The sequence below is a fragment of the Psammomys obesus genome, unplaced genomic scaffold, assembly GCF_907164565.1.
Source record: "Psammomys obesus unplaced genomic scaffold, mPsaObe1.curated_primary_1811, whole genome shotgun sequence".
Taxonomy (NCBI): Eukaryota; Metazoa; Chordata; class Mammalia; order Rodentia; family Muridae; genus Psammomys; species Psammomys obesus.
In genome coordinates, this window is record NW_026585797.1 from 14,279,510 (window position 1) to 14,530,529 (window position 251,020).

The 251,020-nt window shown below is 39.2% G+C and overlaps 1 protein-coding gene across 1 annotated transcript; it reads right to left on the reverse strand.

Moving 5' to 3' along the window:
- Positions 1–87,693: 87,693 nt before the first annotated feature.
- Arfgef3 (ARFGEF family member 3) lies at positions 87,694–243,356 on the reverse strand. The gene is made up of 34 exons (XM_055599343.1): positions 243,168–243,356; positions 226,661–226,712; positions 191,266–191,347; positions 188,515–188,646; positions 170,420–170,488; positions 162,798–162,920; positions 159,227–159,269; positions 157,959–158,037; positions 154,979–155,083; positions 153,828–154,161; positions 150,124–150,236; positions 148,482–149,380; positions 140,719–140,885; positions 139,802–139,967; positions 136,008–136,115; positions 135,480–135,695; positions 135,226–135,336; positions 132,839–132,989; positions 130,763–131,080; positions 128,922–129,055; positions 128,104–128,249; positions 125,051–125,230; positions 121,341–121,485; positions 119,829–119,951; positions 116,092–116,195; positions 115,392–115,536; positions 108,002–108,130; positions 105,635–105,811; positions 102,905–103,019; positions 101,311–101,413; positions 100,955–101,086; positions 96,473–96,594; positions 90,439–91,651; positions 87,694–89,890 (listed from the first exon to the last, which is right to left on the reverse strand). The coding sequence occupies exons 1-34, from the start codon at positions 243,250–243,252 to the stop codon at positions 89,699–89,701; spliced, it is 6,513 nt and encodes a 2,170-aa protein (XP_055455318.1). The 5' UTR covers positions 243,253–243,356; the 3' UTR covers positions 87,694–89,698.
- Positions 243,357–251,020: the final 7,664 nt, after the last annotated feature.

The following is a 251,020-nucleotide window of genomic DNA, read 5'->3' on the forward strand; positions in this document are numbered from 1 at the left end:
ACACTCTAAATAGTTGAGCTAGAGATTTTTTGAGGCTGGGGAACAAGAACAATGGCAGCCTGACTCATGCTGTCTGACATGACTGGCTTTGCTGAAGCTGGGCTGGTGATCAAGGTGATGATTGTTCTTGCACCAATTTTTGCCTTCAGCTTCCTCATATGATTTAATAAAAATTGTTAATGAGTAGATGTGCAACTTGAGGGTTTAAGGTAGAAATGATTGATTTTTTTTTATATAAAAGTTTAGATTTGTGATTCTTTTAAGATTTTTATAAGATCACTTTTTGAGATAATTGATTCTTTCTTTGTAACTGCAAATTGCAGGCTGCCAGTAAAGAGAAACTGGTTGAGAAAATTGCCTTGCTTGCTTACACTCTTACACTTTGTTAATCTATAACAGATTGCTAAGTTACAAATGTATGTGGGTTCTTGGAAATAATTTGTTTTCTTCACCTGTAATACTTAAAATGTTTTTTGTGTAAAGGTACTGGGGAACATAATGTTTTTCATGATCATTCACTAAAAGAAAAATAAAAGGAAATCACAGTGTAATTTTTATACTGCTTGAAAGATTTTTTTAGGGGAGAATACATAAGCTGTGGGAGAAAAATAATGCTGTTGGAGCTTCCTCATTAGAGTTTGCTGCACCCACCCAATGTGTGAATGTGTGAATGTGTGTGTGTGTGTGTGTGTGTGTGTATGCATTTATGTATGCATGTATGTGTATGTGTGAAGTTGTTGGAGCTTGTTGATACTTGCTTCATCCATCAATTGTGTATGTTTATGTGTATGATTACTCCCTTCCTTTTCTTTTAATTTTTTACCTGCCCCACTCAATCAAGAGTTTTTTGTCTGTCACAAGGAGGACCAGCCCCAGTGAATCAAGCTTTAGTCCATCATAGAAAAGTCTGTTGAGTGATCAGTTGCCAAATATATACCCCACTCACTTTACCCTGAACTGTTGAAACTGGCCTTTGACAATACTGGAAATGAAAAACACAAAAAGTTAAATAGTAAGTCCACTGGAAAGATTCACCAATAGAATAGATCATGGGAACAACAGAATATCAAAGCCTGAACACAAGACTGAGTATTTTGACAATGCAGTCACGGTCAATGATAAATTTGTGTGTGTGTGTGTGTGTGTGTGTGTGTGTGTGTGTGTGTGACCATAAGATTTAAGACTTTTGGGACACCCTGAAATGGTCAAATATATGATTTATAGGTTTTATTTATTCAGAAAAATGAAAGTCAATGTCAAAAACACATTTTCAGTGATATATATTCAATTAAAAAATCACAGAACAAGGCTCTGCAAATCTAAGAAAAGAGATGTCCATCTAAATACAAGAAGTATGCAGAATACCAATTAGACAGAACCAGAAAAGAAACCCTTGACGTCACATTCTAATGACCACTATGCCAGCTCAACAAAAATTATAAAAGGAATATTTTAGATTGAAGAGAAAGAAGACACAGTAAAGAAACCATGGAAGGGTGGGGCAGAAAGAGAATGAACGATCAGGAGAGTTTATCAAAACAGGTTTAAGGAGGAACACAAAATCAACAAAAACACATGTATTGTAACGAAAAGTCTAAATATTAATGTATTGGTTCCCCAATGGAAATAAAATTACTAACAGAATAGATTAGAAAATCATCCCTTCCTTTATGTTGACTCCAAGAAATATATCTTATATCTTACCATTAAAAATAGACACTCCTTTGAGGTAAAAGGATGTAAAACAATGTATTCTAAGCAAATAGTACTAGAAAACAAACAAGTGTAACTATGGTATTATCTTGAAAAATAGACTTCAAAGAAAAATGAGTTAAACAAAATAAAGAAAACTTCTCCATAAATATTAAGACAGTAATCTATTAATTGGATATTACAATTTAAAAAATATATACAACAAATATGTTGCAAAATCACAAATTAATTCCAGCACAGTAATACTAGGAGATTTAAATTCTGTACTCTGCATACATTACTCTCAGAATCCCATGGAACTTCATTAAAAATATATCATATATTAGGATACAACTCAAGTCTCAAAAATACAATGAATAAATAAATACAATTTTATTCTATATGATCACAATGGAATAATAAAATATCAAGAGTAAAAACTGTAAGAGTACACAAAACATAAGATCATAAAAGTCATAAAATGCACTGTGAAATAAATGAGTCACTAAGGAAATCAAAGAGAATACAAAAATATACCCAGAATGGAATGAAAATGAATATACAATATATTGAACTCTGTGGAATACAATAGAAGTAATCCAAAAAGAAAAATTTATAACCCCAAGAGCCTAAATAAAAAAATAGAGAAAACTAAAATAAATAACTTAAAGATACACCTTAAGGATTGGGGAAGTGGGGAACATGGCAATTCCAAAAGCAGTACATCTAAAGAAATAATTAAGATTATTTCAGAAACCAATGAAACTGAAGTGGAGAAAATACAATTAATTAATGAATTGAAGAGTTAGTGGCTTGGAAAGATAAACAAGAATGAAAACACTTTAGCCAAATAAATTAAAAGAAGAAAAGAAAATCCATGTTAATAAAACAAAAGATGATGGGGTTGGGGATTTAGCTCAGTGGTAGAGCTCAAGGCCCTGGGTTCAGTCCTCAGCTCTGGAAAAAAAAAGAGATGAGAGGAAGAACATTATTAACAAATACCAGTGTAAATCACAAAATCAGCATATGTTATAACCTATATTCCACTAAATTGCAAAGTCTAGGTAAAATGAATTAAGTTCTGGATGGCCTATCAAAATTAAAAAGAGATAATGATAATTTAAATAATAAAAAATAGGAAGGAGTCCATGACCAATGTTTTGAACTGGTCAAAGGCCCATAACTGGAAAAGTTGTAGGCATTAGAGGTGAACATATTGCTTCTGTTTTGTGAATGGATATATTGTCAAACTGTCTCCTAAATGTTTATGTTTAAACGTCCTCAGCCTTTATAAAAGAAGCTTTTTAAAAAATTGATTACAGTTTATTCATTTTGTATCTGACCTATAGCCACCTCTCTCATTCCCACCATATCCCACCCTCCCTCCCTCATCTCTTCCCAAGCCCTTCTCCAAGTCCACTACAGGGGAAGTCCTCTTCCCCTTCCATATGATCCTATCGTATCAGGTCTCATAAGGACTGGCTGCATTGTCCTCCTCTTCTATGCCCTGGCAAGGCTGCTCTCCACTCAGGGTGAAGTGGTCAAAGAGCCAGCCACTGTCAGAGACAGTCCCTGTCCCCTGAGATGCCATAGGCTACATCTGAGCAGGGGTTCTAGGTTATATGCATGAATGATTCTTGGTTGGAGTATCAGTCTCAGAAAAGACCCATGTGCCCAGATACTTTTGTACTGTTGCTCTCCTTGTGAAGCTCCTGTCCTCCTCAGGTCTTAATATCTCCCCGTTTTGTTATAAGATTCCTTGCACTGTGCCCAAAGTTTGGTTGAGTCTCAGCATTTGCTTTGATACACTGCTGGATAGAGTCTTTCAGAGGCCCTCTATGGTAGGCTCCTGTCCTGTTTCCTGTTTTCTCCTTCTTTCTTCTTCTTCATCCTGTTTGTGTTTCTGAGTGAGGATTGATCATCTTCATCAAGGTCGTCCTTCTTGCTTAGCTTCTTTAGCTGTACAGATTTTTGTAGGGTTATCCTATATTATAGATCTACTATCCACTTATGAGTGAGTATATACCTTGTGTGTCTTTCTGCTTCTGGGATGCCTCACACAGGGTGATCTTTTCTAGATCCCACCATTTGCCTGCAAATTTCATTATTTCCTTGTTTTTGATTGCTGAGTAGTATTTCATTGTGTAAAAGTACCACAATTTCTGTATCTATTCCTCCTTTGAGGGACATCTGGGTTGTTTCCAAGTTCTGGATATTACCAATAAAGTTGCTATAGACTTGGTTGAACAAATGTCCTTGTTGTGTATTTGAGCATACCTTGATTACATGCCTAGGAATGGTATAGGTGGATTTTAAGGAAGCACTATTCCTAATTTTCTGAGAAAGTACCAGATTGATTTCCAAAGTGGTTGTACAAGTTTACATACCCACCAGCAATGGAGGAGGGTTCCCCTTTCTCCACAACCTCTCCATCATGTGTTGTCATTTGAGTTTTTGATCTTATCAGCTGAAGAAGTTCTCTGGTTGAATATTTGGGATTTCTCCTATATACTATCATATCATCTACAAATAGTGATACTTTGCCTTCTTCATTTTTGATTTGTATCCCCTTGATCTACTTTAGTTGCCTTATTGCTCTATCTAGGACTTCAAGTACTATTTTCATACGATATGGAGAGAGTGGGCAACCTTGCCTTGTTCTTGATTTCAGTGGGATTGATTTAAGATTTTCTGTTTAGTCTGATGTTGGCTATAGGCTTGCTGTATATTGCCTTTACTATGTTTAGGTATGTGGCTTGTATCCCTGATCTCTCCAACAGTTTCAACATAAATGGGTGTTGGATTTTGTCAAATGCTTTTTGGCATTTAGGAAGATGATCATGTGGTTTTTCTCCTTTACTTTTTTTATATGGTGGATTACACTGATGGATTTCCATATATTGAATCACCCTGCATGCCTAGGATGAAACTTACTTGGTGAGTGATATCTTTGAAGTGTTCTTGGATTTGGTTTGCAAGTATTTTATGGAGTATTTTTTCATCAGTTTTCATAAGAGAGATAGGTCTGAAGTTCTCTCTTTTGATTGGGTCTCTTATGTGTTCTTGGATTCAGTTTGCAAGTATTTCATTAAGTATTTTTACATCAATGTTCATAAGAGAAATAGGTGTGAAGTTTTCTTTTTAGTTGGCTCTTTGTATAATTTAGGTACCAAAGTGACTTTTGATTCATGGAATAAGTTTGGTAATGTTCCTTCTGTTTGTATTTTGTGGGATAATTTGAAGAGAATTGGAGTTAGCACTTCTTTGAAGGTCTGGTAGAATTCTGTGCTGAAATCATCTTGCCATGGGTTGTTTTTAGAAGGGAGACTATTGATGGCTGCCTCTATTTCTTTAGTGGATATAGGACTATCCAATCTTTCTACCTGATCTTGACTTAATTTTGGTAAATGGAATCTATTAATAAAATTGTCCATTTCCTTTATACTTTCTAATTTTGTGGCCTATAGGTTTTTGTAGTAAGACCTATTGATTGTTTGGATTTCCTCTGTGTCTGTAGTTATGTCCCTCTTTTCATCTAATTTTGCTGATTTGGATAGTTTCTTTCTGCCTAATAGTTAGTTTGGCTAAGGGTTTGTCTATCTTCTTGATTTTCTCAAAGAACTGGTTCTTGGTTTCATTGATTCTTTGAATAGTTTTATTTGATTCTAATTTATTGATTTCAGCCCTGAGTATGATTATTTCCAGCTGTCTGCTCCTCTTGGGTGTATCTGCTTCTTTTTTCCTAGGACTTTCAGGTGTTCCATTAAGTTGCTTGTATGAGATACTTCAAATTTATTCTTGAATGCACTTAGTGTTATGAATTTTCCTCTTAGCACTGCTTTCATTGTGTCCCATAAGTTTGGGGTATGTTGTGCCTTCATTTTCATTGAATTCTAGGAAGTCTTTAATTTCTTTCTTTATTTCTTCCTTAACCCAGCTATCATTGAATAGCGAGTTGTTCAGTTTCCATGTGTGTATAGGTTTTTTGCTATTTCTATTGTTGTTGAGGTCCAGCTTTAGTCCATGGTGGTCAGATAGAATACAGGGGATTATTTCAACCTTCTTGTATCTGTTGAGGCTTGCTTTGTGACCAACTATATGGTCTATTTTGGAGAAGGTTTCATGCAGTGCTGAAAAGAAGGTATTCTCTTTTGAGTTTGGGCGAAAAGTTTTGTAGACATCTATTAGGTCCATTTGAATTAGGAGCTTTGTAAGTGACTTTATTTCCTTATTTGGCTTCTGTCGAGATGATCTGTCCCTTGTTGACAGTGAGGTGTTTAAGTTCCCCACCCTTAAGTTGTTGGATCGATGTGTGATTAAGTTTTAATATAGTTTCATTTATGAATGTAGGTGCTCTTGTATTTGGGGCATAGATGTTCAGAATTGTGATGTCTTCTATCCTTTGATGAGACTGTAGTGCCCCTCCACCTCTTTTTTGATTAGTTTTGGTTGAAAGTCTATTTTATTAGATATTAGGATGGCTACTCCAGCTTGTTTTCTGGGACCATTTGCTTGAAAAACATTTTTCCAGCCCTTTACTCTGTGGTAGTGTTTATCTTTGTTACATAGGTGTGTTTCTTGGATGCAGCAGAATGTTGGATCCTGTTTTCGCACCCATTCTGTTAGTCTGTGTTTTTGTATTGGAGAATTGAGTCCATTGATGTTGATAGTTAACAGTGACCAATGAATGTTAGTTCCTTTTATTGTGGAATTGGTGGTGTTACTGTGTTTCATTGCTTGTTTTCTTTTAATTTTTTTGTTGTGTATTTATCTATATCCTATGTTTTCTTGGGTGTAGTTGTTTTCATTGGATTGGAGTTTTCCTTCTAATATCTTCTGTAGGGCTAGTTTGCTGTGCAGATATTTTTCAAGTTTAGTTTTCAAGGACTATTTTGATTTCTCAATCTATGTTGATTGAAAACTTTCCTGGGTATAGTAGTCTGGGTTGGCATCTGTGGTTACTTAAAGTATGCATGACATCTGCATAGGCCCTTCTGTCTTTCATAGTTTCTGTTGAGACATCTGGTGTGCTTCTGATAGGTCTACCTTTATATGTGACTTGGCCTTTATTCCTTGCTTCTTTTAATATTTTTTCTTTGTTCTGTAGATTTAGTGTTTTTAGTATTATGTGACGTGAGGAGTTTATTTTCTGGTCTAGTCTATTTGATGTTCTGTAGCCTCTTGTATGTTTATGGACATCTCTTTCTTTAAGTTGGGAAGATTTTCTCCTATGATTTTCTTGAAAATATTTTCCGGACCTTGGAGCCTGGTATCTTCTTTTTCATCTATTTCTATTATTCTTAGACTTCATCACTGATTTTTTTTGGATGTTTTGTGTTTGGAACTTTTCTGATTTTACTTTTTCTTTGAGAGATGAATCCATTTCTGCAAGTGTATCTTCAGCACCTGAGATTCTCTCTTCCATCTCTTATATTCTACTGGTGATACTTACATTTGTGGTTCCTGATCTTTTCTCTAAGTTCTCCAGCTTAGAGAACTTTTGTTTGTTTGTTTGTGTTTTCTTTATTGATTCTAATTCTGTTTTCATGCCATACACCACTTCATTCATCTGTTTGAATGTGGATTCCTGTCTTTCTATGATGTCTTCTTTTTTTTTGCTCATTTCCTCTCTATATGCCACTAATTGTGCCTCTACTTGTGCCTCTATTTGTTTGACTGTATTTGCCTGTATTTCTTTGAGAGCTTTGTTTGTTTCCTCTTTATTTGCCTCCAGTTGTGTGGCTATTTGTCTGAGAGATTTGTTCATTACTCTTTATGTGCCTATAATAACTGGATAAGCTTTAAAATCATTTTCCTGTGTTTCTGATGACTTGAAATGTCCATTAATTTTGGGGGTTGCTGGTGAAGCCATAATGTCCTGATTTTTGTTGGGTGTGTTCTTACATGACTTCTGACCATCTGCTTCTAAGTAACCCTCATTGTTTGTTCCTCGATTCTGTAGTTAAGACTGGGTCCTTCTTTCTCTGGTGTCTGGAGTATTTTTCAAGAAGATGGTTTGAGAGTGTGCATTGGTGTTTCAGCTGTATTTAAGGGAGGAATGTTCGCTGGTGCAGCTGAACAACTGCGGGCGAGCAACCATGCACATGTGTGTGAGAGTGTTTCTTGAAGGACAGGGTGCTAGAGAGTGTAGGTGCTTGGAATGTGAGGAGGGAGGTGCTGGCACAGGAGGGGGTGCAGACACTATTGCTGTTTGAGAGCTCTGTTTGTGGGTGCAGATTCCCTGAATACCTCAGCGGCCTCTAGGCCCCTGGTATGCATATCTGTCTGGGCTCCAGGAGTTGTTTGCGTGGACTTCACTAGTAGACCTGCAGAGCAAGGTCTTCAATGTTGAGAACACTGTCCTGAGAATCTCTGTTTTGCCCACAATGGGGGTGTGGATGGTAGGGATCTGATGTCTGGAAACTTGCATGGAGGGATCCTGGATCTGGGGTTCTCCAAGCCCTCACTTGAAAGTGCACTTACACTCTAGCAGGACCAATCAGAAAGCCCCTGTTCTCTACTCTCAAATTTGATCCTGCTCCGGTAAACGCGGGGGGTAGGCAGTTCATCAGCTCAGTGGTGCTGCAGCTTCAGAACTTGGTGCCCGCCGGCACTGCTCACTGTGCTAGGTGCTGCGTTCTCTGGCAGGCACTGTGGGCTACCTCTGCAGCCTTGGCCTCCGCCAGGGAAGGAGTATGAAGACCCATCAAGGGGGGGAGTGCCTTGGGGATTGAGTATTCTCTGTCCCAGATCCCAAGCAAGGGATTCTTTGCCAAGAGCAGCCGGCACTGTAGGCCTGGCAATGTGCTCTGTGGCAGGCACTGTGGGCTGCCTTTGCTGCCTCTGCCAAGGATGGAGTAGGGAGGTGGTCAAGGGGAAGTGCCTGAGGATTGGGTCCCCAGGAGAAGTCCATCGAGAAATTGGTGGGTGACCCAAATTCAAATGGTCTTAGCTCACGGTTTGTCCCCTTTCTCCCAGGTAGCCTCAATGTCAATGTTCTGCCCTGCATTCACCACCTACACAAAAGCCATGCATCCTTAACTCCAACACTATAGAATAGTGTGGAAACAAACACTTCTATGGTACTTATTGGTTAGCCAGTCTGGGAAAATGGTAGGCTTCAAATTGAGGAAGAATCTTGTCTCATTTAAGTCAATAGTAACTGAGGAAGATACCCAGGGTCAACTTTGTGACACACACACATGCATGCATATGTATATTATACACACAGACTCACACAGACACACACAGACAGACAGACAAACATACACACCCTTTAGAAAACAGCGATAAAAGAAAAAAATGTGAAGTAAACCAACTAAAACATGGTTTAGTGAGCCAAATAATAATAATAATAATAATAATAATAATAATAATAATAATAATAATAAAAAATAAAAAACTACTGAACACTGCAATTCAATATTACCCTTTGAGTTGCACAGATGTATTTTGAAATCCAGGCACAATCTGAGGTTCTAATTGTGATTGATAGTGACATGATTATATTGCAGTTCATTATGTATCAAATTTCCTGAAGGCTAAAATTGCAGTTAATTACCATAACATAACTCAGCTGGGCATAGTGGTGCATGCTTATAATCCCAACACTTGGGGAGGAAAAGGCAGGCAGATCTCTGTGGGTTCAAGGCCAGTCTGGTCTAGAAATCAAGTCCAGAAGAGTCAAGACTATACAGAAGGGTGGGTAATAAACTCTTATGGATGGTAAATAATGATGCAACAGAGAGAAAAATCCAGAGACGAGAACTAAGGAGAAACACAGGAACCCTCACTTCCTTGTTTCATATAATGGGGAGTCAAGGGGTGATAACAAATTGTCCAAATAATGCATCGGATAGTAGCACATTCAATTGAAAGTAACAAGAAAATGGACCGTAGGAATAATAGGATGGCCTGATAATAGGGGTTGGTCTCAATCCTGGGTGGATAACCTTCCCAAGGTCTTAATGTGGATCTGAGGTCTTTGTATCTTTTCTTCTATTTTGCAACTACAAAATGGCTGCTGCCACCCCCAGCTTCCTGTTCACAATCAAGGCAGGAAGAAAGGCATAGCCAAAGCTGGAGGGGGAAAATGCTGTTGAAAGAGGATATGAGTGAGTCACTTCCTAACATCTGCCATAATGAGGAACAAAGATTCAGTATGTAACTTGTCATCTTCAAAGTAATATTGTTAACAATGGACAGATTGTGGGAGCAATAGACTGAGTTTAAAAAACCTCATTTCATGTAGCAGGGAATCTAGAATAAATTCCTAAGATTTTCTGTGCAGAAATAAAGGTAATAAACAGAAATTGTGAACAAAGGAAATTAAGGGCAGTTCAGACTCAGGAATAGAGATGAGATATTGAGGGAGTTTTGTTCTTTATTACGAACATTTATTTCACAGACACAGATAGGCTGACTCATGTTCAGGAAGCCTCTCTCACCACTGGGATGCAGCTGAAGAGAGCAATTTTCTTGGCCTTCATTTAGTCTGTCATTATGTACAATAAGATATATGTGAGGAATGATGCATGATAAAAGAGAGAAAATCTTATGGGTGATTTGAGATGAGGATTAGGAAAGTCTCTATAAGAGCTAGAAAAGAAAGTCTGATGAGAGATGCAACCAAGAAAGTTGACTACAGGGCCTTTGCCATTTCATATGCTAGTCAAAGCCAGAGATTTGATTCCCAGGGTCTCATCAGATATTAATGAAGTTCTGGCTTTAATGGAGCAACACTGATCAGCCTGATCCAATACAGTGAAATAAACTGTGCAGGGCTGATCTTGAGGTCATTGTATTAATTCTGAGACCCCCAAACAATGTCCACTTCAATAAGATATACCCAAGCTATGGCTTCTAACAGAATCCAGACTTTATCTAGACCCAAGAACTTCTAGTTGGGAGGCATGTGTTGCAATCCCAGCATTCAGTATACTGAGGCAAAAATTTCACACACATACACACACAAACACAAAAACACACATTTAGCTAAGGATAAATAATAAAAAAGATAAGCAAAAATAATTTGAACTTTAACCCAAGAGTTTTATTTGATGGACATTTAACTTACAAAAGTAGAGTCATTTTTTTTTTAAGGTTGAATTCCCTTTAGATTATCTTGCTTGACTTTTAATGTCTGACAGATTATATTTTTAACTTCAATTCCTCCTGATTAACTTACTAAATACAGATGACAAATTCAGGAGAGTCCATGAAAGACATTCTGGTGATGCATAGTGCTTTGGTTTCATTGTAACACCCATTCCCACATTATAGCTTAGTCAATGTGTCTGCAGAAACTTGGGTTGAAGTAGAGAGTAAGGTCTGAAATGTCTGCCTTTTAATGGCATTTTCTGTAGAACCACTGTGCAAAACCTGGGAACATGCACTAGCATGCTGCAATGGCCTCAGGAGAACTGATCTTAGGGAACAGTGGCCATGTTGAAGTTGGGGAAAAGACTGTTGTGGGACTTAGAGGGAAACAAAGTGCAGCAACATTCTGACTGACAATGGTTTGATGACTTAGTCATAATCTCAGATGAGAAACGTTCTTTAAAACTGTCTTTGTATATCCATAATAAAAATTGGGGTTATTATAGGTCTTTTTCGGTAAATAATTGGCTGTATATTTCATTAGGGCTTTTTCAGATAATTTTATTGCTATTTTCTCTTTTATTCTTCTGTATTTACATTCTTCTCTACGTATATTTGTATAGATACATATACATATATATACAAACATATAGATATATATACACACATACGTCTACAACATACATACATACATTCCTAAATAAATCAATACAAACTGATCAGTCTGTATATTACTTGTGTTTATGTTTTAAGAGCTGACCATTTGGAACTGCATAACTAATTTTTGTGCTCTTCACTGAAGAAGACTATTTCTCTTGCTCTCAACACTACTTGGTTTCCTGTAGTTCTTTGGGCAAGATTGAGGTCTTCTGTCTTTCCCCTGTCCATCTTAACATGTATATGACCATTGCCCTTGTTCACTTCATGCTTAGACAGTCATATGATGAGACTGTATAGGTTTATCTTCTGACATACAATAAATCCTATGTTCCTCTGGCTCTTACAGTCTTCCTGGAGTTGTAGTCGTATTGCAGATGTTTCCATAAGAACTAGTCTCTATACTTCTGAATTTTGACTGGTTGTGATTTTCTGTGGTGGTCTCTGTTGCAAAGGACCTTGATGAAGGGTGAGGAGTACAGTTATCTGTGAATATGAGGACAAATATTCAGAATATGTTAGAAATTAAAAATTATTCTCCTTTAATAAAGGGTCAATATGCTTGACTTCACTTACCCTGGTAGTTGGCCACATTTCAAGAAGCCAGGCATGATTTCCTTTGAGCTGCAAAGATCTTAAGTCCAATTAGAGAGTTCTTGGTTACTGTCAAGGAATGGGAACTATGACCTCACCCTCAGGTTTTTCATGCATGACTGGTTGTTGTGGTTCATGGGTATGATGGCTGGGTTGGACTATTGGTTCCTTCCATCCTTCAGAAGTTTGCATGGCACTTTATCTTCCTATGAAAACTAGTCCGCAGGAAGGAGACTTTCAGGTCCATTCCAGCCCAGGAGCCTCTGAGCCCTGTGAACACACCACTCTGAACACATCTGACCTCACCACTAATTCTTAATTACTTAGGGAGGATGTTGTGGGAATAACTTTTTCTTGTCCTTGGGACCAAAGATCTGACAGAAAGAAGCTTAAGGAATGAGGGATTATTTTGGTTTACTGTTTGAAGAGTCTCATCCCCCACGGCAGGAGGATATGGCAACATGAGCAGGAGGTTGCTTGCTCAGAGAGGAATAGGAAGAGGAACAGGCTGTACAACTTCAGAGTCTGCTCCCTGGTGAGCCGCTTCCTCCAGCAATTCTCCACCTACCAAAGATTCTGCCTCCCAGTAACACCAGCTAGGGACCAAAGGTTCAAACACATAAGGCAGAGGAGGTGAGGGTGGCTGGATTTCACTTTCATATCACAATACCTAAAATTTGTTCAGGTGCTGGGGCCAGCCGGGCAGAGTCGAACGGTTCTTGAGTTGGGCGTGAGGATTAAAATTAATAAAATGAACACACAGCACACAGGAAACTTTTTAAAGGTCCAGACTCAACAGCCATGGCAAAAGGCAGACTGCTGCAGCAAGCAGCGTCAGCAGCAAGCCTCAAGTCTCTGCCTGCCTCCTCTGTCTCCAGCCTTCTGACCTCTTTATTTGAGAGGAATTACTTTTAACCAGTAAAACATCTCAGAACAATAGGTTAATTTGCACAAGGGGCTAGAGGAAGAGGTGTGACCCTCACAAGCTATCCCACCTGCTGTCACAAACAAAAGGAGATGGACTTGCAAGTTCTTGTCTGCCATTAGTAAAGGCCTGCTAAAAGCCATCTTTCCACCGAGATTTAAATATCAAAGCCGGCCGCTTGGAGCCATGGCTCCCGACATGTCCCCCTTTTTTATATTTTTAATTTTTTGCCATAACTTAAGAGTTATGGAGCAGAAGATTGTGCCTGTCTTAGGTTGTTTCTCTCGAAAGGTATATTTTTTTTTTATTCATGTCCCCATTTTGGGTCAATATTTGTACATGAATTTTTATACACCCCAGAGAAAACTTACCCGTCTCTGACTACCAACCTCTGCTAGGGTGGACACTGTGATATGATCTTGTGCAGATCAGCTCATCTTTGACACACCAAAAGGCCTTCAGGCAGATTTTAGTTGTCACTGATAGGAGCGCATCTCCTATCACAAGCCAAGTCCAAAGTAACACTCCAAAAGTGACTAGCAGGTGACTCCCTGTGCAAATTACCAAGTCTGAGAAACATTTAGAGGAACCATAGTAAAAGGCTGTCGAGCAAACAGAACCATTTGAAAGCTTAACATGTCCAAACAGCAAAACAAAAGGAGAATTTACATAGGCAGTTACAGGCCCCCCCAAGAGTTCCTGAAGCAAGTCTGTTTTGCTCTGCTGAAAACCAGAGCCAGATTAAAGTTTCACAGTTAGTTCTCTTTTGATTTTGTTGAGGTTTGTCCTTATTAACAAAGCAGTCAAGTCCAGTTTATTATATGAGGTTTCTCTGCATGACAACTTCTCCTAGGAGCAGAATGAAGCAAGAGCGGGGTCAGGAGCTCAGGTCTAATGCAGCTTTTCAGTCTAGTCAGGGCAGAGCTTATGGTTGTCTGCAGCAGGAACATCTTCTTTCTGGGGAACAACTGCAAATAGTACCAGCCTCTCTGGGATTCACCTGGCTCCCTCTGCATGCTGTGGAAAACCACAAACATGCCCTCTTCCCCATATTAATACAGGGTCGGGGCCCTGCCATAATCCAGTAATTGGATCTTTCCATTTTATTTGGGCAAAATTATCTTTGGTATTAGGATGCCGCAATCGATCAGCCGCAGAACGGCCTTGTGTATCCACATTCAAAAACATTTAAAATAAAGAGAGCATGATTAATATTTGGGGATATGACTCCCCCCTTTTTTATTTTTTGCATTTGGTTGTTAAGAGATCTATGGGCTTGTTTTATAATTTTTTGGCCTTCGAGATTACATGGAATGCCCGTTTTATGCCTTATATTAATGGAAGGTATACCAATTGCAGCAACACACTTTAAGCAATGACTTAGAACATGTTTGGTGGCTTTAATAAAATGAACACACAGCACACAGGAAACTTTTTAAAGGTCCAGACTCGACAGCCACGGCAAAAGGCAGACTGCTGCAGCAAGCAGCAACAGCAGCAAGCCTCAAGCCTCTGCCTGCCTCCTCTGTCGCCAGCCTTCTGACCTCTTTATTTGAGAGGAATTACTTTTAACCAGTAAAACATCTCAGAACAATAGGTTATGCACAAGGAGCTAGAGGAAGAGGTGTGACCCTCACAAGCTATCCCACCTGCTGTCACAAACAAAAGGAGAAGGACTTGCAAGTTCTTGTCTGCCATTAGTAAAGGCCTGCTAAAAGCCATCTCTCCACCGAGATTTAAATATCAAAGCTGACCGCTTGGAGTCATGGCTCCCGACATTCAGGGAATCTTATGCCTATTCTGACTAGAGCTAAAAGACATCTCGTCCCCAGCAGAGAAATTGAAATTTATATTTTTTTGAAGACAGGTGTGGCTGCAAGCCCAAGTTTCAACAGAGGAGGTTTGGCTGAACTGAATCACAATATGTTGAGGATATTTACCAGATGTCTTCCTCAACAAGAGGGACTTCCTATTTCTACCTTCCTGTTTTCAAATGTCAGCCAGACTGACACAGTGACACCTGAGCAGCTACAGAAGACTACACCATGATCCTGAAACTGAACGCATGGGAAACATAAAAGTGTAAGTGTTTGGAGACTGAGGATATCAACCTGATCTTAACTCCCTGCTTTCAAGGATATTCTTATATAGAAATGAGTTCCCACAGTGATTAAAACCTGTTAGTGGAATCTTACGTATTGGTACCCAGATCAAATCTAGCTAAACAGGTGGGTAGTCAGAGGGCTAAAGTTGGACAGAATGCATCCCATTCATTGTCAATCTCAAGTTCAGAAAACTCAGCTAGAGAGACTTCCACTTCTGAAATGTCAGTCAAAGGCAAACAGAAGAAAGGTGTTCAAGCTGTCAGTCAAAGAGAGCGTAAGGCACAGTGTCTGAAAAAGGAGATGGTCAAACTATCATAATTCTTTCCAGTGCTGCACAGGATCTGAGCAATGTTTTTGCATTGCAAATGTACTTGATTTTTATTCCCTCCTTTCCATTCTGCTAATTTTGTGTCACTATTTACAGTAATAAAAAATTATACTTTTCTTTGTCCTAGAAAACTAAAATAGCTATTCTCACCGTTTTTACTTGTAGCTTGGAACTTTTAACTTGGAAAGAAGCACATAGAGACTATGATGAATCCCAGGCCAAAGGAAACACATGCCCCCAAAGTATTTTGTTTAATTCCCATACTTGCAAATTGTCCAAAATTATATCTGTTATTGATTTTAAATTTTATACTACTGTGGTCAGAAGAGATACATGGGATAATTTCAGTCATGTTAAGATTTGTTTTCAGTATAACAGTGAACTCTCGTGGAAACTGTGTCTGAGAGATCTAATAAAGTAAGATGGGTGTTTAGTCCATGCTGTTGGGTCCTTTCAGTTTGTAGAGCGATGGTTGTTTTTGGCTTTTCCTTTACGTTACATACCTGTTGATTAAATTTAACTACTATTGAATTGTTGACTAGTTTCAATACTTAGGTTATGTGTTCAGGTGTTCCAGTAGTGGTTGAACAGATATTTGTAATTATTATATGCTTTTGATTAATTAATCCCTTTACCATTTTATAATTACCTTTTTGTTTACTGGGACAAGTCTTGACTGAAACTATTTTTTTCACATTTAAATGTTTACATTAAGACACTCTTACTCACTACTTGTATGAGCTACCTTTTTCTTTCATGTAGGAGTGGTATAGTGGATTTGTGCACAGACATGTAGAAGCAAGCAATCACTATCAGGTGTCTTCTTTTTCATTCAGTCAGGTTGGCTGGCCAACAATCCTCATAGAATCTCCTGTTTGCACTTCCCCAGATCTACGATTACAGATATGCCTGCCACACCTGGCTTTTTACAGGTCTGAACTTGAGTCCTTGTGCTTGCATGTTAAGTACCTTATGACCTAACCATATACCAGTCCAAACTTCTTGTTCTATACCTTCTTACTCAACATATATGTGTCCTAAAAGGTAAAATGAGTTTCTTAAAAACATCTTTATTATATTTTACTTTATCATTCATTTACTCTTCCCTTTTATTAGTGAGATTAATATACTTAAAGGTAGTGTAATTCCTAGTAGGGAAGAACTTACCACGAACATTTTCTAAGTTTTATTCTTTTTACACTGCCTTCATTCTTTTGTCTTTTACTTTCTTTGTGGTCACTTAGGTTTTTATCATGGTATAAACAGGTTCCTTTATCTTGCTCCACTGAGTATTTAACAGAAGTTTTATATTTGTGCTTTTCATTAGAGCTACATACAAATCCTAGAGTTATCAAAGTTTTTTAGTTGATACTTATCACGTATTTTACAAAACTACAATTGTATTCTTCTTCACTCCTGTTTTAGTACATTCATGCTGCTCTAACAAATTCCATTAGACTAGCTAAATTATAAATTATACAAATTTATTAATTACAGTTATATGCACTAACAAATCAAAATTTTATCAATATCTGCTTTTTGTTATGCCTCTTAGATGTGTGTTCATGTGTGGGGAGGGAAGCAGACTCTGAGTTCTTTTTATAAAAACATTCTTTCAGACAATTCTCTGCATGTGAGAAATAAATGTAGGAAATAAATGTTTTTCAGCAGATGAGTGAATTCAAATGTATTGAAGCTTGATTTTACTTTTTAATTAAATTGATACGTCTGAGATAATTTTAATATTTGTTTTCCTATGAAAAACTTTGATTGCAAGTATTTAAATTAAGTTTCATTGAGAGAAACTAGACATTTATCACTTCAACATATAAAATGTGACAGACTTTCAAAGTGTCTGTGTCTGGTCATATATTGAGCTCTCTCTGTGCACATCGCTGACCTGTGATCAAGTACAACAAATATTTTAATACTTCATTCTTTTCTATTCTCCCTTCATTCCTCCACTTAGGAAATTTCAACTACTGAAGTCGTATGGGTTTCTCTGAGGAGAAATATAGATTTCAAAATGTCAGCTGCACTAGAAAAACATGATTGCTTTTCCATTTCTTCTCTGGAATTTCTTGTTCACAGCCATATCTTGCCAAAGAGCCTGACAGTCTTATTGCGTCCAGATGATCTGTGGTGCTATTGTTTATACTACTATGTTGGGAACAAAGCCCTGGGACCCTTCCTAAGGGCCTGACCTGCCGGATAAGCACTGGACACCAGCAGGCCATAGTTTCTTAAGACCCATTGTTCCCGAAACTGTTTTGCTTTAGGGCACATCCGTGACCACCGACGTTATATTCGGGCCTTGTAACTCTTTAACCCACCTTCTTAGCCTTGGGAACTTCCCACCAAGGGCCTTGGTATTTTTCCACTACTACTTCCCTTTCTCGCCCCTCTCCCCCCCCCTGCCAGAACCACGTTTTAAAAGAAACACCAAAGTTCAATAAAGCTGACACTTGACCGGCAACCGTCTGCTTGTGTCCTTTCTCTCTCTCCCCCATCTTTTTCAGGATTGACCCCCTTCGCCCCCACGAATAACTGAGTCCCGTGGGGCAGGACACTACTATATTTCCTTTCACTTGAGAATATCCAAGAATTTAGGAAAATACCCATGGCACAAATAGAGAAACTTCTCCAGCATTTTGAAACATATTATAAATTGACTTTTATTTTTAATTTTTAGAGAACATTATATATTAAAGTATCATAATAAGCTAAGAGCATTAGTAAGATGTTAAACTTTATGTAGCCTTCTCCTCATGTGCACAAAATGGAGAACTGATTATGTCCTTGTGCTGGTGAATTTTATATGTCAATTTGACTGGGCCTTGTGATGGCCAAATTGCTAGCCAAGCATTATGGTTGTATGCATGTATTCATTTGGACATGAATCACTTAAATTTATTAAACAAAATGTTCTGTCCAATATTGATGGTCCTTATCCAATCAGTTGAAGTCATGAGTAGAACAAAAGAGCTACTTTACCATGAGTAAAAGGGTCTTCCTCTTGCCCGACTGATTAAAATAAGGTAATAGCCTCTTAACTCCTTTAGATTCAAACTTGGCACCAATGCCTCTTGAATATCAAGCCTGCCAGCTTCCAAAATTGAACTTACTCTATCAGACTGGAATGCCATCATTAGCTCTTTCAGGAGCCTGGCTTACTGACCACTCAATCTGCAAGATCACATATAAGTTCTTTATACCTTGCCCCCACACATGTATGTATATGCATGTTGTTCAATGGTTTTGTTGATTGTTTCCCTAGGAATCACAGTCTTGAACATTGTATTTAAATTCATAGTTTCTAAAAGGAAAGTGAAAGAGAAATAGGTCATATTTGTCAGGAAGGGAACTTTTGAGAGAAAGGGAAAGCATTAATTATCCTAGGAGATATTCTCTTCCCCTGCTTTCCACGATATGCCTCCTAGAGACATCATCTTGTCCAAAGGCATTCAGAGAAAGAGAAAATGTTTCAATGCATTTATGAAGCAATTCTTCAGGTGTTCACACTTCCAGCAGCTCATTACATTCCTAATACAGAAACTATAAATGTGTCAAATGATCATGAAAAGGAAAAGTGGATGACTAGATTATTTTTATATATTCCCACATATCAAACAGGAGTGAAAATTTAAAAACTAGTATCATATACATAATTAAAATATGTTAATTCTCATAAAATAAATTTCAATTAAAAACCACTAGGAATAGAAATAGCTGAAAAGCAATAGAGTTTATAAACTAGTAAAGCAAGCCTTTTTTTCCCTTTAAGCCATTTCAGTTTTAAGTGCAATAGGCCCAGATTAGAAGAAAAGCTAATATTATGTTAAATACATCAAGTTTAAAGACACAATGTACAATGACTCATTATTATAGTATTTATAGATAAAAATTATAAAAATCCAACAAGTAAAGTCATCAAATATGTTCTATACTAAAAAAAAATAGAAATGGCAGACATGTGGTGAATTCCATAGGCCTTCTGATGGTCAACCTGACTGCATGTGGAATGAAATAAAATCCAGAGACAGAGGTCACACCTATGAGAGATTATCTTTGGCTGGTTTGAAGTGGGTGAAACTATTTCTAGTCTGGGCCTTTGGGGTAGGTAGATACATGCCTCATATGTATTTTGAGGTGGGAAGACACATTTTTATTCTGAACCACACTTTCTCCTAGAAGCCTGTATAAGAACATGGAAGAAAGAAGTATTTGCACTTTGCCTGCTTCCCCTAACCTTCCTAGCATATCCATTCCTCCACTAGCCTTGGAGCTTCCTTCTTTGGTATTCCAGCATGAACTGAAGACCAGCTGAGATATCCAGCCTTGTGAACTGAGAAACTACTGTATTTTTGGACTTGCTGTCCACAGCGAGCCTTTCTTGGATTAGCTGGACTACATCCTGTAAGTCATTACAAGAAATTTGTGTGTGTGTATGTGTGAGTGTGTGTGTGAGTGTGTGTGTGTGTGTGTGTGTGTGTGTGTGTGTGTGGTGTGTGTTTTCCAGGGGCCTTCATGGAAAACTGAAGAGACAACACAAATACCAAAACTTTTATTTTCTCTAATAACTAAAATTGTATGTTTATTTCATGTTCCTCCTAATTTACATATATTGTAGATAGATAGATAGATAGATAGATAGATAGATAGATAGATAGATTGATAGATAGATAGATTTAGAGATTTATTCTATAAAGTCTACTTAGTTACATAAAGAAAAATAATCTTAAGAGATGCTATGGATAATTTAATGAGGTTTTAGGGCCAGATTTCATGTTAGTAATAGAATGTACTGAAGTTCCCACTGCTTGAAATGAGGAAGAGGTTGATAAACACTGGTTGACTGATCTCTAGGCTTCATAGATTCTTCTGAATTTGAAAAGGCTAAGAAAACTGAGTGAAATTCACGTATTCAAATCCTGAATGTTTTCATAACTTTATGACATACACCACAGAGTAAGAGCAAATAGGAAAACATGAGTTAAATTCAATGAGCAGTAGACACAGAGGCTTAATATATATAACTCTGTACATTATTTAGAAAACTTTCACTGATGTATACAAATGTGTTCCAAAGGCTTCCATGGGAAATTGAAGAGATAGTGCAAATACCAATAAGTCCCAAAAAAATCTCTCAGAGCTTCTATTTCTTCTATTGATTAAACTGGATATTATTTTATGCTCCTCCTACTTCCCCTGTTTGTTTGTTTGTTTGTTTGTTCTCTTTTCCTCTTGGTGCTGATGCTTGTTTCTCACATTTTAAAGTGTTGAAACATATCACTTCTTATGATGAAAGATATTTATGCAACATACACTTATTAACCATACAGACTGATGAATTTAAGTTCAATAAAGTTGAACTGTTTCCTTTAAGTAGCTGTAGAGAAGAAATAAAAACAAGGCAAAACTGGCAAGCTAAGACAGGTAAATACAATCATCCTAGAAAATATTGAGAAAAAGAGACAAAAAAACAAGGAACAGAGTTTTAAAAGGCAGGAATAGGCAACCAGTAAGTTCAGTACTGCTATACGAGGGAGTAAATTAAGACTGTGGTGAGCCTAACTTCCATTCTGAATTGTTTGTCAAAGATTAACACTCTGGCAATGTTATCAGTGTTGCTATTGCTATTGGTATTAATGATTAGAGATTGATAGGGACTCTTCATCATTGTGAAAATGTTTCAAAGACTCTTCTTAGCACGTTTCCATTATCTTTCAATGCTTAAAATGTACAATGAGCATAAGCTATCATTTTTATCATTCCTACCTCGAGAAATTCCTCCACATGTTTAAGAAAGTTTCTAGCATCATTTCTGATACAGAGAAACTGTAAACAAGAAAAACAATCATGAAAAAAAGGCAGATGGATATATTACTTTAATATATTCTCATGCACCATGATACCAAACAGGAGTCAAAAATTAACAAATTAGTATCATACACATAATTGAAATTATCTCTTAAAACACATAGTTACCTAAAGTAGGCAAGATGCAGAAGGATTATATAGTATGAAACATTTATCTGAATGCTAGATATAAAAATGTTCCTGATGAAATGTCTTCCCTTTGGATATTTGTGTGTTTCTTTGTATTCAGGAAATCAAGGACATGATGGAGATGAAGAACAAATCATGTTTATACTTGAACAGTGAGCAGAGCTGGAGGAGCCACATGGAAGAAGTCAGTTATAGGTTAAATTCTTTTTAAAAAAAATTTGGTAGGGATGATTACACAGATGATTGGCTTTTATATATGCAATAATATCTTATAAATTAAATAATTAAGTGTACATTAAAGACACCAATAATGGGTTTTTGAAGGTCTGATCATTTATTTATTACTCTTTAAGGTGTATTTTTGACTGTACTCAGACTTAGAGGCTCTGAGTTGAAGCTTGTGGGGAGCCTTCTGGCACCTTGCTGCCCCCAGAATTCTTAATTACTGTTAATTCTTAAGTATTGTTGTATTTAATGACAATAGTGCATTCCTGGCTGACCTGGGCCTTGCAATAAAGGTCATCTTCCTGAAATACTTTAAATCCTCCTCCCCCCTCGGGGCTTCCTGAGTAACACTTCTGAGGAACTTCCCAAACAATCGTTATTAACACACCTGTGACTCATTTGTTGGTTGTCCTGTTATACACTGTTATTAGCACATCTTGTGACTCTGCTGATGGGTCATCCTGTGATTTCTAGTTACTTAGTAACCCTGCTACAGGCAATTACATTCCTTTCACCCTGCCTATATAAAGGATGTAGAAAAAATAATAAACCAAGACCTTGATCAGAGAAACTGTCTTGGTCTTCATTTCTCTCATCTCTTGTCCCACCCAATTCTCGCGCCCTCTCTTAGGGTCTCCTTCGACTGACCTGCAGGCCGGGTCAGAAGCTCTCAAGGAGGACCACATACATCTCTTGGCAATCTTTTCCTCATGCTTTTCTTCTGCTTCCTTCATTCTTTTGGCCAGAAGGTTAGCATATCCTGCAGCCTGCTTTTTGTTTTCCTTAGTGCATTGTTTCTTTAGAGCAATACCTTGGTGTTAGTGTTGCAGGATATGTGGAATTATAAGACACTAAACCTTGGGTGCTTTGGTCCTGGGATTTTTGCCTTCTTACTTTAAGGGCTTTCTAACAACATATTCCCAGATATCATCTTCTTAGAGAGATTGAAAAGCTATCAGATTCTGGTACCTCTTCTGGACTCCAATCACTGAAGCACAGCAGTATCTGTCAGTCCAGGAATATCCTTGTCTCCTTTTCTTAGAACAACCAAATTGAGAACACTCAGGTTGGCTTCAACAATGCATCAGCAGAGACTTGCACTCCCCTCTCCAGTTCTCCTTGGTCTATAACAATAATGTCACTTTTGCAATAACTAGAACACTCTGTAGTATACCAAGACACCCTGCTATGAGAAAACTGTGTTTGTCATTCCCACCACTCACTAGGGTGACACAGCCCATCCACTCTTCAGCCAGATCATCTGCATCTATGTTTGTGGACACACACTTCTCATAGGAAATATGAAGCCTACATTCATCATTCATTTCAGTGAGCTTCTGACAGGAGATATTCGACCTTATCTTGACACAGTAAACTACTTAGAATGTTCCATGAAAAAGAATGAGATAATTATTTAAAACCTGATAGAATAGGGTCAGATGGAAGAGAAGGAGGTCCTCCACTATCAGTGGACAGGGGAGGAGAAGAGGGAGGGAGGAAAGGTGGGAGTAGAAGGGAAAGAGGGTGGGGCTACATCGGGTATACAAAGTGAATAAGATGCAATAAATAAAAAATTATATTAAAAATTAAAAAAATCTGCTACAAAAAAAAATAGAAAAAGATGGATGGTGATTTTTAAATGTATGGATTAAAAAATAGATCTGGGACAACCTAGGACCATTCATGAAGATAACCTAGAACCCTTCCTCAAATGTAGCCCATGGCAGCTCAATATCCAAGTGGGTCCCTAGTAAGGGGAACAGGGGCTCTCTCTGACATGAACTCAGTGGCTGGCTTTTTGATCACCTCCCTCTGAGGGGGGAGCAGCCTTACCAGGCCACAGAGGAAGATAATGCACACAGTCCTGATGAGACCTGATAGACTACGATCAGAGGGAAGGGGAGGAGGATCTCTCCTATCAGTGGACTTGGAGAGGGGCATGGGAGATGACAGAGGGAGGGTGGGATTGAGCATGAATGAGGGAGGGGGGTACAACTGGGTTACAAAGAGAATAGATTACAATAAATAAAAAAATTAAAAATAGAGCTGGGGAAAGTATGAGTAAAAGAAGAACTGTTAATGGGAAAATCTTGTTTGCATTCTTGAACTTCCTTAGTGAAACAAATTATATACATTATTGCATGCAATATAATACCAAATACATTAATTGTAGCTAAGAATCCTGAAGGTATAGCCTAGAATTAAAAATTGGCTTTTTTGTACAGCCAGTTGTTTTGCTGAATTCTATGATCCAATAAATAAAGCATGTTGTCATCCTGCCCTCCAGGTTCCAGTATTGAGTTTAGCTGCAATCAGATTTAGTTCTTTAAAATTCACGTCCACACCTCACAAGACAGTCATTCTTTCATTTGCTTTGTTTGAAGTTTCTTATCTTGAGCACATTTTCCACTCTCCATCCCTGGGTCTTTACATTTATGTTTCTAATTAGGCTTTATATGCTTAAGAACAACTGAAATATAACAGAGTGAAGAGTACAGCTTCAACTCTAACTCCAGCTCTCAACATTTTCAGTCACTGACCTCCTTTTGCCTTTGTTCCCTTTGCCATACAATGAGGGAGATGAAGAGTCCATTCTTACAAGGTTATTGTGATAACTAAGAGAGTTTCTGAATGTGAAGTGCTTAGAATGTTGTCGGATGGATAGTGTTTCAGAAGGTTTTATCTATGTCATGTAGTAGTAGTTTTGCAAAGAAAGCATTCTATCCAGGAGAGAGGTAGGGAGTGCATAAGACTCATGAGGTAAACAAAAATACACAGGAATGGGAAGGTGGGAATTCAGAAGATTCATGAAGGCCCCTCTCCCATAGTAAACAGCTGCTGGGAAGAAGACTGACCAGAAAGATGCAGAGGAGAGATTCTCAGACTGTTGAACTGCCTGAATGTTGTGCAGAGAGCTACAGAGATGAATTTCTGTGAGTCATCACTGGTGTTGGGTCGGCTTTGCTGTCTTTGAGTCATCCATTTTCATTTCTGGAAGTGAACCCCTCATTCGTTTTCCAGTTATTAGTTCAGTGACACCAATTTAGACATTACTGCAATTATTACTTTGGTCTGCACTGGGTTCATTTTCTGTGGTGAACAGACTTGTGTGTGTGTATTGTGTCATGTTATGTGCTGTGTCTTCTCCCCAAGAAAATTTTTTTCACACAATACATTGATAGTATATTATTACTGTTACTACCGTTTCTTTTATTGTTAGTAGTAGTGGACGCATTACTGATAATATAGAGGAGAAAAATGGAATGTCTATGGTGGTAGCAGAACACTTGTCCCACCTTATCCTTGGTTTCACTTTCCCAAATTTCATTACTTCCAGTCAACCACAAACTAACAATATGACTTGGGAAAGTCCAGAGATAAACAATTCATAATTTTCAAATTGGGACTCATTCTAAAAAGCCTGGTAAATTTCCCACTCTTCTGATCCTTTCCTCTGAAATGTAAATTATCCCTTTGTCGGTCCTTTTATTCACTCCTATTATCACTCAGTACCCATCTCAGTTATCAGTTGGTGTCTAGGTGTCACAGGGCTTACTGTTCAACTGACCCTTATTCTACTTAAAATGACCTGAGAGTTGTGAGGAATGATGTTGGCAATTTGGATAGATTTAAGAGAAGTTAAAGTGTCCCTTTTAACTATCTCATACCATCCAAGGAAAAAGTGAGAATACTTTAAGATAAGCCTTACAGAGAACATGTTCCCATCATTTTTACAGAATATTGTTTTAATTACTCTATTATAGTATAGGCTATTTTGATTATACATGGTTTATAAATTTTGTAATAAATATGTATGTATAAAAATATTGCCGAGTATGGTCTGATACTATCTGGATTCCAGGAACCCACTAGTATGTAGAAATTCCCCCATAGATGATGGGGTAACATAGAGTGTCAGGGCTGTGCATATAATAACTCATAAAGACATATGCAGAGACAATACAGATCAACCACCATTTCGTGGGTTTTGTTGAATTTTTTAGCTTCTAAGATAGTATGAAATCTGCATGTACCTGATAATATTTTTCTGTTTACTTAAATTATCTAATTGCTTTGAGATTAAAACTTAAAAGTGGGGAAAGGACAGTGGTAAAGAGTGATGACTGCTGCAGTTCCCAGCACCCGTATCTGGTGCCCACAGCCACCCGGAACTTGCACTCCAATGGATCCAGCACACACAGGTTCCACAAGCACCTAACACACATAAAACTAAAACTAAAAATAAATCTCAACAAAAATGATTCTTTTTAAAAATATTTATATAATACTGTGAATTAAATATTTGAAAACACATACATAAGAACCCAAAATTTATTATCTTGACCTGAAGGACACTATCAACACAATCTGTAATTTTTATAATCTAAAATTAGGGATTGTCATTGCAGTAGTGTTTGATGTTGAATAATGAGAACTTTTCAAAGCAAATAAAACACTTCTCTTATCTCAACTTAGACTTCGTAATGTTAGGTGCAGAAACTGAATGGAAAAGAGAACTACAGTGTACAGTCTTAAGGTGTGTAATGGGAGCTAATCTGAAGATAACAGATTGGATTGTCTAACAAGTATTTCCTAAAACAAATTTTTCTTCACATATGAAAAGACACTACATGTAATCTTTGTTTTTCAGTGTGTCATGTTTCCTGCGTGACAAGCAAGATCCTGTTCTTAGATATGTTTGACAAATGTGCACAGCCACTGCTACAAATGACTTCTAATGGCTTTGCATGGTTCTGCATGGCTTTCTGCATGCCTATACACGGTTCTGCAGAGATGTCACAGTATTTTGGAAGTGATTTGATCCAGGAGATGACTGATCATATCTCATGTGATTTCTGCTGCAAGCAGTCACCATAACAGTTCCATGCATCAAATGATCACCAGATGAACAGGTACAGAAATGTCCTTCTTTCTTTCATCATAGTAGTGTGTGTGAGCTAGGATATACACAGAGAGACCTCAGGTCCAGAAGATAAGATATTTTAGACAGTGACTCAGATAATGTTATCTTTAAAACTGCTCTAGCAAGACCAGTGAACAAAAAATATTGGGCATCACTGATCAAAAGTGTGTACAAAATATCAGTATTTACTACCATACACACTGTTTATAAATGTTTTCTTTGCAGTAACAAAGGCAAAAAAAAAAAAAAAAAAAAAAAAAAAAAAAAAAAAAAAAAAAAAAAACTCCAAGGGAAGACACTAAATCTAAGAAACTATTAAATTACTTCACTGAAGTAAATGTTTATGTAAATCATTGTACTCATATAAAAGATCATCTGGCCCCCACTGTCCAAGCTGCTGTCCTTACTTCTCATAAAGTTCCACCTCCTCTTGTTAGGGACAGAAGCAATAATCACTTGTTTAAAGCAAGAGGGAGAGGTTGCCTGTTTCATTCAGCTACCAATTTGTGGTAGACCATGATGATTAAACAAAGAAATAGTGAACTAAAAATTATTCTAATAAATTTTCCTGGTACTCAATATTCTAACAATTTTTCTTGTTTTTTTTTAATTTCTCTTCAACTTTATCTGTGTTTGAAGGCCCTGAAGTGGGACACATCTGAGGATATAATAAACACAAGAAGACTATAGAAATGATTTTAATAGATCACTGATATGGAGCAAAACTCAGTGATAGTCCATGCCTAGGACTATCCCAAGAAGCAGAAATATATTAATAAATAAATAAGTACCTTGGTGCAATAGTCTTGACTATGTCTGTCTCATAATCTCAGGGTGTTTCCCAAATAAGAACGTAAAATAGAAACAAATAATGTAAAGGAAAGGCTACAGTTAATAAAATAATAAGAAAAAAAAATATGCCTGAGCTTTGCCTTTAGAAAGAAAGAGCTTTCCCTGAATGTAGGTCATAAATATTGATAGAAGGTTCACAGTTAGCCATACCTTAAGGACAATTATGAATTGCAATGATTTAAAAAAATCCCATAAGCTTACATAAAGAAAAATAAAATAGGTTGTCTACAAAATAAAATAATTATGTTGTCTTTATTTTTTGTCTGCAAGATTAACGCTGGGAAACAACAGAGCAATGCCACTTCTTTAAAGATTAAAGAATATGACCATGGGGGTTATCTCCAGACAAGCCTCATCTTTGCGCACTTGCAAAAGATAGCATTTCAGACACATCAGGATAAAAAAATCAGAACCCACTCCTCACTTTTCAGTATTTATTGAGAAATCTCTTAGAGAAAATAAATCAGATAAATTTTTAACTGCATAGCTATCAATAAACCAATTTAAGAACCTTAAAAGAGTAATATAAAATCTTATGGATTAGAATTCAAAACTCTCTACAAATTATTTTAGAAGAGAGAGTAAGAAGACCACAGTGGTTCGTTGTGTGTGTATGTGTGAGAGAGATAGAGCGAGAGAGCTTTAGAAGCACTCTGAATTGTGGACACTGTTATAATTAATACCTTTGTTTTTCTGAAGAAAAGATTAACAATAGAGGAAAGTGTCCTCTGCATTGGTAGATACTTTCTTTTCTACTCATGCCAGGTTTAAGTAAGAATAAACAGGCACCACATAACAGAGGCTCCAAGACTCCTTAGGCAATTTGAGTCAGGGAAGCCCCTCACTGGCTTATCCTGGATTGCAAAAACTGATTTTGAGCTCACACAGAAGTCCTCTGATGCATGCTGTCTCTCTTTATATCTTTGTTCATCTGGCTCTTTACGGACCTTGTGAGGTGATTGATTATAACAGAATACAGCACTCAAGTATCTCTGCAACCCTTAAAACTTGCTAAAATGTCATCACTTGCTGACATTAAGTACAGTCAGAAATACAGTCTGCTCTTCAGTAGAAACTGGTAGGAAAGATTTCAGTTGCGGTCATTTACGGTTATCTTCAAACCAGAAAATAATGGTTAAAAAAAAAAATAGTCAAAGTGTAAGATACAAGAAGATGAGTGTACACAAATTCTCATCTTTGTAGATTTTTACACATGCAACACCAAAGTTTTCTGTCCAAATGCCACCTTCCTGGAGCCAGAAACATTTCAGGTCACAGCGCCACTGTGTTTTACCAGAGCTCTATGGCACAGAGCAAAGGAGGGGGGCTTCTTGGGGGGAAGAAGTCTACCAGCTCCCATCTGACTCTGAGGCAGCCTGCCAGGCTACCACACGTCACTTCAGCTGAGAAGCCTCTTCTCTGCTCTTTTACAGTGGCTTTCACAATTCTGGCACAATTCTATTGCATAAAAATTTACTCATACTTTTGCATATATATCCCAAAGCAATAACCTAAAAATAAAAAACTATGAATATGAAGACACTCATTGCAGTGTTCTTTATAATATGAAAGCTACAAACAGCTTTAATGCCTGAAAATATAAAAATAGCTATGTAAATTATGACATTTAATTCTCTCTGTGGATTATTATGCAACCATTAAAATTATAATTATAAGAATATATCACCGTTTAGAAATATTTTGACATAATGGAATAGAAAAGAAACAGAAATAGCGAACTAAAAATTATGCTAACCCTACTCATTTTAACCTTACAAAATAACAGATAGCCTGCACAATGAGAGAAAATGTTTGCCAGGCATACTTCAGACAAGGAGTTAATACATAGAATGTATAATGAACTGTACAAATTAAACATACAAACAATAAAAATTACTGTTGGCAAATGGGGTAATGAATGAACAGAGAATTCTCAAAAGAACCAACACAAATGGTCAATAGGTATTTTTTTTAAAGTGTTCAACAGAGCAAAGGGATGGCCTCTTCTGTCTGGGCCCTTATGCATTGGAGAAAGGTACATTAAAACTGCTTTGATGTGGTGATGAAATCTTATAATAAAAATATCTCTTATATTATAACAGACTGGAACTTTTGCTGGACCTCACAACCAGAGCTAATAACACATTGTGAGGTCACATAATACTTCAGACTGGGATCCTACTTTGTACTCAACTTGTTTGTTTAACTTGCCTTTTAAGAGAACAAACAACTTTATTTGCCTAAGATTGCCCTGCAATCAATACTGACAAGCTAAGATAATGCATAGCTACAATCTTCAGTTTTGTACTCTTTGTGCCTCTGACCCAAGATTGTTTGTATTAAGTGTGTTATGATAATCATTTGCTGGAACAGAAAATAATCTTATAAAATGAATATCCACATAAATATTGAACACAACACATGGATATGTTTGATAAACAATGATGTTGGTTATCTGGAGCAGCTCAAGTCACTTGGAGTCAGTGACTTAATTCCTTCTAAAATTCTGTTAAAGATGTCTGTCAATTATCCGTCATTCCTCTCCCCCCCCCCCCGCGCCGTGATATTTCCTGTGATTTTTCAATAGAAAAAGAAAGGAGAGCCCTTTATTAGAGACAGATGTGGGGGTCGATTCACAAGATGCTTCTCATTCAAACACAGATCAAGACTCTTACAAAAGAAAGACAAGAATGAAGGCAGGCACAGGAAGAGCAAAGTAGAAAATTCAAATTTAGTCTCCCTCTTGGTTAAATGACACCATGAGAAGTGCTTTGAATTTCTTTCATTAATGTGACTCTAATGCATTACTGGTGACTGAGTTTATTATTAATGCACGAAAACAGACACACTTTGAGATTTACCCCAGTCAGAATAATGTCACCAAAAAAATATACAACCACTTGGAAAGAAATATAAATTTTTGTTTCCCCACTCCCCCATGGAGTTTCAGTGGGTATATAATGCACACTCAAGGGTATGTCCCATACCCAGAAGTAGGTAGCCAACACAAAATAAATTCAATGTTATTTTTAGAAGGAGTTGTTTGTTTGTTTGTTTAGTTGGTTGGTTGGTTGTTCAGTTGGTTTGTTGGTTGGTTTGGTTGATTTGTTTTTTTTTAGACAGGATTTCCCTGTATAGCCTTGGCTGTCCTGGGCTTGCTTTGAAACTCAAACTCACACACCCAGGTCCGCCTCCCCCAGTGCTGGGGTTGCTGCTGGGATTGCAGGCATGCTCCACTGTGCTCTGCTGTGGGGGAGCATTTTTAAATGTTCTTTTTAAAATTTTATGTATTTGTATTCACTTTACATCCTGCTGGTAACCCCCTTCCTCCTCTCCTCCTGTCCATTCATCCAACATTCCTCCTCCCCTATTTTGCGTAAAAGAAGAGTATCCTCTACCCACCCATCCCAGTTCATCAAGTTGCATCAAGGCTGAGCTCATCCTCTTCCCCCGAGGCCTGGCAAGGCAGCCCTGCCAAAGCTAAGTAATCAAAAAGCAGCCAACAAAGTCCAGCCAGAGTCATCTGTTGCTCCTTTTGCTAGGGGATCCATGTGAGCCCTCAGCTTCCCATCTGCTACATCTATGTAGAGGGCTTATGTCTACCCTAGGCATCAACATTGGTTGGTGATTCAGTCTCCACAAGCCCCTCTGGGCCTTGGTTAGTTGACTCTGTTGGTCTTCTTATGGAGCTTCTGTCACCTGTAGGTCCTCTACCCTTCACCCAACTCTTCCACAAGACTCCCAGAGCTCTAACTAATGTTTGGCTGTAGGTCTAAGTGTCTGTTTAGATCTGCTGCTGGGTGGAGCCGCTTAATGGACAGTTATGCTTTGCTCCTGTCTGTAAGCATGGCAGAGTATCATAAATAGTGTCAAAGGTTGGCTGTCTCCTGTAGAATCGGTCTCAGGTTGGAACAAGCATTGGTTGGACATTCCCTCAATCTCTATCTTTATCTCTGCATGTTGGAGACAAGCCCTAAGAAATTTCTGACCTTTTCTCATTCCCCCCACCCTGCTGCACCTGGTTGACCAACATCCTGCTTGACAGTTGCAGAAAGGTGCTAACTGTACCATGACTTCCCGAGATAACTGCAAAGTGTTCCGGGCCCCGGGCCAAGAAGATTCTGTAACTTCCACTCTGCCCTCCCTGAGTTTAGAAACTCTAGAGTGAGACTTTCCAACCTACCCCTCCCTGAGTGTTCTACACTGTGCTCCTCCCTCGCCCTGCCCCTATCTAAGGTTGGCCTTAAAAAGCCTGCTCCGGTTCAATAAAATTTGACTCTTGACAAGTGCACATTTGCTTGAGTCCGTTCTTCTCTCTCACCCGTTTTTCTTTCAGGCATGGTCTTCTTTGGCGACCCCACGAATTACTAGTCCCACAGGCAGGTACATCTGCACATCTTGTAGGCAGAGTAAATTTTGGTTCAAAAATTTTATGGGTGGGTTGGTTTTCTCATCCCTCTGCTAGGAATCCTGTCTGGTTAGAGGGTATCCTATTTAGTTTTCATGATTCCTGCTACCAGGAGTTTCAGTTAGTCACCCCCATATCCTCTCAGGGGCCTGAGGGTGGAGACTAGTAGAGCTGAGAGGACAGAGGGCCTACAGAGAGAAGAGAAATCATGGAAAGGGGCATCTCTATGACAAGCTGGAAACCTAAGACAAAGGGAACATATTTTTACCTTGCTTCATGGTTTCTGATTTTGTGTTTTTATACTGTGTGTGTGTGTGTGTGTGTGTGTGTGTGTATGTGTGTGTGTGTGTGTGTGTGTGTGTGTGTTTGTCTGTATCTGTGTCTGTGTGTCTATGTCTCTGTCTGGGGAAGAGACATGTTTCTTGTGATTTTCTCTGTTTTTTTTTTTTTTTCTGTTTGTTTTGTTTTAATCCATTTGAGTTTTCTCTCTTTTTTGATTATTTTCTAAAGAGTAAAAGAATGAAGCTGTGCAGCTGGCAGGATGGAGAGGTGCACGATGGAATCTGGGAGGAGATGATAGAGGAAAAACCACAATCAGAATATATTGTATGAAAAAATTATTTTCAATTTTTAGAAAAGAGAAGAAAATAGACAATAAATGTAGACGAGGATGTAGAAAGGAAGGACTTCATTCACCATTACAAGGATGTAAATTAGTACAGAAATAAGGACATCAGTATGGAGGCTTCTCAAAAGTTAAAAATAGACCAGCTGTGTGACTCAGCTACATAATCCCTGAGCACATGTCCAACAAGCAAGCAATTGCACACTCGCCTTGATGGCCGCTGAATAACAAGTAGATGCAGAAAACACATGGCATATGTGCCTGATGGAATTCAGCTACACAATTGTGTAAATATTCAAAAAATAAATCGCTATGGAAAGTATTATAAATGAGGTGACTTAAAATCAGACAGACAAAATTGTCTGTGCTTTTTCATATTCAGAAAAAGCAAGAGTGAGTATGGGGATAGGCTTTAAAATTAGAAAACCACAAGATGGGGGGAAGACACGCTGAAGAAGAAGGGAGGGAAATAGGGTATGTGCCTTATGGAAACAGAAGAGGGACTGCAAAGTGGAAGAGGAAAAGGGGGCTGGGGTGGATGGAAAGAGGTGGGAGGGGAAAATAAACAAAAGCAACACTTTGTTTGAAGGGGACAAGAACACCACGAGGAAAACAGAGCCAATATACCTGGACCCAAGAGAAGCCTGCAGAGACCAATACTCCAACCAAGGACCATGCATGGAGAGGACCTAGAACCCCTGTTCAAAGGAAACCCATAGGCTGTTCAGTTTCCAAGTGGGTTTCCTTGTAAGGGGTACAGGTACTGTCTCTGACAAGAAGTGGCTGGCTCTTTGATCACTACCCCTGGGTTGTGATCAAAGGGTTATGGCCTTGTCAGGCCGCAGAGGAAGGAGAAGATACAGCCTGAGACCTGATAGGCTAGGATCAGATAGAAGGGGAGGAAGACTTCTCCTATCAGGGGATTACGGGAGGGACATAGGGGAGAAGGAGGGTGGGTGCGACTGGGAGGAGACGGGTAGGAGGCTGCAGCGGAGCTAGAAAGTGAATAAATTGTAATAAATAAAATTAAAAATGTAAAAATAAAGAAACAAAAAAATCCATAATGAAGCCTAATACTGTGTATCCTAATTTAATTTTTTAAATATAAAAAAAATAGTATAATTTTCAGAAAAAGATGGAACTTCGTCATTTTTAAGCCAGATAGTATTTTTCTCTTACATGTGAAAGCAAAAAGAAAGAAATGGAAGCTGAAGGGAGATTACTGGACAACAGCAAGGGAGAAGCAGATGCTAGGTGGGTGAGTGTGGGTAGCAGACCTGCGAAAGCAGTTAGAGGGTCTCATCTGCCTGTTTGAGATTGTCATAATCTCTAAGTCCTCCACACTCCTCAACCAGAAAAGCCACACACTAGAAGGACAGACAGACAGAAAAGAGCCAGTGTGAGTGTGGAGATGGGACTGGAAAGACGCAACTGGAAGTCCAGGAGGCTGTAGGCTCCATAACTGACAGCTGAGAGGAGGAAAGATCAGATGGCACCCAACAGGAGGAAAGAGCAGATCTCCCTCATCCTTAAAGAGAGGACACACAGTCGACTTGGGACTTCCAGACTCCAGTAGAACACTTTCCTATTGCTAAAAGCCAGGCAGGTGGTGGCGGTTTGTAACTGTAGTTTCAGGAAACCCTATGAAATGATTTCTTGGTAGAATAGTGGTTGTATGTTTGGTGCTCTATAAGCACCTCAGAACGTGTGTCACCTGTCCCGGGAACTTATCATTAAATACAATGATGACGTTTTACTTCCGTTGAATCCATTTATCAAAGTGGAATCCAATCATTTCTGCTTCATGTCATATTCTATTCCACACATAAAGAAACCATCTTCTCACATGAAGTGCAAGGAAAACAAATCAAAACTGGTATGCATAACACCTTTTAAAACTATACAAATTTAAGAGTATGTATATATATATAGACAGTACTGTAGCTTAAGAATTAAGATAGTCACAATGATCTTGGTTTTTATTAAACGCGTGTTTCTCAAAAATTAAAATCATTGATACTAACCAAATTTGTATAATCTTACTCCATTGTCACTAATGTTTCAATAAAAAAACAATACAGCTTTTATTTAAGGGATATATTTAAATTCTACTGATAATTCTTATGCAACAATAGGATACTTCCAAAATTTTAACAAATTAACTAGAAGACAAATTAAATTTATAGGATAGTTATATACTATACCCTCTATATCAAAGCTTAACTCTTTGAACTAGATGGTAAGGGCTAAAACTGAAATGATTCAGAGTCAAATAAGCAATTAATAAATGACTAATCAGTCAGTTTTCTTGGTCTAGATCTAAAAAAATAAATAAACTTTATATATTTTGTATAATAAAAAGCCTATGTTATTTTTCTCATCACTAGACAAAACACATATATCTATACTTATATAGAGACATAAAATATATACATATCATGTTATAAATCCAAACGCTTCAATATATGGGCTAATTTCATAAATAACTGTTTTCCAATATTTTACCTTCTCAGAAGCTGAATACACAAGGAAGGAGCTGAATGTGTTTTTATTAATGTTATCATTATACTTAGTTAAATAATGTTTCAATATATGAAGCTTGTGTTCTCTCCACATAAGTATCTATGATTTGGGGATATAACTGTAAACAGAAGGAGGATTTACTGTCTTGGTGTGAAATATATCTTAGTCCATTTTTCTATTTAATCTTTGCCACAAGTTGAGCACTCTAACACAGGTTCATTTCTCTTTTTAAAAATACAGCTATTTCTTGATGTACCTCTTTAATTTTAATTCATTTCATTTATGCATATGTGTGCACATGTATATAACCACTTCTAATTATATAACGCTCACTCTAATGTAGAGTACCACAAATTCATTGGGAAGTGCATAAAACAGTGGGAACATAAAGGCAGTGCTTACTAAACTGAGAACAGGTTTAAAAGCACTTAGACAACAGTGTCGCACTATGAGGTAAAGTGGAACACACATATGCCTTGCCGTCCAGAAATTCTATTCCTGGGTAAGAAAACTCTAGGCTTCAGAAAATTCTCACTTATGGACTTCAGAGATGTGTAAAGAAATGTTTACAGATATCATATTCTTATAAAAATATTTCAAACCATAAATAGTTCAAATGTTCAGCAATGGTAAAGCAAACAAACTGTAACAAATCTACACAATGAAAGGTACATAATAAAATCTGAACAGTTCACATCATGGAACTTTTACCTTCATGCTGTAGGTTGCTGGAAAATAAATTAAGTCAAGCTACACATAGCAATGAGAATAAATCATGCACAATGATGGGTGAAGAAGAGCAGACACTAAATATACATTGCTAAAACATGGAACATGAACAGTAGGTTACTGGTTTGATAGTTACCTACTTTGCTGGTGAATGAACAAAAGAAAAAGTGAGTGAATGGATACTCAAAATTCTAGGCAATCACTACTCAATAGAGTATAGGATTGGAGGAGATGACTGGAAAATTCAAAAGTAGGCATATTGGTGCTAAATGCTGCAGTATTTTTCTTTATGTTTTATATCATACACACACACACACACACACACACACACACATGTGTGTGTGTGTGTAATACTTCCCAGCAAAAAATTCAAAAGGTAGGCATTGATCCATCTAGTGTTGCTTTGAGTATTTTAGAAAGAAAATATTAAGAGCATAGTTTATGAAAATTGCTAAAAATGAAAGTTTATCTAGAGAACAAGAAATTCTTTTTAAAAATTGTGAATCTGACATGATCTCAACATACCTACCTCTGTCAGGTTACATGTTTATACAGTGTCTCCATCACTTGGCTGGTCCCCTGAACTTTTCCTGGCCTTCAAGAGTCCTGGGTCCTCCAAGCATCTATTTGAATTGTTGCCTATATGTAGCAACAGTATTAACAATTTCATTTTAAACTGTGTTTCCTTTGCTCTAAAATGCCAACCAAGTATGATGGGGCATATTTGTAATCACAGTATTCAGTAGTCTAAGGTGGGAGCTTTAAAAGTTGGAGGCTAGCCTACCAAACCAAGATCAAGGCCAATCTGGCCTCAACAGCAAATCTCTATCTCAAAAATACAAAACTACTACTGAAAAAATAATAAATGAGACAACTATAGTGTAAATTGGTTCCTAATTATGTGAGAAAGTACTGTACAGTATGGCATTTTGTTGATATTTCTTATGAATTTATTTTAAGTAATAAATCCAGTTTTATATGCTCTGTGGTTAGGTCTATCAAAACTCTTGATATTTGAAAATGGCTTCCAGAGAGAAGAGATGACACCTTCCTTTGTTATCTCTTCTATTGAAATCCTGAGAACATAGGTTCTTTTCCATTAGTCATGACCTTGGGTGAGTTAACATACAGCATTGATGTGACCGGGTTATGAACTTATAAATACTTTATATATTTGAATGTTAGATTTTTCAAGTTCTGAATTATCTAGAGTCACATTAGGAGTTCTGAAAGCCATAGTTTGGGAAACTTTTTTAAGTCAAGATCAATCTTTCTGTCACATTGAAAAGGTATGGTAAATAAAGAGCAAAATACAGAATAGCTTTTCTCCTCTCTCAGCTGATATTAAAAGACATTACTGCTTTCCCTCAGGATTATTTTAGTGTCTTAATTACAGTAAATTAGAATAATTAGAGAGAAATTATATGAATCTTGCAATTCCCCAAAGCCTTTATCCTGCCTTTTAGTCAGATAATGAATGTTAATATAAATAATTGATGCATTATGAGTACCTCCATGTCTTCACACCTTACATTTTTCTTTTTTAATTTTGCTCCAGATAGAAGGTGAATCATGTCAGGGATTACTTTTTTCCTCTAAAGAGTGTTAATTAAGCTTTGGGTGAACCTTACTGAAAATAAAACAAAGTAACTCCACAGTAACATAGAGGCATATGAAATTCTTTTTGCTTTATCTCAATAGGCTCCAGTGAAATACAATGTCTTTCCAACAAATGTACCATAAGATTTTTGTGTCTGTTTGTTCTTTTTGAATAAGCATATGACTAAATATTGAACATTTTTACAAAGTATGCTTGCTACTCTTTACACAGGAGGGTTCAGCCAGACAAAATCACTGGAGACCACTTTCAAACAGGTGGAATATTAATGAAGGCTGAATTTTCAATATTTAATGTGAACTAATGTATAAAAGTAAATACTGTGCACAGATCTATGCCAGAAATTGGCATTCCAGTGGAGTTGTGTGCATGTGCTAGCTTTCCTGTTAAAAATCTTATTTTAAAAGATTGCCAGTGAGGTGCACCTTAAAGAAAGATGCTACAGTAAGACAGAACCGTGAGACATGAGACCACTCTTGTCCAAGAAGCCACAGGAGACCTCACTGTGGACGTAATGACTCAGTCATAGGCCAGAAGACAAAGGGGTCAAGGTTGGCATGAAAAACTTTCTGAAAGATGGAACAATTTGTGGCACAGTTATATTTGGCACTGAGGACAGAGTACAGACACCGAGGTACATGTGTATAATGAGATTCCATTATGACGCCTCTGTAGAAGCCAAGTTGTACTTATGAAGGGAAAACACTTGCTATCAGAAACACACAAAAAAATGGGAGCTTAGGGCCTGCACCATTTTGTTCATGGTGCTAGGAGACACCTACTCTTCTTCTGCACATCAATAGCATCATTCTCTTGTTAACACATGCACACCATAGTAACAAGTTCCATGATTTTATGCCATTTCAGCTATTTGTGTAGTGATGGTTCACTGCAAATTTGTCACTCTAAGGTAAGAGGAACACCAACAGGGAAAAAAATCCATGGCTGGACAGTTGACAGACAACCAAATGGGCTGATGACCCAAAGGACCCAGCACACAGTATACTTAGCAAGTATGGCACAGAGAGATGGAGCCTTCTTCTATCTCCCTTCCTCACACTAGCTCTGGAATATTCAAAGTAAGGAGCGTTTGTGTAAGACCATGATCACGTATCCTAAGATATAGTCAGACAGGGAAGGTATTGGGCAAACAGCCAGCCATCTGTGCCATCCCTGCTTCTTCTCAAAGCCCTTAGAGTGTCAAATATTCTTGCTAATAACAGACAAGTCACTAGATACAGCTTTTTTTGCCATTGATTCAACATCTCTCCTCTGCTCTCAGCAAAGAAATATGCAAGACTACACACTAGATAACACAGCGCCTTATTTTAGTTGTAATTTCGTGTTTAAAATAAACTCCTAATTTGTCAAAGAAATATGGACACTTTTGAGATTTGAAGGCAATTCTAAAACCATTGTAAGAAAATAGAAAGAAATTAATTCAGATGGGCATACGAATTATAATACTCATTGAATATCTAAAACAACATACTTGTAATGCATATCCCATACCAATCAGATGAGGTTAAATGGAGAAATGTGACTATTAAAATGCTAGTGGGTTATCGCCTTCCGCATTCTACTATAGGTATCACTGATAGCCAGTAACAATAAATTAAGGATTGCAATAGACCTTTATCTAAAAGAATATACTCTTTAGTTGGCATTATGATCAAATATAATCATATGATTCATTAGCCAAGTAAAAAATGTTAGAGAGGGTGGCTAGAGCTTTTGATATCCTTTTCTTTTTTGTTTTATTTATTATTTATTACAATTTATTCACTTTGTATCCCAGCTGTGGCCCCTTTCCTCCTCTCCTCCTATTCCCACCCTCCCTCCATCTTCTCTTCTTATGCCCCTACCTAGTCCACTGATAAAGGAGGCCTGCTTCTCTTCGAGCTGACCCTAGCTTATCAGGTCTCATCAGGACTGGCTGCATTGTCTTCCTCTGTGGCCTTGGAAGGCTGCACAGCCCAGAGAGAGGTGATCAGAGAGCCTGCCACTGTGTTCATGCCAGAGACAGCCCCTGCTCCCCTTACTTGGGAACCCAATTGGAGACTGAGTATATGGGCTACATCTGAGCAGGGGGTTTAGTCCTCTCTATGCATGGGTCCTAGGTTGAGGTATAGGTTTCTGCAGGGCCCACCTGGGGCCACTTTTTATGGTTCTGTTGCTCTCTTTGTGGAGCTCATGTCCCCTCCAGGTCTTTCTCTTTCCCCATTCTTTCATAAGATTCCCTTCACTCTGCCCCAAAGCTTGTCTATGAGTCTCAGCCTCTGCTTTAATACCACAATCAATACAGTCTTTCAGAGGCCCTCTGTGAGAGGCTCCAGTCCTATTCCCTGTCTTCTCCTGTTTCCTATGTTTATAAGATTTCACCTTCTGAATGAGGATTGAGCATCTTCCCTAGGGTCCACCTTCTTTTTTAGCTTCTTTAGGACTATAGATTTGAGTATGTTCATCTTATATTATATGGCTAACATCCACTTAGGAGTGAGTATATACCACGTGTATCTTTCTGATTCTGGGATTCCTCACTCAGGATGATCTTTTCTAGTTCCCACCATTTGCCTGCAAATTTCATGATTTCCTTGTTTTTAAATGCTGAGGAGTATTCCGTTGTGTAAATATGGCACAATTTCTGTATCCATTCCTCCGTTGAGGGACATCTGGGTGTTTTCCAGATTCTGGCTATTATGTATAGAGCTACTAGGAACATGGTTGAGCAAATGTCCTTGTTATATACTTGAGCATAATTTGGGTGTATGCCTAGGAGTACTATAGCAGGATCTTGAAGTAGCACTATTCCTAATTGTATGAGAAAGCGCCATATTGAGTTCAAAGTTTTTGTACAAGGTTATATTCCCACTAACAATGGAGGAGGATTCTCCTTTTTCCACATCCTCTCCAGCATGCATCGTACCTTGAGTTTTTGATCTTAGCCATTCTGATGGGTATGAGGTGAAATCTCAGGGTTGTTTTGATTTCCATTTCCTAAATGACTAAGGATGTTCGGCATTTCCTTAAGTGTTTCTCTGCCATTTGATATTCCTCTGTTGAGTTCTGGGGGTAGTAAAAGAAGCATGGTACTAGCACAGAAACAGATTGGTGGATCAATGGAATAAAATCAAAGACCTAGAAATAGACACACACACACACACACACACACACCCCTATAGAAATTTAATTTTTGACAAAGAATAAAAAAAAAACATACAATAGAAAAAAGACAGAACCTTCAACAAATGCTGCTGATCTAACTGGATGTCTACATGTAGAAAAAGGCAAATAGACCAATATTTATCACCATGCACCAATTTAAAGTCCAAGTGGATCAAAGACCTCAACATAAAACCAGACAACTTCATATGGAAAAACAAAACAAAACAACAACAAAAAAATGCAGAATTTCCAAAACAGTCCTGCACAACAACAGATCATCTGGAGGTATTTCCATCCCCAATGTCAAACTGTACTACAGAGCAATAGTAATAAAAACTGCATGGTATTGGCATAGAAACAGAATGGTGGATTAATGGAACTAAATAGAAGACCCAGAAATAAACTTACACACCTATGGATACATGATTTTTGACAAAGAAGCCAAAATTTTCAATGGAAAAAAAAAGACAGCATCTTCAACAAATGGTACTGGTCCAACTGGATGTCTACATGCAGAAAAATGAAAGTAGATCCATATTTATCACCCTGCACAAAACTAAAGTCCAAGTGGATCAAAGACCTCAATATAAAACCAGACACACCAAACCTGTTAGAAGAAAAAGTGGGGAAGAGCCTTGAACTCATTGGCATAGGAGACAGCCTCCTGAACAGAACACCAATGGCACATGATTTAAGATCAACAATTAATAAATGGGACTTCATGAAACTGAAAAACTTCGTAAAGCAAAAGAAACTGTCATTCGAACAAAATGACAGCCTACAGACTGGGAAAAGATCTTCATCTGAAAGAGGTCTAATATCCAGAACATATAAAGAACTGAAGAAGGTAAACACCAACAAACCAAGTAATCCAATTAAAAATGGGGTACAGAGCTGTTTGATTTTTTCTACATGTAGACATCCAGTTAGAGTAGCACCAATTGTTGAGAATGCTACCTTTTTTCCATTGCATGGTTTTGGCTTCTTTGTCTAAAATTACTATCATAAGTGTGTGAGTTTATTTCTGCTTCTTCTATTCAATTCCATTGATTCACCATTCTGTTTTTATGCCAGTACCATGCAGTTTGTATTACTATTGCTCTTCAGTACAGATAGAAATCAGCTGTGATGATACATTAGAAGACTTGTTGTTTTATAAGATTGTTTTAACAATTCTAGGTCTTTTGTTTTTCGGTATGCAATTGAGAATTGTTCTTTCAAGGTCTGTAAAAAATTGTGTTGAAATTTGATGGGAATTGCATTGAATCTGTAGATTGCTTTTCGTAGGATGGCCATTTTCACGATATTAATCCTACGTATCCATAAGTATGGGTGATCTTTCCATTTTCTGTTATCTTATTCAATTTCTTTCTTCAGAGACTTGAAGTTTTATTCAAACAAGTCTTTCACTTGCTTGGTTAGATACTTTATGTTATTAGTGGCTATTGTGGAGGGTGTTGTTTTCCTAAATTCTTTTTCAGCCTTTTTGTCTTTTGTATACAGGAGGACTACTGATTTTTTTTTTTTTAGTTAATTTTGTATCCAGCCACTTTGCTGAAGGTGTTTATCAGCTGAAGGAGTTCTCTGGTAAAATTTTTGGGGTCACTCATGTATACTATCATATCTATCATCTACAAATAGTGATACTTTGACTTCCTTTCCAATTTGTATCCTCTTGACTTCCTTTACTTGTCTCATTGCTCTAGCTAGGATTTTAAGTACTATGTTGAAGAGATTTGGAGAGAGAGTGCAGCCTTGCCTTGTCCCTAAATTCAGTGGGATTAATTTAAGTTTCTCTCTGTTTAGTTTGATATTGGCTATAGCCTTGCTGTATATTGCCTTCACTATGTTTAGGTATGTGCATTGTATCTCTGATCTTCTCAAGAATTTAAACATGAATGGGTGTTGCATTTTGTCAAATGCTTTTTTGGCATCTAAGGAGATCATCATGTGTGAGTGTGTGTTTTTTTCTTCTGTTTGTTTGTGGTGGATTGCATTGATGGATTTCCATATATTGAAATACCCTTGCATGCCTGAGATGAAGTCTGCTTGGTCATGGTGGATGATACCTTTTATGTGTTCTTGGATTCAGTTACTCAATAAAGTATTTTATTGAGTATTTTTGCATCAATGTCCATAAGAAAGAAAGGTCTGAAGTCCTCTTTTTTTGTTGGGTGTTTTTGTGGTTTAGGTTTCAAGGTGACTGTGGCCTCATACAATGAGGTTGGCAAAGTTCCTTTTGTTTCTATTTTGTGGAATAGTTTGAAGAGAATTGAAATCAGCTCTTCTTTGAAGGTCTGGTAGAATTCTGTGCTAAAATCATCTGGCACTGGGCTTTTTTTGGATGGGAGACTTTTGATGACTGCTTCTATTTCCTTGGGGTATATAGGACTGTTTAATCTATTTATATCGTCAAATTTTGGTAAATGGAATCTATCAAGAAAACTGTCCATTTCATTTAGATTTTCAAATTTTGTGGCATATAGGCTTTTGAAGAAAAATCTGATTATTGTTTGGATTTCCTCCATGTCTGTCATTACGGCCCCCTTTGTGCTTCTTATTTTGCTGATTTGGATAGTTTCTCTCTTCCTTTTAGTTAGTTTGGCTAAGGGTTTGTCTCTCTTGTTGGTTTTCTCAAAGAACCACCTCTTGGTCGCATTGATTCTTTGAATTGTTTTATTTGTTTCTAATTTATTGATTTTAGCCCTGAGTTTGATTATTCTAATTATCTACTCCTCTTGTGTGTGTCTGCTCCCCCCCCCAAAAAAAAAAAAACAGGGCTTTCAGGTGTGCCATTAAGTTGCTTGTATGAGATGTGTCAAACTTCTTTCTGAAGACACCTAGTGCTATGAACTTCCTTCTTAGCACTGCTTTAATTCTTCCATAAGTTAGGGTAAGTTGTACCTTCATTTTCATTGAATTTTAGGAAGTCTCTAATTTTTTTTTTTTTTACTTCTTCCCTCATCCATATGTTGTTGAATAGAGAGTTGTTTAGTTTCCATGTGTGTATAGGTTTTTTGCTGTTTTTGTTGTTGTTGAGGTCTAGTTTTAGGACATCGTGGTCTGATAGGATACAAGGGATTATTTCAGTCTTCTTGTACCTGTTGAGGCTTGCTTTGTTTCTGACTATATGGTCAATTTTCAAGAAGGTTCCGTGAGATGCTGAGAAGAAGCTGTACTCTTGACTTTGGGTGAAAAATTCTGCAGACATCTATTAGGTCCATTTGATTTAGGACCCCTGTAAGTGTCATTATTTCCCTATTTAGCTTCTGTCTAGATGATCTGTTCTTTGGTCAGAGTGGAGTGTTGAAGTCTCCTACAATTAAGGTGTTGGGATCGATGTTTGATTTGAACCTTAATAATGTTTCATTTATGAATTCAGGTGCTCTTACATTTTGGGCATAGCTGTTCAGGATTGTGATGTTCTCCTGTTGATTTTTCCTTTGATGAGAATGAAGTGTCCCTCCTCATCTTTGTTGATTAATTTTGGTTGAAAGTCTATTTTATTAGATATTAGGATAGCTACCCCAGCTTGTTTTTTGGCTTTGTTTGCTTGAAAAATTTTTTCAGCACTTTATTCTGAAGTAGTGTTTGTCTTTGTTGCCAAGGTGTGTTTCTTGGATGCAGCAGAATATTGGATCATGTTTCCACAAACATTCTGTTAGTATATGTTTTTATTGGAGAGTTGATACATTGATATTGATATATAATAGTGACCAATGAATTTTTGTTCCTTTTATTGTGGAGTTGGTGATGATAATGTGCTGTGTGGTTCTTTTCTTTTGATTTTTTGTTGTGGAGTTATCTCTAGCCTGTGTTTTCCTAGGTGTAGGAATTTATTGGTGTTTTCCTTCTAGTATCTTCTGTAGGGCTGGGTTGCTGTGTAGATATTGTTTAAGTTTAGTTTTGTCATAGAATATTTTGATTTCTCCACCTATGTTGGTTGAAAGCTTTGCTGGATATAGTAGTCTGGGTTGACATGTGTGGTCTCTTCGAGTCTGCATGTCATCTGCCCATCTGGCTTTTATAGTGTCTGTTGAAAAGCCTTGTGTGATTCTGATAGGTCTGCCTTTATCTGTTACTTAGCCTTTTTCCCTTGCTGCTTTTAATATTTTTTTTCTTTGTTCTGTAGATTTACTGTCTAGACTGTTGTATGACATGAGGAGTTTATTTTCTGGTCTACTTTACTTGGTGTTCTGTAAGCCTCTTGTATGTTTATGGATATCTTTTTCTTTAAGTTGGGAAATTTTTTTTTCCTATGATTTTCTTGAAAATATTTTCTGGACCTTGGATCCTGGAATCTTCTTTTTGGTTTATTCCTATTTTCCTTGGTTTTTGTCTTTTCGTGGTATCCTTGATTTCCTGGATGTTTTATGTCAGGATCTTTTCTGATTTTATGTCTTTTTTGAGAGATGTATTGGTTTCTTCAGTTGTGCCTTCAGTTCCTGAGATTCTCTCCTTTATCTCTTGAATTCTATTGGTGATGCTTACCTCTGTTGTTCCTGATCACTTTGCTAGGTTTCCCATCTCCAAGAGTTTCTCAGTTTGAGTTTTCTTTATTGATTCTAATTTTGTTTTCATGTCTTGCACCATTTCCTTCATCTGTTTCTATTTGTGTTCTTGTCTGTTCATGATGGCCTCTGTTTTTTTATTCATTTCCTCTTTATGTGCCTTAATTTGTTTGGTTATATTTGCCTGTGTTTCTTTGAGAGCTTTGTTCGTTTCCTGTTTATGTGCCTATAATAACTGAATAAGCAAGATGTAAAATCATTTTCCTGTTTCTGATGAATTAAAATATCCATTGATTTTGGGGTTGCTGGTGAAGCCATAATGTCCTGATTTTTGTTAGATGTGTTCTTATGTCAGCCTCTAGTCATCTGATGGTCTACAGCCCTCGCTGTTTGTTCCTGTCTGTATTGCAGAATGGGTCTGTCTGTCTCTGGAGTCTGGAGTATTTTTAGGAAGATAAAAGAGGTCTACTGGTTTGAGAGTGGGTGTTAGTGTTTTAGATGCAGCTGAAAAAGGAAGGTTGCAGGTGCATGTATACAGTGCGGAAGCGTGGTGTGGAAATGTGCCTTGAAGGACTGGGTGCTAGGGCATGTAGATGCCTGGAAGGGTGGGACATCAGTGCAGGTTGGGGTACTGGCATGCTTTGAGGACCCAGGTGCCTTCAATGGCTCAGTGGCCTAGAGGCCTGTCAAGCAAGGTATTGTGCTTCTGGCAGTCAGATTTGTTTGGGCTTTACCATTTTGGCTCCAGGAATTGTCTGCCTGGACTCCACTGGGAGACCCACAGAACAGGGGCTTCAGTGTTGAGAATGCTGTCTCAGGGATCCCTATGTTGCCCACAGCAGCGGTGTGGTTGAGAGAGATCCGATGTCTGGCAGCTAGCTTAGAGGGTCCCCTGATCTAGAGTTCTGTATGCACTCACAGATGCATTCACTCACAGGTATGTGTGAAAAGCACAGGGGGCCCACGGTTTTCTACTCTCAGATTTGGGTCCCCTGTTTGGCCATTAGAGTAAGGAGACCCTGTACCAGGGCTTAAGCATCCTCCACCGCCGCTGTTGCTGCTGCCCCTGCCACTGCAATCAGAGAAAGCAAAAGTGCAAGGGGTTGAGAGTTCGTCGCTCTTGGGCCCCAGAGATATCCACGGGAGGCCTGGATCCAGTCTGTCCCAACCCAAGGGACTGGAATGGAACTGATGGACTTAATTGGTAATGTTCAGCATGCCCTAATAAAAAGAGAGTTTATACCTAAAAACTTCTGTTATTTATGAACTGGGTGAGTTTTTACATTCTAACAAGTGTGCCTTCCATAAAAGATCATTTTTGAGATACAATGTTTTCTGTATGTGTTAATACAGGAATCTTAATTTGTTTCCCATATACATTATATTTATGAAATGAATTTATAAAATAAAATATAAATCACACTAAAATTACTTTTTCCTTATACAAGCATTCATGGGGGATTTCCAGGCATAAAAAGCAGTGACTAAATGTCACAAAACACTTGGCATTGAACAGCACCAGCCTTAGCTCATGAATACCCATTTTCTTATTTGTAACAGCAGAAGTTTAAATATTTATCTTTCTTTTCCTTCTGATGTAAAACGGTCAAAAACACAGGAGGGAATATTGTGTAAGCTGATAATGAAATGTTAAATGAACTGATAAGATAAACCTAATAATTTTACTTTCTGATTTACATTTTGTATCAAATTCATTAGCTTATTTAGCCAACATCCACTGAACACTTGCTGCTTGCAGAGCCTTGTCTCAAAAACTATAAATATAATCAAACTCAAAGAGGGGGTATGCAGCCTTGCCAGGCCACAGAGGAGGACAATGCAGCCAGTCCTGATGAGACCTGATAAGCTAGGGTCACATGAAAGGGGAAGAGGACCTCCCCTATCAGTGGACTTGGAGAAGGCAATGGGAGGAGATAAAGGAGGTAGAGTGGGATTGGGAGGGAGGGAGGAAGGAAGCTACAGCTGAGATACAAAGTGAATGAACTGTAATTAATATAAAAAATAAAAATTTATGAAAAAATATTTATGTTCCTTTACCTCATGAAGTGCAAAGTACAGAAGAACAGATTTGAAAATCTAAGATAATGAATGCAAATAATGTATATTTTAGTGGGAAAGGGTAGACCCTGGGGAGATGTGACATAAGCTAGGAACCGAGAGAAGAATAGAAGCCCAGAGTCTAAGGAAGCTCCTTTTGGCAGGGAAGACAAGTGAGTGAGAAACTGAAGGTAGGCCACGTGACTGGAGCTGCATGAGGCAGCAAGAGCCCTGTGAGATAAGGCAGCAGTCGCCGGGAGGGCTGAGGAACCACACAGCCCTCTGCTGTCTCTCTCCTCCATGCACGACCGAGAGAGAGCTGGCCTGAGTGGACATAAGACAAGTGCTCGGGTAACGTCACCTTTAGTTTCCATACTGTAAGAGAGATGACCGCACGTGCATTACAGCATTATAATTATGCCATTAAGAGAATTTTATTATGATTGTGTGTGTGTGTGTGTGTGTGTGTGTGTGTGTGTGTGTGTGTGTGGCTGTGGCTGTCTGTGTCTGTGTGTCTGTGTAAGCCAGAAGAGAACTAGAGGGGATAGTTTTTCTCCTTTCACTCTGAGGGCCCTGAGCATCACACACAGGTCATCAGGCTTGGCAGCAAGAGCCTTTATTAACTAACTGGCCACCTTACCAGCCCACCAGAATAGCAACTAAAAATTGTCTTTAAAATTATTTTAAAATATTTATTGTATTTTAAACTTAAATACTTTGGTGACTACTGTTGGCCTAACACGGTGCCATTTTTATTTTACTAACACTGAAGACTCAGTAACATTGAAACATCCTTTTTGGTGTGGGAGGGGAACCAGGGACCCTCACCCAGAAATCAGGTGTTCCACTGCAGACCTGTGAAGGCACTGCCCAGACCAGCACCTTATGCTCCTGGGAAATGGTTTCAGCATACCATACAATACTCACAATATGTGAAGAGGAAATATTTTCCTAGATTTCTATTAAAAAAAAAAAACATTCTAAAAATGAATACATTAATTCCATCTTTCATATATGGTTTAACGAAATAAATGTGTTCTTTATATTTAAAACTGAAAAATAAACACAAGCAGTTCTGCCTTCATTTCAGAACAAGGACATCTCATTGTACATATTTTTCAGACACCTGAATCTACGATACATCCGTAATCACTTCTGACCTTTTACTGTCTCAAAGGTTACAATGTGAAGATTGTTTCCTGAAGGTAATCAAGCACTCTTTACTGATTGATGCCATGCATGAGTGCTTAATCTTCAGATTTTAATAGCAATTGGTGCAAATATTTTAATCTAATTTATTGTGCGCTTTTAAAAAGTTTTCATATATTATACTAAAAGTAAAAGTGAAGGCATATAATATTTCTGTTATGAATATTCAGTTTAGACTTGACATTTCCTCAGAGATTATTAAAGGTAAATTATGTTATCCAGTAATCTAGGACATAATAAGATTTTTTTCTTCTTCATTAAACATAGATGTTCTTTTCATACAATAAATTCTGATTATTGTTTCCCCTCCCACAACTACTCCCAAATACTCTCCACTTTTTCATTCACACAAATTCACTAGCTTTCTTTTTTTCTTGCTTTCTTTCTTTCTTTTTTTCTTTCTTTCTCTCATTAGAATACAAGCAATCATCTAAATAATTATTAACAATAATATTCTATGTATGTATGTATGTGTGTGTATCTGTCTATCTCTCTATCTCTATCTTTCTATCTATCTATCTATCTATCCCTCGATCTACTTGGGGATTTAAAAAAAATGGTTTCCTTGTGTAGCCTTGGCTTTCCTGGAACTTACTCTGTAGACCAGGCTGGCCTCAAACTCAGAGATCCTCCTGCTTCTTCCTCCCAAGTGCTGGGTTAAAAGGCATGTGTCATCACACCTGACTCAGAAATTAATTTTTTATTTGCAATTGGTTATCAGTTGGATATACTTGCTGGGTTAGGGATACTGGATTATTTCCACATCCCTCTCACTGCTGGGTCCCTGTCTTGCCCAGACTTGTGCAGGCTCTGTGCGTCCTGCCAACGTCTGAGTGATTTCATATGCACATCTGTTCTGCTTTGCTTTGAAGACCTGTTTCCTTCATGTCCTCCATGCCCTCTGGCTCTTACAGTTTTTCTGCCTCCTCTTTTGCACAGTTGCTGGAGCCCTGTGGAGAGAGCTTTAATGGAGAAATCCCAGTTTTCCAGGATATGTCACTCTATGCATTTTGTCCAGCTGTGAGTCTCTGTACTTCTTCCCATCTACTCCAGGAGAAAGATCTGATAATAGCTGATCAAGACACTGGTCTATGACTGTAGCAGAATGTCATTGGAAGTCATTGCATTGTTACATTCCCTTGGCAGAACAGGAGTATTTTGGTTGTTCTCCTAGATTGCTGGCCTATTGAGCCTCAGGTTCTTGGCCACCCAAGCAATAATAGTATGGTTTCCATCTCATGGAGTAGGCCTTAAATCAACTATCTATTGGATGGTTATTCCCACAAGCTTTGCGATATTGTTGCACCAGGGCACCCAGCAGGCAGGTCACCACTGTAGAGCAAAGGACTTTGTAACTGGGGTGATGTTTAATTTTCTCCTCTGGTAGCATGCAGAGTACCTTCCAATACCATAAACACTAGTGAGTAAGGGTGAGGTCTCTAGGTAATCACCAGCTCATTTTCTCTGTTCTATGAGTTTTGTGCATGTTGTCTTCAGCAAAAAGGGATTTACCATTTGGGAAGACAAATCAATGGTCTTGGTAGTAGCCTGTGCTTTTAGGGGTCTCTCATGGGCACTTTGGCAAAAAACTTGATTAGATGTAACACATTCCCAGATCCAGAGGCTATCATTCAGTGACAAGAGATGTCCAACTGGGCCTCTGTCTCCTTGTGAATTGGTGATTCCATTCCATAATATATGCATATATTTTAGGAAGCTTCTACTATATCAAGTTTCAATACAAACTCTCAAATGGTCCTAAATTTTAGCTATCACTCCTCATATTCCCTTCTTCATCCCCCTCTACCTTCTACTTTGCTGTGTAATCCTAATCCAGAACTTCTCCTGCCATCCATCCATAACTATCTATTCTATTTCCCCTTCCTAGGGCGATCTAATCCTGACTCATATAATCTTAATCTATACTCAACCTCTATAGTCATATGAGTTATAGCCTGCTTATCGGATGATTAATGGTTAATATCCACATTTAAGTGAACAGGTAGCATATTTGTCTTTTTGGATCTGGGTCATCCCACCAAGGATGATTGTTTCCTAGCTCCATCCAGTTAATTGTGACTTAGATTAGTTCATTTTTAAGAGCTGAGTGACATTCAATTTTCTTTATCCATTCATCCATTGACAGACATCTAGTCTGTTTCCTATTTGGGGATATTACAAATAGAGCAGCAATGTCCATGGTTGAGCAAGTGTCTTTGAAGTAGGATGTAGAATCCTTCTTGTATATGGTCAAGCCTGTATTGCTGAATTTAAAGTAGACAGATTCTCATCCTCCCAAGAAACCACCACACTGATTTATATAGTATCTAGAAAATTTGCATTTCAACCAGCATTAAATGAGTGTTTTCCTTATTCTGTACGGGCTATCATTTGTTTTATTGATCTTAGCCATTCTACAGGGATGAGATGAAATCTCAAATAATTTTTTGATTTGCATTTCCAAGATGTCTAAGTATGTTGAACTTTAGGTATTTTTCAACCATTTGAGTTTCCTCTTTTTGACAACTCTCTGTTGAGATTTGAACTTCATTTTTAAGTTGGGTTGTTTTCTTGATATTTGGTTTTTAAGATCTGTATGTATATATTTTGGATATTAGCTCTCTATCAGATGGGTAGTTGGGAAAATCTTTTCCTATTCTGCAGTCTGCCACTTTGTCAGATTGATGGCATACTTTGAGGCATAGAAGTTTTTCAGGTTCACGAAGTCTCATTTATTGTTAATCTTAGAACATGGGCTCTAAGTTCTAACAGTGTTCTGTTCAGAAAGCCTTTTCCTGTACCAGTGAGTTCAAACTGTTTCCCACTTTGTCTTCTATCAGATTCAGTGTATCTGGTTTTCCGTTGAAGTCTTTGATACGTTTGGCACAGAGTTTTGTGCAGTGTGGAAATGTGGATCTATTTGCACTCCTCTACATACCGTCATTCAATTGGAACAGCACCATCCATTGAAGATGCTATATCTTTCCTGTGTGCTTCTGGCTTCTTTACCAAAAACCATGTTTCCATAGGCATGTAGACTTATTTCTAATATATCAATCATTGACAAACATGTCTATACTTTGCCAATATTATGTTTTTTTAATTGTTTTACCTATATAGTTCTATTTGAAATCAAAGGTGATGATACCTCCAACAGTTCTTTTCTTATTCAAAATTGTTTTAGCTATCGTTGGTTATTTGTATTTACATATGAAATGCAGAATTGCCCTTTCAAGATCCATGAAGAATTGTGTTTGAATTTTGAAGGGCATTGCATTGAAGCTATAGATTGTTCTTGGTAGGATAGTCATTTTTACTATAGTCACCCTACCAATTCATGAGGATGGGATATCTTTCCATCTTTTGATATATTTAATGTCTTAAATGTATTATTATACAACTCCTTCACTTGTAGAGTTACCCCAAGATAGTTTATATTTTTGATACTACTGTGAAAGCTATTGTTTCCTTGATTTTTGTATTATTTGTATATAGAAAAGCTTCTGATTTTTTATGAGTTAATTTTGTACACAGTTACTTTGATGAAAGTGTTTATTAGTTGTGGGAATTTCCCAAGGAATATGTTGGATCACATATGTATACTGTCATATCATCTACAAATAAAGATACTTTGATTTTTCTTTCCGATTGACATCTCTTTGATCTTCTTTAGTTACCTTACTCCTCTAGCTGTATATTGACTAGGTATGTAGAGATGGGCAACCTGTCTGAGTTCTGATTTTAATAGAACAACTTTGAGTTTCTCTCCACTTAAGTTGATGTTGGCTATGGGCATGTTGCAAACTGCCTTGATTATGGTGGGTATGTCCCTTATATCACTACTCTCTCCAAGACTTTCACTACTAAAGGGAGCTGGATGTAGCAAAAGGTCTTTTCTACATCTAATGAGATGAACACATGGGCTTTGTCTATCAGTTTGTTTGTATGGTGGACTACATTCATTAGTTTTCACATACTAAAACTGTTCCTGCAATACTGGGATGAAACCTGCTTGAGCATTGTCGTGCTCTTTGATTTGTTAGCAATTATTTGATAAAGAATCCTTGCATCTATGTTCATAAGAGATATTTGTCTGTAATTCTCTTTCTTTGTTGTGTCTTTATAAGGATTAGGTATCAGAATAAAAATAGTTTCAAAAATAATTAGGCAATACTCCTTCTGTTTCTATTTTGAGGAATAATTTGAGGAGTATTGTTGTTCACTATTCTTTGAAAGTCTGATAATATTCTGTGCTAAAACCATCTGACCCATGGCTTGTTTGATTTGGGAGAGTATAAATAATTGCTTCTATTTAACTAGGTGTTATAAGTTTGTTTAGTTTACTAATGCAATCTTGATTTAACTTTGGTAGGTGGTATGTATTGATAAATTTATTTGTTTATTTTAGATTTTCCTATTTGGTGGAGTAAAGGATTTTATTTAATATGTCCCGCTGATTCTCTTGATTTCTTTGGTTGTTTTTGTCTCACTTTTATCTCTAATTTTATTAATTTGGATATTCTTTCTCCACCTTTTAGTGAATGTGGATATGGGTTTGTCAATCTTATTGATTTTCTCAAAGAACTGACTTCATTTTGTCGATTCTTTGTATTGTTTATTGTTGTTGTTTCAAAATTGATTTTAGCCCAGAATTTGATTGTCTGTTTCTTTTAGCTGTGTTTCCTTCTTTTTTTCTAGAGCTTTCAGGTATGATGTTAAGTTACTAGTATGAGATAACTTCAATTTTTTATGTAGACAATTAGTGCTATGAACTTGCCTCTTAAAACTGTCTTTATTGTGTCCCATGAATTTGCTGTTTTATTTCTCTTTTACCCAATTCCAGAAAGTCTTTAATTTCTTTCTTAATTTCTGTCTTGACCCATTTTTTTTAATTCAATTTCCAAGTGTTTGTAAGCTTTTTGTTGTTTTTGTTGTTGAAATCCACCTTTAATTTGTGGTTTTTAGAATATAGTGTTTAATTTTTACTTTCTTGTGTCTGTTGAGACTTGCTTTGTGTCTGAGTATATGGTCAATTTTGGAGAAAGGTCTGTGAAGTGTTGAGAAGAATGCATGTTCTTTCATGTTTGGGTGAAATGTTCTGAAAATATCTGTTAGGTACATTTCATTCATAATGTCAGTTAATTCCAGCATTACCCTGTTTACTTTTTGTCTGAATGACCTGTTCATTGGCAAGAATGGGGTCCTGAGGTCTCCCTCTATCAGTATTTGAGAGTCAATATGTAATTTAAGCTATAGTAGTGTCTTTTGTATGAACTTGGGTGCCTATGTGTTTGGTGGACAGATATTAATAATTACAATGTTCTTTTGGGTGGATTTTTCCTTTAATGAATATGTAGTATCCTTCCCCAACTCTTCTGATTAGTTTTTGCTTGAACTCTTTTTTTTTTCCAGATATTAAAATGGTTATACCAGCTTGCTTCTTAGGTCCATTTGCTTGGAATAGCTTTTCTATTCTTTTATCCAGATATGATGTCTAACCTTGATATTAATTTTTGTTTCTTGGATACAGAAGGAGGATGGGTCCTGTTTTTATATACATTATGTAAGTCTGTTGTGTCTTTTCATTGCTGTAGTGAGACCATTGGAATTTAGAGATATCAATGAGCAGTGTTTGTAGGTTCCAGTTATTTTACTGTTGAGGTGCTTTGTGTGTTTCCCTTCCTTTGATTTTCTGGTATGGGATTATTTATTCATTGTGTTTTCTTGGATGTGCTTACATCTTTAGGTTTTCTTTTAGTGCCGTATGTAGAGCTGGGATTTTAGATAGACTGCTTAAATTTGTTGTTGTTTTCATGGAAAGTCTATTTTTTTCCCACCTATTATAACTGGAAGTTTTACTGGATATAGTAATCTGGGCTAACATCTGTGGTATGTTAGAGTCTGTGGAACATCTGTCTGGGTCTTTCTGGTTTTTAGAGTTTCCACTAAGATGTTGGGTGTTATTTTAATAGGTCTGCTTTTATATGTTACTTGGTATTTTTCCCCTTGTAGCTTTAATATTCTTTCTTGTTCTGTACTTTTATTGTTTTGATTATTATATGCAAAAGGGACTTTTTTTTCTGCTCCACTCTATTTGGTGTTCTATATGCTTCTTATACCTTTATGGGTATCTCCTTTTTATGGTTAGAAAAACTTTCTTCTATGATTTTTGTTGAAAATATTTTCTGTGCCTTTGATCTGTGTTTCTTCTCCTCCTTGTATTTTTATAATTCTTAGATTTGGGCTTTTCATGATGTCCCAAATTTTCTGAATGCTTTATGACAGGAGATTTTTAGATATAACATTTTCTTTTATGAAGGAATTTATTTCTCTTATATTTTATTTAATGTCTTTGATTCTCTCTTCTATCTCTTCTATTCAGTTGGTGAAGATTGCTTCTGTGATTCCTGCTTGAACACCTAAATTTTTCATTTCCAGATTTTCCCTGAGTTTGGGTTTTCTTTATTGATTCTATTTCCACTTTCAGAACGTGAATTTGTTTTCTTCTTCCACTCATTGTTTGTTTTTTATAGGTATGAGGAGCTGACACTTAAGAGTGAGGATGGGTTTGGGGAGTAGAGAGGTTTCACAAGAGGAAGAAAAGTAGGCTATTCCATCAGGATCTGCTTAGTCTTCTTGAAATGGGGCAGAGAGTGAAGAGAGGCCACAGCTGGAAGTCTGACACAGAGCTAGGGATAGGACTTGAGGATTAGATATGGATGAGAGAAGGGAGAGTAAACATATGAAACTTGCCTACCTGCTTGGTTGGCCTATTTGCTTCTCTGGCAGTCTTGGGTTTTGAGCTAGCAGGGAATGCCTGCTGGGGTTGAATAATGGGATAATAAGATGTGTGAGGAGAAAGGTTGAAGGAGATCTTCATGATCCTCTGAAGATGCAAACAGAGAGAAGGAGAAGGCTGGAGCAAGTGGTTGGCTACAGAGTAGGCAGTGAGACTGGGGTATTGTACTTAGAAGAAAGAAAGTATAAGTCAAGTGTGGCAGCCAAAATGGAGTTGGTAGCCAAAATGGAGTGTGTATTGTTGTTTGGTGCTGAGTCTGAACAGTGGAATTTTGCCTCCTGGGCCTGGCAGACATGGGTCTAATCTAAAGCTCAGTTTCTCAGAGACTGACCTTGGCAATCCCTGCAGCAGGGATCTCTGTCCCTGAAAACAAGATAATAAATTTTGTATAACCATAGAAACCAGATAGCAAATTCTGTGTAACCTTGAGTGAATTCTTGGATGCTTTCCCAAGTGAAGCTGCTACCATGAGAAACTACTTGTAAATTTTTGCTTTATAAGTGGTGCTTTTCCGATTATTAAATGGTACCTTGATCAGAGTCTAGACTTGGTGTCCTCCTTGTGTCACCCTGCTCTTTCTTCCCCAGCCCTCACTCAGGCAGTATTCAAGTGTCACTGCAGGCAGCAACAGTGAAAATCTATAGTTAAATTATCTGCTTCCTTGGCTGGAGTGACCTGTGAGATCCCAGGGAATGTCCACTGGAGTTGGATTGTGTAAAGTGATAAATTGAAGGAAGTTTGGAATAGAAGATCAGTGTTATCCACTGGAGATGGAGGTATTAGGGGGAGTGGGGCAGCAGCCTGTGTTCTGCTACAATGCTGGGGATGAGACTAAGCATTGCATTTGAAGAAGAGAAGAAAGAGGTGATGATCTACAGTTATCCTATCTGCTTCTTTAGCCAAAGGCTATGGATAGGATTCTTGCTTGCCACTGATAACTCAAGTACTATTGGATGTGCTGGATCATGTGGCCCAAGAGGCAGTACATGATAGACCACTGTGACACATTTGTGAAAGAAAGAAAGAAGGTGATCAAAATACCTGAAAACATGGTTAGAGAATTAATATATCCTTGAGAGTTTGTCAGCTGGAAGTGAACTGTTTTTGGTAGTTTTATGAACAGAAATAGAGAACAAAAACATTGGAGAAATTGGTAGTTGTATGCAAGGAGGCAGAATATACATTAATATGCTCATACTATGAAACCACATTTAGTATAGCAAGTAGAATTAGGGTCACCATCTTAGTGAGTTTATCGTGATCAACTATTATTCTGCATGATCTATCCGTCTTCTACCTAGGCCAAATAATAGAGTTAAAATGAGGTGTCAAAAATCACCATCTCTGCATTGTTCAAGCCCTTAAGGGATGTAATATGGTTAGTTCAATATTTTTCCTAAAGAAGGTAGAGCTAATGACTTCCATTTGGCCTCACCAACTATAACAGCCATCACTCCACACATAAAGAAAAACCATTTCTTAGTGGCTTCCACAATTCATCAAGGTGACAATCAAGATCTACCATCACACATGCTTATGTGGAAATCAAATTGTTGAATAAAATGTTAAAAGTATTCTATTTTATTTGATGAAATAGAGAAGCTTTCAAAGTAGTGTTACCATTTTCAAGAGAAGATCTAAGAAGCCAAATGGATCCCCATCCTAAACAACTCTCAGCAATAGTAATTTCTCATTTTAGTCATTCTATTGTATACTGTAGTATTTCATTTTGGCACGTCTATTAGCAACTTCTTTGTTGCTGTAATGAAACACTATGACCAAGGCAACTTATAGAAAAAAAATTATTTTGGCCTATGGTTCCAGCAGGTTAGAGTCCTTAGTGGCAGGAACAGCATGTCAGCAGGTATAGCATGATGTCTACAGCAGGAACAGGAAGCTGAGAGCCCACACTTTATTATTATTATTATTCACTTTACATCCCAATCATAGCCCATTCCCTCTTCTCCTCTGGGTCCCAACCTCTCTCTCCTCTCATCGCCCTCTCTTACTCCTCAGAAAAGGGGAGACATTGCCACCAACAACCCACCTCAGCACATCAAGTCAGATCAGGTCTGAGAACATCCTGTTCCACTGAGGACAGGCAAGGTAGCCTTGCCAGAATCAAGTGAGTGAAAAGCAAGTGACAGAGTCCATGTCAGACACAGCCTCAGCTCCCTTTACTAGGGAACCGAGAAGAGGACTAAGTTGCAAATCAGCTACATATGTGTAGTAGACCTAGGTCTATGTATGGTCCTTGGTTGGTGTTTCAGACTCCGTATGCCCCCTGGTTCTAGGTTAGTCGACTTTGTTGGTTTTCTTGTGGATTCTTGTCCCCTCTGGTTCCTTCAGTTCTTTCCCCCTGCTTTTCCATAGGGCTTCCCGAGCACTGTTTCAGTTTGGGCTGTGACTCTCAGCATCTGCTTTGACTTAAAGGCTGGGTGGAGCCTCTCAGAGGACAACTATGCTAGAATGCTAGAGTTCTGTCTGTGAGCACAGCAGAATATACTTGATAGTGTCAGGGTTTGGCTCTCTCACATGGATGGGTCTCAGGTTGGGCCATACACTTGTTGGACATTCCATCAGTCTCTGCTTTAACTTTATCCCTGCACATCTTCTGGGCAGGGTAACTTTTGGTTGGAAGTTTTTGTGGGTGAGAGCTCACATCTTAAGCCATAGGAACAAACCAGAAAAATTCAAGTGCAAAGAGAGCATGGCCTTAACATCTCAAAGCCCATTCATAGTGGCATCCTTTTCCCAGGCAGACCAAACCTCCTAACCCTTCCTAAATAATACAAGCAATAATGTTCAAGTGCCCAAGACTGTGAAGGATATTTCTAATTTAGATTGCCACATTCTATTCCCTGGCCCACATAATCTTATGGCCATATCATAATGCAAAATGTACTTAATCCAAATTTGAAAAGTCTCCAAGATAATGTTAACATCACAATATAATACACAGTATGACTTTAAAAGTCCTACAGTCTTTAAATATTCAAATACTTAACACTTCAGCCTCTTTAAAATAGCCAATATGCGTCCTGTTAAAAGTTACAGGGCATAGTCACAATCAACTAGAACAAATTCCAACTTCAACAGTGTAAACAACTCAGTGTTCATGACTAGGATTTATTCACAATCTCCTGGGATCCAAAGGTCTTAGATCATCTCACCTCTCTAGCTCTGCCATAAACAACACATGTAGCTTTTCTAATAGGCTTAGGTAGATTCCACTCCTGAGGTTGGTCCTGGTGGTATTCTCATAGCCATAGCATCTACAACAGTCTGGGATCTCCAATGAGACTGAGCCTTCATCTACACTAATGCCCTCTCCTTGACTCTCTTCAGGAACTCCAATCCTACCACATGGCAAAATACATCAACTTCTTTTCATGACCTCTTCAATCCTGCAGCTCACTTGGCACCAAAACCAGGACTATCTGGGAGACCCTTACATATTTGCCAAGATCAGTGGCCAGCAGGTGATGTTGTTTTGGCCACCCTGGATTACAGTGCTGAATGCTGATTCTGAAGAAAGACTTTCCAGAAGATTTAACCTCAGTGATGCTCATTTCTCACCTCCAGATAATCAGTATCAATTGTTCCAGTAAACTAAAGGTTTGACTTTATTGATGATGGTCTGTTTCTAACCACAGCTAATTCTCCAGCCACAGATGAACAGAAATCACCCATTGTCAGTTCAAAATATATGAAAAACCCTGATAGCCTTTGCCCCTCTGAAACTGTGTAAGCCAGCCTCCATCAGCTGCATTTCTTTCAATGCTCTGGTCTTCCCATCTGTCCCAGAACAGCCCATTAAGCTCTGAGTACTCAATGGCTTTTCTAGCCCAGAGTATCAAAGACTTCCATAACCATCCCCAAAGCAACATGGTTAGGTCTGTCACACAAATAGCCATCTCTCTGGTCCCAATCAGAAAGCAAAAATTACTGCCTTGAGAGTGATGTATTTAGGTAACAAGTTGACAAGGTGTCAAGTAAGCGGATTAGTTGTTGTCAGCTTGACACACACTATGTCATTTAGTTGAGAAAAGGCCTCCATTACATTGGCCTGCAGACAAGACATTGTCTTGATTCGTAACTAATGTGGAAGGACCTAGCCCACTGTAGTAGTGCCATCCTTAGGTAGCTTGTCTTTGGTTATGTAAGGAAGGCTAAGCAAGTAAGCAAGCAGCCTTCCTCCATGGCCTCTGATTCAACTCCAACCTCCAGATTCCGGCTTGAGTTCCTGCCTTAACTTGCCTCAAAAGATTGTGACCCAAGATTTGTAAGATCAATAAACACTTTCCCTCCCTAAGTTGCTTTTGGTCGTGGTGTTTTATTACAGCAAACATTTTAACTTTCATTTCCCTCGGGAGCTTTATTTGGAGCATACTACTATTTATTGGCTCTGTAGAATTCTTTCATGTGTGTGACGATGTGTATTTTGTCAATTGGGCTAACTTTAAAAAACTTATTGAGTTGTGGAGGTTCTTTATATATTCTAGATAAAATATTTTGTCAAATGCCTTCTTTTTGTTTGTGATTAATATTTCCTCTCTGTGTATCTCTGTCTCTATCTCTTATCTCTATCTTAGACCTTGAGACCATCATAAGTTCTGCTTAGTTGCCACTCTCTGCTTGGAATCTCTACCTCTTTCTCTTCATAATTTATTATCTTTTTATTTTTCATAAAATGGGTTTCACTGTTTTTTTCCAGTCTGCTTTTAAATTTTAAATTCATGGGCTGAAGCATCATCTTGCTTCAGCCTCCCAAGTAGCTGAGACTACAGGTGTGTTTTACCATACATGGTTGATCTCTATGCTTTAGAATTAAAGCAGCATATGGCTTGTCAAGTTCCTTATCTTGATAGTCTCATCATACTTTTGTTGTAATCCAGAAAGCTATTTTTTCCATCTTAACAGCTAATGTTAATGCTTAGATCATACATTACATATCTCACACCAAATTATGTGAGAACATGTGTGCGTGTGCATATGTGTTGAAGAGATGGCTCGGTGGGAAAGAGAAAGAACATACTGGTCTTGCAGATGACTTGACTTGCATTCCTAGTAGCCGTGGTGGGTGGTTAACAAACACTGTAAGTTCAGTTCTCGGGGACTCAACTCTTTCTTAGCCTCTGCAGACACAGCACCTCTGTATACAAATGGTTTAAAATAAACCTCGAATGTTTTTAAAATCAAGAATTATTGGGCTATGATATCTCATTGGATAATTATGTCAACCATTTCTTATTTAATTTGTTTCACACTTAATTTTGAATTTTACTTTTATGTAATAGTTGGACTATTTTTAAAAGTTTCATGAAACCAAGTATTGCTAAGTAGAAACTAATAAAAAAAAAAAACTAGATTGCTAAGTAGCTAATTAATCAAAACAACAAACACTACTGTGCTATTCACAGAGATTGTTTTGAATAAAAATATCAATATGAAAAAAAGATAATTACATAGATTGTGATCTATTACCTGTATTTAAGTTTGTTATACAATTTTAGGCATTATTTCTTTTAGATTAAGTTTTTTTTATTCTTAAATTTCTTAAATTTGTGTGTCTATTTTATATTTTGTATATAAGTTTTTCCTCAGCAAAGTATTATCCTAACATACTCTCACCAACAGAGCAAATTCAAAAAATTTGACATTAAATTTAATATAGATATTTGGAACTTTCTATGTAGAAGAAGTATCTTTTTACTTTTTTATTTTTTAAAACATTTTTCCAATTATTGATCTCGTTGTGAAAAAACAGTATCTCTTGATACAAAGATGCCTCTGTCTCTCCATTGTTTCTTATTTTAATGAAATGCAATATTACAGTATAATATTTCCTCAACATTTTGCTTCCCATCCTTCATTATGTTGAGAATGTCCTTCCTTGATTATCACCTACTAGTTTCTTATCATGAAACAGTGCTTCTTCAAAACTATCTTCTGCTTCTATGGCTTTCATTGTGTTCAATTACTCTCCTGAATAATCAACATGATGAATATACCACATTACTTTAGTAGTATTATAAAACTTTAGATACTTAGAACCACTGTAAGACTTTGAATGTGTTTTATTTATGGGTGTCTGCTTAACTGCTGATTCTGTGACTTCATAGATACATTTAAAGTGCATTTTGTTTTACTGCAAGTGTTAAAATGTATAAATATTACATTGCTCTCATAAAGTTATTTGAGGAATAATGGCTGTGTTTACATCTCTGGAAAAATTAGTAGGAGATTGTACTTAACATGGGTAAAAAACTGCTTCTTATAGTGAAGTAATGAAGTGTATTATGAATTTGAGATGAAGGCTAAATTCAAGATCTTTCATCTCCGATTGCCATTTGTGTAAATTGCAGAATACATTTTAGGCCTGTTTTCACACATATAATATGAATGTAGAGATAGTGTCTGCTTAAATGTGGTTTTGAAAATGAAAATAAGATAATGTATAATAATATAAGATTTTGTAATTTGTATGTAAATACATACTCAAAACTATTATTTAAAGGCAATGCTTTTTTAAGTAGCTCTGTAGTACTTAAGTAAATATTGTAAAATATGTTTTATTGGATTAAAGTAGATTTCCCTCACCTTTGCATTTGTCATCGTTCTAATTAAAGTTATTTTATTAGAAATATTGATTTCCAGGAAACAATATAGACTGGGAAACAAAATATTTATAGCCTATTTAACATTTATATTTTCTTATCTATAATATTGCACTTTCATAACTGTCTGGACTTTAATTTGATTACAAGCTATTCTTCACTATCAGTGAAGTTTACAGTTTAAGGTAATAGAAAAACGTTTATCGGGGCATCTTGGCACACACCTTTGATCCCAGTACTTGGGAGGCAGAGGCAGGCAGATTTCTGTAAGTTCAAGACCAGCCCAGTTTCCAAAGTGAGTCCAGGACAATGAGGACTAAACACACAGAGAAAGCCTGTCTTGAAACACCAAAAAGAAAAATGTTTAATTGCCTACAATATTAAAAGTATGTCCTAAGTTCTGAATAAATATGGAATACCGAAGTAGGTAAAAGTCAATAAAAACAGTAGCTGTTAAAAATGATTAGTAAAATTTCTACCAAGAATTTTTAATTTTATTTACCAAAATATATTGCCAATTAAGATCTGATTTTAGGAATTAAACAAGAACAATGCTTATTGATATACACTAGCTAGTACATAAGTGTAATCATTATCTATTGCACACACACATTGAGTTATCTCAATGTTCACCACAGTTATTACACAGCTGTTATCATTATCTAGTACATCATTGATGCCTTATCTCCCTGTTCAACATCAACTTGTGTAATCAGTGACAGCAGAAAAGCCAGGCCTTCTGAGTGATACAGCCAACTTCAATACTGACATTTTTAAATAGTAAAGGTAAGATAAGCAAAATTACTTTTGGCATGCACACAGTGATTTTCAGAGTATCACTCAAAGTTGTTTTGTGTCTGAGTTATTTCTGTATCCTGAATAGATAAGCAAAACTTAATTTTTTCTTTTCACTGGGGGATTTTTTCATCTCGTTTTTCTTTAACTATATCCGCAATATTGTTTTGCATGATAAGTACATCTTAATTTACTTTCAACTTCAATTTTAACGTACTGTGCATCATTATATCTTTGAAAAAAAATATATTCTCTTCTTTTATTTAAGGTGTTCACTTTCTGATAACTTCAAAATCAGTTTAACTACATGGAGGATACTCTCAATTTAAATTTTTTACTGAAGTGTATAAATATTTGAACTTAAATATTTAGGCAATTACTGATTTTTCTGTTTACAGGGATCATTTTTCTTGATGAAGCATATTTGGGAGTCAAAACTCACCATGTGAGCTGTCTCTATAATTATTTTGAATGTTTTCTAAAATGTTTTTTTTTTTTTAATTACGGATCCTCTCACCTTCATTCCATTGCTCTGAGAATATACATCTCCAATTTAAAAATGAAACTTCATTAAAAATTCTGCCCAAGTTGTAGCAGAACTGCTTATATCCAGTATTTTATTTCTTCAGAATCGTATGCTTTGTTGGTAGTTCCCAATTTGCTACTAGACAAGTAAATTTTGATCAACCGCTGTTTGAAAGCTTTCCTTTTATTATAGACATTCATCAAAAGCTTTCCTTTGTGAAGTGAGGCCCTTCTAACGCTTTTAACAAGTTTTAAACAAGTTCATTGTGCTGAAGTTACTAGACTACAGGATGAGTGATAGGAGATCACTTATATTTGAATTTCAGATAAAATTGACATTTTTCTCATGATAAGTATGACATTCAACATGGTTGTATATAACCGTGTTTCCTCTATGTTATCTGTAAATGTAATTACAGGAACCATTGATTAGTTTATGTAGTCCTCTTTTCTCTCTTTCTCTCTGTAATGTTTGATTCTTTTTTTTTTTTTTTTTTTTTAGGGAGGTAATTGGTGTATCACCAATTTTATTTATTTATTTATTACAATTTATTCACTTTGTATCCCAGCTGTAGCCCCCTCCCCCACTTCCTCCCAATCCCATCCTACCTCCCTCTTTCCCCCTATGTCCCTCCCCTAAGTCCACGGATAGGGGCAGACCTCCTCCCCTTCTATCTGACCCTAGCCTATCAGGTCTCATCAGGACTGGCTGCATTGTCTTCCTTGGTGAAGGTGAATGAACAAGACTGCTCCTCCAGGGGGAAGTGATCAAAGAGCCAGCCACTGAGTTCACGTCAGAGCTAGCCCCTGCTCCCCTTACTAGGGAACCCACTTGGAAACTGAGCTGCCATGGGCTACATCTGAGCAGGGGTTCTAGGTTCTCTCTATGAATAGTCCTTGGTTGGAGTATCAGTCTCTGCAAAAACTGCTAGGCCCATATTTTTTTGGTTCTGTAACTCTCCTTGTGGAGTTCCTCTCCCCTCCCAGTCTTTCTATCTCTCCATTCTTTCATAAGATTCCATGCACTCTGTCCAAAGTTTGGCTATGAGTCTCAGCATTTAGGCTCACAACCATAAATATTTAATCATCTTTTAAACAATTAGACTTTAAAAATTTTAATTAAGATATAATTACATAATTTAATTTTTGTCCATCCTCCCTCCAACTCATCCTATATCCTTACCCCCTTGATGTAGCTCTGTAAAATTCATGATCTCTTTCTTTGATTATTATTGCTATACCTATAGACACATATATAGATACATAAAATCAATGTGCTGAATTGGATTATTGTTGCTTGTTTGAATATGATTTCAGTATTGTATAACGCATTATGAGGTCTTCTGGAAAAAAATAATTTTATCTTTCTGAGTAGTATTAGTTGCCTGATAGTTCTTTGTCTAGAGGTGGGTCCTCTTCAGAGTTTTCTTTCCTACATTAGTATGTCTATTAGTGTTATCTCTGTTCATATAGTGTTTAAACAATTCTATGGCTGTGATATCATGGATGTACATTCCTGCCATTTCTAAGAACAAAATCCCACAAGAGATTTGCTGGTCTTCCTTCTCTTACAATTTCTTTCTCCCTCTTCCATAATGTTTCCATAAGCTAAGTAGCAGGAGTTGTGTTGTTGTATCCATTGAACCAAGGCATCCCGTAATCAGTTGTTTTCTATATTTTAAGCAGTTGTGGTTTTCTGTAATGGTCTCTATCTGCTTCAAAGAGAAGCTTGTTTGACAAGTAATGAGCGCTATAGTTATCTGTGGTTACGAGGATAATGATTTAGAATGCAGCCAGGAATTATGCTATATTATATATAGTAATAGGTTTTCTCTAAGACCCATAACTTCAATAGCCCCAGTAGTTGGCGAGGTTTCGTAGTAACCAGATAGATGCCACTTCCTTCTGAGCACACTTGGAGTCCAATTAGATAGCTGTATTATCACTAAGAAATGGGTGCCACTGTTACACCCTCAGTGACGTATTTCCATATTGTTCATTTTGTGGTTCAGCTGCACAGAACTATTGATTACTTATACCTTCTGATACTATAAAAGCTAGGACTCAGGGAGGAGGTTTACAGATAAGATCCAGGTCAAATCTTCTGAATCTTGTATCCAAAATGTATGACATCTTCAGCAAAAGCCTTTTGTAGCAACCAAGGACTACAGCAATAACAATACTGCTTAGGAGTTTCTTGGGATTTGTTGACTAACAAAATGAAAAGAGGTTTTCAGACAATTTAAGAATATTTTGATAGGGCTGGAGAGATGGCTCAGTGGTTAAGAGCACTGTTTGCTCTTCCAAATGACCTGAGTTCAACTCCCAGCACCCACATGGCAGCTCACAACTGTCTGTAACTCCAGGTCTAAGAGAGTTGACACTGTCACACTGATAAAAATAAAATAAAGAAAAATTTACTTTAAAAAAAAAGAATATTTTGATATGAAAAAAATGAGAGCTAGTTCAACAGCCATGTTGAAATTTTTTTCAATTTTAATATTGTCTTCAGCACAGAAGGTTTATATTTTTATTTCTACAAAAATAAATTACTTCTAAAAACCATACATGATCCAAATTAGTTTTAATGTGACTTGTGGGCTGAGTGCTTCTTTAGAATTTAAAATGGCTCAGAAAAATGAAAGAAATGAAAGAGCATTATGTAATCATAATAACACTGAGGTCAGAATGGCTATCCTGACTGTGATGACTGCAACTTTAAACAGCAGGGTCCTTCCAACAGAAGTGTATCAAGATTCATTTCTCTGTATACAGTCCATCTCTATATTTTCTATCTGTGACAATAGAGCAGTGTTATGTTTCCAAAGACTGATTGAGGACCTACAGCATTCTCAAACAACAGAGATGGAGACAGTTCTACACATTGTATAAAGTGGGGGAGGAGCATTCGTTTCTATATGTAGATTTTGAAAAGCTAGTTTATATTTAATGTGTTAAACTATTTCATCTCGTTTTTAGTAGTCTTGTTTTTTTTATAATTGAGTACAATCTTTATTTATGACAATACATTTTCTTCTAAACATTGGTACATACATTATCCCTAAGGAAAGAATTACTTATACTGTAAATTAAAATATTGCATGAATTGGAAATAGACATAAAGTCTGTGTGTGTGTGTGTGAGAGAGAGAGAGTGTGTGTGTCCAAAATATTCCAGCATTCCAGTTAAATAATGATTAAAAAACAACAGACTTTTAAATATTCTCTCTAAGTGATCTATGGTGATACAGAAAGAGAGCTATTAAATTGTTTATGAAAAAACTGCTAGTAAAGCAAGAAAAATCTGAAAAGAAGAATATACTTCCTTCTATGTGCATTAAAACTAATGAAGTAAAAAAGTGCAAAATGTGTTAAATAAAACTCATTATTTCTCACAAGTTTATGTGAGTGAAAGAGCAGATTTTATTATCCTATCCCTGGCTTCATACAGCTATTACATTTATAGTTACTGGCCTTAGAACATGAAATCTAGTGCTGGCTTAGATACAGTAATACGCTACATAGAAAAAAGCGTGGTAGTAAGAATGCTCCCAACTTGGTAATTTCCAGGATCTCTATGTCAATAAACTGCATTTCTTCAAGAAGCAAATAATAGTTAGATAGTTGGATAAAAATCTGTTCATGATCTGCACATGAAGGTGATCAGCAGCAATAACGACATACGCTTCATTCTGTTTAGTTGATTCTAGGAACGAGGAAAAAGGAAAACATGGACACTGAGGTGCAGTGGGTACATGAAAAGCCTGACAAATGTTTGCGCAAGGAGGAATACAAAGATCAAGATAATTTTTGGTCAATATATTAAAACTGATGAATTATCTTAAAAAAACTGGCAATATCTCACCAAGTGCTTAGTGATTACTGTTTTCATCAGGACACTATACAACACAACATCTCAAAAGTTCATGGAATATTTTCAACTTTTGACAAAAAATCTATTATATATTGGTTTTATTTTCATATGGTGCTCATAAATAATTGAAGAGAAAATATAAAATCATTTACAAACACATACCTGACTGACTAGAAGTAAATGTTTAAATAATCAGCTGTCATACTGTGTATTAGACTTGACTGAGTCCCCAAATAGGAGCTTTGACTTGAAGTCAACACTGGGCTTCAATTTACAGCAACTGGCCAATGCTTTAAAAAGGTAAGAAAGAGATGAGTAACTATTTCAAGTACATTTGTTACAGCAGAACTCCGTATTTCTGAATCCAACAAGATTGTTAGGCATGAACGAAATATTTCCAGTTAAAATACTAGGGACACTTCATATATGGTGTTGATTCTAAATTGAATGGAGAGGCAAAGAAGAAAACTATCCAGGGTGAAAATCAATGTGAAGAACAGTGTTGGTGGATTCATAAGTGATAAATCATTGTAATTATGGAATAATAAGGCCGGCATGGTATTGACAGATACAGACAGAAAGGAAATATTGAAGGATAGCAAAGGAACCATAGAGAGATAGTCAAATGGCAAATGAACCTAATTAAAGGAGAGGTGTTTCCATTCAGAAATGATTGACAAATATTGTTGAAACACTTGGACATCTTTTTAGATATCTTTAGCATCTGTTCCATTGCTTACACAGATTTGCTCTATGGATTCATTAGTTTGCTTAGGTGGCATGACAAAATACCACATGACGGGTGAGAAGTATACAATAACTAATTTCTGACCATTTGGGCACCGGAAGTTTAACCCTAATGTGGAATCTAATACTGTTCTCCGTGGCATCTTCCTTTGCTTTGTGAATTACATACCAGCTGCCTCTTAAAAATCGACAGACTTAGTAGGCTTCATTTTTATTATTATAATTTATTCACTTTGTATCCCAGCTGTAGCCCGCTCCCTCGTCCCCTCCCAATCCCACTTTCCCTCTCTCCTCTCCTCCCATGGCTTTTTAAGTGTCCAGGTTTCCTTTTATGTAGCACACATTTCTATGGTTTGATTCTCTTGCCATGTTATATTATAATGAAAAGGCAAAATGATTACCAACATCTCTAATGAAAGATAGGTGTGTATTTAATGTTCTATTATTATGGTGAATTTCACATCCTTGATTTTTGGAGTCTAAATCAGAACCTCAACAGAACTCTTGCACTGGGCTCTAGCATAAGGTTTTGAATCGAATCTTGTACAGAACATGACAAACATGGAGTAACCGTTAAAGTGAATCATGAGCTATGTTGTCATTTTACCTCAGCCCCGAGTCTGCATTCATTTTATGCTCAATCAATAATAATAGAAAAAAAAAGGCTCTAGTGTGCTCTTGGATCTCTTTCAACTGTAACCCAGAGACAGTTTCTTTAAATTTTCACACTAGGGAAGATGTCAATGGTGCTTTCAGCTCTGGTGTCTATTCCGAGATGGCTGAATCAACATTAGTGCAACTTTTTTATCTGTTGTTGCTTCATGGTAATACAGTGAGCTAATTAAAATTGCCTGGGAGTAGGGCAGTAGATAGAAAATTGGATTTTTAAAAACTGCTTCAAAGCTGCTTTATGTGGTATTTAGAGCATCCAAACTCATTTTAAGATAGAAAACTAAAGAACAAAGTAGCATTGCCTAACATTCAGGCTAATGACTTTATTAGAATTCACTCAGGCAGAAGAGTAATGAGTGCTTCTGGCAAAAATAAGATACTCAATTTACCATGAAGTGATATGGAACATGGACATTTAGACATGAATGTCAGATATTTGAGTGGATTTATTCATAGAACATAGGTATATTGTGGTGAACCATCAAGTAAATACCTGTCATAAAGGTACTCCTAAAAGGTATTAAAAGCAGAATTGAGTGATGGCTCATTGGTTAAGTGCACTTGCTGATCTTACAAAGGACCCAGGGCTCAGTTTCTCCTACCCACAATCCAATACTCAATTGTCTGTAGCTCCAGAGAAGATCAGATGTTCTCTTCTGGCCATGTAGGTAGATGGAACACACACACAGTGGATATCATACATACAGGTACTCACCTGTACATACAATAAATCTTTTTAAAAATCGTTAAAGGGAAATGGGGCTACATGATCGGTCAATACAGTAAAAGGAAATAAAAACTAATGTCAGGAGAAGAGCAATGTTATAATTAGTGGCAGGAAATACATTTAAAACCTTTGGTACATTGTGAGAAATGGCAAGAGAATCAGAAAACAACTGGGCTCTGGAAAACTACTCTATTTATGTTTTTATTTTATAGTTGGTGATGCTGGAGAAGGACCAAGTCCCTAGACATTCAAAGTATTCACTATAACACTGCATCAGGAGAGCTTATTGGAAGACATTTGGTTATTATGAAAAATAGTTTCAAAAGTCTGACTATTAACTTCCAAAAGCCCCTAGTTAGTATCATTTGGTAATTAGCTATATATTGTTTTTCAAGAAGCTCTTATTATTTTATTTGTCTGAAGGAATGCTAACAAAAGAAATTAAAGTATATGCATGTCTTGACCTACATTATGTGGAGAGAGTCTAAATGGGAGGTCTCAAAAAATTATTTCTCTTCAGAGCTCAAGGAATCCCTAAGAAGAGGAGGAGAAAAGATTTAGAGCCAGAGGGTTAGAGGATATCAAGATTACAGGCCCTCTGAATCAATTAAGCAACGTACGTTAGGACTTACAGAGACTGAAGCAGCAAGCACAGGGCCTCCACAGGTCTGCACTTTCATAGAATTGTCCCTCATCATGTTGTTAGGACCTTAGGAAGACCAGTAGACAGTGTGTACATATCCCCAGGATAGAAATTATAAAAACAGAACCTTTACTCTTTCCACCTGTCAAAGGTGACCTAGAAAACTTACCTTGAAGACTGTTGAGAATGAAAGGATATAATAAAATAAATTGGTCTGAATATTGAGGTAGGGAGAATATAAATTTGGGGGTTCTTTTCAGCATTCAGTCCAAGGCTCTGTTTAAGGCTGATTAAACGTGAAATAGAGACTTTTGTTCCTTCTAAAAGAGCGGACCTCTCAGCCTCACTTAGGGAAACAATTGCTTTCAGTAGCTTGAACTTTGACTGTTTTCTTTCTTTTTTTTTCATTTTTTTTATTAGTTACAGTTTTTTCACTTTTTATCCCAGCTGTAGCCCTTCCCCCATCCCTTCCCAACCCCACCTTCCCCCAGTCCAATGATAGGGAAGGTCCTCCTCTTCTTCCATCTGACCATAGTCTATCAGGTCTCATCAGGACTGGCTTCTTTTTCTTCCTCTGTGGACTGGTAAGGCTGCTCCCCCCTTAGCTGGAGGTGATCAAATTTATTTTTGAAAGATGAAGTTTTGCCACATAGTTCAAGCTGGCCTTCAACTTGTGATCCTTATGCAACCATGGATAGCCTATTACTAATGTTATGAATACAATTTACCCAGATTTATTTCTTATTCACTTGGCTAATTTGTAGTGCTAAATCAGGTTGACAATTTATACATCAGTTTTTGTAAAAACCATTGTCAAGGGGGGCGGAGCCAAGATGGCGACTAGCACACACAGTTTCTGAGCTGTGGAAGTGCTAACCGTCTGAGTTGGTGAGTGGAAGGACCTCTAACCCAGGAAAACAATGGTGAGGCTTCCTAAACAACAGGGAACATTGCAGGAAGCGAAAACTTTGGTCTCGGGTCACCCGGAGACTTGTTTTGGGAAGACGTAACTGCCTGGGGTCTGCAGCGGCTGAGGCAGAGCTCCAAGCCCTTTAGCGGCAAGTGCCAGCAGTACCCATCTCCGAGTCCCAGATCAGCGCGGCCGGCTGCACCATCCTCCCAGGGCCCAAGTCTGCTAGACGCCATACTAGCTCCACAGGATCGCCATCACTGACAGTACGGCCTGCCCAATCCCACAGTGACAGAGAATACGCTATATACTCACCAAAACCAGGCAGAAACGCCACACTAGCTAGGCACACCAGGCGCTGGGAGAGCACAGTGAAGAGACCCCAGGACTTCCCAGAAAGCATCTGGAATAGCAACCCAGTCTACAGTTACAGCGGGACTTTCTAACCTGGTGGTGGAGCAGCACTGAGCTGGCGGGGCACATCAGCCCTCCAGTTTAAGACTAACCAGGGCCAAACCAGAGAACAGAAAGCTTGATTACCCCAATCCCTACTGACATGACCACCTTGAAATCTCCAGCTGCAGCAAGACCTCATAACCTGGCAGTGACAGCAGCATGGAGCTGGCGGAGCACATCAAAGAAGCAGGGCCAAACCAGAGAGCAGAGAGTCCAGATACCCTGATCTCTTCCAAGTGACCTGCCTGTATGTGAGTGAACCCTTGAGAATCTACAGCTCCACTGATCCTGGGTCCTTCTAAAACAGAAGCCAGGCATCAAACCCCCTCCCACCCATATACCCACTTTGGGAAACAGAGGAGCACTTGGGACATTGAAGTTCCAGCTCTGTGGGTCTAATTGAGGAGTTAAGGCAGTTAATGCCAGAAATTGCTCTGCGATCATCACTAGGCCTGTGACATACAATGCAGAGCCTCTCCCACACACTCAAGGGTTCAACATTAGCCATCACTCTGTCCCTTGAGATACACGTCCACGCACACCTACACACACACACACACACACACACACACACACACTTGCATTTGCCCCGTCTGCGCCTGCATACTTTTCTCCCACAGGTACAGCTAGTCCTCAGCACACGCTAAGGACATGGGACCTCTCTCAGCTTGTTGAAGAACTCTCCAGACGCCAGAGAGAGACAGTACCAGTCTGATCTGCAGAATCCAAAAACAAACAGGGAAGGTTTCAGATAAGCCAATGGCCAGGGGTAGGCGAAAGAACACTTCCAACATAAATCAGGACATCATGATTTCAGCAGGAAACCCCACAATTGATGGATACTCCAATTCATCAGAAGCACAGGAAAATGACCTTAAAGCCATGCTTACCCAATTATTTGAGGCTCATAAGGAGGAAATGAACAAATCTTTCAAAGAGTTGGCCAATGAATTGGAGGTAAAGAAAGAAGAAATAGACAAAAGCCTTAAAGAAACACAGGCAAACATAGCCAAACAAATAGAGGCACAAGTAGAGATAAAATTAGTGGCATATAAAAAGGAAATGAACAAGGAAATAGAGACCATCGTAGAGAGACAGGAATCCAAATTCAAACACATGAAAGAAATGGTGCAAGGCATGAAAACAGAATTAGAATCAATAAAGAAAACACAAAATGAGAAAACTCTTGAGCTGGAGAACTTGGAGAAAAGATCAGGAACCACAAAAGTAAGCATCACCAACAGAATACAAGAGATGGAAGAGAGAATCTCTGGAGCTGAAGACACACTTGCAGAAATTGATACTTCTCTCAAAGAAAAAGTAAAATGAGAAAAGATCCAATCACAAAATATCCAAGAAATCAAGGATGCTATGAAAAGACAAAATCTAAGAATAATAGGAATTGATGAAAAAGAAGACTCCAGGCTCTAAGGTCCAGAAAATATTTTCAAGAAAAACATACAAGAAAATTTTCCCAATTTAAAGAAAGAGATGTCCATAAATATACAAGAGGCCTAGGAACTCCAAATAGACTAGACCAGAAAAGAAACACATCACGTCACATCATAGTCAAAACACTAAATCTACAGAACAAAGAAAAGATATTAAAAGCAGCCAGGGAAAAAGGCCAGGTAACATATGAAGGTAGACCTATCAGAATCACACCGGACTTCTCATCAGAAACTATGAAAGCCAGAAGGGCCTGGGCAAGTATCATGGAGAATCTAAGAGATCACAAATGTCAACCCAGACTACTATACCCTGCAAAGCTTTCAATCAACATAAATGGAGAAAACAAAATATTCCATGACAAAACTAAATTTACACAATATCTACACAGCAAACCAACCCTACAGAAGATACTAGAAGGAAAACTCCAATCCAACGAAAACAACTTCACCCAAGAAAACAGGGCATACAGATAATATCCCAACAAAAATGAAAGGAAAACAAGCAATGAAACAGGGTAAGATCATCGACTCCATTACAAAAGGAACTAACATGCATTGGTCACTACTATCTATCAATATCAATGGACTCAACTCACCAATAAAAAGACACAGGCTAACAGAATGGTTGCAGAAACAGGATTTAACATTCTGTTGCATCCAAGAAACACACCTATGCAACAAAGATAAACACCACCTCAGAGTAAAGGGCTGGAAAAATGTTTTTCAAGCAAATGGTTCCAGAAAACAAGCTGGAGTAGCCATCCTAATATCTAATAAAATAGACTTTCATCCAAAGTTAATCAAAAAAGATGAGGGCCACTATATTTTCATCAAAGGAAAAATCCACCAAGAGGACATCACAATCTTGAATATCTATGCCCCAAATACAAGAGCACCTACATTCGTAAATAAAACATTATTGAAGCTTAAATCATACATTGATCCTAATACCTTAATAGTGGGAGACTTCAACACCCCACTCTCATCAAGGGACAGATCATCTAGACAGACACCAAATAGGGAAATAAAAGCATGCACAGAATCCCTAAATCAAATGGTCCTAATAGACGTCTACAGATGTTTTCACCCAAACTCAAAAGAGTACACCTTCTTTTCAGCACCGCATGGAACCTTCTCCAAAATAGACCATATAGTGGGTCGCAAAGCAAGCCTCAACAGATACAAAAGGATTGAAATAATCCCTTGTATACTATCTGACCACCATGGACTAAAGCTGGACATCAACAACAACAGAAACAACAAAAAGCCAACACGCACATGGAAACTGAACAACTTACTACTCAATGACAGCTGGGTTAAAGAAGAAATAAAGAAAGAAATTAAAGACTTCATAGAATTCAATGAAAATGAAGGCACAACATACCCAAATTTATGGGACACATTGAAAGCAGTGCTCAGAGGAAAATTTATAGCACTAAGTGCCTACAAGAAGAAATCCGTAACATCACATACAAACAACTTAATGGCCCAACTGAAAAACCTTGAAAAAAAGAAGCAGATACACCCAAGAGGAGCAGATGGCTGGAAATAATCAAACTAAGGGCTGAAATCAATCATTTAAAAACAAATAAAACTATCCAAAGAATCAATGAAACAAAAAGCTGGTTCTTTGAGAAAATCAACAAGTTAGACAAACCCGTAGCCAAACTAACTAAAAAGCAGAGAGAAACTATCCAAATCAGCAAAATCAGAAAGAAAAATGGGGACATAACTACAGACACTGAGGAAATCCAAATGATTATTAGGTCATACTACAAAAACCTATATGGCACAAAATTTGAAAATCTAAATGAAATGGATAACTTTCTTGACAGATTCTGTCTACCAAAATTAAGTCAAGATCAGGTAGAAAGACTGAATAACCCTATATCTCCCAAGGAAATTGAAGCAGTCATTAACAGTCTCCCCTCCAAAAAATGCCCTGGACCAGATGGCTTCAGCACAGAATTCTACAAGACCTTCAAAGAAGTGCTAACACCAATTCTCCTCAAACTATTCCACAAAATAGAAACAGAAGGAACACTACCAAACTCATTCTATGAAGCCACAGTCACCTTGATACCTAAACCACACAAAGATCCAACAAAAAAAGAGAACTTCAGACCTATCTCTCTTATGAACATTGATGCAAAAATACTCAATAAAATACTTGCAAACCGAATCCAAGAACACATCAAAGATATCATCCACCACGACCAAGTAGGCTTCATCCCAGGGTGCAAGGGTGGTTCAACATACGGAAACCCCATCAATGTGATCCACCACATAAACAAAATGAAGGAGAAAAACCACATGATCATCTCCTTAGATGCTGAAAAATCATTTGACAAAGTCCAACACTCATTCATGTTTAAAGTCTTGGAGAGATCAGGAATACAAGGCACATACCTAAAGATAGTAAAGGCAATATACAGCAAGCCTATAGCCAACATCAAACTCAATGGAGAGAAACTTAAATCAATCCCACTGAAATCAGGGACAAGACAAGGCTGCCCACTCTCTCCATATCTCTTTAACATTGTACTTGAAGTCCTAGCCAGAGCAATAAGACAACTAAAGGAGATCAAGGGGATACAAATCGGAAAGGAAGAGGTCAAAGTGTCACTATTTGCAGATGATATGATAGTGTACATGAGCGACCCCAAAAATTCAACCAGAGAACTCCTTCAGCTAATAAACACCTTCAGCAAAGTGGCAGGATACAAAATCAACTCAAAAAAAATCAGAAGCCCTCCTGTACACCAAAGACACAAAGGCTGAGAAAGAAATTAGGAAAACAACACCCTTCACAATAGCCACTAATAACATAAAGTACCTTGGTGTGACTCTAACCAAGCAAGTGAGAGACCTGTTTGAGAAAAACTTCAAGTCTCTGAAGAAAGAAATTGAAGAAGATCTCAGAAGATGGAAAGATCTCCCGTGCTCATGGATTGGTAGGATTAACATTGTGAAAATGGCCATCCTGCCAAAAGCAATCTACAGATTCAATGCAATTCCCATCAAAATACCAACTCAATTCTTTACAGACCTTGAAAAAAAAGATTCTCAGCTTCATATTGAGAAACAAAAAACCCAGAATCTCCAAAACAATCCTGTACAACAACAGATCATCTGGAGGTATCTCCATTCCCGATCTCAAGCTGTACTACAGGGCAACAGTAATAAAAGCTGCATGGTATTGGCATAAAAACAGAAAGGAGGATCAATGGAACCGCATAGAAGACCCATAAATAAACCCACACACCTATGAATACTCGATTTTTGACAAAGAAGCCAAATCCATTCAATGGAAAAAAGACAGTATATTCAACAAATGGTGGTGGTCCAACTGGATGTCTACATGCAGAAAAATGAAAATAGATCCATATTCATCACCCTGCACAAAACTAAAGTCAAAGTGGATCAAGGACCTCAACATAAAACCAGATACTCTAAATCGGTTGGAAAAAAAAGTTGGGAACAGCCTAGAACTCATTGGCACAGGAGACAACTTCCTGAACAGAATACCAACAGCACAGGCTCTAAGAGCAACAATCAATAAATGGGACCTCATGAAACTGAAAAGCTTCTGTAAAGCAAAAGACACAGTCATCAAAACAAAACGACTGCCTACAGATTGGGAAAAAATCTTCACCAACCCTTTATCTGACAGAGGGCTAATATCCAATATAGATAAAGAACTAAAGAAGCAGAAAAGCAACAAACCAAGTAATCCCATTAAAAAATGGGGAACGGAGCTAAACAGAGAATTCTCGAAAGAGGAACAACAAATGGCAGAGAAACACTTAAAGAAATGCTCAACCTCATTAGCCATTAGGGAAATGCAAATCAAAACAACCCTGAGATTTCACCTTACACCCATCAGAATGGCCAAGATGAAAAACTCAAGTGAAAACACATGCTGGAGAGGTTGTGGTGAAAGGGGAACCCTCCTCCATTGCTGGTGGGAATGTAAACTGGTACAACCACTTTGGAAGTCAATCTGGGGCTTTCTCAGACAATTAGGAGTAGTGCTACCTCAAGACCCAGCTATACCACTCCTAGGTATATACCCAAAATTTGCTCAAGTACACAACAAGGACATTTGTTCAACCATGTTTGTAGCAGCTTTATTTGTAATAGCCAGAACCTGGAAACAACCCAGATGTCCATCAACAGAGGAATGGATACAGAAATTGTGGTATTTTTATAAAATGGAATACTACTCAGCAATCAAAAAGGAGGAAATCATGAAATTTGCAGGCAAATGGTGGGATCTAGAAAAGATCATTCTGAGTGTAGTATTCCAGAAGGAGAAAGACAAACTTGGTACATACTCGCTTATATAGACCTACAAGATATGATAAACATAATGAAATCTACACACCTAAAGAAGATAATCAAGAAAGTGGACTTGGGTGAAGATGATCAATCCTCATTTAGAAAGACAAATGGGATGTGCATTGAATGTATGACAGGAGTCTATCGCAAAAGGCATCTGAAAGACTCTACCTAGCAGTGTTTCAAAGCAGACACTAAGACTCATAACCAAACCTTGGCAGAGTGCAGGGAATCATATGAAAGAAGGGGAGTTAGTATGATATGGAAAGGATAGGAGCTCTACAAGTACCAAATATAGCCGGGTACAGGGTCTTTTCTGAGACTGACACTCAACCAAGGACCATCTATGGACATAACCTAGAACTTCTGCTCGGATGTGGCCCGTGGTAGCTCAGTAACCAAGTAGTTTTCCAAGGTAAGGGGAACAAGGACTATTTCTAACAGGATCTCAAGGGCAGGCTCTTTGACCTCCCCCCACCCCAGGGGAGGAGCAGTCCTGTTAGGCCACAGAGGAGGACTTTGCAGACAGCCTTAAAGATACCTGATAAAACAGGGTCAAATGAAAGGGGAGGAGGTCCTCCCCTATCAGTGGACTTGGAAAGGGGCAGGGAGGAGACCAGGGAGGGAGTTGGGAAGGGGGAGGGATTGAGAGAGCGGGATACAGCTGGGACACAGAGTTAACAAATTGTAACTAAAAAGAAAAATTAAAATTAAAAAAAACAAAAAAGGAAAAAATCATCAAAAAAAATAAAAATAAAAAAAACCATTGTCAATATTGGTAAACATTTTAGAATAGACATTAGCATAATTGTCATCAATCACAGATGTCTAAAGCACTGACTTATATTCACTGTGAGGCGCTGACCTGGGTAGAAAACTAATGTATTTAAAATTTATCCATTCCTTCTCTAAACATTGTTTGTTCTCTTTTTAATTTTTTTAAAACTTCTCTAATTTGAAGCCAATATTATCAACTTGGATGATTTTTCAATTTGTACTTACGGTGTATATCCTGACACAGAACAACTGAGCTTTTTTTATTTAAACAATGGAGACAAGCATCTGGAAACCAACAAATTTAATGATCAAAGACTGTTGATTTTTACAAACAATAACATCTGAGACCATCTGGGTCATTCAGCTGGATGGGAGAAGTTTGTAAGTAGAGATGAGCTTTGGCATTGATGGAGCCTGACAGTATAACCTGGCATAAATCTATCATAATCCATAGGAAGATCATAGAGCAAAACACCCTGATGTTCTGAGGCAGTATATGACTGTAATTCACATGGAACTGGAAGTGTCTTTATGCTGATTAGCCAAGTAAAAAGAGGAAATGGGCCTCTGGCAGAGAGTAGATGAAAAGTGTCATTGACAAAGGCTTAGCACAATGGAGGCTAAAGCATGGGGTAAACCAACATGGCTGTATTTCCCAAATAGGATGATGCCTACTGGGTAGGGATCTAAACTTTGCTGCTCAAATGTTTTGTTTGTTTGTTTGTTTGTTTTTGGTTATGCTTAGATTAGGTTAGTTCTCAACCTTCCTAATGCTGCTTTAATATAGTTTCTCATGTTGTGGTGACCACAAACATAAAATTATTTTGTTGCTATTCCATAACTGTAATTTTACTACTTGTTATTAGTCATAATACAAACATCTGATATGCAGGATATTTGATATGTGACCCCTGTGAAAGGGTCTTTTGACCCTCGCCCCCAAAGGGGTTGAGACATTAGTGACACTCTATTTGGTTTTCCAAGAAGAATTTCTAAATAGGTTTGATGTGAGGTATTTTTAAAATATATCCCTTCTGCTTGAGAAGAATCCTTGCCGAAGCTTCATGAGAGTATTATTTTACAACTCATTGTTACTTTAGAAAAGGACAAGTATTCCCAGGCTTGATGGCTCTGAGAAGAGTAGCTTCAAGCAAACCTTGAGACACTAACTTTAAGCTACTATGTAGCCAATAATATCTTTCTTCTATAATTTGCAAGTTCAGCCTCAATTCTCATGTTTTCAAGTTGAGTTGGGAGAGAACTTTTCTTTCACATTTGATATCTAATTCATTTTCTTCACAGTTAATCTATTCTCTGTTATAGAGTGCCACTTCAATTCTTTGCATGATTTGTTGGAGTTATAACAGTTCAGGGTAGTAAATGCCATGCTGATAGAAAGAAGACCACGAAGCCCTATTAAAGTGAATCAAGCTTGGCACTTAAGTTCTCAGCTCTGAACTGTTGGACATTTGATCCTTTCATGTTGCAGTAGAAACTTTCCATTCCCAGTACTTAAAAAGGATTTACAATCTTGTGATGAATGCTGGGATTTAACTAAGCTATTACAACCTTTTGAGTTTGAATGAGATCAATAAACTGGAGAGTTCATTTTTCTGACAACAAAACATTCTGCACAACAGGATCAAGTTCCAAGGCCAGACTTGGGACACAAATAACTGGATGCTGTAACAAGGACTCTATAAGTAAACAAACGGGGGGTGGGGGTCGGGGAACAAGAGGCTTTCAAAGGCTCGAGATAGCAGGGATGCTGGTCAATACAGAAAAACCACGGGATTGCACCAAGCTTCAGTTTTATTTTCACTTGCTTATTGAATCTACTTTAAAACCACATGGGAAAGTGAATTTTCTAATCACTTGTGAAATGCTTACGAGAGCTATATTATAACACAATCTTTGATCACAAGAAAACTGTTTAAAGCATATTAAGTCTCTGCTTTAAAGAAATGCATCTAGATTTTTGCACATGGTGTATTCATTGCTGGATACCAAAAAGTGGAGGATTTACTATTTGAATTTGTCTGCAAAATGTTTTATTGGAGAGCTCTGCTCTACAGCTGATGACCTCTTAGTGTCTGATGAGAGGAGAATGTTAAGCTTTCTGTCTTGAGCATAATCATGGGTGATGTAGTGGCTACTTTCCTTGTTAAATTTAAAATCACCATAGGAACAAATCTCTTCATGAGTATCCGTGAGGATATTTCAAGACAGGCTTAACTAACGAAGACAATGGGTGGTGTTCAGATCCTATAGGCTGGGGATCCAGATTAAAAAAATAAGACAGAGAGAGCTGAGCAATAGTATTCGTCTTTCTTTACTTCCAAACTGTGGATGCAATGTGCCCATCCCTCTCCTGCTCCTATTGACACTCTTTTCCTGCCATGATGGATGATATCTCCTTAAACTATGAGCCAAAATAAACAAACCTTTCAAGAAAGGTTTCAAACCTTTCTTGAAACCTTCACCCACACAGACACATAGACAAATGTTTTTTCATGTTGAATCTAACTCCAATCACATTGAAGATTAACTATGATAGGTATGAATTCCAAGGATATAATATGTACATACATTTCAAATGTAAAACAACCCATAAGACACTGATGCTATTTATAAACTAGTCATTGTCCTATAGAAAGTACACAGTGTTTACTAGGCACTATCAGGTGCAGAACACTACCATTAAGGTTTCATTTTCTTTTACTTGTTAAAAATTTATTTATATTTTTATAAATTACAGTTTATTCACTTTGTATCCCCACTGTAGTGCTCTTCCTCAGCCCCTCTCAATGCCACTCTCTCTCACTCATCTCCTCCCATGAGCCTCTCCAAGTCCACTGATAGGGAGGTCCTCCTCCCTTTCCCTCGGACCCTAGCCTGTCAGGTCTCATCAGGACTGGTTGCATTGCCTTCCTCTGTGGCCTGGTAAAGCTGCTACCCCATCATGGGGAGGTGATCAGAGAGTCAGCCACTGCCACTGAGTTCCTGTCAGACAGTTCCTGTTCCCTTTACCAGGAAACCCACTTGGAGACTGAGCTACTATGGGCTACATCTGTGCAATGGTTTTAGGGGTTCTAGGTTAGCTCCATGCATGCTCCTTGGTTGGAGTATCAGTCTCAGAAAAGTCTCCTGTGCCCAGAATTTTTTGATCTGTTGCTTTCCTTGTGGAGCTCCTGTTCCCTCCAAGTCTTTCTATCTCGCCCTTCACTTTTCAAAAACACCTTTTGAGGTAAGGAAGACAGGCCACTTTTACTTGAAGTAGCCAAGTATTGTCCAGACCCTTTCTTTTTCTTCCTTTTTCTTTCTTCTTCCTTCCTTCCTTCCTTCCTTCCTTTCTTTGGGGGAGGAGGGGTTAGAAACATGGTTTATCTGTGTAACAGATGTCCTGAACTCACTCACTCTGTAGACAAGGCTGGCCTTGAAACTCACAGAAATCCGTCTGCCTCTGCCTCCCAAAGGCCGGGATCAAAGGTGTGTGCCACCACTGCCTGGCCCAAGACCATTTCTGCTCTTCACAGTAGAACTGTCTTTATTTATCATCCTTCTGTTTGTGATATGGTTATGCAAAGAATATAAGTAGTTAGTTTCAATTTATCTTTGATAAAAGAGGCTGATTTTTGTGGTACTGGTGATGACACAAGTCATAGTGATGCACAGAGTTTACTAGAAAAACTGAAGGTTACGTAAACACAGGCTCTGTTTTTGTAGCATTTTGTATGTCTTTTTGTCTTTCTTACCTGTTATCTATGCTGATACGCTGGTGATTCCTATGCTTATCCTTTTATGGTGGCTTTAAACAATCTTAAACACAGTTTGGTTTAAGATAGTGAGAAGTGGCTACGTTTTTCTTTTCAATGAACACGGCTACTACTGCCACTACTACTAATAATAATGAGTTTTGTGTATGAATAAAGGTAATAACAGTCCTTTAACATCAACAAATTATACAATGAGAATTTGATATCCTATTCTTATAACTTATGAAAATGTGTTGATATCTATTATGACAAAAATGAAAGTGTGCTATCGACATTCATGATTTCACTCCAGTATTCCTCTGATACCTACAAATATAGTGGTATACGATTTTGCAAGTTTTTCATTCTAGATAGAATGATTAGTGGGGCTTATATCTCTCTAATAAGATTGACTATAAAAGATACTTTTTCAGAATTTAAAAAAAATGTCATAGAAAAGGGATCTACTTCTTTGAGCAGAGTATTTTATTTATACATGCTAGTTATACAAATAAATAAAGTGAAAAAAATTACTTCCCACATCAGATTTTTGATGCATTTCAATCTTTATTCTACAATACAAGTGACATAAATACAGTATCTTTTAAAATATTTTCTCTTTAGAATTTGTTTTTCCTTCAAATAAAATATACACAAAATACACTTGCAAGCTTGCTTACAGAGACACAGAAAATGGCGATCTGACAGATTATATCAAACAGTTACATCAACACCTGAAGGAGAATGGTTTTCAGAACTTTGTAAATGTAGGTAAATAATAAGTCAAAAGAAAAATGATACTTCCTTGACAAGGCTTTTGGAGTAAACAAAATCATTCAAGGCTCCTGGTGAATTGGTTGCAAGGATGAATTTTCCATCTTATAGGTAAAAGGGTAAATCTACTCAATCATTATGACTATACTTCATTCATTTATATTTTTAATGAAAATAAATTCATTCTTTGGTATAATACAAGAATGGATAAAATTCTAGCTATTGGCTTTATATCAAATGGGAATGAGAGTAGGGGAACTGTCTAAAACTTAATTTGTTTGTTTATTCCTCTTAGAAAATCATTGCAAAATAGAAGTCTTTTGGCATGGTTAGGGGAATAAACATTGAGTTTTAGCTCCCAACATTCCCCCACTCCCACAAAAATCCCAAGAATAAAAAGTAACCTTTCCCTATAGGTACCTCCTCCTACCCTATCAGGCTACACTGAATATTCTAACCACAGGGTCTCAATAGAAGAGAAACCCAAATGGCCAAAACAGTCATCTTTGACTAAAGTAGGTACATAAAAAGAAACTGATTGCTATCATATTGATTTCAAAATGGACCAGAGGAAAGAACTACAGAGGAAACAGCAGCAGAGGGTGAACAAAGGCCTGAGGTGGGTGTGGACAGTCACTGGTAGACGTGAGTATCAAGGGCTTAAACCTCCTTAGGTCTAAGACAAAATGTAGATTGGCTCAGGTCCTCCTTCCTCCTTTCTTTTTTGGTAACAATTGATGAAACAATTTGGAAATAAATTATTGGCACAGATTGAGTTTTAAAATGTAATTGAAATCAGAATTAAAGGAACTACATGCATAATTTTTAAATTGTTATGGGAAATGAAAAGGAACTATCCCCAATTATTTTTAACCACAAAGTAAAAGACTTGAATCCTTAACATCATTAACACTCTGTTGATAATGCTTTCACTAATTCAAGCACCTAGAATGATTGCTTTCTCTTCAAACAACAGTCTAATCTAAACTATGTCAAAATATCTGTTAAACAAAAGTATTTAAACTTTATTGGGTCAGTAAGAATAATATAAATTAATATAATTTATAAATATTTAGAATACTTAATTATTTTTATCCTAAATTATTCCTTGTGTGCTCCACTTTTTTCATTCATGTCTATTTATTTACTCACTTATTTTTGAGCCAGAATCTCACTATGTTGTCCAGGCAAGTCTTGAACTTATGATCCTCCTGCCTCAGCCTCCTAAGTAGCTGGAATTCCATGAATAGATTTTTCTTTTATTTGTGTGTTGAATTTAACAAAAAACATGGATCATCAGTCTCTCCTCTTCCTATTATACGGTCCTCATGTTTCAATCAAAAATTAATTTCTAAGGCTAATTAACTGAGCAAAGAGTTAAAACATAAACTAAGGCCTCATCTGTATTTGGGTTAATTTCACTAGATCATAGTTTGACTTTCCTATATGTCCCATCACGTGGAATGAGAGTTAGTTTACATTGTGCAGATATCTTTATAAACACAATATTTACTGAAAGTCAAGACAGTCATACCTACTGCTCAAAAGGAATTATTTCATTTTGAAAATTTCCACAAAGCCATTTAATAGACACTTTATAGATAAACATGAAACTAAAATACTAATTTACATCACACAGTTAAGTGAAAGACAAAGGTACCATAAAAAGCATCATAGCATTTAGAAATGCTGATATGTTAATGACCGATTCAAGACGTGACGTAACTAGAAAGCACGCAACTACTCAAAAATCTCTGTAAGCCAGGAGCCAGGCTGTAATGGAGCCATACACAGAAACATCTCATTAAAATGATATAGAAAGGGATGCAAATACTACATGAATTTAAACCACCTTACATACAAATCAAAGGGTCAACAGGATACAAACAATAATTTGTAGAGTTAATGTTTATAAATACAAAGATGAGAAGCTTAGATTTATCTCACTGTTCCATAGAACGTATACATTCATTGTCTTCTAGGGTGTAAGAAACAATGGTTGGTATAATAAAACTAGGAAAGGTGAACTGGAATGTTGTAAGTAATCTCACCCCAATCTGTCCGCCAATGGGTCGGTTCAGGTCAGTGCTTGATATGTCAGGCTGACCTGAAAGTAACTGATTTCTAGCCTTTAGTTCCCAGATCAGCAGAAGTGGCTTCATCTGGGAGCTTGCCAGAAAGGCAAATTGCCAAATGTATAGAATCGGAAATTGGGCATCTGTGACTGAAAACCTTTAGGTGAATTCAGATGCATGCTAAAGTTTGAGAACCACTGTTCTTCAGACAAAAGAAAATACCACTGACTCAACCACCAGGACAGGAACTCACAATGCAAACAGTTATTGAGATTTGAAGGACCTCAGCTGGATAGGACCTTGACTGCCGAGGCCAGCCAGTCCCTTCTTCTCTGGGTGATGATGTAAAGATCAATTAACAGTTTTGTATGGTGTTACTGATGTCATAGTGGTTTTGTACTGCCATGTTTATAAGGAAACTAAGCATTGTTCCCAACTTAGTTTCTTATGAACAATCTTGGATATGTATGATTTTTTCTTTTTGTCTGTTTTTCCTAAAGTAATCTGTTTACATTTTGAATGTTTAAATGGTGTTTCCATTCCAAAATTTTAATGATATTTTTAGTTACCTTTATATCAATTGCAAACACTAGAAGATAGTCAGAGCGAGGACATTTCTTTAAAACAAACATTTTCTAGATTGTTCTATGAATAAGGAGGACTTTTTTCCCAAGAGGGCATAATTATAAATACAACTCTTCACCAATTTTATAAATCATTCCCAATATCAAGCTCATAGTTTTAATAAAAATTCTCAAAAATGTTTTTACTACTCTAGGGCCATGCTAAATCTTTCTGGTTGCCACTAAGTGGTTCCCAAACACGTTTGTGTCCTTATGTTACTGCAGATCTCTGAAGTCTCTGCATCTTTCCTCACCTATGGAACAAATAGAAATGTTGGGATGTGGTACATGATCCTACAGATACTGTTCTACCTGAAACTTAGGTCCATCTTGGACAAATTGTTTCCTTTTCAGAGGATTTGTATATTTTGTCAAAGAAGTTGGTTGGCAAAGGGGCTCCATAGGCTACAGGACACTTTGTTGATTAAATGATATGTGAAAAAGTTCACAAATTATATATGCCCCTGCACATGCAGGCTGCCTTATTTCTATGCTCGTACAGTCAGCCAGGCAAGGCAGTAGTACCATTGTTTCTCTCCAATGTTACTAGATTTTTTAATGTAACACTAAATGTTTCCTTTAGAATTAAGGCTTAGATGTTGATATCCTTTATGTTTCTATTATAAAGGCATTACTATTGAGTCTTATCTTAAAAATACATATAATACTCCAGATGGATCTACCAACTACATATTTTCAATTTAACCATCCAACAAAGGTCTTGCAATTTTCCTGTTCTCTAATGCTGCAGAGCTTGCTTAGCAATGACATCTCAGATATCTGTGGAAGCATGTGGTCTTTCGACTCATGGACATTTCTCTGAAAATAACTTTGCCTTTTATTTGTTATCTTGGGTCTGTGAACTTATCTTAACTAGAAAAAGGTTCTTAAGTAGAAGGTTTCCTAAAGTTACTATAAGAAGGCCCCCGTTCAGTGGCATCCAGTGGCATTTCTTTTCTGCTGTTACCAGCTTTAAACAAAGGTCTTCACTCTGTTTAGTTGGTGGGACTAATAACAGATTTTAATTTTTCAAGCAACTATTTTTATTTTATGTTTATGAGTATTTGAATGTATGTCTGCATACTATGTGTATGCCTGGTGCCCTTCAAGATCAGAAGAAGCCATCATATTCCTTGACACTGGAATTAGAGATAGTTATGAACCATCATGTGAGTACTGAGAATCAAACCTGAGCCTTCTGTAAGAGCAAAAAGTGCTCTTAACCCCTGAGCCATCCCTCCACCCATAGATTTTCTATTTAAAAAGGAACCATTCCTATCGAAGCAGTTCTGTTCTCTATTTGGGGAGAATATGAATCTTCACTGAGTTACTGTGTTACCTTCCTGTAGTTAAGGCTATTGGACACTTTCCATTGACTGCAGAAGTATTTTTTTTTAACAAGAAGCCTGTGTTGATCATCATACCAGGAACTTTAAATTAAAAGTACTTTGGAAATTAACATTTGTGTTTTGATACAGGGTTTTACACTGTAGCCCATGCTATCCTGAAACTCACTCAAATTGGCCTTAAACTCACTACAATCCTCTTGTTTCCCTATCCTTTTCTCTGCTGGGATTATGGGTATATGTCTGGCTTGATTTAAAATATTTTTATATGAGCTGTAATGTCTGTTAACATTTTCCCAGGTCCTTGTGGTTAGTTAGTAAATAACCTAAAATGTTAAAACGTGTTCTAATTTTATAACAAAGGGAAGAAAACAAGCCTTAAATATCTTTAAAAGCTGGCTGAGAGCTGCAGGAGCTAAGATAAGCTCTGTAAACAATTTATGAACCTTTCACTATTAAACTTGATATCTTGCTTTACAGGCTTTCATGTTGCCCAGGCTGGCTTCAGATTTCCTGTGTAGCTAAGGATGCCTTTGAATTTCTACCATCTTGCTTTCATCTCCTAAATACCAGGATTATGGGTGTGCACCATGAGGGGATGATTCCTATGCAGTATCATGCCTGATTTATGTGGTGCTGAGTTGATTGTTTCTTGATGCAGAAAAGAAGGAAAATATCTCAACTTCAAGAAATATATTATTGGTGGTAAATACAAGCGACTAAAAGCAACATGTAAAATCATGTTCTTCTTACCTCTGTACATACAGGCCTAATGACTGTTTTAAAGCTCAAAAGCCCACTTTGACTGTGATCTTCAGCCTAAGTGTTTAGGGAAAAAAACCCGGGGTCCACTCAGAGACTGAAGGAGTGAAAGAAGTCAGGGGTAAAGAAAGAAAGGCAGGGACTAGACACTAAAAGGAACTGACTGGTAAGTGAATGAAGGGGCCTTTGTCCAACCGAGCTCCTAATTACCTGTCTTTCCTCCTACATGCAAAACAATTGAACTGAAGTTCTACTCACTGGCCATTACTTGGCACTGAGCAATATTCCATTTGAAACTACAAATACTTCTCTTTCATTACACTATGAAGGATGCTGAAGTCTTCTGGAGTGCAGAGGGCTTTGGAGGTGGTCTAAGAACCATGTGGGACTTGGAATGGACTCACGAAGGACTGATGAGAGGATATGGAAATATTTACAACATCGCAGGTAAAAAGCCTAGTACATCTTATCTTTTTAATTCTCAAACTCCACTATCATGATGTTAAAGAACACTTTTACAAACTAGTCTTGTCTGCTTCTGTAGTCAGTTTGTGGAAAAATGGGTTCTTATTTCAGAACAAATAACTAACATACTACGGGGATATTTGTACTTTATGAAAGGTCACATTTTGTGATATGCTGTAACTCTGTGATATGGTTCACTGAAGAAGATCTCTTCCTAGTAAGCTGTGGTGCTTCCTGTCTGACCAAGAACAGATCCCCCAAAGAATCTACAAACAAAAACAATTAGGGTATACTGCTTTTGTTGAGTAAAAAACAAAACAAAACAAAACAAAAAAAAAACCAAGGCAAAATCTTTAACTCTCAACTACACTTACCAGGTATATAAAATCTAGAGTTGTAGGTAAAATAATTCATTGTGTATTCAAAAGTTAAGAGATAGGGATACAGCTCAGTATGAAGAACATTGGTGTGGCTTGCATGAACCCTGGTTTGATTCCCAACACTAAAAGACAGAGAAATCAAAACATATTTAGATCAGGTTTTGAGCGTCAATTATTACTCAAATTAAATCACTGTCTCTGAAGGCAGAGATTGCTTTGTGGGACTAGGAAAATATTTTGTAGGTTCTGTGATCTGCTTAGGTGGGATGCTGAATAACTGGGATTATTTTTTTGACCTTCCAAACAAGCCAAAGAACTTTGCTTTGACCTTGTAGATATTTATGTAGTTCTCATGGCAGGGGGCAACATTTAGGAATATCATCACTGGATAAAGTTCAACCCCTATTAACTCCTTCAATATGGAAGAGGGGAAGTTTCATTTTTAGAGGATGACGTATGAATACATTTTTAGGCACTGGTTAAATGTCATATATGCCTCAGTAACTAATCTTACACTATAGCATTAAGTAGGCTTGTCTGAAAAGCTTTAGTCACTGTTATAATGTAAGGAATATAAAATATATTGTGGTAAGGGCTCTGTGCAAGCTCAATGGTTCCCAAGAATGTACAGGCTCAATTCCTAATCTCCAATAGATAAGGTTCTATAGTTCAATTCATTTTCTAAATAATACTTAGAAAAAGAAATTTCCAATTAAAATACTGGTCTAAATGAGTTAAAAGAGAGTAAATCTGCCAGAGAGAAGTATTTTATATATAAAAAAAATAGTTTTCTAAATTCATTGTTCCCTTCCCATTCAGTCTAGAGTATGTATAACTGACACCATCATTTCACAATTATATCATAGTTGAAGATTTACAATGATTCTATCACGGTCCCCTAGCCCACCCCTTCCAGTTGTCTCCCCATCCCAAACTTCTTGCCCCTCCCCTGAGAAGTTTGCTCACCAAATGGAGGACTCTGAATTGCTTTCCTCCAAAGAATACTGATATAATATGTATCTTAATCTTTCTTGAAACTGGGTGTCATACCTTATTGTTCAGATAATTGTAGGGCATAGAAATATCTGTGCAACAAAGACTAAGGCACCATTTTTCTTCCTTTATTTTGTCTGCCTTGGAAACAGAAGCAAAGACTCACGGGTTGTCAGTGGCGAGTTTTGTGACAGTGTGCACCACTGGGTGCTTCGTGTTAAGTTCTGTCAAGTCACAGACTTTAAAATCATGCCAGGAAAAAAATTTCTTCCTTTGAAAACAGAGACATAAAGGCACAACAGTACCTTACCTGGGGAATTTGTGAATATTAACATGAAAATCTAAAAAGCTTAAGAATAATATTGAAATGTTCCTGAATCTATTTAGAAGTCATTTCTTTCCTGATTAGAATATTGAAACAGTTTTTTTGTAGTTTCGTTCCCAACCAAACTATAATCAGAATATAAAAATTCTTCTGATTAATTGTGTCTGGTGATAGATATATGAATGTATATCAGCTTCCCTAACCAGCAAATGTTTTCTTAGGACTTACATTGATTTTGAAAATGATGGATGAAATGGATCAGCCTGGAGCTTCCAAAAGAAAGTTATTGAAAACAACTTATTTGGGTCTAATACTGTAAGCAAACGCACTTGGAAGTTAACTTTAGATTTCAAAATGTATGAAGGAATGAAGACTCTTCTGTAATAATACGCAAGGCCAGAGATCACTGTGACACTTGGATACTACTTTGGCATACAGACTATCCCAAGGCTGATTAATTAGGGAGAGCTTGGAAAAGTTTTGTTACTAGGTTTCAAAGAACTAGTTTCTCAGAGACCTAGTTGGAGTGGGACGGTGGGTAGAGAAAATGCAATCAGCTAGATGGACAGGCTGGATGACCATAAGTATTCCCTCAGGATTTGACTCCTCTAAATGATGATATCATAGACACGGCCAACTCTTCCCAGCCATTCCCTCACAGCTTGACGGACTCTGATGTCAGCCACATGACAGGTCAGCTGGCTGATGCATGGGAACACTGCCGGTTGGAGAGCAGTGAAGGTCTGGTCTGGAAGGATCTGAATCTGATTGAGGACTGTTAGCACCATGTTGGTCCATGCCTATGAGAAAGGATGTAAGAGAGTTACTGGCTATCTCATGCCTTTGCATGGCACTGTTGTTAAGCTTTGGAAATCTGTAAATGGTTTGCTCAGGATTTAGTTCTAAAAAAATTTAAAGACCTTTAATAATAAACTACTTTTTACTTCACATAACGGAGGATGGGCAGAGAATCCTCTGACATGAAAAATGTCTTACAGAGCATTTGATAATTTAACCAGCTCTCTGCAAAAACACCTGGATTACTTGGGATAATTCTACATTAATTTGGGAGAAGATTTAAAATCATTAAAAACTCCAACACATGAAAAAGCAATTAAGATTTCAGCATTCACCAAGAAACTTATCTGCTAAAGCATAAACATCTATCTCACAGTCACTGGATACTTTAAAATTTTATTTTAATCTAAACCAGGAATGCCACTCAGCCACCTGAGCTACATCCTCAGCATCTGTCCTTGGTTTCCACCATATCTTTCGGGTATACAGACTCTGCAAGGAGGACATTTTCTGGTAACTGCAACCCAGAAAACAGATAGTAGGAACTCACCTGGATTTGTGCCTCTGCATCTCGTACTGAGACACTTAAGGAGCTTCCGGTGGAGCCTGAGCGGGGTCTCCTTTCTTGCCTCAGCAGCTCTGGGCCTGCGCTGATGGAATGGCGCATCTGCCCTTGGTCTATGAGATGCTGTGGCCGCTGAAGCAGCGGGGAATCAGGACCCGGGGGACCCAGGGCCTCCCCTTTCTTGTCCATTTTGACTTCCTTGGGGAAGGGGGGCAGGTTATGCGGCTGCCTCCTCCTCTTGTACTCAGTCATCAGCTTTGAGATGGTCTTGTCAGCGGCCATGGTGCAAATCTTGTTCCCTGCACTTTCCCACCACTCTTTCTTGCGGCCAGGATCTTTCTTCTCTGTCTTGGGGCTGGGTGGTAGCATCAGCATGTCCCCGCTGCCCACCCTCAGGCTCAGAGGCTCACTTAGGTGCTCCCTGCGGTCATCTTCAGAGGGTGTGTTTTTCCCGGAGAAGCCACCAGTAGATGGAGTGGACGATTCCGACTGGAAGGAGGGGAGGATGAAGAACGGGTCACCCTTGAAGGCAGGTGGCTCCTCCAAGCTGCTCTCTAGGTCCAGGTGCATCTGGATGTAGTGGTTACACAGCTCCATGCACAACTTGTGCAGCCTCTTGACCAACCACACCCAGTCTGCGTTGCTCACTGGCTGCACGCTGAGTGAAGGTAGGCGTGCCCTCCATTGCCTTTTCTCCTTGCCTCTTGGGGGGCTCACCTGCGCAGTCTCCTCAAAGATGTCTTCATCCTCAGATGAGCACTGCTGGGAGGAATCTGAGCTTCTCTCCTCCTCGTCGAAAAGGACCTTCTTCACTTGCTCAGCTGTGATGGTTTCTTGGTTTGTGAGAACAGCGCAAACCAGGGCATGAAAGTAAATGTTAAAGCTCATGGCAGACTGGCGGTAGAGGTTGGCTGCTCCTCCTATGCCAGACACTTTCTTCAGCAGGCACTTCAGCCCTGGGCTCGTGTCAAATTCCCGGGCAGTCCTGTAGGAGTCCAGCAGCAGGTCAAATATCACAGCCAGGTTCTGCATGGAGATGTATCTGAGGAAGCCGGCCAGCTTGGTGTCTGGCACTTGGACGGTCTTCTCCTCTCCTGGAGAGGGGCCCTTCACAAACTCTTCCAGCAGGACATCATACAGGTTCTGGAGCAGTACTTGGTGAGAGAGCAAGCTCACCACGATCTCCCTGAAAGAAACGCTTCAAACGCAAAGACGAGCTGGTTAGTGGCTTTCTGCCTTTTTCCTTCTTTCACACAAGGCAGGCATGGTCCATTCCAGAACGTGTGGAGGACCAAACTAAATTTGTGTTGCATTATTTTTACTTACATGTGTGTGCATGCTGCATGTGGAGGTCAGAGGACAACTTGTGGGATTCATTTCTCTATTTCTGCAACCCTGAGGGCACAGGGGACCTAACTTAAGTCATCAAACCTGGCTGTAATCACCTTTACCTGCTGAGCCATAGTGCCAGCCCTTTAATATCTGTCTTTAAAGGGGCAAACTTCCATTCTAATTATGGCCGATAGAATTCCTGGCTCTTTTTAAAATCCGAGAGATGTAGACTATAACTTAAGATACTGCGTTATCAAGCCATAGGGAATAAAAGCAACACTTCAATAAAAACAGGTATAAGACAGGATACCCTACACCTGCCAATCATCTACCCTGTTTTCTTAAACACACACACACACACACACATGCACACACTAAAGTCTTACTGGCTTGTCTTTGCCACCAAGACAGTTTTCAACAATCAAATGTTAATTCTTTAGGTGCTGAAAAATATTGCGACACTGCTGTTATGGGGCTAACATTACCAAATGAAGAAATATATTTGTGATGTAGCTCATAGCCTTCTAAAACAAGCCTGGAAAACAGCATTCACTCACACCAATTATTTGCCAATTTGGCCATTAGGACTGTGGCACAAACCTTGAATGCTCATTTGATGTCTATGAGATGACTTTCAGGCCAGCCATGTGGGATTGAGAGGCAAGACAAGGCACATCCTCCCTAGATACCTGTGTGACTTGTGGTTTGATATTCCTTTCATTACTTCTAGAATTTTGTGAAAATAGCTTATACAATTACATTGCCAACAAATTCCTGAAAAAGATATACGATCCATATGTTTTTTTGAGACACTCCCTGAAGTAGCCCTCAGACTTGCTATGCAGTGATGGGGATGAGCTTAACTCTTGATCTTCTGCTTCTACCTCCTAAATGCTGAGATTATAGATATCAACCACTGAGTCAGGCTTAGGACCAACCATCTTATCAATATTTTCTTGCTTTAGTTTGCCTCACTATGAACTTGAATTTTAAAGTCATTTCTTTTTTTTATTACTCGCCAATTATTTATTGTTTATTTTGTTGATTATATAAAACATAAACATAAATTGTGCTTATGTATTTGTATCTTTAATGAATTACATTCTTTAAGGTATGTCGGGAGCCAGGCAGGAGGAACTGCAAAACAGCTCTAGAACTCATGGAATGCAGTCCACAGCTAGGATGTGTTTGCCTCAGGAGGCAGAGCCCTGAGGATTATGGGCCCTGAGGACGTCATGCTGCTGTGCAGCACAGCTCTGCTTGTTGCCCCTGTGCTCACCGCATCCCTCTAACATAGGAGTTGTGTGAAAACTCTTAGGGGGCTTCCAGCCCCTCCTTCTTCCCTTTATTTTTCAGGTGATTTGCCACTATCAGTAAGCCCACACGAGAGCCAACAGCTCTAGCTGATGCTTACCATAATAGGTGTAAGCCCATGCCAGGAAGCTACCAGCACTGGCGGATGCCAGCAATTTAATTCTGGCCCCTCAGCTTGCCACTATCAATGGAAGCTGTGGTTGGTAACTCTCAGTTCTGGTCTGAAAAGTTACTCTCAGATAAAGTCTGTGGAATGACCAGCCAGCCACAGAGGATCCACATCCTGACTCAGTTTTCCCTGAGGATGTCGAAGGTGGACTTCATTAAAGGTAACTGTGTGTGGATACATAATTTTCTTATTAATTTGTTTGTTCACTTTACTTTCTGATTGCGATCCTCTCCTCTCCTCTCATTCCTTCCATCACACACCCCTCTCCCGCTTCTTCCCTCTTGTTCTCCTTAGAGAAGAGAGAAGTCCTCCATGGGTACCAATCTGCCCCGGTACATTAAGTGATTGCAGGATTAGGCATCCTCTCCTACTGAGGCCAGACAAGGCAGTGCAGTTAGAGGCACAAGATGCAAAGGACGTCAGAGAGGCCCTGCTTCAGGTGTTGGGATCCACAAGAAGACCATGCTATGCATCTCCTACATTGAGGGCCTAGGACCAGGCCATGGATGCTTTTTGGTTGATAGTTCAGTTTCTGTGAGCACCCATGGGCCCAGGTTAGCTGACTCTGTAGGTCTTCTTGTGGCATGCTTGACCGCTCTGGCTCCCTCAATTGTTCCTCCCTCTCTTCCACAGGACTCCCTGAGCTCTGTCTAATGTGGGTCTCTGCATGTTTCCATCAGCTGCTAGGTGAGGCCTCTCAGAGTAGTTAAGCTAGGCTCCTGTCTACCATCATAGCAGAGTAATATTAATAGTGTCAGGGATTGGTTCTCTCCCATGGGATAGGTCTCAAGTAAGGCCAGTATTTGGTTGGCCATTTCCTTAGTCTTTGCTCCACCTTTGTCCCTGCATATCTTGTAGGCAGGACAAATTGGGTTGAAGGTTTTGTGGGTGGGTTGGTGTCCTTATTCCTCACTGGCTACAGGAGGTGGCCACTTCAGGCTCCATATCCCCTGCTGCCAGTAGTCTCAGCTACAGTGCAGCTTATAGACTCCTGCAAGCCTCTGCTGTCCCAAGTCTCTGGCAAGTCCGAAAGATGCCGTACCTCCGATTTTTGTTCTCTCACCTGGCTGTCTCTCCTCCGCTTTACCTATGCCTAGTACCCACCCTTGCTCCCCTCCCCATTCCATCTCCTACCTATCTAGTGGACATGTCTGTGAGGGATTGTATTGATTAGTTTTGTTGTTACAGGAAACACCAGCTCACTGTGCGCAGCACCATTCCCTGGGCAGGTAGGCGTATATATAAGGAAGTTAGTTAAGCATGAGCCTGTGAGAGAGCCATCAAATTTATGGTTTGGGATTCAAGTTCCTGCCCTGACTTCCTTCAATGATGGACTACGATCTGGAAGTGTAAGCCAAATAAACCCTTTCTCTAGCTACTTTTGGCCCAAGTATTATCACAGAAACAGAAAGGAAACTAGAACACTACCAATTTCATCTAAGTACTTCAATTCTTCAAATTCAGGTACCAAATTAAGAAGGGAAATCCTTTATAGATTTACTCACTTTTCTTTCATCTTTATTTCACAGTAATCTCCTCAATAGGCATGGCATTATCTTATATTTTTTATTATCTTTAACGTATAAAGTAGACCACTTAAAAAACTGATATTGGGGAGGCAGGAGCTAGAATTGGGGGAAAGATTTGTGATACTGTTAAAGTTCTCTTTTTTGTGACAGGCTCATGGATATTTTATTTTTATTCAGATTTCATAACTTGAATATATAGCCCATGTATTTTGTGTATACGAAATGCTTAGCTAAAATAGTCCCTGACAATTTAACCTATATGGTTATAAGTATTCAAATGACTACATTAACAAGCTGTTACACAAATTACCCAGAGCCTATGCAATAGCAACAACTGTCTTTGTTCAGGTTGCTATAGATAAATCCCACAGATTGGGCTGCCTGATATCAAAGAGGATGATTTCACACTGTTCTGGAGGTAGGGAGTCTGAGAACAGAGTATCAGTATGGCTGGACTAGTTAGGGCTTTCTGGTAGCTGACTTTTGGCTGTGTTCTTAACATAGTGAAAGGGAAGCACTCTTGTTTTATTTCAGTGTCATCAATCCCTTTCACGAAGGGCTCAAACCTCACGACTTACCAAAGGCTCCACCTTCTAGACATAACCTGGGAAGTTAGGATTAAAACATAAGTTTTAATGGGAGGAATGAAAACCCTAGTCCATTGCAGCACCTTGCTCACCAAAGTGGTGAAGTGTGGAGGTCTTATGCTCCGATAAATATTTGTCTTGCTTCTGGCTTACCCACTTGGTGCTTAGAAATATTACATGGCTTCTCTTGTCCTCATGGGTTAAAATGCAAGTGGAATTTTATCTGCTGTGCCTTCACATGGTATTAAATAAGCAACTGTTATTATTAATGTGTTGAAGCAAAGCCAGGAAGCTTTGATTCCAACTCGAGGAACAAGGACTTTTCAGGCAGGGTGATAGTATTTAAAGAGAGACACTTTCCTTTTTCTTCTGGTAAGACAGAAAACTTTTTGCCTCTTGGCAGCAGAGTTGTATGCATTATTCCTTGAAATGATCCGAACTGTACCAATCTGATATATGGTAGTTACTATATTTTAAAGTCTTGCTATGATGCCTGGATGGCGCTGGATTCTGAGCACAAGTGATTGTCTTGACTTTTGTTTAAAATTTTGATAACCTTTAAATAAAAGATTATTACACATAGGATTTTATGAACTGGGTTGTATCCTATCCAAATGCATATATAACACTCTTAATCACTTGTCAGAACATGACCATATTTACAGGAAGGATCTTTAAGAAGGCAATTAAGTAAAAATGAAGTCATTGGCTGGATCTTAATTCAGTATACACATATCCTTTGATAGAGGAAATCTGTATTCAAAAAGAGGAGTCACCATGAGAGGTCCAGACAGCCATCTATAAGCCAAAAGAGCAAAACAAGCCCAGACTTTGACCTCTGCCTTTCAGCCTTCAAAACTGTGAGAAAATACATCTGAATTGTCAGTCACCTAGCCCGCGGTAGTTCTATAACATACGTGGCATGCATGAAATTTAGTTAAAAGTATTACCATTTTAATGAAAACCTTTGCTAAATAATTCCACAAGTGCTATTGGTGTGCCTAGCTAAAGCTTTGATTACAAGGGTAAAAAATGGGAAGAATGAGCTTTCTTATTTATGAGCTCTCTCTGTATTTAGAGCAGCATACCTTTTCTTGGCATGTCCATTTGCTTTCTCATCAGGAGGCAGTTCAATGATGAGCTGACAGGACTGAGCATGATCGAAGTTGTTTGGGGTCTTTGGTGAACACTGACTGTCCAACATAAACACCTGCAGGAGCATAAAAAGAAACAGTTCAGAAGCCCACATCTACCAAGTCCACAGACAGTGTGCTGGTAGCCCTGGATAAGTAATTTCTTCTCTACCCATGCCTTTACCTATAAGATGGGATGACAGCGCCTTCCTCCTGATACAGCTGATGAATTAAATAGACACATGTTCATTACAAATCAGATCATTACTACAGAACAAACAATAAACATTGGCTATCAACACTAATAACACTGTTACCTCTACCACATGTCAGTTTGTCATACTCCAAGTACTGAAACAAAGCAGTAATAACACACACAAGGGGTTGGTACTAGGTGGCTTTCTATTCGTGTGACAGACCAAAAGCAACTTGTTAAGGAAAGGCTTAAGTTCAGCTTACAACTTTCAGGTCATAGTCCATTATAGAAAGAAATCAGGGCTGGAACTCAAGCAGGAACCTTGAGGCAAGAATTAAAGCAGAGACCATGGAAGTTTGCTGCTTACTGGCTTTGTCCCATGGCTTTCTCAGCCTGCTTTGTTTTTAAGTATTTTCTTCTTTATTATTATTATTTATCAAAAAATTTTTTTTTCACTTTGTATCCCAGCTATAGCCCCCTCCCTCATCTCTTCCTGGTCCCACCCTCCCTCCCTTTCCATCTCCATGTCCCTTCCCTAGTCCACTGATAGGGGAGGACTTCCTCCCCTACTATCTAACCCTCGCCTATCAGGTCTCATCAGTACTGTCTGGTTCCTCTTTCTCTGTGGCTTAATTAGGCCTCCTTGCCAGGAAAGGTAATTGAAGAGCGGGCCACTGAGTCTGGGTCAGAGACAGCTCCTGCTCCCCTTACTAGGGTACCTCCATGGAGACTGAGCTGCCCATGGGCTACATCTGAGCACAAAGTCTAGGTCCTCTCCATGCATGGTCCTTAGTTGATTCATCACCCTCGGCAAGACCCCCTGAGCTCATATTTTTTGGCTCTGTTGGTCTTTGTATGGAGTTCTTGTCTTCCCCAGGTCTTTCTATCGCCCTCTTCTTCCATAAGGTTTCTGGCACTCTGCCCAAAGTTTGGCTATGGGTCTCAGCATGTGTTTCAATACCCTGATGGGTAGTCTTTCAGAAGACCCTTGTGGAAGGCTCCTGTCCTGTTTCCTGTCTTCTCCTATTTCTGATGTCTATACTGTTTGTCCTTCGGAATGAAGATCAAGCCTCCTCCCTAGATACCTCCTTGTTGTTCAGCCTGCTTTCTTATATACCCAGCAATGTCAGCTCAGGGATGGCTCCACATTAATCATCAAGAAGGAAAATGACCCACAGGCTTGGTCACAGGCCAAGATAGAGACATGCTTTCAATTGTGGTCTCCTTTTCCCAGATGACCCTTGCTGTGGCAAAGTGACAAAACTAACCAGGACAGCTGTAGTAAAATGTGTAGCAAAGCCTTTATGTCTGACTTTAAGTGATATGTATAGTACAGCCTTTGTGTCTGGCTTTGGCTGAAATGTTTCAGCAAGGCCTTTGTTATGTTTGGGTCAATCAGTAGAGGCTGAGAAATTATTTTGAGATTATTTGAACCTTGAAGAAATGTTGTCTCTCTAGAGAATCTGCATTTAGTGCTACCTGAGAGCTTGCAGCTGCACTGACCTTGGTATAAAGACATTCCTGGCAAACCTGGAGTTCTTATTTTTGATTGTGGCCATGGATAAAAGGGACTGAGATTTTGTGTGGGTTGTCTGCTCTCATGGGCAGCAAACGTAAGATAATTTTGGTAGCTGAGGAAAGGGTTAAATTGAACTTACAGATCACAGTCTTTCATAAAGAGAAGTCAGGGCTGGAACTCAAGCAGGAATTAACCTTGTATAAGGTATAAATAAAGTAACTGGAATGAGCTAGCTGTGTATCAGTCTTTTCTAAGAAGGCTAAACTCTGCTCTTTCGGAAAATGAAGGCCTAGCATCTTGGTGAACTTCTCTCTACTGTGGCACCTATGACTGACGACATTCACTAGACAGGAACTATGTTTATAAAAGCTCATATGCATAATATATATGATAAATAGATATGCTATGTGTATATGTATATATGTGTATGTATATATATATACATACATATATATATATATATCTCAGATATATATATATATACATACATATATATATATATCTCAGTTCTAGAGGGATTTGGACATGTTAAGTAAGCGCTCTACCATTTTGCCATATCCCCTTATCTCTGATTTTTATAGCCAAGGCAGGAATAAGAAACTAAGACTCAGCCAAGCATGGTGGTGTATGCCTTTAATCCCAGCACTCAGGAAACAGAAAAAGACAGATCTCTGTGAGTTCCGGGACAGCCAGGACTGTGTCTCCAACAAACAAATGAATGAAGCTAAGACCCTCAGGTCCTTTTAGTACTACTCTATTAGGACTACTGGTGTGGCTTAGGCAGAAGTGGTTGAAAAATACCAAACATCTATCAGATCCATTTTCCAAATGATATCATTTCTTTGGGGGTGACTTCTAGCAGCAGGGAATATGGAGCCTGAAGTTGCCATCTCCTGTAGCCAGGTGGGATTTCCAGTGGAGGGAAGGGGACACCAACCCATCCATAAAACCTTTGACCAAAAATTTGTCTTGCATAGAAGTGTAGGGATAAAGGTGACATAAAGACCGAGGGAATAGCCAATCAATGACTGGCCCAATTTAAGACACACCCCATGGGAGACAGACAACCTATGACACTATTAATGATACTCTGCTATGACTGTAGACAGGAGCCTAGCATAACTGTCTTCTGAGAGGCTTCATCCAGCAGCTGATGGAAACAAATGAAGAGACCCACAGCCAAACAATAGGCAGAGCTCGGGGAGCCTGTGGAAGAGTGAGGGGAAGGATTGAGGGAGCTGGAGGGGTCAAGGACAGCACGAGAAGACCTACAGTGAAAAATAACCTAGACCTGTGGGGGCTCACAGAGACTGAACCGTCAACCAAAGAGCACGCATGGGCTAACCTAGGCTCCCTACACATGTGTGACACACGTGCACTTTGCTCAGCATGTGGGTCCCCTAACAATGGGAGCAGAGGCTGTCTCTGACTCTGTTTCCTGCCTTTGGAACCCTTTCCCCTAGCTCGGCTGCCTTGTCTGACCTCAGTGGAAGAGGATGCCCTTAGCCCTGCTGCAACTTGATGTGCCAGCGTGGGTTGGTACCTATGGGGGTTAGATATTAAATAAATTAATGAAAAAAGACCTTCTTTTAAAAAAAAACTGTAAATACTGAACGAAGGTTTGAAATTGAAGAAAGAGGGAAACACTGAGAAGTGAAACAACTATCTGTTCTTCTCCATTACCCATTAATTTTAGGAAAGGGTTCTCTATTGACGTTTCTACTGGTTGTTGAGTGTGAAACAGGATCACCAAGGTGGCTTGGAACTCACTCTATAGCCTAAACTAGCCTGAATTCAAGGCCCCTCTGCCTCTGCCTGTTTAGTGATAAATTGAAGAAAACATAAAAATGCCCAGCTGTTATTTTTTTTATACTCTTAATGCATGCTTGCATACAGGTGAAAATACTATAGTGTATATGTACAAAAACTGAACTAGGTGTCACAGCTTCCTGTTTACAGAATTCATCTGTGAGAGCTACCTTGGCTTTACCACAAGCCCAACTCATTGTTAGAGTTGGACCTGGCTGCCATCCTATTGAAGGGGGGTCTTCATTGTAGCCTTATTTTTCTTCTGTGCCTTCTTTTGCATAAACACAAAAGATGCTTCCTATGGACATGGCCTCACCCCTCAGAACCAATAGTCACATCCCAGGACATTATGAATGTGCTCAGCAGATGAGGTGAGAATGTGAATGTGGAAGGCTCTTTCTCGTCTCATTTGCTAAGCACAGCTGGGGGAGCCCTTTAGAAGCAACCTGCACAAAAAGCTTCTCAACATATCCCCTGGAACTGGTGCTGCAAGTGCCTGTGAGCCACCTGAGGTAGGTGCTAAGAACCAGATCCAGGTTGCATGCATATATATTTTAATGATTGGCTATATTCAACTCAAATGTGCTAAAAATATTAAGGACTGTGTTCTGTATGGGTAATAAAAATGTAATACATGAACCATCATTAGTCAACCATATTTAGCAGCAATAGTATTTAGAAATGCCTTCTAAGTAGCCTAAGGAAGGTGTAGTTGAAATCCAGGCTGCTGGGTTGGCTCTGATCTGAATACTAAAGGATACAACCAGCAAGGGATGGTATAGAAAGAATGAGCAAAAGCCATTCCAGTGGAAAAATGATATGTCTTTAAGAGAGTAAGAGGTAGCCTGGTGATGCAGGACGTTCAGGATGATGTAGCTTCTGGAGTCCCCATGACCCGCATTCCAACTCTTACCTGCTGGGCCATGGCCCGGATGCGCCAGTACTCTGCCTCCGCACTTGGGGAGGAGGACGGTGCTGCTACCCGCACTTGGCAGCCTTCCCCACTGAAGCCCTCTGTGCCACTGTGGAAGCAGCCCAGCAGGTCCTAGGGAGGAAGAGCCAAGGGTTTGTCTTGGTTCAGAGTGCCGAGCACAATCTCGAATCTGACATGGATAAAATAATCAAGCCAGAATTTTTTTTCTCATGTTCTGCTACTGTGCAACTGCCACATATGAGGACACAAGCAGAACTCAGGTGCCCAGTCTGACAAAGCATCGGGGGTCTAAGAAAGAAGAGAACGCTTTTGAATTCTTCGTTGTGGCATCTTACCTTCACTGGCTTGAGTGTGGCTGAGAAGGCGTCCTGAAGAGCGCAGCACGCAAGTCGCCACATTTCCTCTGTGAACACGGGGCCTGCTGTCACAAGGACATACCTGCCAAAAGGCATGGCTTCAGTCCAGAAATTCTGTCGTCTTCAAAGCTGAATTGTGCATAATTTTATCCTGCAGTTGCTTTGCAAGACTTTCTGTAGCTTCTCATTCCTGCCTTCCACCCCTCCGGTATTCTACTAAAATCTAAACCATTTTAATTAAGAAACATCAATGGATTTTCATTGCAAAGAGACCACCTTCGGCTCATATGCAAGGCTATATATCATTATGGCCCCATTTGTTACCATTCCTTTACAAATCATAACTATGTAAAACGAGACACATACCCTTCCTGTCACTTATTCTTCTCTCCTTGTGCCTGTTATCCTATTCTCTCAGCTGAAATGTTACCACCTGGCAAAAACGTACTGTGGTGATTTAAATGAGATGTCCCAGGAAAGTCTCTGGCTTTAAATACACAGTCAGTGGCTATTTGGGAAGGATTAAGGTGTGTGGCCTTGTGAAGGAGGTGTGTCATTGGGAGGTGGGGGAGGGAAGGGTTTAAGGTTTCAAAAGCTTTTTGTCTTTTTGTCATCCTCAGTGCTGTGTAATCTGCTTTCTGCTTAAAGTCTGAGATGTGAGGTCTCAGCTACTATCATTCCCTTGATCCAACAACATGGATTTGGAATTATGAGCCCAATTAATTACTTCCTTTTATAAGTTGCCTTGGTTAATTTATAAAAGGTGTTTTTATTGTAGCAATAGAAAAATAATGAAGAAAATCACTTTGGAGTTGGAACCACATTGCCATTATTACCATGCTGCTCTCACACTTCTTGTCCTTTCTGGATATTTATACTTAGCCTCTCTGTAGGTGTAAATGTTATCAGCTTCTGGTTTCTCTCTTTTAGTTATTATTACTTTTATTTGAGACATGGCCTTGCTGTGTTGCCTAGGGTAACTTTGAACTCAAACCCTCCTGAGTTCTGAGATTATAAGTGTGTACCTGGTGGTTATGTCACCACACTCAGCATCCTTACACTAAAGATGTGGCAGGGCATAGGCATCTAGTAACAATTTCACAAGAATTTTATGTCTTCATCATACAAAGGAACAGTGTTCTGGACTCCAAAATGGCACTTGTTAGGTGTGGAATATGAGAGCAGGATCCTAAGACTTAAGAGAATCACGCAAAGGGGTCCATTGGATCCCAGAACATATAGAGGAAAACTACCTGGAGCTGGCAGTGGGCAATAAATCCCAGTTCCACCCACCATAACTTCTCATCCTCCTCCTTTGCCTCCAAGGGAACTATCACTTTCTATGTACCACTTCATTTTTTTTTCTTCTTCTACACTAAGCACTTGCTGACTGAACACCAAAAGTGTGTGTGTGTGTGTGTGTGTGTGTGTGTGTATGTGTGTGTGTGGCTATTAATTATACATTATTTCTGAAAAGCAATCAAAAAAGTGAATCATTACCATAAAAGATAATTCCTTTGGATTCTATAATAAAATCCCACCCTTGTAGAGAGCTAAGGGACCCTTTTCTCACCGTATGCAGGAACAGCCCACTCTGGAGATGGTTTCAGTGGGTTTGGCCACACACACCACCAGAAGCTCAAAGAGGTCCTTCAGCATGGTGTTGATCATACTCTCATATCTGATGTCTACAGGAAGAAGTAATAAGATTCTCACAACTCTGGTTTAAAGAGAGAGAATGAAATGGCCATCTCTGGCAAAGGAGGAAAGTCTGAGACATAAAAAAGATATACATTTGGGAAAAAGAGATTAAAAAAAAAGAATGGCATATACTTTCTGTTACATCTCAAAACAAACAAAATACTGCAAAGCAATGTTTTTCTTGGAGTCCTTTTACCTAATTTTGACGTGTTTCCTCTCCTTTATAGATGAAATATGTAGTAAGATGAAATACGTGGTTTACTTGTGTGTGTGTACTGTTCAATGTTCAGCATATAATTAATGTACAGAATTAATGACAGAATATAATACATATATGGCCTAGAAACGAGTTGCTGAAAAAAAAAAAACGCTTCTAAAATTCAAACATACTTTCCTTGGTAATGAAAACTGAATTACATATACATGCACGTGGAAAACAAAACAACTACGTCTCACTTTGGTAGTTTCTGAAACTTGTCAGTCTGGCTTCCATTTGTACATTGTTTGCAGACTAAAGAAAAGAAAGATCTCCAAATCAGTTCTATTTGCCAACTCAAGGAATGAGTCCACATGTCCCTCCCTCCCCCAGGGTCCCTGTGATGCCACAGAAATAATTTTCAATGGTATCTTCCCCACTGCAAAGCAACAGCCTGCTTAAAAATATCAAGCTCTTGAGACATACTCACTACCTACCTGTGGAAATCCCTCCCTCCTCCTCCATCAGCTGTGGAAAACACCCCTTCCTCAATCAGCTGTGAACGACCCTATCTCATCCACCAGCATTTTTATTTTCTAGGATAAATTGTCCTCACTGAATTGAGCACAGACACAACTTCTTATTCTTGCTTTAGATTCCTTGGGGCCAATATTCTACTTGGTCTCTTTTGTCTTTTCTAGCTAAGAGGCCTATTTACACTTCTCTTTGTTTCCCCTTTCTGTTTGGAAGCTATTTCTTTTTCCTCCCAAACCTCTCCAAGCACCCCATGCGCAAGAATCCCACTTTCACAGAGGTCGTTGCTCATGTGCCCAGGCTGCTGTCCTGACTGTCCTCCATCTGCCACTTTCACCATGACCTTCTGCTAGCACATGTGTTTTTCAAAGTGCCACTGTTTGCAGGCAAATGGATGGAACTAAAAAGGATCGTTCTGAGTGAGGTAACTCAGAAACAGAAAGACACACATGTCAGTTATAGGTGGCTTTTAGCCATATAGTAAAGGACAACCATACAACAGTCCACAGACCCAAAGAATATAAGTAACAAGGAGGACCCAAGGGAGGATGTTTAATTCCCACTCTGCAATGGAAATAGATTCCCACACCAGAAGTGGTTGAAGAGAGAGTACAGGGTAAGAAAGGGAGCACAGAGAGAAATGAGGGTTGATATCAGACCTGGGAAGAGTGAGAGCAGGAAGACAGAGGGGTTGCAGAGAGAAGAGAAACCTTAGGCAAGGACTTCTCTGGAGACAGGGTAGGCTTCTGGAAGGATTAGGGGTGACTCTAGCTGAGACTCCTAGTAACAGGGGTCATGGAGACTGAAAAGGCCACCCTCTAACTAAACAAAATTCCTGGAGGAGGGAGGGGAACATCAATCTACCCACAAAAACTTTGCCCCCACATTTACCCTGCCTACAAGATGGGCAGGGACAAAAATAGAGCAGAGATTGAGGGAATGTTCAACCAATGACTGGCCCAACCTGAGATTCACCCCAGGGGTCAGCCAACCCCTGACACTTATTGATATTCTGCTATGCTTGCAGAGGGGAGCCAAGCATTGCTGCCCTCTGAGTGGCTCCACCCAGCACCTGATGGAAACAGATACAGTGACCCACCTCCAATCACTGGGTGGAGCGCAGAGAGCTTTGTGGAGGAGTGAGGAAAGGATAGAAGGACCTAGAGGGGACAGCAGCTCTACAAGAAGGACAACAGATCTAACTAACAAGGGTCCAGGAGGGCCTGTGGAGACTGAAGCACCAACCAAGGACCATGCATGGACTAGACCTTGGCCCCCTACAGAGATGTAGCTGATCGGCACCTCGGTTTTCATATAGGTTCACTAGTAAGGGGGATGGGGGCTGACTCTGATGTGGCCTCTGTTGCCTACTTTTTGAACACTTTCTCCTGGCTACCTTGCCAGGCCACAGGGGAAGAGGATGTGCTCAGTCCTGATGCAACTTGATTTGCTGAATAGGGCTCCCCTCTCTGAGGAGGAGGGGGAAGAGGAAACAGAGAGAGAGGGTGGGACAGGGAGGAGAAGAGCGAGGAGCTATGCACGTTTGGGATGTAATATGAATAAATAAAATTAAAATTAAAATAAAAGAAACTTTCCTTCATCTCTGTCCTGATAAGTAACTTCCTGTGGTAGCTGGAGTCTTTTCTAAATCTATTCCTTTCATTTGCCCTCTTTAAATGAAGAAGCATGAACAAGCCATCCCACTTCTGCACACTCTGGCTATGGGAATTTTAAAAAGCTTTGTACTTGAATATGTATTAAGTATTGTATCTTCCACAAAGACATTTGCACCAGGCATTCACTAAGCACTTTGAGATAATGATGCTGCCTGCAGAAGCAATGGCCCCGGGGCTGCTCTGGTGCTGTAGCTACCTGAGTGTAGGAAACTTTGAATGTGCTCCACCACCAGCTCGCAGGACAGGCCAATGGCATGCTTGAAGTTAGCAGATGCCATATCCCAGTAGGAATGGTCCTTGTGGCTACGACGGAGCCAAAGAGACATCACAGGAAGGAGAAGGTGAACAACTGCATAGATTCCAAACCCTGGGCCTGAAAAAGATAGAGAAGGGTCAAAATAGTGATTTCAAGGAGAGTGGGGGTTTGTTGCCATGGTTGGTATCAAAGATCTTTCAAAAGATCTCCCCATTGTCCAAGAAAGTGTGGGAAGAATTAACATATCACTGGGGGCAATAACGGGCATTTTTTTCTTTGTATTATTTTAGCTCTGCATGCATATGAATACACATAAAAATTCAAATACCACAAATCCAAAATGTCACTTGATCTCTTAGTCCTCAGATTCAAACACATAAATACCTACCTGCATTTAGGAAACAATCTCTTTTTAGGCAATACTATAAAGAAAATCTTTGTGCTTCCTTAAAGAAACACTAATATATATATATATATATATATATATATATATATATATATATATATATATATATATATATATGAAAGCAAGGCACAAATAAGGTGGGCTGGCATGCACCTTTGATCCTAGAGCTTGGTAGTTCAGGACAGCTAGATTACCAGTTTCAGGCCAATGTGGCCTACACAGCAAGACCCAACAAGCAGAAACGAAAGAAAGAAAGAAAGAAAGAAAGAAAGAAAGAAAGAAAGAAAGAAAGGAAGGAAGGAAGGAAGGAAGGAAGGAAGGAAGGAAGGAAGGAAGGAAGAAAGGAAGAAAGAAAGAAAGGAAAGAAGGAAGGAAGGAAGGAAGGAAGGAAGGAAGGAAGGAAGGAAGGAAGGAAAAAAAACCTATCAAAGAAAACAAAACTTACCCAAAGCAATAATTCCACTTTAACGTATCTCCTGTAAGTGCCGAATGCACATGCATGCATGTGTGTTCACAAATGCATAAAAAATCATATAGTTGATGTCACATCTTAATAATGCCTTATAAATGTCATAATGTTATTCACATTTATTAACTCCTTCTCTCTTAGTGTTCACAATTTTTATTTTAGTATTCAAGAGACTTCAACAAAGAGGTATGTGTATATATTTACATTAAATACCATTCATATGTATAATGTATATGTATATGAAAACTGAAAATGGTACTTACTAATGAAATGTATTTAGAGGTCATGTTGCATAACTCTCTTGAGTAGAATGCTTTTAACTTTTAAACATATGCAAATAGCTACAAACTTTGCGATGAATTTTAAGCAGGCGTTAATAATCAAGTCTTCTTCATAATGATGAATAGGCATCTTCTCACTGTGGAATTAACTAGTAGCTTCCTTAAGGTTCTAATTCTGTTAGTCAAAACTAAAATGTCAGGGTTGGAGAGATGGCTCAGCTGTTAAGAGCACTGAGTAAGAGTTCAATTCCTGGCACCTTCACAGCAGCTCACAATTGTGTCTTACTCCAGTTCCAGAGGGGATCTTCTGATGCCCTCTTCTGGCTAATGTAGGTACTGCGTGCACGTGGTGCTCAGACGTTTATGCAAAGCAAGCAGGAAATAACAATAAAAACGCCTTACATTTTTACATAAAGTGTCTTTGACCAAAGAAACTTTGGAATGAGAATATACATGCTAAATTCTTAAAATTCTGAGATGCATTACTAAGGTTTCTTCTTTCTAATATGGGGGACTGTCCTAGGCATCTTTTTCGAATTCCAATCACCGTGACAAGAGGCTGCTTAGTATGACATATGCTTGTGAGTGCTGGGTCTGCTAGGCTCTCCTGACAGCCCTAGGGCTGCTTAGGTTGTCAGAGCTGGCCAAGGAAGAAGGCTGAGATCATGGACAACAGCGAAGCCAGCTTACGGAGACACTGATGGCACGGATGGACTGTTGCAGGACTTCAATAGCATTAAAGCATACCTCTTTGGTAAAATTTCAGGGACTTACCTTAACCGTAACCTCACTGAAGCCATTCAATACATTTATTGAGCATATACTGCATTAAATGTAAAACAATGAAATACAGGTAAACAGCTGGGTGCACATGACTGTAATGCCAGCACACAGGGAGGCAGAGGCAGGCGGATCTCTATGAGTTAGAGGTCAGCCTGGTCTACTAAGTGTGTTCAGGACAGCCAGGGCTGTTACACAGAGAAACCCTGCCTTGAAAAAGAAAAAAAAGAGAATCAAAATCAAAACAAAAAAGGAAAACAATCAAAAACCCCCAAACTAAACCAAAACAGGTAAATATCTAAAGAGATACCTTCTTGAAAATAGTTACATGTCCAACAACCCCCCTAATAAAAACAGATATAGGCAATTACCAGGTGTTTTGGAAACATCTCTCAACAGCTCAAAGAGTAAATCTAAGGTTGGTGGTTGGTGCTGTCTGGGACAGTTGGACACAGCTGCTGTTAGCTGCTCCAACAGGGTGATCCAAACTTCTATCAGGCCTGAAAAACAAAAAAGCAGACTGCTCTGAAATCCAGATCTCCATCAGGAAAAAATCCTTGCAAGAACCAAGCAAATACCATGTCTGAATGGCAAGGCGCAGTGACACGCTAGCAGTAGCGATCAGAGTGCCAACACTCAGTAGCCATGAGCAGACAAGATTGATTTCTATGGTCTGACAAAGTCAAAAGAAAACACAAGACTCAAGTTCTTCCTAACTTCACTTTTTAAAACGGCAGTGTTTTATATACATACATTCTATACTGAAATGATTGTCAGATGTCTCGGGAGATAATTATATATTAATAATACAAATATAAAATTGTCCATTTCGTTTTTGTTTACTCTCTATCCTCTTGTTTGCTCTTTTTTTTTTTTTTTTTTTTTTTCCCCTTTTTTCCCTTTTTTTTTTTTTTTTTTTTTGAGCCCATTCTAGCCTCAAATTTGATATTTACCCACCGATGACCTTGTACTTCTGATTGGAAGTTTCCAACTCACATACATGTACCTAATACACAAATACCTAAATAGTTCTCAGAAATGATGTATTCTCAGATATTATCATGCATTTCCACTGTACAAAATTATCCTGCCTAGCATAAATGCAAACATCTACAAAACTAGATAAAATATATAAATCCTAAACATACACAGATATACATAATAGTTGACAAGGAAGATGCTATTATTGATTTATAGTCCATCGGTCACCTCCCAAGTGCTGGGATTTCAGGTACTTGTCAGATACTATACTATTTATGGAATGTTACATACCAAACCCAGGGTGTCATGCATTTGAGATAAGCACTCTACAGAATAAGCTATGTCCCTAGCCTTCCTGCCCACTCTTTAAAACTGACAAAATTAAGGACTTTCACTACTTTCTTTGTAATTTTAGTGGCATTAATTATATGCATCATGCAGTGCAACCATTAGTGCCATTTTCAAAATGTTTATCATCTCACACACTCTATAACTACTAGGCACTATTTCCATTGTCTCCTAACTCCAGCTCCAGTTATTTCCTAATCTCTGCCAAGCTTCTTTGTTTACTGTGGTAGGGTTAAGGTGATCTACCTCGATATTTGCCAAATTGGTATATCTGCCACTTCCAGCCCAAATCACTGGAGGACGTGTGGCTTTAAAAGGGCCATGTGGTCTGTCTTCCAATGTGCAATAAGCCATAAAGGTTATTTGAAAAGGGATATTGTTATGTACAAGGCTGAGAAACAGCCTTGATCAGTAGAGTCTGGTTAATTAGGGCTGCAGTAAGCATGAAAAGTGCATATGTTGAGTAATCCTCAGCATCCAGTTGTTCCTATATTGTCTTTACCACGTAACTCTTTGAAACAACCCTAGAATTCACGACTTTCGCCGGTATCTCCATCTCCTTGCCACTCTCTCCACAAGATTTTGAGCACTGCCTAAAAAGTATGCGAGTGTGTTGTGTTATGCTCACCGCTCTACCCTTCACGCTTGTCCCCCTATATGTGCAATGTTCCTAAGACTTTCATACATTTCTCTGCCTTATGAGCCTTTGTATTAAAAGGCTTTCTGGATCTAGGCAAAGAGCCCCGTGAGGACAATGGGAAAGTAGGTGGGACCTCTTTACACCTTAATTTTAGAACACATTTACTGAAACATTTGCAAATGTAATGCAATGTTTTGGCCTTTGGCTTAGATTAATATGGATAATTATAATTTTTAAGTCCTTGCTGAATTGATAATTGATTATTAATAACTTGTGGGAACTTTAGGTAGATATTTCTCTAATATTTATCCCTCTGTAAGATGGGCCTTATAGCATAAAATTGAATGCTGATTTGCATAAATGAATTGGAGGATGCTTGCTACAATCTCTGTCTCTCAACTATTATCAATTTATAGTCAAGTATGCATGTATATTTTTCCTTCTTTCTGCCTTTAGTCCAAGGCAAAACTCAAAACATTATTATAGACAACAGTATTAGCTTCTGCTCATAATTACATTGGTTTAAGCTTTCAAATGTTAAATCAAAAGGGAAGGGGGCCACAGTTGGGATACAAAGTGAATAAACTGTAATTAATATAAAAATTAAAATTAAAATTAAAAAATTATTCTTTCTCAACAGAGACAGGGAGAGAGGAGGAAGAAGGACACCACGATGGGTTAGCATGGAGAAAAAAAACATGTGGGCCGAAAGGAAGAAATCCAACAATGGTGTAGAAAGGCCCCGATGAAGAATACAAGCAAGTATTTATAAGATTATAGATAGAAGGTAGCCCAGATAGGAATGGTTAAGGCAGATAGCATTGAATATGGGCTGGAAGGTGGATGGGGAGATCATTTATTTCTTTATGTATTTTTTATTACTTATTTATCTACTTATTTTATTTATTTATTATTTCATTCATTCATTTATTTATTTTTATACTTATTTCATTTATTTTATTAATTTATTTACTTATTTCATTTATTTATTTATTTATTTATTTATTTATTTATTTATTTATAATTTATTCACTTTATATCCTGATTGTAGTCCCCTCCTTCATCTCCTCTCTATCCCACCTTCCCACCTTTATCCTCCTATCTCCTTCCCCTAGTCCACTGAAAGGAGAGTTCTCCTCCCCTGACATCTGACCCTAACTTATCAAGTCTCATCAGGTCTGCCTGTATCCTCTTCTGCTGTGTCCTGGCAACACCTCATCACCAGGGGGAAGTAATCAAAGAGCAGGCAACCTAGTTCATGACAGAGGCAGTTTCTGCCTCCCTTAAAGAAATGCTCAACATCCTTAATCATCAGGGAAATTCAAATCAAAATGACTCTGAGATCCTATCTTACACCAATCAGAATGGCTAAGATGAAAAACTCAAGTGACAACACACACTGGAGAGGATGTGGAGAAAGAGGAACCCTCCTCTATTGCTGGTGGGAGCGCAAAATTATACAACCACTTTGGAAATCAATCTGGCACTTTCTCAGAAAATTGGAAATAGTACTACCTCAAGACCCAGCTATTATCACTTCTCAGCAGCTACCCAAAAGATGATCCACCACACAACAAGGACATTTGCTCAACTATGCTTATAGTAGCTTTGTTCATAACAGCCAGAATCTGGAAATAATCTGGATGAGGAGGTTATTGAGATGAAAATACTGTCCAGCCTACCCCTTTCAACAGTAACTACTAAAAAAAAAAAAAAGTGTGGAGGTTGGGGGTGGGAGGGGAATGTTTCCTTAGTGCACCGGCAAGCTAGCTTAGCACAGGTGCTGCTGTGGGTGTCACAAATGCAGCTGCTGCCCAGGAACCCTCAGCAAATGGCAGTCGCCCCCGAGGGAGGATTTCTGGTGAGCTAGCAGTGAAAAATCGGATCAGCCCATACAACGACATCCAGGAACATCTGGAAGACAGCCTAGTTTGGGTCCACACATGAGATAAAACACAGGAAACTCACACTAACAAAATAAATAATTAATTTATATTCTAGTAGCTCAACGGTTTTCTAGTGTAGAACTTCCATGAAAACTGAATGGTAATTTAATCAGCACTAAACAGATAACACAAAATGATTAATTAATGTTCAGAACAGCCTACAGTTCACAAAAACTGATAGGAACTCTAACTAACATAAAATAATTAATGCCTTCAACCCCACCCCTCGGGAAGGAAAGCAGCACAGCCAGGGGTACAAAGAAAAACCCTGTCTCCATAAAAATGATATCATCTCTATAAAACAGTATATTTTAACTCCTTACAATCTTGTTCCAATTCAGGAACATAATGATGTTTATATATTTAATGATATTATTATTTGTTATTTATTTAACAATAACATTATCATTGTTTTAAGTAAAAACTGGACTGCTAATCTGGATCATTCTATGCTTACAATAACTTCATCCTGGAGGACATAGACTATATTATGTTGGAAGGAAAGCTTTATGTTTATGGTAACAAAAAAAAAAAAAAAAGAAAGAAAAGGGCTTTGGAGTCCACCCAGAATAATAATGATCAGATATGACAAAGGGAGACATTCTGAATTCCTAGGCTTCAATATCCTCAAAACTTACCGTGCCATTCTTTGAAATGGCATAAATTGGTTCACAGTTTGGTTTACAACCCAGACTGGCTAATGGAAAAATGTCTTTGCTCACACAAAGACCAGAAAAGCATTCTTAATTGATCTGCGCATCCTGCACATCTCATATATTTATAATTTTAGGACTTTAAGATGCTTATGGGAAATTATATGTTTTCAGAACAAAAGAACTGGATGCTGGTGACACTGGATCAAACCTGACAGGACTCATTCTCCAGAATGCTGAGATGCCGACATGTGTTCCAGCTTTCTGCATGTCCCAGCTTTCCAGCTTCAACAACTGCAGATGCTGTTCCTCGTCAGAGCCTGCTCCCAAGGGAGCTTAGAAAAAAAGCTGCTAAAAGCAATTCACCCAGTATTTCAGACTGTTCCAAACAGAACTTCCATTAAGTTTGGAATTTCTCAACATTTAAAGGACCACAAATGTTAATGCTAGCTTACTTAACCATTTTTCCCAATTTCCTTCGGGCCCCTAAATAAGATTTCTTCATCTCCAAATCAGTGATAAAAACCCATGAGAACAATGCTCCATTTCCCTTAAGGGGGATTGGGTGGGTTTTGATTGTCTTCTTGGGCTATGAATGTTTATTGTCATTGGGAGATTGTAATAAGTTAGTAATGGCCTTATACAGAGAGAAAATGAGGTTACACTTAGGAATTTCTCTCTTTTCTTTTTTCTTCCTTTCTTAGGTAAGGAGAAAGGGATTGTGAAAAAAGAAGGGGAATATAGAAATATCTTTTAGAAATAGATTATTGAATCTACTCTTCTACTTAAAGATATTGTTATGTTTAAATAATGTTTTTTTGTTACATTGTTAAATTTTGGTATATGGATACAAATTTAAGGTTTATTTCCAATGCTTTTAAAACTGATATTACAAGCTGTTTATGACATTAGGTAATGCAAGTTATTAGTTAGTCAACTCATGGTCATGATAGTCACTAGTATAATTTATCAAAGAAATACACATCCTAGGTTTAACATGTAGATATTCTATAGATAGAGTATATAAAGATAAACAGATAAGTCTTCAAAAACCTCAGAGACCTATAGAATATAAAATTTCAAATATTTTTATTATTATTATTTTAAGGATTCTTTGACAATGAGACACATTACCTCCTGGCAGCACCCAACTTACCTCAAAGAAGATGGTGAGCATTGAAGAACTTCCACATGGAGATAGCTCCAAATGTGGCAAACCAGCCATCTGCACAAACAAAATGCTCTGGCTTCTACAACAGACAGAATTCTGCCTAAAATGGACAAGTCTAAAGGCAGGCCAAGTTGTCTGCTAAGCTCTGCCAAGACTGGGTAAGCCAGTCCTAAATAGTTCCTGCTTCACAAATATGTCTATCAAAGGTACTGGGCCAAAAGGCTGAAGATGGGTGGCTGTTCAGGTAGCAAACTGTCTTTGTCAGTTTTTATTTTTTGGAGGCTGCTAGCATGCACTTAATTTTATTCCTTCTCAAGTCTCTGATGGGGCTGAAGACCAGACAGTTGTAGTTTTAAAATGACTAGTTTAGTTGCTTAGGAATTAAAAAGATATTTTAGGTCTCGACAGATGTTTTAAGGTTGTTAGATACAAACTGTAATAAAAATAACTTAGGTACAAAATCTTAGACCCTTATAGATAAGAGATACTTTCTTCAGATTGCCAAATATATTTAGACTAAACTATATATATATATATATATATATATGTGTGTGTGTGTGTGTGTGTGTGTGTGTCTGTGTGTGTGTGTCTGTGTGTGTATACATATACATATGTCTTACCTATTGTTTTTTATAATTGTTATAATTGTTTCATAATTATTCTTACTGTACAAAAAAATGGCCTTTTTATTTAGACAAAAAGGAGAATTGTTGGGGGTTAGTCTGATGCTTGTATTTTGATGCTAATTACTAGCCCTTAAGATATGGTTACTACCCTATACATTTTGAGTAAACCTGTTAAGACATTATTCCTGAGTGGTTGATTAAAAGGCCAGTACCTGGGCAAGGCAGAATGGGGAAGGCATGGCCAAAGTTTGTGGGCTTTTGAGGACTGTAGTATCACAGGAAGGAGACTCAGCGACAGGAAGAGAGGAAAAGATGGACACCACAATGGGTTAGCGTGGAGAAAGAACCATGTGTGCTGTGAGGAAAGACTCCAATAATGATGTGGAAATGCGCAGATGAAGCATATAAGTAAGTTTTTATAAGATTGTGGATGGAAGGTAGTCCAGATATGGAATCTTTAAGGAGGATGGCACTGTATGGTTGTTGGAATGTAGATGGGGAGGTTATTGAGATATCATAGATGAAAATATCTGCCCGGCCCAAGATAAATAAGGCAATTATAAAATAAAAAAAAATTATTTTCATAATTTAAATTATTTGTTACATCTGATATTTATTCCTCCCTATAATGTTTTCTCTACCTGATTTAATGAAGTTTTGCCACTTAAGATATACCAAATACTGTGACCTTCTAGCCACTCCTATAATGAAAGATTAAAGTAAAAACACTCTCCACAAGTATTTGAAACAACTTGTGCTTGGAACATAGGCGTATTTAAGAGCATGATTTGAATTTCTAGATGTGAACTGGATAAACTCTTCTGAGACAAAAGACAGCAGGTGTGAATCAGAATCAATCCCTGGGAAAATCATTTACAGTTACTATATAGGAGTCTGGTTCACAGGAAAATGCATGGAACCTAATTTGAAACAAATTTTTTAAAAGTGTTCTTTATCTAAGCCTATCAGCTTCACTCATCACAATAGAGTCTCTTTTCAGTAATGGCTTAATTTCCCCTGTCTCTAGCCAAATAGTCTTAGGGGAAGTAATTGTGTTTTCTTGAAGCTAGTGAAGGCAATTGCTAGTCCATTTAAGAACCAGTGAAATTTTGTCCAACTTTGTTAAATTCAAGAGAAATCAGTTTAAAACTTATTTGGTGGGAGCTATATAACTATGATTACTTTACTCAGAGACACCATGTAAGACGAATAAGTTAGTGTTGATTTTAGGGAGTCCTTGAAAATTCTGGTTAAACTTATCCTAATAAAAAATTATGTTAAAAAACCCATAGATATGGATGACTATACTCATGATCTGTAAACATTCTTCATTTAGGGCCTATGATTCTGGGATTAAGAACATGAAAAATAATCTTAGTCAAATCAACTAATTTACCCGTGTTGTCATCAAAATCCGACAGGACTGATTCAATTCCATCTTCACTGCTTGCCGACTGCTCCTGAAGTCTTCTTGGCAAACTGGCAAGTCGCCCACTAAGGAATATTGGCTTTAAGGGCATTTTGTAGATCTTGGCCAATAACTAAATAAAAAAAAAACAAAAACAAAAAACAAAACACACACCAGACAGGGCACTTAAATATTGGAAACTTCTCAATGTTAGGGAATAGTAAAAGTATAAACTTGAATAGTAACAATAAAATTTGAAGGGCTCCTAAAAACCAAAAGTTATTGAGATTTGCATTTAAAAGGAAGCTGACAAGAGCATTTCTATCAGGAAGCAGATGCAATGATGTTCACTGGCAACGAAGCAGTGGCTATTTTTCCTCATCTGAGTTTTATACAGTTTTACAAACCCACAAAGGTAACTGAAGTATATTGAATATATTTGCCTTTGGGAACCCCAGAGAAGAGTCCATAGGAAAATGGGCATCAGACACTGAGTTCCTCTTCCCATGACCCATCTCCATGGAAACAGAAGGGCAAGAGCAACCTGGGAGATGGAAAGACCTGAGGTCAAGGTGAAGGAGATAAAGGTGTCTCTCCTAGGTCTCAGCTAAAGACGTCTGTTGGTGTTTTATGAATACCCTCTGAGACATATGTGGGGCTTGGGGCTATGTGGGGGCCTCACCAGTACCTGAGAACAACGTCTGAGGTAATCCAAGGCAGGCAGGCACAGGTCTGTGGATGTGGCTCCAGCTCCAGGGACACAGTCTCCAATCTCTTTACAGTCTACCTCCCCTAGGGCAGTGTGGGGGAGAGACAAGATTATCCCTACTCTTCAACTATAAGAGAAGACCTGCGCACTCACATCTTGCCCAAATATACACAGAAGAAAACAAACAAACAAAAAGAAAGTTACAACAACTCAAATAGTCCTGACAAAATTCCACTCTATTAAATTTTCTCTCAATGAGGAACATTTGGTCTGTTCTGGTTCAGTTCCTCTGGTGGCTGAGAGGGTGTTCCTGAAATCAGCACGCCAATTCCCTTCTCTGCTGGATGGTGTGAGCTCTGAGGCCTGGTGACAGAGAGCAGTTGCAGAGGCAGGCCTTGGAAAGCTGAAATGAGGCACTTGGCCTCCCTCTGTGGACTTTAAGTGCTGCCAGCATGAGGCACTAAATGACGATAGTAGATGAAGAACCCAGAAAGAATAAGCAAGTGGGGTTTGGAGACATAGGCTACTTCATTAGAGTTACAATAGTTTATTTTCATAGGGTGGCAGAGATTTTTATAGGTAAATAAATGAGAATAATATAGATAAATAAGTAAGAAAAAGATTTTCTATAAGTAAATACATTAGAATTATAATCTTTATTCTCAGTGTCATGAATCTATTTCTATGCTTCTAATAAAACCGTTCCATAGCACTGTAATCATAGCTAACTGTCTGCAATTGAGGCAGCAAGCACCCTTCCCTATGGGTAAGTAGACATAATTACTAGCCATTAGTTAAAATTCAGAAGCAATAAGGCATGCTTCTACAGAAAAGAAAGAGACAAATTCACATTTTAGATTAGCGTTGGTAAACTTCGTGTAAAGGGCCAGAGAGCAAGTAATTCAGGCTTTGCAGGTCATCCTGTCTTGGCTATAACTTAATTTCTGTTGTTGTAGCACCAAGATGAGTAAAACTGTTTTAAAGAAAATCTGTTAGTGAGTTAGATTTGAACTCGACGTTTGACATTTTCTAGTTTATATCCATATACCTTACAAATGAAAACAGAGGTTAGAGTGAATTCATGCTGAAAAAAGCAGGTGGAAATGAACAATAGTGTGGTTTCTATCCTTTGATTATAGCAGGGGTTGCCATTTTATGCTGTGTATGAAGTCTATGTAAATACGCTTTCTGGAATCAAGTATGACACAGGAAGCACGGCTGTATGGAGGGTGTTGTCTTTTCCACTGAACCCCAAGACTTACACCCTGACCCTCTACTTCATAAACTTCAGAATAAATTAGAACTTATCTTTTCAAAATATCTTCCATGTCCACATTAATAATTTGGCGTCTCTACATTTAGTCTCTAACTTTTTTCTAAATTACAGTCTCAAATTTCCAACATGCTGTTAGGTACCTTTACCTGAATATTTCACTGACACTTGATGTGTCTGATGTCCGAGGAAAACTTGTCACCTTTTGTTCTTTGCTATAGTCTAAGTACTTGTGCCCATGTGACGTGAAAACATGAGTAGAAAATTTCAGAAATAAGAAATTCCTGACTTACATGTTATTGTCAGCCGCATGACGGAATGTCATACCTGCTCCATCCTATCTGGGATGTACCGAATCCCTTTGTGTTCTGTATGCGGGATGGATATGATATGTTCCTTTTGTCACTTTGTAGCCATATGAGTTACCAGATTGCCTGATGCGATATTACTGTGTTGCTATCACTGATTTCATTTTTAACATTTACTATTTGTTTATTTATTTGCTTACTTTTATTTTTATGTGTGTGAGTGTTTTGCCTGCATGCATATCTGTGTACCTCTCACATGCCTGGTGCTTGAGGAAGCAGTTCCCTGGGAATGGAGTTACAGATGACTATGAGCTGACATATGGGGCCTGGGAATTGAACCTGTGTCCAGTACCCTTTTTTTTTTAATTTTACTTTTTATTAATTTTTTTATTCACTTTACATTTCTCCTTCCTCCCACCTCTTCCTCAAAAAAGGCTAGCTCCCTTTCCTATCCACTCTGGCTCATCAAGTTGCATCAGGATTGAGCATACCTTCTTCCTTTGTGGCCTAGCAAGACAGTCTTGCCAGGGGGAAGTGATCAAAAAGCTGGCAATCGAGTCTGTGTCTGATGCAGTCCTCATTCCCCTTACTAGAAGACCCACATGGTGCCTAAGCTGCTCACCTACTATATCTTTGTAGGAGGCCTAGGTTCAGTTCATGCCTAGTCCTTGGTTGATGCTTCAGTCTCAGCAAGCCTCTCTTAGCCCTGGTTAGTCAGCTCTGTTGGTCTTCTGATATAAAAACTTATTTTATTTATTTATTTGTTTTTTGCTTGTTTAATTTCCTCTGGGTCTCATTTTTTTCTCCTCTCTATCATGAAGTTGGATCCAATGATTTCTAAGATCCCTTTCAGGACCTGAGGATTCCCTATTTACCATACACTTGCTGCCTTCGGCTGGTAGGCTTAGTTCAGGCCCTTTGTGTTCTCAAGATCCCTGGGTCAATAGGGATGAGTCTATTGCTAGAGCCTGATATTTTGTTGCCTGACCTAGACTTAATATAAATGAAGTGTGTGCTTCTCTATACATTGTGGGCACTCGAGGTTCCAGGGAAACTTTAGAAAGCCCCAACTCAGTCCATCAAGTCCTGAGAGAGTGAGCCCAAATGCCTACATAGATTCAAAACACTAGAGCTGCCGAGCCATCCCTCTAGCCTTTATCATTAGTTTTGTCATTCTGATATAATGCCTACTTCATAAATTAATTGTTGGTATGTATGCATAGGAGAAAAATAGAGAATACAGAGGTTTGGTACTATTAGTGGTTTTAAGAATCTACTGGTGGTCTTAAGATGTACCCTTGTAGGTAATGATGGTAACTGTATGTTGTAACAGAACTGGGTAAGAATTGTCTACAGCTCAGACTAATAGCAAGTAAATCCTGATGCTTTCATTTTGTTCTTACTCCAAGAATAAGTGTGACACAAGTCTAACAACTTCTTTGTGCACAATTTTCTTTCACAAAAGAATGATCAGTGCATCAGTGATCTATTGAGAAGGTAAAAGAACCACAGCAACCTTGTATTTTCTTATTTGCAAGGTTCTCTGTCTCTTTATCCAGGAGCTTACTGTGCAAACCTCTCTGATGTGTAAATGTCTTTTAAGCTTGTGCTTAAGCACATTGTCCTTTTTCTCCATCTCACCCAGATGAGACCATGCTCTGTACAACTCAGTTTCAGTAGGTCATGCTGTGTATAAGACTTCAAATTATTAAGTGTTGCTAATTTAAGGATAATTACCTATATGCTTCCTAAAATACACCAGGACTTCAAGGAGGAGGATGCTGACTCATACAAAACACACATTATAATTAAGAAGGCTAAAAGGACTGCTGACAGTGACAATGAAGGGAATGGTTTCCTAAACACGATCAAACATGAAGATTATATTGAATATTCTAAGACTGAAAAGGAAGTTGGCATAAATGGTATATAGGTTGAGAACATATTATATCACAAGGTATTTTACAGATACAGTGAAAAAAATCAATCAGCCAAACCCCAAGTACAGTAAGTTTCTGACCCCATTTGTTTATATCCCAAGATTTCTGTTTATTTTTAGGACTCTGTCTCCAGAGATAAAAGCCATTGTGGAAAATGTCTACAGTGACTACGAATTAAAGGAACGTTCCACTTACCCAGCCCTTTAACAAACTTCATAAGGCACATGATGTAACTAGTGGCTGCGTTAGCAAAAACCTGAATGTTGTCAGTGTTGAGAAATGCTTCAAACACATCGAACACGGGAGCCTGGCCTTTACCTGAGGAAGGAAGAGAATAGAATCTTAACAAAGGGAGGGTTATTGTTTGTTTCGTTGGTTTGGTTGGTTTTTACCCTTCAGTGTGCTTATGCTCTCAAAGAGTTTTAGAAAAGATTCATTAGAAAAAATTTCTGAACCTTTTGAGTGACTAGCTAGCATGTCTTGCTGCTTCACCTACAGCGGGGCTATAGGAAGACTAACAAGAAAGTTGGGTAGATACTGGGGGTAGGAAAGTAAGCCTGGAGTAATGTGTGGGTCTACAGTACAGTAACCATGGGGGGTCTATGGAATGTTGCAGCACAAAACTATAGAATATCTATAGACAAGAGGAAGGACCATTTAGACAAGCATCTGATGAAACACACTTTTTCATTCATTCCTGTATAGAAGTCATAGGAATGAGTCTGCTTGTCCTTGGAAATCTGGCTTACAAGATTGTCAATCAAGCGGCTCTAGACTGGCATCCAGGAACTTGATTCTCAGAATATTCCTGTGCAAGTTATCTCATAAGGGGATTCACTACTCTATTGTGCAAACAATTTGGTTTATAACGAACACCCGGGATTTGGCATGTGCCAGGTACAATGTATCTTTGTGACCAGTTGCCAACTGGGTCTGTAACCAGCTTTGTGTTGTTGACACCTACACTGTTGAGTGTTCATTCTGTGTGATGTTCTTCCAGAGTCTCTCTTCTTACCTTATAACCAGGCTGTGCCCATATTATATTACCAGAGTGAATTTTAGCCATGAGGAATGGAATAAACCCAAGCCAGCTAATAATTCCATTCAGAGCTGTATACTCTGTCCCATGTGTCCTTCTGCTGGATTTCTGAATGTTAGGGCAGTCCTGGGAATCACTGAAACAAGACCCATGGACTCTGGGCATGCCAATCTATTTCCAGCTAAATCCCATCTTCCTAATTCTGATTCCCCTGTACTATACTTTCCTGTTTTCTTACTTGAAGGTAGATAGATGGATACAAGGATAAGTATACCTTCTCCTCAATGCTGAGGACCAGATGTGTTTCACAATTTGGAGTTTTTCAGAGAATAGAATATTTACTTAGAGTTTACCAAGAATCTGAAATCTGAGTACAATGGAATACAATTTTTTCTTTTCTGATTTTGGAGCTTTTCACATTTTTGGATGTTCAGTTTGTAACATTTCCCTCTGTGGTTTCAGGAAGGAACTCTACAGAGCAATACAGAATGACCAGTAGCATCTCAGCACGCTGGGCCATCTGGCCGCAATCCAACCTCAAGTCATAGGTACATGTTATTTCCTGTTGACAAAACACGCTGACAAATGGTTTTCCTCCTGCTGTTTTGAAAACCTGATACGTGTCATAAAGATTGATGCCATAGAAAGAATTACTCAACTGTTCTTACCCAGGGAGTAGTCTCCAACCAGGTACTCCTTCACTTCCGACTTGTTCCCACTGTGCACTGTTTCCAGAGCACTGAACAGGGGCCTCCATCCTGACTGGATCTGTGTGGAGCATACCTCAACCAGCTCCCCAATGGAGGTGACCACCTGTGAGGGTGAAGTGAAGGAGGAAGTGATTAGTTAACACAAGTAGAACTTGTAAGAAAGATCATGTACTTCTCTTCCCCCTATTTCTGAGTTAATTTTAGTGAAAGAGAAAACAAAAGTGAGAAAGATTCACTTATTCCCTAGTAAGTAATGTTGATGAGCAAATTTTCATCAAACTAGCCTTTGGTTAGTTTGCTGTTTTTGGTATTTGGATAAGTGCCTACTTATTGCCATGCACTGTAGATTCAGGTCCTTTCTTGTTCATGCTTTGTAAATAATTTCACAATCTTGAACTTATCTTAAAAAAAAAGATTTTATGTGTTTGTTCTCCTTGTATGTATGTATGTGTATCACACACATGCCTGGTATCCATAGAGGTGTCAACAGAGATGTTGTCTCCCATAGAAAAGGAGAGATAGACAGTTGTGAGCCATCATATGGATGCTGGGAATCAAACCTGGATGCTGTGGAAGAGCAGCCAGTGCTCTTAACCATTGAGCCATCTTTCCAGTCCTGAGTTACGTTTTTAGTATTATATTTTAATTTTATATTTCAGGGTACATAACTTTAATTTTGATAAGGTCTTACTCATCACTTTTTCTTTTTAAGGCTCATGTTGCTGGTATTGCCTCCAAGAAACCTTTGCCCCACCCATGTTTATAGTTTGTGCTCATGTTAAGTCATGACCAATGTTTAGGGGTGTGTGTGTGTGTGTGTGTGTGTGTGTGTAGTTAGAGATGAAAGTTTAAGCTCATCTTTCCTACAAATTTCCAAATACAACTGGCTGAAAACAGTCTTCTTCCTCCATTGAATTGAAATGGCATCTTCATCACAAGTCAATTGACCAAATACATAATGATTTCTTTATTGGGGGGGGGGGGGGGGAGAAGCCTTACCAGGCCACAGTAGAGGACAATGCAGCCACTTTTGATGAGAACTGATAGACTAAGATCAGAAAGGAGAGGAGAACCTCCCCTATCAGTGGACTTGGAGAGTGGCATGCATGCAGAAAGGGGAGAGAGGGTGGGATTGGGAGGGGAGGAGGGAGGGGCTTATGGGGAGATACAAAATGAATAAAGTGTAAGTAATAAAAAAAAGAGTTCTTCCATTCTGATATGAACATTTGCAACTTTAATTTCCCTACAAATAGTGATTTAGCTAGAGACCACAAATTCAGTATTTCATGTGTTCACTCAAAGCATTTTTAAACATTCCTTGTCATTCTTCACTGGCTTAAGGGCTACTTAGAATTCTGATGTTTGACTTATACATACTGAACACTTCCATTTTAATTTATTTATTATGAATTCAATTCCATTATGGCTAGAAAATATAGTTTTTATGATTTTAATTTGGTTAAGCTTACTGGGACTTGTTGTGTAAGTTTGCATATCAACTATTACAAAGAATGTCCCACATGCACTTGAAAAAAAATGTGCATTCTGTCACTCAGACTGGTCCACAGTGTTGCTTATTATCTCTATCCTGAGCTTCTGTTTAGTTGTTTTATCAATTGCTTTGAGGGAAGTGTTGTGATATCGCATTATAATTTTTTAAATCATAGGAAAATGTATATAGTGTAAACATCACATTACTAATTGAATACAGCTCATACAGTTTAATACAGTTCCCGCCACTATCCATTTCCACAATATTTTCCTCTTTCCAAATTGAAATTTGTGCCCATTAAATAACAGCTTTCCATTCCTTTTCCACTGTGATCCTTACAGTATATCTCCTTTTCATTGTTTTCGTCTTCATGCATTTCTAAAGTTGTATTGGTAGGGGTTTGTGCGTTTCTATGCATCTGTGTATATGAATATCAGCCTGTTGCTTTCTACCTAATTTTTGAAAGAGAATCTCCCACTGAACCTGGAACTGGCTGACTCGACCAGACTAGCCGGCCATTGTGCCCTAAGGGTTCTCCATTTCACCAGTGTTGAGTTTACTGTACACCACCAGGACTGCTTTTTGCATAGGTGCTGGGATCTAACTGGGGTCCTCAAGCTTAGACAGCCAGCACTGTAATGACTGAGTCATCTCCATAGCCCCCACACATTTTTATTTACATGTTTTCCTAATATCCTGACTAATATCATATAGTTATGATTATAAATGCCTATTTCTAGTGACAGTTATGCTCTTCACTTCTCTTTTGTTTTTGACCTGACACTGATACAATGCTGCCAACTCCCTCAAAATAAGAATCTGTACTTCTCTAGTTCTCCATTGTCTTCTTGTCTCCTTTCCCTCCTTCCTGCACCAAGAGAGTAGCTCAAAGTTGCTGAGAACTTTCTATGTGGCCCATGCTGGCTTCACTCTTGTGATCCTCCTGCCTTGGCCTCCTAAGTCCTAAAATAAGAGGGACGAACCACCACAGCTGGCTTTTGATTCCATTTGATGATGTGGTTATTGCTATGTACATTTATGAAGACTTCCATGGATTTTTTTTTTTTTTTCATTTCTCTTGGGGACACACTGTTGGAGGAACTGCCAACCTGGGTTCTGAATCAAGTAAAGAATTTGCTTTCTTATTGCAGTGCCTGATGTTGCTCTCCTCTACACGTCACCTGTGGTTATTACCACCCCAGTAAGTGAAACAGTACTTTTTGTGGGTTTGATTTACATTTCTCTACTGAGGCTGAGCATCCTACTCAGTGCTATCATGCATGTGGCTTTATTTACTTCCAGCATTTTGTTCTCTGTTTCCTACACTTACTGGGCACTTAGTTCTTCCATTTTTCTTTTACCACATTCTTTTATGTTAAACTCATGTCAGTTTAACATCTGTTTTTTTAAACTTCTCTTTATGTGTTACTTTCTTCATTTTTTGCTGAAGAGGTTATAATATGCATCTTCAACTTATCACATTATACTTCTAGTTAATACCAACTTTACCTGGGGGAAAAAAAAGAGCAGAATCTTGCTTCTACACATCCTCATTTCCTCTTTTTTTCTGATGTTCCTCATTTTTATATCAGGGCTTGACCTAAGTGAGGCCAAGCTATGTAAAATCTATAGTACTCTAACTGGCTCCTTCAAACTTGAGAATGTGTTGTGTCAAGATCTGGCTTCACCTGATGGTATAACACATTACAGAAAAACTACCCAGGGGGAGAGGATATGTGTGTGTGTACCCCTCTCTGGCTGTCACTTTGGGGGCATTTTAGTAGTGTTCTTTTTCTTTCCAGCATGTTATTGCAAATAAAGAAAATGAATATGCCATTCAGCATCTGAATGACTCCAGAGAAAGGGGCTGCTGAGCTCCTGCCCACAATTAGGTCACATGTGAGGTCACTGGCTTTGCTTTCTTCCATCCGTCTCCCTTTAGAAATAATGACTGTGGCAGATAGTATGGTCTAGATAAAATAAAGATCAACCCAGCCAGATTCTCTAGGTCTGTGCTTCAGTTCTACCGATCTCTAGGTGATCATGGCCAAATTGTTTATCCTCTCTTTGTTACCAACTTGGGAAGACAGTATGCAAAACAGAAAATAGTGTCTGCCTCTGCCCTCACCAAATGCCATCTCTGGGTTGGGGACGCAGAAGCCCATGTGGCACTGACCTGGTCTTGAACATCTTCATCACACAGTTCTAGCTGCATGATACGCTCAAAGGGTCGGAAGAGTGCTTCGTTAAAGTGGAAGTGAGGCGGCTCACTCCAGTCAGTGAGGACCTCAGTGAGGATATCGTGGATGAAGGAAACAGCCTTCTGTGACACATGGCGTTCTTTATGGCAGGCGGCCTGCATAAGACAAGAGAGGGCCAAATGCCCGCAGGAAGTCAGGCAAGGAGAATGCGGCTTTTGGAGGCTTCCCCAGCCTGCTTCATTATGTGAAGGTAGAAAGAGCAATTCCATTTGCATACAAACTTCTAAGGAATTTTAGTGTATAGATAATATGTACACTAAATTGCACCTGAAAATTTTTTATATTAATATTTTTTATTTTTAAATAATTTTATATATTCACTTGCATCCCAGATGTAGCCCTCTCCCTCTTTCCCTTCCAATCCTCCCCTTCCTCCCTCATCTCCTTCCTGCCCCCTTCCGAGTCCACTGAGAGGGGGTGTCCTCCTCTCCTTCCATCTGGCCCTAGCTTATCAGGTATCTTCAGGATGGTTGCAATGTGCTTATCTGTGGCCTAGCAAGGCTGCTCCTCCCTCAGGGGGGAGGGGAAGCTCATGAGTTCATGTCAGAAACAATTCCTGTCCCCCTTACTAGGGAACCCACTTGGATACTGAGCTACCATGGGCTGTCTGAGCAGGGGTTGTACATTATATCCATTCATGGTACTCGGTTGGATAAACAGTCTCAGAGAAGACCCCTGTGCTCAGATATATTTAGACCTTGTGGGGCTCCCTGTCCCCTCTAGGTTATACTAATTCCTCCTTCCTACATATGATTCCCTACACTCTGCCGAATGCTTGGTTATGGGTCTCAGCATCTGCTTTGATACACTGCTAGGTAGAGTCTTTCAGGTGCCTGTGCACCTGAAAATTTAACCTGCTGGTCAGATACAACTTCAATGGTACCTTAAGGTTTCTGGAAGAATAAGGTTTCTATTATTTTATTTTTCTGCAGCAGTATAGAACATGTTCATACAACCTAGTCCAGGAATTGATCATGTTCATGCTTAGTCATTCCCCTAACATATGAAGATAAAGTAAGTCTTCTGTCCCCTAGTGATGTGGACCAGTTGCAACAAGAACTTGAATTGGTTCTCACATCCTGGATCTAATGTTCTTTATTGATTCTGTTTCACACTGGTCCTCAACTTTGACTGGGACTTGCTTAGCCTAGTGGCACAACAGAAATCATTCCACAGGTAAAAAACAAAAAACAAAAAACAAAACAAAAACAAAAACAAAATCAAAAAAATAACCCAAAAAACTGTGATGTGGAATTTGCACTTTCACTGTTTGGGGAACCCTAAATAGACCGTGTGAATGAGTGTGACCTGGCTGACTATTAGAGGCTTTGCAGAGAGAGAGAACTATGCCCACTCTTCACTGTAAAAGCTATCAAGAACCATTTTATGCTAGTCATGGGCTATGACTATGCTGACTATGGGCATACAAGGAAAGCCATCCGGGATGGGCCAAGTTAGCTGGCTTACTTTGGGTTTTTCTATTTCTATGCTAAGACACCACGACCAAAAACAACTTGGAGAAGAAAGGGTTTAATTCATCTCCTGCCAGGTAACAGTCTATCATTAAGGGAAGTCAGGGCAGAAACTCAAGCAGGGCAGAAACCTGAATGCAAAAACTGATGCAGAGACCATGGAAGACTGCTGCTTACTGGCTTGCTCTTTATGGTTTGCTCAGACTGTTTTCTTATAGCACCCAGGACCACCAACCCAGGAATGGCATCACCCACAAGGTGGTTTGGGCCATCCCATAGCAATTGTCAATCAAGAAAGATGCACCCACAGGCCAACCTGATGGTGGCATTTTCTTTACTGCGATTTTTTTTCTTCTCAAATGACTCTAGCTTGGTCAAATTAGAATAACACTATCTAGCACACTAGTCCAGACCAGAATTACCAAAACATTTTCTTCAAATTTATGATACAGAGAATCAAGAACTAATAAATGGTTACTGTTTGAAGCTCCTAAGCTTTCAGCATAGCTAATTATAGCATAATATCTAGTTGATGCGCTCTTTAACCATGACTAAATTCATATTTTTCTACCTTTTTTCCTCACTAGTCTAACCTCAGTTTAATAAGTTTCATGAACTATTTTCTTGTATATCTTTACCAGGTAAGTACTACAGGGTATTTAGAAACAGTTACCACTGTAAATATGGCAATAATGTTTCCTGGTACTTAGCTAGTGTGGTGGTTTGAATGAGAAATGATCCCTGTAGGCTCAGGTATCTATTTGAACACTTGATTCCCAGTTGGAAGGTGGGGGGTTGTGCCACCTTGCTGGAAGAAGTGACACTATGGTTGGCTTTTAGATCTTATAGCCTCGCCCTATCTCCAGTTGGTTCACTCTTAGCTTACTGCTCCAGCTATGCTTCCCTGCCACCGGGGGCTCATCTTCTGTAACCTTATGCCCCAATAAGCCCTTCCCTCTATAAGTTGCCTCAGTCATAGTGTTTTATCACAGTAACAGCAAAGTACATGCTGGCCAATCACCATGTGCAGAGATGATTAGATGTAGGGCTACCCTAAAACCGATCTTATAAACTGCTCTCTGTTAGAGAGTGGAAGGATGTTAGTAGTCATTTTGTCAGAAATGTCAGGATATAAGGTTCCCCTTCTAAAATAACATGTCCTTAGTAACTGAGTTATCAGAGACGAGAGACAAGAACCTAAGATGCTGCACCAAGTGAAGAACTGATTCAGGGCTCTGTCTTTTAGCTCCAGAATCAAGTCGAGAGCAGAACATGAGAAAATAAGAATCCAGCTTTCCAAGGAAACTAGCTGAGCCACATATTTGGCAAGATACGGGGTCATAGTGACATCATGGTGACACTGCCTTTCAAAGTGATGCCTTGATACATAATTAGAACAATGAGGCTTGTGACCAGGTTGTGGGTAGTTCTCACTGTACTCTAAATACAGCCACTGGGCTGACTCTGCAGCAGGCCTTCCCAACCTCCAATCTCACCTCCACCAGGTGCGGTGCCACAAGGCTCCAGCAGCGCATCACGTGGAGCAGGGGACGTGCTTTGCTCCTCACAATCCTCAGCATGGCATCCCCCAGGCGGAAGAGGTGCAGAGCACTTTTGCGATCCTGCGTAGACTTAACTTCTCCTACAGGAAGGTAAGATGAGAAAACCCAAACTTAGGTATAGGTCAGAGGACTCCAGCACAAAGAGAAGCTGAAAATCAAGGCAGTGTTGCTGGATAGCAAGGCAGTTTCAGGTGGCTGAGCAAGGAAGGAAAGAGCTTTCCATTCAAAATCAGCAAGCTGGTTCAGTGGGCAGGACCAGAATGTCTCCCTGACTCAATGCTGTGTTCATAGAAAAAAGCCAAGGATTTTTCTCTAATCCACAATGGCATTTATAAAACAAAGGGTAAATAAACCTATTCCTTAAAAGCTCCCATTATCATTAAATATGATGACCCACATACAGTGCTTAATATGGGGCCCAGCACAGAGATGAGTATTTTTGTTTGTTTGTTTGTTTGATTGATTTGTTTATTTTTTTAATTATTGGTTTTTTGAGTCAGGGTTTCTCTGTGTAGCCTTGGCTCTCCTAGACTCATTTTGTAGACCAGGCTGGCCTCAACTCACAGAGTTTGCCTGTCTCTGCCTCTCTGAGTGCTGGGACTACAGCACCACTCACTCTGCCTGGCTATAGATGAGTGTTTTAAACTGTAATAATTATGATTGTTACTGTCATCTTTCACACACGCTGTTGGCATCAAAGACTGGAGCTATTTCTTCCTTACTTACCAATAGTATCTTTCAGGGAAAATTACCTGGCATTGCCAGAGAGTAATCGACTGTGTCTGTCACGGAATAGAAAAGCTGAGACTGGGATGCTTTCTTTAGCTGGTAGAGGAAACCTCCCAAGGCAGTTAAGTTCAACTTATCTGTAGCATCATCAAAGAGCCTGGGTGCAAATAAACATATGTGTTATGTGGGAACAATTCATCAAGGACATTTGACAGAATAGTTATGATAATTTTGTTGATATAATTAACAAAAATGCTGTGAAATCATGGCAGACAAATGGATGGTATTATTACAGCCATTATTAACCATGCACTAACCATGAGATTTTGATACAAAGAATACCTCAAAGCATACTTGGAAAAAAAAAAAAAACTTTGCGGCTTTAGCCCTCCTAAATTATTTGGTAAGAATGTGAAAGATGACAAAATATTGTTTCCAGCAATCCCAGGGCTAAATGGAAGATATGTAAAGAACACACATTAGGGCCCTATAGCTACAGTGAGCTTTAGTTAATTACAGTTCATTCACTTTGTATTCCCCCCCCCCCCGTACTTCCCCCTCTCCTCCCCTCCCAATCCTGCATAATGACTATTTGTTGAGGGGATAGATAAGGTGATGACGCGTGACTGGGGATCACAAGTACTGCCAAACAGTTGAAGCAATAGCTGATTCCCTTCTTCACCCTAATGTGGCTCTAAGACATCATTAAAGAACATACTTCTGGGTGGGATTTTTTTTTCTTTTTTTCCTTTCATGAGTGTTTATGCGTGTATGTGTGTGTGTGTGTGTGTGTGTGTGTTTTGAGTATATACGTGTGTATGCACATGTGTGTAAACCTAAAGTTGACAATGATGGCTGCCTTGGTCTTTCGATTCCACTAATCTGTTGCTGTAGGTCCTAACTGAATTCAGGGTTTGTCAATTTCTGCTAGCATAAGTAACTGGCTTGACCTAGGGATCCTGTCCTTGTCTCCCAACTGTTATGATTCCAGGGAGCTACCAGGTCTGCCTGGCTTTTTATGTGAGTCCTGGGAATCTGAACGTTGATTCTCATCCTTGTGCAATAAATACTTTGTCTACTGAGCTATCTCTACAACCCACAATATGGGAATTTGTAGCAAGAGTCACCAAAACTGAATCTTTCCTATTTTCTGAGCCTTGTTCTAGGTGCTTTAAAATATATTACTTAATTCAACCTCGTAACTACCCCATGAAAATTACCTTTAAAAAGAACCTTATTTTACTAGTGAGGAAGCCAGGGTCCAGTGAATTGCAAGACATGACAGTAAAACCAGAGACTTAATTTCAGGTACTCCAATTCACATCTGGAACTCAGGCATTAGAGGAAGGTTCATTCAAAGGATGGTGTGTGGAAGGAGGGAAGACAATGTTTTCAAAAGATGGAAAGAGGGCTGGGGGATGTTCAGTTGATATCAATTGATAGTGTTCTTACAAGCCCAAGAACATGAATTCAACCCCTAGAGCCCACATACAAAAGCAGAGTATAGTGGCTCACACTTAAGTAATCCCAGTGAGGAAGAGGTAGACACAAGTACATATCAGGAACTTGCTGGTTGGCCAGCCTAGACTACTTGATAACTCTAGAGGCCATGAGAGATGCTGTCTCAGAAAACAAACAAAAAAGGTGGATATTATCTGGAGGACTGGGAAGGTTGTCCTCCACATACATGTATACGCACACATACACACACACACACACACACACATACCACATAATGGAAAACATCTTCAGTAACTGGCTAATGCATCAAGTTGTCCCCAGATTTTGAGGCCAAATGAACACAAGCATAGCCAACAGGAAATCCCTCCTTTAAGCATCCTCAGGGTGAACTGGCCTTGCATACCTGTCAGCCTGGGTGGAAAGGCAGAGCACTACCTTGGCAGCACTGTTCCCACTCAGACTACCTCCCCGAAAATCTGAGGTCCGGCCATGGCTACATTCCCGAACAAGCTCCTGGATGGAGTGTGGCTGCACCACAGGGGCTGTGTTCAGGGAGAGGCCTTGATCCAGGCTCTTCTCCTGGGATGAGCTCTCACACTCAAGGTCCCCAAGAAGGCCAGAGCTCCCAGATGTCTTCCGGGACTGATGAATGGTCAGAGGGTGCTGGGAGATGCCGTCGCTGAAGTGGGTGTGCTCCAATGTGCCCACATACTCACATACCCTAGAAAGAGCCAAACAGGAAGTGAATATGGTAGCCCAGCACTGCCAACTCAATCCATCCCACAGTAAGATAAAAGGAAATTCAGCTAACCCTGGAATTTACCCCACTTTTTCTCCTTTCCTCTTACCATATTTAACACTGACATTTCCTCACTATGTATATTACTTAGAGATAGAAAGTTTGTTTTGAGTTGGACCAGTCTTGCCATAGGCGAGGGAGTCTTCAGATTCTCTCACCTATCACCCTGCTGAGAAAAATATAGGCAATTGAGCCCTGTTCATCACTCCTGTGTTTCTTGGGTCATGTCTTTACTAGACTGCTTGTTTGAGAAGTTTCCCCAAGGAATTATCTCTCCCTCTGTACTATGCTCTGATTAGGAGCTGAGAAGCACTTCCTTATAAAAGGATCCCAAAATGAACATGCCCATCGCGGGCAGGCTCTGTTGACACAGTAGAGTTCTACCCAGCTATGATGTGTCTGATGCTCATAGATCCATATACCTGTGTCCAAGTAGGGAATGGTGCTGAGGGGACATCTCCTAGCATGGCATAAACAGAATGGACACGTGCAACTGCCAACTTCCGAAGGGTTTGTTCCTAATTGAATTTGAGATTAAGATGCTTTCTAAGACATCTGTTATCCCAGATAATTTAGTTGTTGTCACAGGGCATCCTGATAAACTACTCTGGTGTTCCACAATGAGAGAATTTGTTGAATTCACATATATTTCTTGGGTGCTGCCTGAGTCTTTTCCCTTTGTTTCCTGCTAAGAGCAAAGCAAAATGTCTAGTCAACAGCTACTTTATCACATTCTGTTTTGCTCCAGGCTGCTTCATCCTGGTCCTTTCACATGCTCTTCTCAAGTTTGTTGGTTTTAGAACCCTGGTATATGCACGCTCTTCTCTTAGGAACTCAGCTAGTACTTGGGGCTATATTTGTTTTAGTGAAGTTGAACCGAACTCGGCTCTTGCTGGGCTATCATGCAACTGCTCTCCTTCCAGGGCTGATCTGCTTATAAGGCATTTGGATGTCACGCCTCAGATAGATGATGCATAGGTTAAGGTACAGCTGATCACCTTTCTTCTTCCCTTTTTCTACTTTAATGCTGATACTTGGGGAGATACAGTTCTTGTCTTGGACTTAAGAGCTCGACTATGGGGTTGTCATTTTGTCTTTATTTTACAGGTGCTGACTGGGAGTGCCTTCACTTCCATGCCACAAAACTTAAAGTAAATTTTTTAGTGGTCTTTTGCACAGATGTACTGTTGTGTTCTTATTTTTCTTTGCCTTAGTTAAACTAGATTTCTTTAATGGGGTGCTGTATAGAATGATGTGTGTTACCCACGTTCTTTCTTTTTTTTATATAGAAAGGACATTAGTAAGAACACAGCTGTGATATTATTGACTCCTGAGAACATTTCAGACTAGTATCCATTTAAACTGAAAGGATGTCTTTCATCCACTCTCAATAAGCCAGCTACTTCTTCACTGGTATAATAAATCTGTCTGCCATAGCAATGTCAACAGATAAATCACAATCCCCTGAATCCAGTTCTGCCATTCTGTTCTCTAAAACATACATTCAGCAGGGCCTTATCTCTTATCCTCCTTTCTGTGTCTCACTAAGAATGAATCTGAATGGTGAATGCTCATAATCTACAGGGATGCTGGCATAGCCTGGAGTCTACACCCTCTCTACCATCCCAGGCTGTCCTAGGCAGGGTCTGTGCCCTCAGGGGCGGGGACACCATCATGCACCTGAATACGTGTGGCCAGCAGTCCGGGTTGTGGCTTCCCATCTCCAGGCCTACGCTGAGGATGGCATCCATGCACAAGACGTGGGCTGTGTGCAGCCACACCCCCTGCACCTTCCCCATCTGCTCCAGTTTCTGCTCCACTTTTAGTTTCACTGTGCCAGAAAGACATTTATTAAAATAGCAGTCTGAGTAAGGGAGACAGAAAGGGAGAGAAAGGACGGAAATGAAAGAGTGTGTTGTCATGCAAGAGCAAAAGGGAAATGATATACTTCACTGGCTACAAGCACCTCTTTAGCTGGTCTCCATGGTTCACATGCAAAGTACTGGTCAAACAAGTCCCCATTCACCGGTGACCCCTGCTCTGTGGCTCTAATGTCTGATGGACCCTGAGGTAGGAACAGTTCCTTCCAGCCCACCCAGGGGTCTGGGAGAGACAGCAGTGTAGATGGCTTCATGTGCTAACTCCAGCCAAACCATCAATTTCCAGACCCTTCATCCTCCTCTGTGCACCCAGATTTATAAATTTCAAGAAATCCTTGGTGGTACACAAGTGTCTCTGAGATTTTAAAATATTATTTATGCCTTATGAGGGTCATCTCAAAAACTATTGCGTATATTTGGAGCCCGAGAATGACTTCTTTTCAAGTAAAATCATGATGTCCTATCACACCCAAGTTCACATCCACACCTGTGAGCTATAAGTAATGCTTTATTAAAATAAAACAGAGTAGCAATAACTGAGGAGTGATGCAAAATTTGATTTAGCACGTCAGTTATGCTAAGACCTGGCCAAGACCAGGCCAAATGGCAGTATAGTCCTTAAAGAAAGATTTCCAGTCACTAGATCTGGTGGGTGATAATTCAGAACTAAGAAATACAGAAAACTACTTTCCAGGAACTTAACCATTTTCATTATATAAAAAGGTTATTTTTAGAAAAATACTATTTGCCTCATGAATATAAGACCAATTTTATTTTGTAATTGTATTTATTCTGTATTTTTTAGCTTTGTATGTAAAGTGTGTTGTTTTAAGAACTGTACTTGTAGATTAAACATTTAAAATATTTATTTATGTGTATAAGTGTTTTGCCTCTGTGTATGTATGTGCACATGTGCATGCTGGTTCCCTCAGGGGTCAGATGGGAACATCAGGACCATACAGATGGGTGTGAGCCACCATGTAGATGTTAGAAGAGCAGCTAGTGCTCTTAACGGCTGAGCTATCTCTCCAGCTACAAGAGCTCTTTTAAAGATCCATTTTCATTATTCGTATGTGTGTGGGTGGTGTGAAAGTATGCACACACATGTATATAACTGTGCATGCCTGTGCACGTGCAGAGATCTGAGACAGGGTGTTGTATCCCTGAAACTAGGGTAGAAGGCTTTTGTGTTATATCCGGCTTTTAATGTGCGAACTAGGACCTGAGAATTCTGCCCCTTATGATTGAACAGCAAGCATTTTTAACAGCTAAGCCATCTCTCCTGACCCTAGAATTTATATTGTTTAGATAAGTTCTTGCTGTGTAACACAGGCTGGCCTTAAATTTGTGATTCTCTCACCTCAACTTTTTAAGTTCTGGCATACAGATATACACTACTTCAGTTGGCTAAATGTGAAGATTTTTGTGTAGTTGACAGATATACAATACTTAAGTAAACTTTGATTCCTTTTTTCCTCTTTCCCCAGATCTACAAGAACTACTTTGCTTGTTAACAGGTTTCTAAATATTACTCAAGTTTGTGGAACAGTGACCTAGATTGCTTGTCTCTGCTAAAAATATATATTTTCTGTCACTAGCTCTTTTACATATCTATGGAGAGCATCAGCATAATTTAGATCATGCTTGCATTTCTCCTTCAGCCTGCTGCCTGCCTTGTCTCTTCCATTGCTAGTAGGAAAGACATTATTTTTTCCTTGTGTCTAGAAGATCATCAGCTTCACTGACCCTTTCCTGTGCCTACAAAGCTCAGGTTTTCGTGGGTGAAATTTTTCTGGGCTCCCTTCCATGGATTCTGTTCTCAGAACATGAGCCAATTTGCCATCCCTACTGTAACCTGAGGTATCTCTAATGTGCATTAGTGCCTGATGATGACCCAGGTGGTGGCTCAGCCAGGTAGGCCCCTGGCACTCTTGTTAACAGCCAACTGTAGTTTTCTTATCACTAGCAGCCAGCATGACTCTCTTGTTGAGAAGGAGATACTATCAGCACTAGGTAGGTTCCCTCGCCTAAAAAAAGACTCAAGCCTGTGGCCCAGAGGGGTTAATGACTAGTGGCAATTACCCACTGTTCATCACACATAGAATGAGGACCAATTTCTGGTGATATATGTGGACATGTGTACAGCTCAATGAAGGCAGCAGGGAGATCCTGGCCTGCAGCCGTTACCTTGTGCTATGGCATCACTGGGCTCCGGGGCTTCCCTTTCTTCTTTCTCTTCCTGGACACAGGAGGCAGCCACCATTTGGGCAAGAGCTGAAGCGCAGTTAGCAGCAACCCCTTCAGAGAAGACAAACAGCTACTCCTTAAACTGGGTATGTTCTCCAGGTACATACCAGAAGAACCCTTCCTAAATAGGGCTTTTCCCAGTGAGTTCTGAAGAGGCCATCCCTGGGCCAAGGGTCAGGGATCCCCACAGGTACCTAGTGCACAGCTCAGCCGTGCGGCTCTCCGCAACCCATCAAGGCTCATACAGATGGCATCTCGCTCTTTCTGGTTTTGCTCTTTGATGCCTTCGGCTCCTAGAATGAAGGCCAGACCCTTGGAGCTTCCTGCCATTCGACCAGTCAAGGGAGTTGATAGAGTATCAATCAGGTTCTTCCAGCAGCCAACCAAAATATAACGGGCAAATGCAACACCTACAAGAAGAAGAGGTGTTGGACCACTTTCCAGAGACAAAAGAGTGACAAAGTGGGACCTGGGGTCTTGTAGGCCTCAGGTAAGCAACTCTGAGTTACATGTACTTCTACAACAGGAAACACAAGGTATTAGATTGTGTTGGGTCAGGTTTCACACAGTGATCATAAATAATGAGTGTGTGATCACTGTCTCAGCTGGGCATTTTCATTAGCTACCTTCCCTCCAAGACTAAGTCGTAATTCATTTAAGTCACTATTGTTGGCAACATGTGCAATGTATGCACATTTTAAACTCAAAGTCGAAAGTCTTACCTGCTACCCTAGAGTCGTCAATTCTTCTACTCTGGGTAAAAGGTGACTCCATTGAAGCTGATGCCATCAACTGGCCACCAATTGCACTGCTCTCTAAGCCATCAATATCTGCCAATTAAAAGAGGAAATTCATCTTCAAGTCTTCCCTTTTTGGTGGGCCAATCAAAAGTAAACAGCGCCCACCACAATATTCATGTCTTTTCAACAAAAGTCCATTGTATTTATTACATGTGAGCTATAGAGCCACTTTTCTGAGATTACAAATGTTGCTTTAGTCCCTCTGTCTGGTTTATTTCATTGTCAAAGCATTCTTTTATGTGTTGTATGCTTTATAGTTTAAAAAATAAGGCTAAACTCTGCCTTTGCTATTCATATAAAATCTATTCAGTCAAGATGTTTTCATCTTTGGATCCTGTTTTTATTCAAAATTATGGTTTTGTCACTAATCATACACATAGAGTACTCTAGCACACTCACATGCGCACGTGCGCGCGCGTGCGCGCGCACACACACACACAAACATTTTAAAGACTGGTTTCAGACTTGCTAACATCCTACATCTGCTTCTCATGTTCTAGACTAAGATGAATATATAATAATACCAGGTTGATCTTTTTCTTTCAGAGATGTTTCTTCAGAACTAAAGAGAATAAACCTCTTTGGTCTGATAAGTTTCATTCTAATTACAAATGCAGTGATGATAATGTTTTACAATTCGCAAACTATTTCACTTAGTTTACTTTTTTATTATTATTATCTCCAACTACTCAAACCAGAAAGGCAGTATACTATTTTCCACATTTTACAGGGAGGAAATTCAGTGTTTGAAGCAGAAAAAGATATAATTTCTGGGTGTTTGGGCTAAGACCCAAGTGTAAAAGTAGATAAACTTCTCAAGTCGATGTATCTGGCAAAGGAAAGAATTGGGTTTAGTATTCATGATTTCTGACTGGTATCCAGGCCTCTCTCTATAACACCATGATGCATTTCAACACGGTTCTTAAACTATGTCCTTCAAAGTTTTGTAAGAGTGAATTTCTGTCTACAAAAACAGCTCAACAAACTCCTTCATATTCTGGCAGGAAGGGACTAATCTGACATTGAAAAGTATGGGTTTCTGCTTATCTCTGAATGAAGAGGACTTTTAGGCCTGAGCCAGGCACTACATTACCTGAGCACCAATTTCCTACCTATAAAATGAGCTGATCATGGGATAGAACATATGAATTTGAATGCAACTGATACAGTTAAATGAAACACAGGGGAAAATATACAAAAGGGGGGTAGAATAATTGAGTAGAAGATGATGTCAATACATATGTTAAAGTTTTTATTTGTATATTGGAAGCCTTCTAGGCAATACATTAGAAGGTAATGAAAGGTAGAAACGTACATGGCTGCTTTGTAGAAATAGGCCATTTTATTTTTCTGGAATCAATTTAGCTTTTAATCAATGGCCTAATGATATTTACCAGAAATGACGATTTTATCCAGGTTATAATAGCTCCTATGTACTGAGTACAAGACCAATGAGCTCGAGCAATGTGAAATTAAGTATAAACTTTTCCATTTCCATAAATGATTTGCCATGTTACAAGAGGTGGCCAGTTAGGAGATGGTCAGACTGCCTGCAGTGCCTCCCTTGGTATACAGCTGGAGGATCAGATAGTTATCACATCTTCTTTTGTTGGTTCACATCTGGAATTTGCTATAAAGATTTATAGACTCTTAATTATTTTATCTGTGTCAGTATTTTGCCTGCATGTATAAATATGGACCAAGTGCAAGCCATGCCTGGTGCCTCTGGAGGTCACAAAAAGGCACTGGATCATCTGCAACTGACATTAGAGATGACTGTGAGCTGCCGTGTGGGTGCTGGGAAAAGAACCTTGGTCCTCTGCAAAAACAGTAAGTGCTCATAACTGCTGTGCTATTTCTCCAGCCCTCACAGAACCTTATTTTTGTTGAATATTGCTAGCATTAATCTAGAATTAAATAACTTTCCCATGGATAGAACAATTGAGCTTATTCTAACATAATGGCTGATTAGCAGTGAATACAGCTAGGGTGAATATAGCTACAGTGGATACTCTGCTATTCCTTTCACATCTATTGAATGCCTCTTTTTATTAAGCTTTGGATAAGAGATTCATAGAAATTTTATTTTGCAGAAACCTGGTATTTAAGATCCTCAGATGAGTTCCAAGACACATAAACACTCTAGGCAGTACTCTCTACCTTAATGAAGAATGTTTGGGGAAACAGATGGAAATCAAACATTGATTAAACTAAATGAACATCTCTTAAATATATGACTCTTTACAGTGTTTGTCTGCATACATGTTCATGTGTGTGTATGCATATATGTGTGGAGGTCAGAAATTGATGTCCGCTCTCTTCCTCAGTTATCTTCATCTTCTAAGACAGGGTCTCCCACTGAAACTGGAGAGCTCTGTGATTCAGCTAGATTGGCTGCCAGCCAATGCCAGGGATCCTCTGTATCTACCTCCTCAGAGCCAGGATTATAGGCACCTACAGCTATGCCTGATCTTCATGTAGGTGCTAGGGACCAAACATATGTCTTCTAGATGATTAAGCCTCTCTCCAGTTCCCATGAACGATTATCTTTCAAATAGTATGAACAGAACTGTGATTAATAAAGTACAAATTGGCCACTCGTCTCATGATGCTGATCCTCAAGATGTGGAACTTAGACTTGCTCTTACCGATTCTGTCTTGATTCTAAAAGAAAAATTCCAGATTCAAGAAAATGCTAGGACCCTGCTCCCAAGGAGAGGCCCCACTGCTTCTCTCTGCTTTGTTCCTAATTAGCACCTTACCTTCATGTTCAGGATTGTTGGTTTCCTCCTGCCAGTTTCTTACTCGGTCAACTCTGTAAGAGCCTTGTCAACCATAGATGACATGATATACTTTTACTCAACAGATCCTTTCAGCTACACTATCCAGCTTTATTCCCACCCTGCACCTATGTATTAAATGGCTGATAATCTTTGAGATGCAGTAAATACTACGTAAGGCATTTGGTATAGGAACAAGCGCCATATGCCCCATGAGCTAGAGCCATGGGAGAACAATTTGATTAGAAGTTAATCTGAGAACTCAGAACCAAAACAAAAAACAAGGTTTGAAAGTTTAACTTATCTGATAAACATATCAAAGCTGTGAACACTCTTGGTAAGCATAAAAAAAATAGAAAGTTCTGGTTTTTTTGCCGAAAATCACCCCAACCCTGAGATAATATATACTTCTCTCTTTATGTTCACTTGAAATTTCTGGTTGTTAAAAGGGGTATTAAAACATTTGACAGTGTAGACAAGGATGATGGGAAATCCAGCATTTGGCATTATTTTAAATTCCGGTACAGATGGAAAAGGAATACTGATAGGAAATAGAAATGAGACCAGGTATAAAATCAATAGCCTCACATTACCAATGGCCAAATCTCAGGAGCACTGAACAATATAGGATATCTATAAGCATGTTAGAGCTTCCAGGAATAACTTCGGGCCTGTGTCCAGAAAAGAAAAGCCCATGGATGAGCCAACAGCATTATTCTAACTGCTGAGGATGTTAACTTAGCCCCCTCCAGTGGTGACAGTGAGCACAACAGGTTTCCCATGATAAAATGAGAGCAAGTGCCTGTGAGGTATTTTCATGCCTGCCTGGAACTGTTCCTCAAAGCCTATTCAAATATTGTGGCATATCTAAAAGGCCCCAGAACATCAGCTTCCCCCATTACTGAGTACCCCATGATCCTGGCACAAGCCACTCACCGGTGAGCATGGTAATGAGGGGAAGGCTGTTGTCCTCAGGGCTGCCCCAGTAACCAGCTTCTCCCAGCATGTTTCTGTCAAGCACCTGGTGGTAGAGCTCCTCAATCCAGGCCGGGGAGAAAACCATCAGCACGCCACTGGTCTGCACCTGTTTCATGAACTCTTTCTGCAGAGAGGCCATGGAAGAGGGCCAAATATACATCCTTCTGAATAAACAGGTTCCCACACTGCTCCTCCTCCCCATCCTAACTGAACCAGAGCTTTTTATTTGGAGTAAGAGTAACAGGAGAAAAAGCTGGGATGCAGAATCCCAAGCTTTACACAGTTGTTTCACTTGTGACATATTCTGACAGACAGCCTGCAGGAAGACCTGGATTCTGCATTTTACATTCTTGTTCTTGGTTGGTGGGAAGGTTATCACCTGCATGGCTACCTTTCATAGTTTCTTCTTATTGCTGTCCCACTAGCATCAGGGGTAGAATAAGCTCTGGAAGGAGAATATGTACCCAAGAGAGACGACCTTCACTCTTACAATGTTACCAGTTAACCTTGGGAGGTTATATTTCATTCAAGAAAGAAGTAATCATTGAATCTTTTCTGAAGATCCATGATTTAGACTCACAAACTGACATCAAGGAAGTAACTTGTTCAACCAAGGGAGCCATCCACAAGATAGTCAACACCATCCTCACTTCATACCTTACAAAAGGGTTTTTATTAAAACCACAAGTGATCACTGTGCGAGCTTCACATCCATGCTCTCTAAACTCCAGACCGGCAGAGGCATGACTACTGCAGAACAGTGGGACACAGGACACACTGGCTACTTTCTCCCTAAATACCAGACAGTTGGCTGCACAGTGGTGGCTGATATCAGAGCTTACACACAGGAAACCCATGCTAGAGCTCATGCTCACCATGATGCCTGGTGCCAAGGTTGGTCGCTTCCGGTAGTAGTCACCATGGGAGAGCTTCAGGTTGAGCAATAGGGCGCAGTGTGCTGCTGTGTACAGGCTGTCTGCATTCATCAGCATCTGAAAGCTCAGGCTACTGCCTCCATCGAAGCTAGGAGAGTGCATCATACCTATGGGAAGGAAAGAGGACATCTGTGGAGCTGCCTCCTCGTGGCTGGAACCTGCACTTGGAGAGCGAGAAATAGATTGTAGCAACAGAAACTCCACTGTGCAGAACACTTTCATCAAGTGCTGACTACCAGCCAGATGCTCACAGGAGCAGCGCATATTACAGTATACCAGGAAGGCCACGCTCTGGAGTTGATCTTCCACAACTGGACCTTGAGCTGTTCATTAGCAGCACTGACTTGGGGACAGCCCTTTGAACCTCTACTAGTTTTTAATGCCTTGGATTTTCCAGCTACTTTTCGTGACAACATAATGCCACCCAACTTCATCCCCTCTCTCCTTAAGTTCTCAACTTGCTTGCTCTTTTTTTTCCCCAACTCTACCCATATGTGCCTGGGGATCTGTATGTTATCTTTGCCATTCCCTAGAATGGTCTCCCAGACCTCTGATGAGTTACTCTTTTGATTCTTTCAGGTCTCAAATCAGCTTCTCAAAGACCTTTCCTTTCAATTCCATTGCTTCCTTCCAAGCCACACTAAGTGTCTTTTCTCCTTGTACTTCTTACTTTAATGCCATGTATTCTACCTAGCATTATATTAATAGTTTACATAGGTGTAGACATGTCTGTGAGTGTGTGTGTGTGTGTGTGTGTGTGTGTGTGTACGCACATGCTAGGGATTGAAGCCAGGTAGAGAATCCACCTGTTAAGAATCTCTTCACCCCTTAGTTTTGTTTTTGTTTTCTTTATTGTTGTTGTTTTTGAGTCAGGTCTCACTATTTTGCTCAAGATGAAGTCATACTTGATCATCCTGCCTCAGCCTTCGAGGCACTGAGATTACAGGTATCAGCCACTGTGCCAAGCTGCACATTTGTTTATGGTCTTCTCTCAGCATTCTAATGCAAGATCTGTGACAAGGTGTGGCTATTAGTTTTGTTCACTAGAGAATCTTATGTGCCTAAACTAGTGCCCACTAGTTCTTAAAAGTTGATGCACTTTTAAGTGAGAATGCCACGGCTATTATCAGAATGAACTACAGTAATGAATGTAAGTACCTAAGGTAGCACTTAACACAAAAATATGAAAGTATGGAGCCAGATGTGTTACCCCTTGCCTGCGTATCAGCACTCATGTGGTCGGAAGAGGAGGCCTAGGTCAGCTTGGTCATGGTGAATCAGAGGCAAACACGGACTATATAAAGATCTTGTTCAAGTAAATACGTCCTTCAAAAAGCTAAACACAAGCTGGGCAGAATAATGCATTCATTTAGTTTCAGCACTTAAGAGGCAGAGGCAGGAGGGTCTCTTGTGAGTTCATTCAAGGCCAGCATGCTCTACAAGCAAGTTCCAGGCCAGTCAGGGCTACCTAGTAAGATGCTGTCTCAAACAAACAACATAAAAGCAAAATCAAAAACAATCTAAAAACAAAATCACTGTAAGAACCAGCTATTTTACTCTGTATCATACGCTGGTAAAAAATGGAAAGCAGGGTTTGAACATGTATTTGACCATCAGTGTTAACTGCAGGATTATTCACAATAGTCAAAAGGTGAAAATAACTACGTGTCTAGCAAAGAACAAGTAGATGATCACCTGGGAGAGGATACATAATAAGTGGTGTTATTCATCTCTGTAACACAGATGAATCTTGAGAACATTCTGCTAAGTACAATAAGCTAGATAAACATGTCAAGTATATAGGACCTAAGAATTATACACTTACTAGAATGGATAAGTTCACAGAGATAGTAAATTAACTGGGATTAGGGGAGAAACAATGTCTAATTAGGACGATAAAAAGCTCTAGAAATAGTGCTGAGGGTTATACAATACTATGGATATAATTTGTGCTACAAAATTGCACACTTAAAATGATTAAAATGTCAGTTTTAATGGTGTATGTTTATTGTTAGCAAAATTAAAAGAAATAATAACAAAATACACTAAAAATTATGTAAGGACCAGGGGGACTTCTCAGTGGGTAAAGCACCTGTTGCAAAAACTTGAGGATGAGAGCTCAGATTCCCAGGACTCACTTAGAAAGCCAGGTGAGCATCACAGCCTATGAACCATTTCAGCACAGGAGAGGTAGAGTTAGGGGTTCTGGAGCAAGCCGGCTAGCTGGACAAGCCAAACCACTAAGCTCTGGGTTCAGTAAGAGGCCCTGCTTCAGTATATATAGTATAAACTGATCAAAGAAGACATTCCATATCAACCTTGAGAATATGCACACATGTGCATGAATATCCATATATATGCATCCACATACACATTTATAGCCACAGACCATATACACCAATAGTGTACATGTTGAAGAGTAAACTCTGGTGGATAAATTTAGGTCAATAAGTCATTTTTAAGTCTCAGTCTCTCTCTCATTTTCTGTGTATCCTTGGCTGTTCTGGACTCACTTTGTAGACCAGGCTGGCCTCAAACTCACAGATACGTGCCTGCTTCTGCCTCCCTGAGGTGCTGAAGCCAGTTTTTTTTTTATTTATTTTTTTAATGAGGAAAAAAGGATATCAGAAACACATAACTGCTATTGTCTTGTTCAAAAAAAGTTTTCTCTAAAACACTGTATAAAATGATATTTCACACTGAGTAGAATTTTCATTTGAACAGCCCTTTGGATGTTCTCAGGTAAACTGAGAACACCAACAAAGAAGAACATGCCTGCTCTAAGGATCTGCTCCAAGCTCAGTCTGCCCAGAGTGCTGATGCTGTGTCTGACCTTTCAGAGAGCCCCTGGGTGACATCACTATAACTTGGACAAAGTTAATTACAAACACTCAGAGGCTAGGTTTCTGGACGTAGGGAAAACAGTTCATCTTAAATACACATGTGCAAATAGCACAAACTCAAATACTCTGCAAATCATGTCTGAGAGAATCTCTTCCTCAAAGATGCATCTCATTTGAAATAAAAGATATTTCACAATAACTGAGAGATGCAAATCTGCAACTGCAATGTTTATCCCTGAGAAGTTTACGAGTAGGCTAGTAAAACCATACAGACTCAAAAAGCTTTCAGGGTTGGAAAGAACTGGAGTGTCGCCGGCTTATGTGAGAACACACGCCATCTCGGTAGGTCCACCTTAAGCCGCTCACAGCAGCGGAGCAGCCTGTTCGCTTTGCAGAGCGATTCAAGAACACTGCAGCCCTTCCCAACCCCACTGAGAGCACTTTGTGATCATGAACACAAGAACTATTATATTGTTTTATCCCTGCCATGTCCTCTCCAACTCCTCCGTAACCTCTTCTTTAATGTTTATTGTTTTATGCTCACACGTGCACATCACACACACAGTCTAACAAGTCTAATTTTAATTTTTATCTTTAATTAACTAATTTACCATGTGCGCATGTCTCTGTGTGAGGTGTGTGTATGTATGTATAAATGCATATGTGTATTAAACCATGTGTTTATGAGCGCACATGAATGTGTGTGTTTGTGTGTGTGTGTGCATGTGTCTGTGGTGTGTGTGAGAGAGAGAGAGAGAGAGAGATAGGAAGAAAAAGAGAGAGGAAGACATCTGATGTCCTGTTCTATCTATTCTCCGCCATATTCCCTTAAGACATTGCTTCTAAAACCAGATCGGCAGGCCATTACTGACCTTCCTGTTTCCATATCCTCTCCCATCACTGTGGATACAGATGCACAGGTGGTTACAGGCAGCTTTTTGCATGGATGCTGAAGATTTGAACTCAGATCCTCATTCTTACACAGCAAGCACTTTCACTCACTGTCATCTCCCTAGCCCAAAGGTGAATTAAAACCTGAAAGTTAGGCCCAAGAGAGGGATGTGATAATTGTGTTTTTGATGAGGATATGTCCAAAGTTTTTCACCCTGATGACCCTGATGGGAACCCTGAGCATTATGAAGGCATCTGTGCTGTTGACTGTAATTCTCTGAAGGACAGAGATCTATTTTCCTATTTTCCTAGATCTATTTTCCTTCAAAGATAAAGCAGGATATAGCATTCAGAGTTTGGCATTTAACCAATAAAATTGAAATATATATTCAAGTTTATATAAAGAGAGAAAACAATCTGCAAGAGACCTGATCTTAGACATCAGCATTAGACAGCCATTTTACAACAGCTATCAGTATGGCTGGGAATATGTTCTGGGAAAGTAGGCACATACACAGATGTTGAAAGTGAAAGAGGTTGTGGTTGAATGCTGATACGGAAAGCCATGGCATTAGCAGATGCATTACAAAGCTCCAAAGACACTGCTGGTAATCTGCTTATGTCTGAAATACTCGGTTGATCTTGTTAATAGTGTTGGCCAGTAGTGTCCTATTATCTATGTGCAGGTTAATTTCTGCACTGACAAAATTGATTATAATACAAAATGGAGACTATTCTATACACTTAAGGAAAAGAATAGTTTTCCTGATATACCAGATGTATTCTCTGATGATATCAGTCACAAAGAAAACAGCTCACTGAATGAACTTCATAAAATAATGTCTATCATATACAACAAATTTTATCTCATATATTATTTCATTTGATTCTTCCCAAATCTTTTCAATGATAAAAGTTCCTTGAGACATTGATAAATTTGCCTGAAGTTAAACAGATAGAAACTGGCTTCCTGCACTATGCCATGCTGATAATGTGACCTGATTTTACTGCACAAATCCTTCCTGGGAAGTACTTCATGGTAGGTCCTAAAACTTTTATGACTGGTGTTGTTGGTATATTATCCATTTTGTAATGATAAGCTAAAGGAAGTGTGGCTGTTTGCATATTCTAGCCACAGTGATCGTATTTTCCAGGTTTCAATAACTACAGTCCATCTTGCCAGTTATAACAAATATGCTTTTTACTACTAAGAAAAGGAGGATGGATCACCTGCTTGACTGGTTACCAGTGAAAGACTGGATACAAAATTATCACAACAGAACTGTAAAAGTCCTTTCCATGTTAAGATAATGTGACATTTCTCCTTAAAATCACTATTAAATAACTGACTTAAAATATTTAAGAAATTAAGATAAATGCTCTTCTTCTAAGCCTCAATGATACCCTTTCCAGCAACCCACTCTCTCATTTTTTTTTTTTGAGACAGGGTTTCTCTCTGTAGCCTTGCTTGTCCTGGACTCACTTTGTAGACCAGGCTGGCCTTGAACTCACAGATACCCGCCTGCCTCTCTCTCCCTAAATGCTGGGATTATAGGCATGTGCCACTGTACCCAGCTAACACTCTCTTTCTCATGTGTATGGTAATATAGCTGTTCCTCAGACAAGTCTATGTATTTTTTATTGTATGGTGATATTTGTAGACAGTATGTTTTGGACATCTTTCGGTACTGCCTTGTTCTTTTGAATGATTGCATTGAGCACTGCATGTTTGCACTGCTGTTTATTTTATGCTCACCTGATACCCATGCATGCTGTTTCAATAATAAAATAGCTTACATAACGAGATTACTTTTAGCAGTTCTGCCATGTGTGTTTGTGTACTAAATTTCTAAAAGAATAATACATGTGGCCCAAGTATCTTCTATGAACCATGAGTGCGCACATGAAGGACAAAGTCCATGTTCGCTATCTTCCTCTGTTGTTCTCTTCTTTACATGTAGCTCTGGGGTCATGCATCAACTCAGAGGACATAAAGACCAGATATATACTATCTTCAGCAATAAAACACTCTTTAAAGCAGTCATATCTATCTCTAAGCAAAGATCTTTGCGACCTTATTCCACTGTCTCCTCTCCTGTTGGACATGAAAGCTGCATATGTAGCTTGGCCAGTGCCACCACCTCAGTTGAAGAAAGCCTTAATATGTTAGTCATTGTAAACCAGAGCAGGGCAGAATGACATAGAGTGCCCAGGACACATCAGATGCCTGTAGGGAAGTTTAGAGAGTGTTTTCTTGATCAATGATCAAAGCAGAAGTCACAGCCCACTACATGTTGTGCTACTCCTTGGCATATGGTTCTATGTTACATAAAAAAGTGGCCTTCTCTCTGATCACCTCCCCTCAGGAAGTGCAGCCCTACCAGGCCACAGAGGAAGACAATGCAGCCAGTCCTAATGAGACCTGATAGGCTAGGGTCAGATGGAAGGGGAGGAGGACCACCCCTATCAGTGGGGTGGGGGAGGGGCATGGGAGGAGAAGAAGAAGGGAGGGTGGGATTGGAAGGGAAGGAGAGAGGGTTGGGGGGAGAAGATGGAGGGGGCTACAGCTGGGATACAAAGTAAATAAATTGTAATAATTAAAAAAGAAAGAAAGAAAGGAAAAAAACAAAGAAGGCAGGCTGGGAAAACCATGGGGAGTAAACCAGGGAAGTTGTACTCTTCCATGGTTTCTGCTCCATTTTCTGCTTCGCACTCCTGGCCTGACTGCCCTTCATGAGGGACTGTAAGCTGTAGGGTTTAATAGACCTTTTCCTCCCCAAGTGGATTTATCAAAACAGTAGAAACCTAAGACAACTAAGACAGCATGCCTTTTGCACTCCTGAACTCAGATGAGCTGACTATCCAGACAAAATCTGAACAATATTGAGACCACCAATGTTCTGTCATAGAAAGGGAGGTTCTCACTGGGTCTCATCCATCCATGAGGATTTATATGATGGCTGATGGCAGGGAAGAGAATAATCCACAGGGATCTTGTTACTGGTAAGACACCCGTGCCCATAATCCTATAAACAAAGCCTCTCCCACTCTCTCATACATAACCCTGAGGAAATTCACTAGGTAATACCAATACCCCCGCATCCCTGCTCCCACTCTCAGGCCCACTCCTAACAGGAAAGAAATAAGAAAGGAAAGAAAGAGAAAAAATGTAGGAGGGGTTTAGGGGTGGAGGAGATCAGTGGAACGGAAACATAAGAAGGTAAAAGGGGTGTGTATAATAAAATACGTTATATACATGTATGAAATGCCATATCATAATGAAACCCATTGCTATACATAATATCTGATAATAAAAACATTACAAAGTTATATTTCTGGCTCAGGTTGTCTTTACTGACTGAGACATATTCCTGACCCATTGCATAATTACAATTTCAAATAGAAGACTGTATATATATATATATAACTTTGCCATTTTCCAGGCACTCAATCATCACTACAACCAGCAGTGCTGGGCTCTGAAATGCAGCTATTCTAGACCACCAAGACCTGATGGCTTAACTTCCTTGGTACCAAGAAGAGCTGGCCAGAGCAGCCCAAGCTGTGGAGCTTGACTCTGCATCATAAACCTACACCCATAAGTCTTCTAGTCCTTCATTCTCGTTAACAGAAGAAAACTAACATGCTTTAACCCAGTGGTTCTTAACTTTGGAGTTGTGGTACCTTACAGGTCAAAGGACCTTTACCGTAGGGGTCACATATTAGATAGCCTGTCTATCAGGTATTTACATTGATTCATAACAGCAGCAACATTATGGTTATGAAGTAACAACGAAAATAATTTTATATTTGGAGGTCATCACAATATGAGGAACTGTGTTAAAGGGTCACAGCATTAGGAAGGTGGAAAATCAAAGCTGTAAGCAGGTCAAACCACAAGCAGGAATATTTTTGCCTACAGAAACACAAAGCTCTAGATGTTCTTGTTGCAAAAGACTGTCTACAAACCTGAGCAGAAAGTGGAGGCAAAATTCTGAAGGGCAGAATCCACCTCTTCCACGCTGGATAGGGCCAGGAGCTGGGGAAGGAGGCCCTCGAGGGACTGTATAAACAGTCGTGCACTGTGCTGGTCTGCCTCCTGGTTTTTCAGCAGCTTGAGAGACAGAGCAGCAGTTCGTAGGGACCGATGGCCCATGTAGTCCCGAGGAGTCTGCTCTTCATCAGCCAGTGAACAGTTGTCTGACCCAATGTCTGACACATCAGACCTACCCGAGTCCTTTTCTGCTGCTATGGAATACTGATCACAGGAATCAAATTCTGTCCTCGACAGGTCCTGGTCATCTACACTGAAGTTGCTTTCACTATACCTAGACCCATATGACCTTGTTCTGCAGTCCACCGACAGGAAGTTAGTGATGTCAGGGTAAGGGACTGTGTGGCTTCTCTGAACCACGTCAGGCTGGTCTATGGCCTCAGGTTCTGACACTTTGTTCGTGGTCTCCTTGCCTTCCTGAATGGCTGGAGACTTGAGCCCATTCTTCTGGTCCTCTGGTGTTGTCTGACCCAATTCTCCCTCCAAGGTAGTCTGGCCTGTGTCTGTGGTGACACTGATGCTGATGTCAGGGCTCCTCTCATTGCCTAACTCCCATGACGTATGCTCTGAGGACAGCACTTTCCGCTGCCAGCGGAAGTCAGCCTCATTAATTTCCATGGAGTCCCGGCTTGACTCGGCCCCATCCTTCAGCTCTTCCAGGCGCAGAAGCAACAGCTGTACTTGACTGTCATTCAAGCCTTTGCCCTGGCTAAGTTCATCCAGGGCCCCAAGCAAGGTGCAGACGCAGGACACAGCAGCATAGCAGGCTTCAATGCCACCTTTAATGCATGCTTCTGTCATGCCGTCCATGATGCTAAACAGTGTTGAAGACAAAAAATAGCAGTCAGACATGAAAGATCAAGCAATTCCCTCAAATATACAAGGTTTGTTAGCCTGGCCAACTGCACAGTATTCAAAGGAGATAGTCTAACTGATATAACATCAAGTGGCCTGGACAATAAATGACACAAACATGCTTAGGCTAGAAAAATCTTCAGGTCAAGTTCTCTACCTAAAACCACATGCCCTCTTGATTGCCTAGCCTTTCTAGGTACAGGTAAAAGTTCCAGAATGAAATGTACCATTTTACTCTAGAACAGACACTGCAAATTTCATTTTTGTATTATCTTCACACCTTCAAATAGAAACAATGTGATGGCTAGGAGTCATGAAGACATTCCGGTATAAACATATTCTTACCAGATGTATGCCAATATTATTATTACAAATCTTAGAATACTGAGTTTCTTCTGGAGGCTACCACAATAGAACCCTATAGCTCATAAGGTAAATCAAAAAGTTCTTCATTTCACTGATCCAATAAATAGTTTTTGGATGTTTCATGTGTAAATTCAGTTTTAAGTCAATAGGGAAGTCTGGAAGGTTATGAGTAGAATGAACGAGATGTTTTATGTGGCTTGTGGGTAAATAATTAAATATACATAATTTTTTAAATGTAGACTCATAAAAATTTCATGAATTTGGGGTAAGGATAAAAATCTTCATAAAAGCAGTGTTAGCCAACCAATATATATCCAAAATGAAAACGGAACATACAGTTTGAGAAGATCCAAGTGAGACTTTCTTTTGGAAATAGATCTTTTCCTTGGTTCTGACTCAGTAGAGCTTGGTCCTGCCAAGTCATACAGACGCTGTGGACTCCCAAGTATCTTTAGAAAAAAGAAGAAAAATAACAGAAGTGTGAGTATCACACACACACAAAAAAAAGCAAAATAAAAAATACACCAAGTTTTAAAAATCAAGAGATCAAGTAAACAATGTTCTTTTCTTTAGTGAATGACATAACATAGGAGAAATGATTACTAAGTTGAGAATATTTTCTTAGAAATGCTTAGAATTGAATAAGCTCTGAACTGGGATTTCATTTTTCAGATTTTGACTTATTTGTACCTATGCAATGAGGTATTTTTAGGGTGAGACCTGTGGTGGTCTAAATGAGGTATCATCCATAGTCTTGGGCATTTAAATTCTTAGTCCCAAATGGTAGTGCTCTTTGGGTAGGTTTAGAAGGTTTCGCCTTGTTGGAGGATGTATGTCACTGCGCAGGTGTCGGGGTGGGAGGGAGGTGTTGAGGTTGCAAAAGTGATGCCTTGTCCCTGGCCCCCCAACCCTTCCCTAACTGCGGTTTGAGATATGCGTTGTTCCTGACACCGTGATTCTGTCTGCTGCCATAATGGCCTCTTATCCTCTGAAACTGTAAAGCAAATAACCTTTTTCTTCTGACAAGTCATCCTTGTCATAGTGTTTTAAAACGGCAATAGAAAGGAACTAATATAGAACCCAAGTTAAACACCAAATTCATTTCACCTACAACTTTTGTTTTTAGCCTGAAGGTATAACACAATATTTTTAAAACTTTGGTGCATGAGGATTTTATAGCATGGTATTTTCTATTTATGGAATTATGGCAGTACTGCATAGAAACTGCTAAGCTTCCAATTTCAGACTAATGATATTAAATGTGTATTTTAATAAAAAGGCTACAAAATACTAAGCTATAAAATAGAACGTGATACACTGTTAAGATGGTACAACATCTTTCTATAACCTCTTCATTTTAAAAAAGTCATTTAATCAGCAGCTCTCCAACTTCCCTTCCTGTATCCCCTAGTGACCACAATTCTATTATCTGCTTCACTGTGTTCAGCATTTTCAGAATCCACATATAAATGAGAAAAAGTGATACTTTCTGTGCCTAGTTTATTTTTCAGTATGATTCGTCCATGTTGTTGCCAAGAACAGGAATTTTTTTTTAGGATAAATAATTATATTATTCCACCAATGCTATTTTGACTAGATTTAATTTATATCTTACTTGGCCCTCGTCACTGCATGTTGTAACAGTAGACTGGAGATGATACGACACTAAATGTAACTGAAACAGGTTCTGCTTGTTATGCTATAGGCCATCGATTTTCCAGCTGACATGTTCTTCCAGGGATTTTCTTCAGTTCCTTAGTTCTTCAGTTCCTTCTGAAGTAGCTTCAGAGATGGGAATAATATTGAGACTCCTTACTGGTTTTTGGAGTCATGCTTTTATTTTCTTTTTTCAAGTAAATGCAGAAAATAGAATTACAAGTAATAAATGTTCTCTTTTGCAAGGATGGCTTCAATAAGGTGAGGCAACACTGATACTTATACAGAAAGTTATTTGATAACTATGGAGTTGGTGCATAAATTCATGAAATTTTTCTTGGATATCTGGAAGACAGGCATGATTTAGCTGTAGGAGGGCAGGTTTTGCATGGTGCTCCTCTTCATATATCTTTGAATCTTGTACATAGGTTTAAAAGCACTGAGTATGGAAAGAAAGCTAAGGTCTAGCTTTTTGTTGTTGTTCTTTTTCCATGCTTAAGGAATCTGTGGCCCATTCCCTGTTCATAACTGCTGATATCTGTTTGAAACTGTCATATGTTATCTATCTATGTCCAGGGGTTAAAGTTACCAAGCATAATCTGAAATTGTGGCTTTACCTAAGAAATCTGGCTGAGAAAAAAATGGATTTCCAGCATTTGAGAATCTTACAAGGGCCTATATTAGTTGCAAGTTTTAAAGATTTTATATAAGTGTGTGTGTGAGTGAGAGAGAGAGAGAGAGAGAGAGAGAGAGAGAGGGAGAGAGGGAGGGAGAAAGGGAGGGAGAGAGAGAGAGAATATGTGTGCACATGTGAGTGCAAGTGACCACCAAGAGCAGATCTAGGTATCACATTCATTCTGTCCTAGAGCTGGAGTTATAGGCAAGCTGTGAGGTGATTGACATGAGTACTGGGAGCAGTGTGCACTCTTAACACTGCAGTCATCTTTCCAGCTATAAATTTTATATCAAAGTGAATTACTCTATTCTTTCCTTTCCATGGTAGGGAAATTCATGTCACTTTCATGGGTCACCAAGGCCAGCATCAACTACCAAGGTTCTTCTGCCTCTTTATTGAACAGTTCATGTTCAACAGCCATTGAGAGACGCAGAAATGCAAAGCAATCATCATAATCTTGGAGCCCTCTGGAGCCCTAATCCCATTGCCTGCTCTTCCAGCCAGGATATATTTCTTAAAACTACTGCCTGAACTTTTTTTTTTTTAAGTCTTTTGTGGTGGTGGTGGTGGTGGTGGCGGCGGTTAGAACCCAGATGTCTCCACCTTCTCTAGAGAGGCAGGCTCAACTCTTCTACCACCTCCTCCATTTGACGAGCCTGGGTTATAAGGAGAGGTCTCACGCTACTTTTTGCCTTTACCCTCACTTTGCTCTCTGGTACTTCAAACTTACTCTGCTCTCTTTTCCTAATTATCAAAGTTGGAGAATTGGGATGTTTATTTTAGGTTTTCTACTTTTAATCCAGTGGCTAAAGCTTTAAAAAGCTGGAACTCTGCAAGGGCTGTCTTCCCACAAGTTTTCATATATAGCATTCTTGTAATTGTTCAGTTCTAACCAATTTATATCTCCATACGCTACACATCTTTACATAAAATGTCATTTAGAGGTTAAATTAAAGAATTAAGCTACATAGAACATAAATATCATTGTTATGACCCTTGATGTTCAAAATGAGGTATACACCTAAGTATGAACAAGAATATTACTCAGAAACACTTGTATATTAAAGGACTCTCTTCTCCCTTTCCCACCTTTTTTAGAGGGGTAAGTGTACCTCTGAGGGATGGGGATTTCATTTTTATTTGGTGTTGGGGATGAGGCCTCCTGCGTTCCCAGCATGTTCTGTAAGACTAAGCTACACCAGTAGCCCTAGAGATAGGACTCTGAGTTTCTCTTGAAAGCATACCTTATCCTCTAATTTAACTTAGATAATTTATTTCAATTCCCAAATTTGGTAATTCTTAATTGCTTCAGAATCTTTAGGGGAAGGAAAAAGAGGGAGTAGGCTTCTGAAAGATCCCAATAAACTAAAAGGATAACGTCTTTTTACCTTCTTGTGGTATTGGGGACCAAACCTGAGTCTGTGTGTGCTAGAGAGACTCTACTACTGAGCTACAGTCCTAAACACCCTAATTACCAAAACATACTAATTACCAAAAATTATGGGGCCAATGAATGCCTCTATCACTTTGTTTAAACACAACTCCCAAAATAATTGACTGCCAACTTCAGAATGTTTGTTACTGGAGTCCACGTGGTAATAATGATGCACCAGCAAGGGATGACAAACAGTTTAGATGCTTCTGCATGTAGGACACTGCATAGAGATTCCTGTGTGCAAACCCAAGGCATTTTTTCATACCTCCCTACCTCTTTCATGATCTTAATGGCTTCTACTCGATGCTGGGGTGGGGGATACAGGAGCACTCGGTGATAGAGAGACTGGAGCACTGGCTTCATGGAGTCTACTGACCCCACTAAGCGGACAAGCTCAGCTGCAAGGTAATAGATGGTGCGGGCTACAGGCCCGCTGAGGGTAGGTGCAGTGCAGGAGCAGCCTGAGCCTCGGCCTTGGTCAGACACACCGAGAGAGGCAGAGTCCGACTCCATGTTGATACTGGTGCTGGTGCTGTGAGCAGAGGTGATGGTTTTGTCGTGAATGGGGTTCCCCAGGATCACAACAAGAGCAGGGCAGAGGCTTTTCCTGAGAAGAGGCAGGAGGGAAAAATAAGCCAAGTGATAAAATGGGAATGCTGTCAGGAAAGCAAAAAGATGCCACAGGAAGAGCAGGGGTCCAAGCTGTTCCTTCTTTTGCCTATGATATACCCAGTATCTCATGATAATGTTAACTAAATAAAGCACTAAGATAAACATTCAAGAACCACTCCTCCCTCCCTCTCTCCCAATGTTCCCCCCGCTGTGTGTGTGTGTGTGTGTGTGTGTGTGTGTGTGTGTGTATGGGGTGTGAACAGTTAGAGTTTAGAATGCTAAAAAATGTCCTTATCAATTTTCATTTTGCTATGAATAACAGTATTTGTCATTTAAGGTATTAATTTCAAGGTCCATACCAACACCCTTCATTCAGCTTCCTTCCTGTCAATAAAACAGGATCTATGGCCTACCAATTGGCTGCCTGCTGGGCCTGACACTTCCTGGAATCTCTGGACACTAGTAGGTGATTAGCACTTATCAGGGTTAGAATTTCTTGCCCCATGTATATTCCTGATATGTTAACATGCTTTCAGAACAAATGGAGAACCCAGAAGCTGCTTGGTTCTGGCCTTTAGTGATAACATTGAAGTAAATGGCATAAGAGGGCTGCTGGAAGCATATTTGTAATAATAACTATTAGTTTCTCTACAGAAGTTGGGCTGACACAAATAAACAAAGCAGTTCTCCTACCTGGAGCACATATGTGCATAGATGAAACTATTTCTAGTCTATAGGGGCTGTAGAATGGGACTGAGACACAACTACAAGAGGCCTCTGCTAGTGTGGGGGCATCAGGAGCTCATGCTCACCAGATGAGGTCAGTGAAGCCCCTGTGCTGGTTCATGGAGGAGGAGGAGCTGCTGAGCACAGAGAGAATGCATTCCAGGTACAGAAGCTGTAGCTGCTGGTTGTCACTATGGAAACACAGAAGGGACACATAGACAAAATGAGAGAGGTGACACTGGGGCAGAACCTGGAGCAATATTAGGCATCACCCAAAGAGGTCTGTGGTTAGTGTCATAGGTAGAGCTTTGTGGGGCTGAGAAGCCACGTGACTTGGGGAGCCAGCCTGAAGCAAGAGTGAAGTCAAGACATGTCCAAACTCCGAAAATCTCATCTTAAGACTGGCAGGAGTAGGGCCATTTTCTGCCTGTTCTGGGCCTCCATGTCCTGGTGAATGTAGCCTTATGCCCCGCCCCCCACCTCTGCTACTGTAGATTGGAGACCAGGTTATAGGTTAAACTTCCTCTATCCTTATAGGGTCATATCCAGCGAACACCTGGAAATAAGGCATTCCCAGCACCTTAGCACCAGCCAATGAGGTACATTTACCCCAAAGCCTCTACACACACCCCAAAGGTTTAAATAGCCTTTCCCCCCAACCTCCAGGGTCTGTTTTCTTCATGTTCACAGCTATCTGAGGTCTCATCACTCCTGGCTATTCTTCTCTTGTTTTCTCTCTCAGGCCATGGGTCTGATTGGAGGTGATCAAAATGTTAAGGGAGGGTGAGCTGAGTGGGAAAGACAGAGCATTGTCCTTCAGACTAAATTGCTAAACCCAAGCAGGTCTTCTTTGGAGCAAAGTTAAAGCGACTGCATTAGTGTGGGCCCCTAACGCAACATAACTGGTGACCTCAGAAGGAAAAACTGTAGATACCAAAACATGCATAGAGGAAAGACTATCTGAAGAGACACAGGGAGATGGTTCTCCACTAGGCAAGTGGAGAGAGAGAAGTAGAGGTGTATACCAGGTCCTCTGGTGGTGCTCAGAAGGAGTAACTACCCTGATCTTGACATGTCAGCCTCCAGAACGGTTATGAGACAACAATTCCCCTGCTCAAGACACTCAGCCCTTGGTACCCCATCACGGCAGCCTTAGACAAAGTGATAGACTTAGGCTGATTTGGGAAACTAATAAACTTTACTTTGGAGAAATATTTCTAAGCATTTGTAAAACAGCTGAGTATGAAACAGAATGGCCGTCTTTTACGCCCCTCCCACACAGCCAATTGTGTCCACATCTCATATCAGAACAGAACATTTCCTGCACTTACTGTGCTAATGGTGCCAAGTTAGCCAAGCCCTAGATAAGCCAGAAACACTAATCTCACGTGTGGCTTAACTTTCTAAGAAACCATTCGTATCGTCTTTTCTTTTCCTGTCTCTCTCCACACCATTTCTTTCTCTCTCCTTTGTGCTGGGGCTTAAGCCCAACACATCCTAAGCAAGCACTTCAATAACACCGCCAGCCCCGCTATATTATCTCATAGCTACTATTTTGCTGATTCACAATTCACGTTTCTTCTTTACTTACTGAGGAAACTTTTAATGCTTTAGAACTTTTAATTTACGTGTATGGCTATTTGTTTGCATGTATGTCTGTTACCTCATATGCAGTCAGTGCCTTTAGAGGCTAGAGGACAATATTGGATCCCCTGGAACTGAAGATACAGACAGTTGTTAGCCACCATGTGGGTGCTGAGAATCAAACCTGGGTCCTCTGGATGAGCAATCAGAGTTCTTAACCGCTGAGCCATCTCCCCAGCCTTCAAGTGGATAGTTCTCATTATGGGCTGTCCTGATAATCTAACATGGAAATAGACAACTCTAAAGGAAACACATTCTTATGTTCTCAGCTTGCATTTCCTCGCAGTGTCATCAAAAGGTAGTAAAATTCCAGTCTGTGGTGAGATTCATGAGGATGGAGAAAACTTAACTTCCAAAGACACATTTACTTGAAGTACAAATATTCTAAAGAGAAATAATGCAATAATTTCTTATGGAGTAGACTCTCCATAAAAGGAGATATCTATCAATTAAAAATAATATTCAGTTACTCCTTTTTTTCCCCTAATTTGAAACAAATGCTAGGAAAGAAGACTATTGTTCTCAACAGTTAAATAACTATAACTCCCTAACATAGGAGGATGGAAGGAAAGGCCAGGCTGTGAAAGCAAATTATAGGAAGGCAAGAAGCTAGAAAGAGGGAGAAGGAAGACACCCATCTGTTCTAAACACCAGACGTCCATACTCCTGCCAAACGGACCATTTGGCAAAAGGAACTTCATGATTACTATTTTTATATTATTTTCATAGAGAATGAAAAGGGCAAGAAATATTAACCGTTTGTTTCTTAGTTTCCCAGGGAGTGCAGGCTCTTTTACCATAACAAGTTAGCTGGAGATAGTCCTGCTGATCTTAAGAGGGTAGGCGATGATTGTCTTTTAAGGAAGTTTTCTTATTTGTTACAGTAACACTGAAATATTTCATATGACATATAATAACATTTTATCTGATATATAATAAATAATATATTGATTATTGTCTAGAAAGCATAAGCTTAGCATGCTTATACTCCTTACCAAACGTCAAAAGCTAAGGACCATAATAGGGAATGTCAGAAGAAAAGAGTCTACATAATACAGCCTTGTCATTAACAGGACAAAAGTTCAGCCAGGTCCCATGAGAAAGTCCATTGGCTGTCATATAGCAGGGCCATACCCAAGTCAGCACCCCCTGTCACATTTACCAGTTCTGAGTGACCCCATCCTTCATTCAGCTCAAGTATCGTTCCCCCATTTTCACTTCAGACGATACACTCTGGTAATGGCATGTGAAAACTTGGCATTACCAGAGGTTTCTAAGTATATTTCTCAGGAATAACAGGGAACTGCCAGTGGGAGGGAACACTGTCCCAATGGATACGCTATAACTTCAAAGATGCTGTAGATAAAAATTGTTTCAAAATGACCAACTGTTGGATACCAGCCAGGATGGAAGGGGACTTACTTTATGGAGGCTTGTAGCTTCTCACACAGGACAGCAAGGACAGACACAACATCATCACAAAGGGCCTCTACTGTTGAGCCTTCAAAACAGAGGAAGTGCTAAGCATTAGGCACTGGTGGGGCATTTGAGTTTCCCTCAATATCTTTCCCATCCTACGCTTTAAACGGGTTTTGATGATTTTTAGGCATCAGGCTTCTTTTAATCCACCAGAACAATCGTAGGAAGGAGAAGAATAGAGATACTCCTTTTTAATGTAAAACACACAAAATACAGCCCAGAAAGAAAACAAAAGATTGTTTCTCATTATAAGTAAAGTTCTTCCACAGTTAATGAGAAGCTGCATGGTAAATTATTTTATGTATGTATTTATTTACAATTATTCATTATATGCCCTGATTGAAGGCCCCCCCCAACTCCTCCCAGTCCAACCCTCCCTCTTTCTTCTTCTTGATCCTCTTCCCCTAGTCCACTGAAAGAAGGAGTTCTCTTCATCTGTAATCTGCCCATAGTTTATCAAGTCTCATCAGGACTGCCTGGATCCTCTTCCTCTATGGCCTGGTAAGGCCACATGACCATGGACAAGTGATCAAAGAGCAGGCAATTGAGTTCATGACAGAGGCAGCTCCTGCTCCCCTTACTTGGGAACCTACCTATGGGTTCTGCAGAGACTGATGCACCCAGGACTATGCATGAAGAAGACCTAGACCCTCTGCTTAGATGTGGCCAATAGGTAAGTTAGTTTTAAAATAACATAATTCTAGAACAACACAGTATATGCCAGTCAGGTTTCTATAACTCTCTGGTCAATTTTCATTTCAGCAGTTAAACCTGAATCCATGAAGAATGAATGACAGAAAGAATGAAAGAAGGAAGGAAGCAAACAAAGAAGGAAGAAAGGAAAAAAGGAAGGAAGGAATTAAGGAAGGAAGGAAGAAAAAAGAGAAAGAAAGAAGGAAGGAAAAAAGAAAAGAAAGAAAGGAAGGAAGGAAGAAATTAAAAGAAAGAAAGAAAAAGAAAGTGAGGAAAAGGAGGGAGGGGGAACAAAGAGGAACTTTGCATGGGAGGGATACAAAGTGCTAATTTCTCTCACACAGTTGGCATAGGAGGGTGTAGGAACATAAGAAAGAACAGCAGATGGTTAGATAATACTAAGTAAGGCAAAGCCAAGCAAAGCTTGGGCCTGATTTATGCCTTCGATTACATATACCAAGTAGGTGTTCTTATACCCCACCCATTTCAAAAAGTCTAATAAAAATGAAACCCAATACCTTGACTCCCAAAATCCCGTGGGGCATCTGGGTTTTCAATTATCTGGTGAGGAAGACACACAGAAACAATTAGCAAACTTAGGCAAGAAAAGTTCTGACTCTTAAATATTGCAAAGCTCTAGGAAACAAAATGGCATCTGGAGTACTCTGCGTTCAGATGTCTTACCCAAGCATTATGGAAGCATTTCACTGCCTAAGACCTTAATGAGAAAGGCTGTGAGAGTAGCTCTCTCTAAAAACTATTGAAGAGTTCAAAACCTTCTAGGAATTTTAAGCCCCACGGTGTACTTTCATTGCTGGGCTATAACTTGGGGCAGAGTCTACCTGAAGAAATGACTTAATCTTGTTTGTACAGACAATAACTTGCTTCAAGGTGACAGGGTACACTATGCTTGTCCATAACAGATCTAGATAGTGTTGTAAGAAGAATCATCCTTGTAGGATGTGGAAGTGCAGGTTCAAAGATGAACATAGCTCAAAGCAACACCTTCTAGTTTAATAGGAGAACATATTAACTTGAAGTTGTCAAACAACCTCTCTTGGCAGTTGCTAGGTAGATCCAGAACTATTAGAGCAGAGATATCACCTAGGAAAAGCAGGAAGTAAAAGAAACTTATTATGTATACATAAGATGGCTCATGTTTTCATGGCAGGCGTAACTCAATGATTAGAGCTGAGAATGAGGTGACTCTGGTTCCTTACCTCTTTATAGCAGGATTTGTTTGATAAGGGGGCATTGTCATGCCAATTAGCTACCAGATCTGTAAATAATTCCAGAGTGCTCCATTTTTAATACTCACTACAGGCACATATGTCTACTAGTCTGTATTCAAAATTTGCAAAATCTGCTACTTCCACAGCAAATTTTGCGAGATATTACATCAGTGTCTCCAAAACAATAATAATTAAGGGAAGGCGTCAGAATCACGTTTAATGGCAGACATACACTTACAGCGCAGCCAGCAAACATTTGTATGTGGCAACTTTGAAAAATCGCGGCTTACAAGTCAGCAATGGATTCGGTCATCTAAATAACTCAATAATAAAGTGAGATGATAACACAGTGTTTCCAAGGATGCAAAATTAGAACTGTGATCTGTTCTGGGGAAGGCGCGGAAGTTGCAGACATGATACGGAAGGTGTTCTTTATGCGATTACCTTTGCATTCCACATTATTTAGAGTCCTCCTGCTGTATCTAGGCCTTCTTAATTCTGAGTTGGTCTAGGAAGTCTTTCCAGAAATGAGTCATGCTACAGAATATATATATATTCTTCCCGGGTAAGCCTAAGTGCCATCCAGGAGACCACAGAACTTCCTTAGAGCAAACTTCATCATTCTAATAGATGTTGCTCTTTAATAGCTTTTGAAAAACTATTTTTTTTAGGTGGAAAAATTGACAGTTCCCTCTATAAGACATCTTTAACTCTTCAAATGTTACCATCTTGAGAGTTTTATTTTTCTGGGATAGGCAATCCATCTGTAAAGGACTACCTGAATAACAAAAAAAGAAAAAAAAAAGAAAGTCAAAGAGAACAGCAATTTTCCACTTGACTTTGGATTTTGCCTTTGATTGGGATGAGATTACATGGTCAGTAGTGAGCAGGACCAGCAGGCTGACCAGGTTAGAGACATACAAGCTTTGCAGTATTCAGCCAGATCTCCTCGGCTGTACCTGCTACCATTCTTATGGAAGCCTCATTACTAGAAGGTTGAGGCACATCAGTGGACACCTAACATAGTTATATACCTTTTAGTGACAGGGCCATCCTCAGAGAATGTCACTGCTGTGTGATTTTTGTCATTGTGTGATTTAATTATACACACAAACCTCAAAATGATTTAGCTTGCTCCACTGTTAGGCTGCATGTTGCACCACAGATACGGACGATCCCTACACAAAGTGTTATTATGACTGTCTTATACCTACAGTTCCAAAAATAAGATTAAATGAACACATTTGGGAGTATTTTGAAATACTGAATTTAAATGTTTTATTTAAAAATACTGGGTATTATTAATAGTAGAATATTCAGTTGTGTTACCAGTATGGATGAAGCATCATTTTAGAATTTTTAACATCTCAATTTTCTTCTTTTCTCTTAACATGTTTTATATTTATGGTTTCTTTTGAGCCAAAATTCCTATATACACCAGATATGAAATCATAGTAGATCATTTTCAACAGGGGGTTAGCTAAAGTAACAGTGATATCTCAGATTAACAATTTTATCAGAAACTTGGGCTTTGGATATTATAACAAATACAAAAGGAGAAAATAATCATTTGTTTTTTTCAGATTATTGCTGCTTGCCTGCACTGGCTTCCTGAGCACACGTGGATGGAGAATATGGTCTGGGAATCAGAGCCCATGGCTTAACTGTGTTTCCTTCATGGACAGCTCATTAACATTATAGTTCAATTTTATCCTCTCATCTGTAAAGTAAGGAATACAAAAATTTGACTTGATTATCTATAAAGTTCCCTTCAAGTCCATGGTGTTCTCAAAAATTAGAAAACTACTGAAGTAAAAAAAAAAAGTGAGATATTTGAAATTAAACAGCTGAAAACTCCATCTCTATTAAATGAATGTCTGCGTTATTTCCAACTCCAACTGAGATTTCCTATCCTGAAAAATAATGAGTGTCACCTCAGGAGAACCTTGTTGCATTTTATGGGAATTTTAATGAGTTATTTTTTTTATAGAGACTGATTTTAAAGGCAAAGCAAAACACTGCCTTTGAAGATTCATCTCTTATTCACACGCCTGGAAGAAAATGCTACAAAAAGTGGTGTTTTGATCTCCTGGATGCTCATGTTAGACAAACTGTGCAAGATGAGAGCAGAAAGCTCTGGTGGGCTTTGAGGTAGAAGATAGCCAAGCTTTACCTTGCAGGCCCTAACAGGCAGGGGGACATTCTGCTGTCACTTTAGTTAACACAAGAAACATCCAAACTCAAAGCATGAAGTGAGCTGATACTACTTGTTTTTCTTCATTTTACAAGTTTACTATAATATGGTTTTAACTTTCAAAAATTATTTTATGTATATGTGTATTTTGTCTGCATGTATATTTGTGCAAATGTGTGCCAGGTTCCTGAGGAGGCCAGAAGTCAGTGAATCACTTGGAACTGGAGTTATGGATAGTTGTGTGCTGCCATGTGACTGCTGGAAATTGAACCCAGGTCCTCTAGAAGAACAGCCAGTGTTTGTAACGGTTGAGACATCTTTCTATTCCCCAATACATAGTATTTTTAACAACAACAACAAAATATTCAGGGGAAAAAGTCTCAAAACTGATTTTAAGAAAGAAAAGTAAAAATGTAAAACAACAATCAAAGTTTTATTGTATTTTATTACAAAAACCATAAGGGTGATCCACACTTTGGGGCACAATAGGCAAATTCTACACATTTAAATATAGATGAATGTACATTCTCAGAAGACACATTACCCAGTATTGTCAATAAGAAGTAGCGGTGACAGATGGGGCCCCGAGCCTGAGACATATGGCGTGCGGTGACACACGTGTCATCCCAACCCAGAGCCAGACATGCAGCATGATAAGCTCACCGTGTTCTCCTGCCGCTGCCGTAACTGTAAAGTCAGGTCACTCAACATCTGACTGAGGGTTGCACGAACAGCAGTGTTGATACTGCGCTGGTGACAGCTGCATGTGTATGTCTCAATGCACACCTAGTAGGAAGACAAGAGCAACACACACACACTAGACACTCATTTATCACAGTTTTTGAACTCAGGGTCTTTTCACACTAGCTTCCAAATCCCCCTGAAAGGAAGGGTCAGCCTGACTTTGAACTATTTATCAATAAAAATAAGTAGCCATATTTAAAACCTCTGGAAATTTGTTTTTAAATACTCATGGAAATCTTCTCTTGATTGCTACCACTCTACTAATCTCATGTTTCTTTGTTTCACAGGGAAATAAACACCTGTAGGGGTTTTGTGAAACAAAAGATTCTAAGGGAAACTTAAGTGTCTGGAGAAAACTGTTTGTTTCAGCACAGGATTGGAGGAATATCAGAGCTATAGTGAGTTTAAATGTGTGTTAACTATTGCTGTGTTCTCTGAGCAATGACAGAGGTAGAATGGCATGTGGGAAAACTGTGCACCTGCCTCTGAGGCACTGTGATTCAACTCAGAATATCAGGTGGGAAACCACAGGCCCGGGCTTCCCTACATGCAGAAAGTCCCGTCATGGACTGTGTCCCCCTCAGGGAGCAAGCCTTGCTCGCAGAGTTCTTTCACAAACAGTGGGGAAGAGTGACCCTGTGCTCGTGCAGTGACACTCAGCCTCATGTGCAACACTGCCCGCTGAGAACCAGAGACACATCTGGACTGCTCTGACGGAAAGATACAGTGTCACCACCCTGCCTGTTTTCTGTCTGGTGTCCTCCTGAGTGAACCTGCCTGTCGAGGCCTCGGGATATCTGAATGTCTAGTTGAACCTTAAGAGGCTAGGTGGCTAGCTATAAAGAAATCCCAGATTTGGAGCAGGGGTTGGGGGTGGGGATCTATTACTTTATAAGGACTCTGAATGTCATGTCATGGCTTTCGAGGGTCGATGGGTAATTCTTAAAGCAGAGATGAGCCTAGAAATGGATGCCTGCTTTAAGTTTGCTACTTTTTTCCTCTCCATAAGGCATATGTCCTTATGGAGATTAAAACAAAGAAAGAATTGAATACAGTGAAATTGTTCTTCTAGGAACTGCTCCTGAAGGGCTCTAAAAATCAGAGTTCATACCTCCATGGAAAGTTTAAGTTGTTGACTGATACCTTGGAAGAGATGAAATGAAAGGAGAATAAAGATTTTTTGGTTGCTGCTCAAGATGTGAGTTTCTTGGCCAGCCACACTATAATAACTGTTTAATAAAATTAACCAAAAGCAAATGTTTTCTTTTCGTTATTACTTTTTTCAGTGTTAGGGCTGAATCCAGGCTTTATATGTGCTGGATAAGTAGAATCCTCACATTTACGGCAACCTCTCACTCTACAAAATAAATATTTTTAGAGTTTAATTCAGACTCTTACAGAAAGTTTAATATTTTGTAAGGGACATTTGAAACTTAATACTATATTTGGATATTGGCCTACATGGATTCCTTCTAGATAGGATTCCTATTTAAGAAAAGAAAGAAACATGTTTGCTTTATTTGTTTTGTTGGAGACAGGTCTCATTGTGTAAACTTCGGTGGTCTAGAACTCTCTACATTGACCAGGCTGTCCTCAAAAAGCTCTCACTTGCCTCTTGAGTGCTGGCATTAAAAGTGTGTGTCCATTCACTCTGCCCATCAGTTGGCCATCAGGCTCAGCATCTGTTTTGACAGTCTATACTGCAGAAGCTTTCAGAGGCCCTCTGTGGCAGGTTTCAAGGAGTGAATGGAATTTTATGTAAGAAGTGGGAAATAGTAAGAGCTGGAGGGAACGGGAACTCCACAAGGAGAGCAACAGAACAAGATAATTTGAACACAGGGAACTTCCCAGAAAATCATACTCCAACCAAGGACTATTCGTGGAGATGACCTGGAACCCCTGCACAGGGGTAGCCCATGGCAGTTCAGTGTCCAAGTGGTTTACATAGTAATGGGAAGAGGGACTGCCTCTGACATAATATGATTGGCCTGCTAGTTGATCACCTCCCCCTGAGGGGGGAACAGCCTTACCAGGCCACAGAAGAGGACAATGCAGCCACTTTTGATGAGAACTGATAGACTAAGATCAGAAAGGAGAGGAGAACCTCCCCTATCACTTGGGGAGTGGCATGCATGCAGAAAGGGGAGGGAGGGTGGGATCGGGAGGGGAGGAGGGAGGGGCTTATGGGGGGATACAAAATGAATAAAGTGTAATTAATAAAAAATTTAAAAAAAAGTGTGTGTCCATTTTCTCCTATCATTATACACTCTAATGTATTTATAATGTAATTTATATGTGTTTTTAGGATGGTGTTTAAATCTCCAGAGTTTATCCTTTGAAATGTGATGAAATAACTTTCTCTGTAGTCTAATTAGATGTGAAAATACCATATGTATCTCATAATTTAATGGTTTTCTTCATATCTTATATTTTTTTCAGGAAATCTTTGTAACCTTAGATGTTTAAAATAAGCGTTCACATATGTCCAAAGAGGACTTTCAATCCATAAAAAAGATCAGTATTTGAAGGAGCAGCCATTTTGAAACCTCAACAATACACTTAACATAAATTTTCTTGAACTCTGAGGCATACACACTAGCCAACCTTCCTTAAGACATGATATTAATTCCTTGAACCTGTAAAAGAAATCATCCATGAAAAATCAAACTTAACATAGCACAATGTTATTAAACAGAGACGAACTTTGCAAATGCCAAGTGTATTTTTTAAGCCAGAATGTGAATGTCACACCCTGTTTTTAGTTGCTAATATTATAGGTATAACATTGGCTGTAACTCATCTCAAGAGGCATATTATTAAGGGAAATGGTAAACACATTTACTTAGAGGGAAAAAGGTGTTAACCTAAGAAGCTTATTCTGCCAAATTTGGGGATATAATACTGAATATGACAAATGGATATGTCATTAAATACAAACAGTATTACCTCTTTATAGCATCTATGTTTTTAGGTATTCAGAATGAAATATTTTTTGTATTTATATATTTATTCATCTCTCTCTCCTCTATCTCTTTGTGTATGTGGCCAAAAGGCCATCAATTTGTAGAGGTTGTGGGGTGACATGGTAAGGCTGGAAATAAAAAAAAAAGGAAATGAGGGTCTGATGTAATTATACTTTAATTGAAATAAAAAGGTAAACTTCAAAAGAAAATAAAAACTATACTGTCATGTCAATATAAACTGGATGCATGTTAAAAATTTTATTTCACTATTTCTGAGGGGACTAATATCTAACTAATTGCAGTAGCCCAAAGAACAGCAAAATTTGTAGATCAAGAATGTGCAGATATACATAAAACTTTTTCTCAGCATGGAGAAGGGCTGCTGACTGAATCTCTATCAGGGGCAGTTGGTTTGCATGTCTATAGATAACAATTATTGTGCATTTCCTCTATATCTGCAACATACAGCACTGTAAAATAACTCACAGGCTACATAGGATGTTTTGTCTCTTGTGGCAGAGAACCTAAGCCAAAATTTTCCTCAGTTACCTTTTAAGAATGAAATATTTTACCAGCTATTCTAAGAGTAATGTGTGGATGATGGAGACTATAACCACAATGAATTGTATTTATGTATGGCATGGCCAAAAATGTTTTTAAAAATAGTTTCTTAAGCTGTCAAACTAGTTAGTTAATGGTAACAAGGTTTATATTTTTAACTGTAGTCAATACCAGAAATGTTTTCAATTGCACAAATGCTTAACTTCCTATACTACAAGGAGCATATTGGGAATAAAAAGAAATCAAGAAAACGACAAGTCAAAAAAACCAACCACACTGAAGGCAGGCTGGTTTCTTCCTTTTCCCAGCATCATTCTACTTCAGCATTCCCTTTGCAACTGTCATTTAGAGCTTGAAAAACCTCAAGCCTATATCCCGGCCAGAAGTGTAAAAGATCAGTTGAAATACCCTAAGAAAAGCCAAAGCCCCTGATCGCCAAGGAATGCACTAAGACACAAGGTGGTGAAAAGAGCCATGACAAATATTTTTATTATTCCATGCATGTGTGAACGTGCAGCTTTGTGAAATACTAATCACAACTGAGAGCGAAATCATAGATGATTAATGATGCAAAAAAAAAAACTCTCAGAGAAGGAAAAGAGCCAGAAAATGCAAATCTCCAGGCATGCACAAACTGTAGAATTTTTATATTATTGGTTAAGGGTGAAAGTAATAGTACTAGGTAAAACCTACCATTGAACCACTACAGGAAGTAGCAGTAAGGTACATAGTACTAAGTATATTTTGGTCAAAATAAGCATAGTTTTTAAAGCTTCAAAAATTTGCTTAGCTTTGTAAAGTATATACAATTTTCACTTTCTTGAACTATAAATGCAACTTTATTTTTCCTGTTTGAATGGAAGTTAATGGCATTTCTGTACCAAAATAAAACATGTGTGAAACTGAATCATTAGTTCTATGCAGGGAAAAGCTAGAATATTTCCAATTGAAAAATAAGTGAAGCAAATGAAAATAAGTACAAGTTTACATTCCCACCAGTAGTGGAGGGGGGTTCCCCTTTCTCCACAACCTCTCCATCATGTATTGTCACTTGAGTTTTTTATCTTAGCCATTCTGATAGGTGAAGGTGAAATCTCAGGGTCGTTTTGATTTGCATCTCCCTAATGACTAAGGACATTGAGCATTTCTTTAAGTGTTTCTCTGCCATTCATATTCCTCTACAGAGAATTCTCTGTTTAGCTCTGTACCCCATTTTTTAATTGGATTACTTGATTTGTGCTTTTTCACTTCTTGAGTTCTTTATATTTTCTGGATCTTAGCCCTCTGTCAGATATAGGGTTGGTGAAGATCCTTTCCCAGTCATTTTGTTCTGACAACAGTGTCCTTTGCTTTACAGAAGCTTTTCAGTTTCATGAGGTCCCATTTATTGACTGTTCATCTTAGAGCCTGTGCTATTGGTGTTCTGTTCAGGAAGTTGTCTCCTGTGCCAATGAGGTCAAGGATCTTCCCCACTTTTTCTTCTAACAGATTTAGTGTATGTTCTAATTTGGGAAACAAGGCCAGATAGAAAAGTTTGCTTTGTGTTCTCTTAGATCTCAGCTTGAAAAGAAAAAAATCTTAATAAGCTTGACATACATCGAAAACTATTTTTCTTCTTTGTCCCTCATGTTTATTTGGTTTTGTGTTTTGGCTTACGGTGCCATATTAAAATGGCTTAAGTCACCTTACATCATCCTAATTCCTGCACCACTCCAATTATACCCTTCTTTCCAGTCTATTGTTTTACTGAGACTTAGCCTTTCCCCTATGAATCGGCCCAAAATGAATTGTTGTTCTTATTTTTGTATCTTCTAACTATAAATAATTCCACTCAGAACCAGAGATAAATCAAATCAGAGATAAACAGAGATGCAAAATCCTCTTGCAATGAAAGACTAGCTTTCTCAAAGTCCATCTTGCAGTAAGTAATACATGAACAGATAGACCAGAGGAGTCTAACCAGAACCAATACAGAGATGGGTACACGGAAAGAAAGAAAAAGGCTTCAGGGATGTAAAGAATTCCTTATAATACTTCCTCACTTTTGTGGTCTCAACTTGTTTGAGGTAGCAAATTTGCATATTGACAATGGCCATGGAATCTTCAGTCAAACAGGCACACACATGCAAAACGCATTCCTATTTAACTTCATCTGTAAAAACAACATGTCTCAATTATCTAACTAAATGCCCATGAAAGGTCTGTCATTTTCTCACACTGATAGTACATTATGAGCAATACAACAGAGTGGTTAACAGTAGCCCATGCTTGCAAGGTCTAGAATTAAAAGGTCTAGGTTTTGAATATCAAGCTGTAGAAACTGGGACAAGAAAATTAACTTCACTCCATTTGTGGTTCTTTATTTAGCAAGAGTGTAGTAGAGAGTAAAGAAGAATGAAAATACTGAGCCACACTCTAGGGACTTGATGACTGATAGCTTTTATTAATCAGTGTTTTAGAAAAGACAGATGGGTAGGTAGAAAGTGTGAAAAAGGGAAATCCCTGGAAACAAGAATGTTAAAAACGGGAACAGGGACTGTCTCTGATATGAACTCAGTGGCTGGCTCTTTGATCACCTCCCTCTGAGTGGGGAGCAGCCTTACCAGGCCACAGAGGAAGACAATGCAGCCAGTCCTGATGAGATCTGATAGGCTAGGGTCCGAGGGAAGGGGAGGAGGACCTCCCCTATCTGTGGAGGGGAGGGGCAAAGGAGGAGAAGAGAGAGAGAGGGTGGGATTGGGAGAGGATGAGGGAGCGGGCTACAGAGTAAATAAACTGTAATTAATATAAAAATAAATAATTTTTTTAAAAAAAAGAATGTTAAAAATAAAAACCCAGCAACAATGGTTCTAAGACATTTTTCCTGAGCCCAACAAGTTTGCTATAGGGGAGGGGGAAAGATTAGATGTTTCTAGAAACCTAAGACCAAACCATCAAATACATATTTATAGCCAAAATTTTCAGCCTTTCAAAAATGCAGTAGAGGTTGATGCTGTGTATTCAATTGTTGGTTGCTGTACTGACAGAGAGCTGGATCATGGATCATCACCTGCCTCTGTATTTTGTAAACATACACCTTCCTCACGCACTGGTTAAACGAAGAGCTTTTGGACAATCTGCAGGAGGAGAAAGGCATGGAGTTTCCAGGCTGAGAGAGAAGGACTCCGGAAAAAAAGCAGATGCAGGGATTTGGAATGGCACAGAAAGAAACAGGTGCTGATACTGAGTGAGAGGGAAGTCATTGTTAGAATAGTTGGGGCTAAAGATAAACGAAATAACAGTGAGTCTGGCAAGCTATAGTGCCCAAGCTTTTATAAATAATAATAAGTCTTCGTGTCTTTATCCATTCACTGCTGGATCAAGAGAGTCCAGCTACAGGAGATCTTGGCCATTTCCATGCCCTTGGCCTTTCTCTATATAAAGGGAATGACTATCTGTGGAAGACTCAGTATATCTTCTAATCTACGCATAAGGGTATGAGATGCCTGTGGCTGAACCATGACACTTCAGTGGAAGTTAAAACCCATGTCCAGGGCAAAATGATATAATCTATGTTTTAGAACAACAGCGTCTATCCCTGCCTACTAAATTCTGAATAAATAAAGAAGCGCTCTGATTGCCAGTCTGTCAGGATGTAAAACTCCTCCCAATCCTCATGCTTGACTCATTCCTCCCTCATAGCTCTTGCATCCACCCTTCTTTAGACCCTGACCTCACCTGGGGCTGGACCCTGGCAGCCTGAGTGAAGTGGAGTGGGAGCCTCGTACTGTTGTTTTCAGATCTAAAGCCTCAACTGAAGCAAACCCAAGCATGCATAGCCCTAAGACCCACAATATTAGGAGTAAGGCTGACTAGCCATGTAACATGTTTCTCACAAAGCAAACCAGCAGAAAAAATCCCCCCAATCAGCAGAGAAGGGATCAGAGAGTATCTGCTGGTACTCAGACTTAGTCAAGTATGCCCCTCAGTCAGAGGGAGACTAGCAGTAAGCAGAATGCACAAACAGGTGATACTCACTTCTGCGATCTTCAGCACAGCACTCCCATTCATGTCAAATGTTGGGGTGTAAGTGATGCACAGCAAAACCTAGACCCAGCAAGTAAAGGAAGAAGGGAGAGACAGTTAAAATATAGGATATGTTTGTATGCTGGTTTGTATGAAAATAGCCCCCATAGGTTCATATATTTGCATGCTTAGTCCCCAGTTGATGAACTGTTTTGAAGGACTAAGAAGTATGTCCTTCTTGGAGTAGGTTTGTCCCTTTTGGAGATGCTACTGGGGGTAACACCTTTGAGGTTTTAAAAGCCTACAACCAGGCCCTAGCACCAAGATCTCTCTTTTTTCCTTTCCCCTTCCTTTTCTGCCCCCCTCCCCGTCAACCCCCATCATTGCTGCATATGGACTAGGATGTAAAACTCTTGGCTGCTGCTCCAGCACCATGCTTATCTGCTTCATACCAGGAAGACCATGGACTAATCCTCTGAAACTATAAACAAGCTCCCAATTAAATGCTTTATAAGAGTTGCCTTACTCATGGTGTCTCTTCACAGCAACAGAACACCAAATAAGACAGTTGTATATGCGGTCTGTGCAGTCTTAGCTGCATGATTCCTTTGCTTTAAACTGCCTTCCTTCATGTATGATATCTGCAATCCCGCACTCTCTCCCTCTTCTACCATGCCCCTTCCCCAGTCCATTGATAAAGGAAGTTGGTCTCCCCTTCCATCTGACCCTAGCCTATCAGGTCTCATCAGGACTGGCTGCATTGTCTTCCTCTGTGGACTGGTAAGGCTAACACTCCCGCCTTTGTGGGAGGTGATCAAAGAGCCAGCCACTGGGTTCACTTCAGAGACAGCTCTTGTTCCACTTACTAGAGAGCCCATTTGGAAACTGAGCTACATCTGTACAGGGGTTCTAGGTTATCTCCATGCATGGTCCTTGGTTGGATTATCAGTCTCAGAAAAGACCCCTAGGTCCAGAACTTTTGGTTCTTTTGCTCTCCTTGTGGAGTTCCAGTCCTCTACAGTCCTTTCTATCCCCCCTTCTTTCACAAGATTCCCTTCAATGCCCAAAGCTTGGCTATGAGTCTCAGCATCTGCTTTGATACCCTGCTAGGTAGAGTCTTTCAGAGGCCCTTTGTGATAGGCTCCTGTCCTATCCCTTGTTTTTGCCCTCTTCTGATGTCTACCCCATTTGCCTTTCTGAATGAGGATTGAGCCTCTTACCCAGGGTCCTCTTTCTTGCTTAGTTTCTTTAGCTATACAGATTTTAGTATAACTATCCTATATTATATGTCTAATATCCATTTATAAGTGAGTATAAACAATGTGTGTCTTTCTGCTTTTGGGATACCTCACTGAGGATGATCTATTCTAGATCCCACCGTTTGCCTGCAAATTTCATGATTTCCTTGTTTTATTTGCTGAGTAGTATTCCATTGTGTAAATGTAGCACAATTTCTGTATCCATTCTTCAACCGAAGGACACCTGGGTTGTTTCCAGGTTCTGGCTATTATGAATAAAACTGCTGAGAACATGGTTGAGCAAATGTCCATATTGTATACTTGAGCATCTTTTGGATATATGCCTAGGAGTGGTATAGCCGGTTCTTGAGTTAGCACTATTCCTAATTGTCTGAGAAAGTGCCAGCTTGATTTCCATAGTGGTTGTACAAGTTTATATTCCTACCAGCATTGGAGGAGGGTTCCCCTTTCTCCACATCCTCTCCAGCATGTGTTGTCACTTGAGTTTTTAAACTTAGCCATTCTGATGGGTATAAAGGGAAATCTCAGGGTTTTAATTTGCATTTCCCTGATGGCTAAGGATGTTGAACATTTCTTTAAGTGTTTCTCTGCCATTAGATATTTCTCTATTGAGAATTGTTTAGCTCTGTACCCAAGTTTTTAAATTGGATTACTTGATTTGTTGCTTTTTAACTTCTTTATCTTTATATATTCTGGCTATTAGCACTCTGTCAGATATAGGGTTGGTGAAGATCTTTTCTAAATCCGTAGGCTATCATTTTGTTCTGATGACAGTGTCCTTTGCTTTACAGAAGCTTTTCAGTTTCATGAGGTCCCATTTATTGATCATTGATCTTAGAGCCTGTGCTGTTGGTGTTCTGTTCAGGAAGTTGTCTCCTGTGCCAATGAGTTCAAGGCTCTTCTCAACATTTTCTTCTAACAGGTTCAGTACATCTGGTTTTATGTTGAGATCTTTGATCCACTTGGACTTTAGTTTTGTGCAGGGTGATGAGTATGGATCTATTTGCATTTTTCTACTTGTAGCTATCTAGATAGACCAGCACCATGTGTTGAAGATGCTATCTTTTATTCCATTGTATGGTTTTGGCATCTTTGTCAAAATTTAGGTGTCCATAACTGTGTGGGTTTATTTCTGGGTCTTCTACACGATTCCATTGATCCACCAGCCTGTTTCTATGCCAGTGCCATGCAGTTTTTATTACTGTTGCTCTATAGTACAGCTTAAGATCAGGGATAGAGATACCGCCAGAAGATCTTTTATTGGATAGGATTATTTTAGTGATTTGGGGTTTCTTTTTATTCCATACGAAGTTGAGAATTTTTCTTCCAAGGTCTGTAAAGAAAGGGTTGATAATTTGATGGAATTGAATTGAATCTGAAAATTGCTTTTGGTAAGATAGCCATTTTTATCATGCTAATACTGCCAAGCCATGGATGGGAGATCTTTCCATCTTTTCATATCTTCTTCAATTTCTTTCTTCAGAGACTAGAAGTTTGCTTTTTTTTTTTTTAATACAAGTCTTTGACTTGCTTGGTTAGAGTTACCCCAAGGCATGTTATGTCTTTCGTGTCTATTGTGAAGGGTGTTGCTTCTCTAATTTCTTTCTCAGAACTTTTGTGGCTTCTGACTTTTCTTGCTGAAGAAAAACAGATAGGAATGTGCCGTAGCCTGCTGCTTGACCCTACACCCAACATCTGTGCCCACCTGTAATGTGTGACCTACCAGAAACAACCTTCTGGAACTTTCTTTATCTGGTTCCATTCATGAGTGAGCACAGAAGCACAAACATATACATAATACAAGAGATGTGCTTAACCACCACACCAAAGAGCAATGTCACAATTGCCTGGTGTAGAAAGAACTCTTCCTCAGTCAGTTTGATCTTCTGGCTAAGTCAGCCCTGGGGGTGGGGGGTCGTTCAGCAAAATGTATATAACTACAAAAAGAAATATTCTTTTTGGGGGGCATCACCAGCTAGACAAATTACTTGTGGGTTTTATCTACAGTTATTTTTTTTTCTAATCCATATAGGTGACTCCAGATAGAAAGTGTTCTGTATTATTGTGTCCAGAAAAAAAAAGAATCTGTCTTTTGACCCCATGCAATATAGTTGTCCTATAATTGCCATCTTAGAAGCTGGGCTTGGTGGGCAAGAGAGTGTAAGGACATCTCAGTACTTGTTTGGAGGGAGTTTCTATTTTCTGTGACTCTATAATACAAAAGTCTAGTGTATTGCCTAAAGCCTCTGTCCTTGGCTTGTCCTTTATGGCTCTTGTAAGGCTCCTTCATGGACTTCCTTTGGGTCTCATCTTCCAGCCTTTAACTTAAGTGTCACCACCTTGGATATCCCCTTCCCTCTAATACCGTTCTTCACATGGTCTCTGTCACACCTTGAACACACACCCATCTCATATGGTACTGGCTTGTTTTTGTATTTATACTCTTCTCTTATGCTTTCCTGCTTACTATGTACTTAGAACAGATTCATCTGATGCTTCCTTGCTTCAATATTTTGCCACACTGGACAGCCTCCTTCACTTCTCCTTTTACACCATGTGTCTGGCAGAAAGAAGAAAAGTTAAGAAGATGATAGGTAGAGGTGGCAGTGATGGTCTTTGGTCCCTTGTTCCAGCTGAACTTGTAGGTTTTAGAATACTGGCAACAAAGACTGGCAATGGGTAAGACTTTATAAGAAGCTAAGGGCATTTTTTTTTTCCTGAACTGGTTAACTATTAACATTACTTAAAGGGCCACCAATCAGTTTTCTGATTTCCAGCTCCCTGTGCATTCATTCAAGGTGCCAAAAAGCAGATTTGGAAAGAATTTTATATTTGACCCAGTTTTCAAGAGCAATGGCTTCATTTAGGCAACAGGCCTAAGAATCAGGCATCTAGGGGGAGGGGAGACAGGAGGAGGTAGAGGAAGTGAGGACTATAAATTTGGCAGTATTCAAAGAAAACTTCTCAGAGGAAATATAGGAAACTCATTTTTTTTTCACATGTCAAAAAGTCTTGGCAGCAGAGAAGCCCAGTACACTGGAAGGGATGCCTCCAGCCAGGGTGCAAAGAAAATTGGGGATCTCCTACCTGCTCCCAACCCCAGCCCTGACAATGCCGGAAAAGACAGGCTTTGCACAGCAGTCTTTAGCTGCCAGTATTCATAAGTTCTCTGAGCTAGCTGGAAAAAGTAAAACCAACAAACTGAAAACAGAAAACAATGGGAGGAAAACATTAATAAGGCATGTTATTGTGTGGAAGAAACAGTGGGTCTTAATCATGGGACTGATGGCATCCATGACCTCCAATGACTCACAAGATATCTAACCAGGCTGATGTGGCAAGGAGCAGAAATGAGAAATGGAGTGACTATTCTGCCCCCAGTGCCTAGCCAGCATGAATCCATCAGATCACAACACAGACAGAGCATAGGAAACATAGGATAATAGCAAATTAGTTTAGTATCTGACTTTCTCTGGATAATGAACAGGTAAAAGTTTCCATTAAACTGTGAGTACATCAGTTTCAAGGAAAACAAGAGTGCCAAAACATTAAGGGCAATCCTGTTAGAAATACATCCTTCCCAGGGGAAGTAAAACATATTGAATAAATTAGCACTAACAGGAACACCTTGAGTGACAGGCAGGATCTAGCAATTGAACTGGCTGGCACGGCCTCAATAAATGAGCAAAGAGAAAACAGGAGCAAAGTTTCCCATGGAGAGAGAAAAAGTGCATTACCATAGCTACTAAAAATCCAAAGTCCCTTTAAAAAAATACAATAATTGAATAGCTGATACGTGTAAAAAGAAGTAACTCTTCAACCAAAACTGTATTATAGAAACCTGGGTTTAAAAAAATGATCATAATTAGAGCGGAAAACAGAAACTTGGACTGGGAAGATAGCTTCACAGTAAAGTGTTTGCCGTTCATACAGAGGGATGAGTTCAGGCCACAGAGCCCATGTAAAAGCACTGAGAAGAGTAACATGTATATATTATCTCAGTGGTGAGGATGTGAGACAGGAAGATCTATGAGGTTCACCGACCAGCCATACTAGGCTACCTGGAAAGTTTCAGGCCAGTGAGAGGTTGTCCTATGGCCTCAACATGTGTACTCACACCTGTACAAACACGTAAACACCCACTGACCCCTACACACATACCCCTACACCCATGCTCACCAGTGCAGATCCTGAATTGAAGACAGAAACAGAAGGTTGAGCTAAAATGTCAATCATGCATTTCATCTAAAGAGTCTAAAGAGTCACTGTCTTAACCTGACGTGGCAGGTAATTAGACATCCTCTTTTTTTTTTTTTTTTTTTTTTTAATCTATTTGCCCTAGTTCTAAGAAATGGCTATTCTTAGATATTTGGAATTGTTTTTCGTCAACACGAGATTGGGGCAGAGTACTTAGATATCCAACTTGCAAATTATTTCAGACTACTTATTAGTTTATGGTTATGTTCCAGGTTTATATATGGCTTTTATTTGTTGTACTTGTAATAAGTTATTGATATTCATTACATAGGTCCTGATTACCTTATTCTAGGAAAGAACATAAATATTCATTACAATGAGATTACTAATACACTTCAGCAACTAAACAAATTGCTTGTATTCCTAGTCACTTCCTTCTAAATTCCCCATAATTACCACTTCTAACAAGTAGTCTTTCAAATCTATTTTTAGACACTACATTTCTCTAAGTTTTAACCCTTAATTTAACTTTCTAAGCATTAAAAACAAATAAAGTTGTCCCTCAGTATCTAAGAGATATTAATTCCAGAGCCTCACACAGCTGTGAATGCTCAAATTGTTTATACAAAGTGATATAATATTTGTGTATAATTTACCCCATTCTTAAAATTTTCAAATCAGCTCTAGATTACATGTAATATCTGATTCAATATAAAAGCATATAATAGTTGTTATACTATATTGTTTAGAAAATAAGGACAAGAATATATTCACATTTGGTTTCCAATTCCACTGGCTGAAACACAAAGGTTGAATTATGGTAATTGTGTGTTAATTTATCTCTCTCTTACTATATTACAAGCCTTTGAATGTTTTAATTCCACATAGTTGATACATGTTGGTTAAAAAAATACTTGTTGAGTGTTATGTTACACTGTAGGCAGCCTATGATTGCCATGAATCTAGCCCAATGCAAAATTGTAAGCTTACTTAAAACTTACAAAGTTTTGGAGGATTATATCTTTGGAACTCAGTTGTATGGCTTTTAAGCATAAAGTTTATAGATGATAGCTCTGTATTATAATGTGAAAGGTTGAACCAGACTGGGAATTCAATTGTCTTCCAAAAGTTCATGTATTCAAGACTTGGTCACCGGCTTCTAAGGCCCATTGTGAGACGAGAGTGAGACTTTCAGGAGGTGGAGAGGAATGGTGGACCTTAGGTCACTAGGGTAATGGCCTTGAAGGAGACCTTCACCCATTCTACTCTCTCTCTCTCTCTTTCTGGACACCATGAGGCAATCAGCTTTGCTTTCTCATGTGTTGCCCACTATGATGTTCTGCTTTGCAAGAGAAAGCATCAGAACCAGAAAATCAATGGCCCTCCTAAAGTTGACTTTCTCAGGTAATCTGCCATTGTGAAAGAAAGATGACTGATGCAATGAGTAAAAAAGTGAAAATAGAAAAAAAACATTGAATTTTAAAAGTCCGTTCAGGTACACACAGAGAAATTTGTAGCGTCTTGTAACTTAATCTCTCACCTGAATTTTAAGAAATCAAACTGCAGTGACAAACTTACTCCTCTCCCTTCCCTTTCCTGTTGAGACCCTCCTCAGGATGCAGAAAGTTCCTCACATAATCTCTGCTTCTATAAATGTGGAGCTTTTGATAATCGCAGGATTGATTTGAATATATTCCAAGTGAGTTTCTCAGGATAGCTGTCAAATGGCTAGAGACAAAATGATTCTCTGTGAACCATTTAATAATTAGAAAACTATTCTAAACACAACAAATTATGAATTCCTTCTAGAAGGACAAAAATAAAAAAGAAAAAAAATGAAAAATAAAGCTTAGTGATTTACATAAGGAGAGATTCTACAGCTTGTGCAACTGGAAATCACAGAGCCATTGGTACATAATCTACAACCCTATGTTTTTAAGCAAGGCAGCAATAATTGAGTAGCTACAAGTTTGTACTTGAGGAATCAGAAATAGATATAAGGATATACACATAACTATATAAGTGCTGTAGAAAAAAAAATCTCTGGTTTTAGCTGTCTGGAGAATGCTATAAGATGAAAAAGAGAAATTCAGAAGAAACTCATAAAATACAATGATTTTTTCAAAGTTCCACTTCATATTTGATTGCATAGATTGTATTTTCTTATTATGCCTCATATAATCTTATCTAATAACTAGAACAAAAGAATGAAAGCTATCAAATATCCTTAGCCAAGCACTTCTTTTATTTTTTATGATTTTCTTTTATGTGCGTGTGCATATATATATATATATATATATATATATATATATATATATATATATGTATGGGCACATATTTTCTCCTACTGGAAGAGATTTTATTTCTTCATTATGTTCCAACTTTGAAATTACTCCTGGCTCTGCAATTAGTTTGAATCTTTGGGAAGTTTGACTTTTCAAACATGATAAACTTAAGACCAGGCTAACTCCCAGCCCAGCTATGGAAACTCTCCAGGAAATCTAAAAGGCCAAAAGAGTCCTTCTGCTCTAGTGACTGCGAAAGCCTAGCAGTAAATTGAATCATTCCAGTTTAGTTACAGAAATAATCTGATAATGTAGGCTACCTTGATTATAAAACACAAATCTAAAAAATTCTCATTTTTGAATCGATATTCTCACCTGTAATTACAATTAGGTTTGTCACATCTGTTGTTTACTTTGGTGGGCCCATAAATATAGACCATGTGTTTCCTTCTTATCTCTTTAGTTAATAACCAAGTTAAAAGGCAATAAGTAAGTATGTACCAGCTGCTCTGCTTAGGCACCAAAGAAAAAAAAAACCACTAGGTCTATAATTACTTTTTACTTAATATCTAGTAAAATTTTCATCCATGCCTGAATCAGAATTTAGGACTAAAAGGTGGAGATATTTACAGTGTACATTTTTTCCGAAAAGCTATCATAGAACTCTAGTTAACCTAATTCACATCTGAAATGCATCTTTACAACATGAAAAGTGAAATTAAAACAGAGCAAGAGGTGGCAGATGCAATAATGTGCCAGCTGCCTGTAGAGGGTGGGGAGGAACAGGTCAGACTAGATTCTCATGTGATAAGTGTCTTGGCAGACTTCCAGTCATCTCTCAACACTGGGACCTTTGTCAAGGATAGAACAGCACATGGCTGCTCACAGTGAAGACGACATTTCCCAGCCTTCTCTACTACTCTCTATTGGCCTGTGACAAAGTTCCAGCCCATCTTATACAAACAGAAATGTTTTCTTCTTCCTTCTCCTTCCTCTGTCTTCTTCACTACTGCACTGCATTTATTGGGGAGAGCTGGGAGATCATGTAGTAGAAAACAAAGAAACAATGCCAAGAAATGAGGGCTTCTAACAGATATTGTTCAGCCAATACTGGCCTACATTTATGGGAAAGAAAAGTAAAATTCTCTCTTGTTTTAGCTAAAGTGAACCTTAGTACTTCAATCTATTTTGCTTCCTTTCAGGTATAGAAACCCTGCTTATCTTGTTTGGGCCCATGCTTTTTAGATCATTTTCACTCTAAAAATCACTTCTTCAGAAGAACCTCCTTTCACATGTTTTATACTTGTTCTCTTTCAGGCCTTTTATAAATGTTCTTCCAATCCCTGGACTGTTTTGTCATTGTATTTATCATAGCTTATGTGTTCATTTATTTCTTATTGACTTCTGCCTTAATCTTTAACCTCCAAAGACTGTTTTTACATAGCCTTGGTTTCATTTTCTTCACACCACAGGATCATCTGTGTCCAGCATAGTGCCTGGCACACACATGCACAAAAAAAAAAAATTATTGAAAAAGTGATTAGGATCCCTGAACGGTCTTTTCACTCTCGTAGGAACTCAGGACTCTAGAACAGTAACAGTAAACACTGAAAGCTTACATCTGTGATTGCTTAACTTCAGATCATACTGGGAAAGTTTTAAGTAGTTTGAGTAGTTATCAAAGATGTTCAAATGACACAGCACCTACACATGGTGAAATTTATGAAAAATAAATTAGTAGATAAAATGGGAACCTCATCTCACAAAGAATGAATAAATGATTTAAAGAAAAAAAAATTAGTTATACACTTTTGCATGATTTTCTCTTCTTTATAATCACCTGCCTAAGACAATTATTTCAAAGGGCAAAAAAGAAAGAAGGAAAATGTAGTTAAGTATTACATCACTGTGTGTGCCAGGTGGAAAAAGATAATCTCATTCAACATTAGCAGCAGGAAGGAAAGCTATCTAAATACAAACTACTTGAAAGAGCCATACACAGTTAACAACGGCTATACTTATTACACACAGAGTATGCTCTAAGTTTGTTAGACTGACCCCAACACCCAGCATTATACACAGGATTATACACAACCTCCTACAAGAGTACATTATGGAGTCACACAGTTTTCACCAAGCATTGGATTTTTCCTCAATCCTAAAGACTATTATAAATCTGCCAAAGTACCTTCACGGCTTGTCTTAAAAAGGGCTTGCTTTGATATAACAGGGCAAACAACTCAATCATTTCATCCTCAAGCATTGCTAATGATCATTATTTCCATAGTGCACAGTAGAAGACCAGTTGCCCAGTGTTAATTTCAAGCCATAGCCCAGCAGTGGTGGTGCTTATCTTTAATCTTAGCAGGTGGATTGAGGACAGCTTGACCTACAGAGTGAGTTTCAGGAAAAAAATCCAAAACCAATAATAATAATCATAACAATAATAAAAATAAAGTCAAGCCACTGGATGACTGTATAACTGTTTGGATAAATTTCTCAGTGAAGGATTTTCCATTAAAGAATTATTGAGATCTGCTCTGCAGGCAAAGTCCTTGATGTGTGAGTTAGCATAAGGATGTGGTATTAGGTACCTGGGGCTTGCGGTCTGGCCAGAATGGATGAATCAGTAAGCCCCAGGTCTCAGTGAAAGGCCCTGTCTCAAAAAGGCAAGACAGATGCTTTCCTGAGAAATCTACACAATCACTTGTTCACACACATACACATGAAAAATTATTATTGAGAGAAAACTTAAAGATCATCCTTTTGGGCTAGGGTGTATATCAGAGGTGGAGTGTGTATATACACAGTGTGCACACAGTTTTGGGTTTCTTCTTCAGCTCTGCAAAAAGGGAAATGAAAAATAAGAATGTTCCTTCCGTGGAGTCTTTTGCCTTCGTTTCATCCCGAGGGTTGACTGTAGTGTTGGTGCGCATTAGAAACATACTTTACCTGCTTTCTAACAAGAGAGTTCCAAGGGCACAGCCCCAGGCTCAGCCCTGCCAGCCAAACTGAGTATAAGTTCCATGTCCAGGACTTTCCTTACCTTTGCATGTTCTGGATGGGTCAGAAAAAAAAAAAAAAAAAAAAAAAACACTTAAAGGAAGATGCTATTCTCTTCCCGTTTTATCGTCTTTGTTAAACAGGCACACCCAAGGGCATTAGTTGATTTTTCTTCAATGCTTCTAGGCCATTGGAAATACCCAATGTCTATAAAACCTGTATGACATTTTTATCATGCTATTATCAAAGGTTTCACATAAATTTTTACTATGGTAATGTCAGACCTTGATTAAAAAGATGACAAAATCCAAGTTGAATTTTGTAGATTGAGTAAGGGCAAGATTATTACTCTGGGTTTGGGAGGGATACTGAAAACACATGACTCTCAGCCATTCCTAGCATTCCACTTTGTAGCTTGTGCCTTAAAGTTTCTGTTCAACCATCTACACAATAGGAACAGTAATGTCTACCACCTGTAGATTTGTCAGGGAATACTTAGCAGACAGGGGAATACACTGTTTAAAAGAACAGATTTCCCCTCAGGCTGAATTATAGTTTAAATGCTGAATCTTATTTTTACTAGCTGTTTGACCTTGGTATGAATTTAAAGTAATTGGCCAAGTGTCTGTCACATAGTAAATTATGTATAATCAGCTTCAGTCATTTCTCTTTGGAAAATTATAATTACCCCCAGCATTCATCTTTATTATCTAAAAATGTACATAAAGCAATACATCCAACAATAGAACTCCTCGCATCAACTGGCTTCTAAGGGTCAGGAATCCTATCCTTTCTTGTCACCGAAGCCCACACTCCGTACATAGTATGTTCATGTCTTTCTCTGGCTTATGGAGACAGAAGGCCAGTCGTAATTCCTTCTGTAAAGATTAAGCCAGCTGTATCCATTAATAACCTCAGTAAAGGCTATCTATTACAAAGAAGGAGTGTCCTAATTACTCTGGTCAGAGATGGCAATAGTTATGTCCATGGCTCCTGTAAAATCTGTGTGGCATTTACAGAAATAGTGCATACCAGGGGAAAATGTTACTGAGGCAGACATGCATTTAGCATAAATATTACATAGCTTCCAGCCACCTATGAATCCATTTCATAGGTAATCTATATTTAGAGAAAAATTCTTTCTGATTCTCTATACTCCTGACACTTTATTTTTTCAATCTATGAAAGTTTTATTTGGATCCCTTTGCTATTTCAGGAAATTAAAATTGCCTTCTCTCTCCCTCCTGTTTCGTAGTAAAACTGTGCAGGAGAGCTCCCACACAATGTGATTTAACATTCCTATTTAATTTGTTGGAACCATGTATACTTGATTTATTTTAACCCTGTGATTGAAAGTCTAGACTCAGACTGGAGAGATGGCTCGGAGTTTAAGAGCACTGGCTGTTCTTCTAGAGGTTCTGAGTTCAATTCACAGCACCACATGGTGGCTCTCAACCATTTATAGTTAGATCTGGTGCCTTCTATGGCATGTAGGTGTACATGCAGGCAGAACACAGTACAGAAAGAAAAGAAAGAAAGAGAAAGAGAGATTGAGAAACAGAGAAAATGAAAACAAAGTCGGGAATCTTCATTCTTACTTTTTAAAATGTTTTCATTTATTGCAATTAATTCACTTATCCCAGCTGTACCCCCTCCCTTGTCCCTTCCAATCACGCTCTCCCTCCCTTTTCCCCTCACATGCCCCTTGCCCAGTGCACTGATAGGGGAGGTCCTCCTCCCCTTCCATCTGACCCTAGCCTATATCAGGTCTCATCATGACTGGCTGCAATGTCCTCCTCTGTGGCCTAGTAAAGCTGCCTCCCCCTGAGGGTGAGGTGGTGATCAAAGAGCCAGCTACTGAGTTAATGTCAGAGACAGTCCCTGTTCCTCTTACTATTGAGCTGTCATTTCTGAATGCGATGAGCAGCTATCCCTGCAATCAAGGCTTTCATTATCAGCTAATTTCGCTTTAAAAAAAAAAAAAACCACTAATTTTTTTTCTCTCAAGGAATTCAATATTCTGGTCTGGTTACACATTCTTAGAAGTGTGACCTGGTTCAATTTTTTCATACTTATAAATACTAACAGCAAGTATGTAAATAAAATCCATGATAAGACACTTTAAAAAAAATAAGTATCATAGAAAGTTAGCAGGTTGACGGTCCATCAAATCCCCAATTTAAGTGAGGAAAGTAAATATAAAAAGTGTCCTTCCTAAAAATTTAAAATGTCATATAGAATAGTGGGAAATCAAGGATTTCTCAAGGCCCATTAAAGGAAGGCTATTTGTTCCTGAACAAATAAATGGAATCTCAGTTCTACCTCTGGCCCTGGATACAGACATGACATTCAGATTTTCCCCAAAGATAAAAATGCTACTATTTATCCTTAAGAATTAATCTGATTCAGCCTCTCAATCACACTGGCCAGAAGACTGTCCAAAGAAAATCCGATTCAATCGAGGCTGTGCAGAAGAGATAGGAGTAATAATTATTCCCTTAATGAGATATTGTACTTATATTTGCCAGAAGCCCCTCCACAAGTGCAGCTACTCACAGAGCCACCTTGCACTACAGAGGCTGCACAGTTTTGAGTTCTAACTCAATAAAGCATAGCCCCCCCCCTCTCTCTGTCTCTGTCTGTCTCTCTCTCAATACTGGCCAAAGCCTAAGCCTGCGACTCTTGGCTTACGCATACTCTGAAGCTTCCTACTCTATGGCCACACAGCTACTGGTCAACTTCCATCACTGAAATATGCAGGGTTTCTTGGGCCCTAAATCTAAAAGGCCTGGCCTTTTAAAGGCATCTGTCTTTTCCACTACACCTCCCTCTTCCCAACAACTGCTGAGATTCACATGTCACCTGCTTTGTTGTTTTCATTTCAAACTCTAATGAAACTGTACCAGGGATTCTTTCTGAGGCCACTTTTAAATTGTTATATTAATAAGGTCAAAACTACAAGGGAAACCCATGTTTCATGGGTATCACTGGGGTATTTTATAGAAATGTACTGTGAACAGACAAAATTAGAAAGTATCTCTCCTGAATACTAAGTCTAGACCAACAATTGAAAATGTTAATATGTCTCATTATAACAGATTTTCTGAGTAATATTCCATTGTGTAGATGAACCACATTTTCTGTATCCATTCTTCAGATGAGAGGCGTCTGGGTCGTTTCCAGCTTCTGGCTATTACAAATAAAGCTGCTACAAACATGGCTGGGTAAATGTCCTTATTGTGTACTTGAGCCTCTTTTGGATATATGCCTAGGAGTGGTATGGCTGGATCTTGAGGAAGCATTATTCCTAGTTGTCTGAGAATATGCCAGATTGATTTCCAGACTGGTTGTACAAGTTTACATTCCCACCAGCAGTGGAGGAGGGTTCTCTTTTCTCCACAACCTCTACAGCATGTGTTGTCACTTGAGTTTTTGATCTTGGCCATTCTGATGGGTATAACGTGAAATCTCAGGGTCATTTTTATTTGCATTTTCCTGATGGCTAATGAGATTGAGCATTTCTTTAAGTGTTTCTCTACCATTAGATATTCCTCTATCAAGAATTCTGTTTAGGTCTGTTCTCCATTTTTTAATTGTATTACTTGGTTTGTTGCTTTTCAACTTCTTCAGTTCTTTATATATACTGGATATTGGCCCTCTGTCAGATAAAGGGTTGGTGAAGATTCTTTCCCAATCTGTAGACATTCATTTTGTTTTGATGACAGTGTCCTTTGCTTTACAGAAGCTTTTCAGTTTCATGAGTTCCCATTTATTGATCGTTGATCTTAGAGCCTGTGCTGTTGGTGTTCTGTTCAGAAAGTTGTCTCCTGTACCAATGAGTTCTAGGGTCTTCCCAACTTTTTCTTCTAACTGATTTAATGTGTCTGGTTTTATGTTGAGATCTTTGATCCACTTGGACTTTAGTTTTGCGCAGGGTGATAAGTATGGATCTATTTTCATTTTTCTACATGTAGACATCCAGTTAGACCAGCACCATTTGTTGAAGATACTGTCTTTTTTCCATTGTATGGTTTTGGCATCTTTGTCAAAGATCAGGTGTCCATAAGTGTGTGGGTTTATTTCTGGGTCTTCTGTTCCATTCCATTGATCCACCAGTCTGTTTCTATGCCAGTACCAAGCAGTTTTTATAACTGTTGCTCTATAGTACAGCTTAAGATCAGGGATGGAGATACCTCCAGAAGATCTTTTATTGTAGAGGACTGTTTTAGCAATACTGGGCTTCTTGTTATTCCATATGAAGTTGAGGGTTTTTCTTTCAAGGTCTGTAAAGAATTGTGTTGGTATTTTGATGGGAATTGCATTGAATCTGTAGATTGCTTTTGGTAAAATGGAATGTTACTCAGCAAGGAAAAACAAAGAAATCATGAAATTTGCAGGTAAATGGTAAGACTTGGAAAGAATCATCCTGAGTGAGCTATCCCAGAAACAGAAAAACACACACGGTATATACTCACTTATATAGACATATAATATAGCATAAACCTACTAAAATCTGTACATCTAAAGAAACTAATCAAGAGGGAGGACTCTAACTAAAATGCTCAATCCCCATCCCAGAAGGCAAAGAAGATGGACATCAGAAGAAGAAGAAAACAGGAAACAACCTAGGAACCTGCCACAAAGGGCCTCTGAAAGGCTCTGCCCTGCAGACTATCAAAGCAGACACTGAGGTTTATGTCCAACTGTTGGACAGAGTGCATGGAAGCTTATGAAAGATGTGGGAAATTAAGATATGGAGAGGACAGGAACCCCACAAGGAGAGCAACAGAACCAGAAATTTTGAACACAGAGGTCTTCCCAGAGACTCATACTCCAACCAAGTACCAGGCATGAAGATAACCTAGAACGCCTGCACAGATGTAGTCCATGGCAGTTCAGTGTCCAAGTGGGTTCCATAGTAATGGGAAGAGGGACTGCCTCTGACATAAACTGATTGGCCTGCTCTTTGATCACCTCCCCCTGAGGGGGAAGCAGCCTTACCAGGCCACAGAAGATTACAATGTAGCCACTCCTGATGAGATTTGATAGACTAAGATCAGAAGGAAAGAGAGGGAGACATCCCCTATCAGTGGACTTGGGGAGGGCCATTCGTGAAAAAGATGGATGAAAGGTGGTATTAGGAGGGGAGGAGTGAGGAGTTTATGGGGGGATACAAAGTGAATAAAGTGTAACTAATAAAAGTTAATAAAAAAAAATTCTGGACCAGGCATGGGGGTACACACTTACAATCCTCTCATTGGGAGAGTAAGGCAGAAAAAAGTCATTGACTTTGAGGCAAGCCTGGGCTACATAGTTAGCTCTACATCATCCAAGGCTAGAATAGTATCCTGCCTCAAAACAACCCAACTCTGTGCCTATAAAATATTCATAGAAATATGTTGTTTAAATAATTTACTGTGGGAATGAGTTACATAGAAAAACAAATATATTCTTCTGAAATAATAAAAATCCAGTCTTTCCTCCTAGAACCGAACTAATTCTATTTTCTTTACAGTATAATTTTGGGAGAATATTTTGAAGCAGTGGTGTTATTAGCAAAACCAGCACATAGCTGCCAAAATATATCAAAAGATAAGGCAAAACTGCATGTTGCAGAAACAAAGAGATTTAAAAAAATAGACGTTAAACAGCAAGTTCGCATTGTCTGTTTCTAAGACTCACTTGGGACACTAGAGAAAAGAACCTATTTCTAGACCCACCACAGAGCTGTACATTCAGAACCAGCAGGAAGCAGTAGCAGCATTAGGAACACAGAACTTTTCAAAGAACTTGAGCTGTGGCAGATAGTGTGTCACGTTTTTGTAAGCATTGCCTTGCTTCATATTTAGAATAATTTTCTTGGATCAGTACTAGTATTAAAGAAAAGCAAGTCCCTGACTCTGAGGCCAGCTTGCTCTATACAACAAGTTCCAGAACAGTCAAGGCTACACAGAGAAACTCTGTAGCCAACAAACAAGCAGACATACACACACAAAGAAAATCAAAGAAGAGAAAGCCAAGACAAAGAACAGTGCAGAGCACTGTCTCAGGATGTTCTGCTATGAATGGAAGAATGAGGGTCAAGCTATGCAGGTATACCTCAGAGTCGAAGTTTGTGATCAGTATTTAAACTACCAGCCAATACAAGTTAGGTCAGGCTTGGGCAGTACTGAAGTCACTCTCTTCTAGTAAAGAAACTGAAATCCAAAAGCCGAAATGTCTAAGACAAATCTTTACGTGCATATTTAAGAAAAGAGTCAACCACTGCTTGAACCGACTATTCTCAAATGTTACTCTACAAATGTTTCTTCAGGTAGGCAAAGAGCAGACTGTATTAAAAGCTATTTTGTTAGTTCTTGTTGTGCTTCTGTGGCCATAGTGTTGTTCTTGGGCAAAATCTACCTTTTCCTACCCAACATTTAGTTACAGATTGTGACACATGCCAATCAGTATGAGGGATTCTTGATTTTGATAATTTCTCAGAGTAAGGAATGGGAAAAGGAACCATCCCTAAAGTGAGGTGATACCAGACAAGAAGGAGATATGAATGATAAAATGTGTATTGCGTGGGTGAATGCATGGGTATATGTGTGTGCGTGTGTGTGTGCATTATGCACTTCTGTGCATTTGTGGGAGCCAGGGCTTGAGTGTACTCTCTTACACATATGAATACGGGGTCAGAAGTTGACCTCTCTTTCTTTCCACCTCATTCTTGGAACAGGTTCTCTCACTAAACCAGAAAGTCATCATTTTGGCTAGAACTGATTGTCCAGGAAGCTCATGGGATTCACCTGTCTCTGCTCTCCCATTGGTCTCTGAGTTTTAGTTGAACGCTACCTTGCCTATCTTTCATGTAGGTATTAGGGATCCAAACGTGGGTCCTAATGCCCAGCAAGCACTTTTCCTATTGAACTACCTCTTCATATCTGGCTGATATAATCTGAAGAATAAAATAAACCATAATTCTAATATGCTTTTTTAAGGGTGGCCTTCCTCATTCCAAGATGATCATGTAAAATCTCTGGTAAACATGCGTAGGGCTTTGCTCTAAGAACTTTGTATAGTATATAAAGGCAGGTATAATACTCAGAATGATCAGGTTGATACCAAGCTGAAACCACACACACACACTTGATATATCAGAACAGGACAAAAGCCTTACTTATTAAAATTGTACCTTGTCACTCCTAAACAATCAAGGTGATTTTGTAAGACCACAACACGGATAATCAACATATCCCAAGTAAAAAGACTGTACCACAATGGTGCAGTCAGAATAGAAAGGCAGGGCTAAGACTGTAAGTGCTGGGATCACAGTGTGCTCTTTTCCCAATGGTGCACAAATGTTTCATGTCAAACCAACCTTCATCACTTCCACCTGTAGGTCTTCATTGAGCGAAGGCGTCACTTTCACAGCATTCAGGATCTGATTGAGCAGCTGCTTCTCATCAGAGTCAGTCTCCATGGATACAAACCTCTCTTCTGACAGGAGCTTCTGTAAAGAGGCACAAAGCAGTGATTGCAGCCTTTTCCTGTTGTATCTGATTAGATATGATGCTCATTTTTCTTAGGATAATTTAGCTGGAGGTCACCAAGCAAGAACTCATACTACAAACCATTAAAAGGACAAGTACATAAAACTTTAGAAAATGAGTTTTGGAAAAAGTATCTTTCTAATACTAGGTAATTCACTCTATATTTCATCAAGTAAAATGCTATGTGTTGGCCATCTACGTTATTCAGGCAGTGTAAATAAAGGATGAATGTTCAAAAGAAACCCAAGCCAATAGAATAGTCACAGGCACACCCTTTCTGAATGTAAGTTTTGTCACATGATAGAAAAAGGTTTTGAGTACATAAGTTAATTTTTCAGGTATGTATATTTTTATTACCTAATGTGAACCACCATTTATTAAGAGATTATTTCTGAATTCAAAAACCTTAATATATAACCCACTAGAAAATGAAGGCATTCACTTGCATGAGGACATCAGGGGAGCTTGTGGATTAGGATTTTGCTTCTCAGGACAATGCTTATTTATCCAAAAATCCTTCTATGCTTATGAGCCTACAACTCCACTAGCTCATGTTTCTCTAGAGTCACATAGATGAATCATCCAAAACACATGAAGAACGTGCTGTGAAAATGAGGAAAGGGCCTTGGGCATGGCTTAACACTAGAGTAACATTTTCAAGTCAGAACTTAGGAGGCAGTCAGGGTACATTCTGCTAAGCTCTCTCACACTAAACCCTACAATTCTCACTCACAAGGTTGTAATTAGGTTGTTCTCTCCAATTCTGAACTAGTGCAATGTGTATATTTTCACCCCACTGAGACTCAGTACTGGGCTTTATATTTTTTCTTGGCCCAATTTGTTCTTTTCCATTGTAACTTAGCTGCAGCAGGAATCTGTTTAAAACCCTATAGTATTCTTCAGGGCAGTCCAGAGCTGAAGTTTATATAGAAGCTGTTTTACAGTGAAAAAGTCTTGGGAGCTCTGCATTTGTGCCTAAAGTTACCAGGCCTTGGGAAGCAAGGGACAGACTCAAAGAAATAAGACTAGGCCATTAATCACTAGCATGAATACAATTAAGCAAGCCCTTGAAAACATGGAACAGCAACTTTGAATGTTTCAGCATTGGAAAAGAAAAAGAAAATGGGAAAAGAAAAATACAATCTATATGATATTAGAGAAAAAGTAAAAAAGCAGCGTGTCAAAACAGTCCCTTATTTATTTTTTTGAGACGGTCCAAATGCAGAAATAAAAAGCCTCTGAATATTAAAATACATTGTATCTACTTCCAATTCACTGAGGCTAAGGGGCGCTGATTTCTGACTCTTTCATGAGGCATCACTCTTAGAAGGCAGCAAGGTCTATCTAAGCCTAAAAACCTGAAAATTTTCCCCTGCTAAACACAAATACAAGAGGACAAATGCCACTGTTAAACTTCTCCGTGTGTCTTAGAGACCAAATGCCTTATGGAAACAATATGTTTATAAAGCCATCACCTTTTCACAGTTGTCATTAAAGGCATTCGTGGTGTAAAACACAAACTCTCAAGTAGTATTTTAGGATTAGAGCAAAGGATCTTTTTCTTTCAAGTTTTGTTCTAGAAACAAAATATATTAATTCACTCACCAACCTAATTCTAAAATAAGAAAGCAAAACGAGTTAGATTCAGAAAGACAAATATGTTGTTTTTCTTTTATTTCTGGAGCTTGTATTTTCCAGAAATACATAAAATCATATATATGTTAGAGAAAGAAAGAAGTCTAGAAGAAAGAATGAAGCAGAGGGACTAAAGACAGGGAAACAGAGGGGCTCGAGGACAAACAGAGAGAGTAGAGTGAATACTGTCAAATCATATGATAAATTTGCATGAAATATTTTGATAAAACATTATTATCATGCATGCTGACTATATGCCATCAAAATGCCATGTCACATGCAGGAAGATTGATACAATAGAGATCATCATATTCATTCAGCCTTAGAAAAACAAGAATGTTTTCTCTTATTTGTGGTTAACAGGTGTCATGTAGATACAAAAAAAAAAAAAAAAAAGAATAATCTTGTATGGATACATGGCATGAAAACAGAAGAGTAAGGTCTAGGGAAACAAAGAGGCCTAATGGGAGCAGGGAGGGGAGAAAGAGGAGTTCAGTGGACATGGGGGAGTCTGCCCAGTGCATAATATATAACTGTATGAAAGTTTAATGAGAAATTGATACAAAAACATATAAAATCATTTCAGTTTACGATCAATCCTAATTACACCAAACCTGAGATGTGAAATACAGATGAGATTTGAATTGATATGGACTTCTTGAAGGCTCTTTTTATTGGGAACCCTAACTTTCAAAGTGGAGCTCTTCAAAAATGCTCAGCTTCATGTGGGCTTAGCAGGGCCCCTATGAATCAATCTCTGACTACACTGGCTCAACCAAGTAATGCTGTAGCCAGAGAAATTCTAGAGGCTATAAGATCTTTTCCTTTCTGTGGCTATTTAATCAAATGTTTACACAGCCAGTATTTAAAATGCTAATGATTTGCTCTTTCAATGCCAAAGTGGTCTGTCAAGTTCTGTCACATGACTAGATCCAAAATCATACCTGCATCCCTGCCAAAGCATGTTGGGCGAGCTTCACGTTCTTTGATTCCAAAGCCAACTGGAGAGGCAGCAAGCATTTCTCCCTGGCAGACATAGGAACAAGTACAACATTCGAGTTCAGCAAACCTGGCAGTCATGCCTTATACATAGCCCACAACCACCACCACTCCAACCCTATCACTATAACTCCAACCTCCACCCCAACCCCCCCACCCGGAACCCCACCACCATCCCAAACCCCATCACCCCAAACCTCATCACCACCACCACAAAAACCACCACTGATACCCCAAAGCCCATCCCCACTCCCCCAAACCTCACCATCTCAAATCCTACCACCATCACACAAAAAAAACTAGAAACCATCATGAAATTCCACATGGCTTAAAGAGCAACAAAGCTATGCATAAATGACCACACATAAGGAGCTTGCATTCTTAATGTGGCTGCAGGAAGAACAAATAAAATTACTTCCTCTAATGGTTATATGGTATGCTAATTACCATATCGGGGGTCTATGAACCCTTCCCCAGATTAATGGGTTGCTTGTACCCAGTACACCAGGTAAGAACAACTCTAGGGAGCAGCACCTACACAAATTTCCATGCCCCACTCAGAACCTTTTTCCTACCTAGAAAATGGCAGAAATATAGCCACACATCAAGAGCTTTAGTCTATGAGAGACACAAAGAAACAACACAGATGAAGAGCTATTTAAACACCTTTAAGCTCAAAAACAAAACAAAAAAACAACAAACAAATACAGAGTTATAATACGGTAGAAATTAGCCAAAAGAGCCACAAAGACAAAAACATTTTGTATTAGAATCATTCACTTTAAATAATTAAACCAAAGGTTAAAATTTTTAAATAATCCATCATTTATAATTATAATCAAGCTTTCATTCCTCCATGGGTTCCAGTGGTACAACAGAACAAATATCACTTCATTTTTCCTGTCTACCACCAATACACCAAAGCAGGCTCATTTTTTTTTAAATCTTTTATTTATTTTTTATTAATTACACTTTATTCATTTTGTATCCCCCCATAAGCCCCTCCCTCCTCCCCTGCCGATCCCACCCTCCCTCCCCTTTCTGCATGCATGCCACTCCCCAAGTCCACTGATAGGGGAGGTCCTCCTCTCCTTCTTTCTGATCTTAGTCTATCAGTTCTCATCAAAAGTGGCTGCCTTGTCCTCTACTGTGGCCTGGTAAGGCTGCTCCCCCCCCAGGGGGAAGTGATCAAAGAGCAGGCCAATCAGATTATGTCAGAGGCAGTCCCTCTTCCCATTACTATGGAACCCACTTGGACACTGAACTGCCATGGGCTACACCTGTGCAGGGATTCCAGGTCATCTCCACAAATAGTCCTTGGTTGGAGTATGAGTCTCTGGGATTCCCTGTGTTCAAATTATCTTGTTCTGTTGCTCTGCTTGTGGAGTTCCCGTTCCCTCCAGCTCTTACTATTTCCCACTTCTTACATAAAATTCCATTCACTCTGCCCATCAGTTGGCCATCAGGCTCAGCATCTGCTTTGACAGTCTGTACTGCAGAAGCTTTCAGAGGCCCTCTGTGGCAGGTTTCAAGGTGGTTTCCTGTTTTCTTCTGGCTTTCAGAGGCCCTCTGTAGCAGGTTCCGAGGTTGTTTCCTATTTTCGTTTTCTTCTGATGTCCATCCTCTTTGCCTTTCAGGATGGGGATTGAACATTTTAGTTAGGGTCCTCTCTTTTGCCTAGTTTGTTTAGATGTACAGCTTTTAGTGGGTTTATTCTATATTGTATGTTTATATGAGTGAGTATATACCGTGAGTGTCTTTTTGCTTCTGGGTCAACTCACTCAGGATGATCCTTTCCAGGTCCCACCATTTACCTGCAAATTTCATGATTTCCTTATTTTTCATTGCTGAGTAATACTCCATTGTATAGATGTACCACAGTTTCTGCATCCATTCTTCAGTTGAGGGGCATCTGGGTTGTTTCCAGCTTCTGGCTATTACAAATAAAGCTGCTACAAACATGGTTGAACAAATGTCCTTGTTGTGTACTTGCGCCTCTTTTGGGTATATGCCTAGGAGTGGTATGGCTGGATCTTGAGGAAGCGCTATTCCTAGTTGTCTGAGAAAGCGCCAGATTGATTTCCAGAGTGGTTGTACCAGTTTAGGCTCATTTTTAAAAATCTGTTAATATTTTCAGCAGAGTGAGCCACAGAGTTAGACTCTAAGGTTTCATTTGTGGAGGCATAAAAATCATTGCTCTAGAGTACAATGAAGCAGAAAGTTAAGTATAGTCTTGATTCCTTCCTCTCCACTCCACAGGTTTATAGCCGTCTGTGGAATCCTTCACCATCAGTGACCCACAGACCCAGTCTCTGATAGCAGTTGACAACAGGCCAGCAGGAAAAAGACTTGGTGATTAATCAAGTCTTTTCACTTCTCCCCTTAGACTCATTGTTCATTTTTATATGACGACTAGGGAACAATGCTGCCAGCTTACAGTAGGGACATCTTTTGGCAGATAGATGAATTGCGATATTACTTCCAGATGGGTGAATGTAACTTTGTCATTGTTATCAGAATTATCTGCCTTTCTTAGTGATAAGGCAAAAACACTGTTGAGCAGTTGAATATAGAAGGAAGAGATGAGGTTTCCAATTTTGTTTCTTTTGTTCATTTATAACTAGTTCATAACCTTGTAAAAATAATTGGAAGGGTGAAAACAGGGGGAGGAAGAGTTAACAGCAGAAGCAGCCCTGGATTTTACCTGCAGACCCTGAAGCAATCAAATCTCCATCAAAATTAATTTAGTATGAAAGAACTTTCATCTTCAATTTGGAGTCAGTGAAGGCACAACACCAAGAAGCAACCCAGGAAATCCTAATGCCTCAGTGCTGAATAGCCTGGAGCAGGAGAAATCTACGAGGAAGTTGCAGGCTGACATTGAACATGAGTTATGTATTACAGATCAAGGCAAGTATGAGCACCACATCCACAAACAGCAGGAATTCTTTTGCAAATGCCCCGTGGGAAACAATGCTGCGCTCATACACAACTAAAAGTTAACTACCATCCACCATCTGCATAAGTAACTCCTATAGTCCGTATTCTACATTGTGACTGACTTGGGCCACGTTGCTGACAAATTTCAAGAGTGCCAGGCTGTATTATGACTCTGAAGCACTTTATTAGTCTGCTCTTCATGCTGACAGGAAGGCAGGCCTGGTAGGGTGACATGGTTTCAACTAAGTTTGTGCTGAGTTGAAAGTTATCAGTTAGTGTGAAAGATATGGGACTCATGCAGAACTGAACAAAATTGTAATTTTGTTAGGCCTTAGCCTCCCATCCAATTAAAAAAAAGGCATATCTTAAAGCCAATACTGACCTGGGCACAATGGTTTACACCTACAATCCCAGAACTTGGAAGATTGAGGAAAGAATATTGTTAAGAGTTTGAGGCCAGCCTGGTCTACATAGTGAGATCTGCCAGGTCAGATTCTGAAGTAAGTGAGACTCTTATCTAAAATATAATACAATAAAAACCAGAGCTGAAGTAAGGTATGCATGGATTATAGAGCAGGGAATGGCAGAATATTTCAATAAGAAGGTAGATAGGTAACGTTAGCTGTGCATTTTATGTGGTCTCTGTTAGAACTGCTCAATTCTGCCAGATATAAAAGCAGCCACAGACAATAAGTAAATCAATGAGCATTACCATATTCCAATAAAACTGTATTTATAAAACTAGGCAAGGGGCCAGATCTGACCAACACATTAGTATGCCCAGTCCTGACACAGATCATGCCTTAAATATGGCCAGAGCAGACCTAGCCTTCATGTGTATCCAGGTTTTACAGGACATGGGGCGAGCTGCCTTGGAAGGGCATTGACAAAATCAAAGACAGTGTCAAAAATATCTCTTCAATAATAACTGCTTTGAACAAATATCACTATCAACAAAGACTTCACTGGGCACTAAACCAAGGTATCCTGTCCATCCATTACATCAACATTTTGTGCCTTCAATGTGCCAGCTAACATATAGAATTCTGCGCATGAGCCACCAAGCAACAGGACAGAGAAGGTGATATTGTTTATCCATATTCAGAAGGAACTAAAAGAAGAGAATTGTTTTCAGCATGCACTGTTTCCATATTATTATTATTTTTGTAATTTTGAAAGAAAACTACCTATCCTCAATTCATGTGTTTAGGGGAGAAACCTGGGTTAAGGGAAGTCTTACAGCCTGCAAAAGTCCACTCAATTCAAATGTATTGGAGACAATTTAAATCTAAATCTATCTGACAGCCTAAGCCAAATTCCTATTAATATCCTTTGGTATTAAAAGTGCAGAGCAAAGCTATAATAGCTATTTAATAACAATTTTAGATTATAGTTAAAAATCTATCTTGTCCTGAAAAAAATCCAGGACAAAAGGGGAGAGCAGAGGGGAGTTGTATGCCAAAATTAAACACAAATGAAAATGTCCATGTGAAATCTAGTATCATGTACAATGAAAACAGGACAATTAAAAACATTACTTGGGGATTTAAGATGGTGGCACATGGTATCTAAAAAGCAGGACAGCAATGACTGCAGGGCAATCCACAGGCCAGGCCATGCAGTGGACACCAAAACCCCAGCATCTGTTTTCCCAGGAGAGAGGAGAGTACATGGTAAGGGGAATGAGCAGGTCCAACCTCAGGTCACCTTGAGGTGACCTAAAAAGTTCCTAGGGTTCTCACCAGCACAAAGTCTCAGCCTCTAGCCACTGGCCCAATCTCACCATCCTATGAATACCTTCCAGACACCAGGGGCACTCAGCTCCAACCACGGGGCTCCAACCTTGGGGTCCATCAATACAGCCTCAGCTGCCATTCCAAAACTCAAACTCTCTCCTTTAGGAGACCAGCCAGATCTCTGACTTCACAGGTTTTCCAAAATGCCTATGCATATGCACAGTGAGCACAGTGTCTGAGCACAGTATCTGGGTAGTTAGAGCTCATTAACCTTGGAAATAGAAAGCCAGTAGTGGGGTGGATGACTCCAGGACTTCATCTGGTGAGAAGAGGATCCCTGGGCTCTTGAAGAGTCCAGTTAGTCCCAGGACCATATATCTGAGCAGAGCTTTGGGCAATTCCCTGAGAACAACCTACCAGCCTGAGACCATTCCCACCAACGTAAGCCCTCTAATCTAAGGGGGGCTACTGTAGGAATCCAGCTGCCTGCCCAGGGCTCTTCCTCCACCCCTCAGAACTCCAATGAATATCAGGAACTACTAGCCCATGCCAGAGACAACCAGATGCCTAAAGGCCAGCGCTAAAACACAATCAACAAAAACCAGATATGGCATCTCAAGAACCTAGGTATCCCACAGCAAGCAGCCCTTGATACCCTAACACAACTGAAACACAGGAAAATGACCTTAAATCTATGCTTAAGAAGAAGATAATGGTGGAAATGAATGAAATCTTTAAAGAAATACAGGAAGATAAAAACAGATTGAGCCTTTAGAAAGGAATGAATAAATCATTCAAAGAAATACAGGAAAATACAAACAAACAGGTGAAGGAAATCAATACATAGTTCAAGATCTGAAGATGGAAATAGAAACAATAAAGAAAGCACAAACTGAGCAAAATCTGTAGATGAACTTAGGAAAAACAAACAAACAAACAAACAAACAGGAACGACAGAGGACATCCACAGCAGAAACGAGAGATGGAGGAAAGAATCTCAGGTATTGAAAACACAATGAAAGAAATCAATGCATCTTTCAAAGAAAATGTTAATTCTAAAATTTTTTCTGGCACACAATATCCAAGAAATCAAGGACATCATGAAAAGACAAAACCCAAGACTATTAGCAATAGCAGGAAACGAAGAATCTTGTCTTTATTGTAGTAACTTTAGAAAGGAGTGATGGGCTAGATAATGTGTTTATTATTTGCTCTATGATTACCATGGTGGCAATATCCATCCCACTATCACAAATAAGAAGACACAAACACCTGTTAGATTTTATAATTTAACCCATAGGCACCTCAGTCTCTATGTGGGTGCCCAAGTAAGGGGAGCAGAGGCTATCTCTGACATGAACTCTGCTGATGACTCTTTGATCACTTCCCCCTGTCAGAGTGGTCTTCTCAGGCTACAGAGAAAGAGGATGCAGGAAGCCCTAATGAGACTTGATAGGTTGGGGTCAATTGGTAGGAGGGCTCCCATTTCCTAAAGAATATGGGAGAAGGATAGGAAGAAGAGAGAGGGAGTGTGAGACCAGGAGGAGATGAGGGAGGAGCTACAATCAAGGATGTAAAGTAAATATATTTTTAAAAATAAATTAAAGAACTTACTTGGGGTTGTGAAGATACACAGTATAGTGGAGAACGTACTTGCCACAGAAGCATGAGGATGGAGTTCAGAAGCCACACAAAAGCTTGGCTGCTATGGCAGCCATCCATAAACTAAGCACTTAGAAGACAGAGACAGATGATCCAGGAAAGCCCAGCTAGCTAAATTAATTGAATGTCCTACATTCATTCTACTTCTGCAGTGAAGCACTCTAACCAGAAGAAACTTAGGATAAGGAAGAGAAGGTTTATTTCAACTTAAAAGTTACAGTTCATCATTAGGAGAAGTCAGGGCAGGAGCTCAAGTGAGAAGCAGAGATCATGGAGGAAAGCTAATGCTTGTGTGCTTTCCCTTCCCCTTCTGCCTCCAAAGAATTATTTATTCTTATGTGTATATGTGTGTGCTTGAGCTTGCAGAAGCCAGAAGAGGGTGTTGAATCTCATGAAACTGGAGTTATAAGTGACTGTGAGTTGTCTGATGTGGGTGGTTCTCTAAAAGAGCATCAAATGCTCTTAAATTCTGAAACATCTCCTTAGCACTTTAGCTTTTTTGATTTTTGTTTGCTTGTTTGTTTGTTTGTTTGTTTGTTTTTAAAGCCCAGGACCTCTGCCTAGTTTTATGTCAACATGACACAATCCAACTCTCATTTAGGAAGAGGAAAATTCCAATTGAGAAAACACCTTCACCGATTGTCCCTTGGGATACTTATGGTTCATTTTCTTGATTTATGTGGGAGGGCCCAGCTCACAATAGACACTGCTACCCTGGGGATGGTGACCTTGGAACTATAATAAAGCAGGCTGAGCAAGCCATGAGGAAAAAGCAAGCAGCCTTCTTCCATGGCCTCTGTATCATTTCCTGCCTCAAGGCTCCTGCCCTGAGTTCCTACCCTGGCTTCTTTTGGTGATGGATTTGATATGGAAATGTAAGTTAAACAAACCACTTTCTCCCCAAAATGCTTATGTTCCTAGCATTTTATCCCAGCAGTGAAATCCCTAAGATGGGTCTCCCACATCAATTAACAATTAAGATAATTCCCACAGGTCAATCTGATCTGAACATTCCCTAATTAAAACTCCATTCTCAGGTAACTCTAGGCTGTGTCAGCTGGTGGTGAAAACTCACCTGGACACTAAGATTGGCAAACTCTGAATTTAACAAGACACCCTGAATCAGCAAATAAATTGAAGAATAACTGAGGAAGACACTCCATATCATCTTGGGACTTACACATGCACATGCATATGTGTGCCTATATGTATGTAAACACACACTTACACACATCAGGCACATATACACATACATTTTATATATATATGTATATATATGTGTATATATATATATATATATACACATACACATTATTTTAAAATAAAAAAGCAAATAAATCAAATAAATGGATCTGGCAAAGCACTTTCTTCCAGAGAAGCTGTTAGTTACTGTCTGAGTGCTGTGAGAAAATACCATGACCAAGGCCACTCACAGAAGAAAGGATTTACTTGGGCCCATAGTTCTGTAGGAATGAGAGGATGTTACCACCAGCACAGGGAAATATGGCTACAGGTAGCCACGGCTGGTGGAGCTGAAAGCTGAGAGACCACAAATAGGAACCACAGAGTGAACTAGGGATGGTTGCAGGTTTTCAGACCTTAAAGTCATCCTCAGTGGCCCACTCCCACCAACAAAGCCATGTCTACTAAGCTCCCACAAACAGCATCACTAACAGGGGAGCAAGTATTCAAATACCTGACAGTATTGGTGACATACTGTCATTCATTCAAGCCACAACAGAAAGAAATGTACTATTTTCCCAGAGACTCATGGGCTCTACTCTCCCACCAGTTCCACAGGGATCCCAAGTCACTGCACTGAGGGGAAAGAACTCGGCTCAATATAGCAGAAACTTATGGATCTATGCTGAGTCAGGGGCTACTTTGCTGGCTTGGCTGGGTTCAGAATTCTGCTAGATAGTCTCTGACAAGATTTACATAGATCCCTGGGCACAGGACTTAAAGAGATGGCTGATTGTCCTTACAACTAAAGTCCCTCGGCCCATCTTATTCTACAGCTTCAGAGTAGTCTTTGTCCAGCTAGAAAGGAATGCAAGCAGGAATCAACAGAATTCATGGGCCACAACCCATTTCCTCCCTTGCCCTCTGCTATCACTAAAGCCCTCCTGTCTTCCTTTTGTAAAGTGACTTTAATGAGAAAGTGCATAACAGGCTTCTGAATTGGAACTGAGGATGAGATTGATAATAAAGATGCAATGTGACACACACTCAGTCCCCTTGTACATTCAGAACAGAGATAAATCACCTTTTTCTCTTTCTAGATGCTGTCTCATTGGGACAAAAGCATAGGAAAACCAACATTCATTTAAATTTAGTGGCCACATTTATGCACAGGCAGGTGCAAATTCATTCTTTCCTAATTAACTGAAGGGATCAGGTTCCAGTTTCATGTCCTGACATGCCATTATTTCTTGAAAAATAATTAGCAGAATGCCATTCTCACACCAAAGACATTATCCTGTGACACAGTGTCTGATTATGTCTAGGAGACTGAACCTGTCTCCTTGACTGCTCCATCACAGATAACAAACCAGCTTTCCTGGGCGGGGAGACAACAGAGGACAAAGGGAAAATTAAATAGAATGGGCGAGAACTATCACTTATTACTAATTACTAATTACTAATTACTTGCTACAGGACAAGAAATAAGAATTTCTAGTGAAATCACATATTTTTCAAAAATTGAGGCGATTCTTCTTGGAGGCTCTGGGTGGGGAGTATCAACAAGGCACTTCATATTTTTAAGATATGCTTATACTCTACAATTTTAGAACCTTGATTTGAACCATATATTAAGTCACTATATAATCATATAGTGTCTCTTCTTGATATTGGTGGCTTTTAATTACAATATGCCATGCTATGCAACTTCTTATTACCTTTATTACAACACGTAAAAATTAATTACAAAAACAAAATTCATATTTTATTGAATTATTACTTTTGAAAGTACAGATTTACTATGTTTTGAACATGGCTTGTTGCCACCAAAACTCAAGTTGGAGTTCGGTCCCCAGGGCAGCAATGTTGTGAGGCAAGGCGTGGTAGGAAGTATCTGGTCACAGGGACAGAGCCATCCTGAAGAAATTCTCTCTCTCAGAACTAAGTTCTTGCCTTTTTGGAAATATAGGATGTATTTAAGAGTAGATAGTGAAAAAGGGAATAAGACTGTGTTTGTCCATAGGTACCAATTGGTCCATATTCCCCCAAGAAGCCAAGAAAATGCCAGACTCCTGATTTTGAACCTCCTAGCCTCTAGATCCATAAAGACCAAACAGACATCTTTTAAATAAATTGTACACTCACAAGCATTCTATCATATCAAGAAAATCCACACTAAGACAAGATTTAATCGTGAATAAAAAGAGTAAAATTATTCCCACCAGCAATGGAGGAAGGTTCCCCTTTCTCCATAACCTCTCCAGCATGTATTGTCACTTGAGTTTTTGATCTTAGCCATTCCGATGGGTGTAAGGTGAAATCTCAGGTTTGTTTTGATTTGCATCTCTCTGATGGCAAAGGACATTGAGCATCTGTTTAAGTGTTTCTCTGCCATTCTATATTCCTCTACAGAGAATTCTTTGTTTAGCTCCATACCCCACTTTTTAATTGGATTGCTTGATTTATTGTTTTTTAACTTCTTTAGTTCTTTATATATGCTGGATATCAGCCCTCTGTCAGATAAGGGGTTGGTGAAGATCCTTTCCCAGTCTATAGGCTGTCATTTTGTTCTGATGACAATATCTTTTGCTTTACAGAAGCTTTTCAGTTTCATGAGGTCCCATTTATTGATTGTTGACCTTAGAGCCTGTGCTGTTGGTGTTCTGCTCAGAAAATTGTCTCCTGTGCCAATGAGTTCTAGGCTCTACCCACTTTAAACTTGTACAACCACTTTGGAAATAAATCTGGTGCTTTCTCAGACAATTAGGAATAGTGCTTCCTCAAAATCCAGCTATACCGCTCCTAGGCATATATCCAAAATATGCTCAAGTACACAACAAGGATATTTGCTCAACCATGTTACTATAAGCTTTATTCATAATAGCCAGAACCTTGAAACAACCCAGATGTCCATCAACGAAGGAATGGATACAGAAATTGTGGTACCTTTACACAATGGAATACTGCTCAGTAATTAAAAACAAGGAAATCATGAAATTTGCAGGTAAATGTTGGGATCTAGAAAAGATCAGTCTGAGTGAGATATCCCAGGAGCAGACAGACACACACAGTATATAATCACTTTGGGTACTAGATCTATAAGATAGGATAAACATACTGAAATTTGTACACCTAAAGTAGATAAACAAGAAAGAGGACCCAGGTAAGATGATCAAACCTCACTTAGAAAGACAAATGGGATGAACATTGAATGTAGGAGAAAACAAGTAACAGGATAGTAGCCTACCACTGAGGGCCTCTGAAAGTCTCTACCTAGCAGTGTATCAAAGAAGATACTGAGACTCATAACCAAATTTTCAGCAGATTACAGGGAATCATATGAAAGAAGGGGGAGTTATTATCACCTGGAAAGGACAGGAGCTCCACAAGGACCAAATATATCTGGGCAGAGGAGTCTATTGTGAGACTGTATCTCCAACCAAGGACCATGTATGTATATAACCTAGAACCCCTGCTCGGATGTGACCCATGGTAGCTCAGTATCCAAGTGGGTACCCTAGTAAGGGGAACAGGGACTATTTCTGACATGAACTCAATGGCTGGCTCTTTGACCTCCCTCCCCCACTTGAGGGAGGAGCAGCCCTGATAGGCCACAGAAGAGGACTTTGCAGGCAGGCCTGAAGATACCTGACAAGCTAGGATCAGATGAAATGGGAGGAGGTCCTCCCCTATCAGTAGACTTGGAAAGGGGTAGGGAGGAGATAAGGTAGAGAGGAGATGAGGGAGGGTAGGTAGGATTGGGAGGGAATGAGGGAGTAGGCTACAGATAGGATACAGAGTTAATAAACTATAACTAATATTAAAAAAAAAAGTAAAAGTAACTGGGCCATGGCCCCAAGAGGGAAAATTCTTTTAAGCCTACCAAACACAACATTAAACTGCCTCCTAAGCCCACAGACTAGTCTTACAGTCCTCATCAGAGAAGCTTTTTTTTTTTTTTTCAGTAGATGGTGATTAATGCACAGACTCCTGACTGAGGGACAGGAAAAGGATCAGAAACAGTGGAGTGCTAAATTTTAAATCAGGCTTGAAGATCATCAATGAGTAGAAGGTGGAAAGGCTGTAAGAGCCAGAGCTTAGGAGGGAAACGCAATGGGGAAATAGGAAACAAATTAAAAGGGAAGAGAGTTGGGGTAGGTTTGATCAGAATGGGATAATAATCATATCTGAAATTCACAAACATTTTTTTAAAGCAGTGCAAACGACCCCCACACTGGGAATGGAGACAAATATACCCCGAGGTCATATGTCTTCATTTTTTTTTTTTTTGAGTGGCAGTTCAGAAAATCATGTGGTATACTCTACAGCATTATGAGAAGTTACCAGCATTATGAGAAGTTACAGCATTATGAGAAGTAAGTAAAAACAGTTAATTCTTTGGACATTCCTACTGTGTTTAAACATAGCCACCACCATTCCCAGGAGCCATGATCTTTCCTTATTTGAATATAGGTTTTTTCAGCCTCCTGTTGTGAGACTCATGATGCTTTCTTCATGCTTATAAATAAAAATTCTTAAAGCAGTTTGTACCAACACTGACAGATTTCCACTGATGAATCTGTTGCCTGAATCATTTTTTCAGAAGCAGTTGGAACTAAATTGGTTCCTGAACTCACTTTCTCTAGAGTGGTTAAAACATTTCCATTTTATTTATATTCTCATTTATATTTTATTGAATTTGTTTTTGTCAGTGTCAACCCTTTCCTTTTATATTTAAAATGAAGATCAGATTCACCTGTCAGAAGCTGTTAGGCCTTAGGGACATTGCTTGGATCAAAATGAAATCCATTTTTTTCCACAGACTTGCAATTTCTTAGCAAGCCTATTGCAATCACTAAACGGAGCATATGAAATTATCATTTTTTTAAATTCAGAAAGATTTAATATGGGCAACTTTAGATGATTCAATCTAGTACAGACATCATAAATAATATGGTTATGCTCATATTTTACCTCAGGGTTTAAGGTTGTATTGTTTACCATTTCCTTATAAACCATTTATGTGTATATAAAAGGATATGTATCACTGGATATGGGTTCAGCTTTTGCCTAAGAAAGAGCTTACTTAGTTCAAGCTGACAAAGGGCATTGCCACAAAGAGATTTTTTCTTTTTTTTTTCTTTTCATAAATACGTTGTGCATCAATCCTAATATAATAACTGCGTCGTATAGTAACACATACTTTCATAATCAGAAGGGAATGTTTCCTGCTGTCTCTAGACCTGGCTCTTTATAAATATGTTACCTATAGCATTTCTTTCCCTTGTTCAGCTCAAAACATAAGAGAACTTAACTCCACAGGCACAGGGTATGAAGAATGAACTCTTTCTTGCATTTCTTTCTGGAATTTACAATGTCTACATGTTCTATATGTCTACTGTTCTGTCCATACAGAATACTTCTGTTTACATTGTAATACAACCAAAGTTTATCAGAGGCTTACAACTTCAGAGAGTGAGTCCTGACCATTATTGTGAGGAGCGCAGCAGGCAGGCAGGCATGGCAAGGCACTCACTGGAGGAGTAGTTGAGAGTTTATATTCTAATCTAAATGCTTGAGGCAGAGAAAGTTAACTAGGAATACTAGGCTTTTGCAACCTCAAAGCTCAATCCCAGGGACACACTCACCTCAATAAGGCCACACTTCATAACACTTCCCAAACAGTTCCACCAACCAGGTACAAACATTAAACTAGATGAGGCTTTTAGGGACTATTTTTACTCAAAACAACATAGCAAATGATAAAACCAAGCTTGTCAACCATCTGAAAAATTTTTCAGTGCTAGATTTTTTGCCTTTTGCAATTTGTGCCTAACAAAATAGGCACAAACAAAATAGAAATTAACATAAATTTCTACAAACAAAATAGAAATCTACAAACAAAATAGAAATTAACATAAATACAACACTATTTTGCTACATTGTTATGAGAGCACAATGACTTTATATTTTTTATTCTAATATTCTGATCTACTGTTCTTTCAATACTTGAAAAGTGTAAAGCATGAGTAAAGAAAATAATAAGGAAGAGTCACATTTTAATAATTTTGGAAGAAAATTAATGGTAGGGTGCAGCTTGGTATTTTCACTTGAAATCTAGTATTAGCAATATTACTATTGCTATCATAAAACATAAATTCTATACAATCAGAGAGGGAAACATTTTTATAGGTGTGGGACAACACCTGACATGATGTCCACATTAATTGTAAGGATGACTATTCTAGAATCCATTTTTAACAAATATTGATCATTAGCATCGTACTAGGTTCTGAATTTGACACTGAGCATGGAACTAAAAGGAAAAATAGGTGTTGTTCCTTGTTAAGATAAGGGGCACACCTCCTAAACACTACTAACGCTAAAATACCTGAACAGTGTGAAGAAGCCATTTACAGGGTGGCTGAGAGTGTGGCGATCAACAAATGCATTCAGAAGCCCAGAGCCTTCTCACTTCAGAGGACCCAGCCTAGCACTGGCCACATACTGGCCTTTTTCTTTGGGCCAGGCATCTACCACTTTCAAACAAAAAATATTTGAGACAAGGCGGGGAAGACAGTAGTGATACTTATTAAGATCTTCAATGTTCCAGAAACATTAAATGGCTTATTATGCCATTTAAATGACTGCCATAATTCCTCAATGAACAAAGATAAGTTGCTGACACTTGATTCTGGAATCAAAAGGAAGAAAGAAAATTTGCCACTAGACATGAGGTAAGATCTGCTACTGGATAGTCTGCAGCCTTCATACTTGTGTTAGGCCCAGCATGAGCCTAATTTCGAGAAGGGATGAAGAAAACTCAGGAGACGGTCTTGATGCAAAATCGCAAGAGGTTTATTTTGACCATTGCGCAATGGGATCACCCCTGCTGGTCAGCAAGGAGTGGCACCTGGAGACAAAGTCCTTGGGTTTTTAAAAGACAAAGTGTGGGAATTTTGAGGTTGTAGTTCAGGATTGTATGAGGAAGCTATAAAGTAAGATAATTGGTTAGTCTTAGGTGCTAAAGCTTGGCCAGTCCTGCCAAGTGTGGATGCAGCTGCAATTAAAGGTGGAGGTGGGGGTGATTAGCTCATCCTTAAAGATTGGGGCTGCAGGCTTTTGGCTGGAGGTAAGGGTCTACTCAGAAGAAAGATTGAGGCCATCTGGGTTGGTTGCTGAGAAACACTATCTCGAAGACAAAGGTATGGTCATTCTTTTTGCTGAGTGAAGGTCATTGCTTGCTTGCTTTTTTATATCTGTCCTCACAGATAGGGTCACATTCCTCCATTCTCTGGAAAGGTACTAAGAGGCTTTAGCTTAATCTGGACCTAAAACTCAAAATTACAGGCTTTAGAAGACATATAGGTTACGAAGTTAGTCTGATCCTTTCACTTGTTTGTTGTTGTTGTTGTTCTTTTCTTTTCCTGTCAATCTAAATAGGTTCTAGATTAAACATTCCAAAATCAAGCAGGTGAAAGATTCTTTGGGAAGAAATACACAGGAAAAAGCCAGAAAGCTCTCCAGGTAATGACACTTAGCACCAAGCCTGCCAACCTGAGTTTGACCCTCAGGACCCATATGGTGGAATGAAAGAACCAGTTCCCTCAAGTTTTCCTCTGGCTTTTCTACACACAGGCACACACACATGTGCACATACACACACACTGGCATGGACATACATACACACACAATAAATGTAAGTTTAATTATTTTAAAGAAACTTCTTTCTTTCCATTGACACTCCATCATAGCATGTCCTACCATCAGCTCCCATATCCCTTGACTTGTTCATTTCCCACTGTGAGGCACAATAAACTTCCACCCCTCCATCAACACACTTGAACAATTCCCTGTGCAAACACTTTCTGTGGGAGCATGGAATAGTTCTTGCCTTTATGATTTTCATAGAGAATAATGTGTCAGTATGTATCAAGAGTACAAGAATATTAATTTACTTTGGTCTGTGACTGTTTCTTATTGAAACCTTTTTAAGAAAATAATCATGGAGGCATCAAAAGACTTTTATTCTACAATCATTTGCAATGTAAATAAGGTTATATCGTGGAAAGTCCAGAGAAAGGACTTTTTTTCATGGGCAATAACAAAGCATTATGGAGCTGTTATTAGCAAGTAAAAATGACTGGATTTAAAAACAAATCATGTATGTGAACAGAGTGGGAGAGTATTAGTTCACAAGTCCGGTGCACTAGCCCACTCCTAGGCTGCTTAGTAACCTGTGACATCATCACCTGCTGCCATCAGGTGTGTGTGCTTCAGCTTTGTACCAGATCTAAAGGACCAGCTCATCACTGCATGCTCTCTCTGCTTTGATTTCTCTCCCCTTCCCTCCTCTCTGACTCTCTCTCTCCGGGTCGCCCCACCATCCTCCTCTTTCTCTTCTATGCCCTCCCATTATCTATCTCTGTCTCTGTTTCTCTCCATGCCAGTATAATAAATCTCTTCATTCCAAATATGTTTTGTGTGGAATTTTGAAATATATTATTATAGAGAGAAAAGATGAGAGACTGGGAGGAAACTCCAAGATCTCCAAAATCTATTTCCATCTAGTAGGGGATGGAATGATTTTAGTTTTTAGTTTAATTTTTTAGACAAGTAGATTAGGCTGGCCTACATTTTTATCTTATTGTCTTAGGCTCCCAATAGCTGACATAACAAGCATGTACCACCACGCCTCTCTGTTTCTACATTTTAAATATATCAAGAATTAAATATAGTCATCTTTTGAAAATGTTCCAAAATGTTCAATTCTCTTGGATAAAATGGCACCGTATCTATATATAACCTATGTATACCCCCTGTATAGTTAAATCACCTACAGATAATTTATAATTTCTAATACCTTGTGACTACTATGTTAATGGTTGCTAAAAGGTGAAGTTTGGGGAACAATGGCAAGAGTAAAAAAATGTCTGTACAGGTTTCATCATAGTTGCAAATTTAAAAACAAAATTATACTTTCAATTTCAAGTTGGCTGGATCCACAGATGCAGAACACATAGATCTAGGGGGCTGATTACTGCTTTAGAACAGAGCACAGTGACATTCAGTAGCCCTTCCCTGCACCTTCAAATACTCTCACCACCTTCCCTGCACTGCTTTTTGCTGGAACCATAAACTCCACGTATATTTCCAGCCTGGCCTTAGTCCAAGCTCTACTGTACTTCTACTGGGCTCATTTCATCTCTCCCATCATCATCACTCATACTTTAACAAAAGCTGTGCTGTAGCCCTGGACCAACTTCCTCTTTCTTTCCTCTAAAGGAAAATCTCCTCATCACCTTTTGAAGGTGAATTCTGTTCTTTCCTGAATGCCTTCCTGACTAACATACTGGGATTGCTTATAAATCCAGAATACAGTTGTTACTCCTATTTCTAATAAGCTGTAGTTATTTTATTATAGTCTTGTTGTGAACATTAGAAAGTCCACGGAAGACTTCACTCTGCTATATGAACAGATATTGAATGTATGTTATGTTCAGTGCTTGTCTAAAGAAGGTGCACAAATGGCATAATGGGGCATAATGGATGTCGTATAGGAACAGTTTGCAGGATTTCCTGGAAAGTTTTGGCACTTCATCACTGAAAACTAAATTCAAGAATTTTTTGGAGGGGGAATCGTACTGTTGATAGTATACAATTCAGGAAAAACTTAGAATTATCTATCTAGAAGTGGTAGCTGAAGTGTTAGATAAAATTTCTAAGGAAAAAAAGCGATGTATGTAATGAAAGAAAAGGATGGAGTTCTGAGAAATCTCTCCATAAAGTAAATGAGCAAAAACAAAATATCAATAAGGAAGTCAAGAGGATTCTGTGATAAGCAGGAAGATACCCTGAAAGCTATCCTTCTAATGCATGCCCATTTAGTATTAGTACTCCAATCACTGAGTGCCCACTTGGTACAGACAGTGGGCTTGGCATATCTACTCCTAATTATACTACTTTAAACACTATGCAGATTGACAGGTAATTATTTTTGTTATCAATGTGCCATCAGGCTCCGAGCACATTAATAACATAAACTAGCAACATAACTATGTACTGTAAGACATCAGGCCCTGACAAAAGAATGAACCTAGTGTCAAAAGTTGGAAAAACAGTAATAACTGGGTCCCTTCCCTAAAGGTAGAGGCATGGAAAGGAAGAAAAATGATATACCTATACATCAGAGGCAGCAGTAACCTAAAAGATTTCACTTAGTGTCATACCATTTAATCCTCACCAGAACTTGGACAATGAACATTATTAGGTCTATGTCACAGATGAAGATGGGTAAAGCTAGGGTCCTCATTCTTTACATAGAACATATTCTCAAGGGAATATATGCTAACCTGGAAGGCAAAGGTATCTACAATACAAAAACAAACACAGGTGCTACTAGGAATTAATCAATATTATGAACATATATACTCTGTTAAATTATTCTAAGCTGTCCCCCAAACTGCTATGACAGTAGATACATAATCCCCACTTCTTAGATGCAAGCAATCAAGAATTTCTTCCATTTGAATACCACACTCCCATGTAAGATGAGCAGGCATATGAGGTCAGAGAATAGAAGAGTCTATATCTGTCACTCATTGACTTTTATCTACAGCCATGAAAGTTTCAACATTGAGCCATTAAGTTTAGCCTCAGATATAAAAGCTAAGTATAAGGATATTTTTAACACATGGAAAGGCCAAGAATACTACCTCAAGTTTTGGCCCTAATGACAAGACCAACTGAACTATTCAAAGCTAGCAACCATTCATCAGTCTTAGGCTTAGCACTTTAAAGCTGTCCTCTCAATTTATTCACTCATCCATCTTCACAATTGCAACTCTCGTGTATGTTTCTGCTCATATTTGTATTCCTAGAGACTCTCCTGGAAGGGCAACTATCTCCCCACTCCAGGACATATATAAGACATGGTGGCTTGGAGGTTTGTTATACAGGGAAACAGTCAAATTACTATTGGGGAGACCCTTTCATCCTCTTTGGCTTATATATAATCGACTAGCAATGAATGTACTTATGAAAACTGCTGCCAAACAAGTAAACGGCCTTAGTTAATACCACAGTGGCATGCTGCACTTAGAAGCAGTGTTATGACTTGGGTGTGAAGTGTTCCCCTAGAGGCTTATGTACTGGAAACTTGGTCTCTAGTGAACGGTAATGTTCTGGAAGTTCTTGAAATTTTAGAAGGGCCTAGTTGGAAGAAGTTGTCATTGGGAGTGGGCCTTGCTTTCTGCAGTCAACAAGGAGTTGGGGGGGGGGGTGTCACCTGCCACATGTTTTCTCCACCTTATTGCCCTACAGAAGCATATGGGACAACCATGGATTGAAATTGGAGCTGCTGTGAGGCAAATGCATAATTCCCCATTAAGTCGTTCTCTTGGTTACTCTGATCACAGCAACACAGAAGAAATTCACAAAACCAAACCTTTGCCTCTAAAGAGGAGGGCCTATCTAGTATTTTATGTAAAGGGAACTTTTATTTTCCTGTTTTAATTGTTGTCTGGGAGGTTTACTGCCTTCTTCTGCTAACCTAGGCTTAGCTAATTTTTCTTGTTCTACGGTATTTTTCTTGTTGTTCAGAACAGCCAGCCCAGAGCTCAGTAAGAACAAGAAACCTTAAGCTCTTTCAGCAGTAAGTCTCAGAGGCTGAAAACATTCTAGGCTTAGGTTAGATTGCATGGAGACTAGGCCTAGGTTAGCAGACAGCAGCAGTAAGCTTCTGAGACAACAACTGAGGCAGTCGAAAAACAGTTCTTTTACATATGGCACTCAACCACTCAATGTGGCTGGTAAGAAAACCCATCCTGATTGAAGACAAAAGCACAGAAACATTGCAGAATCACAGTACATCAGACAGAAAGATGCAGAGGAGAATTCACCTGGGATCACCTCTAGAGGAAGCTATAGTTCTTCGAGTTGGGCTGGATGCCCAGAGAGACTTGGGAGACCTCAGAGCAGCAGGAACCTCTAGCCCACAGCAAGGAATGACGCAGGAGCCTCTGACACACTGAATCACAGTAAGCCACCCCAAAAGACAATTTTAATTACATAGACAAACCTTTCCTGCATTAAAAATAGGACTCCATTTCATATCCCTTGAGAACAAGGGTAGGAGTTGAGGGGATAGAAATGTTACTTAAAAAAGCCGTTGCAGTACTCATTGAAATTATGACCACATTGGAGTAAACCCCTCTTAAATTCTATAGCTCCTCTTTTGAGACCTACTTTATTCTTAGCATACCTTTGGCATCTGATGTAGCCTTTAGCATATAAGAAGCCATTTTGCCTCCAAATATGTTCCTATGGTTTCTTTTCTCAAACTTTGTATAATTTGTTACCTGGATACTCTAGAAGTCCCCCAACTGCAGAACCAATCAAATTAAGTTCAGTTAGAAACACTTTTGTCTAGCTAGCCAAAATGATGTAATGTTGCTTCCTACACCTGGATAACTAGTTGCTGTTTTGTTACCTGGTTGTTACCTCTTTATGGTTTGTTTCTGCACCTGGTTACAGTTTTGTTACCTAGTTGTTACCTGATTACAGTTTTTTGTATGAAAAAACAAAGTTTTAGGTGCAGACCAGTGTCTTAGTCTGGCTCCTGTGTCCAGATTATGGGTCCTGGCTGGTCAGTTTCCACTTAGCTTTCAATAAACATCTGTTGAGTTCAGTCTGGTGTCTGAGTGATCAGTGAGCAGCTATTCCTAAACCTGTAACACTACTTCCTACATTTCTTGACTCATCTGCACCTCTGGAAATACTTCTTGAAAGAACCAGGCCTGTTCAGCTGGGACTGCCATTCTGCCTTTTGTTTATTTTTTCATCTACTTTCTGTCTTAGATATAGATATATTATCTGGAACGCCAATAGCTGCTTTGTGGTATAAAGAAAGAAATATAATAATAATAAGCTAAGTAATCAGGACACTACCACTGCTGAGAGCCTACCTAAGAACTGCTATCACATTATGAAATTAAGTCCCATTACATTACAACCACTGTTGGCTGGGCTTTATATTATGCAGTGGAATGGATCTGTAACTTAAATACTTCAACCGTGCCTACTTATAAAGAAAATCCAACATTTTGTGGCAACATATACGTATTCTCTCCTGAGATTTACCAAGGATGAAAAATGTAGAAATAGATAGGAACAGATTACAATTAAATAAATTTAAATAGCAGATAATCAGCAAACACATGTTGAAGGCACAGAATGCAACAGTCACACTTGTATTTGAAGTCACACTCTATTTTAGTTGCAAGATCTTGAGCCAATGATTTTTTTTTTCTGCTCAAGCTTTAGAATTCTCATGAAAACACAGATATTGGTACAAGTTGTACCCATTGTGAAGTTGAACAATACAACACATGTGAAGTTAGTGGCACAATTCCCACTAAAGAGTAACACATTGTAACTGGGAGCTTTCATTATTAAAGGTCAGTCATATTTGTTAGGGCCTGTGACCATAAGGAGGTGAACATTGGATTTAAGTGGGAAAGAAGACAAGTCAATTGGTTATTCATACAGGTGGAAGAAGCTGTGTTGTGTATGTGTGTACATTCATCTAGATTCCTGGGGTGTAGGAAAAATCATCAAAATGCAACATCTAAGACTCATACCTCATAAATGCCAGAGATGGCGCAGAACTCTTTCCTATTTGAGAAGAGGTACCAACTCTTTATCCTACAGAAGAAATAAAAAGTAACTGGAAGCAGGCCATCAAGATATTTGGCTGCCACATTCATTCAAGGGTGTCCAACTATTTAGCTCCAAGGACACCCTGAGTGAATAATGTCTTGGGTCACACACTAAAGCAAGGAGTATCCAACCTGCTGATTCAGGTTTCTAGAACAAATATACAATATTTCTTTATTGTGACATGGATATGCTCTTTGTTTTCCTCTACAAAACTCAAGTTTAATAGTCATTCAATTCAGTTGGGAAAAAAAAGCAAAAACATTTTACAATGCTTTACGTTTGTGGTATGGTATTGGGCTATATTCACAGCTTTCCCAAGGTACATTTAGTCTGCAATAGTGGTTTGAACACCTCTGATTCTAGACTGCCTTCCCTTCCCATGCCAGTCATGTGGGTTCCCTTACACTGATCCTAGCAAGGGAGAGTGAGCCTGGTGCTTTCAGCTAGAGTCATAGACAAGGACAGACCTGAAGTGACTTGAAACAGGAGGCAGGGTGACTCCAGATTCAAGTAGATTTAAAGTTTCCATAACTATGAACTGCTAATCCACCCTTGCATGTTGACTTTACCTCTTTGTTGGCTCATGGCTCTACTGGAGTTATGACCACTCCATGTACCACATGACTGTGGCACATTTCAGAGAAAGAGTAAAAACCTTCAGGGATGAGATAGCATTCCTCTGGCATTCTGGAGCAAGGAAGGCTCTGACAGACAGTGGAGTCCCCTGGGATACATGGGCTGATTAAAAGAAAGTTCCCCCTACCCCCAGTGAAGTTGGGGAGAGGGGTGGCTAGAAGTTGGGTAGGTGTCGTTCTTAGGGCTTTATTGCTATGAAGAGAAACCATGAGTAACACAACTCTTGTAAAAGCAACCATTTAATTGGGGCTGGCTTACAGAGGTTGAGTCCAGTATCATCATGATGGGAAGCTTGGCAGCACTCAGGCAGACAGGGTGCTGGGGGAGCAGAGAGTCCTACATCTTGATCCGAAGGCAGACAGGAGAAAACTGGATTTCCACACTGAGCAGAGCTTGAGCATAGGAGACCTCAAAGTCTACCGCAACAGAGACACACTTTCTCCAACAAGGCTACACTTACTCCAACAAGGCCACACCTAATAGTGCCACTTCCTGTGAGCCAAGCATTCAAACACATGCGTTTAAGGGGGCATAATTATTCAAGCCACCACAGTAGGCAAATAATGTTTTCTGCTGTAGAAGAAATGATGAACAGCCCAGAGAATTTACAAATACCCACAATTACCCATTATTTTCATTTGTTTTCCATTGCTCTGATAAAACACTGGCCAAAGCAATTTGGCAAGGAAAGGGTGTGTTTAGCTTACAAATTACAGCACGTCATGGAAGGAAGCCAAGAGAGGCACCAAAGTAGACACTATGTAAGAAAGCTGGCTGCTGACTTATTTCCACTTATTTGCTCAGCTCAGAACCACCAGTCTGGGGATGGCACTGCCCCCACACAATAGGCTGGGCCTTCCTTCACCAGTTAGCAATCAAGAAAATGCCTCACAGACATAGCCACAGGCCATTTGATTGAGGCAATACTTTAATTGGGGTTTCCTCTTCCCAGGTGACTCTAGGTTTGTGTGGAATTGACAGCTGATGCTAACTATGACAGTTTGGTTGTTAAAAACTAAATTCAGCCATTTTCATGTGTGTCCTGAAGTACTATGGAATGGGAAAATATACGGTCATCCTAGGTAACTATCATCAGAGCTCCTGATCTCTAAATTGGTTGATCTCAGAGAGTGTTTAAGATGGTCACTGTCAAATTTGCCAGGTTCTATCACCTCAGCCCCATTAGTTCAAAACACTAAAGGGCTAATTAGACCCATTTGTCCTTTAGAAACAGGAAATAATGGTACTTAAACCCACAATCTTATCTGATCCTTTGCTTCTAGTAAGCTTGTTTTCACATTTAAAACCACTGAGACTGACACTCAACCAAGGACCATCTATGGATATAACATAGAACTTCTGCTGGGATGTGGCCCGTGGTAGCTCAGTAACCAAGTAGTTTTCCAAAGCAAGGGGAACAAGGACTATTTCTAACAGGATCTCAAGGGCAGGCTCTTTGTCCTCCCCCCCCCCCAGGGGAGGAGCAGTCCTGTTAGGCCACAGAGGAGGACTTTGCAGCCAGCCTTGAAGATACCTGATAAAACAGGGTCAAATGAAAGGGGAGGAGGTCCTCCCCTATCAGTGGACTTGGAAAGGGGCAGGGAGGAGACCAGGGAGGGAGTGTAGGATGGGGAGGGAATAAGGGAGCTGGATACAGCTGGGATACAGAGTTAATAAAAATAATAAACAATAAAAAAGAAAAAAAAACCACACATTGGAAATAAACCTGAAAGAATGTTTCATCCCTCTGCAAACTTCCAAAATGCCACAGGCTTGCTTATTAGGGTGACGGTCACTTATACACATTCCCTAGGGTACAGTTTTCCAAGATTCTGAACACAAGAAATGCATTGCTTGTGGGGATATTAAAAAATACTTTCCAGAGCTACAGGGATGGTGCATCCACAATAAAAATGGTTATTTTAGTTGTAAAATTAAAAAAAAATTAATTTTACCAAAACACAATGTAATAGGTTTTCTATTGTCATTTTGAATAAATCCATCTTTTTTCATCTTTTTTCAATTTTTGTTTTTTATATTAATTATAATTTATTCACTTTGTATCCCAGCTGTAGCCCCCTCCCTCATCCCCTCCAAATTCTACTCTCCCTTTTTCATTTTCTCCCATGCCCCTCTCCAAGTCCTCTGATAGGGGAGGTCCTCCTCCCCTTCCATCTGACCCTAATCTACCCAGTCTCATCAGGACTGGCTGCATTGTCTTCCTCTGTGGACTGGTAAGGCTGCTCCCCACTCAGGGGGAGGTGATGAAAGAGCCAGCCACTGAGATCATGTCAGAGAGAGTCCCTATTCCCCTTATTAGGGTACACCCTGGGATACTGAACTGCCATGGTCTACATCTGAGCAGGGGTTCTCGGTTATCTCCATGAATGGTCTTTGGTTGGAGTCTCAGAAAAGACCAGATTTTTTAGTTCTGTTTCTCTCCTTGTGGAGCTGCTGTCCTCTCCAGGTCTTACTATCTCCCCCTTCTTTCAGAAGATTCCCTTTAGGCACTCTTGCCTAAAGTTTAGTTATGACCCTCAGCATCTGCTTTGATATACTGCTGTGTAGAGTCTTTCAGAGGCCCTCTGTGGTAGGCTCCTCTCCTGTTTCCTGTTTTCTCCTTCTTCCAATGTCTATCCCGTTTGCCTTTCTGAGTGAGGATTGATAATCTTACCCAGGGTCCTCCATTATACCTAGCTTCTTTAGGTGTACAGATTTTAGTATGTTTATCCTATATTAAATTCATCTTTTAAATGCCTATTTCAGTGTCCAGTATAACTAGATACAATCAAATATTTTACAAAAAGTTCCTTGGGCCCTCAGCTATTTCAAGAGTATGAGGTCTTGAACAGAAAAGACTGAAAAAGCTGCTCAATTGGTCCAGGGCAGGAACATGAAGGCCCCATGGAGCTGTTATTCTGGTATTTTGTGGGGAAGACACAGAGGACAGAGAGATCCAAAATGAGGGCAGTCCTCCTAAGCAGACCAGTGTTGCTCCTAAACAGACGGTGGCCTGTCATAGCATATCCCCACCCTGATCACAGAGTCACTTGCCTACCTTTTAGTTTTATAGACATCAGTAGACAAAATTACTTACTCGAGGTCATCCATGGGGAAGTCAGGTCTTAGTGTACTGTCATAACATGTTTATTACTGCCTCCCCCACACCCTTGCAGCAAAGGACCTATTTCTTTAAGGGACAGTTAGTGCTCCACTCCTCACTGTACTCTCAGCATAGAGAATGTGGCTGGTTGGACACTGACTCTAAGCACAGGACAGCTGTCTCACCTGCCTATCCCCTCTCCCACCCCAATCCAGAGCCTACCTCCCTTCCTGGTCCAAAAGATGGGCATCAACAAAGCTAGCAAGCAATCACTGGAAATAAGCATTAACTGAATATCCCCTGTACTCTTGCCTGCCCATGCACACCAGAAACTAACCCTGGGTTTTGTTTTCATCAAATATCCTGTTGATTCAAATGACATCTTTATTTTCACTGTCTGAAACCACCAAAGCTTCCCTCTACATGTCCAGAAAATCTTGTTTCTCACAGCTAGCTTTCTTTTAGGGACTAGCCAGAACTGTCTGGTGGAAAATCTGCCAGCATTCTCCAATGCTTGGTCATGGCTGCCCAGCACTCAGACCACACTCTCTGTCCTTCCCGTTCTGGGTGCACCTCTGTGACAACACTGCACAGTGCACACAGTTTCCTGCCTTATTCCCCACCAGCTGCCTCTGAGATACATATACAAAGCCCCTTTTGTGTCTGAAGAATTTTCCTCCAGCTGGTAAATACAGAAAAAAAAATCAAAAACAACATGAAGTTAATTTAACAACAGAAAGCCAGCAACAGAGAAGTCATAATTTCAGAGAAAAATATTTTAAATATAACTATTTCCTCTGGATTCCATTTGATTGAAAAATGTGCTCTGGCTCAAAATATAAGCTAGAGGCACTTATTCGGCTATGGCCTAAAACTGAGCCCACCTTAGGTCCTCTCTTGGCAAGGCTGCAGTTTCACTCATCCTAACCCACTGAAAGAGCCTTTGACTTGCTGCCCGAACCCCTTCCCAGGGTCAGCCAGGAGACGTGAGCAGATGTCAGAGGTACTTATTTAATTTCATGAGTGCTCAGGCTTTTCGGGTGGGTATTCACATCAATTCCAGACCAGAGTCTCTTTTATCTTGGGATTTCCTCTGCTTTCCAAAGATGAAAAATTAATTTTGGTTATTTACTGGCAAAGCCAAACATATATACTAATCTTGATCACTCTAATAATTCATAACTTCCCTCTTGGTCTGAATACAGGACACTCTCTCAAATGTCTGGCTCTTTAAAAATTGCACTGGCAGAGTATCTAAGCAGATGCTGAGCCTGATGGCCAACTGTCGGGCAGAGTGAATGAAATTTTATGTAAGAAGTGGGAAATAGTAAGAGCTGGAGAGGACAGGAACCCCACAAGGAGAGCAACAGAATAAGAAAATTTGAACACAGGGAACTTCCCAGAGACTCATACTCCAACCAAGGACTATTCATGGAGATAACCTAGAACCCCTGCACAGATGTAGCCCATGGCAGTTCAGTACATAGTAATGGGAAGTGGGATTGCCTCTGACATAATCTGATTGGCCTGCTCTTTGATCACCTCACCCTGAGGGGGGAGCAGCCTTACCAGGCCACAGAAGAGGACAATGCAGCTACTTTTGATGAGAACTGATAGACTAAGAACAGAAAGAAGGAGAGGAGAACCTCCCCTATCAGTGGACTTGGGGAGGGGCATGCATGCAGAAAGGGGACGGAGAGTGAGATCGGAAGAGGAGGAGGAAGGGGCTTCTTAGGGGGGGATACAAAATGAATAAAGTGTAATTAATAAAAATTTTTAAAAAGTTAAAAAAAACTCATTATACATCGAATGTACACTATGATATTTATACATGAGGAAGAGGGAAGGAGCTATTTGGGAGAAGGCAACAAGAGGAATCAAATATATTATATTTCCATATTGGAAAGCCAAAAAAAATTTGCACTGAAATTTGTCTTAAAGCAAAACATGCAAATATATATTTCCACATCAGAACATTATATTGTGCTTATTAGTGGTGGCAAATAGCACATTTTCTAAGAAAATTCTTCAGGGATTGTGCTTAATCAAATAATTTTGCATGTAAAATGAAGTTCTTTAAATCTTAGTTCTTCCCATAATGAGAGGAAAAGGGGAGGAAGAGGGAGGAGAAAGACAAACAGACAGACCTGTATATTAACTCGTAGAATAGGTAACTGTTAGCAGCATACAGGTGGTCCCACGAGCCTGCTTCTAGGTTGCCTGGCAACCTCTGATATCATCTCCTGCCACTGCCAGATGGAAGGGATATAACCCAATTGCCAACCCTTGCATGTTTTCATTCTCTATCTATCTATCTATCTATCTATCTATCTATCTATCTATCTATCTCCCTCTCTCTCTCTCCCTTCTTCTCTCCCTCCCTTTTTTCCTTCCTCCCTTCCCCTCCTTGGCTTCTCTCCCTCTTTCTGTCTCTCTGTCTCTTTCTGAAGCTCCCCCTTCTCTTTCTCCCTTCCCCCTTTCCACGGTAAACTTACTTCCTTATACAAAAATATGTTTCAGATGATTATTATTCAGTATTACAACAGTATTACCTTGAAGTAGCTTAACATTGGGCTTTTGGAGTATAGCTGTCCTGGGTATGCTCTGAGCTGGCTCAGGATCTGCCTTCTCCACCTCAGCTCTCTGACTCACCAAAAATTTGGACTGCCTCCTCATGGTTCCAGTGAAGCCAGCATTCCTTGCACTTAAAGGGGTCCCCAAAACCATAATTAACTCTGAAAATTGGGAACTTGTGTTCAAAGATGCCACAAACTTAGACAGGAAATGTGACCTACAGATAACATTAAAAAGTGCTATATTAATACAGTCTCAGACTCTAAAATAGGCAAAGTGGTAATCAAATGCATTTTAGCACACCTCGAAAAATATATCAAGGTTTTATGTAGCTACATAATACTTCTAAGACACTGAGACTGATACAGACAAATGCACAAACCTGCATCTAAATATACAGTAAAATAAAAATATAAAAAGATAAATATAAAATTAATAAAACTTTCCCAGGAAACAAAACATAATTCTAGTCTTTGTGTCTACAAAAGATTGCCAAAAAGAGTGAAGAAGACAGACACAAACACTTCCCCATCCACTGACAACATGGAACTAATGGGCTCAGTGTCACAGGCACCACTTGGAACTCGCTTCTACAAATAAAAACAGTTTGTCAGAGGCACACTTTGAAATTAAACCAAAGATCTTGTTCTAAATTACCTATGAAATTAATTATGATAAAAGCACATAGAAAAACTGACACGGTATAAATCTTACCCTATTTATTTAATCTGAAAAGGTTTAAGAAATAAAACTCATGATTTTTTTTTTTTTATGGGAGGTTATGTTTCCTTCTAAGAAGGCATCCCCTTACAACAAAGTGTTACAAAAGCATCAAATCTTTGTTATAAAGAAAGGATAAGTAGACATGGCTACCCAACTAAAACCTTGCTGACCTTCTAAAATTCCTGCCAAGGCTGACAACTCCTCCATCGTAGCTAGGGTGACAACTGTACTTCTTCACTACTTTATAGCTTCAGCAAGTGAAGACTGTATCACTTTTAAAAGTGCTTTTAGGTTGGGCTATGAGCCAAGACTTATAGTTGAAGATAACTGCAGCTCTGCTTATCAAAGGAAATAAAATGTGTAAACCATTAGGACCAGTTTGCCATTGACCGTTATGCAGAAAAGAAGCTGCCTATATATTAGAAAATGTCTAGTGTTGTCATATATGTTAAGTCAAAAATAACTGAAACACTATCTTCAAAGGTGTGGGAAAGGAAAAGAAATAGCCAGATAGGATTTATGAGATAGGTTTCAGCACCAGCATGGCTAAAGACCTCTTTGCACGCATAGAGCTATCTCCTAGCACGGGAGTCTTTTGTGCCCAACACGGAGATGACATTTTACTCTCCTATTTAGGACAAATTGCTGGAGTGCTAGACTATTTTCATGACAAGACTTTATTGAAAAGCTTCCCACTGTGTCCCAGCAAGGCTGAAAATGTCTCCCATGTTCCTTTCATACTAAGATCAATAATTCTCCCAAAACAGAAAATCAGCCAGGTTTAGAATAACCAATAGTTCTTAAAGTTTCTATTATGATTTTTTTTCCTCCTGGTAAAGGCCAGCAAATCTCAACAGAGCTTGGCTCAATAAAGCACTAACATATTTACATTTGTGTGGCTCTACAAAGAGAAGTTAGCTGTGTCAGCAAAGAAAGGAAGGGGGTAGCAAGCAGGAGATATCATAGCAATGAGCTTCTACCCAGGAGAAGTGGAGCTGTAATCTACCTGGAACAATGCAGGAATCTTGTAGAAGCACCTGCCCTGCACATATGCTAATATCTACTTTTCATCTGAGCTGGTGGCCTAGCCCAGGATCCTACAAAGCATTCTTTGCCTTTTCTGCTCTACAGTTCAAGGTGACAAGAGTCAATGAGCACTTCTTCACTACATAAAAAAGGCAGGGACTAGGGCCTGGGAAGATGGCTCAGTGGGTAAAGCATCTTGCTATGCAAGCATAACTGATGACCTGAGTCCAGATCCACAGAGCCTACAGAGAGCCAGAAGTGGCTTCACTTAACTCTGATCTCAGCCACTCCTTCAGCAAGGCAAGAATGCAAATCCCCAGAAGCTTGTAGGCCAGCTGTTCTGTCATACTCGGCAGCAAAACAAGAGACCCCATCTAAAACAAGATGGAAGATGGCAGCCAACACCTGAGGTTGCCCTGTGACTGTCACACGTACACAAATATACGGAGGAAGAGGGAGTGGTGGGGCAGGTGCTACACTGTTGAGACCAAAGCTGCCTCCCCATAGAAGCTACAGAGATCTCTGTTGTCCTTTTAAGTCTCGGTCCTTTCCAGTTGATTTAGATAGGTGTTCTCAATCAAAACCGAAAAACAAACAAATCTCATGCATCATGCAGTGGTTATTCCAGGGCTTAAAGTATAGAATTAAAATTAAATAGTTCAACAAAGCACAAAAGCTATTAGAAGAAAACAATACAAAGAATGGAGAGCTATGAGGGTTCTTTTCAAGCACAGATTCTGGCAAATATGGTTTCTTTCATCTGCATGAAAGATCAATAGGTTTTTAAGTCAAGATAAGGAAGAATATATGTGTGAGGAACAAGATGAGTCTGGACATAACAGGCTCACTAACGCAGAAGGCCACAGGAGGAAGTAGGATGGAAGATACACAAGGTCAAAGTGGAAGAAAGTCTACAGAGTCTTTTAGGAAATGGCAGGAGAAAGCAATTAAGCTGATATTGTCTCCAAAGAATCACAAAGAAGGAAAGTAAAATGGCAGCTGATCAAATGCTGGAGAAACAGCTGCATTGTTCCCAATGTGGCACTGCATAAAGCCAACTAGAGGGCTGCTACCAATGGCTGCCTTGTAACAAGACAGCTTGAGGATTCCATCAACAGTCTTATCTCAGGTAGACCACTACGTTATAAGTAAATTGGACTCTAAAGAAAAGACACTTGTGTTTTTAAATATGATAGGAGTCAGGGGCCTTTATTCTTTTTTTACAATCACAAATATGACACATGGAATTCATATTGGGTGCTGGGTAGGCATTTTCCAGTCCTCACCCTCCTCTTCTATCCTAGAACCATTCAAAAGTCGAAATAAGATGTACCTGCCATAGATGCCCCTTGTTTATATACTAAAACTGTTGAGGCCAGAACAACTTGTCTAGATGTGTTTAATTTAATAATCCAGTGTTAAGAAAATATAAGTTTAGGAGGCCAAGGATTTATCTTTGAGAGCAACTTTGTAAATTCAGCATCCTTTGGTGTGGGATATGGACCAGGATCCAACAACTATCATTCCCACCCCACCATTGATCTAACACATTCCATTGATCATGAAACTTCTTTCAGATATCCTTAGACAGTAAGATACTAAAAGGTCTATTACCAGAACAGAGATTCAATTCTACCAAAGATTTACCCGAAATACTATAATCTTTAAGGACCTAGGAGATGAGACGCACGTACCTAGAATGAATGAGAAGAAATTTAGAGAGTCTGTTTACATCTTCAAAGGATTTATTAGACACTGAACTGGAGGAAACAAAATAATGAACTCTTGAGCACAGGATCTGATCACTACACCCCTAAATAACTTTTGATGTGGTAGATAAGCTCCATGGAAAAATTACACCAAGAAAATAATGAGGCCCAAAAGAGAGGGGACATTTCTAACTGTGAAGAAGAACCTCAGCAAATCTTCCAGGATGACAATATAAGAAAGGAAAGCTGGAGGCAGTATATTACAGAGGATCTTGATGAATATGACCCACTATTTCAGAGCCCCATACAAAGGGGAAAATAGGATGCACCTAGTCTTGCTGCAGCTTGATATGACAGGACTAGTTGATGTCTAGCCGCCTCTTTTCTTTGGAGGAGAGAAGTAGTAGATGGTGGTAAATCAAGGACTCTGAATGTTCATCTCCAAGGTCAAAAGCAAAGCTAATGGCAGTGAGAATGAAAATGATTATTTACTAACAAATTTAGGAAACAGTCAAGGGAACAAGTAAGGTGAAAGATGAAAATGATTATCTACTAACGAATTTGGAAAATGATTCAGAGGATGAGTTCACTCCACCTTCCTGCATAGGCAGTGACTCCTGATGACTTTTTAATTACCACTAGAATGTCCCTCCCCTAACATACACCATCTATTTACCAGTCATTTAAATCATGAATATTAATTTGCACTCAGGCTTTAAAAGTAATTGCCCAAGCTGGGGGTTGGGGAGGGGATATAACAAAGGTCTCTCAAGAGTTCAATATGCTTCTGACTTGAGCTGTCATTACTAACATGCACAAGTGATCAAAGTCATATTTGTATTTATTTATTAGAATTCTCATATATTTAAATGAGAGCAATCAGTTGGAAAAAACTAAAATACCAAAAGCCCAGCACAGCAAAAGTGTTCAACATTTGAATGAGTTCTTGTAACTCTATCCAAACAAATTTTTAGAAATGCTGTCTCAAAAATAGTCATCAGTCAGTCGTCAATAAAAAGCAACAATAAACGATGACAAAAAGGGAACATCACAGTGCCTGGCAGGTAAATCAATCTCCGTGTTAAAGAAGAACACACTCACAGCAAAGGAATCAGAGCTAACGAGCATCTGTTATAGTGCATCGTATCACTTTCCTAATAATAATACAACATAGTTATTCGTGCTGTTCTTGATTCCATAACTTCCCTTTGCTGTGGTCATGCCTTCTTCCTGTGTTCTATAAGAGGCTGTGGAAAGGTTCCCACTACTGTGACTCACAGGCTTCCTGAAGCTTCTTATATAACTAAGAAAGTTTGTAATAAATTCATCCCATGAAACAGTGTTGCCATGTGTGTCCTCATTTTCCCCTTCCAGAATAAAAAAGTCTGTGGCATGAGCTATCTGGCATGTTGTGTTCATATGGCTCAGTGCCCTGCACAGCAATGTTTGGAGGACTTTGCTGTGCACACGAAATACCGCAGTGCACATTCTGCTATATACAAAGATGATGGTGCAGCTCTCTGTCATCAGGATAAATACTTTGAATTATATTCCTAATAATGATGATTCATCCTTTGGAACACATCCGACAAATTCTTTTACCATCTCCTAGGGTATTAAAGATGGTCAGCTGGCTATGAAATGAGGGTAAACACCCCTGGACAAAGGAGAACCAAACAAATGTCCTTAGCACCAATAAAACGGTGTTGTTTCTGACCTATGTGCTTTCCCCTCCTCCAACACATGACAAAAATACCAGTTACCTTTTATTCCTTTTATTACAATGTGTTTGCTGTTTGGTGATGGTGGTAGTGTATGAACACATGGATGTGCCTTGACGCATAGGTGAAGGTCAGAGGACAATTCTGTGAAGCTGGTTCTCTTCTTCCACATGCAGATCCTGGAGATCCAACTCAGGCAAGCATCCTTATCCACCCTGGCATCTTAGGGCCTCCCCAGCTGCCTGTGGACAGCGTAGACTAGACCTCTACTCTATGGACATTGTTACCTGCTGTTCTCGCCATGAAGGCTGAGCTCCTACCACAGACCTAGGACCACATAAGCTTCATTTCCAGACTGAATAATACTTTGCTTTGAAAAAAGCCTTCAGAACAGTGATTAAGATGATTCTTTTTACTTATATGGTTATTATGAAAAAAAAATAAGATTTTGTTTTCACATATTTTAAATTTTTAATTGCAAAAAATTATAGTTATATATTGGAATCATTTAAATTTTCATTTAAAACGTATCATCTCTTAGATGTATCTAATAAACTTTCTACATGACAGCACCCTGAAAACTGCTTTAATCTACCAAAAGAGCACAAACTCAGCCTTAACAATAATAATAATGAAAAAATACTGCATCGTTTTCTTTTTCTCCTTGAACTCACATTTTCATTCTATTTCCTCCACAGAATTTTTTCTAAATATAATATAACTTAATGCTTGAAAGGCTTTCATCAATCTCCACATTATGCTTTTTGTAACAAAGTACATATAAAAAGATGTTTTTAACAATGTCCTGGAACTATAGAGTTTAAAAGTTTTCGATTTCCTTTCAGTTTGAGCTTTCATTATTAATGCACATGACTGATCCAAAAACAAAAACAAAAACAAAAAAAACATTAACAATGATTTATAAGAAAGTTAATAGTGTTAACAGGGGAAAAAGCAATTTTATTGGAAATGTATTTCTAATGAAGTGGTTGGATTTGTTGATTTCTTCAATTAGTCCATTTATCAATGGATGAGTATTACCTACTGTTTATGATAAAGCCTAGCTTCACATAATTATACATTTTGTTATTTTATAGATGTAAACAATGAGAAGCCTTGTCTGTATATGTTTACATTAAATGAAGGAAAATTATCAAAAGGTATTTTCATCTATCATCTTATAGCTAGACTAGGTCTCCTTCAAGTCTGTTGAAATTCAAGAAGTCAAAATTTCCCAAGTCGCACAAAGATGTACTTCCTGTTTCTTATCATTTCTTGTACCCATGGACTGATATTTTCAGTTCTTTGTGGCGGGGTGATTGTTTAACATCCTAGACAAAACTCCAGAGCAGACCCAGAATGATACCAGCTCTATTTTCCTCTGTCAAGCAGGAGAGTGACAGTGAAAAGTGCAATGGAAAAACTGATGTGATAAAGTCAAGGTTGTGCAAATCAGTTTTAAGATAAGGTACGTACAGGAAATGAACTGCCCAAACTATCATGCCTTTGTAGTTCTTACGTGGCCTTGGGGACAGCTCTCTGCTAGTCATTCATGTGGCCACCACTCTGTCCATTAGCAAGCTCTGTACAGGTCTGATTAGCTACAACATGTAAGTCTGGAGCAGATATGATAGGAGTAATAGACTGCTTTCAGGTCAGAACTGTAATTCCTGCTCAATCCACTTCAATGGAAATTCCTAATAAATCACTGTGTCCTAACAATGTAGAAAACACATACTACAAGTTAATTGTGAGTTCATTTCTCATGATATCACGGAAAAACTCAGTCAAGTGCTTTAATAGTAGAAAAACTGCTAAATAAGTTAGCCCACAGCCATGTGATTAAAAATGCAACATTTTAACTTAAAGAATACAATGCAATTTATAAAATGTTTCATATATTTTAAGTAAAAAAAAACAAGTGGAAAATAAGTTGTAATAAATTCCATATTCATTTGTATGCTCCATGTATGTACAAAAGACTTGAGAAAATCTATTAAACTGACTTTAGTCATTATCCCTAGGTGTTTGATTGTGAAAACAGTCTTTTTCATTCTTTTGTCCTTTCCCATTTTCTACACAGGACATGCATTTATACCAGAATAAAGATATAGAAGGGAAACAATGTAAGTGGGAGGGTGTAGAAATAGGTTTGTGTCTTAGAGCTGTTGCAGGTGACTTCAGATTGCCACCAGAAAGATGGTGTCCTGCAAAAGCTAGGGAGAGAACTTAAACCCACTCCAGATGGAAGGACTGATGGCATATCCCAGAGAACATACCGTTTTCTGTGCTTCCCTAGAAGGTTTTGTTCTACGTCCACTCTCTCACACTAGCTGTGGTCATTTCTCTTCTTGCCCACCTTCATCCCTCTGCTTACTAATTATCTTAGTATCACTGATTTCATTCACTCGCTCAATCACTCTACACAGATGGAAATAGATCAAGCCTTGGCTCTCTCATGAAATATCCCATTTCATTCACACCAAACAAACCAAGACAAGAAAATTATTCAGCACATGAAATGCTATAATCCAGCATTGTGATCCAACCTTCAGGAAAACATGGAAGGAGATTTTTGTTCTTGCTGCATTACAGTTGCCATCTCTTACCTTAACAAGTGGGGAGGAATCTTCACAACAGTGTCCAGACCACTTAGGGTTTCTGAAAAAGATTGTGGAATTACAAGTAAATATTCAAAGAATATGATCTAAGGTAATATCTAAATACTAAAATCTTGGTATTCTCTAAACTTACCAATGGCTATTGTTGCCCCTTAGGAAACAGAAACTACCTACTTCTCAGTCATCTTTATTTTCAAATTCTTTTCCCATGATAGATCTCATTTCATCATTGGGAAAGAGATGATTAAAAACTAGGCCATATTTTCCAGTTCGTGACAAGGAATTAATAGCTAAATCCCTGACCTAACCAAATGACAGTTCAATGTACCTACCACTGACCAGGCTGCTGCATTTACCCCAGTCAAAGAAAGAAGAGCTGTTTGGTTGAAGCAAGTTAATCTCCCAGTAAATAAACCCATATTTGTGAAGAATTTCAAGTTCACAAGGCACTTTACAAAACATGTGACACTTTACAGTCATGTGCATTAATAATGAAAGCTCAAACTGAAAGCTTGAACTGAAATCGAAAACTTTTAAGCTCTATAGTCCCAGGACATTGTTAAAAACATCTTTTTATATATACTTTGTTACAAAAAGCATAATGTGGAGATTGATGAAAGCCTTTCAAGCATTAAGTTATATTATATTTAGAAAAAAATTCCGTGGAGGCAGTAGAATGAAAATGTGAGTTCTAGGAGAAAAAGAAAACGATGCAGTATTTTTTCATTTAGCAGTACTCTATTTAGCAGTTTGGCCCTGTCTGGGTTTTCCTTTAATATTATGAGAAATACTGAAGTTACATTTATTTATAGCGAGCGTTGGCTACATTATCCGGAGACAGTGATTTACTAAAAATTTCCATTCAAGTAGATTAAACAAGAGTTATGTTTCTGTCTTTAAAACAAATCATTTCTTCTCCTATTATCCCTTCTCTAGACTTATGTTTTTAGGGATTCTCATGTTAACCACACACATTTGTGACATGATAGATTGCACCATCTGTTTAATCATTTAACAGGTAAGGGTAGTGATTAGGAAGATCAGCCTCAAACCTCATTAATCAGGCCTGGTGCTCAATACTTTGCCACTGTTTGTGGATAAAAAAAACATACCTCTGCTGACTCTAGTTGTACACACAGTAAAAAATTAATCATTATGCCCTCTCCAAAACAGTTCTACTTCAATCATCCCAACTTGTCTCCAGGCAATGAAGTCTCCCACTTAAATTCAACAAGCTTTGTCAATTTGAACTGCTTCCCTTAGGAAAAGACAGACAGACCCTCCACCTCACTAAGAGGTCAGAGAGAACAGGAATCCAAATATGTCCCTTAGACTCAGGACTAACAGGACACTGTAGGGCAGAATCAAGCCTGCTGTAGCCAACAGAGCAAAAACAGTGGATCTGAGAGAGGTGACTCATCAGCAAAACAAAGTAGACCTGAGCAGGGCCAGAGGTGCCTCAGAGATGAGGTCCAGCTGGAAAGGAGGAGGACTGAGGTCAAAGCTGAGGATGGGACAGGATGACAAGAAAATGAAGCCATGAAATTCAGGCTCTGGCGTAGCTCAAAGGGTCACACAGGTTAGCACAGCTAAGCACTTAGTGTGACAAGTAGCAGTGTTGAGGGCAAGTCAACGCTACTAGCCAAGGAGAAATTACACAATACAAACAAGCATTGTATTTTCTCCAGAGACAGAGAGGTATCTCCAGCCCAGGGTTGACCACTGTCTGATATACAAATGCTGAGTGAGCCAGAAGAAAGAAAAAAGAACCATGGAACAAACACTATGGGCCAACAAACACTATGCCCAACACTCTCTGGGAAATCCTTAGTCATCAGGAAAATGCAAATCAAAACGACCCAGAGATTTCACCTTACACCCATCAGAATGGCTAAAATCAAAAGTTCAAGTGACAATATATGCTGGAGAGGGTGTGGAGATAGGGGAACCCTCCTCCATTGCCGGTGGGAATGTAAACTTGTACATCCACTTTGGAAATCAATCTGGTGCTTTCTCAGACAATTAGGAATAGTGCTACCTCAAGATCCAGCTATTCCACTCCTGGGCATATATCCAAAAGATGCTCAAGCATATAACAAGGACATTTGCTCAAGCATGTTTGTAACAGCTTTATTCATAATAGCCAGAATCTGGAAACAACCCAGATGTCCCTTAACTGAAGAATGGATATAGAAATTGTGGTACACTTACACACTAGAATACTACTCAGCAATTAAAAACAAGGGAATCATGAAATTTTCAGGCAAATGGTAGGAACTAGAAAGATCCTCCTGAGTGAGGTATCCCAGAAGCAGAAAGACACACATGGTTTATACTCACTTATAAGTGGATGTTAGAAATATAATATAGGATAAACATACTAAAATCTATATAACTAAAGAAGCTAAGAATGAAGGAGGACCCTGGGTAAGATGATCAAAGCTCATACAGAAAGGCAAATGGGATGGACATCAGAAGGGGGCGAAAATGGAGAACAGGATAGGAGCCTACCACATAGGGCCTCTGAAAGACTCTACCCTGCAGGGTTATCAAAGCAGTTGCTGAGACTCATAGCCAAACTTTTGGCAGAGTGCAGGGAATCCTACGAAAGAAGGGGGAGATAGAAAGACCTGGAGGGGACAAGAACTCCACAAGGAGAGCAACAGAACCAAAAATCTGAGCACAAGGATCTATTCTGAGACTGATTCTCCAACCAAGGACCATGGAAATAACCTAAAACCCATGCATAGATGTAGCCCATGGCAGTTCAGTATCCAAGTGGATTCCCTAGTAATGGGAACAGGGACTGTCTTTGACATGACATCAGTGGCTGGCTCTTTGATCACCTCCCCCTTAGGCAGGAATAGCATTACCAGACCATAGAGGAAGCCAATTCATCCAGTCCTGATGAGACCTGACAGGCTCAGAGGGAAGGAGAGGAAAACCTTCCTTATCAGTGGACTTTGGAAGGGGCATGGGAAGAAATGAAGGAGGGAGGGTGAGATCGGGAAGGGATGAGGGAGGGGGTATACAGCTGGGATGCAAAGTGAATAAACTGTAATTAATACAAAAATAAATATTTTTAAAAGGCAAGATAAAAAAGAAAAAGAAAAGAATACACTCATTAGATTCCAACCACTGTCACTGGTTCATGAGGTCACTGGCCTAGCTGTAACCTCATACCTACAGCAGCGTTCTCTTTGTCCCTGGCTTTGGTTTAGCCCCTCTCCTGCATTCCATTCTCAAGATGGTAGATGAATAGACCCTACCAACCCTACACATCCCTTGGTCATCAGACATTTACCTTCCTTACAACCTCTCTTTCAAGACAACCTTCCCTAAAAATTCTACTGAGACAGCAACTCCACTATCCTCACCCCACAAGGGTCTCCTATTTCAATTACTACTTTATGTATTCCAGCAGGTTTTATCACTATCTGATTTGGCATACAAACTTTTACTTGTGCACTGGATCTTTTGTATGTTTTATGGTAACTTCACTGAGAACAGCACCTGACACACCGTAGGTGTTCACCATGTACTTGCTTAGGTTAATGAAGTAACAAGGAGGATAGCATATGTCAGTCAATAAAAGAAGGTCAATATGGCTGAAACTCAGAGTGTCAGAGGGATGGTGGTGCAGGATGAGCTGCCAGACGGGTAGAGGCACACCATATCTGACATACAAGAGCACACTGAAGGCTCTATTTTATACTGTTGGGTGCTACTCAGCCTTTTCACTTGCCATGGAATGAAGAGATTAGGGTTCCTGGTCTTACTGTTTGGATGCTGGCTTGAAAAAGTCTAGAAGCAACAAAGAAGAGCACAGGAAGCTGCTGTAGGCCAGGGGAAGCTTGAAAGAAACTTTGACACAAATGGGCAATAGAGGTAGACAGACATGTTAGAGACAGAGCTGAAAGGTAAACAGGCAGAACTTCGAGAAGGTTAAATACTAAACCACAGAAACATATCCAGGATAACACTCTCTTCCAGGTTTAAGCAACTGGACAAGCGACAGTACTAATTGAACATACAGAAACACCAGAGGGAAGTGAGCTGGATTTGAGGAGGAAATAGGAAATTCATAGGCTCACTTTGGGTCTTGTTAACTTCACGTACCTTTATGCCACTCAAGAATAAATATTGACATAATTCACTGTATTGGGCCTGGGATGTGAGGGACAAAGAATGTGGGAATGGATGAGTTCAATTCCTGATGACACACCGTCGCTCAAAATCCACAGTATCACAGGAAGTGGCTGTGGCAGCAAGGCAAAGTCAGCATCCAGAAGCATCTAGTGTCTCTGGCAGAAGTCAAGTTAGATTTGAGTGGGGCAGAATGGTAGGAGATGAAGACATGGGCACAGTCTCTACAGACACTCTAAGAAGTGTGACAGTGGAAGGCTACCAGTAGCTGATAGGGAAACAGGTGAAAGGATGACGATGAAAAAGATGGTCCTTCGCCTACTTAAGGTTTTTGTCTCTAATTTCATTTCCTTTTCCTTTTATATCCCAAATGCATTCCTCGTAAGCCCCTGTTATGTGTAAACAGTAAAAGTAATTTTAAAATGAGGGCATTATATCTGCTTCCCAGATATATATAATTTCCAACCATCTCCTTTTCATTGTCTGTGCCAGTCACAGTCTTGGGAGTTATCAGTTCTGATCCTTGTTCTTTCAGGCTCTCCTGAGCTCATCCCAACCAAATCATGCTTTTTTACTCAGAGCATATCACATAAACAAAAATTGGGGAGTATAAAATAAGGGGAAAATGCATACCTAGTCCTTGTTACTTATTCTTACAATTATCAAGAACACTAATTTTTTAGAGGTATTATGACAAAGCAGAGTAAAATGTGAAAGTTTAAAAATGTACTAAAGAAGCTGGTAAGATTACTCAGAAGATAAACACACTAACACCTAGCCTAACAAATGTGAGTTTAATTCTCAGAAGCTACAAAGTAGGTCTGACCTCTACATGCATGCTTTTGTACCCACCCTATATAAATGTTTAAAAGTTAAATGCATTAAAAATAAATGTTCAGTATGATCCCTTTGAAAATGAGGTAAATACAGCATAATGTTATCAAGTGGTGAGATAATAGGAAATTACCTTTTCTCTTCATGCTGTTTAATGTTTTCCAATGTTCTAAAGCTAACATGTAACCCTTACAAATTAAGGATGTATAATATTTGAAAGTATAGGGATTATTAATCATTTATTTATATAGTGAAAGCTGTGACTTCAAGCTATAGGTGCAGAAACCACCAAGGCTGCAAACACACCGCGCTTGTGCTCACAGAGGCTGCTACTCTGCTGACCTTTATTATCATAATTGGCCAGAATCCACTCTCCTGCAACATTCAATTTTTGCTCTGAGGAAACCATCTTTCTTTAACCCTGGGATTCAATTGTCTCCATGGTATAAGTCTAATCCCATTATCCTGGTGTCTTTCTTGGGTAGAATATAGGTTCAGGCATAGTCACACAGAGAGAACTGGTGAAACCAAAAACAACATGGGTATGAATGGAAGAGCCCACAAGCTCTGACCGCAGTGATGACCTGTCTTTCTAAAGTTGGTGTAAGGAAGGAAGGTGGGACTCCTTTATCTTGAGATGATGCAAATGGTATGTGCCTCTTCTCTCCTTACATTGGTGGTTTTCAACCTTCCTAATGCTGTGACCCTTTAATACAGTTCCTCCTGTTGTGGTGACTCCCAACCTGAAAACTATTTCCCTACTATTTCATAACTATAATTTTGCTACTGTTAGAAATGATAATGTAAATATCCATGCTTTCTGATGGTCTAAGGTTGAAAACCATACCTTAGATGATCTGGGTGTTGCTACTGATTAAAGTATGGGAGGTCTCAGAAATAGCAGAAACTTCTAACAAATGTTTCCAAGTTCTTGTCACCATCAGAAAAAAAAAAAATTTAGAGATGACATAAAATAAGGAATTGGGAAGAAGTTTTAGGCAGACAGAGAGTAAAGGAATCTGAGTCACAATCTTTCAATTTTAGGTAGCTGAACTTATAGGTGAGCTTCAATGGAGGGAGGATTATTCATGAATTAGAAGAGGATCTGACTTTCTCACAGAATAGACTTTACTCCCACTGTCTATCCTTATCTGGAATTTTGAGATTGAAACAGACAATTCTGCTAGGTAAAAAGTTGCAACTACAGTAAAACAAAGAACAGTTAGCAAAGGTCTGGCTTAGCCACAATGGTCCTGGGGTTTTGTTTTGTGTGTTTGTTTTTACTGTTTGAACAGTCACATAATTTCCACAGCTCTACAGATGTATCAGTTTCTAGAAAGTCTGCCTCACCTCCTCCCAGAAAGACTTATTAGTTTAACCTTTCGTTTTTGAGATGACTGCTGTCAGATTATATTCTAAAGATGATGACTGTGTGTCCTAGTGTAATCTCTGGTGCTATGAAAAACACCATGTCCAAAAGCCAATGGAGAAGAAAGGGTTTATTTCAACTAAGAGGTTATAGACCTTCATCCATTGAAGGAGGTCAGAGCACAAGAAGACAACACAAAGGAAAACTGCTTTGGGGGTTGTTGCAGGCTCACACTCAGCTACCTTTCTTATACAGCTCATGTCTCACCTCCCTAGGCATGGTACTGCTCACAGTGGTCTCGACTCTCCTGTATCAATTAGCAGTTAAGAACATGCCTCATGGAGGATCCAAGATGTCAGCACCAAGAGGACACTGTATCTGACGAGCAGGACAGAAGTGATTGCACAGTGAGCTTTAAAACACCAGCATTTGTGTTTCCCAGGTGAGAGGAAACCCCACGGGTGGGAAGCAATCCAGATCAGGTCACCCTGCTAAAACCCAGAACAGGGAACAGTTGCAGGGTCCCAGTGCAGGCAGGTGCTCAGTCACCAGCCCAGAGCCACATGCTTGCATGCTCTGATCACCGTCTCAGACTGAACTGAGGGCCCCACAACACCAAAGACTGGGATTTCCAGTCAAAAGAAAACCCCATGGTGAAGGAAGCAATCAGAACTAACCTCAGAGATTGTCACCCAGACAATCCCTGGTAAAGAACCTGGTGTTGGGGGGGGGGGGCACTCAGCCACCAGCCCAGATACCTGCTCACGCGCCTGAGTCACTACCCCAGACAAAACTGTGGGCCCCAGGGCCCCAGTGACTGGGTTTCTATGTTGGGAAGAAATCCAATGGTGAGGGCAATGGCAGGTCCAACCACAGGGCACTCCGCCAAATCCCTCCCCTACAAAGATCTTGGGAAAAGTTCCTGGGTTCCTACAAGCATCCAGATGCCATCACAAAGTGACTCACCTGTGCCTGCTTGCTCTACTCATCATCCCAGGCTGAACTGAGGACCCCAAAACACCACATACTGAGACTCCCTGTCAGAAGGAAACCCCACAGTGGGGGAAACATCAGTACCGACCTCAGGATGCCCAGCTCCAGAAAAATTTCTGGGCTCCCACAGGCTCCAAACTCTTGCCTCCTGCTGCATGCAAGACTGCTGTGCTTACCTCCCACTGATAACTGATTGGGTACTGGGGCACAGAGCTACAACCTCAGACCTGCAGAAGCCTGGGATCTACAGGATCAGCCCCAGACACTGCACCAAGGAGCAACCTGTCTCCCTAGCTAAACTAACCAAACTGAAATTTCCCTGGTTCTTCAAGAGGGCTGCGCCCAGTAAACGCAGCATGAGAGCAGCAGCAGCAGCCCACTAAATTCAAGGCAAGTAAACCAGCAGCAGGGCAGCTGACTCCAGGACTTCTCCGGGTGACAGGAGAGCCCACCTGACTACCAACGACCACAGTTACCACACAGGTCCATACACCTGAGTTGAGCTATGACAATTCCTGAGAAGCACCAGGCATTCAGTGACCATACACTAAAAAGCTCAGGAAGACTACTTCAGGAACAACCATCTTCCTACCAAGGGGATTCTCCCCAACCCAGGATTCCAGGACTTACCAGAAACTAACATCCAACACCTGAGACAGCCAGATGGGTAAAGTCCAACATGAAAACACAACCAACAAAAGCCAAAGAAATATGACATCTCCCAAACCCAGTTATCCAGGGCAAGCAGTGCTGGACAACTATCATAAGAGAATTCAGGGAGATGACCTTACATCTATGCTTATGAAGAGGTTAATAGAGGAAGCAAACAAAATGCATAAACAATAGGTGAAAGATAATTCAAACATATTAAGGCCATCAGTAAAGGAACAGAAGAAAATAAAGTCAAACAGATTATGGTCATCCATAAAGAAATACAGGAAGAAGCTGCCAAACAATTTGAGGCCTTCAGAGAGGAAATAATTAAGTCACTGAAAGAAATAAAAGAAACAGAGGAATGTTCAAACAAACAGGTAAAGGAATTGAAGGAAAAACAGGAAAATACAGTCAGACAGGTGAGGGAAGTCAACAAAATGGTTAAAGATCTGAAGACAGAATTGGAAAAATTAAAGAAAACACAAATGGAGAAAAATCATGGAGAGAGAGAACTTAGGTAAGAAAACAGGAACTGCAGAGGTAAGCATAACCAACAGACTACAAGAGATGGAAGAAAGAATATGAGGTGTGGAAGATACAATGGAAAAAAATTGATGTATCCATCAAAGAAAATGTTAAATCTAAGAAATTCTTAACACAAACCATCCAAGAAATCCAAGACAACATGAAAGACAAAACCGAAGCATAATAAAACTAGAGGAAAGACTAGAGTTACTCCTCCAAGGATCAGAAAATATTTTCAACAAAACCATAAAGGAAATTTCCCCAAATTAAAGGAGAGGCCTATAAGCATACAAGAGGCCTACAGAACACCTAATAAATTAGACCAGAAAAGAAAATCCTTCCACCACATAGTAATCAAAACAGTAAGAATACAGAACAAAGAAAAAAATACTAAAAGCTGCAAGGGAAAAAGGCCAAGTAACATATAATGGCAAACCCATCAGAATCACACCTGACTTTTCAACAGAGACTATGAAAGCCAGAAGGGCCTGGACGGTTATCATGCAGACCCTAAGAGAACACAGATGTCAACCCAGGCTACTATACCCAACAAAACTCTCATACTCATCATAGATGGAGAAGACAAGATATTCAACGACAAAAACAAATTTAAACAATACCTACCCACAAATCTAGTGTTACAGAAGATACTAGAAGGAAAAATACAACCCCAGAAAACTAACTACTTTCAGGAAAATGCAGGAAATAAATAAACTCACTACAGCAAAACTAAAAGTTGCCAAGCACACAAACACATGACCACAACCAACATCAAAATCAAAGGGTCTAACAGCCACCGCTCATTAATCTCTCTCAACATCAGTGGACTCAACTCTCCAGTAAAAAGAAACAGACTAACAGAATGGATACATAAACAAGACCCAACAATCTGTTGCATACAAGAAACACACTTAAGTCACAAAGATAGACATTACCTGAGAGTAAAGGGCTGGAAGAATGTTTTCAAGACTAATGGACGGAAGAAGCAAGCAGGAGTAGCCGTTCTAATATCTAATAAAATAGATTTTCAACCAAAATTAATCAAGAGAGATGGGGAAGGAAAGTTTCATCAATGGAAACTTCCACCAAGAAGACATCACAATCCTGAACATCTATGCCCCAAATAAAGGGCACCCACATCTGTAAAAGAAAGATTAATAAAACTTAAACAACACATAGATACCCACACATTAATAGTGGGAGACTTCAACACCCCACTCTCAACAAAGGACAGGTCAACAAAACTGAAATTAAACAAAGAAACAATGACTCTAACAGACGTCATGAATCAAATGGACCTAACAGACACCTACAGAATTTTTCACCCAAAAACAAAAGAATTTACCTTCTTCTCAGCATGACATGGAACATTTTCCAAAATAGACCATATAGGCGGTCACAAAGCAAAACTCAATGGATACAAGAAGATTGAAATAATCCCGTGTATCCTTTCTGACCATCATGAACTAAAGCTGGACCTCAAAAATAACAGAAATAGCAAAAAAACAACATACATATGGAAACTGAACAACTCGCTACTCAATGACAGCTGGGTCAGGGAAGACGTAAAGAAAAGCACTGCTAAGAGGAACATTCACAGCACTAAGTGCCTTCAAGAAGAAATTTGAAACATCTCATTCAAGTAACTTAACAGCTCACCTGAAGCCCTAAAAAAATGAGAAGCAGACATACCCAAAACGAGTAGACAGCTGGAAATAATCAAACTCAGAGCTGAAATCAATAAATTAGAAACAAATAAAACCATTCAAAGAATCAATTAAACCAAGAACTGGTTCTTTGAGAAAAATCAACAAGATAGACAAACCCTTTGCCAAACTAACTAAAAGGCAGAGAGACACTATCCAAATCAACAAAATAACAAACGAAAAGGGGGACATAACAACAGACACTGAGGAAATATAAACAATCATTAGGTCTTAATTCAAAAGCCTATGTGCCATAAAATTTGAAAATCTAAATAAAATGAACAATTTTCTGGATCAATTCCACTTACCAAAGCTGAATCAAGACCACGTAAATGAAGTAAATAGTCCTATATCCCCCAAGGAAATAGAATACGTCATCAAGAGTTTCCCATTATAAAAAATCCCTGGGCCAGACAGTTTCAGCGCAGAATTCTACCAGAGCTTCAAAGAAGAGCTAACACCAATTTTCTTCAAACTATTCCACAAAATAGAAACAAGAGGAACACTGCCAAACTCATTCTATGAAGCCACAATCACCTTGGTACATAAACCTCACAAAGACCCCAAAAAGAAAGAGAATTTCAGGCCAATATCCCATATGAACATTGATTAAAAAATACTAAGCAGAACATTCGCAAACCGAATCCAAGATATCCACTATGACCAAGAAGGCTTCATCCCAAGCATGCAGGGGTGGTTCAATATGCAGAAATCCATCAATGTAATGCACCATATAAACAAACTGAAAGAAAGAAAACTACCTGATAATCTCCTTAAATGCTGAAAAAGCATTTGATAAAATCCAACATTCATGTATGTTTAAAGTCCTGGAGAGATCAGGGATACAAGGCACATACATAAACATAGTAAAGGCAGTATATTATAGCCAACATCAGACTAAATGGAGAGAAACATAAATCAATCCCACTGAACTCAGGGACAAGGCAAGGCTGCCCAGTCTCTCCCCATCCAACATAGTTCTGGAAGTCCTTGCTAGAGCAATAAGACAATTGAAGGAGATCAAGGGGATATAAATGCAAAAGGAAAAAGTCAAAGTATCACTATTTGCAGATGATATCATAGTATACCTGAGTGACCCCAAAAATTCTACCAAGGAACTCCTACAGCTGATAAAGACCTTGAGCAAAGTATCTGGGTACAAAATTAACTCAAATCAGTAGCCCTCATGTATACAAAAGACAAATGGGCTGCGAAAGAAATTAGGGAAAAAACACTCTTCACAATAGCCATAAAGTATCTTGGTGTAACTCTAACCAAGCAAGTCAAAGTCTTGTATGAACAAAAACTTCAAGTCTCTGAAGAAAGAAACTGAAAAACATATTAGAAAATGGAAAGATTTCCCATGCTCATGGCTTGGCAGGATTAACATTGAAAATGGCCATCTTACCAACGCAACTCCCATCAAAATACCAATACAATTCTTTACAGACCTTGAAAGAAAAATTCTCAACTTGATATGAAATAAGAAACCTAGAATCACTAAAAGTCCTCCACAATAAAAGATCTTCTGAAGGTATCCCCATCCCTGATATCAAGCTGTACTATAGAGCAACAGTAATAAAATCTGCATGGTACTGGCATAGAAACAGAATGGAGGATCAATAGAATTGAATAGAAATAAACCCACACACTTATGGACACCTAATCATTGACAAAGATGCCAAAATCATACAATGGAAAAAAAGATAGCATCTTTAACAAATGGTGCTGGTCTAACTGGATGTCTACATGTAGAAAAATGCAAATAGATCCATACTTATCACCATGCACAAAACTAAAGTCCAAGTGGATCAAAGACTTCAACATAAAACCAAACACACTAAATCTGTTAGAAGAAAAAGTAGAAAAGAGCCTTCACCTCATTGGCACAGGAGACAACTTCTTGAACAGAACATCAACATTCCAATCTCTAAGACAGACGATCAGTAAATGGGACCTCATGAAACTGAAAATCTTCTATAAAGCAAAAGACACTGTCATCACAACAAAATGACAGCCTACAATTTGGGAAAGTGTCTTCACCAACCCTATATCTGGAGGGCTAATATGCAGAATATAGAGAACTCAAGAAGTTAAACAGAAACAAATCAAGTAATGCAACTAAAAAACGGTGTACAGAGCTAAACAGAGAAAATTCTCAATAGAGAAATATCAAATGGAAGATATACAAATACATAAAGACATACTCAACATTCTTACTCATCAGGGAAATGCAAATCAAAACGACCCAGAGATTTCACCTTACACCCATCAGAATGGCTAACATCAAGAACTCAAGTGACAACACATGCTGGGGAGGAAGTGAAGAAAGGGGAACCCTCCTCTTTTTCTGGTGGGAATGTAAACTTGTACATCCACTTTGGAAATCAATCTGATGCTTTCTCAGGCAATTAGGAATAGTGCTACCTCAAGATCCAGTTATACCACTCCTGAGCATATATCCAAAAGATACTCAAGTATACAACAAGGACATTTGCTCAACCATGTTCATAGCAATTTTATTCGTAATAGCCAGAACCTGGAAACAACCCAAATGTCCCTTAGTGGAGGAGTGGATATAGAAATTGTGATACATTTACACAATGAAATACTACTCAGCAATTAAAAACAAGGAAATCATGAAATTTCCAGGCAAATGGCGGGAACTAGAAAAGATCCTCCTGAGTGAGGTATCCTAGAAGCAGAAAAACACACATGGTATATACTCACTAATAAGTGACTATTAGACATATAATATAGGATAAACATACTAAAATCTGTACACTGAAAGAAGCTAAGCAAGAAGGACGACCCTGGGAAAGATGCTCAATCTTTATTCAGAAAGATAGATATCGGAAGAAGGTGAAAGTAAGGAACAAGACAGAAGCCTACTAGAGAGGGCCTCTGAAAGACTCTACCCAGCAGGGTGTTAAAGCAGATGCTAAGACTCGTAGCCAAACTTTGGGTGGAGTGCAGAGAATCTTATGAAAAAAGGGGGAGTTAGAAAGACCTAGAAGGGTCTGGAGCTCTACAAGGAGAACAATACAACCAAAAGATCTGGGCCTAGGGGACTTACCTGAGACTGATATTCCAACAAAGGACCATTCATGGAGATAACCTGGACCTGCTAACCAGAGGTAGCCCGTGGCAGCTCAGTCTCCAAATGGGTTCCCTATTAAGGGGAGCAAGGGCTGCCTCTGACATGAACTCAGTGGCTGGCTCTTTGATCACCTCCCCCTGAAGGGGGAGCAGCCTGTCCAGGCCACAGAAGAAGACTATAAAAGTCAGTCCTGATGAGAACTGACAGGATAGGGTCAGATGGAAAGGGAGGAGGTCCTCCACAATCAGTGGTCAGGGGAAGGGGCATGGGAGGAGATGAGGGTGATAGGAAGAGAGGGAGGGAGGGAAGGATTCTTAGGGAATGAGGGTGGGGGCTACAGCTGGGATACAAAGTGAATAAATTGTATTAAATTTTAAAAATGAAAGAAAATGCATCATGAGCATCATCACAGGCCAATCTGATCCAGGTAATTCTTCAGTTGAGGTCTCTTCTTCCCAGGTGACTCTGGGTTTATGTCAAATTCACAGCTGAAACTAATTCCAACAGCATGCTCCCCCACGGAAAGCTGGGAAAGTTTACTCGCCTCTCCTAGCATAGACTAAGTAGGGGGTGATACCAATCTCCCATAACAATCTAATTGAGGGATGATCCCAATCTTCCAAGATGGTCTAAGTTTATGGACAATTTTATTCGTAATAGCCAAAATCCATGTAGAGCCTGTCAGACAATTCATAAAGATCAAGACAAGGTCCTTCAAGCTGTATAATTTCACATCAGCCCAAACCCCGTTATTCTTCTAGGGACATTTAATGGATGGAACAAGTAAATTGTGTGGTGTTGCTCATCTATAACTTGCCTCACCTTTGCACTCAACATGTTTATTAATTATCCTTCCCTTGCAGCTATGCACATGCCAACACTAACAAGGAAATAGTAACTGCTCCAATAGAGTCTTTGAGGGCAGGGCTCTAAGCCGGAAGGGTAAACGATTCTACTGAGGCAGGCAGTGCAACTTCCTGTGTGAGCAAGAAGGCCTTGGAGGATCTGGAAAAGAAATCCCTGACAGAGAGTACCAGGAGAAAAGAAAACAACTGCTGTGCATGGAGTCACCAAGAAAGTGCCACAGATAACTACCACCAGGCCCTGCAACTCTTGGTGGGCAAAATAAAGTGAACTGGTCTAGGTTTCTAAGTACAGTATTAGAAATTTAAATGTTAATCTACTTTTTAAAATGAGGACTGAGCAGTGACAAATGTTTTCTAGTAAAAACCTTGACTTGGCAGTAGGAAATGGAGGAAGGTAGAAAGACACAAAAAACTACCTCCGATGCCTTTGTTTATTCTGCATATGCCACCTCCCTTCAACAGACTCTTTCAGGTTTCAGAACTCTTCACCACAGGGAGGGTCTGAAATGTTTGCTCAAAAAATAGAAGAAAAACAAAGAACTCAAAGCTTACCCACTCTTTAAGTAAAATCTACCCACTCTCCCTTCCTTCTCCCCTCATCCTCAAACTCTTCTTTGGCCTGTTTTCCACCTGTGGTTATTCCCATGTACAAAGGAATGCCCCTGCTATTTTTTAACTGTCAGTTTTATCTCTTTTCTTGCTAATTGCAGCATAACCATTGAAGAACAAAAGGGACCACATTTATCTTTACAGTTAAGGTGAATTCTGAGCTTGACACAGAAAATCTACCTGTCCTCAGCTCTGGGCTTCCTTAGTAGCTTCAAGAGCCTATATGCAACACTATGGTTTAAACTCAAGATGTTGAATATTACACATCCAACTTATTAAAAACACTGGGTTACTCTACCCCTCTGCTTATCTCAGTCAGTTTTATTTACAGTAAACTAATAATACTAGAAACAATGTATTTTATACACAGCCAGGCCCTGTTTATTATGTTACCCAGACATTAGTGACCCTTCTTGGGAATCCAGCATGGAATCACTGCTGAATGACAATGGCCACACTAGCTTTAAGAGCCTTGCGGCTTCTCAAACAGCTAGACCATTTTCATTTGACATTAAACTAAAATGGCCAAGAGCTAGTCGTACCTACAAGATAAGCAACCTGGACAATAATTGAGACAATTTAGTGATATGCAGAAATTAAACAAAGAATGGTGTTACTATTGTACACACACACACACACACACACACACACACACACACATGAATTAAGACCTTCCATCGGAACAGTATGACCTAAAACATTCAGAATTCTTTCTTTAGTGGCATTCCTGTGTATTTTTTTTTTCAGGTTGCACACAGCACAGACTCATGACAAGCGCCCGAATGGTTTTTAATTCAAGGGAAGGCTTTCTGTTTTTTTAATTGACTGATTACCAGGGCATAACACACAGGCTGTGGTAAATCAAGGGGTTCACAGAGCTGTGCTGGTTCCTTTAGGCCTTCCCTGTTTTAAAGGCATCTCTGTTACCCAAAGTATACTCAGACTGTCTATGGCAGTTCCACCCTCACCGTTCTCAGTGCCTTGGTCTTGCCTAATTGTTAGGTCATTCTGCTTATTTCCAGCTGTTGAGGACTGCAGCCTACATAATGAGAAATCCTCATTTGCTACAGGGAACTTATTTCAATTTTAGCACAGCTCACACAACTAAAAGCTCACCTGTCTGAGGGTCAAGTCAATAACAGAACTGTAGGAGTGACACGATTCCTCCAGACTGTTGTTTTCTGTGCACAACAGCCTTAAGTAGAAGGGAACACTTAGCAAGGTGGCCTCTATCAGGAAAATCAAATTAAAAACCCTTCCTTCCTGGCTCCACTCACCATTGTATGACAAGACGGCTGTCGCTTTTAATAAACTTCCTTTTTCCTTCCATAAGCCTGGGAACCAGGATCACAATTTCACATAAGCGGGAGGTCCTAACTGGGCTATGGGGAACCCATGTTTATGGGAGCTAGGAACCAGGAATGGGGATGCCTCGTGCCAAAGGCAAGGGTTCCCATTGAGGTTTCGGAGGAGGTAAGGAGACCAGATGGAAGCAGCTGGATGTCCGCGCCTACCCAAGATTTTCATACCAGGCATCAATTCCCGGAGGCACCTCTTGGAATTGCGCAACAGCACCCGTAACCCATACTCGGTGATAATCCCTACCGCCCAGGGGCCCTGTAGAGCAGGTGATCTCAGAGCAAGAGTCCCCACTCACCCCCTCGCCTCCGGAGCATTGATTGCCCTTGCTTACCCAGGGCCCAGGTGCAGCTCTCCTTGATGGCTTTGTATTTGCTCCCGGATGCGTCCCTCTGCAGCTTCCTCAGGATCTCTTCCATCTTGGCCTTCCCACAGCCAGGCCCCCGACCCAGAGATCCGCGCAGGGGACGCGCCTAGGCGGCCGCTGTGCTCATCCCCATAGCGCTCCGCGGCCGCTGATGAATCACGCCTGCTCCACGCCGCGGGCCACGTCAGCCCGGTCGCCACGCCCGTTGGCACGCGCGCCGCGTCAGGTGCGCTCTCCAGCGGGAGGACTCGGGAGACCAAGGCTGCCCACCTAATGCCCTGGAGGACCTGGGGAATCAGGCTTCCTGCAAAGGTGGGGATCTGTGGCTGGCTGAAGGCCAGGCTCCGCCCGCCTGAGGGATCCACTGAGAGCTTTGGACAGAGGGCAGGGAGGGGCCTGGCCTTTTGTACCTATCTCTTGCAGTGCCTGCCATATCCCTGCAACCTGGAAAACGACCACGTTTAGCTGTTCTCAAACCAAAATTCGTTCAGTAAACAGCTACCCTCCCCCACCCCCCGTTTCAGGCTGAAGTCATCCAGCAAAGACTATGTCCTATGTCTGCCCTGTAAGGACCTTTTAAATAATAATGTATTAGGTTCATACATTAGACTCTAATACAGTTCTCTAGTAAATAAGAAATGCACGTGAGAATTAATCTACAAAAAGGTTTAGAAGAAGATTAAAATGAATACACTTATCTTAGTACATTGAGATAAATACCAAACCAGCTAAATCAGAAATTGAAAAGAGAGGAAAAAAAAAAAAAATCAATAGATGTAATTAACAACTTAGAATCTTTAAGCAGCCCAGCAGTTAACCTGAGGGGTTCCCCAAAATTAATGGTCCTGTATATAAGCAAAGAAACCAGGCCTCAGCTACTTCTCAGCTAGCAAGAATTGTATTCCATACACCCTGAATCCAAAGACGTTTAAAAACCTTCAGGACCAGCAGGTGAAGATAGGAAACTTGGAAGCTCAAGGTAATCTTCGGCTATACAGCCAGCTTGAGACAAGCCTGAAGTACACAAAACTGTCAACATCATCATCGTTATCATCATCATCATAACAAAAATAAACAAATAAATTAAAAATCTCTTCCCTCCCTTTCTCTACCTCTCTTGTAATGGGGCTGAGTTGTTTCCCTCTGAAGAAAAGGACACAGGGACACAGTGGCAGCAGAGGGTTGTTGGGTTTGGATAGGCAGGAAAAGCCTGACTCCTGGGAAGCCAAGGGGACTAAACTAGGAAGGTAGAGTGAGCCAGAGCTTCTGCTATTTGAGTGGCTCAGATGTTTCCCTTTGCCAGCTGTTAGAGGAAAGAGGAGGCCTGAAGGAAAGCAATGACCTTGTCCTGAGTAAGAGCTGTGGTTGGTAGTGAGGATGCAGTTAGAAGTTAATTTTGGTTCTTTTTATTTTTTATTTATTTTTAGTATTTATTACAATTTATTCACTTTATATCCCAGCTGTAGCACCCTCCCTAGTCCCCTCCAAACCCTGCCTTACCTCCCTCTCATCCTCCCAAGACCCTGCCCTAGTCCACTGATAGGGGAGGTCCTCCTCTACTTCCATCTGTCTCTAGTCTATCAGGTCTCATCAGGACTGGCTGCATTGTCTTCATCTGTGGACTGGTAAGGCTGCAACCCACCAGAGGGAGATGATCAAAGAGCCAGCCACTGAATTCATGTCAGAGATACCCTCTGTTCCCCTTACTATGGAACCCAGTTGGTGACTGCCATGGGCTATATCTGTGCAGGGATTCTAGATTATCTCTATGCATGGTCTTGGGTTGGAATATCAGTCTTAGAAAAGATCCCAGGGCTCAGATATTTGGGTTCTGTTACTCTCCTTGTGAAGCTCCTGTTCCCTCCAGGTCTTTCATCTCCCCCTTCTTTCATAAGATTCCCTGCACTCTGCCCAAAATTTGGCTGGAATCTCACCATCTGCTTTAATACCCTGCTGGGTAGAGTTTTTCAGAGGCCCTCTGTGGTAGGTTCCTGTCCTGTTCCCTATTTTCTCCATCTTCTGAAGTCTATTTCTTTTTGTCTTTCTAAATGAGACTGAGCATCTTACCCAAGGTTCTCCTTCGTCTTAGCTTCTTTAGGTGTACAGATTTTAGTATGATTATCCTATATTATATGTATAATATCCACGTATAAGTGAGTATTTACCATGTGTGTCTTTCTGATTCAAGGATCTTCACCAACTATATCTAACTATATCTGCTATATCTGACAACAGGGCAAATATCCAGAATATATATAAAGAACTCAAGAAGTTAAACAACAAAAAAACATGAAATCCTATTAAAAAATGGGGTACAGAGCTAAACAGAGAATTCTCAATAGAGGAATATCGAATTGTAGAGAAACACTTAAAGAAATGCTCAACATCCTTAGTCATCAGGGAAATGCAAATCAAAACAACCCTGAGATTTCACCTTACACCCATCAGAATGGCTAAGATCAAAAAATCAAGTGACAACACATGCTGGAGAGGATGTGGAGAAAAGAGAGGCCTCCTCTATTGCTGGTGGGCAGGTAAACTTGTGCAAGGACTTTGGAAATCAATCTGGTGCTTTCTCAGACAACTAGGAATAGTGCTTCCTCAAGATCCATCTATACTACTACTAGCCATATATCCAAAATATGCTCAAGTACACAACAAGGAAATTTGCTGAACCATGTTTATAGCAGCTTTATTCCTAATAGCCAGAATCTGGAAAAACAAAAACAAAAACAAACAAACAAGAACATGTGTCCCTCAATTGAGGGATGGAAATTGTGGTACATTTACACAATGGAATACTACTTGGCAATTAAAAACAAGGAAATCATGAAACTTGCAGGCAAATGGTGGAAACTAGAAGAGATCATTCTGAGAGAAGTATCCCAGAAACAGAAAGACACACATAGTATAATTTTGGTTCTTTTGGGGGAAGTTTTTATTTTGTTTTTTTGTTTTGTTTTGTTTTGTTTTGTTTGAGTCAGGGTCTCACTATGTAGTGCTACCTGTCCTGGAACTTGCTCTGTCTACCAAACTGACTTTGAACTTACAGAGATCTCCCTGCCTCCTGAGTGTCACCAGTACCTGGTACAAATTCAGTTTTTATTAGAAATATATTTGTAATAATAGGGATGCAGTCTGCAGAAAGGTGATGGCTGGGGGAATGTAACAGGTTTCACAGCAATCAAGAATAAATTGTGTTTCATTTAAGTGAAAAGGGGAGACACTGTGAAAGGATTTGATGACTGGATAGAGAAGTGGCAGCATAAGGGATTCCTTCAGGTTTATTTAAGAAATCAGAAGACAATGGCCCCATTCTGTAAGGCGAAAATGATAATGGAAGAGGGCCTTGAAAGAAAGGGAATAGACAAGCTCCGAGTTAACATGGTCTGAATGAAAAGACAATGGCACATTAGTAGGATATACCTATGGACAGGAACTCCTGGACTGAGGTCTGGGATGAAAGAGAGGATTTTAAGCCATTCAATATAGTGAGTGGTTGGTGTCAGAGGCCAGGGAGGAAGTTGCAGGACCTAAAATAAGGGGCAGAGTAGTAAGGACAAGGTAGAAACGAGGAGCTGTGAGAAATCCTAGGAGTGAAGGGCAGTCAGGAAACTGTCCAAAGGGGAGGGAAGTGTTGACTGTTGTTAGTTCCTTCAAAGTGCCAGTTCCCAAGGGCCCTTCTACCCAACATCCACACACCCAATGCCATTTTAAAAGTAAGGTTTCTAGTGATAAAAAGCAAACAACAAAGCCTCATATTTAACCATAGTATTAATTACTTGAAATAATATATTGATCAGAACTATACCATGCATCAAAATGAATTACTGATATTTTAAAGAGTTAGCTCTAAGAATTAAATCATAAAAAGTTAAGAAAAAAATTCAATGAAAAATACTTCCTAATACATCGAAAGTTCTAAAAACCAGTTATGGCAGAAGTGGGGAAAATTCAATAAATTTCATGATTTGGCTATTTAAAACTTTTAAGTCAAAAGTTCAATTTACAAATTAAAGTTCAGATATGATGGTTTAAATGAGAAATGTACCTTACAGGCTCCTATATTTGAACATTTGTTCTCCAGTTGGTAGTGTTGTCAGGGAAGGTTTAGGAACCCTGAGAGTGTGGAGCCTTGCTGGAGAAAGCATGGCAATTAGGGGTATAGAGCTTTGTGGTTTTATAGCCTGGCCCCAGCTGCTGTTATCTGTTTCCTGTGTGCAGATGGAATTAGATTTGCCAGCTCTCTGTTCTTGCCTTCCATGCCTTCTCTGCCTGTTGTCATCTCTTCCCTGCCAAGATGGACTCTAGGCCTCTAGAAATGGAAGCCAAAGTAAACACTTTCTTCCCAGAGTTACTTTTGGCCATGGTATTTTATCACAGCAACAGAAAAGCCACTAAAACCACAACACGTTACACTCAAGTAGATTTAAAAAAAAGAAAGGGAATCTAGCTTTTAATTTTACATAGACTTATATTTTGAGCCTTTTTTAAAGTTTTCTTAGCTCTATAATTAAAAGAGATTACTTAAGATACAAACCAGGAAAGTGATTCTAATAATGCCAGAGATGTAAAATTTGAATAATGTTAAAAAGCCATACCAAACTGTTAAAAGGTGGTATTGGAGGGGGGGGTATATTCTCTAAAAGCAAACCAAACAGTTAATATGAACTTTGCTTACATAATAAATAAAATGTTTCACACATGCACAAAAGTCTAAGTGGCTAATTTTTAGTAATCAAAAAATAGAGTTCTTGCTGGGTATCGTGGTACATGCCTACAATTCCAGCACTTGGGGAGACAGAGCTATGCAGATCTCTGTGGGTTGAATGGCAGCCTGGTCTCCAAAGCAAGGCTAGGACAGCCAAAGCTATAAAGAGAAACCCTGTCTCGAAAACAAAACAAACAAAAAGTTCCATTCACAAATCAACATGCAGATGTGGTGATTTGAAAGAGAAATGTCCCCTAGAGGCTCCTGTATTTGAATACTTGGTCACCAGTTGGTAGTACTCTATGGGAAGGCTATGGCTATTTCAAAAGGTTATCATGAGTGAAAAGGTGGCAGCAGGGTCTCCCCATGCACTAGGGATGGTAGACCTAACAAGGTCCTGCCTTGCTGAAGGAAATCAGGATGTGTAAAACACATAATGGTCCCAGACCCGCAATCACTCTTCTGGGAATTCACCCAAAGGATGTGATAATGAAGATAAATATAAAGGTTTTCTGACTAAGATTTTCAGATGTAAAACTATACATAGGTCCAACAATAGGAAGATGGAACGATAATTCATATTGTATCTCTAAAACAGCATATTCTATAGTTTGGGAGAATAATTTGAGAGAGTAATATTGGATAGCATAAAATCAGGTGTCTAGTTTATAAAGTAAATAAGTTAACTGTGAAATACTATGCTATTCTGTACACTACCTGACTTAAATATTCATATTTTGCACATCTGATAGAGGATAAATATAAATTTTAAAATGTATACATATATAACAATGATAATCTTCAGTGTGATTTAGAGGTAAGTTCACTTTTCATCAAATGCATTAATTTTTATAGAGGAAAAAAAGGTACTTTTTAATGCTGCTGCAAAACTGTCATAACAAACAGTAACATCAATGGCCACAGAGAGGACAAATATGACACAGGTGAGGATTAACTAAATAGGATCACAGAGAAGCCTGTCCCAGAAACATAGTGTAGGCAGCATCTGTCCTGGTGACTTAAGAACAGGTGGAATCACATGTGTGAACAACCCTCTCAGCAGTGGAGACTGTGAAGAAAATGTGTATTTTATTTTTGATCCACAGCTCACAGTATAAAACTTACTTTGCATTGCCATTCATTATACACAAGTACACATGGGGAAAGAGGTTAAAGTACAGAAACAAAAGGGTTTGATTTGGGTTTTGTTTGAGTCAAGGTATAGCACAGGCTTATCTTGAACTCATGATCTTCCTGACTCAGTTTCCAGAGTGCTGGCATTACAGGAATGTATTACCACACCCAGGTGAAGTTTTACCAACAACATTAATTTTCAACAATGGTAGAGTTACTATTAAGTACTACTTTATTCATTGCAGTTGGCACACGGGCTTGTTCCTGAGTTCTTCCAGGCAAGGAGCATAAAGACACCGTCGCATGCACAGCCATGGTGGCATATATTTAAACCCCTTTGTCTTACTTTTGAAACTTTACTTTTCTACAGCTGTGGTTCATACAAATAGTGATAGCAAGAGCATCCACCCTAAGTTTAAGCTTGTGTGTGTGTGTGTGTGTCTGTGTGTGTGTGTGTGTGTGTGTGTGTTGGAAATGATTTGAATTTATAATTGACACTTAAAATTAATATCTTTGGTTTTATTCATTCAGTTTTTCACTAGTAATGTTCTCTTCCTGTGATTATTCAAAAGGCGTTTTCTAACAGTTGTGTAGATTTAGCATCTTGGAATGTGTATTACTCTCCTGTGACTACAAATTCAGTTAATTAAAAATGCCAACATTTTTAAAAATCAGAATGAATTCTAAATGACAAGCTTTTACTTAAATACCAGTTACAAAATGTGGGCCAAAAAAGATTGACTCTCAAAATGCAAAAGAATGGATTCCATTCCTGAATTCATATAACTTAATTAATATTTTCCTAATAGGAATCAATTCTTTCACTTTCTATATCATATTTATATGTTAGCTACAGGGAAATACTTAGATGCTTTACTAGATTAAAAAAAAAAAAACCATAGAGATTTACATGCACACACAGACACACACACACACATACATGCAAAACAAAACAAAACAAAAATTCTTTTGCAAAAGGACAAGCAAGGTCAAACCATTTCTAAAGAAGTGCATCTTCTCTCTGCTTTTTTCATTTTTATTAATTACAGTTTATTCACTTTGTATCCTACCTGTAGCTCCCTCCTTCCTCCCCTCCCAATCCTACCTTCCCTTCCTCTTTTCCACCTACGCCCCTCCCCAAGTCCACTGATAGGGGAGGTCCTCCTCCCTATCCTTCTGATCCTAGTCTATCAGGTCTCATCAGGACTGGCTTCATTGTTTTCCTCTGAGGCCTGGTAAGGCTGCTCCCTTACCAGATTGGTCAGTGATCAATGAGCAGGCCAATCAGTTCATGTCAGAGAAAGTCCCTGCTATGGAACCCATTTGGACACTGAACTGCCATGGCCTACATCTGTGCAGGGGTTCTAGGTTATCTCCATGAATGGTCCTTGGTTGGAGTATCACTCTCAGAAAAGACCCCTGTGTCCAGATTTTTGGTTCTCCTTGTGGAGTTCCTGTCCTCTCCAGGTCTTGCTATTTCCCACTTCTTTCATTAGATTCCCTGCACTCTGCCCAAAGTTTGGCTATATGTCTCAGCATCTGCTTTGATACCCTGCAGGGTAGAGACTTTCAGAGGCCATCTGTGGTAGGCTCCTATCCTGTTTCCTGGTTTCTCCTTCTTCTGATGTCCATCCTCTTTGCCTTTCTGAATTGGGATTGAGCATCTTAGCCAGAGTTCTCCTTCTTGATTAGTTTCTTAAGGTGTGCAGATTTTAGGATATTTAACTTATATTATATATCTAATAACCACTTATGAGTGAGTATATACCCTGTGTGACTTTCTGCTTCTGGGATACCTCACTCAGGATGATCTTTTCCAGTTCCCACCATTTGCCTGCAAATTTCATCCTACAGATGTGAGGGGAAAAAAAACACTGATACAAATCAGAGCCAAATTAATTAAAACAAGCTATTAATTAAAGCAAGTTTTATTATTATTATTATTATTATTATTATTATTATTATTATTATTATT

Coding starts and splice junctions, on each gene's coding strand:
- Arfgef3 (XM_055599343.1), bottom strand. CDS start 243,252: ATGGAAGAGATCCTGAGGAAGCTGCAGAGGGACGCATCCGGGAGCAAA. Junction 191,348..226,660: donor ATTCCTCCCCACTTGTTAAG/GTAAGAGATGGC, acceptor TATGTCTGCCAG/GGAGAAATGCTTGCTGCCTC. Junction 170,489..188,514: donor TACAGGTGGAAGTGATGAAG/GTTGGTTTGACA, acceptor TGCTGGGTCTAG/GTTTTGCTGTGCATCACTTA.